The sequence below is a fragment of the Artemia sp. Qi Xiang Cuo genome, chromosome 11, assembly GCF_049724085.1.
Source record: "Artemia sp. Qi Xiang Cuo chromosome 11, ASM4972408v1, whole genome shotgun sequence".
NCBI classification, from domain to species: domain Eukaryota; kingdom Metazoa; phylum Arthropoda; class Branchiopoda; order Anostraca; family Artemiidae; genus Artemia; species Artemia sp. Qi Xiang Cuo.
This window is the reverse complement of record NC_142804.1, coordinates 62,863,965-63,114,095: the sequence shown is the minus strand read 5'-3', so window position 1 is coordinate 63,114,095 and position 250,131 is coordinate 62,863,965. Positions and strand designations below refer to the sequence as shown.

The 250,131-nt window shown below is 35.9% G+C and overlaps 2 protein-coding genes and 1 long non-coding RNA gene across 3 annotated transcripts; 1 reads left to right on the top strand and 2 right to left on the bottom strand.

Annotated features, from left to right (window-relative positions):
* Nucleotides 1-52,145: 52,145 nt before the first annotated feature.
* Nucleotides 52,146-54,506, bottom strand: LOC148947225 (uncharacterized; the record flags this gene model as incomplete). Its single annotated transcript, XM_089096542.1, has 2 exons — nucleotides 52,146-52,221; nucleotides 53,885-54,506. Coding segments are annotated over 2 exons (681 nt in total), but the record flags the coding sequence as incomplete, so codon positions are not given.
* On the bottom strand, nucleotides 54,387-58,147 carry LOC148947224 (uncharacterized). The gene is made up of 2 exons (XR_016142476.1): nucleotides 58,102-58,147; nucleotides 54,387-54,737 (listed from the first exon to the last, which is right to left on the bottom strand). It is a non-coding gene; the product is annotated as an uncharacterized LOC148947224 (long non-coding RNA).
* Nucleotides 58,148-107,399: 49,252 nt separating this feature from the next.
* Nucleotides 107,400-205,908, top strand: LOC148947223 (heterochromatin-stabilizing protein CFDP1-like). The gene is made up of 6 exons (XM_089097325.1): nucleotides 107,400-107,532; nucleotides 120,199-120,307; nucleotides 129,592-129,704; nucleotides 138,500-138,662; nucleotides 141,697-141,921; nucleotides 205,764-205,908. The coding sequence occupies exons 1-6, from the start codon at nucleotides 107,466-107,468 to the stop codon at nucleotides 205,855-205,857; spliced, it is 771 nt and encodes a 256-aa protein (XP_088953451.1). The 5' UTR covers nucleotides 107,400-107,465; the 3' UTR covers nucleotides 205,858-205,908.
* Nucleotides 205,909-250,131: the final 44,223 nt, after the last annotated feature.

Here is a 250,131-nt window from a genome sequence, read left to right as displayed (position 1 = left end):
GCAAAAATGTGGAATTTTGTATTTTTGCCAGAAGAAAGATCGCGGATGCGTGTTTATTTGTTGTTTTTTTTTCCAGGTGTGATCGTATCGGTCCAATTGTCCTAGAATACCGTAAGAGGGCTCATTTGAACATAAATTAGAAGTTCTAGTGCCCTTTTTAAGTGACCAAAAAATTGGAGGACAACTTGGCCCCCTCCCATGCTCATTTTTTCCCGAAGTCACCCAATCAAAATTTTGAGATAGCCATTTTGTTCAGCATAATCGAAAATCGAGTTAATAGGTCTTTGAGGATGACTTAATCCCCCACTGGTCCCTAGGTAAGGGCTGCATTTTTTAAACTTTGCCCTCTTTTTACATATAGTTTGGTTTAGGGGTAATTACACAAGCGCTTTCACTTGGATTTTTTTTCTGGTGGGGGGTCAGGATCAGAGTAGGGATTCCAAGGGATGACATTTCCATGGAATATATTTCCTTGGAGGAAGGGGCATTTTTATGAAGGGGGTACCGGATGTCCCAGCATTATTTAAAAAACGATCAGAAATTAAATAAAAAACAATTCAACTGAAAGTAAGGAGCTACATTAAAACTTAAAACGAACAGAAATTATTACGTATATTAGGGTGCTCGCCCCTAGTCAATACTAGAGCTATCTATTCTAATTAACCGGCCTTGGATTCAGGCGTCTGTGATTCGAACAAAATACGAACTTTAGCGTAAAGAGCGAGGTATTGATTAGGGAGCGAACTCCCTAATATACGTAATAAAACATGCGAATATAGAAATTCGTTACGTAAGTTAATTCGTAAGTTATGTCAGAACAAAATTTCGAGAAAGCCAATTAGCCAAAAAAAGGAAAATAAACATACGAATTTTGTTTTAATTATTCATGTACGGTGTGTCAAAATCAAAGCTACATTAATTTAAAAACGTTCAGAAATTAACTTAAAAAAAAAAGTTTTTTTTTAACTGAAAGTAAGGAGCGACATTAAAACTTAAAATGAACAGAAATTATTCCGTATATGAAAGGGGCTGTGCCCTCCTCAACGCCCCGCTCTTTACGCTAAAGTTTCACTCTGTCTCACAACTTTAATTTTTAAACAAATAAAAAACTTTAGCGCAAAGAGCGAGGCGTTTAGGAGGGGACATCCCCTTTCATATACGGAATAATTTCTGTTCGTTTTAAGTTTTAATGTCGCTCCTTACTTTCAGTTAAAAAAACTTGCTTTTTTTCAGCTAATTCTCTTAAAATCCATAAATAAGACTACCAATTTTTTCTGTGAAGCGAAACGAAATTTTTGCTGTGAAGCGGGTCGTATATTTAACAGGAAGTTCTGATGAATGTTATACAATGGAGAAAGGTCTGTAAATTCTCTTAAAATTCATAAATAAGACTACCAATTTTTGCTGTGAAGCGAAACGAGAAAAAAAAAAAAAAATAGAAACATTAGTAATAAATAAACAGCAGTGTAACCATAGCCTAAGGACAAGCGATGGTTTATTGTGTTTTTAGTAATTTAATACATCTTAAATTGAGTAAGGAATTGGGATAGATCTGAGAAAGTAATCAGAACAAGAAACAAGGAATTTGAAAATTTAGAAGTTTGTAGTGAAGACATAGGCGTGGAGGAAGCAAATAGTTTAATGGAAGGTCAGTTTTTTTAAGACATTTTGGATAATTTAAAAAAAAGATATTCACGAGTTTAGAGAGAACAACAAGTTTGTATACACATTCAAGGGTTTAGCTGGAATAAACTTTAGGGAGAAACTCGCTGATTCTAGATAATTTTCGGTAGACATTCTGAGTAGCTAGACTTTAAAAATGTTAGCAAGTTTTCTTTTGTCGGCCAATGTTGTTGTAAAACTCGTCATGGGTGCCGGTAAAGAGGGCGGCATGTCCCCCTGGAAATTTTGAACTATAAAGTAATTATAAGGAAACCAAAGGAAATAGAGCAGAATAGGGAAAAACCATGAAAAAAATGTACTTTGCCCCCTTTTTGGCTGCCTGCCAATAGATTTTGACCCATAATAAGGAAAATATAAGTTCTAATTTGTGACTGAATAACCCTTAGCCAGTTTTCCACAAACAATTTTTTTTTATATGATTTGGTTGGAGGAAAAAAATCAAACAAATTCTTCATAGTTATCAATGGTAAGTAAATAAAGATCCTTGGCAATAACAAAAGTATAAGAGCCTAACTATTGATAACATTCAGTCAAAGAATCAGATTTTTATGATGATCCTAAAAAAGGGTTTGTTTATTAGTAATTAGTGCAGTTATTAGCACACAAGAAAGCTCGTATAATTATAGAAAGCACAAGGAAAATAACTTAAAAAGGGGAATTTTGGTAAGAATATGCCTTCAACTTTTGCTTGCATTGCAAGAGTACCCATGGGCTGATATATGAAGCCACTATAATCAGAAATGTTTCCTCTGAACAGAATCTTAGGAAATTTTTTATTTTCCCCCTGAACAGATACGTTTTTTGTGTTTTATTATCATTTTTTCCAGGAGTGATTATATTTATCTAGTTATTATTTTGAAAATAATTTATTTTTTTACAGTTATGGAGTAGAAAGGTGTCAAATATACTGGCATTTGGTATTCAAAATTAAATTAAAATACTGAATTAAAAAATTTTATTTGATTTTCTTAATCTTAGTTTTAATGTTTTATTTTGAACAGACTACTTTGATAATGTGTTACTTTTTATAAACACTGAATCTAAAGGCATTAAATATTTTGGTGTTTAATAACCAAGTTCAAAACTGTCGACATTGTTAAAAAAAAATCCCTCCAATGCTTCAGCACTGCTCAAAAGAACTAAATGCTGGGAGTTTATATCTTAGTTTTTGTAAGTAGGCTATTGTTTTTTGTATTTTTGTAATAACTTACTTTTTTCATTTTTAAATACTTTTACGTTAATTGACATACTTTTCCCATTGCCCTTAGAAAATTGCTTGTCTCTAAGCTTCATTAAATAAAGAAAAAAAACAAGTTTTTTCAGCTGAAAGTAAGGAGCAGCATTAAAAATAAAAATGAATATAATTTATAACATATATGACCAGGGTTGCCCCCCTCCTCAACACCTCACTCAGCATGCTGCAGTTTTTTGGCACTTTAAAAAAGTTACTTATTGTTCTAATTAAACAACCCTTGTGTTTCAGAAGTCGTTTTTAAAAAATTGGGACAAAACTTAAATTTAGCGTAAGGAGCGAGATGTTGATGAGGGGGCAACCCCCCTCATAGACGTACCAATTTCTGTTCGTTTTAAGTATTAATGTTGCTCCCTACTTTCAGTTGATAAATTTTTTTCTGATCGTTTTTTAAATAACGCCAGGATACATGGTTCCCCCTCAACGGAAAAATCCCCTCCCCATAGAAATATCCTCTGGACAATTCAATCCTGGCAAAAATCTAGCTCGGAAAATTACCCTTAACATCTCCACGGGTAAAATTGAATCGGTAAAGAGAAAGCAGAACATATAAAGAAATTTCTTATATGAATTCTCGCAAATTCACACAGTGTAAAATTTCCTCTGAAAAATTCACCCCATGGAAACTATCCTCTCCATTGAAAATTCTCCCAGCAGAAAATTCGTCCTCCGCTCTCTACATAAAAAATGTATGCACACTTCCCAATAACAATTAAAACAATGGGCGAATTTCATAACCTTTCCCCAGGGCTTGTAGGGGGTCAATTATCTCCAAAGACATAGTTATTGGGCCTTTCAACTATGCCGAACAAAGAAGCTATTTCAGAATTTCGATCAGACGATTTTTGGGGGAAAAAGTGGCATGGGAGGGGGCTTAGTTGCCCTCCAATTTTGTGGTCCCTTTAAAAGGTTACTAGAACTTTTTATTTCCGTTAGAATGAGCCCTCTCCCGAAATTCTATGCCCATTGGGTTTATACAATCACCCCTGGGGAAAAAACACGAACTGTTTGATTACCCATCAAAATCCAAACATTCATCATTGAAATATTGATCGTTTTCTTCTGCGTTACTAAAATTATTGTATTCATAAAACTTTACAGTTTCACAAAATGTAATTAAACAAATAGAAAAGGTTTTCAACTAAAGTAAGTAGCAAGCTTACAACTTAGTGTATTAGATAGTAACATCTATCGATAAAGTAAGCCAAATATCATGAATGACAAGGTAAAATGACACAGTAATTTGTGTCCAACTGTTGTCTACTAATACTAATTCTTCTTAACTTTTGCCAGATTCCTCTCCCAGATAGAAAAACCGCTGTTCCAAGTTTCCATCTTTTCTAGTTTTAAAAATTATGCCTTAAACCTTGACTCTGATTGGTCAGTCAAGAGATTTATGTTTGAAAGTTGAACAATGTTCAACTCGAACGGCGAACGTAATTGGCGCTGTAGTCGTGCGTAATTTGGTTTTATCGACAAGTGCGACTATAATGTGGCACGGGCATTAATTAGCTATGTAGTGCTAACATGGCAGTAAGACCTTTGTAAAGACCTTTGAATAAATGTAATTGTAAAGACTTTTGACCAAATTGTATATTGTAAAGACCTTTGATTAAATGCTACCAAATGCGAGTATTCACTAAATACTTTATATACAAACGTAATTGAAAACAATTTATCAAAATATGTTACAAAACCAGTGAACCTGTTATAAAAAGACCCTTGAGGTTAGCTGCCAAAAAGACAAGCTTATCATTGAGAGCGTGTTCTTAATCATTTTTATTTCACTTGAATGAATCGCCTCGTTTCACCTCACTTTATATATCAGTCCTGGTTGAACTTCGTTGAAGTGAGGATGCTAGGAATGTTTTGAATATTTTTTCAGTTTCAATGGTTGTATTTTTATGTAAGTTTATTGTATATATTCATTTCTGTTTTGCTGAGGACGGCCCTTGGATATAGGGTCGAAATATTAATTTAAGGTTTAAGTTCCGCTGTCTTACGAAAAGAATTCCCTATTGTTCTATCTGTTATTTGTGTTTATGATGGAAAGGCAGTTTGGTCCTTGACGTTATTTACGTCCAGCTTATGGGGAGCAGTTGAAATATGTTTATTTTATTAGTTTAGGCAAAAACGAGCTAATATTATCAATCAACAAAATTTTTTAGAATCCTGCAGAAATGAAAATCGTATTCCCAAGTCTTTAAGGCACAAATTAGGCTACGCTTAAATACTCGGAAAGAAGCGTATTTCGCTCATACATTACAACTAAAAAGATTAATACACACTATTGTAGACAAAGAACAAGAGAGACGCATTATTCCCTCAGAAAGAAAATCTTTAGAATTATTTTTATTTGAAAACCTGTCCATGGTTGATTTTTCTCATATCGCTAGATTGGAAAGGAATTTCTTTAGTCATGATTTTCACTTGTCAAAGGAACTTCTTATTAAAAAAATTGGAAATTCGGGGGGGGGGCTGAATCTTCGATGAGTAACCGTATTTACACTCTGAGATTTACTCCTGACCCGCAATTGTTAAACTCTCTTCTAGAACTCTTGAACCTAAGGAAATCCTAACACTTGAAATGGGACCGAACTTCCCTTTTCTACCGAAGCAAGTTCCTTTCTAGGGTTCTCTTTGCACAAATGCTATATATCTGTTTCTAACTCAGATGAAGTTAGGTCTTGTCTTATAGATACCCTTTACACAAGCCAAAAAAAGTCAAGTTTCCTACTAATTTGTCACCAGGAAATTCGCACGACCCAAAACTATTATCGGAACGAACAGTTCGTGGCAACGAACAGTTCGTGGCAACGAACAGTTCGTGGCAACGAACTGCAAGTAAGGAGCGACGACGCTCAATAGTAACCGAAACTCAAAGAACCGGAAATTAGATATAATTAGACATATCAAAAGAATCAGCTTGTTATGCTGATTGTAAATGTATAAGATAAAATCATTAAGTTTAGTGTTTCCCATTAAAATCTATGAGCCTGAGATAATTTGTCTGATTATCGAAAAAGGGAAAAAATACCCCCTAAAAGTCAAAGAGTCTTAACTGAAATCACGCCATCAGATTCAACGTACCTGAGAACCCTACTGTAGAAGTTTCAAGCTACCAGCTGCAAAAATGTGGATTTCTTTTGTCAGTAGAAAGATCACAGATGCGTGTTAATTTTATGTTTTATTTTTTTTTTTTTTCTTTTTTTGTTATCCCCAGGGTTATATCGCATACAACCAATAGTCCTAAAATAGCGGGACAGGGCTCATTTGGACTGAAATTAAAGTTCTATTGCCCTTTTTAAGTTACCAAAAAGATCGGAGGGTAACTAGCCCCCCTCTCATCCCCCTTTTTTCTCATAGTCGTCAAAAAAATTTTAGATAGTCATTTTATTCAACATAATTGAAAGCTGCGATGACTTTGCAATTGGAGATAACGTGACCCCCCATAGCACCTGGGGAAAGGTCCATAAATTCTGAAATGTGTCCATTGTTTACGTCTAGTATTTTTTATTGGGAAGTACACAGACGTTTTTCGGGGGAGGGTGAATTTTTGCTGTGGAGATTTGCCGTGGAAAGAATTTTGCATGGGGAGGGAATTTTCAGGGGCGGAGGGGAATTTTGAGGAACAATTTACCTAGGGGAATTTTCTAGAATTCCTATACGAAATTATTTTTATTTGTCTTACTTCATCTTTGCCGAGTCAATTTGACATGTGGAGATGTTAAGGGGGATTGTCCGGGTGGATATTTTTACCTGGTTGGAATTTTCTAGAGTATCCTTCTGTAGGGGGTGGGGGGATTTTGGCCGGGAGAAATTTTCCATGGGGGAATTTTCTACGGGATAAATTCTGCCGAGGGAATTTTTGCGGGAGAAACTTTCTATTAGGGAGCGGGGTATTTCTGGGATACCTCACCAAAGAGGGGGGATTTCCGGCATGATTAAAAAAAAAACAGAAATTTAAAGTTTTTGTTTCAAATTAAAGTGTGCTAAGAAATTTTTTTCAGGATAAATTTTCAGATAGAATGGAGTTGTCTTGAAGGAATTTTCCTCGTGGGGGGTATTTTACGTGGGAATATCTTTCTATTGAAGGATTCCATTGACGATCAGAAATTAAATTTTAAAATGCAAGTTTTTTTTTCAACTGAAAGTAAAGAGCAACATCAAAACTTAAAACAAACAGAAAATATTGCGTATATGAGAGGGCTGCCTCCTCCTCAATACCTTACTCTTTTCTAAAAGTTTCACTTTTTGTCCCAATTCTTTAAGAGCGACTCCTGACACGCAAGGGCCATTTAATTAGAATATTAAATTTTTTTAAAGTTCTAATAAAAACTTTAGCGTGAAGAGCGATGTAGTCAGAAGTGGACAACCCCCATCATATTCGTAATAATTTCTTAATAAATATAGTTTTGATGTTGCTCCTTCCTTTCAGTTGAAAAACTTAATTTTTTTTTTATTTAATCTTCGCAAAGACCAGTCTATTATAATTACTAAAGCAGGCAAAAGCAGTTCACTAGTTGTCATGAATTCTACAGATTACGACAACAAAATTCATTCACGCTTAAATGACAAAACAGCACATCCATCGATAACTCAAGATCATACTGATTAGTTTGCTAATAATATCATAAATGAATTAAAGAATCTAAAACAGAATCGTAAAATCATCCCACAATTCTATAATAATTTTTTTTTTCCCCGTGGTAGCTTTTGTCCAAAATTTTAAGGTTTACCGAAATTACACTTAAAACCGATTGTGGCAGGTACGAAAGCCCCCCCTTACAATATTGAAAATGGCTATACATAGCCTTCAGACCTTTTTTATATTACCAACATCCTACGTAAGTAATTCTGCAGATTTAGTTGAAAACTTAATAATGCAAGTGTATCAGAAAACCCAATAGTAGGTAGTTTAGATATTGTTTCTATGCACACAAATATAGGTGTGGCCATATCTGAGTTATTACTAAAAAATAAAATTGAAAAAAATCATCATTTAATCCAAGATTCAACAGCAGGAATAGCATAGAATTGAAGTTATCAAGTATTTTGCAGCTGGTTGCATATGTTGCATCAAGACATGACTAATTGTAGACAGAGAAAAGCCAAGACAGATAGTCCAAGTAATTGAGAGGCTAATGTTTAAATGACTGGGGCACGGGTAAATGGCGGAAGTATGCATGACTCTCTTATTGGACACATACTTGTTTGTTATTGCGAGGTTTTAGTAACCTTAGCTAAACTTTGTAATAAGTATTCAATGTAATTTAAGTTCTGTAATTCTTTTGATCAGCAAATAGAGGGTCTCCTAATGGGACAACCTTTATCCGAGCTACTTGCGAATACTTATGTAGAACGCCTTGAAAATTGGGCTTTAAATTCACATTTTTTGAAACATATCTGTTGGGGACGTCACATGGATGACGTAATATCACTTTGGAATTATGGGGGAAATAAACTTAGGGGTTTCTTAGATCGCTTTAACACATATGGCAGGAATTTACAGTTTACCATAGAAATTACAAATACAATACCGTTTCTAAACGTGTTGATTGTTCGAGGCATTGATAAACTGGATTTTAACTATTTACAAAAAAACAACACAAAACAATAGATATCTTCATTTTAAATCAAATCACCAGCACAAGTTAAAAGAGCTCTTTTAATTTCTCTCGCCGTTCATGCCCTAAACATTTCCTCTAAGTCTGACATCACAGCAGAATTAAACTTTATCAGACATACTTTTTGAAAACGGGTATCCCATTCTCTTTAATAATAATACAATTAGCCGTAGACTAAAAATACACCCCCGTAAAATCAAAGATATTTTACCATATGAGGCTCCGAATAAGCCTTCAAATATAAACTATCTTGCATACAGCCCAAAAATAACTACGAATTACATTAGTCGGCAGTCCCTTGCAATTTCTACTGCAACTTTGGGGACTCTTGTATTTATTAAATAAAAAAAAACAAGTTTTTTTTAACTGAAAGTAAGGAACTACGTTAACACTTAAAACGAACAGAAATTTTTCCGTATATGAAAGGGGCTGTCCCCTCCTCAACGCCTCGCTCTTTACGCTAAAGTTTTTTAATGTTTAAAAAAATAGATTCATGAGAAAGTCAGAATTTATCGTAAATAGCGAGGCGTTGAGGAGGGGAAAGCCTCTTTCATATACGGAATAATTTATGGTAGTTTAAAATTTTAATGTCGTTCCTTACTTTCAGTTAAAAAAAACTTTTTTTTTATTTAACTTTTGAACGTTTTTGAATTAATGCAGGTTTTGATTTTGGCTCACCGTACATGAATAATTAAAACAAAATTTAAATACTAATTTTACTTTTATTTGGTTAGATGGCTTTCTCGAAACTTGTTTAATTTTATTTACGAACGTTTTTATTAGTAATAAATATACGTAACTTACGAATTAACTTATGTAACGAACTTCTATATTCATATATTTTTAGTATGCATATTAGAGGGTTCGCCCCCTATTCAATACCTTGCTCTTTAAGCTAAAGTTCAAATTTTGTTCCAATTCTTTAAAAATGACCCCTTAATCACAAATGTCGTTAATTAGAATAAATAGCTCTTATGAAAGTACTAAATAATCTTTGGCTTAAAGAGCGAGGTATTGGCTATGGGTGAACCCAATCATATACGTAATGTTTCCTGTCGTTTTAAGTTTTGATGTCGCTCCTTACTTTTAGTTGAATAACTTGTTTTTTTTATATATATAATTTCTGATCTTTTTTTAAATAATGCTGAGAAATCCGGCACCCCCTTCATAGTAATATCCCTCCCCCCATGAAAACTTCCTTCATGGAAAGATCCTACCACATAACCCCTGACTCCCCCCACTACCAGAAACCCCCCCTGAAAAGGTCTGTATACTTCCCAATAACCAATACTATATGTTAACATTGGGTAAAGTTCATAACTTTCAGCCCTCTCCCCGGGGACTTCGGGGGATTAAATCATCCTAAAAGACATGGTTATCACATTTCGACCATGCTGAACAAAATGGATATCTCAAAATTTTGATCGGGTGACTTTGGGAAAAAATGAGCGTGGGAGGGGGCCTTTTTGCCCTCCATTTCTGGTCGCTTAAAAAGGGGACTAGAAATTTTAATTTCCGTTCGAATGAGCCCTCCCACGATATTCTAGGACCACTAGGTCGATACGATCACCCATGGGAAAAAAAAAAACACCAAAAAACAAATAAACACGCATCCGTGATCTTTCTTCTGGCAAAAAATGCAAAATTCCACATTTTTGTAGCTAGGAGCTTGAAACCTCTGCAGTAGGGCTCTCTGACACGCCGAATATGATTGTGTGATTTTCATTAAGGTTCTATAACTTTTAGGGGGTCATTCCCCCTTTTTTCGAAAATCAGCCAAATTTTCTCAGGCACTTGACTTTTGATAGGTAGGACTTAACTTGATGAAACTTATATATTTTAAATCAGCATTAAAATCTGAATCTTTTGATGTATCTATTGGTATCAAAATTCCGTTTTCTACAGTTTCGGTTACCATTGAGCCGGGTTGCTCCTTACTTACAGTTCGTTGCCGCGAACTGTTTGATATCATTGCTTTTCAGTCCATAAACCTCCAATAGTGTAAAAATAATCATTTCAATAATAAAAGCAAAACGCACAAGTTTCGCTTTTTGTCCCAATCCTTCAAGAACAACTCCTGAAACAGAATTTTAATTAGAAAAATACAGTTTAATTAGAACAATAAAAACCTTTCTTAAAAGTGCTAAAATACTTTAGCGTGAAGAGCGAGGTGCTGGGGAGGGGACAATCTTCCTTATATACGTAATAATTTCTTTTTGTTCGAATTTTTAATGTTGCTCCTTACTTTCAGTTGAAAAAACTTGTTTTTTCAATTTAAATTCTGATAGTTTTTTTAAATAATGCCGGGGCATCCAACTCCCCTCCACGGGAAATTACCTTCCCCAACGAAAAATTCTTCCACAGAAAGCCCCCCTCCACGTAACCCCTCTCCCCTACTACAGAAAAATCCCCCTCCCCCCGAAAAAACATCTGTATATTTCCCAATTGCCAATACTATATGCTGTGTGGGGTTAAGTCATCCCCAAACACATAGTTAATTAGATCTTTTGACAATGTTGAACAAAACAGCTATCTCAAAATTTTGATCGTGCAACTTCGGGAAAAACGGGGGTTGGGAGGGGGGAACTAGCTTCCCTCCAATATTTAGTTAATACCCTCCAAAATTGGCCATCAATACATCAACATCACTATCTAGAGTTTTTTCTTTTTTAAATTGAGATCCTTTAGAATTTTGTGTAGGATAAACAACCGTTAAAATACCCCATGATACTTTATCCACCGGCATTAATTCCAATTTCAGAAGACCTTAAAGACTTTCCCCAAAAGTATCTGATCAAAATTTTTACTAGCCATTTCCTTCAAAATAATCCAAAGGTCAAATAGCCATGCCTTCAGGTTTGACAACCGTCCTTTCATCCCCCGGGACATGAGCTCTTAGCTATGCAAGTTGCCCATTGTTGAGATATAGTGTTTTTATGGGAAGGGGGGTTGTTTATGCTTTGGAGGGGAATAAGCCTCAAAGGGTGCTCTCATTGATCCTTCAGGTAAACACATAATTATTTCTAAGAAAGGGGCGAGGGGAAGTTTTTAAAAGCCCACCTAAAGAACAGCATTAAATTTGCACTTTTGATACACGGCATTCCAAAGCCGATAAAGCCATATACAGAACAAAACAAACAGGTACATATCAAAAGGAAAAGCGTCCCATTTACAGGCCTCTAAACCTTTCAATGTAAAGTTAACATATATGAAGATAAAAAATGAGTTAACAAGTTTTTAAAAAGTCTTTAAAAGACTCCGAATTTAGATTTAATGGTGAAGAATCTGATGAAGAATCAGAGGATATTTCCTGCACCTCTTTCTCGGCTTTTTTCAAAAATTTAAGAATCTTTCTCTCCCCTTAATTTTTCGAGTCGGCACCAGTGTAAGGATTTTATGCTAAAATAAACATAAGAATACATTTCTACATATTAATTAGATTAAAAACAAAATAATCTGTTTGAAAACTATAAAGCCATACATAAGAATAAAACCAAAAATATTTCTTAGCAATATTTTCCAAATAGACATCTTGCTTATCTTAGGTCATATCCGTTGGTCATCTTTCATTTACATAATTATTCTTAAGACATTGACTTAATAAGATTTCTAATATGCATGAATTAGGAGCTATTGGTAAGTTTTTGAATTTAAAGGCAGCGCAAATGACAGAAAATGTTCCTTTTCGGCTTGCGTTTATAGTTATATTCACCTATTTTGGCCTTCGGTCGTGAAATGGGCCTTCATATGTTGCATCTCCACTCGGTACGGTGGGTAGCTGAGGCCTTTGGCTATGACAGATCCATCAGGAGCTTCAATTCAGCCAAATATACAAGGAGGGTGAAGACGTTGGTGTACCTGATTTTTTCGCTCAGTTTTCTGTTTTTATTGTTATAGCTATATCCGTTTAAATACTTCCGTAATTATTCTGTATAAATTTTTAGTTTTCTACCTCGCACAATTTAGTTGCAAATTATGACAGAAAAATAGATACATACACTTATATGTAGTAAAATAATTATGGCTAAAGCCCCCAAACAGGGGCGGATCCAGGATTTCCTTAGGGGGGGGGGGCAAAATAGGTTGATCCAAAATTTTTTTTAGGGGGGGGGGTGCAAAATAGGTTAATCCGATAAACTTTTGTTAGGAGCAAGTTTAATTAACGCAAACTTTTGTTAATTAAGTAAATTACACTACTTTGGACGACACTAGGGGAGGCGTCCCACCCTGGATCCGTCACTGCCCCCAAATATACGTAAGATTGGTCAGGCATTACAGTTCCATGTAGCCCTCCGATATTTTGGGCATAAAAGCAAATGCAGATGACTTAAGGATGCCACATAAAAATTCAAGTTATTTTGAACATGCTTCTTTTTTGAAGCATTAAATACTATTTTACAAACATTATTGCAATTCGTTTTAATGCTATAGATCCGGAATGTTTTATGGGTAATAATTTCTATCATCAGTCGCAATTTCGAAGTATCCTTTAGAATATCATTCGATTTTTTTAAATTTAATGTTCATATCTTTCATGGGAAAAACAAATGAGCATGGACGTTATTAAAAATAAAAACTAAATCCGCAGAATTTATTCTTGACCATGTGGAGCGATGTCAATTCATGATAATATAGGGGAAGGTAAAAAGATTCTTCATGATAAACAAATAAGAAGAACAACAGGGAATTTTTTTTAAACAAGACAGTTGAACGCAACTTTAAATGAATATTTCGACCCTATATCCAAGGGCCGTCCTCAGCAAAACAGACGAAGAGAATAAAAACACTATAAAAGAAACTTACATTAAAATTCAATCATTAAAACTGTTAAAAAAGTTTTAAAACAACCCTAATATCATTACTTCAAGGAAGTTCAACCAGGACTGGTACTCCAAACGAAATGGACAGAGAACAATTCATTCAGATGGAATTAAAATATTTACAGACAAGCTTTTAAAGCTAGTCTCGCCTTCTTGATAGCCAGCCTAGAAGGTCTTTTCGTAATAGGTTGAGTGGAGTTACTTACTGGTTTTTTAATATAATTAGTCAAATCATTTTTAATTAAATTTGTGTATAGGGCATTAAGCGAATATTCCCCCAAATCTCTATTTAAAGATTTAAAAGAAATATTACTATTTATTTTGATTTTAATTTCAATTGCCTCTCGAACGACCTGTTTTATGCCTAAATCATTGCTAATAAGGCAAGTTTCTTCAAAAAGCATTTTATGACTAGGGTTATCATATATGTGACTGCTTAAAGCAGAATCAAAGGAAATATTTGTACTATTAGAATTTAAAGCTTTAGTTATGTCATCTTTGTGTTGTTGCAGGCGTTTTTCTAAATTTTGGTGGGTTCTAAAACATAAAAATGGCCACAGTCACATGGTATTTGATAAACCCCTCTCTGGCGAGTAACTGGGGTTATATCTTTTCCAGAATTTAAGAAACTCATGATTTTAAAATTATTTGTAAATACGACATAAAAATTATTTTGTGTGCAAACTTTTTTTAAACTTGTAGTGACTTTTGGAATATATGGAAGGTAAATTATATTTGAGGGCTTGACGGGAACTTCACATTGCAAAAGGCCCTTAATTTTACGGGAGTGTCTTGCCAATTTTCGGCTAATTGTATTGTTAATAAAGACAATAGGATAACCGTTTCCAAAAAGTATGTCTCTAATAAAACTTAGTTCATCTGTGATGTAAGATTCAGAGCAAATATTTAGGGACGATCGACAAGAGATGTAACAACACCTCTTTTAACTTGTGGGGGGTGATTGGATTTAAAATGTAGATATCTGTTATTTTGTGTGGGTTTTCTGTAAATTGTAAAATCTAGTTTATCAATGTTATGAATAATTAATACATCCAGAAATGGTAATTTATTTGCATTTTAAATTTCTAAGGTAAATTGTAAATTTAGGTCACATGTATTAAGGTGATCTAGAAAGCTCCAAGTTTAATTTAAAAGGAATTTAAGAATAATGGTTCATTATCCATATAACGCCCCAAGCATAAAAGTTTTAAAAAATAGAGATTTAAAGCTCAATTTTAAATGCGTTTTTCGCAAATATTTTCTCATCAGCTAGATAGTGGTGCCCCCATAGGGAGACCATTTTTTTGTTGATAAAAAGAATTACGGAACTGAAAATACATTGAATACTTATTACAAATTTTGACTAGGGACATTAAAACCTCACAATCTATTCCTGTTGTTGAATCTTCAATTAAATGATAGTTTTCTTCTATTTTATTTCTTAATTATTTGAAAAAAACTACGTTTTCTAAAGAGTTAAAGAGGCTGAGTTACAAGGTCGAACCTTAAAACGTACAGGGATTAGGAGGCACAGTTGGGGGGCTACCACCCCCCAAACCCCCCCTTTCGCAGCCTTTAAATATAAAAAAAAATTTCTTTAAACTGAAAGTAAGGAGCGACATTAAAACTTAAAAAGAACAGAAATTATTCCGTATATGAAAGAGGCTGTGCCCTCCTCAACGCCTCGCTCTTTACGCTAAAGTTTGACTTTCTCACAACTCTTTTTTTAAACAATAAAAACTTTAGCGTAAAGAGCGAGGCGTTGAGGAGGGCACAGCCTCTTTCATATACGGAATAATTTCTGTTCTTTTTAAGTTTTAATGTCGCTCCTTACTTTCAGTTTAAAGAAAATTTTTTTTATATTTAAAGGCTGCGAAAGCGGGGTTTGGGGGTGGTAGCCCCCAACTGTGCCTCCTAATCCCTGTACGTTTTAAGGTTCGACCTTGTGACTCAGCCTCTTTAACTCTTTAGAAAACGTAGTTTTTTTCAAATAATTTCTGCACGTTTTTGTACAGTTTATTACTTATTATTGCTTGACTAACTGCTAGCTGATCGTGTCAGGAGTTAAAGTTGGGGGGCTGCCGTCCCCCAAACCCCCCGCTCTTGAACATTCTTGTGTTAAGGCTTTTAATTCCTGAATACTCAAATCACGTCGTACAGGGTGCCTCCTAATCCCTGTACGTTTTAAGGTTCGAACTTGTGACTCAGCCTCTTTAACAGCCCCCCAACTGTGCCTCCTAATCCCTGTACGTTTTAAGGGTCGACCTTGTAACTCAGCCTCTTTAACTCTTTAGAAAACGTAATTTTTTTCAAATAATTTAAAAAAGAAACTGAGTTTCTTTTCAAAGTATATAAAAAGTTGCTCTGATGGTGAATCGAACCCGAGGTTTCCGAATGAAAGTCTGAAGTCTCAGCCGCTGGACTATACAAACACAATAGTAATTGTTGTTTAGCAAATATAAGGTATTTTCGACGCAAGCAAATTCCCAAAAATCTTGATATGTGGTTTCTGGAAAACAGGGAAGGAGTGATCAGATTGAGCTGAAATTTCGACGATAAGCTCCCAGGCCCCAGGAAAGCTTATCCTCTAAATTTCAGCCCGATCAGACAACGTTAAAGGGGGGTTGTGGAGGGAAAAATTAACATGGGCTAATATAGGAAAACGAGGTTTTTCGTAAATGTAAATTCGGGGGATAATTTTTTCGGTCTGAAAATATCAAAAGGCCCGAACAGGTCGAATTCTGCTTCGAATGAGTCCTCATTCAACCGGATCCGGGGCCAACTGTGGCCTGTCGGCATGGCTAAGAAAAAAAAAAAGAGATTAAGGTTAAGGGGCTCGGTTTGGTTTTTTGAAAAAAGGGAAGGAGTGATCGCATTGAGATGAAATTTCGAGGATAAGCTCCCGGGCCCTAGGAAAGCTTAACCTCTAAATTTCAGCCCAATCGGACAACGTCCAAACTTCCGGCCCAGTTTACCCCATGAAGATAAAGTCGGAGGAGGATGAAATTTTGCAAGTTTCTTAGTTTGAGCTTGGGCTACAAAATGCAATTACCGCCGTCTCTCTGCGACCTCTAGGACCTGAAATCGCTTAACATTGTGGTGGGTCGCCTCTTTATAGAGGCACAAGTGTGCCTCCTTGATAACTGCTCAGATATTGCTACATCAATATTTGTGTACATAGAAACTATGTCGAAACCACAGTTCATATAGTATCCAGTATGATCATTCTCTATCTCACCCATTATAAAAACCCGGACAATGCAGAAACAGGCTAAACAAGCTAAGGCAGAAAGAAGTGGGAGGAGCTTTTTGTTCACGATGACCAGAAATGATCTGCGATAAGCTTACAAACGGAAATAAAGCTAATGCAGAAACAGGCTAAACAAGCTAAGGCAGATAGAAGTGGGAGGAGTTTTTTGTTCACGATGACCAGAAATGATCTGCGATAAGCTTACTGTTATATTCTGTCTACTGTGGTCGAAACTACTTACTATTGTATTTTCTGAAATGCTTGCACTTTTAAGTTTTTCTACTAAATCTACCGAATTACATATGTACGATTTTTGGGAATAAAGTAACGGTTTGAGGGCTGTACATAACCACTTTCCAATATTGGAGGCAGGGGCTTTCGTACATGCTACAATTGTCCTTAAGGGAATACCTTGCTTGTGTAATTTCGGTAAACCGTAAAACTTTGGGCAAAAGCTACCTCGGGGGATTAATTTATTATACAATTGTGGGGTGATTTTGCCATTTTATTTTAGATTCTTTAATTCGGTTATAATTTTATTTGCAAACTTATCAGTATGGTCGTATCAGTACTCCCGTAAAATTAAGGGTCTTTTGCAATGTGAAATTCCCGTCAAGCTCTCAAATATAATTTACCTTCCATATATTCCAAAAGTCACTACACGTTTAAAAAAAGTTTGCAAACAAAATAATTTTTATGTCGTATTTACAAATAATTTTAAAATCATGAATTTCTTAAATTCTGGTAAAGATACAACCCCAGTTACTCGCCAGAGAGGAGTTTATCAAATACCATGTGACTGTAGTCATTTTTATGTTGGTAGAACCCATCAAAATTTAGAAAAATGCCTGCAACAACACAAAGATGACATAACTAAAGCTTTATATCCTAATAGTACAAATATTTCCTTTGATTCGGCTTTAAGCAGTCACATATATGGTGACCTTAGTTATAAAATGCCTTTTGAAGAAACTTGCCTTATTAGCAATGATTGAGGCATTATACAGGTCGTTTGAGAGGCAATTGAAATTAAAACCGAAATAAATAGTAATATTTCTTTAAATAGAGATTTGGGGGAATATTCGACTAATGCCCTATACACATATTTAATTAAAAATGATTTGACTAATTATATTAAAAAAACTGTAAATAACTCCACTCAACCTGTTACGAATAGACCTTCTAGGCTGGCTGCCAAGAAGGCGAGATTAGCTTTAAAATCTTGTCTCTAAGTATTTTAATTCCATCTGAATGAATTGTTCTCTGTCCATTTCGTTTGGAGTAGCAGTCCTGGTTGAACTTCCTTGAAATAATGATATTAGGGCTGTTTTAAAACTCTTTTAAACAGTTTTAATGATTGAATTTTAATGTAAGTTTCTTTTATAGTGTTTTTATTCTCTTCGTCTGTTTTGCTGAGGACGGCCCTTGGATATAGGGTCGAAATATTCATTTAAAGTTGCGTTCCACTGTCTTGTATAAAAAAAATTTCCCTGTTGTTCTTCTTATTTGTTTATGATGGAAAGGCAGTGTGGTCTTCGTCGCTATTTGAGATTCTTCATGATTTTCTTAAATGAGGATGCCAAAACAAAAAAAAATTACATAATGTTGAAGGGCAAATTTCCTAATTTCTCTGTGAAAATACGAAAAAAGATAGTTTTGAACTTGAAGTGGAAAAAAAACCCTCCCTCTTGTCCCCTAACCACAGTTTATATAATTATCCAGCATGATCTTTCCCTATCTCACCCATTATAAAAACCCAGACCGAGGTGCGAGTGCTCCAGAGAAGGTTTTTGCAGATATAACCATAAGTGGCATTAGATCTTTTCACGGGTAGACAAAGAATAATCACCTACGGAACAAGTACTGACAAAACCACTTGGCCGGCTCAACCAATAAGTGCAGAAATAAGTGGGAGGAGCTTTTTGTTCGCACCGAGAATTAAGAGCCAGAAATCATCTGCGGTAAACTTACTGGTATATTATATAAACTGTGCCCCTAACGGACACCCCTGACCATGTGGAATTGCGTATGATAACTCCGGTCACAAGTATATTCAACTCAAGGATAAACTTACTACCAAAGTAAGTACTTGTATGGTGCTCATGTAGAATAATTTAGATTGAAAATGAATTGTGCTTTAACAAGACAAAATTCAATACTGATTTACAATCGACTTCTAGACCGATGAGTAGCCTACGCTATCAAATTAAATTAATCCTCGCAGCTTGAAGCAACTCAGAAAAGATTTTTTTTCTTTTTATTTTGTGGAGAAAAGAAAAGGGTACTTGTCTAGAATCCGTTATGCACGCGGGAAGTGAATTTTCGTTAATACTAATGAAATAAAACAAAACAGGATAAAAATAAAATAGTTATAAACAAATTTGGGTTTGTACTTGCACGTTAGGACGCGGGGGTAAAGCGCAGCATATAATAAATACGTAAGCTAACCCAACCTAGGTACCTTTTAGTCCCCCTAAACCCCAAAAACTAAAGTTTAAACATAGTTCCCGGAGTGAGAAATCCTTTGTTTATACAGAGTCTCATATGAATTTCTGGGTAATGGCTATCTGATATTCGCAATACAATTCTCGCGTGTTTACCGGATTTTAGACAAGTACCAAGGAAAGTTTTGTACGATTTCAAAATTACCTTTTACGCAAATTATGCATTCAGTGCGTTTAGGTTAAATTGGTTCATAATTTTATAACATTATCTTAGTTTATTGTAAGCTTATACTCATAAATAGGTTATGTCTCAATTTTAAATAATAAATAATATAGTGAATTATTATCTTTTTAATTAAAGATTTTGTTCATTTATTTCTAGTGCAGGTTATTTTGTATAGGTAAATAAAATAGATGTATTATATAAAATATATTCTTTTTTTAATGTTTGTAGATCCAAAATGGGATACGAATTTGATAGGAAAAGCAATGCGCATTTGTCTTATTTAAGCCAAAAACATGTCTTTTTATGCTATTAAATAAATAATAATAAAGAAATCAACTGGAAGTGACGAAAAACGTTAAAATTTCAAGCAAACAGAAATTATTCTATAAAGAAAGGGGGGCTACCCCTTCCTCAACACCCACTTTTTATGCTAAAGTCTGTTTACCCCCTTCTACACAAGTATAGATTTATCACATAGTAGTAGTGAGTAATAGATTGAAAAGGGACAAGAAAAGTGACAAGGAATCCTACACCTGAGGCATGAATATACACTTCAGTTTCACGTGCAAATTGCAAATAAAAAGCGAGCAGTATGAGCGGGGATTCCCCTTGCAAAAAGCGATATATTTTTTTTTGGACAATTGACTTAACTCGAGAGCAGTTTGATTAAGAACGTAACATGTCTAGAATTGATGCCAATATGCTATTGAATCATTTACCAAAAAATAACTCTATTTACAAAAAAAAGGGTTTAGCATTTGCGAATTGAACTCTATGAACGATATTAATTAATGTTTGAATAATAGGAGCGTGAATGATTCTAATTAGTAATTGGATCGTATGAAGGTTGAGAAAAAAAGGGGTAAGGAATTCGCAAATTGGACTATTTAAACAATCTTATTTGAACAATAGGGGAAAAAACAGAGCTAGATAGTATTTGCGAATTGGATTGTATGAAGGTTGAGAAAAAAAGGGTCAAACTAATTAGCAGTAAAGGTAACCCCGAAGGGCTTGTTAATTCATATCTTATTTATTATAAATTTGGAACAACATAAATCTATGAAAATTGTTAGTGATGATAGAATGACATTGCGAGTTGACCTAGCTCTACCTCTCCGATGTGTTCTGTATAATGCACTAGTGGTGTTTGAACAGTGTTGTCAGTTTAAAATAGAGTCTAACGTTAAAGTATACTAAAAGTTGATACTAAGAGAGATGTAGATGGCAAGAAAAGAATTTTAATAATGAAGTTCAGAACAAACCTTAGAAATAATTGCAAATCAAGTAGTGAGGTGTATGTGAGTACGAACCATCAAGGATCATAAGCACCAACGACCCTAACCAGCAGAGACATCAACCTCCCAAAGGTCCCCTATCCCCAAATTCGAAGGGTGCCCCCCCTACCCTTCAACTTCCCCCCCCCCCATCCCTCCTCCCCATTTTTTTTATTTTATTTTTTTTAACATGATATATTTTTTTTCAACTTTTTTTACATGTCTTCGAATGAGATGAAACATACTTAAATTCAGAAGTGTTTTGTCGTGGTTTACCTTGTCACAATTATATTCTCTTGATTTTTCAAAGTTCATTTTGGATTTCTTTCATTGAAATGCAAGAGTTGGAATATTTCAGTAATGTTTTGTTGTGCTTTACCTTGTCACAGTTACATTTTCTTGATTTTTCAAAGTTCATTTTGGAATTCTTTCCTTGAAATGCAAGAGTTGGAATATTTCAGTAGTGTTTTGTCGTGGTTTACCTTGTCACAGTTACATTCTCTTGATTTTTCAATGTTCATTTTGGATTTTTTCATTCTCTTGATTTTACAAAGTTTTGAATTTCTTTAATTGAAATGAAAGACTTGGATTATTTCAGTAATGTTTTGTCGTGGTTTACCTAGTGTCTGTCTTTCTCTGTTTATGTGCCTGGTTCTATTTGTTTGCATGTCTGGGTTGGTGTTTGCAAGTCCAAGTATTTGTCTTTGTTGGTTTGAATGTCTAAAGTGTCTGTCTTTCTCTGTTTGTGCGTCTGATTCTATTTGTTTGCATTTCTGGGTTGGTGTTTGCAAGTCCAAGAATTTGTCTTTGTTTGTTCGAATGTCTAAAGTGTCTGTCTTTCTCTGTTTGTGTGTCTGATTCTATTTGTTTGCATGTCTGGGTTGGTGTTTGCATGTCCAAGTATTTGTCTTTGTTGGTATGAATGTCTAAAGTGTCTGTCTTTCTCTGTTTGTGTGTCTGATTCTATTTGTTTGCATGTCTGGGTTGGTGTTTGCAAGTCCAAGAATTTTTCATTGTTGGTTTGAATGTATAAAGTGTCTGTCTTTTTCTGTTTGTGTGTCTGATTCTATTTGTTTGCATGTCTGGGTTGGTGTTTGCAAGTCCAAGTATCTGTCGTTGTTAGTTTGAATGTCTAAAGTGTGTGTCTATCTCTGTTTGTGTGTCTGATTCTATTTGTTTGCATGTCTGGCCTGGTGCTTGCAGGTCCAAGAATTTGTCTTTGTTGGTTTGAATATCTAAAGTGTCTGTCTTTCTCCGTTTATGTGGCTGATTCTATTTGTTTACATGTCTGGGCTGGTGTTTGCAAGTCCAAGCATTTGTTTTTGTCTGTTTTAATGTCTAAATTGTCTGTATTTTTCTGTTTGTGTGCCTGATTCTATTTGTTTGCATGTCTGGGTTGATGTTTGAAAGTCCAAGTATTTGTTTTTGTTGGTTTGAATGTCTAAAGTGTCTGTCTTTCTATGTTTATATGTCTAATTCTATTTTTTTGCATGTCTGGGTTGGTGTTTGCAAGTCCAAGTATTTGTCATTGTTGGTTTGAATGTCTAAGGTGTCTGTCTTTCTCTGTTTGTGTGTCTGATTCAATTTGTTTGCATGTCTGGGTTGGTGTTTGCAAGTCCAAGAATTTGTCTTTGTTGGTTTGATTGTCTAAAGTGTCTGTCTTTTTCGGTTTGTATGTTTTATTATACTTTATTGTATTTGTGGACTATTGTTTACAAGTCAAAGAATCTTTCTTTGTATTTTTGTTTGTCTAAGGTATCAGTCTTTCTCTTCTTTTGAGTTTGATTCTATTCGTTTGCATTGCTTGGTTAGTTTTTGCAAGTCCAAGTATCTGTTTTTGTTGGTATGAATGTCTAAAGTGTCTGTCTTTCTCTGTTTGTGTGTCTGATTCTATTTGTTTGCATGTCTGGGTTAGTGTTTGCAAGTCCAAGAATTTGTCATTGTTGGTTTGAATGTCTAAAGTGTCTGTCTTTTTCTGTTTGTGTGTCTGATTCTATTTATTGCATGTCTGGGTTGGTGTTTGCAAGTCCCTTTATCTGTCTTTGTTGGTTTGACTGTTTAAAGTGTGTGTCTATCTCTGTTTGTGTGTCTGATTCTATTTGTTTGCATGTCTGGGTTGGTGCTTGCAGGTCCAAGAATTTGTCTTTGTTGGTTTGAATGTCTAAAGTGTCTGTCTTTCTCCGTTTATGTGGCTGATTCTATTTGTTTACATTTCTGGGTTGGTGTTTGCAAGTACAAGTATTTGTCTTTGTTGGTTTGAATGTCTAAAGTGTCTGTCTTTCTCTGTTTGAGTGTCTGATTCTATTTTTTTGCATGTGTGGTTTGGTGTTTGCAAGTCCAAGAATTTGTCTTTGTTTGTTTGAATGTCTAAAGTGTCTTTCTTTCTCTGTTTGTGTGTCTGATTCTATTTGTTTTCATGTTTGGGTTGGTGTTCTTAAGTCCAAGTATTTGTCTTTGTTGGTTTGAATGTCTAAAGTGTCTATCTTTCTCTGTTTTTGTGTCTGATTCTACTTTTTTGCATGTCTGGGTTGGTGTTTGCAAGTCCAAATATTTGTCTTTGTTGGTTTGAATGTCCAAAGTGTCAGTCCTTCTCTGTTTGTGTGTCTGATTCTATTTGTTTGCATGTCGGGGTTGGTGTTTGCAATTCCAAGAATTTGTCTTTGTTGGTTTGAATGTCTAAAGTGTCTGTCTTTCTCTGTTTGTGTGTCTGATTCTATTTGTTTGCATGTCTGGGTTGGTGTTTGCGAGTCCAAGTATTTGCCTTTGTAGGTTTGAATGTCTAAAGTTTCTGTCTTTCTCTGTTTGTGTGTCTGATTCTATTTGTTTTCATGTCTGGGTTGATGTTTGCAAGTCCAAGAATTTGTCTTTGTTGGTTTGAATGTCTAAAGTGTCTGTCTTTCTCCGTTTATGTGGCTGATTCTATCTGTTTGTCTGATTCTATTTTTTTGCATGCCTGGGTTGGTGTTTGCAAGTCCAAATATTTGTCTTTGTTGGTTTGAATGTCTAAAGTGTCTGTCTTTCTCTGTTTGTGTGTCTGATTCTATTTGTTTGCATGTCTGGGTTGGTGTTTGCAAGTCCAAGTATTTGACTTTGATGGTTTGAATGTCTAAAGTGTCTGTCCTTTTCTGTTTGTTTGTCTGATTCTATTTGTTTGCATGTCTGGGTCGGTGTTTGCAAGTCCAAGTATTGGTCTTTGTAGGTTTGAATGTCTAAAGTGTCTATCTTTCTCTGTTTGTGTGTCTGATTCTACTTGTTTGAATGTCTGGGTTGATGTTTGCAAGTCCAAGAATTTGTCTTTGTTGGTTTGAATGTCTAAAGTGTCTGTCTTTTTCTGTTTACATGTCTGATTCTATTTGTTCGATTTGTCTTTGTTGGTTTGAATGTCTAAAGTGTCTGTATTTCTCTGTTTGTGTGTCTGATTCTATTTGTTTGCATGTCTGGGTTGGTGTTTGAAAGTCCAAATATTTGTCTTTGTTGGTTTGAATGTCTAAAGTGTCTGTCATTCTCTGTTTGTGTGTCTGATTCTATTTGTTTACATGTCTGGGTTGGTGTTTGCGAGTCCAAGTATTTGCCTTTGTAGGTTTGAATGTCTAAAGTGTCTGTCTTTCTCTGTTTGTGTGTCTGATTCTATTTGTTTACATGTCTGGGTTGAGTCACATGTCTGATTCAAGTCCAAGAATTTGTCTTTGTTGGTTTGAATGTCTATAGTGTCTGTCTTTCTTCGTTTATTTGGCTGATTCTATTTAGTTACCTGTCTGGGTTGGTGTTTGCAAGTCCTAGTATTTGTTTTTGTTGGATTGAATGTTTAAAGTGTCTGTCTTTCTCTGTTTGAGTGTCTGATTCTATTTGTTTGGATGTCTGGGCTGATGTTTTTAAGTCCAAGTATTTGTCTTTGTTGGTTTGAATGTCTAAAGTGTCTGTCTTTCTCTGTTTGTGTGTCCGATTCTATTTGTATGCATGTCTTGGTTGTTGTTTGCATGTCTGAAGTATTTGTCTTTGTTGGTATGAATGTCTAATGTATCTGTCTTTCTATGTTTGTGTGTCTGATTCTATTTGTTTGCATGTGTGGATTGGTGTTTGCAAGTCCAAGAATTTGTTATTGTTGGTTTGAATGTCTAAAGTGTCTGTATTTCTCTGTTTGTGTGTCTTATTCTATTTGATTGTATGTCTGGGTTGGTGTTTGCAAGTTCAAGAATTTGTTTTTCTTGGTTTGAATGTCTAAAGTGTCTGTCTTTCTCAGTTTATGTGGCTGATTCTATTTGTTTACATTTCTGGGTTGGTGTTTGCAAGTACAAGTATTTCTCTTTGTTAGTTTGAATGTTTAAAGTGTCTGTCTTTCTCTGTTTGTGTGTCTGATTCTACTTGTTTGCATGTCCGAGTTGATGGTTGCAAGTCCAAGAATTTTTCTTTGTTGGTTTGAATGTCTAAAGTGTCTGTCTTTATCTGTTTTTTTTTCTGATTCTATTTGTTTGCATTTTGTGTTAATGTTTGCAAGTCTAAGTATTTGTCTTTGTTGGTTTGAATGTCTAAAGTGTCTGTCTTTCTCTGTTTATGTGTCTGATTCTATTTTTTTGCATGTTTGGGTTGGTGTTCTAAAGTCCAAGTATTTGTCTTTGTTGGTTTGAATGTGTAAAGTGTCTTTCTTTCTCTGTTTGTGTGTCTGATTCTACTTTTTTGCATGTCTGGGTTGGTGTTTGCAAGTCCAAGAATTTGTCTTTGCTGGTTTGAATGTCTAAAGGGTCTGTCTTTCTCTGTTTTTTTGTCTGATTCTATTTGCTTGCATGTCTGGGTCGGTGTTTGCAATTCCAAGTATTTGTCTTTGTTGGTTTGAATGTCTAAAGTGTCTGTCTTTCTCTGTTTGTGTGTCTGATTCTATTTGTTTGCATGTCTGGGTTGATGTTTGCAAGTCCAAGAATTTGTCTTTGTTGGTTTGAATGTCTAAAGTGTCTGTCTTTCTCTGTTTACATGTCTGATTCTATTTGTTCGATTTGTCTTTGTTGGTTTGAATGTCTAAAGTGTCTGTATTTCTCTGTTTGTGTGTCTGATTCTATTTTTTTGCATGTCTGGGTTGGTTTTGGCAATTCTAAATATTTGTCTTTGTTGGTTTGAATGTCTAAAGTGTCTGTCCTTCTCTGTTTGTGTGTCTGATTCTATTTGTTTGCATGTCGGGGTTGGTGTTGCAATTCCAAGAATTTGTCTTTGTTGGTTTGAATGTCTAAAGTGTCTGTCTTTCTCTGTTTGTGAGTCTGATTCTATTTGTTTGCATGTCTGGGCTGGTGTTTGCGAGTCCAAGTATTTGCCTTTGTAGGTTTGAATGTCTAAAGTGTCTGTCTTTCTCTGTTTGTGTGTCTGATTCTATTTGTTTACATGTCTGGGTTGAGTCACATGTCTGATTCAAGTCCAAGAATTTGTCTTTGTTGGTTTGAATGTCTATAGTGTCTGTCTTTCTCCGTTTATTTGGCTGATTCTATTTAGTTACCTGTCTGGGTTGGTGTTTGCAAGTCCTAGTATTTGTTTTTGTTGGATTGAATGTTTAAAGTGTCTATCTTTCTCTGTTTGAGTGTCTGATTCTATTTGTTTGGATGTCTGGGCTGATGTTTTTAAGTCCAAGTATTTGTCTTTGTTGGTTTGAATGTCTAAAGTGTCTGTCTTTCTCTATTTGTGTGTCTGATTCTATTTGTATGCATGTCTTGGTTGTTGTTTGCATGTCTTAAGTATTTGTCTTTGTTGGTATGAATGTCTAATGTATCTGTCTTTCTATGTTTGTGTGTCTGATTCTATTTGTTTGCATGTGTGGATTGGTGTTTGCAAGTCCAAGAATTTGTTATTGTTGGTTTGAATGTCTAAAGTGTCTGTATTTCTCTGTTTGTGTGTCTTATTCTATTTGATTGTATGTCTGGGTTGGTGTTTGCAAGTTCAAGAATTTGTTTTTCTTGGTTTGAATGTCTAAAGTGTCTGTCTTTCTCCGTTTATGTGGCTGATTCTATTTGTTTACATTTCTGGGTTGGTGTTTGCAAGTCCAAGTATTTGTGTTTGTTGGTTTGAATGTCTAGAGTGTCTGTATGTATCTGTTTGTGTGTCTGATTAAATTTGTTTTCTGGTCTGAGTTGATGTTTGCAAGTAAAAGAATTTTTCTTTGTTGTTTTAATGTCTAAATTGTGTGTCTTTTTGTTTTTATATGTCTGATTATATTTGTTTGAATGTTTGGTTATTGTTTGCAAGTCCAAGAATTTGTCTGTGATTTTTTGAATTTATAAAGTGTATTTCTTTCTCTGTTTGTGTGTCTGATTCTATTTGTTTGCATGTCTGGGTTGGTGTTTTTAAGTCCAAGTATTTGTCTTTGTTGGTTTGAATGTCTAAAGTGTCTGTATTTCTCTGTTTGTGTGTCTGATTCTATTTGTTTGCATGTCTGAGATGGCGTTTGCAAGTCTAAGTATTTGTCTTTTATGTCTTGAATGTATGAAGGGTTTTTCTTTTTCCTGTTTGGTTGTCTCTTTCTATTTTCTTGAATTTTTTTGACGGTTCGTGAATTTCCTAGAATTTTTCTTTGTTGATTTGAATGACTAAACTGTCTATTTTTCTCTTTTTGTGTGTCTGATTATATTTTCTTGAATGTCTGGGTTGTTGTTTGCAAGTCAAAGTATTTTTCTTTGTTTTTTTGATTGTCTAAAGTGTCTGTCTCTTTCTGTTTACATGTCTGATTCTATTTGTTCGATTTGTCTTTGCTGGTTTGAATGTCTAAGGTGTCTGTCTTTCTCTGTTTGTGTGTCTGATTCTATTTTTTTGCATGTCTGGGTTGGTTTTTGCAATTCTAAATATTTGTCTTTGTTGGTTTGAATGTCTAAAGTGTCTGTCCTTCTCTGTTTGTGTGTCTGATTCTATTTGTTTGCATGTCGGGGTTGGTGTTGCAATTCCAATAATTTGTCTTTGTTGGTTTGAATGTCTAAAGTGTCTGTCGTTCTCTGTTTGTGAGTCTGATTCTATTTGTTTGCATGTCTGGGCTGGTGTTTGCGAGTCCAAATATTTGCCTTTGTAGGTTTGAATGTCTAAAGTGTCTGTCTTTCTCTGTTTGTGTGTCTGATTCTATTTGTTTACATGTCTGGGTTGAGTCACATGTCTGATTCAAGTCCAAGAATTTGTCTTTGTTGGTTTGAATGTCTATAGTGTCTGTCTTTCTCCGTTTATTTGGCTGATTCTATTTAGTTACCTGTCTGGGTTGGTGTTTGCAAGTCCTAGTATTTGTTTTTGTTGGATTGAATGTTTAAAGTGTCTGTCTTTCTCTGTTTGAGTGTCTGATTCTATTTGTTTGGATGTCTGGGCTGATGTTTTTAAGTCCAAGTATTTGTCTTTGTTGGTTTGAATGTCTAAAGTGTCTGTCTTTCTCTGTTTGTGTGTCTGATTCTATTTGTATGCATGTCTTGGTTGTTGTTTGCATGTCTTAAGTATTTGTCTTTGTTGGTATGAATGTCTAATGTATCTGTCTTTCTATGTTTGTGTGTCTGATTCTATTTGTTTGCATGTGTGGATTGGTGTTTGCAAGTCCAAGAATTTGTCATTGTTGGTTTGAATGTCTAAAGTGTCTGTATTTCTCTGTTTGTGTGTCTTATTCTATTTGATTGTATGTCTGGGTGGGTGTTTGCAAGTCCAAGAATTTGTCTTTCTTGGTTTGAATGTGTAATATGTCTGTCTTTCTCCGTTTATGTGGCTGATTCTATTGGTTTACGTGTCCGGGTTGGTGTTTGCAAGTCCAATTATTTGTCTTTGTTGGTTTGAATGTTTAAAGGGTCTGTCTTTCTCTAATTGTGTGTTTGATTCTACTTGTTTGCATGTCTGGGCTGATGTTTGCAAGTCCAAGAATTTGCCTTTGTTGGTTTGAATGTCTAAAGTGTCTGTCTTTCTCTGTTTACATGTCTGATTCTATTTGTTTTCATGTCTGGGTTGGTGTTTGCAAGTCCAAGTATTTGTCTTTGTTGGTTTGAATGTCTAAAGTGTCTGTCTTTCTCTGTTTTTGTGTCTGATTCTATTTGTACGCATGTCTGGGTTTTTGTTTGCATGTCCAAGTATTTGTTTTTGTTGGTATGAATGTCTAATGTATCTGTCTTTCTATGTTTGTGTGTCTGATTCTATTTGTTTGCATGTCTGGATTGGTGTTTGCAAGTCCAAAAACTTGTCTTTGCTGGTTTGAATGTTTAAAGTGTCTGTCTTTCTCTGTTTTTGTGTCTGGTTCTATTTGTATGCATGTCTGGGTCGGTATTTTCATGTCCAAGTAGTTGTCTTTGTTTGCAATACCAACCTTTTTTTCAAGTAACTCTATTCACGTTAAGTTTACTTAGGTTTACTTAGCGTGGCAAATTCTTGAACTTTGCAAATTCCATGCAAATTCTTGAACTTGCAAACACCAACCCAGACATACAATCAAATAGAATCAGACACACAAACAGAGAAAGACAGACCTTTTAGACATTCAAACCAACAAGGAACAATTCTTGGACTTGCAAACATCGATCCAGACATGCAAACAAATAGAATCAGACACACAAACATAGAAAGACAGATACATTAGACATTCATACCAACAAAAACAAATACTTGGACTTGCAAACACCAACCCAGACATTCAAACAAATAGAATCAGACACACAAACAGAGAAAGACACACACTTTAGGCATTCAAACCAACAAAGACAAATTCTTGGACTTGCAAACACCAACCCAAACATGCAAACAAATAGAATCAGACACACACACAGAGAAAGACAGAAACTTTAAACATTCAAACTAACAAAGACAAATACTTGGACTTGCAAACACCAGCCCGGACATGCAAACAAATAGAATCAGACCCACAAACAGAGAAAGACAGACACTTTAGACATTCAAACCAACAAAGACAAATTCTCGGACTGGCAAACACCAACCCAGACATGCAAAAAAATAAAATCAGACACACAAACAGAGAAAGACAGACAGTTTAGACATTCAAACCAACATAGACAAATACTTGGACTTGCAAACACCAACCCAGATATGCAAACAAGTAGAATCGGACACACAAACAGAGAAAGACAGACACTTTAGACATTCAAACCAACAAAGACAAATTCTCAGACTTGCAAACACCAACCCAGACATGCAAACAGTTAGAATCAGACACACAAACAGAGAAAGACAGACACTTTAGACATTCAAACCAACAAAGACAAATACATGGACTTGCAAACACCAACCCAGACAGTCAAACAAATAGAATTAGACATTTAAACAGAGAAAGACAGACACTTTAGACATTCAAACCAACAAAGACAAATTCTTGGACTTGCAAACATCAGCCCAGACATGCAAACAAATAGAATCAGACACACAAACAGAGAAAGACAGACACTTTAAACATTCAAACCAACAAAGAGAAATACTAGGACTTGCAAACACCAGCTCAGACAGGTAACTAAATAGAATCAGACACATAAACGGAGAAAGACAGACACTTTAGGCATTCAAAAGAACAAATACAATTAAATTGACCTTAAAACAAAAACACATACATGCAAAAAAATGGTATCAGACACAAAAACAGAGACAGACAGACACTTTAAACATACTAACCAACAAAGACAGATTCTTGGACTTGCAAACACCAACCCAGACATTCAAACAAATAGAATCAGATATACAAACAGAAAAATAAAGACACTTTAGACATTCATAACAACAAAGACAAATCCTTGGACATGCAAACACCAACCCAGACATGCATACAAAAAGATTCCGACACATAAACAGAGAAAGACAGACACTTTAGACATTCAAACCAACAAAGACAAATTTTCGGACTTGCAAACACCAACCCAGACATGCAAACAGATAAAATCAGACACACAAACACAGAAAGATAGACACTTCAGACATTCAAACCAACAAAGACAAATTTATGGGCTTGCAAAAAATAACCCACACATGCAAAAAAATAGAATCAGACACGCAAAAAGAGAAAGACAGATACTTTAGACATTCAAACCAACAAAGACAAATTCTTGGACTTGCAAACACCAACCCAGACATGCAAACAAATTGAATCAGACACACAAACAGAGAAAGACAGACAGTTTAGACATTCAAACCAAAAAAGACAAATACTTGGAATTGCAAACACCAACCCAGACTTGCAAACAAATAAAATCAGACACACAAACAGAGAAAGACAGACAGTTTAGACATTCAAACCAACATAGACAAATACTTGGACTTGCAAACACCAACCCAGATATGCAAACAAGTAGAATCTGACACACAAACAGAGAAAGACAGACACTTTAGACATTCAAACCAACAAAGACAAATTCTCAGACTTGCAAACACCAACCCAGACATGCAAACAGTTAGAATCAGACACACAAACAGAGAAAGACAGACACTTTAGACATTCAAACCAACAAAGACAAATACATGGACTTGCAAACACCAACCCAGACAGTCAAACAAAAAGAATAAGACAAGTAAACAGAGAAAGACAGACACATTAGACATTCAAACCAACAAAGACAAATTCTTGGACTTGCAAACATCAGCCCAGACATCCAAACAAATAGAATCAGACACTCAAACAGAGAAAGACAGACACTTTAAACATTCAAACCAACAAAGACAAATACTATGACTTGCAAACACCAGCTCAGACAGGTAACTAAATAGAATCAGCCACATAAACGGAGAAAGACAGACACTTTAGAAATTTAAACCAACAAAGACAGATACTTGGACTTGCAAACACCAACCCAGACATGCAAACAAATAGAATCAGACACACAAACAGAAAAAGACAGACACTTTAGACATTCAAACTAACAACGACAGATACTTGGACTTGCAAACAACAACCCAGACATACAAACAAATAGAATCAGACACACAAACAGAAAAAGACAGACACTTTAGACATTCATACCAACAAAGACAAATTCTTGGACATGCAAACACCAACCCAGACATGCATACAAAAAGAATCCGACACATAAACAGAGAAAGACAGACACTTTAGACATTCAAACCAACAAAGACAAATTCTTGGACTTGCAAACACCAACCCAGACATGCAAACAGATAAAATCAGACACACAAACACAGAAAGACAGACACTTTAGACATTCAAACCAACAAAGACAAATTTTTGGTCTTGCAAACACCAACCCAAACATGCAAACAAATAGAATCAGACACGCAAACAGAGAAAGACAGATACTTTAAACATTCAAGCCAACAAATACAAATTCTTGGACTTGCAAACACCAATCCAGACATGCAAACAAATTGAATCAGACACACAAACAGAGAAAGACAGACAATTTAGACATTCAAACCAACAAAGACGAATACTTGGAATTGCAAACACCAACCCAGACTTGCAAACAAATAAAATCAGACACACAAACAGAGAAAGACAGACACTTTAGATATTTAAACCAACAAAGACAAATTCTTGGACTTGCAAACACCAACCCAGACATGCAAACAAATAGAATCAGACGCACAAACTAAGAAAGACAGACACTTTAGACATTCAAACCTAGAAAGACAAATACTTGGACTTGCAAACACCAACCCCAACATGCAAACAAATAGAATCAGACACACAAACAGAGAAAGACAGACACTTTAGACAATCAAACCAACAAAGACAAATACTTGGAATTGCAAACACCAACCCAGACAGGCATTCAAAAAGAATCAGACACACAAACAGAGAAAGACAGACACTTTAGACATTCAAACCAACAAAGACAAATTTTTGGACTTGCAAACACCAACCCAGACATGCAAACAAATAAAATCAGACACACAAACAGAGAAAGACAGAAACTTTATACATTCAAACCAAAAAAGACACATACTTTGACTTAAAAAAAACAACAAAGAAATGCAAAAAACTATAATAATGCATACACACAGATAAACACATGCCATATAAACATTCAAACCCGCAAAGACATCTTCGTTGACATTAAAAACCGAACCCAGAAATATACACAGAAAAATTCAGACATGCAAACAGAGAAAGACAGACACTTTAGACATTCAAACCAACAAAGACAAATTCTTGGACTTGCAAACATCAACCCAGACATGTAAACAAATAGATTCAGACACACAAACAGAGAAAGACAGACACTTTAGACATTCAAACCAACAAAGACTTGGACTTGCAAACACCAACCCAGACATGCATTCAAATAGAATCAGACACACAAAAAGGAAAAGACAGACACTTTTGACATTCAAACCAACAAAGACAAATTCTTGGACTTGCAAACACCAACCCTGACATGCAATCAAATAAAATCAGACACACAAACAGTGGAAGAAAGACACTTTAGACATTCAAACCAACAAAGACAAATTCTTGGACATGCAAACACCAACCAAGACATGCATACAAATAGAATCAGACACACAAACAGAGAAAGACAGACACTTTAGACATTGAAACCAACAAAGACAAATACTTGGACTTGCAAACACCAACCCAGACATGCAAACAAATAGAATCAGTCATGTAAACAGAGAAAGACAGACACTTTAGACATTCAAACCAACAAAGACAAATTCTTGGACTTGCAAACATCAGCCCAGACATGCAAACAAATAGAATCAGACACTCAAACAGAGAAAAACAGACACTTTAAACATTCAAACCAACAAAGACAAATACTAGGACTTGCAAACACCAACCCAGACAGGTAACTAAATAGAATCAGACACACAAACAGAGAAAGACAGACACTTTAGACATTCAAACCAACAAAGACATATTCTTGGACTTGCAAACACCAACCCAGACATGCAAACAAATAGAATCAGAGACACAAACAGAGAAAGGCAGACACTTTAGACATTCTAACCAACAAAGACAGATACTTGGACTTGCAAACACCAACCCACACATGCAAACAAATAGAATCAGACATACAAACAGAAAAATACAGACACTTTAGACATTCATACCAACAAAGACAAATACTTGGACATGCAAACACCAACCCAGACATGCATACAAAAAGAATCCGACACACAAACAGAGAAAGACAGACACTTTAGACATTCAAACCAACAAATACAAATTGTTGGTCTTGCAAACACCAACCCAAACATGCAAACAAATAGAATCAGACACACAAACAGAAAAAGAAAGACATATACTTTAAACATTCAAACCAACAAAGACAAATACTTGGATTTGCAAACACCAACACAGACATGCAAACAAATAGAATCAGACACTCAAACAGAGAAAGACAGACACTTTAGAGATTTAAACCAACAAAGACAAATTCTTGGACTTGCAAACACCAACCCAGACATGCAAACAAATAGAATCAGACACACAAACAGAGAAAGACAGACACTTTAGACATTCAAACCTACAAAGACAAATACTTGGACTTGCAAACACCAACCCCAACATGCAAGAAAATAGAATCAGACACACAAACAGAGAAATATAGACACTTTAGAAATTCAAAGCAACAAAGATAAAATCTTGGACTTGCAAACACCAGCCCAGACATGCAAAAGAATAGAATCAGACACACAAACAGTGAAAGACAGAAACTTTAGACATTCAAACCAACAAAGACAAATACTTGGACTTGCAAACACCAACCCAGACATGCATTCAAAAAGAATCAGACACACAAACAGAGAAAGACAGACACTTTAGACATTCAAACTAACAAAGACAAATTCTTAAACTTGCAAACACCAACCCAGACATGCAAACAAATAAAATCAGACACACAAAGAGAGAAAGACAGACACTTTAGACATTCAAACCAACAAAGACTAATACTTGGACTTAAAAACACCATCCCAGACATGCAAAAAAATAGAATCAGACACACAAAAAGAAAAAGACAGACACTTTTGACATTCAAACCAACAAAGACAAATTCTTGGACATGCAAACACCAACCAAGAAATGCATACAAATAGAATCAGACACACAAACAGAGAAAGACAGACACTTTAGACATTCAAACCAGCAAAGACAAATACTTGGACTTGCAAACACCAACCCAGACATGCAAACAAATAGAATCAGACATGTAAACAGAGAAAGACAGACACGTTAGAAATATAAACCAACAAAGACAAATTCTTGGACTTGCAAAAATCAACCCAGACATGTAAACAAATAGAATCAGACACACAAACAGAGAAAGACAGACAATTTAGACATTCAAACCTACAAAGACAAATACTTGGACATGCAAACACCAGCCCAGACATACGAACAAATAGAATCAGACACACAAACAGAGAAAGACAGACACTTTAGACATTCAAACCATCAAAGACAAATACCTTAACTTGTAGACACCAACTCAGACATCCAAACACATAGGATCAGACACACAAACAGAGAAAGACACACACTTTAGACATTCAAACCAACAAAGACAAATACTTGGACATGCAAACACCAACCAAGACATGCATACATATAGAATCAGACACACAAATAGAGAAATACAGACACTTTAGACATTCAAACCAACAAAGACAAATACTTGGACTTAAAAACACCAAATCCAGACATGCAAAAAAATAGAATCAGACACACAAACAGAGTAAGACAGACCCTTTAGACATTCAAACCAACGAAGACAAATACTTGGACTTGCAAACACCAACCCAGACATACAAATAAACAAAATCACACATGTAAACAGAGAGAGACAGACACTTTAGACATTCGAACTAACAAAGTCAAATTCTTGGACTTGCAAAAATCAAAAAAAAAATGAAAAAAAATAGAATCAAACAAATACACACACAGAGAAAGACAGACAGTTTAAACATTCAAACCAACAAAGGCAAATACTTGGCCTTGCAAACACCAACCCAGACATGCATTCAAATAGAATCAGACACACAAAAAGAGAAAGACAGACACTTTTGACATTCAAACCAACAAAGACAAATTCTTGGACATGCAGACACCAACCAAGAAATGCATACAAATAGAATCAGACACACAAAAAGAGAAAGACAGACACTTTAGACATTCAAACCAGCAAAGACAAATTCTTGGACTTGCAAAAACCAACCCAGACATGCAAACAAATAGATTCAGTCATGTAAACAGAGAAAGACATACCCTTTAGACATTCAAACCAACAAAGACAAATTCTTGGACTTGCAAAAATCAACCCAGACATGTAAACAAATAGAATCAGACACACAAACAGAGAAAGACAGACATTTTAGACATTCAAACCTACAAAGACAAATACTTGGACTTGCAAACACCAGCCCAGACATGCAAACAAATAGAATCAGACACACAAACAGAGAAAGACAGACACTTTAGACATTTAAGCCAACAAAGACAAATTCTTGGACTTGCAAACACCGACCCACACATGCAAACAAATAGAATCAGACACACAAACAGAGAAAGACAGACACTTTAGACATTCAAACCAACGAAGACAAATACTTGGACTTACAAAAACCAACCCAGACATGAAAATCAATAGAATCAGCCACAAAAACGGGGAAAGACAGACACTTTAGACATTCAAACCAACAAAGACAAATTCTTGGACTTGCAAACACCAACCCATACATGCAAACAAATAGAATCAGACACACAAACAGAGATAGACACACACTTTAGACAGTCAAACCAACAAAGACATATACTTAGACTTGCAAACACCAACCCAGACATGCAAACAAATAGAATCAGACACACAAACAGAAAAAGACAGACACTTTAGACATTCAAACCGACAATGACAAATTCTTGGACATGAAAACACTAACCCAGACATGCAAACAAATAGAATCAGACAGACAAAAAGAGACAGTCAGACACTTTAGACATTCAAACCAAAAAAGACAAATTCTTGGACTTGCAAACACCAACCCCGACATGCAAACAAATAGAATCAGACACACAAACAGAGAAAGACAGACACTTTAGACATTCAAACCAACAAAGACAAATACTTGTACTTGCAAACACCAATCCAGACATGCAAACAAATAGAATCAGGCACATAAACAGAGAAAGACAGACACTAGGTAAACCACGACAAAACATTACTGAAATAATCCAAGTCTTGCATTACAATGAAAGAAATTCAAAATGAACTTTGAAAAATCAAGAGAATGAAAAAATCCCAAAGGAACTTTGAAAAATCAAGAGAATGTAACTGTGACAAGGTAAACCACGACAAAACACTACTGAAATATTCCAACTCTTTCATTTCAAGGAAACAAATCCAAAATGAACTTTGAAAAATCAAGAGAATGTAACTGTGACAAGGTAAACCACAACAAAATATTACTGAAATATTCCAATTCTTGCATTTCAATGAAAGAAATCCAAAAGGAACTTTGAAAAATCAAGAGAATGTAACTGTGACAAGGTAAACCACGACAAAACACTACTGAACTTAAGTATGTTTCATCTCATTCGAAGAAGTGTAAAAAAAAGTTGAAAAAATATATCATGTTAAAAAAATAAAATAAAATAAAAAATAATGGGGAGGAGGGGGGGCAAAAAGTTGGAGGGGAGGGGGGCGCCCTTTGAGTTTGGTGATAGGGAACCTTTGGGGGGTTGATGTCTCTGCTGGTTAGGATCGTTGGTGCTTATGATCCTTGATTGTTCGTACTCACATACACCTTACTACTTGACTATCAATGATTTACATTTTTTGTTCTGAATTTCATAGTTAAAATTATTTTGTTACCATCTTTATCTCGCTTAGTGTAAACTTTTAGCATGCTTTAGCGTTAGATTCTGCTTTAAAATGGCATCACTGTTCAAAAACCACTAGTGTATTATGCAGAACATATTGGAGAGATAGACCTAGGTCAACTCGCAATGTCATTATACCATTATTAACCATTTTCATAGATTTATGTTGTTCCAAATTTATAATAAATAAGGTATGAATTAACAAGCCCTTCGGGGTTACCTTAACTGCTAATCAGTTTAATCCTTTTTTTTCTCCACCTTCATACAATCCAATTCGCAAATACTATCTAGCTCTGTTTTTTTCCCCTATTATTCAAATAAGATCGTTTGTATAGTCCAATTTGCGAATTCCATACCCCTTTTTTTCTCTACCTTCATACGACCCAATCACTAATTAGAATCATTCATGCTCCTATTATTCAAACATTAATTAATATCGTTCTTAGAGTTCAATTCGCAAATGCTAAACCCTTTTTTTGTAAATAGAGTTATTTTTTGGTAAATGATTCAATAGCATATTGGCATCAATTCTAGACATGTTACATTCTTAATTAAACTGCTCTCGAGCTAAGGCAATTGTCCAAAAAAAAATATCGCTTTTTGCAAGGGGAATCCCCGCTCATACTGCTCGCTTTTTTTTGCAATATGCACGTGAAACTGAAGTGTATATTCTTGCCTCATGTGTAGGATTCCTTGTCCCTTTTCAATTTATTACTAGCTCACTACTCATAGTTAGTTATCATTTAAATTAGACATTACCGTAAAATGGTAGTTAATTAGAATATAATGTTTACACTGGGTAATTAATGAAATGAATTAAAGTTGAGAAAGAAACATCTGAGAGCTTAGTGGTCACCTTATACTCTTCCGCGGAGTGTCTTTTATAATCAAATTTGGCAGAAAAATTCGTTTATTTAGAATGCTAGAAGATAACGTAAAGACTATTTTAACAGTGATTATTGTGTTTATAACTGTTTTGGAGTAGAATCGTCCAGCCACTCTTTGGAATGAAATTTTTCGGCACTCTTGTATATGCTACAAAAGTTATACATCTGTAGTTCACCCCCCCCCCTCTTTCCTTTGACTTTGGATTGATTGAAAATACACTTTTTCTCCATAGTTTTACCCAGAAAAAAACGAAAAGCTATTCTGGGATATTTTTTGATTTCACTAATCAGAAATGCATCTTCAAAACTTAAAAACGTCGTCAATAAGCCTGTCAAACACTATGGTAACAAACTGAAAGTAAAGAGCGAGTCATTCTATGAGTAACCGAAAAATCTAAAAATATGTGTTTTAACAAAAATAACCATACTAATAATATTTATTTTTCATGGTGATTCAATGTATCAGAAGTTCATCGGGTTTACCGCTAACTTTTTGAAAGCTCGTAAAGCTATGAGACTGAGAAAATATGCTTATTTACGAAAAGGGGGGGAGGACTCCCAAAATGTACGGTGTTTTGTATCAAAAATATACCATCATTTTCAACATATCACATCTATAACATATCTTATTATATAATGTCATGTCTATCCCGTCTAAAGAAATGCGATGTTCTGGATTTTTTTGCGAGAAGGATGATAATGAATGCATGGGGATGACTGAGGACATAAAATTAGAAGCAAAAAGAATTTGATAGAGACACAACCAAGTTTTAAGTCAATTAAAAGTAAAGTGTAACATAAATGGTTAGAACAAAAATAAATTATCTTGTATGAGGGGCTCTGATCATTTTGATCAAAAAACTATTCTAGCCTTGTTATTAGCTCTTAAACTTGTTCGAAGGAGAGGCAAGGGATAAATAATCCAATCTTAATGCATTAGTGATACTGCTTTACATTTCTTTATCTAACAAAATTTTCAATAAAAATGTTTTAATTTTTTTAATTAATTAGATCTACAATTTATTATCTATCACTTGTATGTAAACGTTGCTTTTGTTTCAGGAGACAGAGAAGAGACCGGCTTGAACCCAAAATGTAACTGGAGAGAAAAGTGAGAAAAACCACAGAAGAGAAAGAAGAAAAGTTGACAAAACTAAACAAAATTCTCGAGAATTTCTTCAAAGGTATCAAAAATGGGAAAACGAAAAAAAATTGTCAGATGCATTAAGAAATTTATCAGCAGAACAACGAAAACTGAAAGAAGAAATAGCTCAGCTTAAATTAAACACACTAGAGCTAAAAGAGGAGCTTGAAAACGTAAAAAAGAAACTAGATGCAGAAATTAATGGCCTTTCTACAAAAGGCATAATGACAGTCAAGATTTTGGCCAGGTAGGGCGTGAGATAACATCTTCAAAGTCTCTGGAGATCGTCTCTTTGAGACGAATCAAACGTTCAGTTTAAGCTTCATCGTTGTAACCTCGATTTATTAGCTTTTCAAGCTCTCAGCACAGTGTTCAAAGAAGATTTAGCTAGACTGATTGAAGAGAATGCAAAACTAAAAGCAGACTTTACCATTGACAATAACGAATATGTTTTTGCTTATCGCCTTTACGTAAGGCGAATTACGTAAGGCGTACGAATGTCAGCGACGGAAATTAGGTGAAATATGCGCTGTTTATTTTATTAAGGCTATGCTTGATCTGTCGGAAGACATGGAGAAAGTGAAGGATGAACTGGCAAGAACCAGATTTCAGGTCAGAGTAACGATTTTGAAATCTGATACGGAAATACCAAAAATATGGGCCAACAAATTCACCAAAATATCTATTTAGGTTTGGCATTGGAAAGCCTGGAAATCAACAGTTTCTACAGAAGGTGGATCTTTCGGCGCTTCTTCATCTTCTTCAGAAGGTATGAGATCTTTCCATTAATATTTCTATCAAGTTTCTATTAACTTTAAATGTTTTATTAACCCAAATTATCCCCCCTGTAACTTAGACTATTTTTTTTAGAGGGCCTTGCTTGTGTTGAATGTTCAAATATTTCGTTTTTTTAACATTCACTTACAGTTAGGTTATCCGTTCTTTTTTTGGTGCTTATGTTTTATAACGACCACAGTCAAGAAGTGAAGTTAGGTTAATCATAATGAAATATACCAGAACATGATGAAAATATGACACGTTAGTAACAAAATTAGGGAAACTACAACAGAGAATTATGGAAAGCAGACCACCCAGAATGTATTATATTAAATACCTAACCACCCCTATATATTAAATATTTAATTAAAATTTACCTGCATAGTACTTTATCTCCCTGAGGCTAAGCTGATTATCTCCAAGTGGACACAGAAAATTGGTTTCATTATAGATCGAGAACAAAGTGTGGTCAATATAAACTATAAGTGCCCTCTTTTGTGCAGTTCTCCTTGTGTTCATGTACCATGACGGTTCGGTAACTGTGTCAAAATATACCATACACTAGAATAGGCTTTTTATACACCTCTATTTTTCTTTTTGGATCTTTATGGAAAGAATGAACATATTTTAAGTAAACAGCTGCAACTTTTTGTCTGTGAGTCTTTTTACAAAAACAGGGCAAATGATAAAACTAGGCCAACATTAAAAATTTAGATGGAAAAACTTTTCGTAGAATCACGAGCAACAGCAGAGTTCAATATGGAGGTTCCAATTCTTCAAATTAGTTATAATATCTTATCCATTGTTTACAGTTGTTTTACTAGAGTTCATTATTTTTTTTATTTTTTTTTTCTTTAACGGTGGCCCCAGATTAAATCTTATTTTCTCTTTCGATTTGTCTAGAGAAGTAACAATTTAGCAATGAAAAGTAAAATGGCTGCAGGGTAAATATATTTAGCAGAGGATGAAACGTGTCCATACTTAAACATAATTAGGTAGTTGAAATGATTTGTTTTAGAATTAAAGCCTTAGATATTCAAAGTTTTAGATTCGAATTATACATATAGACGAACCTCCCCCCTCTCTAAGCAAAAATTCATGTAAGAGTATCTTTGTTGTTTCATATACATTTCTTAATGTCAATGCTTATGCCACTCATTTGCTAAACTGAGGCCCCCTCACACCATCTGAAAAATCTGATTAAGTAATAGCATATAGTTAAGCCTTTCTTGGAATTAACTTTAAAAAGATAACAAGTTCTTCAACTGAGAGTAAGGAAAAACTTAAAAACCTTAAATGAATAGAAATTATATTCCGTATATGAGGGGGGTTGCCATCTCCTCAATCCCTTGCTCTTCACGTGAAGGTTTTTAATACTTCAAAAAAACTTTTTATTTTAAATGTACGGACCTTGTGTTTCAGAAATCGTTCTTTAAGAATTGGAACGAGAAGTAAAGCTTTAGCGTAAAGAGTGAGGTATTGAAAAGGGAGCTAATCCCTTTCGCATACAAAATAATTTCTGTTCGTTTTAATGTTGCTCTTTACGTTCAGTTAAAAAAACTTTTAAATTAAATTTTTTAAGTTTTAAAATTTAATTTCTTGTCTGTTTTCAAATAATTCAGGGAAATTCGGCTGTACTTGCATTGAAAATTCCTTCCCGACGGAAAATTCCTCCATGGAAAGTTCCTTCCATATAAAATACCCCGCCCAGATAATGCCTTAAATACCTCCACGCCTAAAAAAATTTCTTTAGCATACTTTCGTTTGAAGGGGACTAAATTTTTCCCGGAACCCCCCGCTCCCGGTGGGAAGTTGCTCCTGCGAAACATTACCCTATGAAGAATTTACCCCACGGAAAATCTCGCCCCCCCCTTCTCCACCAAATCCTTCATAGATTCCAATGACAAATACTATACCGTACGTAAGCAATAGGACAATTTCACAATTTCCAGCCTCTCCTCAGGAACTGTGGGAGGTCATATTATCCCCAAAGATATAGCTATTGAATCTTTCAATATTTTCACTATTCTGAACAAAACGGCTCGCTCAAAATTTTGATAGCACGACTTTGCCCTCACTTAAAGAGGGCAATATAACTTTTCATGTCCGTTTGAAACAGCTCTCTTTTGGTATTAATTTGAAAAACTTTTTCCACAAAGTAAGTTTTTCAAAGAAAAGTAAAGAACTCCATTAAACCAAAAATGAGCAAAAATACAATCAAATAATCTACCAAGCGTGAAAATACCACTAATCATCATCGATAAATAAATGAAACCCAAAACGAACAGAAATTACAATAAATAACCGAATAAAACTCAAAACGAGCAGACATTAACATGAGTAGGGCTCCAAACCCTTATGTCTTCCCAAGGCCAGAACACAATTTGCACTTTACTGAAAAAATATAAATGTTTCTTATTTTACAACTTTAATAAATCAAACAATATTAATATTTGGATTACCAAATATCAGTATATATATATATATATATATATATATATATATATATATATATATATATATATATATATATATATACATATATATATATATATATATATATATATATATATATATATATATATATATATATATATACATATATAATATATATATATATATATATACATATACATATAACATATATATATATATATATATATATATATATATATATATATATATATATATATATATATATATATATATATATATATATATATATATATATATACATATATAAAAAAAAAAACACTACCCCCCCCCTCCCTACGCCCATGGGGGCGTGAGAGGTGGGTTAGTTGCCCTAAAAACACTATTATTAACTTTGTTAACTTATTAACTTTGAAAATTATTAACTTTGAAACATGAACTGACAAATGTTTATTTTTGCAGGTCTGGAGTTTGGTTCCTTGGTTGGGGCAGTGTTGACAAACCGAAAACCGGATACTGACGAAAACATTTAGCCATTGACAAGAACATGCATAGTTTAAAAACTTCACTTATATTATATAGAAGTTTCACTTATCTTAGTTTCACAAAATCTTAGTTTCATTATGAAAAGTTAAATGTTTAAGTAACATAGTCAAGCCTCGGACCTCTAAAGTCTCTCTTTTCGAAGTGCACGAGAAATAATCTTTAAGTTAGAAATAAAAATTGCTATCATTTCCAAGCTAATTCACAAAAATGTAAGGTACGTATGCATAATCTCGTTGAAAGATGGAAGTGCAATAATGTCTAAATAATAGGGGGTGGGGGTATTTGGACTAATAAAACAGTTAAAGTGAATAGAGCCTTGATAGATATAAAAATAAAAAGATCTTATACCTTCCGAAGCATCAAAAGAGCCACCTACAGTAGAAACTTTTGATTCCAGTTTGTCCAATGCCAAATCTAAATCGATATTTGGTGAATATTGTTGCCCCATATTTTCGATATTCCCATTATCCATTTCTTAGTCAATAGTTTGAGTTAAAGTTTGGTTCTTGCTCCATATTATTCTTTTATTTTCTTTTATTTTGCTTTTATTTTCTTTTTTATTTTCTTTTATTTTATTTTGCTTTTATTTTATTTTGCTTTTATTTTGCTTTTATCTTGCTTTTATTTTCTCCATCTCCTCGGACAGATCAAGCAAACCTTGATACCGAAAACAATACCTATTCCGCCTAATTTCCGTCGCTGACATTCATATTGCAATTCAGCATTTCGACTCTTTATTAGATGATAAGCAAAAATATGTTCTTTATTGACGGTGGTTAAGTCTTCTTTAGTTTTGCATTCTGTTCAGTCAGTCTAGCTAGCTCTTCTTTGAACACTGCGCTTAGAGCTTTAAACGCTAACAGTTTGGTTAAACTGATTGAGCTGCAACTGAGTGTATGATTGGCCAAGTTTTAAAGACGTGATCTTCAGTGATTTTGAAAATGTTATTTCACCCCCTATTTGGCCAAAATCTTGACCTTCATTCTGCCTTTCGTAGAACAAGCCATTAGTTTCTGCTTCTAGTTTCTCTTTAATGTTTTCAATCTTCTCTTTTAGCTCCAGCCTGTTTAATTTAAGCTGAGCTATTTCTTCTTTTAGCTTCCATTGTTCTGTTGAAGAGTTTCTTATTACATTTGATAATTTCCTGTTTTCGTTTCTTGATTTTTGATACTTTTGGAATAATTTTCGAGAACTTTTTTCAGTTTTGTCAACTCCTCTTCTTTATCTTCTGTATTTTTGTCTTGTCAACAACTCTTCATCTTGAGGAGTCTTGTCGACTCTTATTGTCATGATTATAGTGAAAATTTTCCCCAGACAATTCTCCTTAAAATCTCCATATGTAAAATTGAGTCGGTAAAACGAAAGTAAGGTAAATAAAAATAATTTCACATAGGATTTGTGTTTAGATGTGACAGAAAAATATAAGAAAAAATTTCGTAATTATGGAGGGTATACAGCGTAAATAAGAGAAAAATTATTTTCCAGTGCTTCTCAAACTATTATTTGGTTTAAACTTAAAGTAAATTGTAAAGGAACTGTATATGTATTTCCCCAAAATAGTTCATTTGAGTCTGAAGATAATGACTTTCCGTGTGCTTTTCAATTGTAAGTGGTGATTTTAATAAATACATTTATACAAAGTCAGAGCTAAGATGTAATTTTCTTCTAAGCGAGGATGTATTGTTTATAATGTCCGCTTTCAAGATCCCCATATGCAGCCAAGATGAAGATAGGAGGGTTTATAAGAAAGGTGATAAAAGTGAGTGCGGTAATTATTGAGGCATTAGTCTGGTCTCTGTAGGTAGTAAATTATTTAGTAATATGATACTTTTTAGACTGAGAGATGCCGTGGACAAAATTTTAAGAGAAGAACATTGCGGTTTTAGAAAAGGTAGAGGATGTGTTGACCAAATTTTCACTCTTAGGCTATTAATTGAGAAGTGCCTAAGTTTTCAAACACCTTTGGTCCTCAGTTTTATAGATTATGAGCAAGCGTTCGATTCTGTTGATAGAAGAGCTTTAGTAAAGGTTTTATCCTTGTATGGTATACCAGACAAATACATTAAAGTGATTCGTGCTACGTAGGAGAATAACACTGCTGCAGTTAAGGTAGGAAATGAGGTTAGCAGCTGGTTTTGTATTAAATCAGGAGTTAAGCAGGGTTGTGTTCTATCCCCCTTTATAAGGATTATTTTGATGGAATTTGTCTTAAGGAGTGCATGAAAGGCAATGGGAGACCACGGAATCAAATGGAGAGGAAAAGGTCTCCTGGACTTAGATTATGCTGATGATTGAAGCATCCTAGATGAAAATTCGAGCAAAATGAATGAAGTTTTAGAGGTTTTGCAAGTTCAGGGTGCTAGAATAGGTTCGAAAATTAATGTTAAGTAGACTAAGTCACTAAGGCTAGTAATAAGTGAAGATGAAAAGGTGACGCTGGGTAATGAAAACATTGATCAGGTGGGCAGCTTCACTTACCTTGGTAGTATTATTAGCAAAGATGGTGGGAGCAGTGAAGATGTTAACAGTAGAATAACCAAGGCTCAGGGTGTTTTTTCACAGTAAAAAAACGTTTGGAAGAATAGGAATATAAGTCTGCAAACCAAGATTAGAATATTAGAAGCTACAGTGATGACAGTGGTCAAATATGGCTCTGAAGCATGGGCGCTCCGAAAAAGGGATGAAGATTTGCTTGATGTTTTTTTAAGAGAAATTGCTTAAGGATTGTTGTGGGTACCCGGCTGACTGATCGTATTTCAAACAATAGGCTATACAAAAAATGTGGTTCAGTACCGCTCTCTAGGGCTATAATGAAAGAAAGGTTGAGGTGGCTAGGGCACGTTGTGCGGAAGAAGGATGACAGATTGCCGAATATTGTTCTTTTCGGTCAACCGTCTAGGGCTAAACGGAAAGCGTGGGCGGGTGTAAAAAGGGAGGCGGGTGTAAAACATGGCCGTTTTGGCAATCAATGACGAAATAATCCTCATTCAATGGCTAACACTGATAGTTTAAATAATTGTGTTGTGTTCCACTACAGGTCTAATAAAAATTTTAATAGTTCGTAGCGACATCGGAATGAGTGGTCTCTTCAAGAGGGCTTAAATATACAAAAGCTTTTTCCTCTGAAATGGCAAGTCAAACAATTGCTGGGATGCATCAAAATATTGAGAAAAGTAGCTGCTTGCAAGATAGTATTATCTGCTTGCAAGATAGTATTACGACAAGATTTGTCTCGTTTCTTCATTTACATTTGTCACCATATTTGCATAATTCTTAGATAGAAAACCCCTAAAATCTTCGATTGCAGCTGAATTTTCTACAGAATAAACTATAGTCAAAGGATAGCGAAGAATCAGATGTATACTATTTACGGGAATATAGAGCAAAACGAAAAGTCTGTAAAAAAAATCTAGTAAATTCGTAAAAAAACATAAGAACTGTGTTTTTTTCAGTAAGAAAAACGCTCCATTATTTCAAAACTTGTAAAACGAGAGATTTTTGGAAAACTTAAAAAAAAAATCAATGGCAAATTAATAAACAATTCTCCAAGTCTGCAATTGAGGCCATCGTATTTTGAGAAACTAGATAGTAATTAGTTTTTCATGCAATTAATTTAAAAAAAATTCTTAAGACAAGTTTTTCAAAGAAAAGTAAAGAGCTGATAACCCCCATGCACGGCTGATAACCCCCATGCCTTCTCAAGACCAGAACACAACTTGCGCTTTGCTGAAAAAAAAAACAAATGACCGTGGATTGTCAGTTTAATTGACATATACTGACATTTGTTCATTAAGTTCTTGATAATTTCTTATTTATGAAAGTAAGAAAGGTGAAAACATTTCAAACGTATTTTGTTTTCAGTAAAGCGCAAATTGTGTTCTGGTCTTGAGAAGGCGTAGGGGTTATCAGAACTACTAATAGTAATGTCATCGATAAATAAATGAAACCCAAAACCAACAGAAATAACAATAAATAACCGAACTCAAAACGAGCAGACATTAACATAAGTAGGGCTTAAAACCCCTATGCCTTCCCAAGGCCAGAACATAATTTGCACTTTACTGAAAAAATATAAATGTTTTTATTTTAATAACTTTTTTTGAATAGATTAAACAATATTAACATTTTGATTACTAAATATCAGTATATATATATATATATATATATATATATATATATATATATATATATATATATATATATATATATATATATATATATATATATATATATATATATATATATATATATATATATATATATTCATTTGTATTTTTTTTCACATTCATTTGTATTTTTTTCCGTAAAGTTCAAATTATTAGACGGGGGCGTGCATGGGCGTAGACAGTATTAGGCAGCATATAGTCTAGGGGGGGGGGGGCAGTCGATAGTCCATACGGGCGTATGGAGTTTTATCAACTGCTTTTTCCAAAGCATCTGCTTTTTCCAAGCCATCTGCTTTTTCAGCCATATCTAATATAAATTTGAAGGTCTAGGGGGGGCAGCTGCACCCCCTGCTCCCCCCCCCTACGCCCATGGGGGCGTGAGAGGTGGGTTAGTTGCCCTCAAAACCCTTTAGACTAACTTAAGACCATTGCCCTGATGGCTGTGGGGGGGGGGGGACAAAATCCTAGCGAGGACAAAGAACTAAAGAGAAAAAAAGCTCTGAACACGACGAAAAACAAAATCCAAAAAAAGGATTATTTTTTGCCGAAAAATAAAATCCCAAAGAAGTATCAAACAGTTCGTGGTAACGAACTGTAAGTAAGGAGCGACCCGGCTCAATGGTAACCGAAACTCTAGAAAACGGGTTTTTGATACCAATAGATATATCAAAAGAATCTGATTTCAATGCTGATTTCAAATATATAACTTTCATCAAGTTTAGTGCTACCCATCAAAAGTTACGCGTCTGAGAAAATTTGGCTGATTTTCAAAAAAAGGGGGAAAGACCCCCTAAAAGTTATAGAACCTTAATGAAAATCACACCATCATATTCAGCGTATCAGAGAACCGTACTGTAGAGTTTTCAAGCTCCTATCTACAAAAATGTGGAATTTTGCATTTTTTGCCAGAAGAAAGATCACGGATGCGTGTTTATTTGTTTGTTTGTTTGCTTTTTTTTTTTTCCCAGGGGTGATCGTATCGTCCCAGTGGTCCTAGAATATCGTGGGAGGGCTCATTGGAACGGAAATTAAAAGTTCTAGTGCCCTTTTTAAGTGACCAAAAAAAATGGAGGGCGACTAGGCCCCCTCCCACGCTTATTTTTTTCCCAAAGTCGCCCGATCAAAATTTTGAGATAGCCATTTTGTTCAGCATGGTCGAAAATATGATAAATATGTCTTTTAGGATGACTTAATCCCCCAAGCTCCCAGAGGGAGGGCTAAAAGTTATGAACTTTACCCAATGTTAAGATATAGTATTGGTTATTGGGAAGTATATAGAAGTTTTCAGGAGTTTTTTTTTCTGGTAGTGGGAGGGAAGGGTGGGGCGGGGGTTATGTTTGAGGATCTGTTCATGAAGGAAGTTTTCATGGGGGAAAGGAAAATGCCATGAAGGGGGCGCCAGACTTGCCAGCATTATTTATTGGTTATTGGGAAGTATACAACCATTTTCAGGAAGGATTTTTTCTGGAAGGGGGGGGGGACTAGAGGAGGGGGTTACTCTGAAGAATATTTCCGTGGAGGATGTGTCTTTGGGGTAAGGGAAATTTCTATGAAGGGGGCCCCGGATTTCCAAGCATTATTTAAAAAACGATCAGAAATTAAAAAAAAAAAATCAAGTTTTTTCAACTGAAATGTAAGAAGGAATATTAGAACTTAAAACGAACAGAAATTATAACGTAAGTGAGGGGGTTCTCCCCCAAGTCAATACCTCGCTCTTTACGCTACAGTTTTTTTTTAGTGCTTTCAAAAGAGCTATCTATTCTAATTAAACGGCCTTTGTGATTCAGGGGTTTGTGAATCAAAACTTTTTTTTTTAACTTTTATGAGATGAGATGAGATATACATTTATTAAAAAAGAAAACAAACATTATTCGCCTTTCGCCTGCCAAGAAAGACAATAAGCGTAAAGGACTTTTAACGTAAAGGCCGTGTTATTGACTACGGGGAGAACCCCCTCATATACGTAACAACATATACGTAACAAAAAAAAAAACAATAAAAAAACAAGCGATACGGCTCGATAGTTATCGAAACTTTTAAAAACAGAAGTTTGATGTCAATAAATGTATCAAAAAAATGTGTTTATAATGCTGATTCTAAATATATAAATTTTATTAAGTTTAGTATTACTCATCAAAGGCTACGAGCCTGAGAAAATTTACTCGACTTTTTAAAGAGGGGGGAAATATCCCCTACAAGTTAAAGAATTTTATTGAAAATCACACCGTCAGATTCAGCGTATCAGAAAACCCTATTACATAGGTTTCAAGCTCATATATGCAAAAATCTGCAACTTTGTATTTTTTGCCAGAAGAAAAATATAGGAATATAGAAGTTAGTTACGTAAGTTAATTTGTAGAGACATCCATTTAGCAAAAGAAAAGTAAAATTTGTATGCAAATAAAAGCTACATTAACTAAAAAACGATAAGAAATTAAATAAAAAAAAACAAGTTTTTTAAACTGAAAGTAAGAAGCGACATTAAAACTTAAAACGAACAGAAATTATTCCGTATATGAAAGGGCTGTCCCCTCCTCAACGCCTCGCTCTTTACGCTAAAGTCTTAATATGTATCACAACTTTATTTTTTAAAAAAAAAAAAAAAATTAGAGTAAATATAGAGGCGTTGAGGAGGGGGCAACCCCGTTCAAATAAGGAATAATTTCTTTTAGTTTTAAGTTTTAATGTCGCTTCTTACTTTCAGTTTAAAAAACTTGTTTTTTTTTTATTTAATTATGTGGCAGTGATGTGTGCACCATGATTACGTAAGATATGCGCCGTCCTTACATAAGATATGTGAACTATCAGTGTGTAAGGTGTGTGCTGTCGTCAAGTTACAAGCGGGGATTCCCCATGGGTCCTGTCGTGATGTTACATAAAATCGCGTCATCCATGTTATACTTGATCATTTAAAACGGGGTGTTGTCTGACGTCATGGTGTCCAGGGGGTGTGTCGTATGAATCTCATTAGCTGTGTTCCCTTTAATTGGAAACCTGGAAACAGGGACCGCATTGCCCAGGTGGGAGGGACTAGGAGCTCCTATTATTGGTACTTGTGTATTATCGCGACTGCACTCCGATTAATCATATAAAAAATACTGAAACACCTCGAATCCCGGGAATCTTGCCAAAGAAGTTTGTAAGAATCTTGCCAGGGCTGTCGTGACATCACAGGGCTGTCGTGGAAATCCTATGGGAATCAGCTATGGATTTCGTCGAAAGCTTTATGCCCCCACTACATAGCAGTAATAGCGTTGTGCTAGAAGTAGTAGTAACTGTAGTAGCTGAAATATTAATAGCAGTATTAGGTAGATGTTGCCCCTCATGATGCCACAAAAGTTTCATTTTGATACGGTAAGCTGTTCCAAACATATTGCTGATAAGCCTAGTTTAGTTCAACTTACCCCTCAACGTTTCTTGAGACGTTCATTCCAATATCTTCAGCCGTTGTAGTACTTGCTACAGAAGCAGCATTTTTGTTGGTAGTAGTAATAGTGGTATTTGTAGTAATAGCGTGCACATATTGCCTTTTTAGGTCAATTAAGACGTTCATTCCAATATCTTCAGCCGTTGTAGTACTTGCTACAGAAGCAGAACTCCCTAAACATTCTTGTAAAGGCTCGTCTAAATGCCCTTCGTCATTTTGGGAAGTAGAGGTGAAACACAGCCCCCAACCCTTTTTCTCGATAGCATATACTGTATTTAAACAATGGACCAAACTTACAGCCCTTGTCCTGAGGAATGGGAGGGGGGCTTAGATCGTCAAAACACAATTTCTATACCTTTCAACAATGCTGAACAAATACACAGTCACGAAATTTTGATTGGAAATGATGGACGTTCAGAGGGAGGGGCTGGCCCTCCAATTATTTTTGACTCTAAAAATGGCAGTAAAACTTCCAATTTCGAATCAAATGAGTCAACTCCGAATTTTATACTACCGTCAATTCCATTAAAAGCTTATACGGCCCCATGATATAACTTATAACCCTTGTCCTCAGGCTCTAGGAGGGTTTTGTCAACCCCTAGGCCGTGTTATTTTTAACTAGGTGTCTATATTAAAATTTCGATTGAAAGCATTTGGGGAGAAGCGAACTTAGAGGGGGGGCTAGTTGCTCTCTGATCCCTTTTGATCTTTAATTGAATGAGCCCCATTCAAGTTTACACGGCCACCCCTTCCATAAAAATGAGATACAATAATAACGGGCAACTAAAATAACTTATAGTCCTTGTTCTGGGGGCTGTGTTGGGGGGGGGGGCTTTCATATACAAAGATATAACTACCAGACCTTACTTCTATTCTGAGCACTCAATTTGAATGTGGAGCGGGGGGGGGGGGGGGGCTGGTTGCCCTCCAATCCCTTCCGACTCTTAAAAAGGACACTTTCAGAACGTTCAACTTCCAATCCAGTGAACTCCTTCCGAAGTTTCTAGGACAACTCCTTCTATACGAAGGGTTTTGGGTTTTGGTAAAAAAAAAACATTGGGCCCACATCGGTCTTTACTTACATACCACATCAGTTTACTAATAATGAGTGGGTTGAATATGGTAGTAACTGAAATATGGCAGTAGCAAGCCACTTGGGCTCCACTCTTTGTTCCCTTTCAGGGAGTTCTTAGTACGGAATTATTTTCCTAATGTTATCTTTCTAGTGCCCTAGTTGTGGGGGCAGGGGGTATTTTCCTCCAAAAATGTATTAGTGCAAAGTGACGTAATACGTTGAACCTTAACATAAGATGAATGCGAACAAATTTATTTTAAATAGAAATATATATTTTCTAGTACACATTTATAATATAAGTAAAATTTCTAAAGATGTATGTTCTTGTCATTGGCTAAATGTTTTCGTCAGTATTTGGTTTTTGATTTGTCAATAGTGCCCCAACCAAAGAACCAAGGAGCCAGACTCCTGACTCCAGCCTATCGAACCTGCAAAAATAAACGTTAGTCACTTTTCTCTTCAAAGTTAATAATTTTTGTTAATAAAAAAACATTCGTAGTAACAAACTGTAAGTATTGAACGACTCGGCTAAATAGTAACATAAACTCTAAAAGACAGAGTTTTGTTAACAATAATCGCATCCAAGGAAATGATTTCAAGCAGATTCCAAAATGCTAAAGTTCATTTAGTTTAATGTTACTCCTCAAAAGCTACAAAAGCTATGCTAGTGCCTATACAAGTGACCAAAAACATTGTAGGGCAACTAGCCCGATTCCCATGCCCTTTTTCCAGAAAATCGTGTGGTCAAAATCTTGATTAGCTATTTTTCAGCATAGTTGAAAAATCCAATAACTACATCTTTCGGGGAGTTTTTTTGGTGAAATTTTTAGTGGGGTTGGAATATTATTGAAGACTCATTTTGCAAGGGATAAATTCTCGAAGTGGAATATTCCACGGGGAGCAAATTTTGACCAGAGGAGGGGATTTTTGGGAAATATTTTCCAAGGAGAGACGGGATTTCCAGCATGATTAAAAAAAAATATCATAAACGGAAGTATACTAAGGATTTTTTTCCCTTAGCAGACATCTTGGGGGGGGGGGGGTTGTGGAAGGGACTGTCCAAAAGGAACTCTGCGTGGAGGAGGGAATTCTCAAAGGAAAGGGAGCAATTTCCTGGTATTATAAGCTGTTTTTAAGTATGAAAAGCTGTTTTTTCAGTTTATGGAATATTTCTAAGTCACCGAACCGTCATGGTGCATGAATACAAAGATAACTATCACCGAACCGAACCGTCACCGAACACAGTCACCGAACCATCATGGTGCATGAATACAAAGATAACTGTACAACAGGGCATGATCGATCACTGTAAAAAAAAATTAGATTTTCAACAAGATTTTTTTGCTGGAAATTAAACGAGTCAGAATAAATCCAAATTTTTGTAGAAAATGTGATTCATGTTGAACGTCCAACAAACTGTTGAAATTATTAAGATTTACAAACTTTTCCTTAAAAAAAATTAATTCTCAACGTATTTAGATTTTATAAATCAAAATTGATTGGATTTCAATAGTAGACTGAAATTTCTTGAATATCGTATTAATATTTAGTAGATTATTTAAAGCATTTGATTACTAGATTATTTGCTGGAATTTAAACGAGTCAAAATAAATCCAAATTTTTGTAGAAAATGTGATTCGTGTTGAACGTCCAACCAACTGTTAAAACTATTAAGATTTACAAACGTTTCATTAAAAAAAATAATTCTCAACGTATTTAGGTTTTGTAAATCAAAATTGATTGGATTTTAATAGTACACAGAAATTTCTTGAATATCGTTTTAAGATTTAGTAGATTATTTAAAGCATTTGATTACTAAATTATTAGAAATACAAATTTCTATCATTTACCAGATAATTCGCAAAAATGTAAGGTATGTATGCATAATCTCGTTGAAAGAGAAATGCAATGCAACTAATTATCAAATTATTAATTATTTAATAAATCAGAAATAAGTTAAGAAAAAAAATAACTGAATAACAATAATAGCAAGATAACAATAATAATAAAAAGATAAATTATCAATTAATTAAAAAAGTTAGAATAAATTCAAAAATATAAAAAAAGAAATAAATGAAAAAGATCTTATACCTTCCGAAGAAGCATCAAAAGAGCCACCTACAGTAGAAACTTTTGATTCCAAGTTGTCCAATGCCAAATCTAAACGGATGTTTTGGTGAATATTGTTGCCCCATATTTTCCATATTTCAGCATCGTATTTAATGGTCGATATTTTGAGCTCAAGTTTGGCTTTCGCCAGTTCATCTTTTACTTTTTCCATCTCCTCGGACAGATCAAGCAAAGCCTTGATACCATAAACTGCACACATTTCACCTAATTTTCTTCGCTGACATTCGTACTGCAATTCAGCATTGCGACTATTTAAAAGGTGATAAGCAAAAATATATGTATTATTAACAGTGGTAAAGTCTGCTTTTAATTTTTCATTCTGTTCAGTCAGTTTAGCGAGCTCTTCTTTGAACACTGCACTGAGAGCTTTAAACGCTAACAATTCTTGGTTAAACTGATTGAGCTGCAACTGAGTGTATGATTGGTCAAGTTTTAAAGACGCGATCTCCAGTGACTTTGAAAATGTTATTTCACTCCCTATTTGGCCAAAATCTTGACCCTCATTCTGCCTTTCGTAGAATAACCTATCATTTTCTGTTTCTAATTTTTCTTTTATGCTTTCAAGCTCTTCTTTTAGCTCTAGCTAGTTTAATTTGAGCTGAGCTATTTCTTCTTTCAGCTTCCTTTGTTCTGCTGAGGAGTTTCTTAATGCATCTGATAATTTCCTATTTACGTGTTTTAATTTTTGATACTCTTGGAATAATTTTCGGGAACTCTGTGTTGTTTTTTCAACTCCTCCTCTTTGAATTCTGTTCTTTTTTCCACTTTTCTCTCCTATTATGTTTTGAGTTTTAGCAAGTCTCTTCTCTGTCTCCTGTAACAAAAGCAACGATTACATTACAAGTAATGATCCCCTTAGGGTGATCATTAAGTTCCCAGAAATTTATTTCACAATTTTAATTTATTTCACTAATTACCCATTTTGAGCTTGTATGCTAATTTACTACTATTTTAATGCTACTGGCCGAATTAAATGGTAATTAACTATACTATAGATGGATACTTGTGTAAATGGGAGTAAACAAACCTTAGCGTAAAGAGTGGATGTTGCGGAAGGGATTGCCTCCTCCCCCCATATACGGAATAATTTCTGCCTATTTAAACTTTAATGTTTTTCAGTTGAATTTTTTTTATTTAATAAAATAAATAATGTATTTATTAATTTAAAATTTATTAATTTAATATCTTATCAAATAAAATAAAAAAGACGTATCTTTTTTACTTAAATAAGGCGAAACCTCATTGCTTTCCCAATGAAATCCGTAACCCATTTTGAATCTGAATCAATTTGAAAAATTTTTGAAAAAATCGAATGTCTGAAATTGTTTTCAGAAAATCGAATTTTTGAAAAAATCATGCATATAATTTAGCTACTATCAAGCACTTGAAATAAAAGGACAAACTCTTTAATTAAAAAAATAATAGTCCACTTGATTATTTAGTATTTTATAGACATAATGTTGAAAAATTAATAACCATTTTAACTTCAACACACTGAATGTATGGTTTGTGTAAAGGGTTATTTAATTATCATACAAAATTTTCGAGACAAAGAGTAAAATTTCTTTTCTAAGTTGTTTCAAGCTACGAGGATGTATTTAATTTGGCAACGTTGGCTACTCATCATTTTGGAATTCGATTTTAAATTTGTATTGATTTTTTGTCTTTTTAAAGCACAATTCGTTTTAATCTAAATTATTCTATCTGGATACATTACAAGAACTTACTTCGGTTGAAGATTTAAACAGTTGAATAAGCTTGCGACCAGAGTCATCATACGGATGGTCAAGGGCGTCTGTTAGGGGACAAGAGGGAGGTGTATTTTCCCTCTTAGATTTTCAAAACTACCTTTTTTGGTATTTTCATAGACAAATGTATAAACATGAAAAGAAATTTTAATAATGTATTATATTGAATGCTTCAAATAATGAATCATAATAAATGTATATTGAAGTTATATATGTCATCCCTAAGTCACCTGCATTTGTTTTTAGTTCCAACATAATGGAGGGCTACATGGGACCGAAAGGCCTGATCAACCTTGAGTATAAGAGGGGCTGTAGCCACAACCATTTTACTATATATTTATGTCTCTATTTTACTGTCATAATTTGTAGCTAAATTCTGCGAGGCTGAAAAGTGGGAATTTAGGCAGAAAAATTTTGGGTGTTTTAGAACGACACAACTATAAAAAAAAACTGAACGAAAAAAAAGAAAAACTAAAAATATTAGATGAGAGCCGAGGGTTGAAACTGCCGACGTTTAATATAAATCTAATAAACATTGATAAATGAACTTTAATAAATTTAAAATCAAGTATAACCTCTTTCTGGCAGTTTCTTGAATTTGCAGCTAAAAATATTAAGAAATAGGATGTATGAATTTAAAAAAGTAGAAATTGAAGAAGGTGCATCATTTGAAGGGAGCATGAAAGATGATTGTCCTTTTCTAGCATCCCCCCCCCGAGATTTTAAAAGTAACTTTTTTATTATTTTCATTGAAAAAATTGAAAGTCATCGAAATTGTCCTTCGCCTTCCCTAGATTTAAAAAAAATTGGTCGTTACCCTCCCCAGCATTTGTTTGAATTTCCTGATGGCGGTGTCATAGCCAAAGGCCTCAGCTACCCACTGCACTGAGAGGAGGAGCAACACAGGGCAGCATATTTGAGGACCGAAGGCCAAAAGTACACATGAAAGGCGAATATCAAACAGTTCGCGGTAACGAACTGTAAGTAAAGAGCGACACGACTCAATAGTAACCGAAACTCTAAAATATGGAATTTTGATATCAATAGATACATCAAAAGAATCAGATTTTTATGTTGATTTCAAATATATAAGTTTCATCACGTTTAGTCTTGCCGATCAAAAGTTACACGCCTGAGAAATTTTGCCTTATTTTCGAAAAAAGGGGAAGTAACCCCTAAAAGTCATAGAACTCTAATGAGAATCACGCCATCAGATTCAGCGTATCAGAGAACCCTACTATAGAAGTTTCAAGCTCCAATCTTCAAAAATGTGGAATTTTGTATTTTTTGCCAGAAAAAAGATCACGGGTGCATGTTTATTTGGTTGTTTTTTTTCCCAGGGGTCATCGTATCGATCCAGTAGTCCTAGAATATCGCGAGAGGGCTCATTCGAACGGAAATTAAAAGTTCTAGTGCCCTTTTTAAATGACCAAAAAAATTGGAGGGCAACTTGGCCCCCTCTCATGCTCATTTTTTCCCGAAGTCACCCAATCAAAATTTTGAGAGTCATTTTGTTCAGCATAGTCGAAAATCTAATTAATATGTCTTTGAGGATGACTTACTCCCCCACAGTTCCCAGGGGAAGGGCTGCAAGTTATAAACTTTGTCCATTGTTTACATATAGTCTTGGTTATTGGGAAGTATACAGGTGTTTTCAGGAGGAAAATAAGGAGCAACATTAAAACTCATAACAAACAGAAATTATTACGTATATGAGAGGGTTCGCCCCCTAGTCAATACCTCGTTCTTAACGCTAAATTTTTTAGTACTTTCAAAAGAGATATCTATTCTAATTAACCGGCCTTTGTGATTCAGGGGTTTGTGATTCAAACAAAATTCGAACTTTAGTGTAAAGAGCGAGGTATTGGCTAGGGAACTCCCTAATAAAAACATAAGTAAGGAATATAGAAAATCGTTACGTAAGTTAATTCGTAAGTTACGTCAGAAAAAAATTTCGAGAAAGCCAATTAGCCAAAAAAAGGAAAATTAATATGCGAATTTTGTTTTAATTATTCATGTACGGTGAGCCAAAATCAAAGCTGCATTAATTCAAAAACGTTCAGAAATTAACTAAAAAAGTTTTTTTTAACCGAAAGTAAGGAGCGACACTAAAACTTAAAACGAACAAAAATTATTCCGTATATGAAAGGTGCTTTCCCCTCCTCCAAGCCTCACTCTTTACGCTAAAGTTAGACTCTTTCTCACAACGTTTTTTAAACAATAAATAGCTTTAGTGTAAAGAGTGAGGCGTTGAGGAGGGGACAGCCCCTTTCATATACGGAATAATTTTTGTTCGTTTTAAGTTTTAATGTCACTTCTTACTTTCAGTTAAAAAAGCTTGTTTTTTAAGTTAATATTTACGAAAAATGTATGTACGCCAACAAGGAAAGTTTTCTGTCATTTCCTTTGCCTTTAAATGTAAAAACTTACCAATAACTCCCAATTCATACTCTCCATTTCAACAACAGAACTAAAATTTAACAGTATGATATAGGCTACTTGCACTACTTGATTATAACTGCTGAATTATGACAATTGTTGCTTCTTTATATTACATTTAACTAATTATGCATTTAATCCTGATCTAACTATTAAGTGTATAATGCATATTAAGAATCTTATTAAGTCAATGTCTTAAGAATAATTATGTAAATGAGAGATGACCAACTGATATGACCTGACATATGTTAGATGTCTATTTAGAAAATATTGCTAAAAATATTTTTGGATTTGTTGTTTTGTATAACTTAAGAGTTTTCAAACGGATTTTTTTTTATATTAAATAATTAGTATGTAGAAATGTATCCTAATGTTTATTTTGGCATAAAATCCTTAATCCTAATTAATACTTAATCCTTAATCCTAAAATCCGTTGGTTCATACCAAAAGCACAACCTCAATATTGTTCTGTAGGTGGGCTTTTCAGAACTTCCTCTTTTTACAGGTACCTCACTAAAGATTTCTATATCATGGACACTTCTCCGAAAAGTATTTCTTTTACAATTTCGATATATCCATTTTTCTCATATCATAGACAGTTCATTAGCACTGCTTAAGTAAAGAGCGTTGTGGGCACAATGTATCACTTTTCCTTCTAGACTAGGGCACTTCGTATAAAAGGATTTGTTGTAGAAACTTCGAAGGGGACTCATTTGATTGGAAACTGAACATCCTAGTCCCCTATTTAATAGTCGAAAGTGATTGGAGGGGATTAGCCCCCCTTCCCATCATTTCCCAATTGACATCCAATCAAAATTTTGAGACAGCCATTTTGTTTGGCGTAGTTGAAAGGTCCAGTAATTATGTCTTTGTAGATGATAAGCCCCCCCCCAAAGGTCTCAGGACAGGGATTGTTGGTTATTCCCCGGGGCATATTAAAAAAACTTTCTCAAAAGGATTGTCAGAATTTTGAACAATATTCTCATATTTTTTAGATAGCCATTTTGTTCTGTGTAGTTGAAAGGTCCAGTAATTTTGTTTTGAGGATAATAGCCCCCCCCCCCCAACGTTCCCATGACAATGGTTGTTAGTTATGCCCTGGGTACATATTAGGTTTTTGTAGAAAGGGTGGCCGTATAAATGTCGGAGGGGTGCTCATAATTTTAACTAAGAAGTTCTAGTGTCCTTTTTAAGAATCAAAGTGATCGGATGGCAACTAGTCCCCCCCCCCGTTACGTCCTTTTTTCCTCAAATGTATCCGATGGAAATTTCGAGATAGCCATTTGTTCAAAAGCAGTCCAACGATCCCATAACAAGGGCTTTAGGATTCACACAACCCCCCAAAATCTGAGGGTTAGGATTGTAAGTTATACCCCGGGCCATATACACTTTTTATGGAAGAGGTGGTTGAGTGAACCTTAGAGGAGGCTCATGCGAACTTTGTTATAGAGAAAGGTCTGCGTGTTTGAACTTTACTATCCAAAAAGATAAAGTGCATTCAGGTAAGTCTTTCACATAATGTTGAGGAGGGCGTTGAACTATATCAAGGCATGTTATGCGTATACGGATTGCCAAAAGGCTGTAACATAGGAATGACTGAGTATATTAATTTGGAATTTTCAGGAAATGAAAATGCTCTTCGTGGTTACGGTGTCAATCTATCGGTTATTTTGCTTCTTCGGTACTGGTACTCTAATTCTTTTCTTCGGCTGAAATCTCTGCCTGCATCTAATATTAAATTGAAAAGAGGTTTAAGGCAAGGTTGAGTTTTATCTCCGACCCTTTTTAATTTGTGTATTTCAGGAGTTCTGGGAAAGATTTCGGCTACCTATCTCTCCTGTTTTTCTGATGTTTCCTAACTGGCTTACGATCATGATCTGCTTTTTATAAGCCGTACTAAAACTGGTTTATCTAACATGGTTTCTCGTGTTGCTTCTTCTTTTTCAGACATAGGTCTTTCTCTTAGTGTAGATAAATGTAAATTTCTTTCTTTTAATAATATTTCTAGTACTTCCCTTCGCTGTAGTGGCTTTACTATTCCTCTCCTAGATTCTCTTCGATGGTTCGGTATTTTTATTACTAATAGTCTTCCGAGCTTGCGCCAGCGCTGAGTCTCAGATATAAATATGAAAATTAAATTAGGATATGCTAAGATTGTTGCCAATAGAGGTAAATATAATAAATTCGCGTTGGCCAAGCTCTACTCAACTTTTTGTGGCCATTCAATTCTTTTTGCTTCTGGAATTTTCCTCCTTCTGAAGAAAACTGAGTTAAAAAGAATTCGGATTAATTATTTTAGATTTTGTAAATTTTTGTTGTTTCTTCCACCTTGGACCAAAAACCGGGTAATTATTAATAAATTTCTTGTTCCTAATATTACTGAAAAACTGGAAGCACTACACAGAAAACTTTCAAAGACTGCTTGTATCCGTTTTTCTCCGCACCATCACCTTATCAGGTTTTTTCAGTCCTAAGTTATTTTTCTTTTATTTGTTTAGTTGTTTTTCTCTGTTTGGTCATTCTACAATTTAGATTTGTAAAGAGTGAGTAAAAATCCAATAATGATAATATTAATGCCTGCTTATTAGATTCTGCAAGTTGTCATTTTTTTTTTTTTCCTCTCTTCCCCCTCCTTTCACGTTATTTTTTTTTTTTTTGCTCTTGTTTATTTTAAATTATCATGTGTTACACTGTAATTTGGTAATTTTTGATTTATATATTGTCTTGTGTCGCATTTTTTGTGTTTTTCCTCGTGATACTCCACGTATTGTACCTCTGTATAGTGTGGGTTAAAAATAAATAATAATAATAATAATAAGGGAGATGATCAAAAAGACAATATTTGAATGCTACCACTAATACTACAGCTAACACCACAACTACTGCTACAACTACCGCACTACAGCATTTATAATCTTGAAGGGAAATTTGAACTAAATCAAAAGACGCTATGTGCATGTACAATGTAAAAAAAAATGTATCTCAAGAATCGGTTTGGGTATTAAATTGGAACTTTCAGATAAGTCTAAAAAGGGAAGACTATCTTACCAAACGGCAATGTGTGCACGCTACTATTATAACTACTATCACTGCTTCATTTACTATTACTACTACTACTTCACTTACTACTATTAATGCAACTACTTGTGAAGGCAACACGACAATGCTACCGCTGCTACTAGTACTACTGCTATTGCTATTAATACTACTGCAAGTAATTTGTACCTAAATTGTGCGAGGTAAAAAAGTGAAAATTTAAGCAGAATAATTTTGAGAGCATTAGAATGTATAATTTAAAAAGTAGAAGTTGAAGCAGGTGTGCCATTTGAAAGGAGCGGGGAAGGCAATTGTGCTCTTCTAGTATTGTCCCTCCCTCTCTGGATTTTTAAATTTGCTGTTTTTAGTATTTTCATTGGAAAAAACTTGAAAGTAATCAAAATTGTCGTTCTCTAGATTGTCCTTCGAGATTTTTAAAATTACCGTTTTTAGTATTTTCATTGGAAAAAAATTTGAAAATCATTAAAATTGTCCTTCGCCTTTCCTAGATTTTAGAAAATAGGTCGTTACCCTCCCCAGCTTTTGTTTGAATTTCCTGATGGTGGTGTCATAGCCAAATGTCTCAGCTACCCACTGCCCTGAGAGGAGGAGCAACACGGGGCAGCATATTAGTAGAAGGGGGGGTACCAGCGCGGACGGGACTCCTTATATGGGCAAAGAATACGGACGGGACTCCATATATGGGCATAGAGTCATTAGGGAGAACACGTGGTTAATGGGGTCAATGACCTAAATTGATTGCGTAATCAAAGTGTGTCAACAACAACAACATCGACCTTGACATTCGCTGAGAGCGTGCACTTACAACAACAACAACATCGACCTTGGAACACCTGTGCTGTCGACCTCAATTCACCTATCGTGAATCAATAATTCCCCTTAGAAACAACAAATTAATTCCCCTTTCTTGACAGATCAATCAACCAATGACATCATCTGTCAGACTTTAAAAATTTTCGCATAGAAACGATTCTCCAGGAATAGATCCAAGTCATTAATGTCTTTGCCTCGGAAACAACTCTTTTGGTCGAACTCCAAAGGATATTAATAACCAAAGGCCATGGAAACAATTCTCCAAGAAACATCTTAGCGATGAATTGTTTTAGCGCGGGAATCAGGTTTCTTATTAATTTGAAATGCATTAGCGCAGAGATGCCAAAAACAAAAGGAACACGCTGAATTACTTTTAGGTATTATTTGGGCGAAACTGTTTTAGACAGGTTATGGAACTATTTCGGCGAAACAGTTAGATTCATTTTAAAAGATGATTTTTGAAGATATTTTAGAAGAGAATTTAATGGTGAAACTCTGTGGTCGTTATAATACACAAGTTTCATTTGAACAGTGTTGTGAGGTCCTCTAACCCAACCCCAAAGGGTTCCAATCCTCCTACCCCAACCCCGAAGGAAGCCCCCGGTACTCAAAGGCCCCCCAAGCTTCCAAAGGGCCACCGGCGCCCCCCAAAGGCCCACCCAGACCCCCAAAGGACATCCCCGGGCCCCCCAAAGGCCCATCGAGCTCCCAAAGGACCAACGGGGTCCCAAAGGCCATCCACCGGTCCCCAAATGTCCCCCAGGCCCCCAACTGCCCTCCCGGACCCCCAAAGTCCCTCCCTGTGCCCCAAACGCCCTCCTCAGACCCCCAAAGGCCCTCCCCCGGTCCTCAAAGGTCCCCCGGGCTCCCAAAGGCACTCCCCCGGTCCCCAAAGGTCCCCGGACCCCCAAAACGCCCTACCTGGACCCCAAAGACCCTCCCCCGGTCCCCATACATGCACACAAAAACTTACACACACACAAAAACTTACACAAACACACAAAAACTTACACACACACACACGAAAACTTACACACACACGCACAAAAACTTACACACACACCCCAAAACTTACACACACACACACACAAACACTTACACACACACACACACACACAAAAACTTACACATGCACACGAAAACTTACATGCACACAAAAACTTACAAGCACACAAAAACTTACACACACACACACACACACAAAACTTACACACAAACACACACAAACGAAAACACACACACACTCAAAAACTTACACACACACAAAAGCTTACACACACACAAAAACTTACACACACACAAAAAATATAACACACACACAAAAAAACAAACACACACACACACACAAAAAATTACACACACACACAAACAATAACTCACACACACACACTTACACACACACACACACAAAAACTTACACATGCAAACGAAAACTTACATGCACACACAAACTTATACACACACACACACACACAAAAAAAACTTAAAAACACACAAACTTACACACACACACACACACACACACACACAAAATTACACACACACACACAAAAAACTAACATCCACACACAAAAGCTTAGAAACACAAAAAATTACACACACACACACAAAAAATTAGACCAACACGCAAAAACTTACATTCACACAAAAACTTACATTCACACAAAAACTTACACACACACAAAAACTTACAAACACGCACAAAAACTTACACATACACTCCAAAACTTACACACACACACACACATTAAAACTTACACACACACGCAAAAACTTAAACACACACACTCCAAAACATACACACACACACACACACACAAAAATACACACACACACACACACACACACAATCTATATCAATATAAAACTAAAAATAACAATAAAAATATATATAACATTCACACAAAAAATTACACAAACACACAAACAAAACACTTCAACAAAAAAAAAAAATAAATATCAAAAACACTATAAAAAAAATACACACACACAAAAAAATACACACACACACACACACACACACACACACACACAAAAACTAACACATGAACACAACAAAAACATTAACACACACGCACAAAAACTTACACACACACACACAAAAACTTACACACACACACACACAAAACTTACACACACACACACGAAAACTCACACACACACGCCAAAACTTACACACACACACAAAAACTTACACACACACACACACACACAAAAACTTACACATTAACACAAAAAAAATCACACACACACGCACAAAAACTTGCAAACACACACACACACACACAAACTTACACACACACACACACGAAAACTTACACACACACGCCAAAACTTACACACACAAAAACTTACACACACACACACACACACAAAAACTTACACATGCACACGAAAACTTACATGCACACAAAAACTTACACACACAAACACACACACATATCTTACACACACAAACACTCGATAAATTACACACACACTCCAAAACTTACACACACACAAACACTTACACACACACACACACACAAAAACTTACACACACACACACACACAAAACTTACACGCACACACACGAAAAAATACACACACACGCCAAAACTAACACACACAAAAACTTACACACACACACACACACACACAGACACAAACTTACACACACACACACACACACAAAAACTTACACACACACACAAACACACAAAAACTTACACACACACAAAAACTTACACCCACACACAAAAGCTTACACACACAAAAACATACACGCACACACAAAAACTTACACCCACACGCAAAAACTTACATGCACACAAAAACTTACATGCACGCAAAAACTTACACACACGCACAAAAACTTACACACACACAAAAACTTACACACACACAAAAAAAACTTACACACACACAAAAACTTACACACACACACACACAAAAAAAAAACTTACACATGCACACGAAAACTTACATGCACACAAAAACTTACACACACACACACACAAAAGTTAGAAAAAATACAAAATATTCCTTTATTACCTCTGCAAAACGGCTAAAAATGAAGAATTCATACACATTTTCAACTAGCTAAGGGTAAGTGTTTTAAATTTGAGCCATTATATTGGGTAAACACACAAAAGTTTGAAAAAATGCAAAATGTTACTTTATTGCCTCTGCAACACGGCTAAAAAGGAAGAATTCATACACATTTTCAATTAGTTAAGGGTGAGTGTTTTAAATATGAGTCATTCTGCTGCAAAAACACACAGAAGTTAGAAAAAATACAAATAATACTTTATTACCTCTGCAATACGGCTAAAAATGAAGAATTCATACACATTTTCAACTAGCTACGGGTAAGTGTTTTAAATATGAACCATTCTGTTGCGAAAACACACAAAAGTTAGAAAAAATAAAAAATAGTCCTTTATTACCTCTGCAAAACGGCTAAAAATGAAGAATTCATACGCATTTTCAAGTAGCTAAGGGTAAGTGTTTTAAATATGAGCCATTCTGTTGCGAAAACACACAAAAGTTAGAAAAAATACAAAATATTCCTTTATTACCTCTGCAAAACGGCTAGAAATGAAGAATTCATACACATTTTCAACTAGCTAAGGGTAAGTGTTTTAAATATGAGCCATTCTGTTGCGAAAACACACAAAAGTTATAAAAAATACAAATATTCCTTTATTACCTCTGCAATACGGCTAAAAATGAAGTATTCATACACATTTTCAACTAGCTAAGAGTAAATGTTTTAAATATGAGCCATTTTATTGCGAAAACACACAAAAGTTAGATAAAAAAAAAAATGTTCCTTTATTTCCTCTGCAATACGGCTAAAAATTAAGATTTCATACACAATTTCAACTAGCTAAGGGTAAATGTTTTAAATATTATCCATTCTATTGCGAAAACACACAAAAGTTAGAAAAAATATAAAATGTTCATTTATTAACTCTGCAATACGGCTAAAAATGAAGAATTCATACACATATTCCAATAGCTAATTGTAAGTTTTTTAAATATTATACATTTTTCTGATAAAACACACAAAAGTTAGACAAAATAAAAAATAGTCATTTATTACATCTGCAAAACGGGTAAAAATGAAGAATTCATACACATTTTCAACTAGCTAAGGGTAAGTGTTTTAAATATGAGCCATTCTGTTGCGAAAACACACAAAAGTTAGAAAAAATACAAAATATTCCTTTATTACCTCTGCAAAACGGGTCAAAATGAAGAATTCATACTCATTTTCAACTTGCTAAGGGTAAGTGTTTTAAATATGATCCATTCTGTTGCGAACACACACAAAACTTACAAAAAAGACAATATCTGCCTTTATTACCTCTGCAAAACTGCGAATAATGAATACTTCATAACCATGTTCAACTAGCTCAGTGTTAGTGTTTTAAATAAGAGCCATTCTATTGCGAAAACTCACAAATGTTAGAAAAAATACAAAATATTCCTTTATTACCTCTGCAAAACGGCTAAAAATGAAGAATTCATACACATTTTCAACTAGCTAAGGGTAAGTGTTTTAAATATGAGCCATTCTGTTGCGAAAACACACAAAAGTTAGATAAAATACAATATATGCCTTTTTTAGATCTACAATTCTTCTCAATATTAAGATTTCTAAAACATTTTCAACTAGCTAAGGGTAAGTGTATTAAATATGTGCCAGTCTGTTGCGATAAACCACATAACTAAGAAAAAATACAAAAGAGTTCTTTATTACCTCTGCAATACGGCTAAAAATGAAGAATTCATACACATTTTCAACTAGCTAAGGGTGAGTGTTGGAAATATGAACCATTCTTTTGCGAAAACACACAAAAGTTATAAAAATTACCAAATGATACTATAGTAACTCCGCAAATTGTCTAAAATTTAATAATTATTACAATTTTTCAACTAGCTAATTGTAAGTATTTTAAATATTAGCCATTCTGTTGCGAAAACACACAAAAGTTAGAAAAAATACAAAATGTTCCTTTATTACCTCTGCAAAATGGCTAAAAATGAAGAATTCATACACATTTTCAACTAGCTAAGGGTAAGTGTTTTAAATATGAGCCATTCGGTTGCGAAAACACACAAAAGTTAGAAAAAATACAACCTGACCCCCTAATTGAAGGATATGAATTAGAACCATGGGAAACGCAATTTCATCGTATTTTGCATTTCCCACAAGAGGACACTTTTCGAGTAAAAGTAAAGAGCTACCAGACTAAACCAAAGATATGATGAAATAATAACGAATAATTGTTCAAACTTAAATTTTCTGTATTTCGGGGATAGTTTATTTTCGAACCATTATATCTACCAAAGGTTCAATACCTGAGTTAAACTAAGAGGTTTCAATTTCAGAAAAAAATTACATTTTGACAACATTTGACAATTTACCAAATTTAAAGTTTTGTTTAGTTTCAAAATGTTTTCTGTCACTCATCTTCTTTTAATCATTCACAAACAATACTAAAGAAAACCACTTCCCACGGTTTATTGATTTTAAATTATTAAGAAGGCTATTATTTCATTGAAAAATACATTTTACATTTTTAATTTTCATGCTCTTGATAAGTATCTTGTCCTTTTGGTGTAAATTGCAGCTGAAGGCTTATCGCAAAATCACTGTTTCAAGTTTTTTCATAATTAAAGGATACGAATTAGAACCGGGGGAACATAATTTCATCATATTTTACTTATTTTCGTTGGAAAACACACTGAAAAGAAATATTATTGAACTCACATCAAACATTGCCGGGCTTGCATTTGAAGAAACTTTCATTATTTTCTATCTTGTCCACTATTTCAGCATATACTGACTTTTAAAGCTTTTCAAAGTTCTTAAATATACTAACCTAACGGTTATTTATTTACGAAATTGTGCAAACTGTTGATTTAGAACAATAATTACCTTTCTATATATCAATTAACACTCACTAGAATTGTCACTTTTCACTCGTGGAGAATGGTTTCAAAACAATACTTCTTACATCGCATAGACTAATTGTGTCAAACGAGACATCTTCAATGCAGATTAATTATTTGTTACGTTCGATTTTGTTTTGGACATAGGAGAGCATCAATGGGAAGTGAGAATTTCTGTAAAACTATCAAAGATTGATCAACTCTGCGATTTCACACTTCTTGTGTAATCAGAAAGAAAAAATAAGAAAAATTGATAAAAGATATTTTTAAATATGCTCCAAAATCAGATCTATTACAACTTAAATGACGCGAGGGGAGGGGGAATCAGGTTTAAGAATCTCCTGGATATATCATTTTATATTTTCTAAGTACTCACAGAAGGACGCGTCCGAGTAACATTGAAAATGACTCATTTGATTGGGAATTAAAGTGACTAGCACTCAATTCACAGGAGGGGTGGGGGCGTGAAAATTTCTAAGAACGTATTTTCAACATATTTAAATATTTACCTACGTACGCATCACTTAGGTTAGATTATATTAGGTTAGAGACAGACAAAAATTTAGGTGTATGGTTAGGCTAGATTAGATTATGTTAGGTTAGGTTAATTTACGGTAGACTAGCTTAGCCTACGTACGAGAAAGAAAAGTTCTTAGGTGTGGAGCTCCCCCACCGCCTCAACCATCGCTCTTGAAATCCCTTGAATTAGGTTAGAGACAGACAAAAAGTTAGGTGTATGGTTAGGTTAGGTTAGATTATGTTATGTTAGGTTAATTTAGGTTAGACTAGCTTAGCCTACGTAGCCCCCCTCCCCCACCGCATCAACCATCGCACATGAAATACCTTGAATTAGGTTAGAGACAGACAAAAAGTTAGGTGTATGGTTAGGTTAGGTTAGATTATGTTAGGTTAATTAACGGCAGCCTCTTTTGTTAAGGTTTTTTATTTTTTGGGGGGGGGGGCTACGTAGGGGGGGGCTACCCCCACCACCAAGGTTAGGTTACCTAACATTTCAAGGTGACCCCCCCCCAACCCCGGGGCCACGGGACCGAAAGCCTGACACGGGTAGGACCCTCACCACCAAGGTCAGGTTAGGTTAGATTAGGTTAAGTTACCTAACATTTTTAGGTTAACTTACATCAGGTTAAGTGGCGCACCACTTAACCTGATGTAAGTTAACCTAGAAATGTTAGGTAACTTAACCTAATCTAACCTAACCTGACCTTGGTGTTGAGGGTCCTACCCGTGTCAGGCTGTCGGCCCCGTGGCCCCAGGGTGGGGGGGGGGGGTCACCTTGAAATGTTAGGTAACCTAACCTTGGTGGTGGGGGTAGCCCCCCCCCTACGTAGCCCCCCCCCCCAAAATAAAAAAAACCTTAACAAAAGAGGCTGCCGTTAATTAACCTAACCTAACATAATCTAACCTAACCTAACGATACACCTAACTTTTTGTCTGTCTCTAACCTAATTCAAGGGATTTCAAGAGCGATGGTTGAGGCGGTGGGGGAGGGGGCTACGTAGGCTAAGCTAGTCTAACCTAAATTAACCTAACCTAACATAATCTAACCTAACCTAACCATACACCTAACTTTTTATCTGTCTCTAACCTAATTCAAGGGATTTCAAGAGCGATGGTTGAGGCGGTGGGGGAGCTCCACACCTAAGAACTTTTCTTTCTCGTACGTAGGCTAAGCTGGTCTACCCTAAATTAACCTAACCTAACATAATCTAATATAGCCTAACCATACACCTAACTTTTTGTCTGTCTCTAACCTAATCTAATCTAACCTAAGTGATGCGTACGTAGGTAAATATTTAAATATGTTGAAAATACGTTCCTAGAAATTTTCACGCCCCCTCCTGTGAATTGAGTGCTAGTCACTTTAATTCCCAATCAAATGAGTCATTTTCGATGTTTCTCGGACGCGTTCTTCTGTGAGTACTTAGAAAATATAAAATGATACATCCAGGAGATTCTGAAACCTGATTCATCCTCCCCTCGCGTCATTTAAGTCGTAATAGCTCTGATTTTGGGGCATATTTCAAAATATCTTTTATCAATTTTTCTTCTTTTTTCTTTCTGATTACACAAGAAGTGTGAAATCGCAGAGTTGATCAATCTTTGATAGTTTACAGAAATTCTCACTTCCCATTGATGCTCTCCTATGTCCAAAACAAAATCGAACGTAACAATTAATTAATCTGCATTGAAGATGTCTTGTTTGACATATTTAGTCTATGCGATGTAAGAAGTATTGTTTTGAAACCATTCTCCTCGATTGAAAAGTGGAAACTATAGTGAGTGTTAATTGACATATAGAAAGGTAATTATTGTTCTAAATCAACAGTTTGCACAATTTCGTAAATAAATAGCCGCTAGGTTAGTATATTTAAGAGCTTTGAAAAGCTTTAAAAGTCAGTATATGTTGAAATAGAGGACAAGATAGAAAATAATGGAAGGTTCTTCAAATGCAAGCCCGGCAATGTTTGATGTGAGTTCAATAATATGTCTTTTCAGTGTGTTTTCCAACGAAAATAAGCAAAATATGATGAAATTATGTTCCCCTGGTTCTAATTCGTATCCTTTAATTATGAAAAAACTTGAAACAGGGATTTTGCGATAAGCCTTCAGCTGCAATTTACACCAAAAGGACAAGATACTTATCAAAAGCATGAAAATTAAAAATGTAAAATGTATATTTCAATGAAATAATAGCCTTCTTAATAATTTAAAATCAATTAACCGTGGGAAGTGGTTTTCTTTAGTATTGTTTGTGAATGATTAAAAGAAGATGAGTGACAGAAAATATTTTGAAACTAAACAAAACTTTAAATTAGGTAAATTGTCATATGTTGTCAAAATGTAATTTTTTCCTGAAATTGAAACCTCTTAGTTTAACTCAGGTATTGAACCTTTGGTAGATATAATGGTTAGAAAATAAACTATTCCCGTAATACAGAAAATTTAAGTTTGAACAATTATTCGTTATTATTTCATCATATCTTTGGTTTAGTCTGGTAGCTCTTTACTTTTACTCGAAAAGTGTCCTCTTGTGGGAAATGCAAAATACGATGAAATTGTGTTTCCCATGGTTCTAATTCATATCCTTCAATTAGGGGGTCAGGTTGTATTTTTTCTAACTTTTGTGTGTTTTCGCAACAGAATGGCTCATATTTAAAACACTTACCCTTAGCTAGTTGAAAATGTGTATGAATTCTTCATTTTTAGTCATTTTACAGAGGTAATAAACGAATATTTTGTATTTTTTCTAACTTTTGAGTGATTTCGCAACAGAATGGCTCATATTTAAAACACTTACCCTTAGCTAGTTGAAAATGTGTATGAATTCATCATTTTTAGCCGTTTTGCAGAGGTAATAAAGGAATATTTTGTATTTTTTCTAATTTTTGTGTGTTTTCGCAACAGAATGGCTCATATTTAAAACACTTACCCTTAGCTAGTTGAAAAAGTGTATGAATTCTTCATTTTTACCCGTATTGCAGAGGTAATAAAGGAATATTTTGTATTTTTTCTAACTTTTGTGTGTTTTCGCAACAGAATGGCTCATATTTAAAACACATATCCTTAGCTAGTTGAAAATGTGAATGAATTCTTCATTTTTAGCCGTTTTGCAGAGGTAATAAAGGAATATTTTGTATTTTTTCTAGCTTTTGTGTGTTTTCGCAACAGAATGGCTCATATTTAAAACACATACCCTTAGCTAGTTGAAAATGTGTATGAATTCTTTATTTTTAGCCGTTTTGCAGAGGTAATAAAGGAATATTTTTTATTTTTTCTAACTTTTGTGTGTTTTCGCAACAGAATGGCTCATATTTAAAAAACTTACCCTTAGCTAGTTGAAAATGTGTATGAATTCTTCATTTTTAGCCGTTTTGCAGAGGTAATAAAGGAATATTTTGTATTTTTTCTAACTTTTGTGTTTTCGCAAAAGAATGGCTCAGATTTAAAACACTTACCCTTAGCTTGTTGAAAATGTGTATGAATTATTCATTTTTACCCGTTTTTCAGAGGTAATAAAGGAATATTTTGCATATTTTCTTCCTTTTGTGTGTTTACGAAAAAGAATGTCTAATAAATAAAAAAAATAAAGTTATATATATTAAATTGTGTACTAATACTTAATTTTTATCAGATTTTCAGAGGTCATCAAGGATTATTTTTCATTTTTTCTAACTTTTGTGTGTTTTCGCAATAGAATGGATCATATTTAAAACATTTACCCTTTAGATAGTTGAAAATGTGTATTAATACTTAATTTTTATCATTATTTAATAGTTAATAATCGTAATATTTGTATATTTTCTAACATTTGTGTGTTTTCGCAATAGAATGGCTCATATTTAAAACATTTACACTAAGATAGTAGAAAATTATTATGAAAAATTCATATATAGACGAATTTAAGAGGTAATAAAGGAACATTTTTCATTTTTTAAAACTTTTGTTTTTTTACGTAATATAATGGATCATATTTAAAAAATTTTACCTTTAGCTAGTTTAAGATGTGTATTAATTCTTCCTTTTTAGACGTATTGAAGAGGTAATAAAGGAACATTTTGTATTTTTTCTAACTTTAGTGTGTTTTCGCAACAGAATGGCTCATATTTAAAATACTTACCCTTAGCTAGTTGAAAATGAGGATGAATTCTTCATTTTTAGCCGTTTTGCAGAGTTAATAAAGGAACATTTTGTATTTATTCTAACTTTTGTGTGTTTTCGCAACAGAATGGCTCATATTTAAAACACTTACCCTTAGCTATTTGAAAATGCGTATGAATTCTTCATTTTTAGCCGTTTTGCAGAGGTAATAAAGGAATATTTTGTATTTTTTCTAACTTTTGTGTGTTTTCGCAACAGAATGGCTCATATTTGAAACACTTACCCTTAGCTAGTTGAAAATGTGTATGAATTCTTCATTTTTAGCCGTTTTGCAGAGGTAATAAAGGAATATTTTGCATTTTTTCTAACTTTTGTGTGTTTTCGCAATAGAATGGCTCATATTTAAAACATACAACCTTAGCTAGATGAAAATGTGTATGAATTCTTAATTTTTAGCAGTATTGCAGAGGTAATAAAGGAATCTTTTGCATTTTTTCTAACTTTTGTGTGTTTTCGCAATAGAATGGCTCATATTTAAAACATTTACCCTTTAGCTAGTTGAAAATGTGTATGAATTCTTCATTTTTAGCCGTTTTGCAGAGGTAATAAAGGAATATTTTGTATTTTTTCTAACTTTTGTGCGTGTGTGTGTGTAAGTTTTTGTGTGCATGTAAGTTTTCGTGTGCTTGTGTTAGTTTGTGTGTGTGTGTGTGTGTGTGTGTGTAAGAGTGTTTTTGTGTGTAAGTTTTTTTTGTTGGTGTTTAAGTTTTTGTGTGTGTGTAATTGGTTTAGCGAAGGTGTATTGTTGTGCAATCAATTTATATTTCTTGTGATCTTATGTTTTTTATTTTGTTAGTTGTGACTATTTCGTGACAGTTTTTGAATTTTTAAGCTTTTGTGTGTGGGTTTACGTTTTGTTTTTTTGTGTTTTTGTGTGTTTGTGTGTGTGTGTGTTTTTGTGTGTAAGTTTTTTTGTGTGTGTGTGTGTGTAAGTTTGTGTATGTGTGTGTGTGTGTGTGTAAGTTTTTGTGTGTGTAAGTTTTGGCGTGTGTGTGTAAGTTTTCGTGTGTGTGGGTGTAGGTTTTGTGTGTGTGTGTGTTTGTAAGTTTTTGTGTGTGTGTGTGTGTGTAAGTTTTTGTGTGAGTGTAAGTTTTGGCGTGTGTTTGTGTGTTTTAATGTGTTTGTGTGTGTTAGTTTTGTGTGTGTGTGTGTGTGTGTGTAAGTTTTTGTGTGCATGTTAGTTTTTTTGTGCATGTAAGTTTTTGTGTTAATGTGTAAGTTTTTGTGTGTGTGTGTGTGTGTGTAAGTTTTTGTGTGTGTAATTTTTTGAGTGTGTGTTTAAGTTTTATGGGGTTTGTGTGTTTGTTAGTTTTGTGTGTGTGTGTGTGTTTGTGTAAGTTTGTTTTCTTTTTTTTTTGAGTTTTTTTTGTTTTCTTTTTTATTTTTGTGTGTTTGTGTTTGTGTGTGTGTGTGTAGGTTTTTGTGTGTGTGTGTATTTTTTTGAGTGTGTGTGTGAGTTTTAGTGTTTGTGTGTGTAAATGTGTGTGTGTGTGTGTGTGTGTGTAAGTTTTTGTGAGTGTGTGTGTGAGTTTTTTGTGTTCATGTGTAAGTTTTTGTGTGTATGTGTGTGTGTGTGTGTGTGTGTTTGTAAGTTTTTGTGTGTGTGTAAGTTTTTGTGTGTGTGTGTAAGTTTTGGTGTGTTTTTGTGTGTTAGTTTTGTGTGTGTTTGTGTGTGTAAGGTTTTGTGTGCTTTTTAGTTTTTGTGTTAATGTAAGTATTCGCTTGAATGTTTTAGTTTTTGTGTGTATGTGTGTGTGTGTGTAAGTGTTGTGTTTGTGTGTGTTTGTTTTTGGGCGTGTATTTGTATGTTTTCGTGCCTGTTTGTAAGTTTTTGTGTGTGTGTAAGTTTTTGTGTGCATGTAAGTTTTTGTGTGCATGTTTGTTTGTGCGTGTGGGTCTAAGTTTTTGTGTGTGTGTGTGTAATTTTTTGCGTGTCTTAGCGTTTTTGTGTTGTTTTAAGTTTTTTTTTTTTTTGTGTTTAATTTTTTGTTTGTGTATGTTTTTGTGTAAGTTGGTTTGTTTGTCATGTTTGTTTTTGTGTGTGTGTGTATAAGTTTGTGTGTTCATGTAAGTTTTCGTGTGCATGTGTAAGTTTTTGTGTGTGTGTGTAAGTTTTTGTGTGTGTGTTTAAGTTTTGGCGTGTGTGTGTTAGTTTTCGTGTGTGTGTGTGTGTAAGTTTTTGTGTGTGTGTGTTATTTTTTGTGGTTGTGTGTTAGTTTTTGTGTGTGTGTAAGTTTTTGTGTGTGTGTGATTTTTGGCGTGTGTGTGTGTGTGTTCGTGTGTGTGTGTGTGTGTGTAAGTTTTGTGTGTGTGTGTGTGTGTAAGTTTTTTAGTGCATGTAAGTTTTTGTGTGCATGTAAGTTTTCGTGTGCATGTGTAAGTTTTTGTGTGTGTGTGTATGTTTTTGTGTGTGTGTGTGAGTAAGTTTTGGGGTGTGTGTGTAAGTTTTCGTGTGTGTGTGTGTAAGTTTTCGTGTGTGTGTGTGTAAGTTTTTGTGTGTGTGTAAGTTTTTGTGTGTGTGTAAGTTTTTGTGTGCATGTATGGGGACCGGGGGCGGGCCTTTGGGGTCCAGGGAGGGCGTTTGGGGGTCCGGGGACCTTTGGGGACCGGGGGAGTGCCTTTGGGAGCCCGGAGGACCTTTGAGGACCAGGGGAGGGCCTTTGGGGGTCTGAGGAGGGCGTTTGGGGCACAGGGAGGGCCTTTGGGGGTCCGGGGGGGGAGCAGTTGGGGGCCTGGGGGACATTTGGGGACCGGTGGAGGGCCTTTGGGACCCCGTTGGGCCTTTGGGAGCTCGATGGGCCTTTGGGGGGCCCGGGGATGGCCTTTGGGGGTCTGGGTTGGCCTTTGGGGGCGCCGGTGGCCCTTTGGGAGCTTGGGGGGCCTTTGAGGACCGGGGGCTTCCTTCGGGGTTGGGGTAGGAGGATTGGAACCCTTTGGGGTTGGGTTAGAGGACCTCACAACACTGTTCAAATGAAACTTGTGTATTATAACGACCACAGAGTTTCACCATTAAATTCTCTTCTAAAATCTCTTCAAAAATCATCTTTTAAAATGTCTCTAACTGTTTCGCCGAAATAATTCCATAACCTGTCTAAAACAGTTTCGCCCAAATAACCCCTATACGTAATTCAGCGTGTTTCTTTTGTTTTTGGCATCTCTGCGCTAATGCATTTCAAATTAATAAGAAACCTGATTCCCGCGCTAAAACAATTCATCGCTAAGATGTTTCTTGGAGAATTGTTTCCATGGCCTTTGGTTATTAATATCCTTTGGAGTTCGACCAAAAGAGTTGTTTCCGAGGCAAAGACATTAATGACTTGGATCTATTCCTGGAGAATCGTTTCTATGCGAAAATTTTTAAAGTCTGACAGATGATGTCATTGGTTGATTGATCTGTCAAGAAAGGGGAATTAATTTGTTGTTTCTAAGAGGAATTATTGATTCACAATAGGTGAATTGAGGTCGACAGCACAGGTGTTCCAAGGTCGATGTTGTTGTTGTTGTAAGTGCACGCTCTCAGCGAATGTCAAGGTCGATGTTGTTGTTGTTGACACACTTTGATTACGCAATCAATTTAGGTCATTGACCCCATTAACCACGTGTTCTCCCTAATGACTCTATGCCCATATATGGAGTCCCGTCCGTATTCTATGCCCATATAAGGAGTCCCGTCCGGGCTGGTACCCCCCATTCTACTCATATTTGAGGACCGAAGACTAAAAGTACACATGAGAGGCGAATATATTTACATAAAATATACATAAGCCAACAAGGAAAGTTTTCTGTCATTTGCTTTGCCTTTAAATGTAAAAACTTACCAATAACTCCCTATTCATACTCTCCATTTCAATAACAGGACTAAAATTTAATACTATTATATACTTGCACTAGCTAATTATAATTGCGAAATTATGACAATTGTTGCTTCTTTATATTACATTTAACTAATTATGCGTTTAATCCTAATCTAACTATTAAGTGTATAATGCATATTAAGAATCTTATTAAGTCAATGTCTTATGAATAATTATATAAATGAGAGATGACCAACTGATATGACCTGAGATATGTTAAATGTCTAGAAAATATTGCTAAAAAAACATTTTTGGATTTTTTATTTTGTATAACTTAAGAGTTTTCAAACGGATTTTTTTTTATATTAAATAATTAGTATGTAAAAGTATATCCTTATGTTTATTTTGGCAAAAAACCCTTACATTTTTACCGACTCAAAAAATGAAGAGGAGAGAAATATTCTTAAATTTTAGCAAAAGCTGAAAAAGAGGGACAAGAAATATCTCGTGATACTTTATTCATCAGCATAAATTCGGAGTTTTTAAAGACTTCTTTAAAAACTAGTTTGTTCATACCTAAAGCGCAAGCGCAACTTCAATACTGTTCTTTGGGTGGGCTTTTCAGAACTTCTTGTTTTTACAGGTAGCCTACCTTACTAAAGACTTCTATATCAAATATACTCCTCTGAACATTATTTCTTTTACAATTTCCACGTGACCAGTTTTCTCATATCATAGACATTCAGGGACGGATGTAGGATTTTTTTAGGGGGGAGGGGTGCAACAAAGGTTGATCCGAAAAAAAATTTAGGGGAGGGGGGCGCAAAATAATTTGATCCGATAAACTTGCGTTAGGAGCAAGTTTAATTAACGCAAACTTGAGTTATTTAAGTAAATTACACTACTTTAGACTACTCTACGGAGGGGGGGGCTCCCCTCGCCCCCTCCTCTAGATCTGCCACTGTAGACAGTGCATTAGGACTGCTTAAGTAAAGAGCGTTGTGGGCACAATGTATTACTTTTCTGTTTTTTTTTAGACTAGGGCGCTTTGCATAAAAGGATTTGTCGTAGAAACTTTAAAGGGGGCTCATTTGATTGGAAGTACATACTATTGCCCAATTTATTAGTCGAAAGTGATTGGAGAGCAAGTAGCCTCCCCCATCCCATCATTTCCCCAAAGACATCCAATCAAAATTTTGAGGTAGCGATTTTGTTTGGCGTAGTTGAAAAGTTCAGTCATTATGTCTCTGAAGAGGATACCCCCCCCCCCTGAAGGTCTAAGGACAAATATGCCCCGGGGCATATTAAAAAACTTTCTGAAAAGGATTGTTTTAAATTTTGGAAAACAATTCTCATAATGTTGGGATAGCCATTTTATTCCGTGTAGTTTACAGGTCCAGTAATTACGTTTTTGAGGATAATAGCCCCCCCCCCTACGTTCTCATGACAGTGGTTATTATTTATGCCCTGGGTTTATATTTGTAGAAAGGGTGGCCGTATAAACTTCGGAGGTGGCTCATTGAATTTTAAATCAGAAGTTCTAGTGCCCTTTTTAAGAGTCAAAGTAATCGGAGGGCAATTAGCCCCCCCTCTTGCGTCCTATTTTCCCCAAATCATCCATTGGAAATTTGAGATAGCCATTTGTTCCAAAACAGTTCAAACATCCCATAACAAGGCCTTTGGGTTTTACACAACTACCCCCCCCCCCCAAAGTCTGAGGGATAGGGTTGTAAGCTATGCCCCGGGGGCATATAGGATTTTTTATGGAAGGGATGGTTGAGTGAACTTTAGACGAGGCTCATGTGAACTATGTTATTGAGAAAGGTCTGCGTGTTTGAACTTTACTATCCAAAAAGATAAAGTGCATTCAGGTAAGTCTTTCACATAATGTTGACGAGGGTGTTGAACTATATCAAGGCATGTTATGCGTATACGGATTACCAAAAGGCTGTAACATAGGAATGACTGAGTATATTAATTTGGAATTTTCAGGAAGTGATAAGGGAGATGATCAAAAAGACAATATTTGACTGCTACCACTAATACTACAGCTAACACCACAACTACTGCTACAACTACCGCACTACAGCATTTATAATCTTGAAGGGAAATTTAAACTAAACCAAAAGACGCTATGTGCATGTACAATGTCAAAAAAAATGTATCTCAAGAATCGATTTGGGTATTAAATTGGAACTTTCAGATAATGCTAAAAAGGGAAGAACATCTTACCAAACGGCAATGTGTGCACGCTCCTATTATAACTACTATCACTGCTTCATTTACTATTACTACTACTACGTCACTTACTACTGAATAGCGATACAATAGAAGATATTATAAGCCCTGATGCTAACAGTAAGCAATTGACTAAAAACAGAAGAGGAAAATTGTCAACCGGGGAAAACACAGGACTTTAACTAAGTATTGGTGATTCTCTAAATGAGGAATCTCGAGTGATTCGGAATCACTATTTTTAATGAGGAATCACTATTTTAAAGACAAAACAATGGCTTTTGACACGACCAATTACAGAATTCTACTTGGAAAAATCAATAACACAGGAATTAGAGGCAAAGGGCTAGAATTTTTGAGATATTACTTGTATTGCCAAAAACTTCAAGTGGAGGTAAATGATTCTGCCTCGGACCCTAATTCTCTTGATAATATTGGTGTCCCACAGGGGTCAGTACTAGGTCTCTTATTATTAATTATTTAAATTAATGACTGACCAAGAAACTTTCATCCTAATGGAACTTTAGAAGTAGTCTTTGCAGACGATACTGCAGTGACAAACAAAAATACAACTCCATCCTTGCTGATCGAAAATCTGATGGGGACAGTAAATTTCCTTAGAGTTTGGTTGCGATTTTTTGGCTCCAAAGTTGTAAAAACTGAGCTTATGGTATTTGGCACTCAGAAGAACAGAAGATCTGATCTTATGTTAAAATAGAGTAAAAATGGTTATGCCCAAACTAAAATATGTATTCCTTGCTCTTTTTTTTAAATTAATCAAAAAACTTTCCGAAAAATAAGTTTTTCAAAGAAAATTAAAGACCCTTTTAAACTTAAACTCAGCAGATATAAATACCTGTTAAATTTCAAACTTAAAACGACCAGAAATTACTATTAAAGAATAAATGAAACCCGAAACGAACAGAAATTAAATGAACAGTCATCGCAAAAAACATACAACAAGTAATAATTTAAATGAATAAATAGCTCTTAAAGCGAGTAATGTTTAGATTGAATATAAAATCATGCTTAAAACAAAAAAAAATATTTTGCTATTAAAGTATAAATGAAACTCAAAACGAACAGAAATTAAATAAACAATCAATGCATACAAAAATACAATAGATTTTAATGTAAATGGATAAATAAATCTTAAAACGAGTGAAACTTAAATTGAATAAGCAAATCAAGCTTGAAACGAACAAAAATCACTACAAACAAGAGTTTGGGTATCGCCCCCTTCTCTCACTGTAAAAGTCTAAAATCTACTGCGTCATTGGCGCTTTAACGAAAACTGTATGTCGTGAACAGTCTTGGAAAGTATAAAAAAAAATCAAATTTAATATTTGATTTATAATATAATAACTGTTTAAAGATCCATCAGTTCAAAATTTTATAGCACTGTAATTTTATTTTCATTTTCAATGCTATAAGAACTGGAAAAGAAACTTAGTTTTCAGTGAAGGGCCAATAACGCAGTAGTCTGTAGGTTTTTACACTTAAGGAAGGGGACAATTTTAAGGGTCTTGAATAATTTTAGAAATAACTAATAAATTAAACTGAATAATTGTTGCGTAATGATATTAATTGCTGAAAGCTCATCAGTTCAAAACTTTACTGTAATTTTAATGTTTATTTTCAATATTAAGTACAAAAGAGAGTATTTATAATACAATTCGTTTTTAGAGAAGCGCCAATGACGCAGTAGGCTTTTAATTTTTATTTACAGTTAAGGAAGGAGGCAGTACCCGAATCCTGTTTTATGGAGGCATTACCCAAAAACAGTTTGACTCTGTCACACAACTTTATTTTTTAAAACAATAAAAAACTTTAGTGTAAAGAGCGAGGCGTTGAGGAGGGGACAGCCCCTTTCATATACGGAATAATTTCTGTTCGTTTTAAGTTTTAATGTCACTCCTTACATTCAGTTAAAAAAAAATGTTTTTTTATTTAATTCAGTAAAGCGCCGATCACGCAGTAGGTTTTAGACTTTTACAGTGAGAGAAGGAGGCCATACCCAAACTCTTGTTTGTAGTGATTTTTGTTTGTTTCAAGCTTGATTTGCATATTCAATTTAAGTTTCACTCGTTTTCAAATTTATTTATTCATTTGCATTAATATCTATTGTATGTTAGTAGTGTTCTAATAGGCACCACAGAACCTACAGGAAAACCTACAAGAATATGGTCAAAAGTGTAATAGATTGAAAACCTACATGAAAATATACATTGAAATTGCGCAAGAAAAACCCATGGTTTTGTCATTAAACTCACGCGTGAATATTTTAAAAGTTGGCACACTATAATGCGTGTTATGAAACTAAAGTCGAGGTTTTTTAAACTTGGCAAGGTATAATGTGGTCAAGCATGTTTTGAGAGTTTGGTCGTAATAATAATTTAAGCAGACAGGTTTTTTTCTGTTTTTGTTGTCAATTGCACAATGAATGTACGTCATGAGTTCACGTGTACATTCTTAAAAACTGGTATGATATAAAGTAGTCAAACATGTTTTGGGAGCATGCACGAAATTATATAACTCAACATCCGTTTTTTATTTGTCCTTGAAAAACTGTTGAAAACAATGGATTCGTCAATTGTCAATGTGAGTACAGCTTATTAAATTTTTTAATTTATTTCCAGATAAAAAGCATTTACCAGTAAATTCAAATTTCAGGGGGACTTAGCCCCTCCTCCCCCCACCCCCCCCCATAAAAAACCCATACCAGAGTATACTCGTTAGAAAACGTAAAGTACGCTTTTTTCCTCTATGTAAACAAAAACCACCCCCACCCAGCTCTGTAGAAATAGTTATTTCGTTCAAAAAAATGCCCTTTTTTCCAGTTATCAAAAATCTTTTTCTTATCTAAATATAAGCATCTGTGTTAAAAGAAACGGTCACTTTTGGAGAACAGGCTTCGCATGTTCATTTTATCACAGAGATTAAAACCATATGTGTTTATAATTACAGAAAAGGGTCCTTTTTTGGAACCAAAATTTCAAACGTGTCGTATCTGAAAACAAAAACTTGGTGATTAAGATGGGCTTTGTCTAATTCTAGCTGGAAACTCAGAATTGATAGGGGGCAAGATAAAAAAAGGGGTAATTAGTGATTGGATAATTTTTTAACGTAAAATCTCTGAATAAAATATTTTTGGAGAAATTATTTAAAAGGTATAGTTTATTTATTCTAAAGATAATGACATAGGCCTCAACAGCAAATCATTTTAATACTTTTCCAAAGGGGGATTTCCACTAGGTATTTTAAGATTCAAGCTAATTCTTGTAGGCTACCTTTTAAAATAGCTTTACGGGGGAGGGGGGGGGGAGGGAGATACACACTACACTCTGCTCATAAATTTGACATCGTGTCTGAGCTTTTTCTGAAAGACTTTAGACTACTGTAATTATTTAAAAAGTATTGTTTATTTATTCTAAAGATAATAACTTAGGCCTCAAGGGCAAATCATTTTAATACTTTTCCACAGGGGGATTTCCACTAGGTATGTTAAGACTCAAGCTAATTCTTGTAGGCTACCTTTTAAAATAGCTTTACGGGGTTTGAGGGTGTCGTCTTATTCAGTGTGTTTTTTTTTGTTTACTTGGTGGTCATTCAAAAAGCAAGGATTTTTGTTAAATAAGTAATTCTTGTACCTTTTAAAATAGCTTTACGGGGTTTGAGAGACTCTGAAAGGGGTAATTAGTAATTGAATAATTTTTTAACGTGAAATCTCTGAATAAAATATTTTTGGAGAAATTATTTAAAAGGTATAGTTTATCTATTCTAAAGATAATCACTTAGGCCTCAATAGCAAATCATTTTAATACTTTTCCACAGGGGGATTTCCACTAGGTATGTTAAGATTCATGCTAATTCTTGTAGGCTACCTTTTAAAATAGCATCAAGGGGGGGGGGGAGATACACACTACACTCTTCTCATAAATTTGACATCGTGTCTGAGCTTTTTCTGAATTACTTTAGACTACTGTAATTATTTAAAAGGTATTGTTTATTTATTCTAAAGATAATGACTTAGGCCTCAACGGCAAATCATTTTAATACTTTTCCACAGGGGGATTTCCACTAGGTAAGTTAAAATTCAAGCTAATTCTTGTAGGCTACCTTTTAAAATAGCTTTACGGGGGGGGGGGGGAGGGAGATACACACAACACTCTGCTCATAAATTTGAAATCGTGTCTGAGCTTTTTATTAAAGACTTTATAATACTGTAATTATTTAAAAGGTATTGTTTATTTATTCTAAAGATAATGACTTAGGCCTCAACGGCAAATCATTTTAATACTTTTCCACAGGGGGATTTCCACTAGGTATGTTAAGATTCAAGCTAATTCTTGTAGGCTACATTTTAAAATAGCTTTACGGGGTTTGAGGGTGTCGTCTTTTATAATTACAGAAAAGGGTCCTTTTTTGGAACCAAAATTTCAAACGTGTCGTATCTGAAAACAAAAGCTTGGTGATTAAGACGGGCTTTGTCTAATTCTAGCCGGAAACTCAGAATTGATAGGGGGCAAGATCAAAAAAGGGGTAATTAGTGATTGGATAATTTTTTAACGTGAAATCTCTGAATAAAATATTTTTGGAGAAATTATTTAAAAGGTATAGTTTATTTATTCTAAAGATAATGACATAGGCCTCAACAGCAAATCATTTTAATACTTTTCCACAGGGGGATTTCCACTAGGTATGTTAAGATTCAAGCTAATTCTTGTAGGCTACCTTTTAAAATAGCTTTACGGGGGAGGGGGAGGGAGATACACACTATACTCTGCTCATAAATTTGTCATCGCGTCTGAGATTTTTCTGAAAGAGTTTAGACTACTATAATTATTTAAAAGGTATTGTTTATTTATTCTAAAGATAATGACTTAGGCCTCAATGGCAAATCATTTTAATACTTTTCCACAGGGGGATTTCCACTAGGTATGTTAAGATTCAAGCTAATTCTTGTAGGCTACCTTTTAAAATAGCTTTACGGGGTTTGAGGGGGTCGTTTTATTCTGTGTGTTTTTTTTTGTTTTTTTTTTTGTTTACTTGGTGGTCATTCAAAAAGCGAGGATTTTTGTTAAATAATTAATTCTTGTACCTTTTAAAATAGCTTTACGGGGTTTGAGAGACTCTGAAAACAACTTCAACCGTGGCCCGCCCCCCCCCCCCGCGATCAGAAATTAAATTATAAAAAAAAATTCTTCAACTGAAAGTAAGGAGCAACATCAAAACTTAAAAACGGACAGAAAATAGAGGCTGTTTCCAAAAGATTTAGGATTCATTAAGTTTAGTGCTGTCAGTCAAAAGCAATGGGTTTGAGAAAATTGTCTGATTATCGAAAAATGAAGAAACACCTTCCAAAAGTCGACAGGAATGGAATTGTCTTGAGGGGGGAATTTTCCATAGAAGAGGTGGAGGGTATTTTTACGTGAAAACAACTTCAACCGTGCCCAGCCCCCCGCGATCAGAAATTAAATTATAAAAAAAGTTTCTTCAACTGAAAGTAAGGAGCAACGTCAAAACTTAAAAACGGACAGAAAATAGAGGTGGTTTCCAAAAGATTTAGGATTCATTAACTTTAGTGTTGCCAGTCAAAAGCTATGGGTTTGAAAAATTGTCTGATTATCGAAAAATGAAGAAACACCTTCCAAAAGTCGACGGGAATGAGATTGTCTTGAGGGAGGAATTTTCAATGGAAGAGGTGGAGGGTATTTTTATTTGAAAACAACTTCAACCGTGCCCAGCCCCCCCGTTATTAGAAATTAAATTATAAAAAAAAAGTTTCTTCAACTGAAAGTAAGGAGCAACATCAAAACATAAAAACGAAGAAAAAATAGAGGCTGTTTCCAAAAGATTTAGGATTCATTAACTTTAGTGCTGTCAGTCCAAAGCTATGGGTTTGAGAAAATTGTCTGATTACCGAAAAATCAAGAAACACCTTCCAAAAGTCGACAGGAATGGGATTGTCTTGAGGGAGGAATTAGTTTTAACAAGAAATGTCTGAAAAGTATTTTTTTGGGGATGGCGCGATGACTTTTCATCGGTCAGAGATGCAACAATGGTACTGTTTTTTAATAGCATGGAAAAGAACGACTATTGAATGCCTCGCTGTTTAAGTTAAGAGGTGAAATCAAGACCAAAGAACGACTATTGAACACAGAGACAACACACACACAGAGACAAAATACACATAGCGACGACACATGAACAGAGACGACGCAAACACACACAAACACACAGAGACGACACACACACATAGACGACACACACACAGATGACACACACACACACAGAGAGACGAAACACACATAGAGACGATACACACAGAGACGACACACACACAGAGACGACATACATAGCGACGACACACACACAGAGACGACACACACACAGAGACAACAAACACACAGAGACGAAAAACACAAAGAGACGACACACACACAGAGTCGACTCACACACAGAGAGTAAAAACACACAGAGACGACAGACACAAAGAGACTAATCACTCACAGAGAGTACAAACACACAGAAACGACACACACACACACACAGACACAAAGACACGAATCACACACAGAGAGGACAAACACATAGAAACGCCACATAGAGACGACAAATGCAGAGAAACGATACACACACACAGAGTCAACGTACACAGAGAGACGAGACACACACACACAGAAATGACAAACACATATAGAGACGACACACACAAAGAGAAGTCACACACGCACAGATACGAAACACACATGGAGACGACACACACATAGAGACAACACACACACAGAGACAACATTCACACAGATACGACACACACACAGAGACGACACCCACACACAGATACGAAACACACATAGAGACGACACGCATACAGAGACGACAAACACACAGAGACAACACATACACAGATATGAAACACCCACAGAGACGACACATGCACAGAGACGACAAACACACCAACAGAGTCCACTCACACGAGGTTACGTGCGCGCACGTAACCTCGTCTAAATTAATCTTAAAAAATGAAATAAAGCTATGTCGACTATGTATATTTTATTCAACATATCCGACAATTGATGAAGAAAAAGTATAGAGTTTGTTACTTACTTACTTTCGTTTTTTTTCATAATTTCTTGAATTAAATTTCTGTATTGTGCATCCAAATGGGGAATTCAAGAAAGAGTTTGTTACTTACTTACGATTTTTTCATAATTTCTTGAATAAAGTATCTGTATTGTGTATCCAAGGGGTGACTTCAAGAAAGAGTGTGTTACTTACTTACAAATATTGTCATATTTTCTTGAATGAAATGTGTTCTTTGTGTATTCAAGAGGTGAATTCAAGAAAGAGTTTGTTACTTACTTACTTACCTACTTACAATTTTTTCATAATGACATAATGACAAATACAACAACGGATGTTGATAAAGAATTTTTTCATTCTGATACCTAGATTTTGTCAATGTTACCTCATGTGTCTGACAATAGATGTATGCAAATTCCTTTTCTCAAATCTCCGATGTTTTAATATACATTCTAAACTGTTGATATGCTAGCTTACTCTAAAAATAATGAAAATATAACAATATAATGCATAATATATTTTTAATGAAATAATGCTATGTAGAATATTAATACAAAATTATATTATAAAACATATTCATACACACGTTCACTCTTAAACATCCAGAAACGATGGTCCCATGATATGAAATAGTTTTTACCATGTTTAATGCATTTATCACGATCAGGTTTGACCTTAGGTATCCAGTGCACGAAGAACCTAACCTCGTCTTCAGGACGGTGATAAACCCCTTCAAATTTAGGACACTTAAATTCTTCTAGATTGAAAAGTGGAATCCTAGGGTCACACTTTTGAATTAAAACTTTATCTGTAGGTACATTACCCTTTACATAGAGTGCTTCAACCTCGAAAAAGCTGCAAATTTCACTGACTTCCTCCTGGACATTTCTCAGTTCATGACCACTATTATTAAGTGGTGTAATCACTCTATCGTAGAATCCCAGTCTGTTTATACGATGTAATGTAGTACTCCACAAGCTTTTATCATACTCATACATGTTGTAGTTCACTATCCAATGATAACAGACAATTTCATCAAGTTCCATTGACAATAATAAAAATGCACATTCAAATATAACACCACAAGATGATTTTTTCAAACCAATAAATTCTGTGTCATAGAGTCTTATCATCTTGGAAGGTATTAATGTACTTGTTAAGAAGAGAAATACATCATAAAACTTTTATACCTTCGCTCAAGGTTGAATGGAGATATGGCTAAGGGGGATGACTCCTAAAAGTATCTGAATTCATTTTGGGGAGGAGTCATAAAACCCTTAGAATTCATTGCGGGGAGGAGTCATAGAACTCTCGGTATCTCTTGCATGAAAATGAAGTCTGGAAATTACATTTTTTTTAAATAATTTCTATATTGTGTATCCAAGAGGTGAATTCATGAAAGATATTTTGTCATTTTAAGATATGTGCAAAAGAAAAAGATAAAACATATATAAAGTTGAATAGTTTCGAAGTTTAAAAAAAATAGCTTGTTTTATGAAAAAAAAATTATTGAATTAGAACCATCAGTCCTCATCATTATGAGTATCCAAAACTGGACTTAAGTTTCACATTTGAACAAGAGAATTGTAATTTCCATAATTTTCTTACAAGAAACTAGAGTTTACGGTCAAAAAACCCTTATTAGCTCACATTTTAAGGAAATAGTTTTATTTTTCGATCCAAAAATAGACTTAAGTTTCAAATTTGAACCAGAGAATTGTATTTTCCATTATTTTCTTACAAAAAACTAGAGTTTACGGTCAAAAAAACTTAATAGCTTGTGTGTGTGTGTGTCGTGTCTGTGTATTTGTAGTCTCTGGGTGTGAGTCGACTCTGTGTGTCTTTGGTCTCTGCGGGATTATCGTCTCTGTGTGTGTGAATGGACTCTGTGTGTGAGAAGGTCGTTTGCATGTGTCCTCTCTTTGGGTTTGTCGTATCAGTGTGTGTGTTTTATCTATGTATGGTGCTTCTATGTGTGCCTGTTATCTCTCTAGGTGTGGTAGTCTCTGTGTGTGTGTGTCTTCTCTGTGTGTGTTGTGTATCTATGTGTGTGTCGTCTCTCTGTGTCTGTGTGTGTGTGTGTGTCTTCTTTATATTTTTTTCGTCTCTCTGTGTGTGTCGTTTCTATTTGTAAGTAGTCTCTGTGTTTGTGTCGTCTGTGTGTGTGTGTGTCTTCTCTGTGTGGATGTTTTTTCTTAATGTGTGTTGTCTCACTGTGTGTGTTGTCTTTAAGTGTGTTTCGTATCTATGTGTGTTTCGTCTCTTTGTGTGTGTCGTCTCTATGTGTGTTTCTCATATCTGTGTGTATGTCCAGTCTCTCTGTGTGTGGTGACTCTGTGTGTGTATCGTCTCTGTGCGTGTGTCGTTTGTGTTTGTTTGTCATCTATGTGTGTGATTACTCTGTTTGTGTCTGTCGTCTCTTTGTGTTTGTCCTCTCTGTGTGTGAGTGGACTCTGTGTGTGTGTGTGTCGTCTCTGTGCATGTGTCGTCTCTATGGGTGTTTTGTTTGTATGTGTGTGTGTGTGGTCTCTGTGTGTGTGTCGTCTCTGTGTGCGTGTCGTCTTTCTATGTGTTGTCGTCTCTGTGTGCGTGTCGGGTCTCTTTGTGTTGTCGTCTCTGTGTGTGTGTCTCGTCTCTGTGTCTGTGTTGTCTCTTTGTGTGTGTCGTCTCTGTGTGTGTGTCGTTTCTGTGTGTGTGTCGTCTATCTTTGTGTGTGTCGTCTCTATGTGTCAGTAGTCTCTTTGAGTGTGTAGTCTCTATGTGTGTGTCGTCTCTGTGTGTGTGTGTGTCGTCTCTGTGTGGATGTTGTCTCTGTGTGTTTATTTTCTCTATGTGTATGTCGTCTCTCTGTGTGTTTCGTGTCTGTTTGACGTCTCTTTGCGTGTGTCGTCTCTATGTGTGTTTGTCATTTCTGTGTGTGTGTTTCGTCTCTCTGTGTGTGTTGACTCTGTGTGTGTGTATCGTCTCTGTGCATGTGTCGTCTCTATGTGTCGGTTCTGTGTGTTTGTCGTCTGTGTGTGTTTGTCCTCTCTGTGTGTGAGTGGACTATGTGTGTGTGTGTGTGTCGTCTCTGTGCATGTGTCGTCTCTGGGGGTGTTTCTGTATCTGTGTGTGTGTGTGTGTTGTCTCTGTGTGTTTGTCGTCTCTGTGTGCGTGTCGTCTCTCTATGTGTTGTCGTCTCTGTGTGCGTGTCGTCTCTCTATGTGTTGTCTTCTCTGTTTGCGTGTCGGCTCTCTTAGTGTTGTCGTCTCTGTGTGTGTGTCTCGTCTCTGTGTCTGTGTTGTCTCTATGTGTGTGTCGTCTCTGTGTGTGTGTCGTGTCTGGGTGTGTGTCGTCTCTGTTTGTGTGTGTCGTCTCTCTGTGTCAGTAGTAACTTTGAGTGTGTCGTCTCTATGGGTGTGTCGTCTCTGTGTGTGTGTGTGTCGTCTCTGTGTGGATGTTGTCTCTGTGTGTGTCTTGTCTCTATGTGTATGTCGTCTCTTTGTGTGTTTCGTGTCTGTTTGACGTCTCTTTGCGTGTGTCGTCTCTATGTGTGTTTGTCATTTCTGTGTGTGTGTTTCGTCTCTCTGTGTGTGTTGACTCTGTGTGTGTGTATCGTCTCTGTGCATGTGTCGTCTCTATGTGTCGGTTCTGTGTGTTTGTCGTCTCTGTGTGTTTGTCGTCTCTGTGTGTGAGTGGACTATGTGTGTGTGTGTGTGTCGTCTCTGTGCATGTGTCGTCTCTGGGGGTATTTCGTATCTGTGTGTGTGTGTGTGTTGTCTCTGTGTGTTTGTCGTCTCTGTGTGCGTGTCGTCTCTCTATGTGTTGTCGTCTCTGTGTGTGTGTCTCGTTTCTGTGTCTGTGTTGTCTCTATGTGTGTGTGTCGTCTCTGTGTGTTTGTGTGTGGATCGTTTCTGTGTGTTTGTCGTCTCTTTGTGTGTGTGTCGTCTCTATGTGTAAGTCGTCACTGTGAGTGTGTCGTCTCTGTGTGCGTGTCGTCTCTGTGTGTGTGTGTGTGTCGTCTCTGTGTGGATGTTGTCTCTGTGTGTGTCTTGTCTCTATGTGTATGTCGTCTCTATGTGTGTTTCGTATCTGTGTGACGTCTCTTTGCGTTTGTCGTCTCTATGTTTGTTTGTCATTTCTGTGTGTGTGTGTCTCGTCTCTCTGTGTGTGTGGACTCTGTGTGTGTGTGTGTATCGTCTCTGTGCATGTGTCGTCTCTATGTGTCGTTTCTGTGTGTTTGTCCTCTCTGTGTGTGATTTGTCTCTTTGTGTCTGTCGTCTCTGTGTGTTTGTCCTATCTGTGTGTGAGTTGACTCTATGTGTGTGTGTCGTCTCTGTGCATGTGTCGTCTCTGTGGGTGTTTCTTATCTGTGTGTGTGTTGTCTCTGTGTGTTTGTCGTCTCTGTATGAGTGTCATCTCTATATGTGTTTCTTCTCTGTGTGTGTGTGTCGTCTGTGTGTGTGTGTCATCTCTGTGTGTCTGTTGTCTCTGTGTGTGTGTTGTCTCTTTGTTTGTGTCTTCTTTATGTTTGTTTCTTATCTGTGAGTGTGTGTCATCTCTGTGTGTGTGTCGTCTCTATTTGTGTCTGTCTTTTCTGTGTGTGTGTCTCGTCTCTCTGTGTGTGTTGACTCTGTGTGTGTATGTATCGTCTCTGTGCAAGTGTCGTCTCTATGTGTCGTTTCTGTGTGTTTGTCATCTCTGTGTGTGAATCGTCTCTTTGTGTCTGTGTCTGTGTGTGTGTCGTTTCTGTGTGTTTGTCCTCTCTGTGTGTGATTAGTCTCTTTGTGCCTGTCGTCTCTGTGTGTTTGTCCTCTCTGTGTGTGATTGGACTCTGTGTGTTTGTCGTTTCTGTGTGTGTTTCGTATCTGTGTGTGTGTGGTCTCTGTGTGTGTGTCGTCTCTCTGTGTGTGTCGTCGCTATGTGTGTCGTCTCTGTGTGTGTGTCGTCTCTGTGTGTCTCGTCTCTCTGTGTGTTTCGTCTCTGTGTGTGTGTGTGTGTGTCTTCTGTGTGTGTGTTTCGTCCGTGTGTGTGTGTCGTCTCTGTGTGTGTGTGTGTGTCGTCTCTCTGCATGTGTCGTCGCTATGTGTGTGTCGTCTCTGTATTTGTGTTGTCTCTGTGTTCAATAGTCGTTCTTTGGTCTTGATTTCACCTCTTAACTTAAACAGCGAGGCATTCAATAGTCGTTATTTTCCATGCTATTAAAAAACAGTACCATTGTTGCATCTCTGACCGATGAAAAGTCATCGCGCCATCCCCCAAAAAATACTTTTCAGACATTTCTTGTTAAAACTAATTCCCCCCTCAAGCAAATCCCATTCCTGTCGACTTTTGGAAGGTGTTTCTTCATTTTTCGATAATCAGACAATTTCCTCAAACCCATAGCTTTTGACTGACAGAACTAAAGTTAATGAATCCTAAATCTTTTGGAAACAGCCTCTATTTTCTGTCCGTTTTTAAGTTTTGATGTTGCTCCTTACTTTCAGTTGAAGACTTTTTTTTTATAATTTAATTTCTGATCGCGGGGGGCTGGGCACGGTTGAAGTTGTTTTTACGTAAAAATACCCTCCACCTCTTCTATGGAAAATTCCCCCCTCAAGACAATCCCATTCCTGTCGACTTTTGGAAGGTGTTTGTTCATTTTTCGATAATCAGACAATTTTCTCAAACCCATAGCTTTTGACTGGCAACACTAAAGATAATGAATCCTAAATCTTTTGGAAACAACCTCTATTTTCTGTCCGTTTTTAAGTTTTGACGTTGCTCCTTACTTTCAGTTGAAGAAACTTTTTTTATAATTTAATTTCTGATCGCGGGTGGCTGGGCACGGTTGAAGTTGTTTTCATGTAAAAATACCCTCCACCTCTTCTATGGAAAATCCCCCCCCCTCAAGACAATCCCATTTCTGTCAACTTTTGGAAGGTGTTTCTTCATTTTTCGATAATCAGACAATTTTCTCAAATCCATAGCTTTTGACTGACAGCACTAAAGTTTACGAATCCTAAATCTTTTGGAAACACCTTCTATTTTCTGTTTTTTTTGATGTTTGGATATTTCTCCTTACTTTCAGTTGAAGAAAATTTTTTTTTATAATTTAATTTCTGATCGCAGGGGGCTGGGCACGGTTGAAGTTGTTTTCATGTAAAAACACCATCCACCTCTTCTATGGAAAATTCCCCCCTCAAGACAATCCCATTCCTGTCGACTTTTGGAAGGTGTTTCTTCATTTTTCGATAATCAGACAATTTTCTCAAACCCATAGCTTTTGACTGGCAACACTAAAGTTAATGAATCCTAAATCTTTTGGAAACAACCTCTATTTTCTGTCCGTTTATAAGTTTTGACGTTGCTCCTTACTTTCAGTTGAAGAAACTTTTTTTATAATTTAATTTCTGATCGCTGGGGGCTGGGCACGGTTGAAGTTGTTTTCATGTAAAAATACCCTCCACCTCTTCTATGAAAAATTCCCCCCTCAAGACAATCCCACTCCTGTCAACTTTTGGAAGGTGTTTCTTCATTTTTCGATAATCAGACAATTTTCTCAAACCAATAGCTTTGGACTGACATCACTAAAGTTAATGAATCGTACATCTATTGGAAAGAGCCTCTATTGTTTCTTGGTTTTGAAGTCTTGATGTTGCTCCTTACTTTCAGTTGAAGAAACTTTTTTTTTATAATTTAATTTCTGATCGCGGGGGGGGGGGGCGAGCCACGGTTGAAGTTGTTTTCAGAGTCTCTCAAACCCCATAAAGCTATTTTAAAAGGTACAAGAATCACTTATTTAACAAAAATCCTTGCTTTTTTAATGACCACCAAGTAAAAAAAAAACAAAAAAAAACACACAGAATAAGACGACATCCCCCCCCCCCCGCGTAAAGCTATTTTAAAAGGTAGCCTACAAGAATTAGCTTGAATCTGAACATACCTAGTGGAAATCCCCCTGTGGAAAAGTATTAAAATGATTTGCTGTTGAGGCCTATGTCATTATTTTTAGAATAAATAAACTATACCTTTTAAATAATTTCTCCAAAAATATTTTATTCAGAGATTTCACGTTAAAAAATTATCCAATCAATAATTACCCCTTTTTTTATCTTGCCCCCTATCAATTCTGAGTTTCCGGCTAGAATTAGACAAAGCCCGTCTTAATCACCAAGCTTTTGTTTTCAGATACGACACGTTTGAAATTTTGGTTCCAAAAAAGGACCCTTTTCTGTAATTATAAAAGACGACACCCTCAAACCCCGTAAAGCTATTTTAAAAGGTAGCCTACAAGAATTAGCTTGAATCTTAACATACCTAGTGGAAATCCCCCTGTGGAAAAGTATTAAAATGATTTGCCTTTGAGGCCTAAGTCATTATCATTAGAATAAATAAACAATACCTTTTAAATAGTTACAGTAGTCTAAAGTCTTTCAGAAAAAGCTCAGACACGATTTCAAATTTATGAGCAGAGTGTAGTGTGTATCTCCCTCCCCCCCGTAAAGCTATTTTAAAAGGTTGCCTACAGGAATTAGCTTGAATCTTAACATACCTAGTGGAAATCCCCCTGTGGAAAAGTATTAAAATGATTTGCCGTTGAGGCCTAAGTCATTATCGTTAGAATAAATAAACAATACCTTTTAAATAATTACAGTAGTCTAAAGTCTTTCAGAAAAAGCTCAGACACGATGTCAAATTTATGAGCAGAGTGTAGTGTGTATCTTCCTCCCCCCCCCCCCGTAAAGCTATTTTAAAAGGTAGCCTACAAGAATTAGCATGAATCTTAACATACCTAGTGGAAATCCCCCTCTGGAAAAGTATTAAAATGATTTGCTGTTGAGGCCTAAGTCATTATCTTTAGAATAAATAAACTATACCTTTTAAATAATTTCTCCAAAAATATTTTTTTCAGAGATTTCACGTTAAAAAATTATTAAATCACTAATTACCCCTTTCAGAGTCTCTCAAGCCCCGTAAAGCTATTTTAAAAGGTACAAGAATTACTTATTTAACAAAAATCCTCGCTTTTTGAATGACCACCAGGTAAACAAAAAAAAAACACACAGAATAAGACGACACCCTCAAACCCCGTAAAGCTATTTTAAAAGGTAGCCTACAAAAATTAGCTTGAGTCTTAACATACCTAGTGGAAATCCCCCTGTGGAAAAGTATTAAAATGATTTGCCCTTGAGGCCTAAGTTATTATCTTTAGAATAAATAAACAATACTTTTTAAATAATTACAGTAGTCTAAAGTCTTTCAGAAAAAGCTCAGACACGATGTCAAATTTATGAGCAGAGTGTAGTGTGTATCTCCCTCCCCCCCCCCCCATAAAGCTATTTTAAAAGGTAGCCTACAAGAATTAGCTTGAATCTTAACATATCTATTGGAAATCCCCCTGTGGAAAAGTATTAAAATGATTTGCTGTTGAGGCCTATGTCATTATCTTTAGAATAAATAAACTATACCTTTTAAATAATTTCTCCAAAAATATTTTTTTCAGAAATTTCACGTTAAAAAATTATCCAATCTCTAATTACCCCTTTTTTGATCTTGCCCATTATCAATTCTGAGTTTCCGGCAAGAATTAGACAAAGCCCGTCTTAATCACCAAGCTTTTGTTTTCAGATACGACACGTTTGAAATTTTGGTTCCAAAAAAGGACCCTTTTCTGTAATTATAAACACATATGGTTTTAATATCTGTGATAAAATGAACATGCGAAGCCTGTTCCCCAAAAGTGACCGTTTCTTGTAACACAGAAGCTTCTATTTAGATCAGAAAAAAGATTTTTAATACCTGTAAAAAAGGCCATTTTTTTTGAACGAAATAACTATTTCTACTGAGCAGGGTGGGGGTGGTTTTTGTTTACATAGAGGAAAAAAGTGTACTTTGCGTTTTCTAACGAGTATACTATTGTAGGGTTTTTTTATTGTTGGGGGTGGGGGGAGGGGGGGCTATGTCCCCCTGAAATTTGAATTTACTGGTAAATGCTTTTTATCTGGAAATAAATTAAAACATTTAATAAGCTGTACTCACATTGACAATTAGCGAATCCATTGTTTTCAACAGTTTTTCAAGGACGAATAAAAAACGGATGTTGAGTTACATAATTTCGTGCGTGCTCCCAGAACATGTTTGACTACTTTATATCATACCAGTTTTTTTAAGAATGTACACATGAACTCATGACGTACATTCATTGTGCAATTGACAACAAAAACAGAAAAAAACCTGTCTGCTTAAATTATTATTACGACCAAACTCTCAAAACATGCTTGACCACATTATTCCTTGCCAAGTTTAAAAAACCTCAACTTTAGTTTCATAACATGCATTGTAGTGTGCCAACTTTTAAAATATTCACGCGTAAGTTTAATGACAAAACCATAGGTTGTTTTTGCGTAATTTCAATGTATATTTTCATGTAGGTTTTCAATCTATTACACTTATGACCATATTCTTGTAGGTTTTCCTGTAGGTTCTGTGGTGCCTATTAGAACGCTACTTATGTTTGTTTGCATTGATTGTTTATTTAATTTCTGTTCGTTTTAAGTTTCATTTATACTTCAACAGCAAAATAGTTTTTTTCGTCTTAAGCTTGATTCTATATTCAATCTAAGCATTACTCGCTTTAAGATCTATTTATTCGTTTATATTATTACTTGTTGTATGTTTTTTTTGCTATGACTGTCTATTTAATTTCTATTGGTTTTGGGTTGCATTTATTCTTTAATACAAATTTCTGGTCGTTTTGAGTTTGATTTTTAACAGGTATTTATATCTTCTGAGCTTAAGTTTAAAATGGCCTTTATTTTTCTTTGAAAAACTTATTTTTCGGAAAGTTTTTTTTACTTAATATCTGTTCATTTTTGATTGCAAAAAGTTTCAGGTTTTTAAAAATTCTAAAGTTAAACTCCAAAAACTCCAAACTTAATACGACCAACCCTTCTACAAAACTTAAAAGTTAATACGACCAAGCCTTCCACAAAAATCTTATATTCTAACAAAAGGCAACTTGCATAAGTTACAATCCTTGCCACGGAGGTTATGGAGGATTTCTCAAATTATAGTAATTTGAATTTTGGACTATTTTGAACAAAATGGCTATTTCAAAATTTTAATGCTATGAATTTAGAGGGAAAGCAAAATCTTGAGGGGGGAGGGCTAGTGGCCCTCCGATCTCTTTTGACTCTTAAAAAGTGAATGAGAACATTCAATTTCCAATCAAATGAACCCTCTCCGAAGTTTATACGAGCATTCCTTCCATAAAAAACATATATGCCCCCAGAGGATTACTTTACAACGCCTGCCTCTGGGCCCTAGGGAGGGGGGTTGCGTCAACACAGGAGTTTTTCTTATCTGACCTTTGAAATATTTAAAATAAAATGGCTATTTTAAAAATTGTATTGCATAGGGTTGGGGAAAAAGGTTTTGTGAGGGGGGGCTAGTTGCCCTCGGATATCTTTTGACTCTTAAAAAGTGTACTAGAACTTTCAATTTCCAATCAAATGAGCCTTCTCTGAAATCTATACGATCATCCCTTTCATAAGAAACATATATGTCTCCAGGATAACACTTACAACGCCTACCCCCCGGGCCCTGGGGGGCTGTGTTGATACTGGAGTTTTTGTTATCTAATTTTTGAACAATAAACAAAAATGGATATCTTAAAATTTGTAGCAGATGGATTTGGGGAAATAAGGACGTGGGGGGGGGGAATAAATGCCCTTATAGCTCTTGACTCTCTAAAAGTGAACTAGCACTTTCAATTTCCAATTAAATGAGCCTTCTATGAAGTTTATATGAGCATCCCTTTCTTAAAAATCATACTTGCCTTTAGGGCATAACTTAGAACGCCTTCCCCCGGGTCCTGGGGGGTTGTATTGACACCGGAATTTTTCTTATCTGACTTTTGAACTATTTTTTTTAACAAAATGTCTATCTCAAAATTTTCATCAGATGGTTTTGGAAAAAGAAGGCGTGGGGGGGGGGAATAGTTGCCCTCGGATCTCTTTTGACTATTAAAAAGTGAACTCGAACTTTCAATTTCCAATCAAATGAGCCATCTCTGACGTTTATACGAGCGTCCCTTTCATAAGAACCATATATGCCCAAGGGTATAACTTAAAACGACTGCCCCCAGGCCCGGGGGGGGGGGGGGTTGTGTTGACACCGGAGTTTTTGTTATCTGACTTTTGAAATTGTTTTAAATGGCTGTCTCGAAATTTTCATCGGATACATTTGGAAAAAAGGCGCGTGGGGGGGGGGAGGGCTAGCTGCCCTCCAATCTCTTTTGACCCTCAAAAGCTGAAATAGAACTTTCAATTTCCAATCAAATGAGCCCTCTCTGAAGTTTTACGAGCATCACTTCCATAAGAATTATATATTCCCCCAGGGCATAACTTACAACGCCTGGCCTTGGGCCCTGGGGGGCTGTGTCGACCTCGAAGCTTTTGTTATACGGTCTTTGAACTATTTTCAAAAAATATGGCTATCACAAAGTTTTTATCAGATGGGTTTGAGAAAAAAGTTCGTGGATGGGGGGGGGGCTAGGTGCCCTCCAATCTCTTTTGACTTTTAAAAATTGAACTATCACTTTCCATTTCCAATCAAATGAGCCCTCTTTAAAGTTCATACGAGCATCCCTTCCATAAGAACCATATATGCTCCCAGGGCATAACTTACAACGCCTGCCCCCGGATCCTGGGGGGTTGTGTCGACACCGGAGTTTTTGTTATGTGATCTATGTACTATTTTTAACAAAAAAGATACCTCAAAATTTTTATCAGATGTATTTGGGAAAAAAGGGTGTGGGGGGGGGCTGGTTACCCTCCGATATCTTTTGATACTTAAAAAATGAACTAGAACTTTCAATTTCCAATCAAATGAGCTCTCTCTGAAGTTTGTACGAGCATACCTTCCATAATAACCATATGTGCCCCCAGGGCATAACTTATAGCCCTTGCCCTAAAGACTGTGAGGAGAGTGTTCTGCTCAAAGATATAATTTCCAGAAACCTCAACTAAGTTGAACATAATGGCTATCTCAAAATTTTGATTGGATTTAAAGAACTCCATTAAACCAAGAATGAACAAAAATAGAATCAAATAATCTACCAAGCATACAGCTACGACAAATCAATCTCAATAAACAAATGAAACCCAAAAAAAAACATAAATTAAAAGATGTCAAACTCAAAACGAGCAGAAATTACTCTGAGTAGGGTTTTAAACCCTATGATTTCTAAGACCCAGAGTATAATTTGTACTTAAGTGAAAAAATTCAAATGAATTCACTGAAAAAAATGTGCATTGTCAGTTTAATATACATATGCTGATATTTATTCCTTAAAATCTTAATTAATTTTTTGATTTCTTAAAGTTATAAAAGGGAAAACATTTAAAACGAATTTTTTTCAGTAAAGTACAAGTAAAGTACCTACAAGTAAAGGAAAGTAAAGTCAGTTTCTACGACAACGCTTTCTATAAACACCTTATATGCCCCCAGGGCATAAATTAAAACCCTTACCCTAAGGGCTGTGAGGGTGGTTGTCATCCTCTAAGACCTAATTTCCAGAACTTTCAACTACGTTAAACAAAATGGCTATCTTAAAATTTTGATTTTATGTGTTTGGGAAAATGGTGGTTGTGAGAGGGGCCGGGAGGGGTGTCATCCTCAAAGACCTAATTTCCAGAACTTTTTGCTACATTGAACAATATGTCTATCTGAAAATTTTTATTGAATGTGTTTAGGGGAATGGTGGGCGTAAGAGGGGGGGGTGAGTTAATCTCCAATCACTTTTTACTATTAAAAAGGGCACTAGCTCTCTCAATTTCCGATTGAACGAGCCCCTTTTGAAGTTTTTACCACAACTCTATCTATAAATCCTTATATGCCCTCATGGCATAACTTACAACCTTTGCCCTTGGGGCTTTGGGGGGTTTGTCATCCTTAAATACATAATTTCCGGAGCTTTCAACTACGTTGAACAAAATGGCTATCTTTAAACTTTGATTGGCTGTGTTTGGGGAAATGCTGGGCGTGATAGGCCTTTAAGTACTCTCCAGACACTTTTGACTATTAAAAAGGGCACTAGCCCTTTCAATTTCCAATAAAATAACTTACAACCCTTACCGTGAGGGCTGTAGGGGGCTGTCATCCTCAAAGACTTCATTTCCAGAATTTTTAACTACATTGAACAAAATGGCTATCTCAAAATTTTGATTGGATGTGTTCGGGGAAAAGGTGGGTGTGAGAGGGGGGTTAGTTGTTCTTCAACCATCTTCGACTATTAAAAAGGGCTCTAGCCTTTTCAATTTCCAATGGAACGAGCCCTTTTTGAAGTTTCTACGACAACTCCTTCTATAAAAACTGCATTTGCCCCCAGGGCAAAACTTATTACCCTTGCCCTGAGGGCTGTGGGGGGGGGGGGTTCACCCTCAAAGACCTAATTTCCAGAACTTTAAACTACGTTGAGAAAAAATGGCTATCTCAAAATTTTTATTGTATGTGTTTGGGGAAATGGTGGGCGTGAGAGAGGGGTTAGATAATTAATTTCGACTATTAAAAGGGCAATTGTGCCCTTATAAGTTATGTCCCCAGGGCAGAACTTATAACCCTTGCCCTGAAGACTGTGGGGGGAGTTTCCTGCTCAAAGACATAATTTCCAAAACTTTCAACTACATTGTACAAAATGGCTATCTAAAAATTTTGATTGAATATGTTTGGGAAAATGGTGGGCGTGGAAGGGGTGTTAGTTGTCTTCCAATCACTTTCGACCATTAAAAAGGGCACTAGCCCTTTGAATTTCCAATCGAATGAGCTCTTTTTGAAGCTTCTACGACAACGCTTTCTATAAAAATCTTATATGCCCCCAGGGAAAACTTACAACCCTTGCCCTGAGGGTTGTGGGGGAGTGTTCTCCTGAAAAACATAATTTCTATGTGGAAATCAACTACTCTGAACAAAGTGGCTATCTCAAAAATTGGATTGGATGTGTTTGGGGAATTGCTGGGCGTAGAAGGGGTGTTAGTTGCCTTCCAATCCCTTTCGACTATTAAAAAGGGCCCAAGCGACTCTAATTTCCAATCGAATGAGCCCGTTTTGAAGTTTCTACGACAAGTCCTTCGATACGAAGTGCCATGGTCTAAAGTAAAAAGAATAATACATTATACCAACATCGTTCTTTGCTTAGGCAGCGCGATATAATCTACATATACTGATATTTAGTAACCAAAATGTTAAAATTATTTGATTTATTAAAGTTATAAAAGTAAAAACATTTATATTTTTTTCAGTAAAGTGCAAGTTTTGTTCTGGCCTTGGGAAGGCATAGGGGTTTTGCGCCCAACTTATTTTAATTTCTGCTCGTTTTGAGTTTGACTCGGTTATATATTGTAATTTCTGTTCGTTTTGGGTTTCATTGAGATATCGATGCTGATTTGTGGTAGGTTAACGCTTGGTAGATTATTTGATTTTATTTTTGCTCACTTTTTGTCAAATAGAGTTCTTTACTTTTCTTTGAAAAACCTATATTGTGGAAAAAGTTTCTAAAATTAATTTCTGTTCGTTTTATATTGACATGGTGTTTTCCTAGTATAGGAAAATAATACTTCAAATATTTTCGTTTTTTAAGACTTTATAGTTTGGCCTGCTATTTGTAAGCTGGAGAAAAATTTTCAGCAGTTTTAACGGCGTACACCCTTATATAATTCTGGCAAAAAATTGCACTGTTAAATTCAATTTCACACCTCCTCTAGTTGACCTAAAATGGAAAACATTATACCATTCGCAAAAAAAAATATGCTTAATTGCTGTGATATCTTGGACACACCAGAAGTATTGTGATTTGGTTAAATTTTAAGAGCAGAAATGGGAGGGTTGGCGTAGGAGGGTGGGCGTGGGAGGGTGGGAGTGGAAGGGGGATTAGTTGCCCTCAAATCACTGTCGACTATTAAAAAGGGCATCAGCCTTTTCTATTTTCAATCCAATGAGCCCTTTTTGAAGTTCCCACGACAACTCCTTCGATACGAAGTGCCCTGGTCTAAACAACAACAACAACAAAAATAATACATTATCCCCACTTCAATCTTTACTATAATTAATTTAGCTCTTTTCGAAGTTTCTACGACAACGCCTTCTATAAAAACCTTATATGCCCCCAGGGCATAACTTTAAACCCTTGCCTGAGGGTTGTGGGGGAGTTTCCTCCTCAAAAGCATATTTTTTAATTGAAAATCAACCACGCTGAACAAAATGGCTATCTCAAAATTTTGATTGGATGTGTTTGGGGGGGGGGATGGGCGTGGGGGGGGGGGGCTAGTTGGCCTCCAATCATTTTCGATTATTAAAAAGGATACTAGCCCTTCGAATTTGCAGTCGAATGAGCCTGTTTTAAAGTTTTTACGACAACACCTTCTATAAAAACCTTATATGCCCCCATGGCATAACTTAAAACCCTTGCCGTGAGGGTTGTGGCGGAGTGTCCTCCTCAAAAACATATTTTCTATCTGGAAATCAACTACGCTGAACCAAATGGCTATCTAAAAATTTTGATTGGATATGTTTGGGAGAATGATGGGCTTGGGGGCGCTAGTTGCCCTTCAATCACTTTCGACTATTAAAAAGGGCACTAGAACTCTCAATTTCCAATCGAATGAGCCCCTTTTGAAGTTTCTACAACGACCCCTTCCATATGAAGTGCCCTGCTCTAAAGGAAAAAAATAATACATAGTACATTGTCCCAACACTGTCCTTATATGCCCTAAGGGCATAACTTAAAGCACTTGCCCCGAGGGTTGTGGGGGAGTGTCCTCTTCAGAAACATATTTTCTATCTGGAAGTCAACTACGCTGAACAAAATAGCTATCTCAAAATTTTTATTGGATATATTTGGGGGAAGGATTGGCGGGGGGGGGGGCTAGTTGCCTCCAATCACTTTCGACTATTAAAAGGGCACTAGTCCTTTGAATTTCTAATCGAATGAGCTTTTTTTGAAGTTTCTACGACAACACCTTCTTTAAAAACCCAATATAACCCAAAGGCATAACTTAAAACCCTTGCCCTGAGCGCTGTTGGGGAGTGTCCTCCTCAAAAACATATTTTCTATGTGGTAATCAACTAGGCTCAACAAAATGGCTATCTCAAAATTTTGAATGGATGTATTTGGGAAGATGATGGGCGTGAGGGGGGGCTAGTTGCCCCCCAATCACTTTCGACTATTAAAAAGGGCACTAGCCCTTTGAATTTCAAATCAAATGAGCCTTTTTTGAAGTTTCTATGGCAACACCTTCTAAAAAAACCTTATATGCCCCCAGGGCATAACTTAAAACCCTTTCCCTGAAGGTCGTGGGGGAGTTTCCTCCTCAAAAACATATTTTCTATCTGAAAACAACTACGCTGAACAAAATGGCTATCTCAAAATTTTGATTGGATGTGTTTGGGGGTATGATGGGCGTGAGGGGGGAGGGGGCTTGTTGTCCCCCAATCACTTTCGACTATTAAAAAGGGTACTAGCCCTCCGAATTTCCAATCGAATGAGCCTGTTTTGAAGTTTCTACGACAACGCCTTGTATAAAAATCTTATATGCCCCCAGAGCATAACTTAAAACCCTTGCCCTGAGGGTTGTGGGGGAGTGTCCTCCTCAAAAACATATTTTCTATCTGAAAATCAACTACGCTGAACAAAACGGCAATCTCAAAATTTTGATTGGATATGTTCTGGGGAATGATGGGAGTGGGGGGGGGGGGCTAGTTGCCCTTCAATCACTTTCGACTATTAAAAAGGCCACTAGAACTCTTAATTTCTAATCGAATGAGCTCCTTTTGAAGTTTCTACGACGACCACTTCCATATGAAGTGCCCAGCTCTAAAGGAAAAAATAACAAATAGTACATTGTGCCAACATCGTTCTTATATGCCCTCAGGGCATAACTTAAAACCCTTGCCCTAAGGGATGTGGGGGAGTGTCCTCCTCAAAAAAATATTTTCTATATGGAAATCAACTACGCTGAACAAAATGGCTATCTCAAAATTTTGATTGGATGTATTTGGGGAAATGATGCGCGTGGGGGGGGGGGTCTAGTCGCCCTCCAATAACTTTGGACTATTAAAAAAAGCACTAGCCTTTTGAATTTTCAATCGAATGAGCCTTTTTTGAAGTTTCTACGACAACGCCTTCTATAAAAACCTTATATGCTCCCAGGGCATAACTTAAAACGCTTGCCCTGAGGGTAGTGGGGGAATGTCCTCTTCAAAAACATATGTTCTATCTGGAAATCAACTACGCTGAACAAAATGGCAATCTCAAAATTTTTATTAGATGTGTTTGGGGGAATAATGGGTGTGAGGGGGTGGGGTAGTTGCCCTCCAATAACTTTGGACTATTAAAAAAGGCACTAGCCCTTTGAATTTTCAATCGAATGAGCCTTTTTTGAAGTTTCTACGACAACGCCTTATATAAAAACCTTATATGCCCCCAGGGCATAACTTAAAACCCTTGCCCTGAGGGTTGTGGGGGAGTGTCCTCCTGAAAAACACATTTCTATCTGGAAATCAACTACGCTGAACAAAATGGCTATCTCAAAATTTTGATTGGATGTGTTTGGGGGAATGTTGGGCGTGGGGGGGGGGGCTAGTTGCCCTCCAATCAATTTCGACTATTAAAAAGGGCCCAAAAACTCTCTATTTCCAATCGAATGAGCCCCTTTTGTAGTCTCTACGACGACCCCTTCCATATGAAGTGCGCTGCTTTAAATTAAAATTATAATATATGGTACATTGTGCCAACATTGTTCTTATATGCCCTCAGGGCATAACTCAGAACCCTTGCCCGGAGGGTTGTGGGGAAGTGTCCTCTTCAAAAAGATATTTTCTATCAGGAAATCAACCACGCTCAACAAAATGGCTATCTCCAAATTTTGATTGGATTTGTTTGGGGGAATGATGGGCGTGGCGGGGGGGGGGCTATTTGCCCTCCAATCACTATTGACTATTAAAAATGGCACTAGCCACCCCAATTTCCAATCGAATGAGCCCTTTTTGAAGTTTCTACGACAACTCCTTCGATACGAAATGCCTGTCGAAGAAAGAAGAAGAAGAAAAAAAAACACATTGTGGCCACATCATTCTTTACTTAGGCAGCGCTAGCTTGCTGCCTATGACACACAATTTCCAACTGAACATTCCATGGTGAGATATTTGTCTAGGTCCCCGTTCTTTCTGTCCTGGTTCGCTCCAAGAAGCTTAATCTTTGTTTAATTAAGTCAGAAGGGGCTAGATTTTCATTAACCCTAGAAGGGTAAGCCTTCGTAAATTTTACGACGCAAAAACACTTTTTCGCGGTTGCCATGGAAACGGATGCATTGCGCGAACCGACCTCCCCGATATGCTAATATTATGACTAGCCAGTTCTTGTGCCGTCACCGAGGTTTTATTGTTTGAACCGGTTGGGGAGATATTAAGGGTGAGTAGTAAAATTTACGAAAGCTTACCATCTACTTAACTTTTTCTCCTATTTCAGGAAAAGTGATTTTTTGACCAAAACTTGTTAATTAGTAAGCTTCTTCGGACAATGAGGTTAGATCATTTTTTTAACCGTGTTGACAAGCTTCGTAGCAAATTTCGTGATGAAATAGCACATGAAAATGCTGAATTTGGCTATTTAAAAATTTTTCACACTGACAAATAGAAATGTCACGACTGACAACTTGTTTACATCGATTCCATTTGCAACAGAACTACTGAAAGAACCGTATCGACTGACTACAGTTGGTACAGTACAAAAAAACAAGAGAGACCTTCAGGAAGAGCTGCTTGTAAGCAAAGGGAGAATCACAGGAGCCTCTATGTTCTGTTTCAATCGGGAGCTGACTCTAGTGTCATATCTTCCTAAGCCATCAAAAATGGTCCTTCTTCTGTCAACTTGCCATGAGGGTACCAGTATCACGTATCAAAGCAAGAAGCCTGAGATCATCGAGTACTACAATAACACCAAAGGCGGTGTAGACACATTTGACCAAATGTGTAGTTCAATGTCAGCGGCTCAAAATACCAACAGGTGGCCCATGTGCATGTTTTATGGGCTGATCAACATCGCGTGTATCAACAGTTATGTCATCTACTCCTTCAATATCTCCAAATCTGGTGGAAGACCAGTTTCACGAAAAGATTTCATGAATGTTCTGTTCAAAGAGTTGACCCAGCTGCATATGACCACTCGCTTAGAAACCCCCACTTTGCAGCGCTCGATCAGACTCGATATCAGTCAAACAATGGAGGTGACAGGTGAAATACATTCAGGAACGTCTGTGGAAGGGAGAAGAACGACCTGCAGCCTCTGCCCAGCGCGCATTCGCCGAATGACTACCAATTTTTGCAACCACTGCAAAAAGCCGTTCTGCGGTGAGCACCGTGCGAAGTCATGCATACCATGTGAGTCCTAGAAATGAAAGTAACCTTTTGTGCTGTGTAAAATATTATCTGAAGATGTTTTCAATAATTCCCACTTACTTTTAAAATATAGCTAAGTGATGAGTTTTAAAAGTCAATGTTTCTGCAAGTAGTAATTTTTACGAAAGCTTACCATCTACGTAACTTTTTGGGAAGCTTACCTTTCTAGGGTTAAGGTACCGGATCTCCTATGTTGCAAATAAATTTAACCTGCCGTTATCTAATTCCAAAAAGTGGTTCGTCAATGAAAAAATGTGTTTTGAAAATCATTTCTTGCCAGGGTGTAGGGACATACGAATTATTGACCTAGTTTAATTTTGGTTTGAATTATACTCACACTAGGATGGCCTCTACTCTTTCTTTCCATTGTTTTTGCCTTTTAGTGCTTGTTTTCTTGATTTGTCTGAAGATATCCATGTTACTAGTCAGTTGCCTATTTATTAAGCTAAACTTTATTGTAACTATTTGTATTCATAAAAATTTGAAAATACAAATAAAGAAGTATTAAGATTATAAGGAATAGGTATCAGAATATGTATATCAAACTGAAAATACACGGTTATTATTTTTTTTTATAGTAAAGTGCAAATTATTTTCTGGTCTGAAGAAGACATGGGTGTTGTCAGCCATACTCCTTTTACTTTTTACTCGTTTTGAGTTTGACTAGGCTATCTATTGTAATTTGTGTTCATTTTGGGTTTCATTTATTTGTGAATGGTGATGTGTGGTAGTTTTAAACTTGGAAGATAAGAAAAACAAACTCGTAGAATTTGACAACGCTTTTGTCCGTAAAAAGTTAAATAATTTAGAATTTGTTGGTTCTCAAATCCAACTATCCTTTCAAAGGATGGCCAAACATTCTTAAAGTTTTTGGTGCCATATGGTTTAGCTTAATTTTGATGATTGTTCGCCTACATTTTTTTTCTCCTTCAATTTTTTTTTAATTTGGCACCCGCTACTGCCAAAAATTGCCGAAGTTGATATGCAAGTCTTTTCAACATAAATGGATTTGTGTTTTTTTTTCTAAGTTTTTAAGATACTTCTGGTGCGTAAATTCCTCTTTTTCCCGTTTCTTAGCACTTTTCAACGAAAAAAAAACTCAAATAAAAGTTTCAAATTTAGAAGCCTTATTTTCCACATGGAGGAAGGTTTTTTCCGACAGGTTATTTTCAAGGAGGGGGTATTTTTCATGGGGGTGATTTTCCAGGGGGTTAAACACCCCCCCTCCCTCCATTCACCATATTCATTTATCCGTCTGCCTGCCCGAACACCCGCCTGGCTCATCTTCGATTTCGACCCAGCTGCAAACGGCTGGAGGCGTCCTAGGGGAAGACCACGCACCAGATGGGCGTACATCATCCGTGATCGGCTCGCCTCCAGAAACATCAACCCGGCTGAAGTGACAACCCTCACCCTGAACCGACCACTCTGGAGAAGACTGACGGCGCTGACGACTGGTTCCCTCTACGCTGGCGACGCTGCCGAGCAAGAGCTTTAAGTAAGTAAAGTATATTATTATGTTCATGGCCGTATATTTGGCTTTAAAATACATTTATTTATCTCTCTATCTAATATGCAAAATAATGGTACCAAACACATTTTGCATGCCGACCCACTATACTTTACCTCCCCCCTAATGTGCAAATCTAAAGCCCAAATTTATTTTTAAAGTAACGTAGAAACTAACAAAAAAACGGTGTGTTCTCGAATTTTACACAGCGTAAACTTGAGTGAGTGGCGCATAAAACACAAGTACCAAAATTCCTTCCCCCTAAGGAAATTAAAAAATAAAACTCAAATAAAATTCCCAAATTTGGAAAGGCTTCTTTTCCATGGGGGGGGGGGGGGTATTTTTGGGGGGAGGGGTAATCGACGGGGGGGGGGGTAAACGCCGGCCACCATTATTCAGATAGCTAAAAAACCAACTTACCCCCATAGCCAGAATTGCATCCTGAAATTAAATTTAACATTCATTTGCGTCGGAAATAAATGTTAAGAATTGGATTCAGGATGCAATTCTGACTATAGAGGTAAGTTTGAATTTTGCCCTACCCCCCTAATGTGCAAATATATACCCTGAATTGGTATGTATAGGAATGGGGGTTAAGTTCATTTCGACCTCAAATGGATGTTAAATTTTGATTCAGGATGCAATTCTGACTATACACTATACAGGTAAGTTTGTTTCTTTGCTATCTGAATTAATCTGACCGTTTACCGGCGATTTTTCTGCATTTCAGTACTAAAAAGTTGCGTTGTTTCAAAACATTAAAACTTTTGAAACGTGTTTCAAAAGTTTCAAATATCATTAGAAGAACTAGTGGAAATATCAAAATGAACTTGGATGAAGATTACTCATCAGACAGCAGTGATGAAGATTTTAATCCAGAACTTGAGCAAGGTTGAGTTTAAACTTGTGTCTCAACTTCCAATGTTAGGCCACATGCGTCTCGGCATCATTCTGATAGTGATGTTAATTAGGGGATGGGTAGATTTTGAGAAATATCTTCTTTTTTTTGGGAAGGGGGTTAATATGCCTTTTTATTTGGTATTTTCATGGGAAAAATCAACAAATTTGCCTCCTTAGATATTGAAAAACAGATTTTATTCCCCCTCTGAATTTTCATGAATGATGCCACTGCATAGGCTATAAAGAGAGATGCTGGTTAAGGTGCTGAGTTGCTGAGCAGCTCTCCAGAAGGAGATATGCTAAAGAAAAAGGAGAGGAAGTCTTCAATTGCTAATTGTATGCTCTTTATTAGGTAAAGTTCTACCAAATCATATTATTTAGTTAGGACTAAAGTGAATATACCATTCAATGACTTTTTTTATGCTGATTACAAATATAATAATCATTTCTATAAGAAATGAATTTCAGCCCCCCCCCCCTGGTAAAGGGTCAATATATACAAAATCATATTATTGAGTTAGGCCTAGGACTAAAGTGAATACACCATTTGATGCCTTTTTTTATGCTGATTATGAATATAATAAGCATTTCTATCGGAATTGAATTTCAGCCCCCCCCCTATATAGGATATACCTAACTTAACGCTGAATTGACCTATATAGGGGGGGGGCTGTAATTAATTTCCAATAGAAATGCTTATTATATTCGTAATCAGCATAGAAAAAGGCATCAAATGGTGTATTCACTTTAGTCCTAACTCAATAATATGATTTTGTATATATTGACCCAGTAAAGTTCTACAAAATCATATTATTGAGTAAGGACAAAAGTGAATACACCATTCAATGCCTTTTTTATGCTGATTATGAATATAATAGGCCTAAGTATTTCTATTAGAAATGAATTTCAGTCCCCCCCTTATATAGGCCAATTCAGGGTTAGGTTGGGTTAGGTTAGGTATAGCCTATATAGGGGGGGGGGGGCTGAAATTAATTTCCGATAGAAATGCTTATTATATTTGTAATCAGCAAAAAAAAAGGCATTGAATGGTGTATTCACTTTATTCCTAACTCAATAATATGATTTTGTAGAACTTTACCCCACCCCCTATATATGCCAATTCAGAGTTAGGTTAGGTATATATAGGGGGGCTGAAATTCATTTCCAATAAAAATGATTATTATAGTTGTAATCAGCATAAAAAAGGCATTGAATGGTGTATTCACTTTAGTCCTAACTCAATAATATGATTTGGTAGAACTTTACCCTTTATTAGCCTATTGATAAAGTTACATATATTACCAGGGGCATAATTGGATATGGGGTAGGGAGGACATCTGCCCCCTCCAGACCAAAGCCCCCCACAAACATCAGCTTGCCCTCTTTGCCTTTATGGTAATAAATTAGTCATTTTTCAGTTTTTGCTATCACCTTCACTTGATTTAAAAAAATTGGCTCCAACTTTGCCCCCCCCCCAGGATTTTGAAAAAATTACACCACTATATGTTACAATCCCTGGTAAATTTTCTGTTGTTCATATTATTGGCTTATGGGTTAATATTTACCAAATCATATTATTGAGTTACAACTAAAGTGAATATACCACTCAATGCCTTTTTTTATGTTCTTTACAAATATAGGCCAATAATCATTTTTGTCAGAAATTAGTTTTAACCTCCTCCCATATATATACCAAGTCAGGGTATATATTTGCAAATTAGGGGGGTGGGGGAAATTTTAAACTTACCTCTCATTTATAGCAGAAATAAAATTTACAACACCCCCACCCCCCTAATGTGCAAATATATACCCTGAACTGGTATATATAGGGGTGGGGGCTGAAATTCATTCCAAACAAAAATGATTATTATATTTATAAAGAGCATGAAAAAAGGCATCAAGTGGTATATTCACTTTAGTCATAACTCAATAATATGATTTGGTAAATATTTACCAGCTTATGAATAAAGTAACCATACCACTTGATGCCTTTTTTTATGCTCTTTCCAAATATAATAATCATTTTTGTCAGAAATGAATTTTACCCCTACCCCTAGCCTATATATACCAATTCAGGGTATATATTTGCACATTAGGGGGGAATTTTATTTCTCATGTAAATTAGAGGTAAGCTTACGCTCCCCCCCCCCTAATGTGCAAATATAGGTACATTTTTCATTATTCATATTATTGACTTATAAATAAAGTAAAAATACCACTCAATGTCTTTTTTTATGCTCTTTCCAAATGTAATAATCATTTTTGTCAGAAATGAATTTCACCCCTACCCCTATATATACCAATTTGGGGCATATATTTGCACATTAGGTGTGGTGGTGTGTTCTCCCCATATATTACTGGTGTGTTCTCCCCACCCTGGGGAAATTCCAACTACACACAAAATTGAGCAGCCATGGAGAAAGTACAAAATGGGTAGTAATAAAAATGTTGATCAGGTGTTCAATGGGATAACAAAAGGACCAGATATCAAATATAGTTTTAGGACAGGGGCTAGCTGGTCTTTAATCCCTTTTCACTTATAAAAAAGGACTTTAACTCTCAATTTACTATAAATGAACATCCTCTGATGTTTCTACAATGGCAAGGGGAAGGTTGGGGATGAAAAGGGGCAGCCCCCCTCCTATACAGAATAAAGTCTACTACTTTTTAGGGTTTAATGTTACTCTTGACTTTCTTAATAAAAGCATATACCAGAAATCAAAAGGGATTAAATGTCAATTTCTACTTCCCCCCTGCCTTAGAACTAGTTTTGTATTTATCTAAAGGTTCAATGAGAGTTAGGATGTTTTGACATTAAAATACATCCTTTGAGGCATCTCTCCCCTCCACAGTTTGTATAAACACCCTTCTCATAAAAGCTTATATGTTAACACTGTGCAACTTGTATTGCTTACAGCCCTTGCCCCCAGGCCTAGAAAGAGGGTTGTCAAACCTGGAGATATGGTTATTTGACATTTTGAATAGTTTGAACAAAATTGCTATCTTAAAATTTTGATCAGATGCATTTGGGGAAAATGGGGTTGAATTTTCTCTGTGTGTTTGTGTGTGTGTTTGGGGGGGGGGACATTTAAACCCAGTGAAAGCACAATCAAAATGTGTTAACTACAGTTTTTTAAACTGTAACTTTGTAACATTGTTTCTTAAGTTTGATCCTTCTCAGTCCCCTAATTCTAGGCTTCTACTGAAGCCTCAGTCTAGCAAAATCTAAAAGAAATCAATGAAATTTTACTTTACAATATGCAGTATGTTTATGTTAATCAGATTCTCATGTCTCTCTGATATTATTCCTACTTTAAGCCAATTCAAAATAGTATTTTATCCAATATTCAATCAGGCACTCATGCTAAACTGGATATTAAACACTGTTATCTGGTATGCAGCAAACTTGGGCTCATTGCTAACAATGAGTTCAAGTTCCTCTGCCGCACACAAGCCCAAGCTGCAGAAGGAAGCTGTGCCCTTGAGCTCATAAAACAAATATTATCCAAATCTTGAGTGTACATGACCTTCAACTCTTCCCAGTATAAGATAGATATGAAGGTACTTGAGTTTTCAAAGAAGGGCACCAAAACTAGTCCTTGCATTTCAAGAGAAGCCCTGCTATGAGTGTCTTATTTCACTCAGACTCCCAAATTTAGATACTAGAGGTATCTAAATTTGTTCCTCTGTTGCACACAAGCCAAGCTGCAAAAGCAACCTGTGCCCTTGAGCTCATAAAACAAATATTATCCAATTCTAGAGTGTACATGACCTTAGAATCTTCCCAGTATAAGATAGATATGAAGGTACTTGAGTTTTCAAAGAAGGGCACCAAAACTAGTCCCTGCATTACAAGAGAAGCCCTGCTATGAGTGTCTTATTTCACTCAGACTCCCAAATTTAGATACTACAGGTCCTTTATTGCATCAAGCAAGAGTGCTAACAGTTCTTGGCAGTCTGTCTTGTTCCACTCTGGAACAGCTTCTCTTATGCCACTGTTCAGTTTCAAACTCTAGAATCCTTCACAAAAGAAGTTGATCAAGACCAGGTCAATGCTGAATATTGGAAAAATTGCTAAGGCTGACTATAACCTTGACACACCACCAGAAAGATTCCTCAGAGGCAGCTGAACTTCACATTATCTTGCCCAAAATGCAATCTAAGGTAATGGTAAGAATTTTGTTCTTATTGTAGTTAGTAAAGAAGTGGAATGTTATAATAATAAGTTTAGTTGATTTATTTTTGGATATAACAGAAAGCATTTCCAAAGGAGGCCTATTATAAACATTGTTGAACTGTTAGGTAAGGCTTTTAATATATTTGTTTTGAAATTAATTATAACAGCCTTATATTTTATATCAGTATGTTGTGGGTTCTCCTATAGGATGCACTAATGACTCACTGCAACACTCCACAGGGCCTTGACACTGGAGGTCATTTTTTTAACTGTCATTTTACTTTGTCAATCCAGGTCAGAAAAAAAGAAACCCAGAGAGAACTGTAGCAACCCTTTGATATTATGACCTGGGTTACAATTCTTTTGGCCATGTTCAAAAACTAGACCTGCTTTCAGTTTCATTTGATAGTTTGGGCATTTAATTAGCATTTAGTTATCAATTATTGATTACAAGACTTGCATAAGCTTCACATATTAACTCTATAGCAATCCCATAACTATGACAAGCATGCATGTAGTTTGTAAGTATGAATTCTTCACAGATCATACTATAATAGGTAAAAAAGCTTTTAAATTATTTAATTATTTTGAATTTTATCTTGCTTGACTTGTATTGAATTTTAATTTTCTGTTTTGTTTTAAGTTTTAAGCAAGGAATACGAAATAGAAGATTAAAAAAGTTAACTTGAAAATTTACAATCAGTTGTAAATGGAAGTTAAAATTTTATAATTAGCTAGTTTGTAATGAGTTTTAGAGAAGGAGTAGGAAAATAAATTGCACTATTATTGGCAAAAACAAAAAAACTACTGATTTTTCATTGAAATTACCTCCAATATCCATTAAAACATCATAATCATTTAACCACCAACAGTTTTAAGAAGCTATACCATTTTTTAATTTGACAATAGTTCACAAATAATTTGATTATGTAGCATCAACAATGAAGGATGACAAATTATTAGACTCCTTTAGTTCTCAGTTTTATAGATTACAAAGAAGTATTTGACCTAGATGATAGGAAAGTTTAGCAAAGGTCCTGTCTGTGTCTGTATACCAGGTCAGTACATTAAAGTGATTAGTGCTGTGTGCAAAATAATATTGCCATGGTTAAGGTAGGAAGGAAGGTTACTAGTTGGTTTGGAGTCAGGAGTTAAGAAGGGTTTTGTCCTTTCCCTGCTTATATAGGTTGTTTTGATCGACTTTGTCCTACAAAAAACAGCAAAGGGCTATGGGATAACATCAAGTCAAATGGGACAGTAAAACTCACATAGACATACATTATGCAAGCAATTTGGATATCCTAAATGAAAATATAAGCAAAATGAGTTTTTTTTTTGTGTTTTAGGAGTTCGATTTTTGTTTGTTTTGGAATCATAGATTTAATGATAGAAATACTCATCTACCTAGACTAGGAATAAATGATACCAGGATAGACCAGGATACTCAACTCTTGTCGAGTTGACTCTGTTTGTTGAGTTGAGGCCTTATGCTACTAAACCTTTGTGCAGCTGAATACCCATTGAACTGAATCCTTATGCAAATCAACCCCCATTTAACTGAACTTCATGCAACTCAATCTTGTTCAACTGAGCCCTCATGAAACTCAGCCCTATTTAACTGAACCCCCAGGCAACTCAACCCTCATTGAACTCAGTGTCTGTGCAATTCGACCCCATTCATTTCAGTCCCTATAGTTTCAAAACTCAAACTGAAGGAGCATAGGGAACCTTGTATGAAACCAGTGTTTTCTCTTGCCCCTAGGCAAATCCAAATCTGGACTAGATCCCGGCACCGTGCTGGTGCATGCATCGAACGCCGCCAACAAGAGACCCGGTCAACTGCTGCTGAAGTGTCATTACACCCCCAGAGCCCCATCGCTGGCCGAGGCGGCTGCATTCTGCTGACTTTGAATTTATTTGAGCCAAGTCTTTATTGCGTCAACTGCAATGTTGAAGATTTTCTTTTCTCGTCTGGTTAAGGATCTCGATTTTCCTGCTTGGAAATCAAGGGCGGTTTTCAAAATTAAACAAACAAGTGCACACACAAATAGTTTGCAAGAATTCCCTGTGCTTCCAGGGTGAGTTTTTATTCAGCACTAGTTCTTGTAGCACATTCATTGAATAGACAATTGCCTTTCAGACAGCCACCAGATTAAACTCCAGGAACTTGGGATTTTAGGACCTCTATATTTCAACACACCTTGGTATAGCAAAGAATCAATATTTCTTGAGTCCTTTTCATAAGCAGGTGTTTATAGATACTGAGGTTTTGGTTCCATGACATAGCAGCATTACTTGAAATAGGAGGTTCTGAAAAGTCTCAAGTTCCTAACTGTCAAATTCTGAATTTAACATTGAGGACAATTAACATTTTCCTTATTTGTCATAAAAAGTCGTAATATATAGAAGCAGACTAGGAGGTGTCTAATTACAGGAGGGGAACCTATTTCAGACATCAACAGAAATGAATGGGAAGTAAACTACTAATGTAGGTCTCCCTAATCACCATTTCAATAGTTATATCTATTATACTACCAAACAAATTAATTTTTCTCTGCTTACTCTGTCTAAATTTTCTTACTAAGTATTGCATTAGTTTGAATATTTCACCCATATACAATGGTAACTATTTTAAATGCAAAGACAGTTAATAGTAGACGCTTAATTGTAATTACAAATTTTTAGCTTGAGTCTAATTTTGGAAAATAGGCTACTGTCCAATCTTGAATAAAGAATCTTAAAATTGAAGTATCTCAATGATGGACAGATTCATTCACTGGCATGTGTTGTGAAAAAGAGCAATCATATTTAAATAGGCTTGGCTATAAGATTGTAGTCAGACAATCCCAGCTATCTGCATCAGGTCAAAGATTAAGAGCATGCTGTCCTTGTCTAGAGAAGATACATTTTAGTCAGCACATTTGTCCGAAATCACACACTGTCCAACTACCTGGGGTTTTTACCCTAAATCTTCTTTCATATAGTAGATATGATCTGGCTGTTCCAGCCACTTTCACACACTCCCTTTCTTCACCACTCATAGGAGTCACACTGTCCTCTGCAGTAGGTTCTACCTTCTCTCTACAAAGTTGTAAACTGCAACCCAAATCAAAACTAAGTTCACATTCCTTTTCACTATCTTAACCCCTATCTTAAGAGAATTGTCTGAGTTGTCATCAAAAGTCACTGTCTGAACCTTTTCAGTTCCATTTTCACCCTAAGTGCTGTCTTCTCACCAAATGTCTTCACAGCCTGCTTCTTTCTTTTGCTTGTCTTTGTTGCTTTATTTTTTCTTTTCCACCTCTTCTTTGCGTTCCTTGCAGCAAACGCAGCTTCAATCTTGGCCTTCACTGATGTATCAATGAACACTTTTGTTATGCCCTCCTTTTTTCCTTGAAGTTTTTTTTTCTTGGTAGTGCTGGCTGCTGGGACGTGGTTGTACTGGTTCAGATGGGACTATCGTATTTCACAATGGCTGCAGAATCACAGGGCTTACTGAAAGCATCAAGTTAGAGGATGGCTGTGCAGGTAGGGACAGGCTGGAGTTAGAAGCTCTGATGAGCTTGGCGATTTGCCACCAGCTTCAAGGGCTAAAAAAAAACAACATTTTGTTGGTTTGTATTTAAGAGCACAGATTTTCATCATCAAAACATCAGGATTGAAAGGGGATATACCTTCCAAATCCCTTCTGGATGTTTGATGGTATGGAAGCTAAGGGGAAAGATTTTCTTACCAGCCCAGCTGTGATATAATTGGTGACAGTTCTTCTCGATGGTGACAGTTGCTAGATGAAAAAAAAAATACTACTAATTTTGATAATTAATTTTGTTAGGAATACATAGCTATTAGATATTTCAACTATTATGCAAGGGTTCTGAAATGCCACAGCCATTTCGTTTCTACCAGGTTCCTACTTCTCTTGATGAATAACGAAGAAGACCAGCGTCCAGCTAGCGACTCGCGAAGTTTCTAACTCGTGAATAGGCCCAAATCTGTTGTAAATTAAAGCTGGGATTTGAGAAAGACTGATCAAAACATAAATGTTTGCGGCGAACAATTAGCATGCTGGTGGCATGCCGCCGACATCTCACCAGTAGCCTAATGGCGCGAATTTTTTTTTCGCGGGGACTAATCGGGACACTAATTGAAAACTCATAGTTAGGGAATTGGAAAACTAAGTTGGAAACTGTGATCAAAGCAGGATGCAAATTTTGAGCTTCTGATCAGTGCTAGTTCAAACTTATTTTCAGACCTTGGGTTGAGTTAAGTCGAATAACGCTTGATTTAAATAGGAGTTGAATTAGCCTACATGAGGGTTGAGTTAAACGGGTGTTTAGTTGAACAAGGGTTCAGTTGAGCAAGGGTTGAGTTGCATGTGGGTTGAGTGAAGCAGGGGTTCAGTTGCACGAGGGCTCAGTCAAATGGGGTTGGGCTAAACATAGGCTCAGTTAAATGGGGGTTCAGTTGTACGAGAGTTTAGTTACATGGATTCAGTTGCATGGGGTTGAGCTACATGCTTGCCGGTTTTTTTTTCGCAACATAAAAAGGTGCAGGAGTATAGGAAGATAAGTCTGTGAGCTAAGATTAGAATATTGGAAGTGGTCTAATCTGGTAGTAGTGACAGTGGTCAAGTATGATTCTGGTATAAGGGTATTTCAAAAGGCCGAGGAAGATTTGTTCCAGCATTTCCAGAGGAATTGCTAAATATGGATTTTTTTTTGTCTCCCTTTTCCTAGACTTTGAACAATACCTTTTTTTTGTTAATTTTCAAAATAATTCTAAATAACTTTTTTGTTATTTTCGTTGTAAAATACTTTTTTTTTCATTATTTTTATTGGAAGCCAGCAAAATTACCCGCTTACTTTTTGCTCCCTTCTGTTCATTTTCGTGAATCTGCAGCACTCTGTGGTAAAAAAAGGCGTCGGGTAAGACTTTTTTGCATTTTGAATTAAAATGATGAACTCATTATTTAGTTTTGTTTTACGTTATTTAATTAGTTTTTATTTAATGCAAACTCTGGAAGTACTAGGGAAATCCCCCCCCCCTTATGCACTGGTTTTACGGACCATATATTAAATAATAAGCTGTATGAAAAATATGGCTTAATCCCTTTCTCAAAGGCTATAATGAAAGAAAGGTCAAGATAGCTATATCATGTTTAATGGAAGAAGGATGACAGTTCACCTAAGATTGTGCTTTTTGGCCGTCCATCTGGGCCCAAGTGAAAAATAGGTCTTTTCTAAATGGGATAGGAAGAGCCTCTTCTGGGCCGTATCCAGGATTTTTTTTTGGGGGGGGGGGTACATAAGTTTTTTTTTCGGGGAGGGTTTTACACCAAAACCTAAAAAAACGCCAAAAAAATTGTTTATATCCATTTTTTTTACGTTTTTACGAGTCAGACACACATTTGGGGGGGGGGGGAGGGGATTAAACCCCCCTGGATATGGCCGCGGGAAGAGGTCATATTAAAGAATTTTAAGGAAATTGGTACTTCATTGGAGAAGGTTCCAAGTGAAGCCTTGAATAGATTAGGGCGAAGGAGGAGCGTTCAAAACTGTGCTGGCCTCAAGCAGCTTGGTGCTGCAGCTTTTAGTAATAGTGGCAGTAGTAATACTAACGAAATTGATTGCCAGACTGGAGAGATTACAAATATAAATGATTTTGATGATGACAGGTGGGAAGTAATTATAGGAATATCAAAGATTAATAGAAGTAAAACAAAAATATTAAGCAAAAGTTGACATAAATTTTTTTCTCAAATGTTGAAAATTTTAATATTTTTTCTTAGTTTTACTACCAAGAAAGGTTGAACTTTTTTAAGACAAAAAATAAAGCCTTTGAGTAGTAATAACATAAAAATTGTCTTTGAATTGCAATAACAGGCCATGACTTCCCCAAACTTTCATTTTTATTCTATAAAAAAAAAAAAATTAACTTTCCTGGTAGTAAGAAAAGAGTGTTTTGAGTTTGTTTGGACATAAGATTTTTTTTTTCAATACTAATTTTCCCCTTCCATTATAGTGGCTCAGAAAAAGATGAGATTTAAAATAGTTCTCATCAAAAACATCTTGAAATTAAAGATAAATAATATTACCTTGCTTGAAACATATCGTCTGGGAATTCCTGAATTCGAAAATTAAAGCTTATATAGTTACCAAACAATACTCTTTGGAGGCAAATAGCAAAGATGTCTGATAAAATAAGGTCGTAAATGTTCTCAAAGATTCGGGGCAGGTGCTCGGGCCCTGGTGTCACTGAATATTTGGTGCGGGACAGGGGTCGGTGGTGTGACTTTGTAATCTCTACCAAAGTTGACCCAGCTCCAAATGAGTACCCGAAAAAATCTAGGGGAGAAATACGGGAAGCGTCTGATGATTTGCCCCCAAGTGCTCCTGGCCGAAGGCAGAGAATCGGGAGATTGGTACCTGCGCTATTTGGACCACTAGCTTGCATGGGAAATGCTTGATGAAACCGCAAATGTCTATAGCTTAACCTAACCTTGTATTTATCTATATGACAATATAGATATAGATGTGTTTATCTATATGGCAATATCTATATGACAAGTACCTAGAAGACGAATTTTTGTTTTATGAAACTCTCAGCACTAGAATAACTGCAATGGAAACTTCTAGCAAAGTAGATAGATGTTTTTGAGTGTACTGTATGAAATGGAGTGTGTACCGGTGGAGCTCCAGCAATCCTCTGTTGCCAATTTTTTTTTCAAACTTTGGTTAAGCGGAACCCCCTAATATTATTTGTACACTATGTAGGCTACAATTTGTCACCAAGCCTTGGCAATAGAATCTCAATTAGAGCAAATGTATTGAATTCTTGTTTGTCATCTGTGTTTTACAAAGGAAGTATTACCGACTTTGAAACGCTCTTGTTGCAATCACAAATTAGATTGCTTGTCAATGTGACAGTTGTGAAGAGGGGCTTTGCAATGCATGAAGATATGCAGCGATTTTTGAAAGATGCATAGATGTCAATATCACAGATTTCTGTTTTCTTGTATCCTTGTCATTTTATAGTGAATGGTGAATATCTTTCAATTCATAAATGCTATCTGTTCACCACTACAAGAAAAAGAGATCACAGTACTCGATTATCTTGGGAAATTGAGAAATTTTGGAGTGTTACTATACACTTAGGAATGGGGGAGGGCATATACCCACCAAAGGATCTTGAAATTTTCATCTCTTTTGTATAATTTCCTATTCTTTTTTTTAAAGTTCGTGTACTTTTGTATTTCATTAGATTTGAACTCAAATTTTCGCTCAGATTTTTACACCCCTCGCCCTTCTCTTCCTTGGATCCAGCGCTGGTTGCATGGGTTGCATGGGATATTTTAGTGACAAAGTTCATTCATTGACGCGTTAGTTCATTCATTGACGCGTTATAAAATCTGTTTTTTTTTTTTTAATTTCTTTTAGCTTAGCGCGAGACAAGACAAAGAAAACTGACAGAATAGATGGAAAACATATAATTCGGGCTATATATTTGCACATTAGGGGGGGGGGTACAGCATTTGGACAGTGTGAAGTTAGTAAACAATTCTTACTGCATAATATGCAGAATAATTGTACGTAACACATTAGGCATGCAGACACGCTATAGTTTAAGCTATACACGCTATACTTTACACCCACCCCCATCCCTAATGTGCAAATATATAGACCAAACTTGTTTCTAAAGTATTACATTTTATCTTACTTTGGTATATTTCATTAGGATTGAGTGTCAGAGAAAGATATAAGAAGAACATTAGGTAGGGCGTATATCATACAAGTACCCTTGTCACTTCTAATAGAAACGTATTGTTACACTCAAGCAATAGTATGTCTTCAAGATCTAACGGGTCAATAAAGCTTTTTTGTATAACTGGCATGAATTAGTGACAGCTAGCTCTTTATTAGCTTTATCTCTCATTAGTCTGGCTGCCACGGAAACTGCCGCTCGTGATTTTTGATAATGAAAAGAAAACGTAATTTCTTGTATAATAACATACCTTCACCTTAATTTCTTGTATAATAACACATATAAATAACAGCAACAAAAATGCTCCCCCCTTGAGCCTGACACCTGTGTGCACCCATGTAGATTTATAACCCTATATTATGTAATAAAATTATGTAAGAGACAGACTCTAGATGGCCAACCACCTAGGGCCAAACGAAAAGCAGTTTGCCCCCGAATTGGGTGGAAGAAAGAATTCAAGGGAAAATGGATATTCTTGAAAGGGTGTAAAGACGGAGGCTTTAAATAGATCGGGACGGAAGAGTGTGCGTAGCTGTGTTAGTCCCAGGCGGCTTGGTGCTGCAGTGAGGTGTTAGTAGTAGCATATATTTCTACCTTCAAAGAAGGAAAGGAGGTAAAGAGTCATTAAGAGCATTTGAACATTTTAGGCTCCAAATTTTGCTACTCTACTATCTACTTCTTTCAAGCTGTATATTACCTGCAGTAATAAATATTTTTAGGAAAGTTAAGCGAAGAGGAAGCATCTGGTACTGCATCAGAAGTCTCTGACGATGAAGAAGAGACAAATGGGAAGCGGAAAAGAAAAGGACAGAAAACTAAAAGAAAAAGGTTTCTATTATTTTTGTTGTCTGGTATTCCAAAACAAGGCTTGCTGCGCATGTTTTGACGCCTCTGATGCTCAGATTTCATTCACATCATCAGTCAGATTGGACTTCAGTCCTCTGGCTGCTTATAACGCTCTGCCTGAGTCAGCTAAAAGACGTCCCTCTTTTTAGTGCATTTAGACAAGTTTTAAATTTCTTTTTTATTTCTGATTGATTTGTTTTACTCTCTTTCTTTTTTATTTTTTTTTAATGACTCTATACGAGGGTTGTCTCTGGGTCAGGTTTGAATTGTATTTTAGCGTTGTTTATTACACATGTTACTTCACCCTGGCTTAGTTTTGGCGGGAAATGAGTGGTTGGTGGCAACACCTCATTTTTTTCTCCTCACACATCCGGCCAAAGAATCTTCCAGAGGAACGTGATGATTTAATTGTATTTTATTGTTTAAATTATTCCTTGTTGAACCTGAAGTCCATCTATGTGATCGTCTGCCTAGGCTAATGCTCCTTACAATTTTCCCAAGATCTTGGGATTTCGGTCCTGAATTTGGAATATTTGAAAAAGTATATTAAGAACTGCCCTCAAAGGGTATTTTTAAATGTGAGCAAGCTCATCTTAGTATATTGTTAAATTCACATTAGTTGCCTTGCATGTACACATCCATGATGTGTGGTGGGAGAGGAGGGGTAGTTTTTCCGAGACTTGTTGGTTTTCCTCAAACCTAAACGAATTAACATGCTTGTTCCCTCATCTAGGGAAAATTGTATTACGTATTTTATTCAAACATTAGGACTTTATCCTACTTTTTATTGATTTACAAAAGGTGATACGCCTTATAATTTTATGTACACAGATATGCGAAGAATGTTCCTCTACCAAACAGGTTGTCTCATCTGATGACTATTTCATGTGTCTAAACTTGACCTTTTGAGCCTGTAGTTACGTATTTACGTTTCATGTTAAGATATTTTGTCTTAATATTACCATTTCTCCTGCAACAGCCGCTTCTTAACGACGTCTAGTATAGGTTCGGGGTCTTCCGGGGTCTTCAAATTGTTCTCTTCTTCAGCTTACTGGTGTTGAACTAAGCCGTAAAATGTTGGTTACTGTTGACAAAATTTCTTTCTAGCGGATTTGCAAAGAAATAAATTTCTCCTAGAGCAACCTTCGTCTGATGAAGTTTAATGCAGGTTCGGAGTCTCTTGAGAAGCCTTCCATCTTGTTCCTGTGAACCTTCAGTTCATAGCTGTAGACCAGGTCTTAAAGTGTAGAGTTACTATTACCTTATATCCTTATATAGTATATAAAAGTTGCTTCTTGCTTTCGCAGTGAAGCTTGTATTATAGACCATATTTTAAAATAACAGTAGCCAAGTTCTTTCACTGCAGGGAATCTAGGAAAAATCTAGGGGGAGGGGAAGGACAGTTTTTTTCTTCTTTTTTTTAAAAATTAAGATACAAAAAAGGTATTTTAATTAAGATTATTTTTGTTGTGTTTTTCGACTTTGTCAATGAAGTATGAAAAAAATAATATTTTCTCAAGTTTCAAATCTAAGGGGGGATGGGTTGGGAATCAGCACCCCTGCTTCACTATAACTGACTCTTTTAAACTTTAAACTTTCGCATTTTTGTTTTGCCTCTCTGTTCATAAAACTATTAATACAGTCCTTTTTTCGATATTAGATAAATTTTTTTGAGTGTTCAGGCTCAGTAAAAATAGGTAACATGTCTAATTCAGAAACAATGGCTTATTGTTCTTAATAACTTGGACAAATATTCTATTTTCTAGTTCGTGCTCTAAAGTCTTTTCTTCCCTTGTATCCTTGAACTTGAAAAAAGTGAACAATTATGTTAAGATTCTTACTCTCTTGATTGGAACCTTCCTTTCTCTTTGGATATCTCAGGATCATTGACTTACTCAATGAGATCTTAAATACAGAAATATGTCCAGATGTTCTTCGTTTAACTATAAGTAATTTTCCAAACTTTTTGAAAATAGTGTTTAGTTATGCAACAATAAGTCAGATGCTACCAGGGATAGTGCTTTTTTAAAGGGTTTGAGGGTGAGGGCTTGCTTAGAATCTGGTTCAAAAAGATTACGTTCGACTATTAAATATGCAACATCTATTATATCGGGTCAGGTGACACAGAAAACGGGAATTTCTCAAAAACTGAATAAAAATAGAACATGTCCTTCAGAATATTTTTATTGACAGCAATATAGTAATTACAACTTGCCTTTTAAGGCAAATTGTTTTTGTCCAAATTATATCTAAAAATTACATCCCTCCTGTACCCTCTTAAAATCTACTGTTGAGATTCCTGATTAATTGCCGTGACATCTCTGCTCGGATGCAACGAATCTAGTCTAAAATATTTTTGTTCCATTTCGTCTAATGTCCTTAGCTGATTCGTAGAGTCCTTAGGCTAGTGTCCCAAGTCCAATGCCAGTGTCCTTATCCTTAGCTGTGTAGATAGGATTCTTTAAGATAGCCCCATAAAAAAAAAAAAATCGAAGATGAACAAATTCGGAGATCCTGAGGACATAAAGGATGTGTCACCGAATCTAGAGATGTCAAGGTTTACTGGATAAGATTGCTCGCAAAGTTGCCACTAATAGGCTTACAGTGTGTAATGTCTTACCAAGCACATTTTAAACGTTTTCTCTTTTATAACGCAGTTTTAAAAAGATTCAAAGGCATTTCATTAGTTCTTTTTAGTGGTTATTATTGTTATTTTCTTTCTTTTTATTGTTGTTGTTATGACAAATAAAAATATACAACTCGAAATAAAAACTGTTTTCAATAAAGGGCAAATAATGTTCTGGTCTTTAGAAACCTTAGGGGTACTGACCGTATTACTGTTTGCGGTAGCTTCTGCTCGTTTTAAGTTTAATTTAATTGTTTATGATAATTTCTGTCGTTTTATTATTATTATTATTATTAGGAGGGGCCACTATCAATGGGTCGAGGCTTAGGCTTTCAAGGCCCATTGCCTTTACACCCCAAAAAATTAAGCTCTATTTATGGTTGGAGAGGACCAATGATGGGTTTGGCCTCCCCCCCCCCCCCTTACCATATATCTTGCCAGCTGTCGGACTTATTCTTCCCTTACTATGTCCGCCAGCTTAACAATAACGTTATGAAATATATCAAGCCGGTGTCTAATGCTAGCTTGACATTCTTCTGGCAGATGCCTTCTTGTTTCCATAGTGGCCATCTAACATTTTTGGCATAATGGGGATTCACCCATCCTTGTCTGTCGTTTTGGGTCTCCTTTATTTATTGATAGTGATTTATGCTTATTTTACGCTTGAATTACTATTGGACTTTATTTATGTTTGTCGTAGGCTTAATGTAGCTCTTTACTTTTCTTTGAAATACTTCTTTTTTTGGAAATAGTTTTTGATTAATACACAATGGGGATATAATTGTTTTACAGTTCATGGTAACTTGTTTTTTTGCATTGTTGCCAATTGTACATGAAAATACCACTAGGATTTATGAACAAAATTTGAATAAAATTTTTCAATGAAATATTAGTGAATAAAGTAGAAATCAGTTTGAACCAATTTCACATAAAAACACTTGTTTTTTCTTAAAAACAGAAACCTCTGATATAGAATTTTTATAGAATTTGAATTTTAGACATTATTTATAGTGAACAAAGAGAAAGAAGGTAAATAAAGGATGTAATTAATATTAACAATCTATTTTCATTACATGCTTATTGTTATTAAATTAAAAATCGAAATTTTTCAAAAAAAGGCTAAGATCTGTATTAAAACTTAAAACGACTAGAAATCAATTCACGCAAGAAGTCACACTTAAACGATGGGAAATCACTAAGAATGAAGAAATGAAACCAGACCGAATAGAATGTACACCAAGCCATGTAGACGAACTTAAAATGAACCGCAAATAGCCTAAAATAGCCTACTTAGCCTAAAATAGCCTACTCCAAGAACATAAAGTACTTCCCTGCACAAGGCAGGGAAGCTACTGCTGTGAGCATCTCATGGTACCCATCTCTTAATAATAGTTTCATTTATAAATAGAAAATTTACTTTAGGAAATAATTTAATGTTAAAGACAAAGATGCTTGAAAGTGTGGAGTAGTTTCTTGAATATCTTCAAAAAAATAAATACAGAAAATTGTAAATATTAATAAATATATAAAAATAGATAAATTCATACATAATAAATGAGTGTAAATAAATACAAAAGAAAATAAGACACAAAAAAAATTTGCACCTAAATCTTTGATCTTCGTAAGTATTAGCAACTAATGTATTTTTTTTAATTGTCATCAGTTACGTTAACTGTCGTCACAATAATTAAATTCAAAATTTAAGACGAGTTTAATTTTCTATCGTTCTAGCTGTTAATTTGCTTTTTAAATTTAAATTTAGTTTTATTTGATATCATTAACTTTTTGTCGTACCTGTGTCACGCTCATAGATTGCTCTTCTTAAATTGCTCCATAGGACTGGATATTATTTAAGCTTAACTGGAACCTAAAAAAATCAGCAGCCGTTGTTCATTTGTTTTTAGTTTAATATGTAAAAAAAAATCCATCAAAATATTATTCAATAGTCCAAAAATTTTGTTTCTGGATCAGTGTATTTCTGACAATTAATTGGGTTTTCCTTGGCTAATCTTGCGCTAATTTCCATTAATATTTTCTCGCTTTTAAATAATTTTATTTGAATATATAGAGGAAATAAATTGACCCAATAAAACTTCAATTTAACCAATTTATTTAGTTTTAGGCAAAGCGCAGATGACACTCAGCCTTCAGAGGGATTTGAGGGGACAGTAAGGCTTAGTCTTCAGTATGGCTTTTTTAGGCAATGTCGCCCGTGCTTTTTTAGTTTTTCAGGCAACCCTAGTCTCCTTTGGTAGTTTTAAGGCTCAAAAAGCCAAATCAGGCGCATCTGAAATGGCTTTTTCAAGAACTTTGTTTTTCGATGAATAAAAAGCTCTTTTTACTCGGCCCACCTCGCCTCAAAAAGCCATAATGAAGACAGGGCTGAATACACTTATTTGTGGTAATCTCTGTTCGTTTTAAGTTTGTGTAATTAATCGCTTTAAGTGATTTCTGTTTACTTTTGATATATTTTTTTAATTAATGGATGCTTCTAGCTGTTTCAGTTTTGACTACTTCTGTGCAGTAATGTCTGCTGGTTTTAAGTTTTAATATTGCTCTTTACTTTTTGTTGAAAAAATTAGACTCATAATTTATTTTATGTTTGTTTTATTTGACGTAGCTTATACATGTATTATTATTAGTAATTATGGTTAATGGGCTTCAATAATAATTGAGCTGTGGTTGGTGTTGATTAGTAGGAGTAACATGTAAGAGTAATCGTGGCACGAGTTAAATGGTAGAAGTGCGAGTATTTGTAATCGAATAAGCGGGTTGGAGTAATCTTGGTGGGTTAGAAGGAGCTGTGGTGGTGGTAATACTAGTTAAGGTAGGACAGGTCTTGGTAGTAGCAGTGTTTGTCTTGGCTGGAATAGTCTTATGGTAAGATTAGTGCTTGACTTAATTGACTTACTTGACTTAATGCTCCTGCTGGTGGTCCAGCGTAGAGAGACATGTGACTCTTCGCCTCCATTCGGAACGTGCTTGTGCAAGCGTGACTGCTTCTTGTATATCAGTGCCGATCATTGAGAGGTACTGGGTGAGGCTGTCCCTCCATCTGAACCGGGGCCTTCCGCGGGGGCGCTTCCAGCCATGCGCAGGGGGATCAAAATTGAAGAGAGTGCTGAAGGTAGTAATAGCAGTGGTAGAAGTTCGGTGGCGTAATTTTGTCAAAATTCCTGGGGGGGGGGGGATTCGGAGCCAAGTTTCCAAAATTAAGTGACAATTACAGTGCCAACTGAAAAATGGGCCACATAGCACTATAAAAGCAAAGATACACTAGAGAAACTTATCCGTTTCTGTGGATGCTTGAATTATGCAGGCTTATCTTAGTTTTGATAAGATTTTTGAAGAAACTAAATTTCAACTGGGAGGAAGGGTAAACTAGGGTTTGGGGGAAGTTCCCCCTGCCCCATAGCAAATTATGCCCCTGTAGTAGTTGCAGTAGCGCTAGCAGTAAGGCTGGTAGCTTTTTGCAAAACAAACATTTTATCAATGTGGGGTTCATGCTTCCTGTAAAGCCAAATTTATTAAAATTATCATGGTAATTTAATTCATTCATTCTGTTAGTTTTCAATGGTTACCATTTAATCATTTAGGAGCATTCCTTACTGCCAAATTTCCTCAAATTTGACATTTGAAAGTAATTTATTATTGTTATTAATTTTGGCATGTAATCATTTAGGACGGATCGTTCCCTAAATTAGCCTTGAATGATAATGAATCGAAGGATGTGTCAATATATACAAACTCGGATGATGGGATTTATTCTATATGCAGAAAAAAACGCGCTAGCGTGTAGCCCGTGATGAAAATTAAAAATCTTACAGAAATTGAAAATAAAATGTCACTTTTCAGTCTATTGAATCAAAAATACAAAGGTGGAACCTTTTGAGCTAAGTTTGGTGAAAGTTTTTCAAACCCTTCTAGTCTATGAATTGAGCCCCCCTCCCTTTCCCTCACATGCAAAGGTCGGATTAAACGATCACCAAAAAATGATTAAAGAATTCTTACTTCTCACCAAGTTTCTTTAACAACTGAAGACCCTTTTTGGTATATGTTCTGATGACAAAAAATTTAGGACACCCCCTCCCCCCCCCCCCCCCAAAGAAGGCAGATCAGAGCCAGGGCTCTAAAAAGTAAATCTTTGACCATTTCTCTTACCCTCCACCAAGTTTAGGTGAGATCCGACGATCCAACCAACTTTTGTGTTAGATGTCGTAATGACAAGGATTTATTGAGCGCTTTTTCATCTTCCAAGGAGGTCGGTTAGGGTTGGTTAGGGCTCTGTACAGACCGTATGTCTGTACAGCCTAAATGCACATTGAGAACACTAGCTTCTATTTCCAATCAAGTTTGGGAGGTAAATAACAACACTTTCTGGTAAATGTATAAATTTCAATATTGTAGAAGCTTCCTTCGTCTTTCCCCATGAAATCGCAGTTAGAATTATTACGGTCTTCTTCTGGACCACGCCTTATGTATACTAAATTCCAGAAAATTCGATTGAACCTAATTTTTCCAAAAAAAAAACAACTAATTTTGGGATTTCTGGACTAACTTCTCAAAATTTATTTACTAGAAATCTAGAAGGCTATGCGACAGGCTAGCTACTTGTCCCTGTGAAAAGATTTGTCAACTGAAACGTCCAGAATTGTCGGCGTCGAGTTGGGCTGGACAGCTTGTACATCGTCTCTAGTACAAGAAAATAAGAGATAAGGCTCGAAGATATAATATAATGCTCTATGCTAATCTTGTGTTAAATGATCCCTAGAAGTTTAATTTTTGATTTGGGCTGTCTTATTTTGTTTTTTGTGTGTGCCATCTGGTAGGCTAGAAAAATAATTATTTCTTTTTTTCTGTAAAATTGCTGCGTTTCACGATCCCCATACTTTTGTTCCGAATATTCATCTCTGAGCGTTACCAAGCTACAGATAACCAATAAAAAAAACAAAAAAACTGTAGATCCCTTCCAAGTTTAAAAAATTGAAAATTTTGAAAGGTTAGCTACATTCCTGTGTAAGTGTAATACTTCAGAGACGAAGGATATTGAATTGTCTTCAACATTATCGATTATGCTGCTTTGCTTGAAAGGTTTGAATTTCAGCGTGGGTGGGGAAAATACTATCCTTTTTATTCTGTCGTAAGAACTTTGAAATTGTGCCTGATGTCAAGAGGAGACTACGAGACCCACGCAAACATTATATTACCAAGAAGAACAAATAGACTATGGAAAAGAGAAAGAGAGAAAATAAGACTCTTGTCGTCTGTTCAATAAACAAGACGTGTAGGTGTTTTTGTGGATTTTACAAGGACATTGCTGATATAATTCCTTTCTGAAATTCAAGAAGAATTAAAATTGAATTAAAATCAACTTGGTGGAAGTGATGAAAGACTTAAGAGCCATGGCTAATTGGAGTAAAGCCAAGGCAATTAGTCTCAGTGAAAGGCAAAGCTGGCATAATCCTTTTTCAGAATCGTATAAAAATAAGGTCATTTCACTTTTTGATAGATAGTATATCATCCATCCTAGGGCAAAACTATGGTAGATAGATATGGAGAAAGGACAATTCAAATGAGATTTGCCCACAGGGAAAGTCCACTTTTATTGCAATGGGGATGACCGATATTTTTAGGTTGATTTATGACGGTGTATGACAATTTAAAAAGCTCATGTAAGAAAAGAAAAAGCAAGGCCGTACCCAGAGGGGGCGTTGGGGGGGTTTGAACCCCCCCCTCCCCGAAATGATTGTCTCACTCGTAAAAACGTAACAAAAATGGATATAAACAATTTTGTATGCGCTTTTTGAGTTTTTTTTTGTGTAACCCCCTCCCCCCCCCCGAAAAAAATATTTGAGTAAAAGCCAAGGGCGGATCCAGGATTTTTTCGGGGGGGGGGTACTAATTTTTGACTCAGTTTTTGACTAATTTTACTGATTTTTACCTAGGTTTTACTAATTTTCAACTTATTTTCGACTCGGTCAAAAATTTCGGGGGGGGGGGGGGTCAAAACCGGTAACCCCCCCCCCCCCTGGATACGGCCTTGGTAAAACCCCCTCCGAAAAAAAATTCTGGGTACAACCTTGAGAAAAAGAAAGAAAAAATGCTAGATATTAGCCCATTTTGACTTTTTTTTTCTAACAATGCACAGGATGTTTCAGTTTGTAGACCCACTCTGATTCGAAATATTGCAAAATATGCATGTTAAGCTTACTGCTTTTCAGGTGTCTTTTGCTAAAGGAAAACTTACTTTTCTTTTGGCACCAGAGACGCCTGTGTTGCTACAGGCTCAGTATCTTCAAACTGATTTAGAGAGATTAGGGAGATTATTTACAGAGATTAGAGATAGATTATGTTGTTTTGTTTCGTTTGAATAGGTACACGATAATAAGACATATGATGCGTGTTTTATCTGAGCGATAAATGTTCAGTGATCTTAAAGAGCTAAAAGTTGCCTCTCTAAATAGTGGTGCTCTACTCCTCATACCGTACCGTAGTGTCGTTTCACCCTTTTTATCACTTTCATCACTATCTTTTAGTATTTTCCTGGATCTGCTTTCCATATTGTGACTTCAATAGCTTCTTTTGAACTCTTTGTAGATTGTCTTTACTAGGCTCAGCATTGAGTAAATTATTTATGTAGGAGGAAAAGAGCCCAAGCTGTTGCTGATGAAGAAGAAATTGAAGAAGAAAAAACTGAAGCAAAAGAGCTTTCTACCGAAGACGAGAAAGCAAGAGTAGATGATCTTTGGTCAAGTAAGGCGATTTTCTTGTCGGTATTTATACAATTTGAGAAAACTTTAGGAGAACGAGATACAATTTATAAGCTATGCAACATCTTCCTTTATCATTGAAGTACAAAGAACATTAAAATAAAGACATAGGCCTATATTGCCTCTTGGACACATCTCAAGTCTATTCATTCCCGTAAACTTTAATTTTCCAAGATTTTTCTATAGTAGTTTAAAATTGTTTAATATTTTTGGGGCAGTACCAAATTCTCGTCAGTGTTGCCGCGTTGAACCATGAAAATAAATAAGAAAAACTAACCAGTTAAATCTGACAACGTTTTTCATCCGCAAAGATTCAGATATTTTAATAATATGTTGATTCCTAAAGACAACTACACCTTCAAAGAAAAGGTACACCTTATTCAGCTGTTTGGTCTTAGCTTACTTTTTGGCTGATTTTTCAGCAAAAAATTGACTGAATTTTTTAAATTTACTTTCTGCTGCTACAAAAGCTTCATTATTTAATATGGATATTCTTTTCATGTAAAAAATGAATTCTTGGTTTTCCCCAATTTTTAAAGATGTATAGGTTTTGTAAGTTTCCATTAAACCAATTCAACTAATCTGATCTCTTTTTCACTTTCATAGGTGCTTTAATCATTTCTTCCAATGTTCTGGCTTATTTAAGGAGACATCGGGTGTCTATAATAAGACAATAGCTTTCTGTTACACGTTAGAGCAGTGGTTCTCAAAATGTGGTACGGGTACCTCTTGGGGGTAAGCAAATTTTTTTTTGGGGTACGCGGATTGCACAAAAACAAAACAACCCTTAAACTCTAAGACTGGTGACTTCATTTATATTTCAGCTATATTTTACTTAATACCGGTAACTGAGAAGGGATGCCTAAAATGTTTTGTGGGTAAAAAGGGGGAAAGATTTTCTAAATAAGTTTGAGAACCACTGCATTAGAGAATCCAAGTTTTGTGATGTTCGGGCTTGGTTCATTGTCACTTTTAGCGAAATATTAAACAAAACACAAATTGAGAAGCAACGGTTTTTTTAGATCTCCGAAACTTTGAGATACAAAAATATGTGCTCCCAAAATTAAAGTACCCAGGAAGGTGGCAATGAAATTTGATTGTTTGAAGACACAACCCTGTATTTTACAAAAAAATTTGAAAAATTTGGAATTCCATTTTTGATGAAAAAATTTTGGGATACAGCCGGAATGTTTAAAAAAAGACACGTGGGTGACGAATCAACAAAAAAAGAAGCTTAAAACACATGGCTCCAGACAGCTCCAGAACATGTGGCTTTCTTTTGAAATTGTAGTTGTCTTAAGGAATAAGCAGGTTGTTAATATTTGAATTTTCACGGACGAAAAGCGTTGTCAAGTTTAACTGACCGGTTTTGTTTATTTATTTATGATTGACGAGGCAACAATGACAAAAATTTTGTTCTGACCTGAAAACTTCATAATTTTAAAACACCAAAAGAAAAATCCTTGAAAATTGTGGTTCTCTGGAATGCATAGACCTGAGATGGGTCGAGGGAGCAAAACATGTTTTCATTTTGATGTCCCTGGTACTGAAAACAAAACTGAAACACAGCTAGATGCCAGATTTCAACCCAGCGTAATCCACAAATGGGTTTTGACGACTATTTCGCGGGCTTATTCAACAAGGCACTATTAGTGAAGTCCTTGTTTCTTCTTCACTAATAGTGCCTTGTTGAATATGCCCGCGAAATAGTCGTCAAAACCCATTTGCGGATTATGCTGGGTTGAAACCTGGCATCAAGTTGTGTTTCAGTTTTGTTTTCAGTACCAGGGACATCAAAATGAAAATATGTTTTGCTCCCTCGACCCATCTCAGGTCTATTCATTCCAGAGAACCTCAATTTTCTAGGATTTTTCTTTTGGTGTTTTAAAATTTATCTCTATTTATCTCTTGGACAGCAGCGTAAATTTAGGGGGGGGGCAAAATGTAGCTTTCAATATCCAGGGGGAAGCTGTCGTTTTTCAATTTTTCCTATGCAAGTACCGAAACAAGGCATTATTAATGGAAATGCCTCCAAAAAAGTTATTTATCAAAATCAAAGCCCCCCCCCCCCAATTAACGACACTACTTTTGAAACTGGTTATATAAAGCATAACGTGGTTATAGTTGTACAACTTGAAATATAGTGTTTATATTTACCCTTTATGATGGGACTCTTAGAATAACACCCTTTTATCTTTTACCCTTTCGTTTATGTAAACTGGTTTTCAAGGGACAAAAGTTATATTCTGAGTAGTTTACTATTAATTCTAGAAATGTCATGCGATAGTTGGGAAAACCTGGAAACTCCTAATAAGTGCTCGTGTTTCAGATTTCTTTGAAGGAATAAGGAGATAAATCTTTTTGATGTGACGTTAAACCCACATTTTATGAAACTGAGAGCTACATTGGTAAACTTATTAAGGGAGGAGGGGGGGGTGCAGGGAAAATAATCATTTGAACCTTCGACAAAAAAAAAAAAAAAAAAAATGTGGATGATTTTCAGCGAGTGAAAAAAACTAAATTAATATATAATATTAATATAATACAACATTAATTAAGATATAAAACTAAATTAATGTTAATATAAAATTAATGTAATTATTAAGATCAAACTTTAAACCCACATTTTATGAAACTGAGAGCTACATTGGTAAACTTATTAAGGGAGGAGGGGGGGGGGTGCAGGGAAAATAATCATTTGAACCTTCGACAAAAAAAAAAAAAAAAAAAAATGTGGATGATTTTCAGCGAGTGAAAAAAACTAAATTAATATATAATATTAATATATTACAACATTAATTAAGATATAAAACTAAATTAATGTTAATATAAAATTAATGTAATTATTAAGATCAAACTGATTCATATTCAGAAAATTAATTAATATCATCTAGCATTGAAAGCTAAGAAAATTAGGAATAATTTTCACAGTGACATCATTTGGAGTGCATTGTGCTACGCCCCTTCTCCCTTAGACTCACAACCCTCCGAAAATCAACAAACTGGTAGATATTAATTTAAAATGGCATAGATGTAATTTTTTTTAGTCTTCTCCCTTCCCCTCCTAGACAATTGCTTAGCCTTTACCCTTCTACCACTCAAAAATTAAGGAATTAAGGAGGGAATAAATAATTAAGAAGGGAATAAAGATCTCCGCTAAGCCATCCTCAGTGCTAAAAAAAAGGTAGGAAAACATGTATAAATAAAAGAAAAAACGTCATGTATAGCCAATCTTGCCCGAGAACGAATCTAATTATTTGAAATAGCTTAAGTCACATTATTTTTCTGTGTCACGACTTACGTCTCCCTTTGTAGATAAGGTTTTTATTTTAAATTTGGTTTAAGCCGCAAAGATACCTAATAGAAAATTGTCATGAGGAGTTCATATCTGTGTGGGCGCTAATCGCTTCGCTGGATGTGATACTGTGTGAAACATGGTATTATTGTCCACTGACTGAAACACTACCTAGTATAGTATGAAGGAGATTGCAGATCCCCACTGAGTCCCCCACAAAGGCGTCCCCATTTATGTTATGATTTCAACTTAAGTGAATTTTGGGATATCTCTGTTTCTCTACTTACTACTATTCTTCATATCTCATCTCTCAGTTTTTACTATTTTGAACGTATTGTCTTATAAGCTTTCGTCTAGTTTTTGGTTGGTTGCCACGGCCATGAGAAGAGCCATAATGTGTTAATTTAAATTGTTATATTATATGTTCAAATTAAATCACGTGGCTAATAGCATGCAGGAATTTTTCTTGTACCGATTTTGCTTTATATTTATCTTTTTTTTTATAGAAAAAAAATATCTAGACGATTTTCTGGATAAATATCCGGATAAACATTATGGAAGACGATTAAGATTATTATATAAAGAATAAAAGAAATAATAAAGGATAAAAGACGATTTTCTGGATAAAAATTCTGGAAATATCAGGTTCCATAATTTTTTTTATAGCTTCTTTAGCTGATTTTGATACAAATCATAATAATCATAATCATAGATAATGATCTTTGATACAAATCGTTCAATCATTTACTTTGCAGCTAAGAATTCCAAATTCCTACTGTGAGATTTTCATGTTGAAAGAGGGCATGTGGATAGGGTCGTGCCTCCCCCTGATTCTCTAAGATGTCTACATGTTTTACGATTTTTCAATATTTCCTACACTGTTAGTATAATTTGCCTATTTTGGGGCTTTGATGAAGTGTATAGTATTTGGCTATCCTTACCATATTTCAAGTCGTCCCCGTGATTAAAAGGAAAAATATAGAATAAAAAAAAAAACAATTGAAATCAACAATTTAAGAAAAGAAGTCTGCCTTTTTGTTAACTAATATGGAGGGTTCGATCAAAATGTATATGTTTTTTCTTTTCTGAAGACACCTTTTAGCGATATGGTTGAAATATTTCAATAGTAGGCAGTCAACATAACTGTTTTGTAGAAGCAATTACACAAAATTGAAATAGTCATCCAATTTAGCATTGATGAATAAGTAAAGAAAATTCATATTATTAGCTACAATAAGTCTTTTGATATAGATTAAGCATAAAAGCATTATTTAAAAATTTAGGATATTCAGATAAGTTAACAGGACGCTCAATTCCAACTACACATTTTTTGGGGGGGTCGCTTGGAGGTCGACAGTTGTTTGGGGGTCGACATGATTTAATAGAAATATATTCGTCATATTTCGTCAAGTAACTGATGACGCTGCTAAGCTTACACGAAAAGAAGAAGAATATTGTAAAAGCAGGATGTACTAGTGACTAGGCACGTGATTGATGTGGGGGAGATGTTTCGCGCTGAAACTCTTGTAAAGTCTAAAGACTTGTATTTTTTCCCAATAAAGTGTTTGTATTTTCCGTATTATCCACGTTTTTTTAATCCCCCCCTCCAAGTCTTCTGCCTTTCTCCTAAGTACATTCTTACATAAATGTCCGCCAGTGATATAGCTGCCGGCCTTATAAAGCGACATAACCTTTCTCTTAAATGCACATAGCATGACTCAATAGAGATTGAAATGCTTATCATACTTTGTTAGTTTCTGTGAGGGAGAAAAATTATCGTCTCTCTTTTCATAATCGATAGCCTACACGTGGCAGGGAAATTCCTAAGATTCTTAACTTCAACCGAACGTGCCATTGGTAAAAGAACGACATCAACTAGCTCGTGGTAAGGAATTACAAGTAAAGGATGGCATGTGTCTATAGTAACTGTAATTCTAAGAGATAGAATTTTGAAATAATAAATGAATCAAAAGAATATAATTTTTTCGATGATTTCACATATGGAGTCATCACGTCACGTATGGAATTACCATTTAATTGAAAAAATTGAAAATTAACCATAAAAAATACTTGCCGTAGAGAATTCGTGCAATTTAAGAAAAGAGGGAAACGATCCCTAAATGAACACAATTTTTATGAAAATTACAGAATCGTATTCAGCATGTCCAAGAACCCTATAGCGAAGTTTCAAAGGTCCTATGCGCAAATCACTGAATTTGGCATTTTTTTCGATAGATTTGATAATGTGTACGTGTTTTTTTTGTTCCTTTTTTCCTCTGAGGGGTGATCATATCGAAGTAGGTGTTGTAGAACATAAAGAAAGGGCTCATTCAAATGGAAATCAAAATTTGTAGTGCCCTTTTTATTTAACAGAAAGAGTTTGAGAGATCAAAGCGCCAATTTCTGCAATTTTGTGCAGCAAATTAAATTTCGGGGCCCAAACAAGGTCATAATATTACCAGGTTGAAACTTTTAAAGATTCCCAAACGGCTTAGGATTCTTTACGAGGTATGGATTTAAGCCTTCAGATTTCAGATGTTACAACAGTAAAGTGCCAGTTTATGCCATTTTGTGTCGCAAAACCCAAATTTTGGCCCAAACGGGCCCAAAATGCATGGATCGAAAGAATGAGATAGTAAATTGACTTAGAATTGTCGAAAATTGGCTATGTCACATTATCACATGGTACATCGTTTGTCCATAAACATACACATCCCTACACGTCCCTAAACATACACACAGTCTATACAAATATAGAACACAGTATCACTAACGGTCTACCGTATTGCATTACTGCACAACAGCTGTTGGGGTAGGGTGGAAGGTCAGTTTATCTTTGTAGGAGGAAGGGGTGGCCGAACCCTTGAAAAGGCAACAAATAAGAGGTCCAATAGGGATAGGTCCCTCTATTAGACAGTGAAAAACAGATACAAAAGTTACTGCATATTCCGAACACATACGTCAGTGATCGTCATCAGCAGCCGATGATGGCTTCTGAAAAAAATGCCGACGTTGAAAAAGGAAATTTTAGAGCTAAGTGTCTCAACTTTTTAAAGCTTCCAATAAATGCAGATAAGACCTTTGGCACCCCTTCATTTGGAAAATATACATGGACTAAGCTTTTAATATGGATCCTATAGATGAATGCCTCCCCTATGATTCCAGAAATATTTTTAGTGTAAAGCAATAATTCCTTTTACTTGAGACTATTAGGTCACTGGGGAGATTCCTCAATAAAAGTATCGATACGTTGAAAATTAATAAAATCCCCACTCTCCACGCTAGAGTTTCACTTCTCCGCCAATACTTCAAGAATGAATGCTATGATAGAAGTGTAAGTTTAAAAAAAAAAAAAAAAATCACAATGGCTTGCTAATGGAATGGTTTATGTTTTAAACAATACAACTTTTAATTCAAATGTTTTGAAAGGTGATCGATGAATTAAACACCTAGAATGAACAACGGGCTATATTTTTGGTATTATAAAATGCTTTCAATTGAGCACTAGTCAAACTTTAGCTTAAAGAGTTGGGGGATGAGAGAGCAGCAGCCCTCCTTATGCACAGAATAATTTCTGTTCGTTTTGAGTTTTAGCAATACTTTCATTTGAGAAACTTTTTATTTCGTTTAATTCCATAAAAACTGAATGATAAACTGACATCTGTTTGGTAGAATTTTCTGGATCAACAGTATTAGTTGAAAAATATTAATTTAGTTTTTATCCTTTCTTGTGAGCAGATGATAAAAATAGAGGTCAAGTAACAAGTCAACTTTGATTTTGATAATTTCGGAGACCACACTGCTTTTCCATGGCGATAAATAAAAGTTCAAACAGGGATAAAATCCTTTTAATAGACAGTGTTTAACAAACAGCGATAGAAAAAAAGGATTTCATCCCTATTTGAACTTTTATTTATCAACTTTGATTAGAAATTGCAACAACCGACTTTTTTGTTATGTATTTGAATCATGACAAAATGATTCCAAGCGATTGGTACTTGACCAAAAACCTAAAACATTTATGGTAAAAGAGGGACAAAAAAAAAAAAATTTAACGGTAAAAAAAAAAAAAAATAGTAAGAGAATAATCCACAATAGGAAAGAACCGCTTCCTTTTTTGACACAGTGCCGATCGCTGAAAATCCAATGATAATGTTAATGTACTTTCCAGAATTTTTTTAATGTTTCCTTCAAATGGACCCTATCACCCTCAGTCCCGTTCTGTTTGAGGATAGGATCGTTTAAAGGGTGTTAAGGGGGTTCGATACCATAAAGAATCGCCCTATCTCGTCCATTATAAACTTCTAGTCTGCGTGACCACACTATTTAGAGTTGATTGGGCGGTCTTGCCATAACTTGTAGAGATTGGATAAGCGATCTGTATAGAGGGCAAAAAACTAAAACCCGACATCTACTTTCCCTGAAATCCTAGAAAAACATTGTTACTTCGCTTGTTTTGTTGTGGAGATAGTGATGTTTAATTTTAGGGAAACTTGTATCATTAGAAACTATAAATTTTGTTTTTTCGATCAAACAGAGTGGACTTTTCTTTTAAAAATTCAGGAAAGGGTTGTCCCTAAAAACGTTCTAGTATACCAGCTTGAAATATACCCAAAATCACCTCAAAAGAAATGTCATTTGATCAATTTGACTGCTCGTCGAATTTTCTGTGGTGCAACCCGCTTTCATTGAAAACTTTACCAATAGAATTCCATTGTCATTTCAATCAAATTCTCTGATCAAATCACAAATTCTCAATAGGTTTCAATTATAAGTAGTCCCCTGGGATAATTCGCTAATAGACCCTTTGCCTTTGAGACAGTCAGCCGACGTTGAGGCTCACAAAATGATGTTTACGGTATCGAATCCTCTTAAAAAGTGTATCATATTATCGCTTATACTCAAGGTGAGGGAAGATGGGTGTGAGGTTATGAGGGAGGGGAAACAACGCTACTCCTTTCTTCACGACTCGAGCAGCGTTTCCCTTTGTAAATGATAGCCTTCGCTTTCGCTATTGACAGTATAGTGGTAATATATAAAGTGGCCGTATATTTATCCATCAGGGGAGGGGAGTATCTTCTTTTAATACATTACTACAAATATACGCTAACTTATAGTTTTGTCAATTGCTGAAAATCCTTGGGTGTCGGAAAAATGGAATCGAATCCCAGATATCATTAATAAGAAAGAGTGAGAATCTACCACCTATGCTTATTCAATACTTATGTGCTGTGAATGCACTGTCTTTTATCAGATTAAAGAAAATATTTCTTCTGTCGTGTGAACGGAAGTTGATGAGAATAAAAGAGTTTACTCTCCAAGGATTTCTAAGATTTGAAAAAATACCTATTCCCTGAGCAGCCTTCAAGTTTTTTCCATCTCAATTTTCTTTAGAGTTTTCCTGCCTCTTAAGGGAATTGCATAAGGGTAAAAGATACTATTCAAAAATGTCCAATGTATGTCTTTATATGTTTTTGAAATAGGTTTTATGAAGGACGTTGGGGGACCGGTGAAGAAAAGTAATTCATCCGTTTCTACTTCTGTTGGTGTGTCCGTGTCAGATAAAAGAGAGTCCAATACCGTTAGACCTTTAGAAAAGAAGAAGACGGTGACAGAGATATTTAACTTTGCTGGAGAAGAAATCAAGTAAGTTCTGTCTTTATGTAACCTATAGTTATTTTTATGGAAGGGTGTGGGGGAGAAATAGAAACAAATTGTTAGTGTGTTTAAACCACTTAACCTCTAAAAGTAGCCTTTTGTAAAACCCCTAAAATATTTAAAACTAAAATTCTGTCTCTCTAAAGTATTGACTTCAAAGAAGCCGAATGGTCTCAAATAACAGCATCAAATGTGTCAAAATGGCAAATAAGAAAAAAAAACTGTTTAAAATATACTGTTTGGACTAACTTTGATGGGTGCTAGGTGGGCTGCAACCCCTTTCTTGTTAGGCTGAAACACTTCCGAGTCTCATACTGTTGTCTCTTGGACGATGTTCGTGCTTTTGATTAATTTTTTGTCTTTTGATGACTTTTCTTTCTTTTTGTAACTCTGCTTTTGTGAAATAGTGGGCGAAAATAAACTATTATTCAGACAGGACACTTGGGTACTAGTTTGAGACTTACTAAAGATGCTAAAATTTGAAGCCATAAGTTGGTAAAACCGTGCAGATAACCAATGATGACTAAGCAAGGCCAACTTGGCATGCAATCTCTTCAATGATCAGAATCTGGATGTAGTCCCTGTCTAAAGGCCGCCAGTCATTATCAGAGGCCATATATTTAATAGAGGAGATAGAAGCCATCCTTTCGGTGTTTTATTAACTAATTACTGAAGTGGTCTGAAAAAAAAATGTGATTTTTTAAAACAAAAATAACATTTTGTCTTTCTTTATGTGTATTGTTTTCAAATTTAATCCAATATGATCAGGCCTCTTATCTAATTTAAGACAACCTGTCCGCATATCTAATGAAAACTGAAATTGCCGACAGGCAAAATCAAATGCTAATCAAAGAATATTTGTCCTATCCAATTGGTGAATTGTCTTCCGTGGATTTCTGGCTGATTTTTTGATTCATTATCTTTTCTTGTCAGATTTAATTCGAAAGGTTATATTTTTTTTTTTTTTTTTTTTTTTTTTTTTTTTTTTTTTTTTTTTGGACCACTGAGGACGACTTGGTGGAGGTCCTTGTCGAAATACTTGTTTGTTTTTCGTCTTCGTATTTTGCTACTGGCTGACAGAATCCTCATTGTCTCACCTATTTGATTTTTTTTCATTTATTATACTCTTTCCTTTCTTGGTTTCGTACGTCGTCCACAGTCTGAAACTCCCTGAATACTTTGATTTTAAGCATGTCCACATTTCTTTATAAAGCTGGGGCAGAGGGTTGCAGGGTCCGAAGCTCGCTCTTGTTTGCCTTTGTTTCAAAAAGGTAAGCTGTACCATTTCCACCTTTCAATTAAAACAACGAACCATTTCTAAATCCTTTAAACTCCTCAATCATGTTTTTTAATTGTTTAAACAATAATGACATACTTGCCTTTCTTAAAGTGAATTTTTTTCAACTAGAGCTATCAGGCTTCTCAATAAAATTTGTCTCAAGATATTGGAGGGGGAGTGGGCCCAAGGAGCCAACCTTGGGCTCTTCAGTCTTGCAGTTTGAAACTTGAATTGCTGGTTTCAGCAAGGTGTAACATGCCAACCTTTCTATATAATAATGGGAAAGGCGCTGAAGAGGGCAACGGCCCGCGCTTGTTTCATTTTGGTTTTGAAAAGGTAAGGTGTAACATATCCACCTTTCTATTGAAGTAAAAAAAACGTGACCAAAACCGTCAAGCTCCTGAGTCAAGCTTCTTCAGCCTCTAAACAACAGTGATATATATATATATATATATATATATATATATATATATATATATATATATATAATATATATATATATATATATATATATATATATATATATATATATATATATATATATATATATATATATATATATATATATATATATATATATATATATATATATATATATATATATATATATATATATATATATATATATATATATATATATATATATATATATATATATATATATATATATATATATATATATATATATATATATTTTTTTTTTTTTTTAAATGTATTGTTCTCAACTTTGTTAAAATTGTCACGCTTCTCAGTCAAATTGGTCTTAAAACAGAGAGGGCCAAAGAGTATCACTTTAGGCCATTGCTCATACACTTTGAAGCTCCTTGAATGACTCTGATTTGAACAAGAAATAATATAAGATCTTGCACCTAAAGTTATCACAAGTTGCTCTCAAAACATTGGAGTGGGAGTAGGTCCTAAAGCCTCCCTATGGGCCCTTGGTCCTGTAGTTTAAAACTCCCTAATTGACCTTGATTTTAACGAAGTTTTCATCTTTATATGAAAAATGGGGGAGGTGGCTCAAGGGGGCAAAATCCCGCATTCGTTTTTTGGTTTCAAAAAGGTAAGCTATAACACGTCCCCCTTTCAATTGAAACAACAAACCATTACCAAAGTCATCATGCTTTTCAGCCAAACTGGCATTGAAATTAATTACCGATAATTAATTACCTTGAAATTAATTAACTATAACTGAAATTAGGTTTTACTCACTCAGCTCTTGAAGCTTTGGTTCAGATTAATACGGAATCTTCGCGGCTAGATTACGCTCACCTGTCTCTTGCTATCAGTTTATTTGACTTTTAAGGAACTAGGTTTGGTGCTTAGTACCCTAGAAAAAGTTGGGTGCTTAGAAATATTTTTGCTGTGACTATATTTCTTCTTGTGACGCCACTGCTGATTTGCCATATTCATCTGTTGGTATTAATTACATTTTGTTCTTAAATTATTTCAAAAAGACACCTGAAAGTTTTAGAAAGAGAAAAAAAAAAAAAAAAAAAAAAAAAATCAACCTTTGATATTGATCGGTAAATAAATAAAAAGTGTCTCATCATTTCGTTCATAGGTAAGAGGATTGTCCCCCCACCTTTTATCATATCAAGTTGTCAGACCTGAAATGCTTTGATATTCCCTACTGAAACAAGGAGTGGTATTGGTCCCGAAACATCGAAATGAGATTATTACATTTCTCTTTTCATCATAGAAACGAAATGATCTATTTGGTAAACTAGGGTCTTTTTCCAGGGTAACAAAGGAAATCAGCAGTGAGGTACAAGTCAGTTCTTCCCCTGGGAACACTGAAGGGAAACGACCTCTGCCGAAAACAGGAGGCTTAGCGGCAATTGCTGGGATGCTGGGAAAAGGGAAAAAAATAACTACGTTAGAAAAAACTAAATTAGATTGGGATAGCTTCAAGAAAGAGGAGAACATTGAAGAGGAATTGAAAACTTTCAATCAAGGAAAACACGGGTTTGTCTTTTTTTATTATTATTATTTTTATGTTTTTTTTTAGTTCTTCTGTATAAAAAAAAGTCTAAAAAAAGTAAAGACTATTTTTCTTTAAAAATTGAAATTCAGTATTGTCCTTAAAAATTAAATTCAAAGTATTTGTCTTTAAAAATTAAATTTCAATTAAGAAAAAACACTTTTTTTTTGTTGAAGATTATCTTTGAGAAGCAGCGTGCAAAAATATTTTTTTTTTAGTAATTCCATTCATTAATTGATGATATACTAATAGGGTCTTATCCAGGATTTTTTTTTCCTGGATACGACGGGTTGGTAGAGTCCACAAAAAAAATCTTCCCGTGGACATGTATCGCATGTATTTTTGTTACTTCCGTATGCATAAGATCGAAATGCCGAGGGGAGAGGGGCCAGACTAGGTACCCCCCCCCCTCTATAGATACGGCCATGCTAATAGCCTTGCCAACTGTCATTTCTTATACTTAACATTGTCGTAACTCTATCAATAGAAGCTTGTTAATGGCTGTCAGGAGATTACCTCTAATAGAGTGGCCTCTGCTAATCCACATACCGACTGACCTTATAATGAAGTTTTTTGTGCTTATAAGCTTCCTTGTAAAAGTGGTCATTAGGAGCAAAGTTGCGACGAGTTATTTTATCCGCCTGAGCTCTGGCAGGGCTTATACCTGAGATATTTCTCAGAGTAGGAAGATTTCCAATATTAAAATGTACTCCTTATGAATAACTATAAAATGTATTTCTATGAATGGCCCTTTCGCCACTGAAGGGATTAGGCTGGATGAAATCATAGGTATATTATATGCATTTTGATGGTTTTCTGTTAGAATTTTTTTTTTTTTTAGATTCGGGCTGCCATCAATTGTTTTACAATACGCTTGATGTTAGACTTGGGGTTAAGACAATTATCAGATCTCTGGCTGTTTAGCCGGTAGATCGGACTAGAAGGTGCACTCTATGGAGGATTCACACAAACCGAGTTTCATATTTTTCTTCAGGCTACGAACTCTGTCATAGACTGAGTTTGAGACTGAGTCTTCAAAAAATTCAGTTTAAGAAAATTGAACCAGTGCATTTTTTCTCCGGCATAAAATTAAATAGAATAAAAGTAAATTAAGTGATGATTCAAATATCCATACAATTCAACTTTCTTATAGGTAGTGGAAATGTGGCAAGGTTAATAGTTGATCGTTTATGTTGCGGGGGGTGCTGCAATAGCTGAATTTTCAGAAACAGATGACGCCAGCCATCATTTTTACTGTACTTCTAAGTTTTAAAATATAATTTAAGCGGCTTCAAGCTAATGCAATTCAAACTTCAAGCAATTGGAAGAAGGATTGGAAGATGCCAGAATTAGGACATGCTAGGCCACATTTCACGGATGAAGGATAATAGATTACCAAAGATTGTTATTTTTGGCCATCCATCTGGGGTCAGACAAAAAACATGTCGTTCCTGAATGGCCTTGGAAGAAGCCTCAAAAAGGACTTGCTAGGGCGCATCTACGGATGAAGGATAATAGATTACCAAAGATTGTTGTTTTGGCTATCCATTTGGGGCCAGACAAAACACATGTTGTTCCTGAATAGGGTTGGAAAAGGCCAGAAGAGGGTCATGCTATGCCGCATTTCACGGATGAAGGATAATAGATTACCAAAGATTGTTGTATTCGGCTATCCATCTAGGGCCAGACAAAAAACATGTTGTTCCTGAATAGGGTTGGAAGAGACTACAAGAAGGACTTGCCAGGCCGTATTCGACGGATGAAGGATAATAGATTGACAAAGATTTGTTACTTTTGGCTATATTCCTGAATAGGATTGAAAGATGCCAGAAGTAGGACTTGCTAGGCCACATTTCACGGATGAAGGATAATAGATTACCAAAGATTGTTATTTTTGGCCATCCATCTGGGGTCAGACAAAAAACATGTCGTTCCTGAATGGCCTTGGAAGAAGCCTCAAGAAGGACTTGCTAGGCCGCATCTACGGATGAAGGATAATAGATTACCAAAGATTGTTGTTTTTGGCTATCCATCTGGGGCCAGACAAAACACATGTTGTTCCTGAATAGTGTTGGAAGAGGCCAATAAAAGGACTTGCTAGGCTGTATGTTATGGATGAAGGATAATAGATTGACAAAGATTGTTGCTTTTGGCTTTGTTCCTGAATAAGGTTGGAAGAGGCCAGAAGAAGGACGCGCTAGGCCACATTTCACGGATGAATTATAATAGATTACCGAAGATCGTTGTTTTCGGCTATCCATCTGGGACTTTTGGCTGAAGAAGAGGCCAGAAAAAGGACATGCTAGGCCACATTTCACTGATGAAGGATAATAGATTACCAAAGTTTGTTGTTTTTGGTTATCCATCTGGGGCCAGACAGAAAACATTTTGTTCCTGAACAGGGTTGGAAGAGGCCACAAGAAGGACTTGCTAGTTCGTATTTTACGGATGAAGGATAATAGATTTACAAAAATTGTTGTTTTTGGCTATCCATCTGGGGCCAGACAAAAAACATGTTGTTCCTGAATAGGGTTGGAAGAAGCCACAAGAAGGACTTGCTTGGCCTTATTTTACGGATGAAGGATAATATATGAACAAATAATGTTGATTTTGGCTATGTTTCTAAATAGGTTTGGAAGAAGCAAATGCTAGGCCACATTTCACGGATGAAGGATAATAGGTTACCAAAGATTGTTGTTTTTGGCTATCCATCTGGGGCCAGACAAAAAAATATGTTGTTCCTGAATAGGGTTGGAAGAGGCCACAAGACGGACTTGCTAGGCCGTATTTTACGGCTGAAGGATCATAGATTCCCAAAAATTGTTGTTTTTGGCTATCCATCTAGTGCCAGACAAAATACATATTGTTACTGAATAGGGTTGGAAGAAGCCACAAGTAGGACTCGTTAGGCCACATTTTACGGATGAAGGTTAATAGATTACTGAAGATTGTTGTTCTTGGATATCCATCTGGGGCCAGACAAAAAACATGTTGTTCCTGAATAGGGTTGGAAGAGGCCACAAGACGGACTTGCTAGGCCGTATTTTACGGATGAAGGATGATAGATTGCCAAAGATTGTTGCTTTTGGCTATCCATTTCGAGCCAGATTAAAAACATGTTGTTCCTGAATAGGGTTGGAAGAGGCCACAAGAAGGACTTGCTAGGCCGCATCTACGAATGAAGGATTATAGATTACCAAAGATTGTTGTTTTTGGCTATCTATGTGGGGTCAGACAAAAAATTTGTTGTTCCTGAATAGGGTTGGAATAGACCACAAGAAGAACTGGCTAGGCTGCATCTACGGATGAAGGATAAAAGATTACCAAATATTGTTTTTTTGGCTATCCATCTGGGGCCAGGCCAAAACATGCTGTTCCTGAACAGGATTGGAAGAGGCCAAAAAAAGGACTTGCTCGGTCGCATCTACGGATGAAGGATTATAGATTACCAAGGATTGTTGTTTTTGGCTATCCATATGGGGCTAGACATAAACATGTTGTTCCTCAATAGGGTTGGGAGGGACCACAAGAAGGACTTAATAGTTCTTATTTTAAGGATGAAGGATAATAGATTGAGAAAAATTGTTGCTTTTGGCTATCCATATGGGGCCAGACAGAAAACATGTTGTTCCTGAATAGGGTCGGAAGAGGCCACAAGAAGGACTTGCTAGTTCGTATTTTACGGATGAAGGATAATAGATTGACAAAAATTGTTGTTTTTGGCTATCCATCTGGGGCCAGACAAAAAACATGTTGTTCCTGAATAGGGTTGGAAGAAGCCACAAGACGGACCTGCTAGGCCGTATTTTACGGATGAAGGATAATAGATTGACAAAAGATTGTTGCTTTTGGCTATTCATTTGGAGCCATATAAAAAATATGTTGTTCCTCAATAGAGTTGGAAGAGACCCGAAGAAGGACATGCTAGGCCGCATTTCATGGACTAAGGATAATAGATTACCAAAAATTGTTGTTTTTGGCTATCCATCTGGGGCCAGACAAAAAACATGTTGTTCCTGAATAGGGCTTGAAGAGGCCACAAGAAGGACTTGCTAGGCCGTATTTTATGGATAAAGGATTATAGATTGACAATGATTGTTGCTTTTGGCTATGTTCCTGAATAGGATTGGAAGAGGCCAGAAGAAGGACATGCTAGGCCACATTTTACGGATAAAGGATAATAGATTACCAAAGATTGTTGTTTTTGGCTATCCATATGGGGCCAGACAGAAACATGTAGTTCCTGAATAGGCCTGGAAGAGTCCTCAAGAAGGACTTGCTAGGCCGCATCTACGGATGAAGGATTATAGATTACCAAATATTGTTGTTTTTGGCTAGCCATCTGGGGCTTTTAGCTGAAGAAGAGGCCAAAAGAAGGACATGCTAGGCCACATGTTACGGATGAAGGATAATATATTACCAAGAACTGTTGTTTTTTACTATCCATCTGGGGCCAGACAAAAAACATGTTGTTCCTGAATAGAGTTGAAGAGGCCAAAAGAAGGACTTGCTAGTTCGTATTTTACGGATGAAGGATAATGGATTGACAAAAATTGTTGCTATAGGCTATCCATGTAGGGTCAGACAAAAAAACATGTTGTTGCTGAATAGGATTGGAAGAGGCCACAAGAAGGACTTGCTTGGCCTTATTTTACGGATGAAGGATAATAGATGAACAAATATTGTTGATTTTGGCTATGTTTCTGAATAGGGTTGGAAGAAGCACATGCTAGGCCACATTTCACGGATGAAGGATAATAGGTGACCAAAGATTGTTGTTTTTGGCTATCCATCTGGGGCCAGACAAAAAAAACATGTTGTTCCTGAATAGGGTTGGAAGAGGCCACAAGACGGACTTGCTAGGCCGTATTTTACGGCTGAAGGATAATAGATTACCAAAAATTGTTGTTTTTGGCTATCCATCTTGGGCCAGACAAAATACATATTGTCACTGAATAGGGTTGGAAGAAGCCACAAGGAGGACTCGTTAGGCCACATTTTACGGATGAAGGTTAATAGATTACTGAAGATTGTTGTTCTTGGATATCCATCTGGGGCCAGACAAAAAACATGTTGTTCCTGAATAGGGTTGGAAGAGGCCACAAGACGGACTTGCTAGGCCGTATTTTACGGATGAAGGATGATAGATTGCCAAAGATTGTTGCTTTTGGCTATCCATTTGCAGCCAGATTAAAAACATGTTGTTCCTGAATAGGGTTGGAAGAGGCCACAAGAAGGACTTGCTAGGCCACGTCTACGGATGAAGGATTATAGATTACCATAGATTGTTGTTTTTGGCTATCCATGTGGGGTCAGACAAAAAATTTGTTGTTCCTGAATAGGGTTGGAATAGACCACAAGAAGAACTGGCTAGGCTGCATCTACGGATGAAGGATAATAGATTACCAAAGATTTTTTTTTGGCTATCCATCTAGGGCTAGGCCAAAAACATGTTGTTCCTGAATAGGATTGGAAGAGGCCAAAAAAAGGACTTGCTCGGCCTCATCTACGGATGAAGGATTATAGATTACCAAGGATTGTTGTTTTTGGCTATCCATCTGGGGCTGGACAAAAACATCATGTTCCTGAATAGGGTTGGGAGAGGCCACAAGAAGGACTTAATAGTTCTTATTATAAGGATGAAGGATAATACATTGACAAAAATTGTTGCTTTTGGCTATCCATCTTGGGCCAGACAAAAAACTTGTTGTTGCTGAATAGGGTTGGAAGAGGCCACAAGAAGGACTTGCTAGGCCGCGTTTTATGGATGGAGGATAACAGATTGACAAAGATTACTGCTTTTGGGTATGTTCCTGAATAGTCTTGGAAGGGTCCTTAAGAAGGACTTGCTTGGCCGCATCTACGGATAGAGGATTATAGATTACCAAAGATTGTTGTTTTTGTCTATCCATCTGGGGCCAGACAAAAACATGTTGTTCCTGAAAAGGGTTGTAAGAGGCCACAAGAAGGACTTGCTAGGCTGTATTTTATGGATAAATGATAATAGATTACCAAAGGTTGTTGTCTTTGACTATCCATCCGGGGCCAAATAAAAAACGTGAAGTTTGGGAGAAGCCACAAGAAAGGACTATATGGAAATGGAAATTACATGAGAGGGGGTAAAGACTGAAAATCTGAATAGGTTGAGGGGGAAGAGGAGCCTACGCAGCTGGGTTTGCCTCAGGTGGCTTGGCGCTACAGTGAGTTTTCAGTAAAAGAAGAACAAAGATACTCCAGAGCCATTGCTGGTGCATAGGGCGTCAAATTGACGTTTCAATTGCTGGGTTTGTTACAGGGACAAATAGAAAACTTGTTAATCAACCTTGTTGCGGCGGGGAAGAGTTTTGGTACTAATATGCATATAGTTTGGCTTAGAGTCTGCTATAATATATCAAGGTAAAGTGCAAATTCTGGGGACTTTAAAATTTATAATGTCTAAAACTGTCCTAGGTGTAGATTATAAAGATGCCTTGACATTCCGATAAAAATATTAGTGAAATTACCTAATTTTTGGAGGTTTTAAAAGTACAGGGTGCAAGAATATATTTCAAAATTTATGTAAAAAAAAAGTCGCTTAGAATTTGAGGGCAGAGGATTTTGAGGGCTCAGGAAATTGAGGGCAGAGGATTGATATTAGGCAATGAAAAGTGTCGCTCAAGTGGGATAATTTCACTCGCCTGAAATTATTATTAAAAAAGATGGTTTTTGCAGTAAAAATCATACAAGTAGAATAGCCAAGGCACAGGGTGTTTTTCGCAGTTGAAAAAGTTTGTAAGAATAGGAAATTAAGTCTTCGAACTAAGATTGGAATATTGGAAGCCACAGTGATGACAGAGGTCAGGTGTGGCTAGGAAACTTAGGTAAGATTAAGTAACAACGGCTGAAAACCTGTTTTTTTTTGCTAAGAAAAAGTTAGTGGTTTGGTGGCAGGTACCAGGCTAATAAGATAGTGCAGGTGTGAAGGTAGCATGCCCATAAAAGAGACACCACATAATCTTGGCTGTTTTCCCCAGACTTTGAAATTTTACAAGTGACTCTTGGGTATCTGTTAAACTATCACTGGCAGCCCTGTATCAATCAAACAGTCTAAAGAGTGACGCACTTTTTATTGGCTTTTTTACTTATTACTGAGGTGTGATCAATATTATTTACTTACTCCTTCAGTAGATGCCATGACTAATTCAAGTTGTTGCTTTAAGGAATGAGAACTGTCAACAGTTAATTGAAGTCTACTATTAACTTTTTTCTTAATCATATAAGAGGAAGAAAGGAAATTGTTAGGCTAAACTTAGATAATAATAAGAAGAATGGACTTTTCTTGTAGAGAAAAAAGGAAAATTATTTAGCCGGATCGGCCTACATTTTACTACAGTTTTTTTTTGTCTTATCACCGTATCTAGGCTATAGCAAGTCAAAAGCTGTCGTGTAAAATAATTGTGAAATTGCAAAGGTTTAGATTTCACCGAAACTGATTTCTTAATGGATCGATTTTCATTTTTTTTTCCCTTCTAAATAATGAAAAAAAAAATATATGTTTATTCCAGATATTCCATTTTGATAACATTTTGATAAAACAAACCGATATTAGACTTAATAAACAAAGAAACAAATAATGCGCTTATAATGTACCAAGAATAAAACTCATATTCAATTCAAACTCAATATTCAACTCAAACTCAAAACGAAGTCCGATGACAACCTTTACTTTCTGGATGCTTTGTTTTGGATGTTTTCTTTGAAGGGGATAACAAAAAAACTTCACAAAACACATCAAAATTTGCTTATTTTGCATTTTCATAGCTTTTTTTATGAGTAGAATTTATCTGAAACCCGGTAAACCCTTCCAGGGGCATCGTTTGGGGGGGGGGGGCAAGGGGAGGGGGAGTTTCCCCCAATAATGTGGAGAAAAAAATTGTTGTATATCCCATGCCCCTTGACTATCTGGAAATGGACGACCCCTCTTCCATCAAAATAAAAAAGTTTTGTAAAAATTACGGAATCAAAACAAAAATTTTAGTTTTTCTGCTGTTTGCACAATACATTTTATGTTTATGCTGCTTTTTGAAATTAACGCCGCCAATATTTCAAATTTGCCCGTAATCGATATGTTTAAAAGAGGTGAAAACAGTAGTATGAGCTTGTAAGTATGGACCTCTCAACTATTTGAGCCAGTTTCCGCTTATTTCTCTATCCAAATAGACGATTTATTACAAGGACATTTCCTAAAACATTTGAAGTCTTTCGGTGGCGATTATAACGTTGTTAAAAATGTGTATCTCCGGTTTTTTTCCCACTTTTTAGGGGTCTTAATATCAGTACGCACAGTATTTTCTCTTTTTTCTTCAAAGGAAACAAATAAATTTTTCGTTTTTTGTAATTTCCTTTCTTAAAAATTATTTGAAATTTTTCTGAAAAATTCTGAAGAAAATTTTAAGAATCTCTTCCTAATGGAAGGAGCGCAATGCTGGCTCGTAAAAACATCCCTTTTTAATTTCATTCCCCCCCAATGAAAATATTATATTCCCCCCCCCCCCGCTTTGAAAATGTATAAATTTGTTGCACAAGGAGGTCATTAGAGTATATATGATACAAATATTAAAAAAAAACTGATGAAAGTAAAGAGCGAAGTTGAAAGTTACAACCGGCAAAAATTGTTATTTGATTTCGATTTGATATCATCTTTGAGGGGTTTCAGGCTCTTTTGAAATTCTCAAAATATTCTAATTGTAAACTACTGATTATTTGAATCTGAATAAAACCTACCACCTTATTTCCAATTTAGTGATAATTAGAAAATACTTGTCACTAGACCGCTATCACTGCAACTATCATATAATGATGTTGCTAGTAAAATTTGAATACCCAGTTTTGCCAATTTTTTGCTTCTTTTTAGGGCCTTCTTTGATGATTACAGAAAAAAAAATTATAGATGGGGGGTTTCTTTTTTTTTTTTGAATTGTTTATTATAAAAAAAAAGTTGGACAAACTCGTAATTATTCCTTTTTCTAATGGCAAGAGCAAAACGATGGTTTGTAATATTTCAATTTTTGAAAATAAAATATTGGGACGAAAGGAGTTAAGGAGTATTTGTTGGAGTGTAAGGAGTGTAAGGGTATTTATACGGCTGCTAGAAAAGAGAGGTTTTGTGTGTGCGACTGCATTAAGGCTGATTGTTTGCCTATCGGAGAAAGAAAGGTACAAAACACATGGCTTATGTTTATGCCTAATATATAATATATATAATATAATATATATTGAAAACCCGTCGTATACAATAAATGTACAATGACAGAGTATACAAAAATACGAAAAGAGGGAACAAAACGATAATAATAACAACAAAAGCAACAACTTCTTAAATAGTATACAAAATAGTACGAAAAGTGAAAACAGAAAGATTGCATACTCAAAGATTACAACAGAAACAACAACTTCTTCGAAAATAGCAACAAGGACAACAACTTTTGAAAGGAGAAAAAAAAAAAAGAAAAAAAAAAGAAAGAAAGAAATAAATAAAAAGGGAAAAAAAAGGGAAAATTAAACAATCAAACTTTCCCACTCATGCTTTAGAATTGCTGGTTTTGTTTGTTGTCGGATAATAAGGGTCTCAACAGCTAGATTTGGGTCCGCTAGGTTATAGCGCCGAATCAGAAAACTATTTTTTGTCCAAGGTTGCAATTTTAGTAGGTACTTTGCAAAACGGAAAAATACAGAGCGGATTTTAGGCTTTTCACGTTTTGCCAATAAATTCCAGAAAGGGGTCACATATAATATAAGTGGCAGCGCGGTAGCGTTGTAAATACTTGCCAGGAGTGGACGGTTAAATCTCAGAGTGGATTTAACAATCAAAGCATAGGAGCTGGATATTCGCCGTTCAAGATGTGAGATCAGGAGGGACCGGGTATGCTGTAATGAGGAACCTATTGGAAGCCCCAGATATACTATTTTATCAACTGGTTTTACTGAGCAATCACCTAGTGTGATATTAGTAGGAGGGTCATTCTTCCAATTATAAAGCAAAACTTCCGACTTTTGGGAGTTAAATCTCAGACCGACTTTCTCGTAGTTGGACTGCAGACATGAGAATATTCCTGAAAGGCGGTTAAGCGTCCGACTGAGATTCAGCGTGTCATCGGCATAGCACACTAGGGAGATGTCAATGGAACTGAGAATGCATAATGAAGGACAGCTGTCTTGAGCGGTCTTTCGGAGCGCCCACACTTCAGTATCGTACTTTACTGTCTTCATCGTAACCTGTAGTATTCTAATGTTGGCTCCCAGACTTGTCTTCCTATTCTTCCTAACTTTTTTTCGACTGAAAAATCAACCTGGGCCTTGGCTATTTTACTTTTAACATCTTCACTGCACCGACCGTCTTTACTAATAATACTAAATAGGTAAATGAAGCTGTTCACTGGATCTATCTCATCGTTACCCAGCATCAACTCTTCACCTTTATGTATAACATTTTTCATCAAGGATGCTCAGATCATTATCATAGTCTAAGTCTAGGAGAGTTTCACTTCCCCATTTGATTACGTGTTCTCCCATTGCCTTTGCTGTGCTCCTTAGGACAAAGTCCATGGAAATGATCCGTATAAATAGGGATAGAACGCAACCCTCATTAACTCCTGATTTAATGCGAAACCAGCTACTAGCGTCATTTCCTACCTCAATCGCAGCAGTGTTATTCCCATACATAGCACTAATCACTTTAACGTGTTTATCTGGTATACCATAGAAGGATAGGACCTTCGCTAAAGCTGTTCGATCAGCTGAATCAAACGCTTGCTCATAATCCATAAACTGAGGACTAAAGAGGTTTGAGAATCAATTACTTCTCAGCTATTAATCTAGGAGTGATAATTTTGGTTCGACGCATCTTCTGCCCTTCCTAAAACCACGCTGTTTTTCCCTTAAAACTTTATCTACAGCACTTTTAAATCCAAAAAGTATCATCGTACCAAGTAATTTTCTTACTACAGCAACCAAGCTAAAGCCTCTATAATTACCACACTCACTCTTATCACCTTTGTTATAGAGGGGTTTAATTAAAGCTAAATTAAAGACCGCTAGGTACTTCTCCTTTTTCAAAAATCTTATCCATAATCTTCTGTAATGTATCTCTTAACTTCACAACCACCATATTTAAAAAACTGATTTATTTTTTAATTCTTTTTAGTATTATTACTAATTCTTCGTCACAAAAAAAATCTTTCTCCACATCCAAAGTGTCACAAACTCTGTCACTCTTTTATACAATTTCTCCTGTAATCCTATCACGGCTTAGGACATAATGTTCTTCCCATCTCTTTTCAACCATTTCTTTAATAATATTTGTGGCCCCTTCATATCTTTAATTGGGACAGGTCCAGATTGACTATTGCCTCTGAATTTATTAACATGACAGTACAATATTTGGCCATCGTCCCGTCTGGCTGCATCTTCCAGATATTCAGCAATTTGATCCTTGGCCTCCACTTCACACCTCCTTAATTCATATTTTAATCCTGTCTCCTCTTTCTTTACGTTCCTTTTATTTTCATATGATCTATCACACACATAATTCTTGTACAAGCCGCTCCTCCTCTCTATTAAACATAAATCTTTTTCTCTAATAATCCAAGCTGCGTTTCTAACATTCTTCCTTAAGACACTATCAGTGACTTCACAAACTCTTTTCCCAAAATCATTCTATCCATCTTCCTCAGTGTCAAATTTACACTCTCTAGTTTAGTATTTAACAGTTCCTTGAAATTTTCTTTCAAATTCTCATCCCGGAGTCTATCAACGTTATAGCCTAATATATAGGTGTGTTTTTAAAATTGTTTTTCATTCAGTGCTAGGGTCTTAGAAATTCGAAAGATTAAAGAGATAACATATTAAAGTGTTTGGAATATGATGAAGAGAGGGTGTAAGTTGGATCAGGATTGAACGTTAAGATAATAATATATTGGAAAATTTCTCGATGTAAGTTGGAGTACAATTAATATTGTAGGGTTATTCTGTTTGTTGGCTTGACCCTGTGGTTATCTCGGGATAGGATCATTTCAATGCCATTCCTCTATTACAAAATAAAGCTCTCCATGAAACTTTGGAAATTACCTCGGTCCTTTGGACGAGGAGAAGCTTAGATTAAGCGCAATGCCTAATGCACGCTAAGAGTATTTATTAATAACCTGATTTAATAACGTATAATAAAAACGTATTAATAACGCATTTATTAATAACCCAATTTCCGTGCGAGAAGACTGTTCTAGCCAAATCGTATTTTGCTAGGGTTGACGTGAGTCCAAGAATATTGATTTTTAGTGAATGAAATTTGCGAAATATGGAGAAAAGGCACATCCTTGCATGACTTACTAAAACGGCTAAAGTTCGTGAGAGATTGTACTTTAAGTAGCTTGTTTTGTAAATTCGAAGCTCAGCAACTGAAATATCATGTTGTCATGGATATTTCAGGAAACTTCGCTTTTCTAGATAGTGGTTTCAAGTAAATATTTACCACACGTGCGCAGGAAATGGAACTGGGGACCCGCCCCCCCCCCTCACACCTCCAAAAATATCGAGATTTCCACGATTTTTTCTGTGCTCTGTATGAAATGCAAATACAAAATAATTGCAAATAAGTGAACGTGTTATATGGAATTTTGATCGTAGCCTATACATTTTAGCAATTTTCTTTCTTTTTTTTCTTTCTTGTTTTTGCGTGCTGAGAGTGAATACAAATTAGAAATTTGATGACAAAGCCTCTTGAATTGTTGCAGCAACTTTGATCCATGTTTCGTTGTTGTAGAGCAACACAAGTGGTTGTATCTATCGGATTAGATTAGAGACCTTTTGAAGGGAACACAAATCCTAGCCCCTAATGTCTAGGACCCAATTAACCGGGATCCAACAACGTTAATTAGGATCCGTAATCCCTTCTTCTGGATGACGATTACAAGAATGTAGCCCTTCCATTATAGAGGTTTGAAGGAGCGCGGACATCCGATACCATAACTGTAGCTATTGACAAGGCTGTGTTGAATGAATTCTGCTAGAACAACAAGGAATTTGGCGGACGGAAAGATATTTTAACCCCCTCCCCCTCATATAGAAGCGGAGTGAAGTAAAGACCTTGCAAAGTCTCAATTGTTAGTCTAGCTCGTAACCTTCTGATAGACATGCTTATGAAAAGAATGTGGGGATATCTCTCTTCCTTCTCCACAGAGGTCGAATCGATTTTAGACCCTGAAATGCAGAGCTAGGAAATTTACCATTCTTTTTCCCAAGTTTATTTTGGATTCACTAAACTGTCAGGATAGATACTCCGTTTCCAGAATTTAGAAACGTGCCCTTCTCCCTCTTTGCGCAGAGGTCAGATTGATCCTAGATATATAGAAATGAGAAATAGTAACCCCTCTTTGAGTAATTATCTTGATAACATGAATTTAGGAACTCCTCCCTCTACAGAGGTTTGATCGGCTATGGGCCCCAAAGAGGCATAGTGTTATTATTAACCCTTACTTTCTACCCAATTTTGTTGAAATCTGAGAACCCGTTAGCTACGATATTATGGTTACAAGGATTTTCTCCCTCCCCAGTACTCACTGGAATATGCTTGGATTTGAAGGCGGAAAATAAAACAAAGTAAGAGAATAGTTTGTTATCTTCCAAAACCCCTCCAAAGCGGTTTATATTTTCGGGTAAACGTTGTAAGATAAGAATGGAAAGACCCCATATTTCCACAAAGGTTAAATCAGATATGTCGCTGCTGATGTTTCACTTTTGATTGGATTTGGCTGTAATTCGACAATACTTTCCACAAGAAGATCCTTGATTTAACGACAAGAATTTGCGTCGTCTGTTGTAGCTGTATCTGAGCAGTTGTCCATAGAAAGGCGAAAGTATTACACGGAGTTAACGTTTGAGTAAATTTAAACAAGATCCAACAAAATATTCCGGTTATATATATATATAACCGGAATATTTTGTTATATATATATATATATATATATATATATATATATATATATATATATATATATATATATATATATATATATATATATATATATATATATATATATATATATATATATATATGTTTTATTCTGATGACGTGGATTATAACGGGCTTCTGTTTCCCTCACATACCAGAAGTCAGAGTGTTTCTTGAGCCCCGCCCCCGAAAAAGGGCATTACAGGACATAAGCTGTTACTTCCCGCTAGGTTTTTAGAGCTGAAAATCTCTTCTGGAAATGTCCTAGGCAACACTTTGGGATATCCCTACCCACAAAGGTTGAGTTTCTGCTCAGGAGGCAGAACCACGATATTAACTCTTGCTTTCCACAAAAATTGGTTAGATTCGACCATTGCTTGTTAAGTGTCCTAATGACACGAATTTAGGGGTATCGTTTCCCCACAGAAAATTTACGTATATTAACATCCAAGACACAACTAGGTTACTTGCTCTTATTTCTTGCTAAGTTTGATTGAGCTGTTGTAACCCCTTTTGGGTAAATCTTCTGATAAAACGAATTTAAGGTCCAATATCCCCCCCCCCCCCCTTTCAGGGGTCCGGATAAGTGTAGCGCCCCAAAAGGTGCAATCAGGACGCTTATTGTTACTTTCTGTAAAATTTTTTGAAATCGTACACCCTCTTCCGTTAGAAGTCGGGACGACAGGAATATTGGGACCTTTTACTTCCCCCCTTTCCATCTTCTACTATTATAGGATCAGCTTCTGATCCCCAATAGGTATAACTTAGGCAATAGTTCTTACTCCCCATCCAGTTCTCTTCTCCTAGTAGACTTGCAAATCGCAAAAATATGGAAAACTTCCACCCCTTTCTCCCAACTATGAATAGGATATCAGTCGTACCTTTTCAGTCTACATTGGACTGCAGTTATATATGCTTACAACTTTTTGGGAAATTCCGTCTTATTTTAAAAAAAAATTGACATAAATTGAGGCTTGATTGACTTTCAAGAAGTATTTACTGAAATCCAAAAGTGATGCATTATTATTTGATCTCAGGTCTTGAAGGGGTAATCTTAAGTTCTATATAATCTGGACATTAGATTTTTCTTAAGATACCCACTTTTGGAGCTAAGATAGTTTTGTTGCGCTGGCAAATCCAGGGGGAGGGTTCCGGGGGGGGGGGGACCCCGGGCCCCTTAAGATTTTGTGTGGTGCCCTCTTTCGCTGTTTTTTCATTCTGTTTTAGAATAAATTTGTCAATTTGGTCAATTATTAATACCTTTGTCATATTACCCCCCCTCAAGATTGTGCTCATTGGCGCCCTTGTCACATCCCCCCCAAGATTTTGCTCTAGATCCACCCCTGTTTCGTTGTGGTTCTCGTTTCTACTAAGTAGGGTAATAAAATGATTTGTACTTCCTTCTACAAAATGGAATTCCCACTACAAAGTGGGAATTTTTCAAACCTCGGAGTAAATTTCCTTCTATGCTCTACAATTCCTGTCCCGAAAAAGGGTTCAAATTTTCATCATTTACCGTTACGGAGTTAAGACCACTGATAAAACCAAAAAAAATAATGTTCTTCCGCTGCACAACTACTAAATAGAATTTATTTGAGGGGGGGGGGGATCAAATTTTACTTTGGACTCAAATAAAGCGTTTGTTTCTTATTTTTAAGCAGGCTTTTTTTTAATCTCTTCTGAAGGTACTTTTAAGTACCTTCAGACCATGTACGTATGCATGGTTTGAAAGACCAGCATTTTCTCCTCTTAAGGGCAGTTTTTTGGATAGTAGGACAGAGTTTGTGGTTGAAATTTTTTCATTTAGCTGCATGAAAAATTTTTAATTTTATTATGGGATTCAGAGAAGCTTATTTTCCTAAAAGGAATTCGTCTATATTAGCTATATAAAACCGTAAAAAAAAACGAAAAAAATACCTTTTACCAGTCTTAAACTCGATTTGTGATTGACTTTTTAATCGGATATTTTCTATTTGTCAGAATTTGTCAGGAAAAGTGGTGGAGAAAAACAAAAAGAGAAACAGCGTATTTAAAACTAGACTTAGGCAAAGCAATTTAAAAACTTAAAGAAGAAAATTATTTGCCACAGAGAAAAAGCGGGGAATAGAGTGGGTGAAACCGTTTTTAAGGGCAACCTTTTTTCTGGCAAATCTGGGTCCTGCATCTCTGTGCATATTCTCTTTTGTCGGTGGTTTGCAGCAGTCTGGTTTTTCTTGCATACCAAAAAAATAATCTATAATTTTATAATAAATCACCCAGAAATATTGTTTGTATGTAATAATATGCTTTCTGAAACCTACTGCGGGTGGGTATTTTTCTTTACTTTTCACTGGTTAATTCAACAACATCCTTTGAGATCTAATGCTTTAATCTACTTTATTCGTCCACGTTCCTCGAGGTGGTCACGATAGGTAATTGGATTCTTGTAACTCCTCAAGAAAATTTAAAATATCATTTTATCATGGAATTCAGGGAAGTTCTCACGAGGGAATCATAAGGATACTACTTTGAAGAATTGTTTTCGGAAAATTGTTTTGGGGAAGGGTATTGATGATATCTAAAAGCTCTTAGTCCCTAAAGGAAAATTTTCACTCGTTTTCGTTTTACCTCTTTGATTGATCCTTAAAACGACTCAGCATTCGCACGGGATTCTGACTAATGGATAATTCTGCTGGAATTGGTATGTTTTGACGGGCGTCTTCGGGCTGAAAAACCTCTTCCTAGCTAATTTATCTATTATGGGCTGCTTAGCCAAGGCTCAGGGTGTTTTTTCACAGTTAAGAAAAGTTTGGAAGAATAGGAAGATAAGTCTGCAAACCAAGATTAGAATATTAGAAACTACAGTGATGACAGTGATCAAATATGGCTCTGAAGCATGGACGCTCTGAAAAGCGGATGAAGATTTGCTAGATGTTTTCCAGAGAAATTGCTTAGGGATTGTTCTGGGTACCCGGCTGACTGACCGTATGTCAAACAATACGCTATACTAAAAATGTGGTTCAATACCGCTCTCTAGGGCTATAATGAAAGAAAGGTTGAGGTGGCTAGGGCACGTTGTGCGGATAAAGGATGACAGATTGCCGAAGATTTTTCTTTTCGGCCAACCTTCGAGGGCTAAACAGAAAGCAGGTCGTCCTCGTCTGGGGTGGGAGGACGTCATAACGAAAGATTTAAAGGAAATGGGAACTTTCTGGGCGGGTGTAAAAAGGGAGGCTTTGAATAGATTAGGGCGGAGGAGAAGCGTGCGTAGCTGTGTTGGCCTCAGGCGGCTTGGTGCTGTGGTCAGTTGTTAGTAGTAGTAGTAGTAGATGCTTAAAAGCTTTAAAAATTGTAGCATATCATTTTTAACTAAAATAGATTATTTTTTTTAATCCAGTTTGGTTTTAGGGGCTGGATATTCAACAGAAAGGGCTCTTGTAGCTCTGTTATCTTTTCAATTACAATGATTTTGTAGTGAATTGAAAGTTTGTTGCTTTTCTGTTTATGATATTTAATCCTCGCACCTTTTTTTTCGAGCAACTGTAATGTTTTTTCTTTTTTTTTTATTTTTTTTAAATAATGGGGAAATACAGTCGAGGAATGTTTTATTTTTCGTTTTTATTTTATTTTTAGTTTTGTTAAGGCTGATGCTGTATTTTCAAGTTTTTTTTTTTTTTATGATGAGTTTTACTTGTGTTGAAACGGTTTTTTTGTAAATTTTAAAATCCTGGATCTTTATATTTAAAAATTATGCCGCTTTATATCATACAATCCCTTCGCTGCCACCATATGTTGTAACATTTTTGTGTGAACTCTATTGTCAGCAAAGGTTATAAGTTATAGATCTTTAGTAACTATGGGTAGCGTCTTCGTAGCGAGGCTGCCCAAACTAGTAGAAGGAGACGACTTATCTGCTGAGTTTTTGAGAGAACGAAGTAGATTAAATATTGATTACACTTATTTGGTTCTAAGAATACGAACGGTACAGGACGTGACTCAAAAGGTTACAGGTGAAAGTATCAACAAGTAATTATTACATAAAATAATATTTAAATCATATAACGCTTACTATACCGAAACAACCCAAAATGAAGTTATTAAAAAAAAAAAAAAAAACTCTTAAGATCAAGAAGCACCGCTCAACTTAAAACAGGGGATATATACTTTGTGTCCTGACTACATTTCCTTTTTTGTATCAGGGATGTGGGTATTTCAAAATTCCGTATCTCAACTACACATCCATAAGCTCTCAGTAAAGTTGTTATTTCAAAACCCCGTATCTCAAATAAAATGTTTTTATCGGAACTTTCTCAAATTGTGCAATTTGTATTTTGTGTCTTTTATTTTTTTCTTATTATTATTAAAATCAATTTTTGACTCTTGATATGGTCAGGCCTACTACACTTGTACAATTTCCACTTTGGATATTTTGTTAATTTGGGTTTGTAATAAACAACTTATGTGATGAGTTCTTGAGATTGACCGTTCACTGGATGTCAGCAATAAGATTGTTTCATTTTCTTTTGAAATGTAAAATAGCTTTCGTTGCACTAAATCACCAATTCTGTTTTTATAAAATAAAAGATTATGGAATAAGGGGAAAGGGAGTACCTTTCACTGTTGCCCCTGAGAGCAGTGGGTACAATTAAAAAAATTTCAATTTTCTAAATAATTTTGGTATTGGTGTCCAACAAGGATATATTATGGGTTCTCTTTTATTTTTACCTTTGTAAATGGGTAAATTTTTCTCTTTTATTTTTACCTTTGTAAATGGGTAAATTTTTTGTAGTTCATATTATTAACTTACGAATAAAGTGAATATACCACTCGATGCTTTTTTTTACGTTCTTTACGAATATAATAATCGCTTCTATCGCAAATTCGAATTTACCCACCCCACCCCCCTAATTTGCCAATATATACCCTGATTTGGAATATACCATGAATTGGCGACGTCAAAGTTTCGAATCGCTAAGTTTAACGCTATTTTTGTCGACGGCATTTGAAAAACTTGAAACGGTAGAAAAAACGTTTTATATTTGAGTTGCCTAATAAATGAGGTTTGAATTGTTATAAATAAGTATTTTTGGAATATATTACTGTTCAATAACCTATTTTAAAACTAGCGAAATGTTCTTAACCACTTTTCAATAACTTATCTGGTATTAATAACTTCTTTGTGTGGCCACAATTCAGGGTATATATTTGTACATTAGGGGGGTGGGGGGGGTTTAAATTTGAATTTGCAATAGAATTGATTATTATGTTCAAAATTCATCGAGTGGTATGTTCACTTTATTCGTAAGTCAATAATATGAACTGCGAAAAATTTACCATAAAATGATCTATCTGACTGTTAAAAAGCAAATATTGTGACAGTATTATTTCTGTTCGAAAGATTATAGCTGAGATAAATGCAACTTTTCTGGGTTGAATAATTATTGTTTGTTATGGTGTCCCAGAGATCTAAATTAACACTTATAAACAATGTCCCTAGTTGTTTATACTTATTGATACATATTTATTTTTTATACATATTGTTATTTATACATATACTTTATACATATTGTTATTTATAATGCTTATAAATAAAGCTCCTCGGTTGTTAAAACCAAATAGTGTTGCGATTTTATTTCTGATGGAAAGGTTATACATTTAGAAACACAAAATGAGAAAGCTTAGCAAAACGAGATGATTTGCAGCTAGGGAAAAAGAACTCGAAAATTTCGGCCAAACCTCAGGTTTGCCGTCCTCAGGGCAAAAAGAAGAATAGGTAAATCCTAAAAAAAAAAAAAGAGTTAAGAATCACCTCCTCACTTGAATTTCTAGCTATTCTTCTTTTAGGACTGAGTACCACTGAGTCTAGGTCTCGACCGAAGCATTTTCATTTCTCTTCTTTTTTTCATCAGCTGTTAATCACCTATTAATCCTATGTCTTCTCTTATTTGGAGTGAGAAGGTGATTTCATTCTCTTATTATTATTATCATTATTTTCAAGCTTGTTTATTCTTGTTTTTGCACTAAGGACAAGTGAGTGGAGATCTTGGTTTATCTCCACTCAGCCAACGCTAATTCAATAAAATGCTACGTTTATTCGTACTGTCATGCTTAGCCAGTCTGACTCTAGAAAATATTAATACTTATTAATACTAAATATTATATTAATACTTAGCAATTATGTAAGCTATGATACAGATAAGTATTGTTTGGCTCTTTCCGGCTTTTATTAGGATTAGGCATATAGAAAATGCCTCGTTTTTAAATTTTAAAACCGAAACTATTCTGCTATCTTAAACACATTAGTAAGCTATAATTGACTACGATTTATTAGTGCTCCTCCCCCCTGCCTCCCACAAAATTTCCAGGCAAAGTTTTAACAAAATCTTCATTTATAAACACAATTATTTTCACTTTGTTAATTAATTGATAATTTATTTTTTTATTGTTGTTGAAATTATTATCAATTACTTAATTATTTTCATTTAATTATTTTGTATTTATTTTTGTTTTATTAATTAATTAATAATTTATTAATTAATTATTTATTAATTATTTTCTTGTATTATCTGCGCTCTCTACTTTATTTCAGCAAAAATAAAAATAAAATTTTTTAAAAGTGATTATCACCGTTAGATTATTTATCTGAAATTTTGTGGCCCCTAAAAATTCTGCGCTAGGGACAATTGCCACTTCTATCCTTCCCCTAAAACCGCCTCTTGATTAGATTTTCGGTAGAACCCAACACTCGCTAGTTCTAGAAGTTAACCAATAAATTAACAATATGGTGGGACTTCGAAAATTATAGATTTTCTACTAGTTTTTTATTTAAACATTCTTTATCAAGTGCACAGCTTTGCCCTATAATATTTTTTTTATATATATATTTACATCAGAAGCTTTTTGCACATACTAGTCGAATCAGCTTCTTCTTAATGCGTGATTCAAGAATTCTAGACTCACCAAAATTTTACTTTATCCATACTTTAATAAACGACCTCTAGAGTTAGGCCTATCTTAGTCCTGTAGTTATAATTTTATCTTGTAGTTATATTATATTGAATTATCCTTTGCCTTGCTGCGCAAACAGTAATTGCTGACCAGTGGGCGTCTGATGAAAATGTCAATTTTTATTTATTGAAATAAGATAAAAGTAGAAATTAGCAACAAAAAAGTTCCGGGTCTGAATAGGAAAAAGGGCAAAGGTGTAAAAATTGTTATTCGTCTTGATAGCTAATTATTCGTTTAGTGTCTCGCGATGATATCTTATCTTTTTTACGTGCTTTAAAGCCAGAGACAGCTATAGTTCTCTATGAGTGAGGGGGGGGGGTTATTAAGTGTTTTGATTTAAAATCAAGTTGGTGGACTGTGATGAAAAAATTGAGAGCCATAACTAATTGGAAAAAACAGCCAAGACAGATAGTCTGAGTGAGAGGCTGAGGAGGTTCCAAGAAGCTTGTGGAGGGGCAAGCAAAATGCCGTTTTTGCTCCATTAAAAATCATTTGTTATTTTGGTAAACGTTATGACTTTTCTATTCTTCTTTAAGGGGGGGGAACATGACCTCCTTTGGTTTTCTCCATAGAAAGTTTATATCGCGGTCTTTTTCTCGATTATAGCCCAATGGATTATGTTTAATTTTCATGAAAGAAGATAAATTAGAAAAACATATCCGCAACTTCTTTCTTGGAAGATTTCACAATACCCCCGCAGTCTTTCTTAATCAGAAAATTAATGGGAACGAACTTGAGAGTTTGCAGTTGTCTGTAACAATAAGATGCTTGTTAAAAGTAGCAAGTAAAAATGTCTTGAATAAGATAAATGTTCTAGGTTACAATTTATGGAAAAGAATAATCGAGTTTCCGTATCTAGGAGGACCGAAAGGGGGTTGGTAGTGGGCGAGTAGTAGAAAAAGGCACAGGAGGAGGGGGGCTGGTTGCCATCTAATTACTTTCGGCCCTTATAAAAGTGCCAAAACTTCTAATTTTCAATCGAATAAGTCTCCCCCCCCCCTGAAGTCTCTCGACCATTCATTCCGTGCGAAATGGTATAGACGAAAAAAAAGTAATACATAAAAGCCACTTCGCTCTTCAAGAAATTTACTTTCTACTCTTAAAAAGGGCAATAAAGCTTTCACTGCCCCAATTCAATGGCTCATTTCTGTATCCAGAATATTTTAGCATGTTAGTTTGGTAACGGGAAAACAAATAGTGTCTTTTGGCTTAGCTCTGTCTTTCCCCCGAGTCTTAATATTGCAAAAACTCCCTCCTACTCTCCACAACCTTCCCCGAAAATTTCAACTTAATACCCATAGCCGTTCCTTATATATTACAGATACGCCATTTTGACATCCTGGCACATCAGCAACTTCTTCCCTGAAATGTTTCATAATGCCCCCACAGTCGTTCTGAATAAGAAAATTAATGGGAACGTACTTGAACGTTTTGATAACGTCATTGAAAACAGTGTCTTTTGAATTAATGTTGACTTTTCACCCAAGTCATAATCCAGTGTCTGCTCCTCCTAGCCCCCCACAACATTCCCAGAAAGTTTCAACTTAGTACTCTTAGCCGTTCCTGAGATATTACAGATACGCCATTTTGACATCCCGGCATATCAGCAGTATACCAGCTACTTCTTCCTTGAAAGGTTTCATAATGCCCGCACAGTCTTTCTTAATCTGTAAATTAATGGGAACGTTCTTGAGAGTTTCTAGTTGTCTGTAACGATAAGATGTTTGTTAAAAGTAGCAAGTACAAATTTCTGGAAGAAGATAAATGTCCTTGGTTACATTTCATGGAAAATAATCATCGAGTTTCCGTATGTAGGAGGACTGAAAAGGGGCTGGTAGCGGGTGGGTAGCAAAAAAGGGCACAGAGGTGGGCTGATCGCCTTCTAGTCTCTTTCAACTCTTAAAAAGGGCACTACGACTTCCCACTTCCAATAGAATCAACCCCCCCCCACCCACCGAAATTTCTACGACCATCCAGTCCAAACGAATTGGTTTAGAGACAACAAAAAGTAATACATGGAAACCGCTTCGCTACTTAAGACAATTACTTTCGACTCTCAAAAAGGGCTAAAGATCTATCACTTCCCCAATTCAATTGCGCATTTCTGTATGCAGGATATTTTAGTATGGTATTTTGATAACGTGATTGTAAACAGTGTCTTTTGAATTAATGTTGCCTTTTCACCCAAGTCATAACCCAGTGTCTGCTCCCCCTAGCCCCCCACATCATTCCCAGAAAGTTTCAACTTAGTTAGCCATTCCTGAGATATTACAGATACGCCATTTTGACATCCTGGCATATCAGCAGTATATCAGCTACTTCTTCCTTGAAGCATTTCTCAATACTCCTGCAGTCTCTCTTAAGGGCTGGGCACACATAGCTGATTTCAAGAACTGATTTCCAAATCAGCGCCGATTTTAAAGGGAATCGGCGTCGATTTGAGGTTGAAAAATTTTCAACAGATTTACAAAATCAGCGCTGATTTTCATCATGGTCATCACCAAAAAAGAGGGATACAAACAAAGAGTCAGCCAGAGTTATCTGTTGTGAAAGACCCGACAACTGATCTTGAGAATTAATCTGAGAACTAAGCTAGGATTAATGAAGAAACTATTAATAGACTCTAGATGACTATTTGTGTCCAGGACTTTTTGTTTTGAAAATTTTGCGCAATAAATTTTTCTTTCAACCAAATTTTTCTTACCGCTATCGTTTGTCCACTGATGCTGAAATCAGTTCCCGAAATCAGCTACGTGTGCCTAGCCCTTTAGTCAGAAAATTAATGTGAACATGCTTGAGAGTTTGCAGTTGTCTGTAATGATAAGATGCTTGTTAAAAGCGGCAAGTAAAAATGTCTGGAACAAGATAAGTGTTCTTGGTTACAGTCCATCATTTCCGTTGGTAGGTGGACGGAAAAATATTGCTATAATTATAATAAAGATACATTTGAGTTGAGTGTTGAGGTGCCGAATTAACACAATTCCTTGAGTGAATGCGATTGTTTTGGCAAAAAAGAAAAAAGTGATTGTAGCCTAGAGGATAATAAATTAATTCAACATAGTTGAAAATCTAACAAAGTCAGTCATGTATGTAGAAATTCTTTTTCTTGGGAAAAAGGGGTCAAAATGGCAAAAAGGCGAATTATAGGGAAATCATAGGGCATTGAAACATCGCAAAATTTTGGGAGGTCGCTGCTAGGGGGCTTTCCTGGTTACGTGCGTGAATAAAATAAGTGCGTCTCTATCTGTCATGTCTCTCTAGGTTGCACTACATAGTTCAATGCCTATTCCTGTGTCAATATTACCATAGTTAAAACATTTAACTTTGCTGTTTCTGGCTTGGGCAAATGCTCGTTTTTCCCATTGAAAAATAAGTTTCATATGAAATTTATACTTAATTTTTAGTTGCTATATCAAGGAGGCACGCTTGTGCCTCTTTAAAGAGGCGACCCACCACAATGTTAAGCGATTTCCAGTCCTAGCGGTCGCAGAGAGACGGCGGTAATTGAATTATGTAGCATAAGATCAAACTAAGAAACATACAAAACTTCACCCCCCTCTGATTTTATCTTCATGAGACAAAGTGAACTGGATTTTTCGACCGTCCAACCATAGCCCCCCTTTATCGTTTATTGATTGGGCTAAATTTCAGACGATAAGGTTTTCTGGGTTCTGGGAAATCATACACAAAACTTCGACTCAATCCGATCACTCCTTCCCTGTTTTCCTAAAACCAAGAATAGCCACTTAATGTTCATCAAATTATTTTTTTTTTAGCCACGCCTACAGGCCACAGTTGGCAACGGATCCTGGTGAATGAGGACTCATTCGAAGCGGAATTCGACCTGTTAGGGCCTTTTGATATTTTCCGACCTAAAAAATTATCCCCCGAATTTACATTTACGAAAAACCTCGTTTTCCTATAAGGACCCATTTTAATTTTTAAAATTCCTAATCGCTCGATATTTAAATATTAAATTTTATCAAAATAGTCCTCTTAACCTTAAAAGACCGACTGCAAGCTGCCAAAACTTCCAGTTCTTTCCCAGAAGTTTTTTTTTTGTCGAAAAACGAAAATCTTACTTTTTATGTGCTTGCGTCGAAAATAGAATGTAGAAACTAAACATTATTTGTAAACAGTCTCTGATGCTACAGTGTTCAATATTGCTGCCTTTCATACGGAAGACCCGGGGTTGATTCCCCGTAGGAGTAAATTTTACATATATAGAATTTAAAGTAGTATCTCTTAAATTTAAAGTTTAAAAATGAAACTCAGTTTCTTTTTTAAATCCAATCTATTAAATACTTCAGCTCAACAGGCGTCTCCAGAAAAATATCGTAGTCGGCCTTCAGCTTACAGGTAAGTCTCCACTGCTTTGATAACATGCAGTAAACCTGCATGCTCGAAGAAAAGGTGAAAAAAGAAAATCTTACTGTGCATTTGATTTGAGTATTCAGGAATTAAAAGCCTTAACAAAAGAATCTTCAAAAGTGGGGGGTTTGGGGGGGGGGTGGCAGCCCCCCCCCCACTTTAACTCCTGACACGATCAGGGTTCGATTCCCCGTCAGAGAAAATTTTTTATATACTGAATTTAAAGTTTAAAAAAGAAACTCAGTTTCTTTTTTAAATCCAATCTATTAAATCCTTCGGCTCAACAGGTGTCTCCAGAAGAATATCACAGTCGGCCTTCAGGTTACAGGTAAGTCGCCACTGCTTTGATAAGATGCCGTATACCCGCATGCTCAAAGAAAAGTTGAAAAAAGAAACTCTTACTGTGCATTCGATTGGAGTATTAAGGAACTAAAAGCCTTAACAAAAGAATCTTCAAGAGGGGGGGGTTTGGGGGGCGGCAGCCCCCCAACTTTAACTCCTGAAACGATCAGCTAACAGTTAGTCAAGCAACAATAAGTAATAAACTGTACAAAAATGTGCAGAAATTATTTGAAAAAAAATACGTTTTCTAAAGAGTTAAAGAGGCTGAGTCACAAGTTCGAACCTTAAAACGTACAGGGATCAGGAGGTACAGTTGGGGGGCTGCCGCCCCCAAACCCCCGCTTCCGTATATGAAAGGGGCTGTGCCCTCCTCACCGCAACGCTCTTTACGCTAAAGTTTGAATTTCTCACAACTCTTTTTTAAACTATAAAAACTTTAGCGTAAAGAGCGAGGCGTGGAGGAGGGCACAGCCCCTTTTATATACGGAAGTGGGAGTTTGGGTGGCGGTAGCCCCCCAACTGTACCTCCTAATCCCTGTACGTTTTAAGGTTCGAACTTGTGACTCAGTCTCTTTAACTCTTTAGAAAACGTATTTTTTTCAAATAATTTTATAAATATCCAGACTATGTATCGCCCTAACATATGACGTTTAACAATTTAGGTAATGCTACATTCTCTGTATTTACATAGAGGTATGGCTTACGAGTCATTTTTGCGAAGAAAATTTTTATAAATTAATAGAAATATAATAAAAATAATAATAATCATAATTTATTTCTTACCCAAAAAAGACTATACAAAAAAAGCACACTAAAAAAATGCAACACATACAAAAAACGAAAAATGAAAACTATAGGAAAAAATTTACATTAAATAAACACAAAAAAATGAATAAAAACACACACACAAAATAAAGAACTTTAGAGAAAAGATAAAAAATTAAACGTTAAATACAAACAAAAAAAAGGAAAAGAAAAAAAGTTCAACAAACGAAAGATAACTATAGAAAAATTTTACAAGATGATTATGTGGAGAAAGCCAATCAAGAGCAGTACGTGAGAGCTTCCTGTGTAGCTTTTCCAACTTTAATGTTATATCAGGTACACCATATTTACCAATTATAATCCAGTTACGTGTCAAAGGAGGAATGAAAAGGAGAAAGTTACAATACCCGAAAGAACTACTCCGGATTCTTTTTAAATCCATTTTTCTCAGGATGATATAAATTCCTGCAGTATAAAGGACTGATTGATCGCAGTACGTAGAGTAGATTTTTGCTATAGTAGTAGAGTTTAGAGTTAGTAGAGTAGTAGAGTTTTGCCTATATTATAAGATGCTTCGAAGGTAGCTGCCCAAAATTCGTTACAAATTTGAAATCTGTTATAAGCTCGTATTGGATTTCACCTGTGGATCGTTCAGGCGAAATACTAATACATGTTATCGAAAGACTTCTTTTGCTTGAAGCCGATAAGTGTGCGGCCGAATATTCCAATGTTTCAACGTTCACTTTGAATGGCTAACCAGGCATTCAGCTTTACTCACCTATTCATATTGACCATTTTAAATCGATTTTTTTTGTATTACTTGAGCATTGGCACCCATATGGGGGGGGGGGCTCCCGTCACCCCCCCCCATGGCTGAATGATGCTGTCTTATTTTTATATTTTTGTTCTGAGATTTCTATTATATAGCATTAAAAGTGCCAATTAGATGAGGTTTGCCCCCCCCCCCTGGAATTCAACTTATGGGCGCCCATGTACTTGAGTGTCTGAGGCTATCTAGCTTTTGTCAGTGCTCCTTTTCGTTTTTTTCTATAAACAAACGCCGAGGCGTGAAATCTCAGTAATATATATATATATATATATATATATATATATATATATATATATATATATATATATATATATATATATATATATATATATATATATATATATATATATATATATATATATATATATATATATATATATATATATATATATAATAATATAACAATAGCCTAATAGGGCTATTTATGCCTGAAAACCGTGATTCTCTAAGATTTCTCTTTTAGATGTTTCAAAATTGCTCATTTTCGCAGTATTGCCATGTTAAACTGTGAAATACATAAGCCAATACCAATTACTTTAGTTTGACAACGGGTTTCGTCCATAAAAGTTCAAACGATAAGTGTCTGTTCATCCCAAAAACCCCTACACCTTCTCAAGCTGTTTTATGCTATATGTTTTAGCTTGTTTGTCTGCTGATTTGTTACAAACATTTTCCTTTTTCATATTTGACGCCCACTACTACCAAAAACTGCACAAATGCATACGGAGGTCTTTTTCATTAATAATGGATTTCTCGATTTTTTGCTAATTTTTTTACTACCTTTTTTTTTTATCGATTTTTACCACCAAAAACTGCACAAATGCATACGGAGGTCTTTTTCGTTAATAATCAATTCAATTCAATTCAATTCAATTTATTCGAATAAAAACATAACACAAACATTAATAAAAATAAATATCATAGAATATAAATTTTTAAGGACCAAGAGAAAAAAAAATTAAAGTAACACTGAAAGAGAAAAAAAAAAAAAAATATAAGAAAAAAACATGGCTAATTAGAGCAAATTTTTTAAAAATGGAAATATTAAATTATACCATCAAGTTTTGTTACAGATTTCTCGATTTTTTTGCTAATTCTTCTACTACCTTTTTTTCTCGATTTTTACAACCAAAAACTGCAAAAATGCATACGGAGGTCTTTGTCATTAATAATCGATTTCTCGATTTTTGCTAATTTTTTATTGCCTTTTTTTTCTCGACTTTTACTACAACAAACTGCATAAACGCCCGAAGGTCTTTTTTCATTAATAATCGATGTCTCGATTTTTTGCTAATTTTTTACTACCTTTTCTTGTCGATTTTACTACCAAAAACTGCATAAACGCATACGGAGGTCTTTCTCATTAATAATCGATTTCTCGATGTTTTGCTAATTTTTTTTAGATATGCGTATGCTATTTGTTAGATATTTTTTAAATTATTTTTATTGTCAAAGGTTAACAAAGGGGGTCCATTTTAGTTTGTATTTTTATTTGATATTTTAGTTTGTAAAGTTTAGCCAAAGGGGTCCATATCCGGATAGTCGATGGGCATGGACTATATAATAATTTTTTCTTTAAATTATTGGGGGGCAACTGCCCTCCCCCTCCCCTTGCCACCCCGAAACGACACCCTTGCTTAATTAAATATTATGCAAGTCATACATATTCTGCATTATTACATATTACGTCTTGCATCATTACTTCTTATAATTTTGTTATTGAATTCTGTTTTTTGTACTTTATTTATATTTAAATGGAGTAACAGGGATTTTCTTATCATTTCTTGTTTTCTGGTTTAAGAGCTTAGCTAGGCTTGTGTGTCATTTATTAATTTAACAAATATCTAAAAATAATTTATGTATGGTTTTGTAAGTTTTCGGTTAACAATTCAAACATTTTCGGTTGCATTTTCACTGTCCATGGTACTTTAAACTGAAGCAGATTTTTTTTATATGGACATATTTCTGGAGCCGGTTTTTAAGAAAAATTGTAAGCTTGTTCTATTGCAGATTTTTTTTTGTCTTCAAGATCTTTCTTTTTGAAAAATAGACCGTCAAGACGTCAATTAATAAAAAAGATGGCGAGAACCTGACCAAAAGCGAAATAGATATCTGTCGTTTTGAAATAGCCCTCCCAGTAATTCCTCTCGTAAACGCGTCTTATATTTCCTTTAATTATTTTACAGTGCTTATTTACATGATTGTTTCCGATAAAATTGGCACAACAATTCTCCCAAAGTAATTAATCCGCCTACGATGATAGGTCAATATTACTATTTTCCTTTAGCAAACAATTTATTCATCTAGTTATCTTTATTACATCTTGGGATCCCCCGGATAACGTCCATTTAGTCTAAAATGTTTTACTTGTTCGATCCTCCTTAGGAAAACGCTTTTCTAATGGATTCTCTAACCTATTTCCCCTTTTGGTTCTCCCAATAAATAAAGAAAACAATAGCCTAATTGACCCATGCTTGGATATTATGTGTGGCTATGGTAACCATACAAGGTCAAATTTATGGCGATTACTTAACTACCAATACTTATTATATGCTTTATGGTAACTGCAGTATTTTTCCCATTGTAGTACAGTCAATATAAGGTTTGACCGCAAACAAATTGCAACAGAAATGATTTTTTTACACCATCTCGTAGAGAAAAAACAAACTGGACAACATATCAAAAGTTGAGAAACCTAACGGGGTGCAAAATTAGTGTTTTTTAGCGTTTTGTGTTTTATTTTTCGTTTTTAAGCCTATATTTTCGATTTTCTCAAGGTGTAGAGTTTACTTCATGGGAAACACAATTCTGATGTAGTTTTATGTGCTGAACTCCAATATTACATCAGATTTAAGATACGGTGAACCAAAAGTGTTTCACATTCATCACCATTCACGAAGTTCGCGATTCTATTATAACATAGTCGTTTGACCACATTTCTTGAGTAGTTTTATGCGATGAACTTGAATATCACATCAGATCAAGGATATGTTCAACCGACAGTGTTTCACATTCATCACCAAAAGGTTTCTTCAAAATAATCAATCATCTCTTAATGTATGAACTGACTAAAATCACAGGTAACAAAAATCACATTGGTAAAAGGCAGGCAACTTTTCAAATGACTTGCGACATTAATCACTGGCAGTGTAGTTTGAAACTTTGTCGTCGAGATCGTCGATGAGATCTTCTGATTTGGGAGAATTATCACATTCTGCTCCCTGACAAGTTTTGCACGCGAGAGTGTAAGACATGCCGTTTCTGACACAAGTGCACCGAGCAGAGGTGCAGTTTGAACGGCAGGAACACTTAACAATCTTAAGAAGTTGGGGAGGTGCTGGGGGTAGGTCCGTCATCACAGGGTATAATGTACGATTTCGGTCCTTCCAGCCCCACTCTTGAGGGTCCAATTCTAGATTACGGTCGTTATTCCAGGCATGTACCTGAAAGTAAACTCTATAGCTGTGAAATGCTGCAGAGTTGGATGTGGGAGGTAGCTGCTCTGGGTGAACAAAAGCCGTTGCTGTGACGAGCTTTCTTTCGAAGAGCTGCTTTCGAAGCTCGTTCAGATTTCCCCCTTCTTTCCACCATATATTATAAGAAGTGCGTCTTCTCTGGCTTCCTTGACTTCGATTTTTGTTGCTGCCTTCTTCATAAAGACCTTGGCAGATGCTCGAAAACTTTCGTCTTCTATCACTTTTTTCAGGGTAAGACCTTTTCTGATGTTTTGGACACGTGATGTAGAATCACACCCAAGGAATGCATGGGCAAAGAGGATCAGACCACATACTTCTTGGCCTAATCTTTTTTTCATTTCATGAACATCCCAGCACCTTCGCTCTTTATTTTTCTTTGGCTCTGGGGTGAAGTACACCTTGTTAGTGGAGACATCACAGTGGTAGCAGAGAAGGAACAGAAGATCCGTATCTTCTCCAATAACGGCAGTTACCTTCTGTTTAGCTGATTCGATAGCAGCTTTTACAATAGGCACGTCTGCATCACTGGGGGCTTGGACTACAAAATAGCCTTTTTGCCGGAGATGAACTGCAAGCGCACTAATGAATCTTGACTTGTTTTTCTTGTTCCCGAGAAATTCTTCTTTCTTAACTTTCAGACGCATGTCATTCGTGAAGAAAACTTCGCGACCAATCGTTCGATTACGATACGAATGGGCCATATCTTTGATGGAAGGTCCACTATCATACCCATCGAAAACAACAGTTGCGCCAGGGTACTTCCGTGAAATATACAGAGAGTAGCTCTGTATGATACCCGCATACGTGTCATTTTTTATCCATGGGACTCGGTGCAATAGAGATTCGCCGTCAAGTAAGTAGTGTGTCCCGTCGTTCAGCACACATGGAATTTCTTTGAGTTTGCATGCAAGTGCAATGGCCTTGGTAAGTTCGGCCTTATTCGGCACTTTCGGCATAAATGAACTGTCAAATAGAGCAGTGGGAGACAAACAAAGTTTATACCGGAAGTACTCTGATTCAGTAAGTGGTGTTTTTTTGGATAACGCAATGAAACGTTGGAAGAGCAAAGCCGGAACCAGTCGCTTTTAATCTCCTCCCGCTGTTTGCGGTGTTGTTATCTGAACTGCCTGTTCCTTTATTCGGCAGACAAAATCCTTCGCCACTTTTCCAGTCATAGCATCAAGGATTTTTAGCCCGACAGCCTTCGCACAGTCAACGTTTGCAGATTCATGTGCAGTCAAACCGGTAGCAATGCTTCTAAGCTGGGTATCCCCTCCGAATGGTGAGCCATTTTCAAAGTACGTGACCATTGCCTGCGTATCCTTGAAGTCTCGTTCTTGTCTGGGGCCTGCGTTCTCCTTGTGCAGCTCGCTTGTCCCATAGAGAATTTGCGTCAGATCTTCCATTAGGAGGTTAACAGCAGAGCAGGTTGGGCGTGCTAAAACCCTCAGCGACCTCTGGGTTTCGGTCATGCCCGTACCCCTAGTCAGTCCGCCTGCTGTTTTCAACGAGCGCATAAGCTCCTGTTGAATAACTGGATCTGTCGACAAGCCAGCCCAATAGCGATCAGATCGTCTGACGACGTGCATTCCTTGTTGGAATGAACTATGAACAGTAGGATGGGTTTCTTCAAGCTTCACCATCTTCTGAAGGTATATTCGGTATGATTTGGCATAGTTGTTGCGACCACAGGCCGCAAGAAAAGGTAGCATTTCAGACACAGACTTTAGGTGTAAGTCCCAAAGCCCCATCCGCTCAGCTTTGATGAAAGAACGAAGTATCCCAACCATATTCATAAGCTGAAACCACAGCTTTGAAGTTCTGTGCTGATACAGATCAAGTATCTTCTGGTCGACGAAACCTTTGATCTGCTTGAGTGCTGGATTTTCTTCAACCTCCGTCATTGTTGCCTCTCCATTCATTAGCTTACTGTATAGTGTTTTAAGGTCTGCAACTTCTTTGGTGCCTAACTTTATTTCAGGTTCTGAACAGGGATCATCGTCAAATAAGTCGGAGAGCAGCACGGCATGTAGAGCACTATGAACTAGCAAGAGACCTCGAACAGCTTGTGAAATAGCCTTTCCACTTAGGAGATGGAGAACAGTGTTTGGGGCATATGCAAGTTCCAGGACTTCGCGGAGACTGGATCCTTCCATTGTGTATCCTATGCATCCAATAAAGCTGCTCATGGTTGTGTGAAACCCACCGAGTTTCAGAACTACTGCTGAGAGCTCACTTCCTGGTTCAGAAGCCTCAACCATTTTCATAGCTTTCCACCACAATGGCTGATCGAAGATCACGACTGGGGCGAATCCATGGCGTTTAGCTTGGTCTGCGATGACCATCAAGGTAGAGTACACACAGGTGTCATCACTGGCAGACAGATCAATCATCGGGAGAAATATTACAGACGCTTTCCCCGGATGGTTTCCAACCATGACAGTCTGATGTGTCCCATTCCATCCCGGCATTGGAGTCTTCAGATACCACGAAGAAAAGCCAGAGAGTATCGAGACTAGCACTGGAATCCAGTGCAGTGAAGTCAGGAATACGAACGTATCTGATTTTTGAAAGAACAATGTCGTCACATCTGACATGAAACACACGGAAATATGGCCACGAAATACGAATTTCTTGTTTGGTGATGAATGTGAAACACTAAAGGTGGGACATAACTTGAATCTGATGTGATATTCGAATTCAGCACACAAAACTATTTCAGAAACATGTCTCCCATGAAGTAAATGCTAAGCTCTAGGATAACGAAAATTTTCCGCTAAACACAACAAAAAACAAACGGAAAATGCTAAAAAACACTTATTTTGCAACCCGTTGGGTATTTTGCACCCCCACTCAACTCTTAATATGTTTTACAGTGTTTTTTTTTCTACAAGATAGTGTATTAATAATTTCTGTTGCAATTTGTTTGCGGTCGAGTCCTATTTGACGCTAGATTGACTGTACTATTGATCCAATCAGTAAAGATGAATGTTGATTCTTGTTTGATTACATTCTGTTGTAGTGGTGCCGGTTCACGAAATGTTGGGGGGGGGGGGGCAAAACGTATTTTAAAATCTATGGGGGCAATTTTGTTTTTTTCGACTTGTTTTATTGAAAACAAAAAAAGGGTGTTTTTAATGAAAATACCAAAAAAGGACATTTTTCCGAAATCTAAGGAGACAGATGTCCCCCCTTGTCCTCTGGATTAGCGCCACCTGTTTGTTGGTGATTATCTCGTTCCTAGTTAGCAACTCATGAGCTGCTTTACGTTTTAGAATGAAAAGAACTAGAAAAGGCCGTAAGCTATTTATTAAATTATGCCTTTTTTTAAGATGAAACTTCAACACCTGAATGTTTAAGTGTTGAAACATCTGCTCGGTGTTGTTTGCAATCTGTTTCCACTAGAATCTTCTCCCAACAAGATACCACAGGAGTGGTAAAACAACTATTTCCCTTTTGAATTCACTCCTCGCAGGTGCAAACATACAACTGTTGTCCAACTTGGTCAAGTCTGCAAGAAGTGATATGAACAAACGGAACTGTTGTTAATCAACTGGTAAAAATTCACAGCATGTTATATGTCCTGCTCCAACTGTCATGACTGAACCCCATTGGATGAAAATAATCTAGTAACAAACTTATGAAGGAGTTTTAAAAAAAGAGACCCCTTCAGGGTGGAGTTTGGCTTCTGTACTGTGCAAGCACACTCCTACCCTCCACCAATCATAAGTAGCACCACACTTTTTAAGGTAAATAAATATTCCAATGAGTCAATGATGTCAGTCTATGCAGCAATATCTTTAGTTTTAGTAAGAAAATTAAATAAAACTTGAGTGACAGGCAAAAGCAATAGGTTTATTTCAAGGAAAACAAAAGAAAACAGAACTAGATTGAGAAAAGAAAAAAAAAGGGAAAAAAGATAATGAAACTCCTATTGATTATCCTTCTATAGTAAAAATTGAAGTTTGTCAGTGAATCCACAAAATTTTTTTGGGGATTTAGTAAAAATAGATTCAATTAGTAAATTTCTTCCTCTCAGATTTAGCAAATTCTTCCAGGCCAGGATGGTAACACTGTTAAAGAGTCTTTATAGTTATTACTAGGCTATCATAAGCTGGAATAACGGTAGTCTTACTTAGCTAAAGTTATAAGTTTTTTCTCTCAGGCTTGGTTTGTTCTTGTAGACAATCGTGCTTTCACTAAGGTCTAATTTTAAAATTGATGATTTCTTTCAGTTACAGTTGCTTACTTATTAAGGCAAAATATTTGTCCTGGGAATTTTTATTCCAAAGAAAATGGTAAATTTAGTAATTAACTCACAAATAAGGTCACTTAGGAATAGGCATACTTTTAGAACAAGAATTTCATAGCCTTCTGATTCCAAATAGCCTATAACATTCCTTTGTGTCAGAACAGAACTTTGAACCCCCCCCCCAACCCTAGAGTGTAAATATATATAGCCTACTTTGAACTCAGGGCCATTCAAGGGCAGGGAGGGCAACCAGGGAAAGCTGCCCCAAGCATCTTGGCTAGGGGTTTACCTTATAGTACAATAAATCCCATTTAATAGCACTAGGGCAAATCCTGTGTCTGCTCTTATCAAAACATTTTCATTGAGATTAAAACATTTTTATGAATATATGGGAAAAAATATTACACTTATTAAAGTAATTCTATTTTTTTTTTTAATCTAAAAATGTTTTAATATTTTTGAATCTTTTTAAAAAAGCAGGACATTTTGCGGGACGTTTTTGAATGCAGGGCGAGGTTTCGGAATCCGAGACTGGTCCGCACAATGTGGGACGTCTGGTCACCCTGGCTCGGAGGAATGTTTAAAATTGTAACATGTGGTAGGATTAGATTGTGTGTTTTTGGTATTCAAATTGCCAATTTTTTTTTAATCAACCAGGCAGTGTCCATTAGGAAATTAAATAAAAAAAACAAGTTTTTTATAACTGAAAGTAAGGAACGACGTTAAAACTCTAAACGAACAGAAATTATTCCGTATATGAAAGGGGCTGTTCCCTCCTCCTCAACGCCTCGCTCTTTACGCTAAATTTTTGTATTGTTTAAAAAAAAATAGAGTTGTGAGAAAGTCAAACTTTAGCGTAAAGAGCGAGGCGTTGAGGAGGGGACCGCTCCTTTCATATACGGAATAATTTCTGTTCGTTTTAAGTTTTAACGTCGTTCCTTACTTTCAGTTAAAAAAAAACTTTGTTTTTTTATATTTAATTTTTGAACGTTTTTGAATTAATGCAGGTTTTGATTTTGGCTCATCGTACATGAATAATTACAACAAAATTTTCATATTAATTTTACTTTTATTTGGTTAAATGGCTTTCACTAAAGTTGTTTAATTTTCTTTACGAGCGTTTTTATTAGTAATAAATATACGTAATTTACGAATTAACTTTCATAAACAATAAGCAGAACAACAGGGAAATTTTTATACAAGACAGTGGAACGCGTTCCACTGGGGACCGTTTTACAGTGGTGAGCGTTCCACTGTCTTGTATAAAAATTCCCCTGTTGTTCTACTTATTGTTTATGATGGAAAGGCAGTGTGGTCTTCGTCGCTATTTACGAATTAGCTTACGTAACTAACTTTTATATTCATATATTTTTATACGTATATTAGGGGGTTCGCCCCCTAGTCAATACCTTGCTCTTTAAGCTAAAGTTCGAATTTTTTTCCAATTGTTTAAAAAGGACCCCTTAATCACAAAGGCCGTTAATTAGAATAAATAGCTCTCATGAAAGTACTAAAAAATGTTTGGCTTAAAGAGCGAGGTGTTGACTAGCGGGTGAACCCAATCATATACGTAATATTTTCTGTTTGTTTTAAGTTTTGATGTTGCTCTTTACTTTCAGTTGGAAAAACTTGTTGTTTTTTTAAATTCAATTTCTGATCTTTTTTTAAATAATGCTGGGAAATCCGGCGCTCCCTTCATAGCAATGTCCCTTCCCCCCATGACAACTTCTTTCATGGAAAGAACCTCCCACATAATAACCCCGACCCACCCCCTCCCCCCACTACCAGAAAAAATCCCCTCTGAGAACGTCTGTATACTTCCCAATAACCAATACTATATGTTAACATTGGGTAAAGCTCATAACTTTCAGCCCTTCCCCCTGGGACTTCGGGTAATTAAGTCATCCTAAAAGAAATAGTTATCATATTTTCGACCATGCTGAACAAAATGGCTATCTCAAAATTTTGAGCGGGTGACTTTGGGGAAAAATGTGCGTGGGAGGGGGCCTAGTTGCCCTTCAGTTTTTTTTGTGTCACCAAAAAAGGGCACTAGAACTCTTGATTTTCGTTCCGATGAACTCTCTCACGATGTTCTAGGACAACTGGGTTGATACGATCACCCCTGGGGAAAAAAAAACAAATAAACACGCATCCGTGATCTTTCTTCTGGCAAAAAATACAAAATTCCACATTTTTGTAAACAGGAGCTTGAAACCTCTACAGTAGGGTTCTCTGATACGCTGAATATGAGTAGTATGGTAATAGGCACCACTGAATATACACTGCACTTTCACAAGCCTGAGGCATGGATATGTGTGTAGTTTAACCGGTACATTGGCTTACCAGGGCCAGTCACCTATTACTAAGAACGGTATAATAGGCACCACTGAATATACATGTGCTTTCACAAGCCTGACGCATGGATATATGTGTAGTTTAACCGGTACATTGCCTTACCAGGGCCAGTCACCTATTACAATGAACGGTACATGCCTTGGCAGACGGGTTTTCTAATATGACACTCATTTTTTTGTGTGTCACTTGGTTAGAGAAAGCTGATGGTTATTCCATATGATAACTTGATTAGTCGGTTTTTTAAAAAACTTGGCAAGCTATAATGTACTCAAGCGAAAACCATATATAATGTTCATACACTGCATTCCAATTTTCATTATGTTTTAACACATTGATTATAGTACACTACATATTATTAACTTTTAAAACAATGTATTCGTCAATTTTCAATGTGAGTACAATTTTCATTCTTTTATTTCCCAAAAAAAAAATAAAAAAAAACGTTTGAATATTAAATTAAATTTTCAGGGGCACTTAGCCCCCTCCCATCCAAAACAAAAAAAGACTAAGAAGATAACGATGACACTTGAAAGAAATGACGAAGCACATTTTTTTCTATTATCTAAATAAAATCTCTCCTCCACCGCTATGTTTGAAAGTTTTAATTGTTTTGAAAAACAGTTCTTTATCATTCAGAAACAAGCTTTTTTCCAAACATGTTGTATTTTTCCGGTTTGAATGAAAAGCTTGCGTGTTACAAAGAGAGTGACAGTTTTGGGAGTCAAATTTCACAGGCTCTTGCTATAAACGGGCTTAACGCATAGAAAAAACAAATAAAACCCACGACTTAAAATACATTGAAATTTGTGGTATCTAAGCCACATGTTTTGGCCTGTGAACTCAACCTTGAAAAAAAAAATAAACACATTGTTGTCATTAGGAGCTTAAAACCTCTTCGAAAGGGTTCTTTGATATGTTGAATTTGATGGTGTGATTCTCATTAAGATCGGTTGACTTTGTGGGAATCACTCAAATCACCCCTTTTTCAAAAATAAGACAAACTTTCCAAGGCTCAAAGCTTTTGATGGGTAACATTAAACTTAACGAATTTAATATACATGAAATGAGCATTAAAGGCCAATTCTTTTAATGTACAAATTGTTTTCAAAATTATCTTTTTTTGAGTGATTCGGTTACAATTGGGCCAAGTCACTCCTTTCTTACAGTTTGTTACCACGAATTGTTTGATTATTATATTAAATTGTTTTTGCTCGTTTTAGAAATGGCTGTTTACTTTTCTTTAAATTAAAACTTTCTTTGGACGACGTTTTTGTTACGTATTTTTAATTGGCATGTTTTTTTTTATTGGTTTGCCGAAACATTGGCTTGTTGTAACTTACAAATAACCTTATAAATTGCAAGGGTTTTCTTTTTCTCTGCTAAAGAATTAAAATGTTCGATTATTTTAAATTCTGTAAAAATTTTAATTTTCATTCAAATACTCAATCAGAATAGTTAACTGCAAAGAATTTTTTAAAACATTTTTGAGGGGAAGAGGAGGGGGTTGATTATTAATAAGAATGGAAAATCTGCGTAGTTTTGATGTTCTATACAATTAAAACATCCCTGGTCCTATCCTCGAATATGCCTAGGAATATCGGCCTAATATCATATTTATATATTTTATTTGGTATTCCACAGCGGTGATTTCCACCAAAGCTGATGTTTATAAATGTTTTAGTAATAGCTTAAAACCATTAAAACTGGTAAAACAAGGCGAATTCATGTCCCGCAGACGATGTTTGAGTTCCAATAAAACTGGTAATTTTTGAATTGTATACAGGCCTATAAAATTTGTAACACCCTGAAGGTTCATGTATCTCATTAGCCTAAATATATGCATGCTAATTCAGTTATATTGTGCCGAAAATTTTTTACATGTCAATCATGAAATAGCATTATTCACCGCATGCATATAAGGAGTCGATTTACTAAATTATTAAAATATTTTTAGAATATCTGTTTAAAACTTACGTCGATAATCACAGCTAGATTGCCAGATTCCTTCTCTGCTTTGGAATGGGGTGCAAGAGGAATTACAGTTGATCTTTTTGCATTCAATGATTCAATTAACCCCGTCTCAGTCTTATCCAGAGTTTCATCCAATTTTGCGCGTTTTTGCTGCGATGATTGATCAACAACATTCTTAAATGACACAATTTAATTAGGTACTTCAATTTTTACTTATTCAGAATATTAATGGAGGGACATTGGGTCTATCAATTCCTTAGTACCAAACACAAATAGTTGAAAATTATAGATTTTTTTTTTATATGCATAGCTTTTAAAAATTTTTATATACCTAAATTGCGAAATACTTAAAATCACAGAAAAAGGAAGAAGGAAGACTACGACATAACCTAAACCAAATAGTTATTAAGTATATGAAGGGGGTCGCCCTCTTGTCAATATCTCGCCCCTTTACGCTAAAGTTTTTTTGTTTTTTTTGCACTTTCAAAAGAGGTATCTATTCTAATTAACCGGCCTTTATGATTCAAGAGTTCGTGATTTGAACAAAATTAGAACTTTAGTGTAATGAGTGAAGTATTGACTAGGGATTAAACCCCTTAATACATGTGATAAAAACATATAAATATAGAAGTTTCGTTATGTAAGTTAATTCGTAAGTTAATTCATAACTCAATTTTGAGAAAGCCATTTTTAGCCAACAAATTTGTAAGCATGCTCTTCTTAATCAGATAGTAAGAAAAAATCACTTTACAGGTAGAAGAACGTAGGGATTTGATTATTTTATTGGTGAAACTACCCGTCCTGTTTGAATATTAACACCTTTCTTCAGGTGGAGAGGATGAAAAACGATTTGACTATTTTTATAGCGAAACTGACTGGCCCTGTTTATGAATATTTACCGAAATTTGATGAAAAAAAAAAACAGGGACTTTTAATTAGAATAGGAAGCTTTTTTGAAAGCGCTAACAGCTTTAGCGTAAAGAGCAAGATATTGAGGAGAGGGGGGACCTTTCATATCTGTCGAAACTAACATAGAAAGTCCAGTTTCAGAATTCCTATCAAGTCGAACAGTAAAGCAAAAACGAAAACAACTGCAAAAAAAACCCCTAATTTTATACAGTTTTTGGGAAACAAGGTGAAAGTAAAGTGCAACTCGTATAAATGAAACCCAAAACGAACAAAAACTACAATAATTAACCGAGTCAAACTCAAAACGAGCAGAAATTAACATAAGTTGGGCGCAAAACCGCTATGCCTTCCCAAGACACGAACAAAATTTGCACTTTACTGAAAAATACAAATGGTTTTACTTTTACATCGTTAATAAATCAAATGATATTAACATTTTATTACTAAATATCAATATATGTATATTAAACTGACAATGCACATTCACTTGTATTTTTCAGTAAAGTGCAAATTTTGTTCTGGTCTTGGGAAGGTATAGGGGTTTCGCGCCCAACTTATGTTAATTTCTGCTCGTTTTGAGTTTGACTCGGTTAATTATTGTAATTTCTGTTCATTTTGGGTTTCATTTATTTATCGATGCTGATTTGTGGCAGTTTCACGATTGGTTGATTATTTGATGTTATTTTTGCTAATTTTTTGTTTGATGGAGTTCTTTACTTTTCTTTGAAAAACTTATTTTGTGGGAAAAAGTGTTTTTTTTAATTTTTTCTAATTAAGAACGAAAGTCCTTTTGTGGGAACAACTTATGTTTTTGCGAGGAACGTCATTTTTGTAATGAGACCCAAAAAGCGTTTCAAAAAAAATTCTTCCCTGGATTTGCCATAAATTTGCTGTTTACGCTGAATAACCAAGTAAGCAAATATATCGAAGAAAAGAAGACGCCTGTAAGGGTATTTCAGTCCTTTACGTACACGTAAAGGAACCAATAGCTTCCCCCAAAAAAGCTAAATAGTTTGAAAACTGAAAATGATTTTTATATTTTAGAATGCTGTTGATCAATCTTCACAGCAAAACACCGATTCTACAGATTGTATTATGGAAGTTCATTACACTGAGGATAGGCTATCATATACTTCAGATGATTTGGTGAGGAGGGGGCCTTCGGGTCGGCTCTGTGTCGAAGATGACGAGCGGTTATATTATGACATGCCCCCACTGGTGAATATAGTGATAGTAGAAAATAGTGCTGATGATGACGATGTTCAAGTAATTGAGCCTGACATCATATATTTAAAGAGTATTATAAATATTGATTTAACGAATAAATAAAGGATTAGAATAATGATTTTATTTAAATAGCATGGACAAAAAATGAAATGGATGATTTCTTAAGAAGAAGAAGAAATACATTACATAGCTAACTTCTATGATTTTTTCAAATTAAGCCCCTTCTTATCAGATTCAAAACGCTTAATATCCCCAAGCATGGGTATCAAAATTCCAGTTTTTAGAGTTTCGGTTACTATTGAACCGTGTCGCTCCGTACTTACAGTTCGTTACCACGAACTGTTTGAAAAAAAAACGGTTGCTTTACAATACGAACATCCTTCCAGTTTCTTCATATATGGAATAATTTATGCTCATTTCGACTATTAGTGTTGTTCCTTACTTTCAGTTGGAAAAAAACTAGTTTTTTTTATTTAATCCACTACAGCTTTTAGTCTTCGCGATTTTTGTATTAACCAGGAGCTTTGTAACAGCATGCGAGCAAGCTATTAATTGGTCTTTAGAGTTTCGGTTACTATTGAGCCGTGTCGCTCCTTACTTACAGTTCGTTACCACGAACACAATAGAAAAAAAAATAAGCACACATCTGTTTTCTATCTTCTGACAAAAAAAAAATACAAAATTCCACATTTTTGCAGATAGGAGTTTGAAACTTTCGAAGTAGGGTTTTCTGATACGCTGAATCGGACGGTATGATTTTGATTAAGGTTGAATGACTTTTAGGGGGGAGTTCCATCCTTTATTAATAAATTATGGAAAACCTTTTCAGGGACATAACTTTTGATTGGTAAAACTAAGTTTAAGGAGTTGAAATCACTTATATATTTGAAATAAGTATACAGATATGATTCTATTGATGTACCCATGGGTATCAAAATTCCGGTTTTTAGAGTTTTGTTTACTACTGAACCGTGTCGCTCCTTACTTACAGTTCGTTACCACGAACTGTTTGAAAAAAAGGGTGCTTTACAATACGAACATCCTTCCAGTTTCTTCATATATGGAATAATTTATGCTCATTTCGACTATTAGTGTTGTTTCTTACTTTCAGTTGTGAAAAAAAATAGTTTTTTTTTTTATATAATCCACTACAGCTTTTAGTCTTCGCGATTTTTGTATTAACCAGGAGTTTTGTAACAGCATGCGAGCAAGCTATTAATTGGTTTTTAAGAGTTTCGGTTACTATTGAGCCGTGTCGCTCCTTACTTACAGTTCGTTACCACGAACACAATAGAAAAAAAAATAAGCACACATCTATTATCTTTCTTCTGACAAACAAAAAATACATAATTCAACATTATTGCATAGAGGAGCTTTAAACTTCCGAAGTAAGGTTTTCTCATACGCTGAATCGGATGGTATGATTTTGATTAAAGTTCTATGACTTTTAGGGGAGTTTCATCCTTTATTCAAAAATAATGCAAATCTTCTCAGGCGCATAACTTTTGATTGGTAAAACTAAATTTAATGATTTGAAATCACTTATATATTTGAAATCAGCATAAAAATATGATTCTATTGATGTATCCATGGGTATCAAAATTCCAGGTTTTAGAGTTTCGGTTACTATTCAACCGTGTCGCTCCTTATTTACAGTTCGTTAACATCAACTGTTTGAAAAAATATTAGGGTTGTTCCTTAATTTCAGTTGGAAAAAAAACTAGTTTTTTTTTATTTAATCCACTACAGCTTTTAGTCTTCGCGATTTTTGTATTAACCAGGAGTTTTTTAACAGCATGTGAGCAAGCTATTATTTTTTTTTTAGATTTTCTTTTTCTATTGATCCGTGTCTATACCTATTTAAATTTCTTGTAAAATTAAAAAATATAAAAAAAAAGAAGCACGCATATGTTTTATGTATTCTGACAAAAAAAAAAAAATACAAAATTAAAAAAATTTGACTATTGGAGCTAGTAAAGTAAGAAGTAGGGTTTTCTGATATGCTGAATCGGACGGTATGATTTAACATGTGGTGAAATAATAACGAATAATTGTTCAAACTTAAATTTTCTGTAAAGCTATGTCTAGCGATAAACTTATTAGAGTGACAAAAACTTTTTTCTTGGGTTGATCTAGGTTCACTTAGAGTCGCGCGCGACTCTAAGTGAACCTAGATCAACCCACTTGTCCCGCAAGCTTTTCATTCAAACCGGAAAAATACAACATGTTTGGAAAAAGCTTGTTTCTGAATGATAAAGAACTGTTTTTCAAAACAATTAAAACTTGTAAACATAGCTGTGGAGGAGAGATTTTATTTACATAGTAGAAAAAAGCATGCTTTGCCGTTTCTATCAAATATACTCATCATATTCCTAAGATTTTTTATTGTTGGAGGGGAGGGGGGCTAAGTCCCCCTGAAATTTGAACTTACTAGTAAAACGTTTTTTTTTTATTTATTTTTTTTTGGGAGATAAAAGAATGAAAAGTGTAATCACATTAAAAATTTACGAATCTATTATTTTCAAAGTTAATAATAGGTAGTGTACTATAAACAATGTGTTAAAACATAATGAAAATTGGAATGCAGTGTATGAAGATTATATAGGGTTTTCGCTTGAGTACATTATAGCTTGCCAAGTTTTTTTAAAAACCGACTAATCAAGTTACCGTATGGAATAACCACCAGCTTTCTCTAACCAATTGACACACAAAAAATGAGTGTCACATTAGAAAACCTGTCTACTAAGGCATGTATCGTTCATAGTAATAGGTGACTGGCCCTGGCAAGCCAATGTACCGGTTAAACTACACACATATCCATGCCTCAGGCTTGTGAAAGTACATGTGTATTCAATGGTGCCTATTATACCGTTCCTAGTAATAGGTGACTGACCCTGGCAAGCCAATGTACCGGTTAAACTACACGCCTATTCATGCCTCAGGCTTGTGAAAGTGCATGTATATTCAGTGGTGCCTATTACCATACTACTAATATGATGGTGTTTTTTTCATTAAGGTTCTATAACTTTTAAGGGGTCTTTCCCCCTTTTTTCTAAAATCAGCCAAATTTTCTCAGGCTTGTAACTTTTGATGAGTAAGACTAAACTTGATGAAACTTGTATATTTGAAATCAGCATTTAAATCTCATTCTTTTGATGTATCTATTGGTATCAAATTCCGTTTTTTAGAGTTTCGGTTACCATTGTGCCGGGTCGCTCCTTACTTACAGTTCGTTACCACGAACTGTTTGACTCCTTAGGAAAGTGTTTTTTTTTTTTTAAGGATCGTCTAACTTATTTCCCCCTATTCGTTCCTCTTACAAACGAATTAAAACTTATAAGTTTAAATATACATTGCAATGATTGGTGGACCATCAACATAGTCATGGACTCATGGTACCCAAGTAAATTCAAAATTATAGGGTCAACTCAACTCGCAAATTTATTATTTTCTGTATGATAGATTGAAGCCATTATTCTATCGATGCAATTAGAAATCAAATAAAAAAAGAAGTCTTTTCAACTGAAAGTAAGGAGCGATATTAAAACATGAAACGAACAGAAATTATTACTTATATGAAGGGGGTCACCCTCTCATCGATACCTCACTCTTTACGCTAAAGTTTGATTTTTTGTTCCAGTTATTTAAGAAAAGGCCGTTCAATTAGAATAATAAGCTCTTAAAAAAACTTTAGCGTAAAGAGCGAGGTATTGAGGAGAGGGTGCCTCCCTCATATACGTAATAATTTCTGTTCGTTTTAAGTTTTAATGTCGCTCCTTACTTTCACTTGAAAAAACTTTTTTTTATTTGATTTATGATCGTTTTTTCAATAATGCTAGGGAATCCGGCTCCCCCTCCACGGAAAATTCCCTTATTCCACGAAAAATTCCTCCGTGGAAAGATTCTCCCACGTAAACTCCCCCTCCACCAGAAAAATTCCCCTTGAAAAACTCTTTATTCTTTTGAATAACCAATACTATATGTAAACAATGGGCAAAGTTCATAGTTTGCAGCCCTTCCCCCTGGGATTGTGGGTGTCAAGTCACCCTCAAGGACATAATTATTACATTTTTCAACTATGCTGAAAAAAATGGTTATCTCAAAATTTTGATCGGGCGATTTTGGGGAAAAAATTAGTGTGGGAGGGTGGCTAGCTGCCCTCCAATATTTTTGGTCACTTAAAAATGCCACTACATCTTTTGATTTTCAATCAAATTAGCCCTCTCCCGATCTTCTACGATCACTTGTTCGATACGTTCACCCCTGGAAGAAAAAAACAACAACAAATAAACATGCAGCCGTGATCTTTCTTCCGGCAAAAATTGAAAAATTTCACAGTTGTGTGCATAGGAGCTTGAAACCTCTACAGTAGGATTCTCTGGAATTCTGGTATTCTGGGATGGTGTCATTTTCATTAGCATCACTTGATATTTTGGGGGTATTTTCTCCCTTCCTAAAAAATTGGGCAAATTTTCTGAGGCTCGTAACTTTTGATGGGTAACATTAAATTTTACGAATTTTACGTATTTTGAATAAGCATCAAAATTCAATTATTCTTTTGATGTATGGACTGTTATCAATACTCCGTTTCTTAGAGTTTCGGTTACTATTGTGCCGAATGGCTCCTTACTTAAAGTTCGTCACCACGAACTGTTGAAAGGTTAATGTCGACTTTTCTTTGATAAAAATCAGTGGATGTTTTTCTCTTTCTTATTTACAAACTCTTGAGGTACGAGTATATTACGTTTTTGGAACGAAGAGAACTATTAATAGTCAGGGGCGAATCTCCAGCATTTTTATTTGGGGGGGGGGGTAAGAGGGGTCTATATCTGGATAGTCAAAGGGCAAGGGTTGTATAATATTTGTTCTTCTCCACATTATTGGGGGGGGGACAACTGCCCCCCTTGCCATTCCCAAACGATGCCCCTGTTAATAGTCGTACTTTTTTTTGCTTAGCGAAACTTGTGTTTTTTTTTATCTTAAGATAGAACTTTAATGCTTGAATATGTAAATTTGAAATTGTTGGATAAATTTTATGCTCAGAGGAATCTTTGGATTGTAGCATGCAGTAATAGTAGATTATATTTCTTGTATTTTCAGGTGGATATACTTTTGTGTATCGTCTTGGTAATAGCATTTAGTCTAAAATATTTAATGCTTTGATCCTCGTAGGAAAGTGTCATTCTAATAAATATAGCCTATTTTCCCTTTCCTGTAAAAAAAAAAAAAAAAAAAAAAAAAAAAAAAAAAAAAAAACTAGCGTAACTGGCCTATTTTTCGATATTAGGCGTGGCTATGACAACCATATAAGGTAAAATTTATGGTAACACCTTAACTTCTAAAGCTATTATCTCCCATATGATTGACTGTAGCCTTTGTTCTGTTTATCCTAGAAGAAAAGATGAATATTGATTCTTGTTTGATTGCTCTCTGTTGGTAATTTGTCCTTTCAAATTTATTATTTCTTGACCTGTTTTGCATTCCTGAAATGAAAAGAACTTGTAAAAGCCGTACTCTCTTCAAAGGATTCAAAAGGACTCCTTAACCTATTTGTCGGTTTCACATTTATCAATTTTGAGTTGCCTTACTTTTTCGGAATCAAAGGGACTTGTTAGAGCGTATGCATATTATTTAATCAGAGATTTAGATTTTTTAACGTTTGAAGATGAAAGTTTAAGACTCGAATATTTAAACGCGAAAATACCTGCTTAGAAGAATATTTGAATTGTAGCATGTGTTGATATTATTATATTATTTTTATGTTCAGGTGGATATACCTTTGAAAACACCAAAATAAGATTTTTTTCTGAAATTTAGGGGGGCAGATAATCCCCCCTCTTTGTCCTCTGGATTAGCGTCACTGGTCTGTTTATAGTTCTCTCTTTCCTAATTGGCGTCTCATGAGCTGCTTTATGTCTTGGAATGAAAAAAAAAACATGTAAAGGCTTACTTTCTTTATTAAATTAAAGCTTTTTTTTTAAGATGAAACTTCAATACCTGAAAATTTAAGTGGGAAAATATCTGCTTGGAGGAATATTTAAATTGTAACCAGGCTCGTTACTAGCCAAAATGCTTGGGGGGGGTGAGCAAGAGGTTTTACCGACTGTTTTTGTAAAAATTTAGCATAATATCCGTTTCGAATATAATGCGTAAAATCACTGTACAAGTCGGTAAAACCGCTGTATTTACTAACCGAAACTCAGGTTTTGGTACATATCATGTCACTATTTTAATACTATTTATTTAACCAAATGGAAAATTATGGCACCACCTGTAAAATTACGGCAGGAGTCGGTAAAACTGCTGCGTTTACTGATCAAGTTCGAAATTTCTGTAGATGACATGTCAGTTTTTTGTGGTCTTTGTTTAACCGAACAGAGAATTTTACCGACTTCTTTTTTTTTTACCGAGTGACCAAAAGCATTGGGGAGGGGGATCCCACCTCCCCCCATACGTGACGGCCCTGATTGTAACATATGGTAATATTAGGTTATTTATTTTTTGTATTCAAATTGGCACATTTTTGAATCGCCAAGGCAATGTCCATTTGTCGAAATTGTTTTATTTGATTGGCTCGTTAGGGAAGTGCTTTTTTAAAGGATCGTTTAACTTATTTTGTCCTTTAGCTTTTTCCTATAAACGAATTAAATAGACATTTGAATGGTTGGTGGACCATCTACATAATGCCCTGGTACCCGCACAAAGTCAAAATTATGGGGTCAACTCGACTTGCGAATTTGTTATTTGCTGTATGATAGACTGAACCCAATGTTCTATCGATTCAAGTAGAAAAGATGAGTGTCGACTTTTCTATGTCGACAATACTCCGTTTCCTAGAGTTTCGGTTACTATTGAATCGAATCGCTCCTTACTTAAAGTTCGTCACCACGAACTGTTGAAAGGTTAATGTCGACTTTTCTTTGGTAAAAATCAGTGGATGTTTTTCTCTTTCGTATTTACAAACTCTTGAGGTATTTTACGTTTTTGGAACGAAGAGAACTATTAATAGTCGTACTTTCTATTGTTTACTGAAACTTGAGTTTTTTTTATCTTAAGATAAAACTTTAATGCTTGAATATGTAAATTTGAAATTGTTGGAAGAAATTTATGCTCAGAAGAATCTTTGAATTGGAACATGCAGTAACATTAGATTATATTTTTTGTATTTTAAGGTGGGTATACTTTTATGTATCGCCTGGGTACTAGCATTTAGTCTAAAATATTTAATTCTTTGATCCTCGTAGGAAAGCGTCATTCTAATAAGTTTAGCCTATTTTCCCTTTCCTGTAAATAAAGAAAACAATAGCGTAATTGGCCTATTCATGGATATTAGGTGTGGCAATGATAACCATATAAGGTAAGATTATGGCGACACCTTAACTCGTAAAGTTATTATCTCCCATATGATTGACTGTAGCCCTTGTTCTGTTTATCCAAGCAGAAAAGATGAATGTAGATTGTTGTTTGATTGCAGCCTGTTGGTAATTTGTGTAAAAGTCGTTTCCAAATGATTCAAAGGACTCTATCCTTTTTGTCGCTTTCACGTTTATCAATTTTGAGTTGCTATACGTTTTCGGAATGAAAAGGACTGTTAGAGCGTACCTTCTGTTATTTAAGCAGAGCTTTAGATTTTTTTAAAATCCTAAAATGAAACTTTAAGACTTGAATATTTAAACGCGAAAGTCCCTGCTCAGACGAATATTTGAATTGTAGCGTCCGTTGATACTATATTATTTTTATGTTCAGGTGGATATACCTTTATATAGCCTAGGTAATGTCCATTTTGTCTAAAATGCTCATTTGTTTGATCCTTGTGCAATTTGTTTAAATCATTCCAGTGAATTTTCTACTCATTTCACACTATCCTTTCTTCCTATTGGTTGACCCACCCCTCAGGGGCGGGTTCAAGATTTTTTTAGGGGGGGGGGGTGCAAAATAGGTTAATCCAATAAACTTGCCTTAGGAGCAAGTTTATTTAACGCAAACTTGCGTTAATTAAGTAACTTACACTATTCTAGACTACGTTAGGGGGGCGTGCGCCCCCTTTCCCCCCCCCCTCTGGATCCGTCACTACCATCCCTGGCTATTTTTTGTGGCTATGGTAATCATAAAAGGTCAAAACTATGGGGAGGGACTAAGTAACTCCCGAAATTATTATTTGCCGAATGGTATACTGAAACCTTTATTGATCCAAGACGAGAATTGACTTTTCTTTGATAACAATCTGCTTCCCTATTTCCTTGTCACCTCATGGACACTGATAGAACTTTCAAGTTTTGATCGGATGAGCTCCTTCCCAAGTTTCTACGACCATTCATTCTATACGACGTGACCAGGGAAAAATAATACACGGGAGACGCACTGTTCTTTACTTTTTCAATGCTATTGCGTTGAATCTGATAGCAAGTAATGTCAACGTTGCAACTTCCTTCTTGTCTATATAAGAAATTCAATTATATTTCACTCCACTTCCACTTTTTTTTTATTATATTCCTTTTTTTTTCTTTTTTTTTTTACAAGTTTTTGTGCTTCGCGGATAATTTCCTCGCCTTTGTATTTGTTTTTAATTTACCCTCTTTCCATTCTTCGTGCAAATAAAGGAAATCATAGGCTCCATCCATGCTTGGATATTGCGTGTGGCTATGGTAATCGTAAACGGTCAAAACTATGAGGAGGACCTTACTAACTCCTGAAGGTATTATTGGCTGTATGGTAGATTGAAGCCTTGATTCTATCGATCCGAGTAGAAAAGATGAGTGTTGACTTGTTTGATTGGTTGAATCTGTTGGTGTTTTTCTCTTTCATATTTATCAGCTGTTGAACTGCTTTGTATTTCTAGAAAGAATAGAACTTGCCAAAAGTCCTCTTTCTATTGTTTAAATAAAACTTACCTTTTTTGTTTTTTTTTGTCTAAAGACAAAACCTTGACATTTGAATATCAGAATAAAACGTTAGAAGAGTTTATCCCCTGAAGAATTTTTTTTTAATATCTAAATACTTATTGAATTTTTTTGTTAAACTGCTAATTTACACGGCAAATTATGCTTCGGCCATTTGGATATTAGAAGAAAAAGTCAGAAGAGTTTTATCCTCTGAGGCATGTTTAAATTATGAGTCATGGTAGTACTAGGGTATACGACATTTTATGATCAGAGGGAATATTAATGTTTCCCGGATAATGTCTCTTTAGTCTAAACGTTGGTATTTTCGAGGACCATATTGTCTTTCCATGGCTTACAAATAACAGTTCAAATAGGAATACATCCTTTTATTAGACAGTGAAAAACAGTGATAAAATTCTGTATATTTATCAGATAAGTTTATCTGCTGATGACGGTTGCTGTGTATGTGATCGAAATATCCAGAATTTTTATCATTGTTTTCTACTGTCTAATAAAAGGATTTATCCCCATTTGAACTGTTATTTGTGCGTTTTGCCTAAAACGTTTAGTTGTTTGATATTCCATAGGAAAGCGTCATTCTAATAGATTTTCTATCTTCCTTTTCCATTTCCATTTCTATCTTCCATTTCTCTTCTTCCTTTAAATAATGGAAACAATAGCTTAATTGACCTTGTTATTATGTACGGCTGTGCTAACCATATATGGTCAAAATTATAAGGAAAATTTAATCCCCAAAGCTAATATGATGCATGAGTCATGGTAGGCTATTAGATGAGTCATGGTAGACTGAAGCGGTTATTCATTTGACCCAAGCAGAAAAATGAGTGTTGAGTCTTGTTTGATTATAGTATGTTGGTAGTTTTCTCTTTCCTATTTATCAACTTTGATTTCCCACTATATGTCCATATCAGATATAGACCCCAGAGCGGTATCATCAAAATATTAGACGAATCTAGATAATCGCAAAACTACAAAAATTTTCTATACTTCCCATTTCATAAAATTTGCTCAGGTTGAATTTTTGTTTTCCTATTTATGGCGTTTTTTCTCTATAATCTATCAGTTCTAAATTAGATTTTCTTCTGCTAAAACCTTTAAAAGTGGAGTGAATGGTGGATACGAATACTCCCTCTACATCTGCAAATAGAACAAAAATGGAGTCATTGAAAAATAAAGGCGTTTCTGGAAGAAATGGACGTTGGAAAAGTTACACTTTCTATTGTTTAGATAGAACTTGTGAGTTTTTTTCGTCATGAGAAGAAGCTTCAACATTTGAGCATTAAATTTGGTATTTCTGAAGAGTTTTATCTTGTGGGGAATATTTAAGTTGTAAATCTTGTTAATAATAGACCATACGACTTTTCTTGTTTAGAGGTATACATGTTTTTATCTCCCAAATAATGTTCCCCTAATCTATTTTTTGTCGTTGTTGTTGATCCTCTGTGGGCATTGCTTTTCTAATGGATTATTTAAGATATTTCTCCCTTTCACTTCCTCCTTTAAATAAAGGAAGCAATAGCCTAATTGGGCCATGGTTGGTTATTAATTATGGCTTTGGTAACAAAACAAGGTCAAAATTATGGGATAACTTATTTTAGAGAACTATTATTATCTACGTGGTATCCTTAGCCTTTATTCTATTAATCCGAGCATATACGATGAATGTTGACTTCTGTTTGATTACGATCTCTTTGTATTTTTCTCTCTCGTTTGAAAACACTTCAGGATTTAAATATGAAGTTTGAAAATCTCATAAGAATTCTAGGTACTTACGTATTATATCGACCACACATTTGTTCTTGATCTGTTTTTAAACCGGTTTCTATGTTTGCACTCGGAGATAATTAGCTTGGCCTGAGTGAGACAAACTACTAAGCAGGTATATTTTAAGTAAATATTTAATATATAGAGTTGGTTAGACTAGGTATTTAATATAATACGTTCTGGGCCGCCTGCTTTCCATAATTCTTCCAAAAGACACTCCCCATCCAGACACCGCCTGCCACGTACTGTTTCTGAACCCATCCCTATCTTGTCCCCCATTCGTTGATTCACCTCCAGGTATGAAAAAACCTTTGTCCCCTTCATTACTGATCAAATAAACCGCTAATTTTCCTTTTTTTTTTTTTTTTTTTTTTTTTTTTTTTTTTTTTAACGCTATTTTTATCTCACTCTTTTTTAGTTTTGTTTTAGTTTTTACCTTTTTAACTTTCTTACATTTTACCACTTTTTTTTTTTTTTTTTTTTTTTTTATATATATATATAAATGGCTTTGCCTTTCTGATATTGCTGTTTTTGGCATTGTTTATCCAGTTTTTTAGTTGTTGTGCTACTGTCTATTTAGCTGAAAGCTAAATAGACAAGAAGCAGGTTGTTTTGTTTTGTTTCTTCGCGGCTGAAAAAGCCTTCGAACTAAGATTATTATGCTGGAAGCCATGGTCGTGACAGAAGTATGGCTCTGAGTTGTGGTCGCTTTGAGAAAGATATACTAGATGTTTTCTAGAGGAACTACTGCAATTATGTAGAACAAAATCTGTGTACGATATACCGATGAAACTTACCTCAGTTCCGTTCATAATGGATTTATAAATTCCTATTCTTCATATTACCTTTATTCACAAACTGGTGTTTCATAACTGGTTTCTGACAATACCATACCTGGTAAGCGATTAGCGGTCAAAAAAGCCTTAGACAAAATGACTTCTCAAGTTTGAATAGCCAACGAATGCTTGATGTTTTTATATAGTTACCCTTTAGAGAGGGCCTAGTAAATGTTAATTTAGTATTTTGTTTTTTTGGAGTTTGTTCTGTTTTTATTTTGCCCTTAGAACTTTAATCCATATATTTTGTACTTGTTAGGGGAGATTACCCATAGCCTACTTGGGACAGTTCTAAAAAGACACCCATGCCATCTTGCAAAAAATCCCCAAAAAATTTCACAGCAACATCTTTGCAATAAGTGACAACTGCAGAATTTTCAAATCCAAAGTCACCATTTTGTGCTTAAAGTGGATGGGTTCTAAATTTCAGTTATTATCTCAGAAATATTTTGAGAAGTTCTCTGACTGTATAGGGAGATAATAGGTTGGAAGTGACCACTTACTTTCACTCTTTTATTCATTAGTTCCTTGAAAAATAGAATTGGTGGCTCTGATTAAATTGATAACAGAATTTTGATTAAAATTGAATTGTTTCAGTGAAAATGCTTGGTTCCATGCTTGAGACTGTCACAAGTATTGGTACTTTGAACATGTTCTATATGTGGCAACTTTTAATAGAAATTAAATGGTAAGGGTTATTTTGCATTGACATGTTGAGGTATCTTGATGTCTTGTCATCTTGGAAGTCAGTGATTTATCCTATGAGTATGCAAGAAATGGTATTATGGATTTATGTCACGAAATCAAGATCTTTCACCCAGAAAACCTGAAGCAACGAGCCTCTCCAAGGGGCAAGTTTCAACCACTATAATGTTAGCATCTTCTTTTCAAACTAAGCAGTGTTATGATCAGGTATTTATCTCCCCAGGGTATATGGAATATGGATGAGAGTGCCTTGACCACCGTACAAAGGCCACTCAAGATTTTTTCTGAGATAGGAATAAATCAAGCTGGAAGAGCAACTTCTGCAGATAGGGGACAGGCTGTGACAATTCTTGCCTGTGTTTCAGCTTCTGAAAACTCATTTCCACTAATACTGGTCTTTCCGATTAAAAAGACAACAGCAAGGAGGATATTAGGGGTTCCACCTGGTATTGCTGTTTGCGTTAGTGACAGTGGCGGAACTACAGCTTCAGTGTTCATTGAGTTTCTTAGTCACTTTATCTCCAGTGTACGGCCGAGCAAAGAAAAGCCCCAGCTACTTGTTATGGATTATCACGAATCTCACATATCTTTTAAAGCCATTTAGGTAGCAAAAGACAACCATGTAATCATGTTAACCTTGCCTCCACGTACGTCACACAAACTGCAACCTCTTGATCTTGGGGTCTTCTGCTCTCTGAAAGCCCATGATATCTTTTCCAGTTTCTCTTTATAAAATTCCCCAGTTTCTTGGTGTTGCTTATCCCCTTTCATTCACCCCATCAATCATCACTGCAGGTTTTCAAGCAACAGCTATTTGCCCATTTAATGACGACATTTTTGTCAATGATAAGTTTTTGTCATCAGCTGTAACTGACCAGTCCCTGCATAAGCCTGCATCTGAGCCAAGAGGTGGAGATATGACTTCTTCAAATCCAGAACAAAGGGGAGATGTAGCCTCTGACCACATACAAGTCACCTGCACTTCAATCCAGACAGTTTCACCTTTCATGATAAGGCCATATCCAAAAGTTCATCCGAGAAAGGCCACATCAAGAGGTGCACCAAAATGAGTCTGCATAATACTGATGGATACCCCAGAGGAAAAAAGATTGAGGAGCAGTCTATGCTTTGAAAAGCTAAGAAATTGAAAGAGGTTCTCTCAAACCCTTGTTTAAAATCCATAAATCATAAGAAATCACTCTTTATTGAAAGTGACAGCAGCTCAGAAGAGGTTTCAGTCTTGAAAGATGTTTCAGGATCCAAAGAAAGGACCTTCAGTTGAGAGGAGCCCTCCTTTTTCTGCTTTAAATGATGGCAACTTTGTTTTGGTGGTTGAAAAAGCAACAAAAAAAGGAAAATGTCACTGTGTTTGTGAAAACATTTCAAACTTTGCAGAAGAACAGGAAGTAAAAGTTCGGTATTTCAAAAGAATTGCTCCATTCTTGAAGTTTGTCTCTACTCCCACTGGTATATTTTCACTGATATCACAACTCTCTTGCCAAACCCTGAGCCTTCAGGACAGACTACAAGACAAGCAGGGCACTTTGTATTTCCTCTTGATCTGTTAGAATTTTATGTACTGTAAACACGTGAACAGTACCTTTTTTAACCCTTGTTTTACACATTCGTACTTCCGTTTTCCTGTTTTTATAGTTTTACTCCATTATCTTTATTAAATAGTTGAATTTTGTATCAAGAAGACCTATTAGGGTTTGTCACAAGTATGTTACCATTTGTCTCATCTATAGAGCCCCATTCCATACTTGGGACAAGATGGGGGTTGTGAAATTAATGCCTTTACTTAAAAATTGATTGAGCTTCCAGCTTTAAACCTTGGGGATAACTTGCTTAGCTAATGCAAATATGCTGAGAAATTTTTGTTTCCTCATCACAAAGCATTAGGGAGCTGGGGGTAAACAAAAAGATCGTCCCAAGTACGGGTACTCTCCCCTATTTACTTTTGTGCACTAAGGACGGTAGAACGGAGGTCTCGACCGAAGTATCTGTATATTTATCCTTCCTTTTTTCACTAGCTGGAAATATCCTCGTTTTTTCTTCTTCATAATTTGCTTCGTTTTGTCTTTTTATGATCCTGATAACAAAAAGGAATTACGTGCCCTCTATTTAAAATGGGCTATATTTATATTTTGGGGTCCTTGCGCTTAGGAATGCATGAATCATGTTCCCCGGGGAAAAAAATTTGTGGACTTTTCGAATATCCTGATTAAAAACACACATCTTGAAATGTCGATTCAATCCCATGCACGGACGCCTGAGGGACGAAAACCCTTGCAAATGCGGTGGTTTCCTCCGGTTGGCTGGCATGAAGCGTAGTAGAACCTGTAGTTTTTGGTTGATTTCGCCCTCCCTTAGCTTCCCACGGTTATTCCTTTATAACATTGTATGATGATGCCGGAGAATAATTTTAATACATGGTAGACATACCGTTCTTTACTTGGTTAACACTATTGTAATGAATGCAATTGGTCCGATTCTAAGGTAGATCTAGAGCAAAATCAGGGGGGGGGGCAGTTTGACAAGGACGTCAATAATTGACAAATTTATTTAGAAAAAGAGTGAAAAACTAAAAAAAACGGGGAATGAGGACGCCAGAAAATTTTTGGTCCCCCCGTCTCCCTGGATTTGCCAGTGGTCTGAGTGCGAGACGATGTGTGCTAACTTGTATTGGTTTACAGTTTATCCGTATATTTCTCTTTCGTATTTGTCAGCTCTAGTGTTTGCCTACGTTGAGAAATGAATTCAATGTTTATTTTTATTCGAAAGTAGAACCATGTTAGAAAGTTTAACAAAAATAATTTGTCCTATATGTAAGGGGATCTGTCGCCTCCACAGCCATTCACTTACAACAGACAAATTTAGTCAATACTTTCCCAAAGGCTTTGTAAGCAATAGCAATATAGTCATTTGGTGATTGCGAGTGTTTTACTTATCGATTGTATTTTAAGGAAATTTTAACTGTTGACTTTATTACTTATTAAATAAAAAAAAACAACAGTTTTTTTTAACTGAAAGTAAGGAGCAACATTAAAACTTAAAACGAACAGAAATTATTCTGTATATGAAAGGGGCTGTCCCCTCCTCAATGCCTATCTCTTTACACTTTTTTGTTTAATAAAAAAACTTCTTTTTTTTTATTTAATTTCTGAACGTTTTTGAATTAATGCTGCTTTGATTTTGGCTCACTGTATATGAAAAGCTAAAACGAAATTTGCATATTAATTTTACTTTTTCTGGCTAAATGGCTTTCTCGAACTTTTGTTCTGACGTAATTTACGGAACGAACTTCTATATTCGTGTGTTTTTATTACGTATATTAGGGAGTTCGCCCCCTAGTCAATACCTCGCTCTTCACGCTAAAGTTCGAATTTTGTTCGAATCATAAACTTCTGAATCACAAAGGCCGGTTAATTAGAATAGATAGCTTGTTTGAAAGTACTAAAAAAAAAACTTTAGCGCAAAGAGCGAGGTATTGACTAGGGGGTGAACTCTCTCATATACGTAATAATTTCTGTTCGCTTTAAGTTTTAATGTTGCTCCTTACTTTCAGTTGAAAAAACTTCAACTGAAAGTATCTTTTTTATTTAATTTCAGATCGTTTTTTAAGTAATTCTAGGTAATCTGACGCCCCCTTCATAGAAATGTCCCTTTCCCCAAGAAAACATCCTCCATGGAAAGATCCTTTCCCGTAACCCCTTCTCCGACCCCCCACCCACCAGAAAAAATCCCTCCTAAAAGCGTCTGTATACTTCCCAATAACCAATACTATATGTAAACAATGGGCAAAGTTAATACCTTGTAGCCCTTCGCCCGGGAACTGTGGGGATTAAGTCATCAAAGACATATCCATTAGATTTTCGACTATGCTGAACAAAATGGCTATCTCAAAATTATGATTGGGTGACTTCGGGAAAACAAATGAGCGTGGGAGGGGGCCAAGTTACCCTCCAATTATTTTGGTCACTTAAAAAAGGGCACTAGAACTTTTGATTTCCGTTCAAATGAGCCCTCTCACGATATTTTAGGGCCACTGGGTCGATACTATCACCCCTGGGAAGAAAAAAAAAACAAAACAAATAAAAACTCACCAATGATCATACTTCTGGCAAAAAACACAACATTCCACATTTTTACAGAAAGGAGCTTGAAACATCTACAGTAGGGTTCTCTCATACGCTGAATCTGATGGTGTGATTTTCATTAAAGTTCTATGACTTTTAGGGATTGTTTCCCCCTTTTTCGAAAATAAGGCAAATTTTCTCGAGTAACTTTTGATGGGATAGACTAAACTTGATGGAACTTGTATATTTGAAATTAGCATAAAAATCTTATTCTTTTGATGTATCTATTGATATCAAAATTTAGTTTTTTAGAGTTTTGTTACTATTGAGCCGGGTCGCTCCTTACTTACAGTTCGGGACCACGGACTGTTTGATAGCAGATGCAACTAATTTCATTCATTATTCATGCGTTGTGGCATAAAAATTTAAGTTTTTATAACATGGAGATTGTGGTAGAGCAGTTGTTCTGGATGCGTTGGGATACAATAAAAATAAAAGTTAATTTTTAGCATAACGAGTGGTGCTGGGAGGGGGTATCCGCCCTCCACCACCTTACATACAGTATAATTTACGTTTGTTTCCAGTCTTAAAGCTGCTCTTTTCTTTGATTTGAAAACAGTTACTTTCACTTTAAGAAATGTTCGCTTATATATCGTATTCAAAGTTGTTCAAAATGTAAGGCTTTTCACGCCTAAAGTTCTATTTTTATGTAACAATGGTTTGAGAATGAAAGAGTTCATTTACGCGTATCTTCTTTACAGAATAAATTATTATAAACATTAGAGGGGGGCCTCTCCCCCCCAGCGCCTCTCTTTAATCTAATATTTTATGATATAGATTGTTGTCCTTTTTTAGTTTCAGTTTCTAATTAATAGTCATTACTTATCTTATTAATTTTCAATTTTTATCGTATACATTATATATTTTATATACATTTTATCTCGTAGCACAGGCTACATATGGTTATCATACACTAACCATTGTATAATTTTTACCATATACAGTTTTCAAAAATATCTACTTACAATACACATTGTTTTTTTTCTTTTCTTTTTGTTTTTATCTAGATTTACAGTTTCTACTGGCAATTCGTTACCTTACCATCAATGGCTTGAAAGAACTTGTGAAAATTATCATTATTCTTTACGTTTATTAAATAAAAAAAACAAGTTTTTTAAACTGAAAGTAAGGAGCGACATTAAAACTTAAAACGAACAGAAATTATTCCGTATATGAAAGGGGCTGTCCCCTCCTCAACGCCTCGCTCTTTACGCTAAAGTTTGACTCTGTCTCACAACTTTATTTTTTAAAACAATAAAAAACTTTAGCGTAAAGAGCGAGGCGTTGAGGAGGGGACAGCCCCTTTCATATACGGAATAATTTCTGTTCGTTTTAAGTTTTAATGTCGCTCCTTACTTTCAGTTTAAAAAACTTGTTTTTTTTATTTAATTTCTGATCGTTTTTTAGTTAATGCAGCTTTTATTTGCATAAAAATTTTACTTTTCTTTTGCTAAATGAATGTCTTTACAAATTAACTTACGTAACTAACTTCTATATTCGTATATTTTTCTTCTGGCAAAAATTCAAAGTTGCAGATTTTTGCAGATATGAGCTTGAAACCTATGTAATAGGGTTTTCTGATACGCTGAATCTGACGTTTTGATTTTCATTAAAATTCTTTCACTTGTAGGGGATGTTTCCCCCCTCTTTAAAAAATCGAGTAAATTTCCTCAGGCTTCTTGCCTTTGATGAGTAATACTAAACTTAATAAAATTTATATATTTATAATCAGCATTATAAACACATTCTTTTGATACATTTATTGACATCACAATTCCGTTTATAAAAGTTTCGATTACTATTGAGCCTTATTGCTTGTTTTTTTATTGTTTTTTTATTATATATATGTTATTACGTATATGAGGGGGTTCTCCCTAAATTAAATAACATGCACGTTACGTTAAGATCATAAAAAAAATTTGATTAACAAACCCCTGAATCACACAGGCCGTTTAATTATAATAGATAGCTCTTTTGAAAGAACTAAAAAAAACTGTAGCGTAAAGAGGGAGGTATTGACTTGGGGGAGAACCCCCTCACATACGTTATAATTTCTGTTCGTTTTAAGTTCTAATATTCCTTCTTACATTTCAGTTGAAATAACTTGTTTTTTTTTATTTAATTTCTGATCGTTTTTTAAATAATACTTGGATATCCGGCGCCCCCTTCATAGAAATGTCCCTTACCCCAAAGAAACATCCTCCATGGAAATATTCTCCCGAGTCCCTCCCTCCTCTAGCCCCCCCTCCCGAACAACTCCGGGCGGACCATGGGGAGCTCCGTCCCCCGCCCACCGCACTCCGGCTTGCACGTCCGGCGCCCCCGTCCTGGCGATTTCCCTTCCCCCATGAAAACTTCCTTCATGAACAGATCCTCCAACATAACCCCCGACCCACCCTTCCTTCCCACTAGCAGAAAAAAAACCTCCTGAAAACTTCTGTATACTTCCGAATAACCAATACTATATGTTAACATTGGGTAAAGTTCATATCTTTTAGCCCTCCCTCTGGGTACTTCGGGGGATTAAGTCATCCCAAAAGACATCCCAATACTGCTGTTGCAGTTGTACAAAAGAACAAGCTGAACCTTCGCCCTCTACCTTAGGAGCAAAATATGACTATTTGAAATATTTTTTTTTTAGTTATTTTGTGTTAAAAAAAAAATGTTATTTTATTTTAAAATGTCACAGCTGTTCACTTTCTTCTGACTAATATCAGTGAAAATGTTTGAACCAGTGATCTCTCGATCTGATGTCGAAGCTATAGCTGTTAGGACTTTGAATAAGGCTTCCTATTTTAATTATATGGCCCTTGTGTTTCAGTAGCCGTTCTTGAAAAATGGGACAAACAGCAGAAATATAACATAAATAGCAAGGTATTGAAGAGGAGGCAACCCTTCATATACGGAATAATTTCTGTTCGGTTTGATATACGTATATGAAGGGGTTCCCCCTGGTCTCTTTACGCTAAAATCACAAAGGCCGTTTAATTAGAATAAAAAGATCTTTTGAAAGTACTAAGAAAAACTTTACCGTAAAGAGCGAGGTATTGACGATAGGGTAAACCCCCTAATATATGTAATAATTTCTGTTAGTATAAGTTTTTAATTTTCTTCCTTACTTTTAGTTGAAGAAACGTTTTTTTTTTTTTTAATTTAATTTCTGATCGTTTTTTAAATAATGCTGGGAAATCCGGTACCCCCTTCATGAAAAATTCCCATCCCCATGCAAAATTCCTCTATGGAAAGATCCTCCCATGTAAACCCCTCCCCCAGCCCCCCCCCTACCAGAAAAAATCCACCCGGAAAATGTCTGTATCCTTCGCAATAACCTATACTATATGTAAACAATAGGCCCTGCCCCTCCCCCAGCCAATCCCGTTTTATAGAGTTTCGGTTATGAAGGAGGCTGTCCCCGCCTCAACGCCTCGCTCTTTACGCTAAATTTTTTTTATTGTTTAAAAAAATAGAGTTGTGAGAAAGTCAAACTTTAGCGTAAAGAGCGAGGCGTTGAGGAGGGGACAGCCCCTTCATATACGGAATAATTTCTGTTCGTTTTAAGTTTTAACGTCGTTCCTTACTTTCAGTTAAAAAAACTTGTTTTTTTTATTTAATTTTTGAACGTTTTCGAATTAATGCAGGTTTTGATTTTGGCTCACCGTACATGAATAATTAAAACAAAATTTGCATATTATATTTGGTTAAATGGCTTTCTCGAAACTTGTTTAATTTTATTTACGAACGTTTTTATTAGTAATAAATATACGTAACTTAGAATTAACTTACGTAACGAACTTCTATATTCATAAATTTTTAACACGTATGTTAGGGGGTTCGCCCCCTAGTCAATACCCTGCTCTTTAAACTATAGTTCGAATTTTTTTTTCCAGTTCTTTAAAAATGACCTCTTAATCACAATCAGTTGATCAGTTGAAAAACTTGTTTTTTTTTATTTAATTCCTGATCTTTCTCTTTAATAATGCTGGGAAATCCGGCGCCCCCGTCATAGCAATGTCCCGTCCCCCCTGAAAACGTCCTTCATGGAAAGATCCTTCCATATAGCCCCCCCCCCGCTCCTGCCCCCCCCTACCAGAAAAAATCTCCTCTGAAAAAGTATGTATACTTCCCAATAACCAATAATATATGTTAACATTGAGTAAAGTTCATAACTTTCAGCCCTCCCCCTGGGGACTTTGGGGGATCAAGTCATCCTAAAAGACATTTTTATCATATTTTCGACCATGCTGAACAAAATGGCTATCTCAAAATTTTGATCGGATGACTTTGGGAAAAAAATGAGCGTGGGAGGGGGCCTAGTTGCCCTCCATTTTTTTTGGTCACTTAAAAAGGGCACTAGAACTTTTAATTTCCGTTCCAATGAGCCCTCCCACGATATTCTAGGACCACTGGGTCGAAACGAACACCCCAGGTTAAAAAAAAAAAAAAAAAAAAAAAAAAAAAAACAAACAAATAAACACGCATCCGTGATCTTTCTTCTGGCAAAAAATGGAAAATTCCACATTTTTGTAGATAGTAGCTTGAAAATTCTACAGTAGGGTTGTCTGATACGCTGAATATGATGGTGTGATTTTCATTAAGGTTCTATAACTCTTAGGGGGTCTTTCCCCCTTTTTTTGAAAATCAGCCAAATTTTCTCAGGCACGTAGCTTTTGATGGGTAAAATTAAACTTAATGAAACTTATATATTTGAAATCAGAATTAAAATCTGATTCTTTTGATGTATCTATTGGTATCAAAATCCCGTTTTTTAGAGTTTCGGTTACCATTGAGCCGGGTCGCTCCTTACTTACAGTTCGTTACCACGAACTGTTTGATATAAAACATCGTTTAAAATGCAAATGAACGTCAACAGGATAAACACTCGATCTTAAGTTTTCTTATAGACATTATATTTCAACTATGGATAGTTTAATGATTAATGCATTATTGCATTATGCATTATTGCATAATTACAGTACAATTAACAATAATAACTTAATAGCTAAATAAAAAAATTATCAATTTTATAATTAATTATAATAATTGTATAATTAACAATATAATCTAGTTTTTAATATGACCTCTGTCTGATCTATTCAGATAAAATTAGCTGTAACCATTACAACAGACGTGTTGAAAGAAACCAATTATGCCTTTTTTTTCCTAAGTTATCTTTTATTCGTTTAAAAAACGAAGGTATTATAAAAGTAAAGATCTGAATGAAAATAGATGCACTGAAAGGGAACTGTAACGTTGTTTTGCTTCTGTGCAATCAGACTTTAGTTAAATAAGGGCTATATGCTGGGCTGTATCCAGGATTTTTTCGGGGGGGGGGGGTTACAAAAAAACTTAAAAAACGCATCATAAATTTGTTTGTGTTCATTTTTTTTACGATTTTAAGAGTCGGACAAACATTTCGGGGGTGGGGGGTCAACCCCCCCCCCCCTCTTCATACGACCTTGGCTATATGGGTTTTGCTGTGGAGTTGTACATTCGGATGAGTTACTTGGCGGGGAATTATATTCCCCGCCGTGATATATTCCCGATTCGTGATATGATGTGCAGTATTGAACCAAAGAAGTATTTGGATGGGATTGAATTGCTGTAGTATTTGGAAAAAAAAAGTTTGTGGATGGGGCACTTGGCCGGGAATTTCCTCATGATATTATGTGTAATATTTGAAAGAAAAGGTTAAGTTACTTTTATGATTGACTTTAAGATACTTGGATGAGGTTAAGTTAATTCAGTATTTGAAATGGGGTACAGTTATTGAATAAAAGATGAAGTATATAGGTGAGGCCTATTCGTGAAACCTACTCCTTTCTGTCTCATCTATTCCCTTTGAATAGTTTTGGTAGATAAGTTTTTATCACCTTGCTTGTTTTTTCCCTTGGTGTCTTTTGAAGGATATCCTGGATAAAGCATATAGACGTTCTTTTTTATATATGTGTCCCCTTCTTGTTTTTTCCAGGAAAAATAATTGAACAAATACTTACAGCTTTTCTTTTTTTCAGGTACCTTGAGAGACAAGCTTTTTTAGAACGGGCAGACTATCGTCAGTTTGAAAAAGAGCGGGACATGCGACAAAGTAAACGACCTCAAAAGTAAATTTTTTAGAATTTAATATATCTTTTATAATAATGAAACAGTAAAAATGAAAATTATGTCTACTTGCTTACTTAGGTCCTCTGACGCCTTGGTCTTCTGACGCTCTGACGCATAAGACAGCAACTGTTGACCTCCGCGTCACTTGGTCCTGGGTCAGTGACCAGAGCTCATCTATTGACCTACGTAACTGTATAGCCTCTTTCTTTAGTGACCGATCAAGGGTTTATACGCTACCTACCGCTTCTGCGCAGACCAGGTAAGTAGTAAGCATGTACGCAATCCTAGTAGTGATTGCATAATATGCTTTACCACGGATTATTACTACAGACAGTACATGCCTTAGCAGACGGGTTTCTGTGTCAGAACCTATTTCCTGGCCCAATCAGAGATGTTTCTACGAATGGTACTCCATATACGGCACCTTGATTAGTATAGTAATTGGATCCAAATATAAGGAGTGATTTTCATTATAGTTCATATTAGTAAGAGAATTGCATTCAGAGAGAGAACAGTTTATTATTCAGAGAGAGAGCAGTTTATTATTATTTGAAACGATATTAGCAAAGAAATTGAGTGGTACGTTTACACTATTGGAGCTTGATGATGGAGCAGGTAACAGCAATGATACAAGGGCGAGAGTACCAAACGTTGCAGTGGAAATTAATTGAGGATGTAGACTAAGCCTTGAATGGGACGATATGTATGGTGATTCTCCGTCATTAGACTATTGCATGAAGCTTTTACGTCGTGGTCCAAAGGCATTTACACAATTTATCGACATATTAATCATGACAAGACAAAATGATACAGTGGATTTGCTTTTAAACACACACACTAGCTTAGAAATTTAAGACTATGATTTTTTCACGAGAAAAATGTTCAAAGAGGATTTACTCCTCTCTCTCTCTATCATTCTCAATTTATTGATCTTAGCTCAGTTTCATTTCGGCAGTAAGAGTGTGAGCACAAGAAAAATGTTCCAAGACTGTCCGCCACGCGTGTATACACTGGGCAGCTGGTCATCATGTGAGACTTGTACATTGATTTACGAGTATGATAAAAAGTACAGATTATGCCAGCCGTGTAAATTGCATAGAGTACATGCTGTACAAATTTAAGGATATAATTCCTGTCTTGAAGGGGTGTGTGACTCTCATCCTAGTGGACATCTATGTTCCAGTTGCCATTATGATAAATGTAATCAGTGGGAGAATACTTATCATAACACGGTTGGAAAGAATCCTAAACAAGATTTTAGTTTATTGCTAAGAGATTGGTATCGTCCTGGCTTTAGATTGTTTTGGGAGGACGAGCCAGGTCTACGATTCAACTGTTGGAAAAACAAAAGAATTTGGTTTCTACGTCATCGTTGTGAAGCCAATGACTACTATGATTATAAGCCTACTGATTTTTATTTGGCTATTGCGGAGTGTGATTCGTCACTTGAGGACACTGTATGTGACATTGCTTCAAATAAGTAAATCGAAACATGAGAATTTTAAAAATGAATAAAAATAGTATCATTGACTAAACAAAGAGATATGATAAGAGTGAAGTTACATTATACTGTAGAAAATGTGACCCTGACATTGCAGCACATCAGGATCAGTATATAATGAACTAAGATAATCTACCTACTTTATTTGTTCTCGACGTATACCTATACGTAGTAAAAGATGAAATCTAAAGAGTAGAAAAGTTGTTTTGATCATGTATATCAATTATTTTTATTAATAAACAATTTTACATACAAATTTAGAAAATTTTATTTGTGGGGCAGTAAAATCAATTTTTAACACACTTGAAAGTATATTTTCAATTAGTAAGTCATTCAATCGAGGAAAGTGAACATGAATGCTGAGAAACTGATTGTAGGTATAGCCACGACATATAAACATTAAAAAGAAACGCATGGAAACCGCATGTCATAGTCGTTAAATCCTCCACTTTGCTCTGATTTTGAATAATAGTTTTCCCGCTGCTCTCAATAAATTTGTTGATGTGTGGAGTGTAGAATTTATATGATAGGCCAAGAGGTTCAATAAATTCGATATTCTTCACTGTTTGAAAGATGAAAAGCCAATGACATGTCTTCAAACTTGATGGACTGCTATTAACAATGATTAGGGTATTGTTAACACTTGGAATTTTTTCAATGAAGTCCGATGGTATGCAATAGGAGTTATATCGGGACATGTATAAATCCATATTAAATACGCTGATTATTTGGTTTGTGTTCATGGTGCAAGGTCTAGTAGAACACTGCCGTGGGTTGTGATTTCCCAATTGGTTTCAAATTGACTCAATGATATTAGCGTGATACTCTCAGTCAAAGCATTGGCAAATATGCACATTAAACGTACATTCCCCGTTCGTACTATGCTTATATCCTGGGTGCCAGACAGGTCCAAAACAATTACACCATGATTTTTTAAAAACTTTGAATCAGTTATTCCATTTTCAAGTAGTTGTGAATCAGGATCTAGGGATTGCATGGTCAACTCATACAGAGTTGTGTAGGATTTTTTATCAAATGATAGAGTGTACAGTAGGATCCCATTCACTTCGCACACAAGGCTAGATAGACCAAAAAAAATTTTATCATGGGGGGATGCAGTCCAGGATCCAACGGCACTGGCACTCTTCACAAAGGCAAAAGCGAATTTTGAGGGGATTTCTCCATTGATAAATGATGAATCGGTATAACCGCGAGAGCCAGTGGCAATGTGACGTTGATTAGTATTCGTATGGGGGACAATAAGTTTAATGTTGTTACCCTTGGCTCTTAGCTTTTCCACTGACAATGCAACAGAGCTCATAACCTGTTGTTTTCGAACATGAAGAATGACATTTGCATCAATGATAATGACATTTGCAAGTGATAATGACATTTGCATCAGGTTCTGCAGCAAGTGTTTTTCTCAAAATGAAATTCGATGGGGCTAGTTGTTACTTTATGTCTATCTTGACATAAATCCATTGGGATATGTTGAATATCTCATGATTTAATTTTCCAACTAGAGGATACTCCTGGGTCACTGCAGCAGTTAACTCACCATCAGTATCAACACCTGATCTATATTCATAGCCAAGTGCCTGTCCTCTCAACTCCTTATATGCCTTTGGTGTCAACATCATAAATTGTATGTAGCTTGCATAGTTGGATAAATTATTACTAGTGTTAGCCGATGTTCCATGAATGAATAAAAACATTTGAACAAGTTATGTAAGATATTGTTTTCATATTATAGATGATCCCTAGAAGTAGGACCTGTATTGTCTGACTTTTTCTTTATAGTAATATTTAAATCAACAAAATTTGATCACAAGTCAATGAAATAACCTTCATTGGAAAATATCCGAAATTGTATATTTTCTGAGAGGGGTTGTTGAGGATGAAATTGTTCATAGTAGTCGTACTTGACACTGACATCAACATTTTCAGCATTGAATAGATTCAATGAGGAGCAGATTTATGGATGCGATTCTTTCTGGGAGAGATAGGTTATCTTAAAAGAAGAAATCTTTTTCTTCTTCTATTTAACAGCAGGCGGGCTTTTCAGTAATACTATTTAGCCCTTTTCCTTTCGCTTCACTCTGTGGGCTACAGAGCTACTGGCTGGATTGCCTCATATTTATTAGATATATTCAGATATCTTTCAGCAGATCTTTCGACTCTAGGAGTTCAAATATAAGATGATAGATGTCGATATCTATGCTCTGTGTGCAGGTATAGTTGGCTAGGCTCTTGGCTGATAGTGGGATTTTGTGGTGTTTGAAGTATTTTAACAGTTTACAAAGCAAGGTATGTTGTGCAGACGTCAGCATATTACATTCAAATAGGCAATGGTCAATTGTTTCATTATTCATATTACAATGCCTGCAAAGAGGGGACAGGGGAATTGAACTACTTGAATTAGAAAGCTTATATGAGAATGCAAGGAAATTTAGTCCATTTGTTCCAGAACGAATTCTATGATAAATTTTAGAAAGATAGTTATTGAGAAAGGGGGAAAGGATAGGATTAGTCTTATTAAAATCAATATCTGATAGCCTCCATCGGTAAATATCTAATTGGGATTGGTCTCCCACTTGGTTGGTCAATATTTATAGTATTTTTTGCTATTTCATCAACCTGATGATTACCACTTATGCCAGAGTGGCTAGGAATGTACTGAAAGTAAGTTTTTATGCCACTTGAAGCAAGATTATCAATAATACTGTGACAATGATAAGTGTCAATGTCCAACTTATATTGAGGATCTGAGGCCAGCAACTCAAGGCTTGATAAAGAGTCGAAATAGATGATACTATTATTTGAATTTTCAATCAAAGGTTGGTTTTGCTTAAGGTGTTCTAATGCCATGATTATGGCATTTAGCTCAGCAGACATTATAGATAAATGATTAAATAATCTCTCGCCCATTGCAATTTTCAGGTGAGGAAGGAAAACACCACTTGCAACCTTCTCATTCATTTTTGACCCATCAACAAATATTTGGAAATGATTTTTATAGGTAATTGTATTAAGTTCTGAAAATTTAGTCTGGACAAAAGCAATGGGGGTTAAATCTTTATTCCATTTTGAAAATTCAGTATTTATTATGGGAGATGACCACTTCCATGGAGGGGATTGGGGGAAAGTAGGTGCAATAGACTTTGCTGGTACAGGGAACTTCTTTTGAATATTGGCATACTCATCTGCAATACCTCTATACATGGCTGGATTTCTTAACCAATTATGTAATGTGTGTGAGCTATTTGATTCAATTTTTGTAAGATGTTTTATCAAGAGAAAGGTATGTCTCTCCCTTATTGTTGTTAATCCACTCTCCATAAGCAGAAACTTGGTGCTTGTGGGTTTCCTAAGACCAAATATGAGACGTATTATATCATTTTGTGTTGTTTCAATTTTTTGCATCTGGGTCTTTGCACATGCACCATAGACAATGAGCCCATAGTCAATATGGGGTCTTATATGTGATTTATAAAACTGGAGTAAGGTTTTCTCCTTACAACCCCAGGGTGTGGAAAGAAGTCTTTTTAGTATATTTGCTTTTCTATAACATTTTTTTATTGTGTTTGAAATGTGGATGTGGAAATTAAGTTTTTGGTCAAGCATGAGAACTAGGTAAATAATATTATTATCTTCTGGAATAGTTGTTTTATTTAGAGTTAGTTTTGAATTAACATGGTTTCGCTTCCGTTGAAATTGGATTATTTTTTACTTGGTGCGTGCAATGGATAAATCTGAATGTTGAGAGAATTTTTCAAACTGGAAAAGTGACTTTTGCCGATTTGACTGTGCTATCTGAAAGGTGTTGCCAGATGACCATAGCACCAGATCATCAGCATATTGTAGATTCGTGTGGGGTAGGTTCATGTCCCAGAGATATAGGGCAAAAAGGAGGCAACTGAGGACTGCTCCCTGAGGTAGGCCTTTGGATATTGTCTTTTGGGGTGAAGAGGCTGAACCAACACAAACAATGAAACTTCGCACTTCTATGAAGGATTTAATAAAGGATACTAGCTTAGGAGGTATTCCAAGGTTTGCAAGTTTATTTAAAAGGATTTGGTGGTTCACATTGTCATAAGCTCCTTCAAAATCTAGGAAAGCTGCCACTAGGATATTATTTTTGAGAAAGATTCATTTATTGCATTTGTTAGCAAAATGAAAGCATCTGTTGAGGAGTGGTATTTCCTGAATCCAGTTTGAGTGTGTGGGATCATGTTATTTTTCTCAACAAACCAGAGGAGTCTGTGATAAATCATTTTCTCCATTATTTTCCCCATCACATGTGTAATCATTATGGGCCTATAAGACTCAGGGTTATCTTTTGGTTTATTTTTCTTTAGGATTGGTAGGAGGGACGAACATTTCCAAATATTGGGGAACCTAGAAGATGCCCAAGCGTGATTATAACAATTTAGCAGTTCTTGTTTGTATGAAGGTGTGAGATTCTTTATCCACGTAGGGTGTATATTGTCATAGCTTCTGCTAGTTTTGGACCTAATATGATGTATTGCATTATTCAATTCCTGTATTGAAAATGGATTAGTTATGTAGTCGGATCCTGGGCGTGGTTGGTAACTAGGGTTCATAGGAATTGTGGATAGTTTGCTGTGATTATTTGATGTTAGCTTATTAAAAAAAAGAGTTAAAAATAGGTTATCCTTTTCATTATCATTGTCATAATGGGTATTATTATGTATAACTTCATACAGGAGGGGGTTGGGAGAAGTCTTTTTCCCACATATGTGGCTTATGACTTTATGTATAATTGGCTCCTTTGTTTCTCTGGAGAGATTATTTGCAAAATTATTCCAGTATTTATATTTAGCATCTATTATAGTCCTTTTTAGATTAGATTCAGCTTGTAATTTTTTTAAATATGTAGTAGGTGTTGGTTTTTTTATTAATTCTGTACTAGCTGCCTTTTTTATCATCCATTTATTTATGTACTCATTTTTCCAACATGCTTTAGGAATTTGTTTAGGGAATGTTTTCTTAGGTGTTGTCCTGGGGATAGCATGATTAGCTGTATTTATTAGTAAAGATGTCAACGCTTCAGCATGTGTGTCAACTGTTGTGTTAGAAATGCATGAACTTTGGGTGAAACTTTTAATTTCATCATTTAGCTTATTTTGGAAAATAGACCAATTTGCTTTAGTGTTGATATATTTGGATGTATGAGATAAAGTTTCAGAAGGTTCATTTAGGGAGCAAACTATAGCAAAGTGGTCTGTACATAGACTATCAATTTTATTTATGTAAATTTTGTTCAAAAAATTTTAAGACACAATTTGTAGGTCAATTGTGGAGAAATTGCCACTTTTGGGGTTGAAATAAGTATTCAGGTTTGGAGGGGTAGCAACAGCTAATTCATTATTATTTGAAGTCATATGCTCAATAAATTTACCATCTTTATTTGCTGGTTTATTCCCCCACAAAAGGCCGTGGGCATTGAAATCACCACAAATAATGATATTTTTTAACATATTAGAATTATTTATATAATTAAAGAAATCCTTGGCATCTGTAGTTTGGCCATTAGGGTTATAAAAGTTTATTATATAGGTTTTTAAATTATTCAGCCAAACACTTATACCAATTACATCAACATCATTTTCAAAATCTGGAAAATTGATGCCACAAAATTTTATATTATTATTAACTAATAAAGCTACACCACCTCCTTTTCTCTCTGAAGATCTATCCTTTCTCAGGATAGTATATCCCAGAGACATAATTTGTTGATTTTGGGTTAAATGAGTTTCCTGGAGGCAAGCAATATTAATGGAATTATTATTCATAAATGATATTAGTTCATTTAGCTTAGTTTCTGTGAGTGATCTTACATTCCATTGGAGTATTTATAAATGTTTTGTTGTTGATTTATTCTTCATATGACTGTGTATCAATGTTCAGCTTTGTTAAAAGTAAAGAAAGATCTATTTTTGCTTGAATGAGCATATCATCTGGGATTATTTTTTGAACGTAAACACGTAGTGTAACGTCCACTACCCTTTTGTATACTAGTGGGTGATGCCAATTCTGCAATAATTTTTGTTTTCTGTAGTTGATGTATGTTCATGGCCTGAACTGCATTACAGTTTAGAATGAATAAGCATATATTTGGGGATTGCATTTTTGGTAGTGCATCCTGTTTGTTAGTTAAGGGATTGATTCCTGGTAGTAATTCTGGTTTGTTTCTTGTTGGGAGGGAGGGCCAGGCTGACCTCATCTCACTAGAAAAAGAGGCTTGTTGGCTTGGTGATTTCTTTTGATAGGGATTTGAGCTAGGGGGCTTAGCAGATGGTGTTTTATATGGGGTGCTTGATGCATTGGGGGCATTAGACTGGGGGGCTTTGGTTGGTTTCATTACAGGCTGTGTTTGGTATTGCTGGGCAGCATTTGCTTCCATTGCTGCAAAGGGGTATGGGATGGCGTTCTCTGTTGATATTTGGAGTGTTAGAGCTCTTTTCTTGTATGCAGGGCATAATGATTAATTTGTAGATTCATGTGGGCCTTTGCAATTGATGCATGTAGGCTGAGTGTTGTTGCAAGTTGTCAGCTCCTTAGGATGGAAAGATTTACAATTACTACACTCTTGGAGAATTTCATTGCATTTTTTTGTCGTATGTCCCAGTTTGAAACACTTCTGACACTGAATAGGCTTAGGTTTGTATTCCTTGTGTGGTTTGATTTGCCCAAATAGGAAGAATTTTTCTGGGATATCAATTTTATCCTTCAGTGTGAATAAGAAGGATCTACTAGTTTTTAGGCCATTAGAGTTAGGTTTTCCAAGTTGGGTAACATCCTCAACTGGGATTGTGTTTCCAGCCCTATCTGAAGGGCCTTCTTATAATTACTGAGTAGATATCTCTGGAGGAACATTATAGACAACTATTTTTGTTGGTGGTTGTTTTGGGTTCCAATTAGATGCAATAATTGGAATATTCAGAAGAGATTTCAGTTTAATTATTGTATCTTCTGATTTTTTATCTTCTACAGCTATTAGCAGAGATCCATCACGGTTAATGTTAAGAGAGAACATTGATTTTAGCAATTTAAAAATTGCAACTCTTATTGCAGTCATCATTTTTATTTCAAAGGGGGTAGTAGGAGTAATTTTATGGTAAATTCCTAAGTTTTGGTGGGATTATCTTGGTCAGGGAGAGGGAAAATGCTTTCGAGTGGGGAAATTTTTTTCCTTTTTTTAGATATTTCAGAGAGGATCTCTTGAAACCCATTATCATTATTTATAGTTACATTAGCCCCTACACTTATCATTTTCCTATTCTCCGAATTGGAGCTATCTTTAGAACTTTTAGATAGGGTGCTTGACCAGCCAGGATGGGTATCTTTCAATATGACACTTTCACTGGAATTTGATTTGGGATGCAGACTTGTATGGTGTATTGTGACGCCTTTGAATCTAATCTAGAGCTAAGAGATCTGCTTTCATTATATGTAGGGGGGAAAGCTCCAGTCTTTCGACTATAACTGGCGAAGATTCAATTAGAGTTGTATGGAATGTCTATTTTTTCATTTCTAGATTAGGTTAACACAACTTATGTGGGAACGCCAGGGACTTTGAACAGAGTGATGGGGGAACGTGATATTCCCATTTCATAAATATATTCACAAACACTTTCCAGAACTTCTTTAATTTTGAATGTAAAAGAATAGTGTAATGCCCGTTGATCTTTTTTATGCTACCGGTTGGTCGTCGTGACATTCAGTCTATACCCATACGTCTTCACTATTTTATGTCTATCAGATGTGTGCTCCTCTTCGTCACATCAATATTTTCACTAGGCCTGCTAGTATTTTTCAAGATTGATTTAAAATCTTCTCCCTCTTCTTCTTTCTCATGTTTTAATGTTGTTGATAACGATGAGGAAGGAGTATTTTCATTTAATTTCTATAAACTTTGCCTGTTGCTAATAAGGCTTTTTGGGAAGATCATTGTATTTAGAAAGTTGCATAGATAACTGTCAAATGATTAAAGTCCTTCATTATTTGTAGCAATGTCGTAGATTAAAGCAAATAGATTATAACTCTTCCCTTGAATTATAATTCCTTTTCCATTTCTATCAACTTGAATTTGATCTTGACCACTTTCCTTGAGATATGTTTTGAGTCGTTTACTTTGTTCACGATATGAGTGTGGCGTTAGATTTCCAATTCTCGACACAATTGATTCCGATTCCTCTTTCTCTGATTGCGCTCCCGCATCAGCAGTAGAATCTTGAGGTAATGTTTTTTTTGTGATCAGTGTCACTCGTATTGACTGGCTTTTGCACGATATGGTTTATACTTGTATAGTTGCCAAAATGCATCTTGAAGTAAAAGTAGTTTTTTTATCATCGTCAATATTCTCATTGTCAATGAATTTACTCAGATTGTCCTCAAAGTGTTCCACTGGTCAAAGAGTGAGTTCTATTTGGGTCAATTTATAGGGTTTAGCCATCTAGAGAAAATTCTTTACAAGTCCTGCAATTATTGGCAGTAAAAGTGTAAAAAAAGCTACCGCCCACTTGAAGAAGACGTTTCCTTTTAAAAATTTTTCCATTCTTTTTACAGGCCAATGCATGTACAATGGAGCGATGTTGCTTTGCCTGTTACTTAACTACTTCTGGCAGTTGACCATTGCCCTTGGTTAAATTTAAACAAAGTTCAGATATTAGATTAATGAAATCGTTGTCAATACCATGTTTGAGTGGCTTTCCTAAGTGGGGGTTTTGAAGTGCTTAGAAGGGAAAATAAATATATATTTTCATGTTGTTTCTTCAGTGTCAAGATGGCAACTATTAGCCTTTTTTACTGTTCACGGGGAGATATACTGTAATTTCATTGTCAAAAATATCTGTGACTACACCTAAATCCTCGGGTGTATTTTGATTAAGATCCAATAGAATGTAGCCGTAGGGTTTATTAGTTGCCTGATTGTACGCTGAAAGTAGATATTTGGGGATGCCGGGGTATATTTGTTTATTGAGAGATATTAGCGAGCTAGAATCACGAACAACTCTATAGATGCAATAGTAGGTACAGTTCTAAGTAAGTGTTCGCATACATTTGCTCTGATGAAAGAGATTGTGTAGATTTAGAGTAACGGAACTCTGTTCATGATCAGAGCAAACGGTAAACAATTCTAGCATTTCCTGGGACGATTGTTCTATGAATTCAGCTAAATCGTCAATAATTAGCCAAGATTTTGGTTCAATAATGTCGAAAACATCAAGTCCCTGTATGAATTCTATGTGCACCGATGTAGTAATAGCTTTTATTTTATCGTATGACTCCTGCCAAATACTGTAGCAATAGTAGATTTTTTCGGCTTTTCCATAAACATCCTATCATAATTCATAATTATTTTAGTTAAGAGTGTCGTTTTGCCTGACATTAATGGACCACGCAGAAACGATCTGAATAGTGTTTTAATTGATACATATTGCTGCTCCCTTCAACAACTCACCTACAACTAACTGTAAACTATAGATGTCTAATGTCTAAATATTTTCCCTACTACTATTCCGTTCAAGAATAAGAAGAAGATCAAAATCAATAAAGAATCATATTTTCTTTTATTATTAACATAAAAGCAGTACTTTACAAATAATGCAATTAGAAAAAGGCACTTTAAACAAAAAATACACATAAGATTGTTTTTATTTATTTATTTATAACAAAAACATAAATAACATTTATTAGAAATAGGTACTAGAAAAAAAAGCACTTTATATTTAATAAATACACATAAGATTTTTTTTATTTATTTATTTATAAGAAAAACATAAACATTTATTGACAATAGACACTAGGAAAAAAACACTTTATATTTAATAAATACGCTTTTTTATTTATAAAAAAAATTACAATAGTTATTTTAAATAAGCACTAGGAAAAAAATTTATTAAAAAATACTCTTAAAATAATATCATATTTTTTATTTACAACAACATTTTTAATTTGAAATGGGGTACCCCCACCCCCTGGGGGAGGCCGCTGAGGCGGCTAAAGGCTGAGGCGGGGACCGGAAGGCGTGGCGGCCGGGGCCGGAGGGGGCATTAAATTATGAAATAACTATATACTGAAAATTATTTTGAAATAACTCTGCCTTGTACACTTATTGAAAATTTATTAATTTTGATTTTAAAAAATACCCCCAAAAAAACACTCACCCACCGCCCATCTTGTACTATGAACGAATTTAAGTTAATTTTTCCAGACCTAGTTGTTTTCTATACTCTACACATTCAACTCGGTCTTAAATTAGATAGTGGTCGTTTGGAGGCATCTTCACACCAGCCTCGTGCATATAAAAATTGTCTGATATGGCCGACATGGCGTTTTTCTCAACTCTAACTGTGTAGTTTTTAAATTGTAAAGAGTGAATCGCAATGACTTTCGCTCTTGGGACTAAACTACGTTCCAGACCGTTTTTATAAACACTCATATTGAAATTATTTTTCAAAAAGTGTTTAGGCACCCCCTTGCAAACTTGTTTGATATCCTTGTTGTGCGTTTCCCCACAGTATACCTTCGGCCCAGGAAACACACCACTGGATATCAGATCGCTTCCCGTTTCAGATTTTAACACTAACAATTGATTTGGGGCCTGGCGATTCACTTGCTCTGAATAGAGGGATTCATTCCAGTTGGCGTAGTCCATGCGTGAGCTAATTTACTCTCCATTTTCCAAATCATTCAACAAATTTTTAGTTTTAACTTTTAACAGGATTGAATCAGTGTCCCCGTAATACAATTGAACTGGTCCCTCAATCGGCCATTGTACCTTGTATATATTATGATAAAATGACAACATTGTCTCTTTTGATATTTCCGTTATTGCATTCTCGTCTGCAGTATTTTTATTTAGAACAATGTTTCTTGTCTAGCAATGCAGATGCATTATACCTGAATCTATGATGTAGAACGATGTGAAGTACGGATCCGTTATGATTAAAGCAAAACGTTTAGGATTGGGTACAATGTAAGAACGGATTCTCTACTGTACAGTTTCGCACTTTGTACCGCAGGCTGAGCTCATATTGAGTTTATAGATTTCCTTCTCAACTTTTGTTTTCGCTTTCGAACGTTTACTGACAAAGGTGTCAATAAACGTTTTCATGTAAGACTTTTGATCAAATTGGAGGGCTCGATGAATCTTTGTGACTTTGAAACCATCGGATACCATCCATGTCAATAGCACGTGATGAGCAACGATATTCTGTTTCGGGTTTAGGTCAGCAATAAGTTTTTGCTTTTAAGACACAAAGTGCTCAATCCCATCCTCTATTAAAGATAAATTGTAGGGACTCAGAGAGTCTCTACCCACCGGTCTATTTATGCACGGGAAAACTACGTCTTTTACGAAGTCATGGATTTCCATGGTTATTTCACCGTCGATTTCAAAAAAACCATCCCTATACCCCAGTCTCCTCAACGGTAGTAATGTTGGGGAAATTTAAAACACATGGATCGTTAAGCCATATGTAATTGCCACACGGCAAACAGTAGTGAGATATTGCCGACGGATAAAGGGAATTCATATACAAAAAAACTGCATCTGACTTTTCATAGGTGTTATGTCCGGTCGAATTAATTTCCATGATATGGTCCCCGTGAAAAAAATACCCACCTCACTGATCTCTCTACAAACAGATGCTGATCCACGTCGGTGATCAGACCTATTTCTTTTTTCTGATTTTAAGAATCAAGTCCATCACTAGATTAGGAGTGGAAAATTAATACCCTAAATCCAACCCGAATTCTCCATAGATTTTATGCGTATTTTTGCACACAATGTCCAAGAGAGTCAGCAAATCACTGGTCATGAATAGTTTAAAGTAGTCCTAACAATTCCTACATTTTCCTTTTGTCCAAATCATCTTAACGAAATCATTGTCGCCAGTGGTTCATTGACGGTCTATAAGGGAAGTATGAAATACTTCGATAGGCTGTAATGACACTTCATCTAGCCTCAAGACAAATTTGTAGTAATCATATGTCTATATGCCCTTACACGTTAATAAATCATTCATTTCATCATCGAGGAAGCGCTGTTTAAGGAAGAGGAAACTATAAAAATTGTCACTTTTCTGTACCTGAATCAATTGACTTAAACACTCGGGGAAGAAACTCAAAGAGTTTAAGAAACGGATTTTATTAAGGCACGTGTTACCCTTATCAACTGTTTTCGACGTTAATTCTAGCAGCAGTAGCTGCTACGGTGATTTGGGTATGATATTATAAAAAAAATACCATCTTTTTATGCGTGATCTACAACTCCCCTTCGCAATTCGGCCGAACGCTGGCAAAATAAATTTTCAATCGTAATTAGAATTGTATATAAAAACAGGTACCAAATATTGCTGTGTTACGTTTACGATGCATGATTGATGTCCAACCCCTCTAAAATTACTCCATCCCGATGAAATTTCCTTCCATACATGATAATGATTAATCTCCTTCCTCTTTCCCGCATTCCCAGTACCATCATCAAATCCCCCTTGCAAATACAACATATTTTATGATTTTCAATGGCCAATCTGTCATCTGGCGATAGGAGCATAGGGTAGTTTGTGTAGCGTAGGCGAGAAATTGCACCATTCGCTGTTTTAACTAGACTGGTGAACGCACTGCGCATGCAGTCATCACCCCCCCCCAACGACTCAACTACATCCAGTACTTGCTTGGTATTACTAGAGTCTCTTTGTGCATGAGTTTAAGAGACCCCTATGGCCTCATATATTTTAAAACGATTTGGATTTGACGAATCGTACACATCTCTGAGTCTCACTTCACAGGTCAAAACGATCTTATTACTCTTTAAAAGTGTGCTTTGAAAAGTTCTTAAAACGCATGATCATTCCATCGCGACTAACCTTTTCAACAGGCTAGTATCCGTGACGATTTACAGTGTTTTATATTATGCTTTAACTTTAAATTACTACGAAATCTTGAGAGGCATGTTAGACAATAATAGCATACATCATCCCGTTTTTTACCCTCACATAAAACCCTACTAATATCTGTAATTGGATTGAAAAGTCCTATTGAATCAGGCTCTGAAGGAGGCGTGTATAGAAGCCAGACCCAATGCTTCACTGACTCAATGGACGGAGCCCTCACTGGAAATAATATACCTTTTTTTTATCAGAACGCTGACCCTCTTCAAATTCTGTGTCGTACTGTAGTACCGTAACACCAATCTTTAAATGTTCATTAACCCGCTAGGAAATATCTATCTCTTTTAATGTTACGGGAAATTAACCATTTAAACAATCGAAATTTACTTTAGGAAACTTTGAGCCATCCTCATTAGCTGCCAATTCATCCAACTTTTTCTTAGAAGCATTTTCGCGTAGGGGTCTAAAGGCGCGAATTAAAATACATACTTGAAACACTTTAGCCTTGCATCGAAACAGATTCGTTGTATTCCTTTACAACCCTCTAAATCTGAGTGATATTTTAATTCAATATTCCCACTCCCACCTCTTAAAATAAAATCTTTTTTAAATTTTCAAATGTTAAATCTTAAATTCTCAACAAATAAAACAACTGACCCACTACCCCCCTCATTATAATTGTCTAGTTTAGTTATGATGCTGCTTACCCAATCAAAAAAAACATCCTCATAATTTTCCAAATGCGGGCGAATTGCTAACATTCCTGTATGCAAGTATTTTGAATATAGTTCGCTCGCATTTTCATTTAAAAAATATATTTTTAGTGCTATTGATGCTTTTAAACTGTCTCTTTCTCCGCACACCCCCATATGTTGTTCAGGAAGGGCTCTAATCTTGTTAAAAGAAGAATATGGGATAGCCATGGGGTCAGTTACTATACTCCCTCACATTAAAGAATTAAAGGGGTCAATGAAATTGGCGGTGTATACAATAGCATGATGCAAGGCAGAGTAAGATCAGACAAAATATGGTTGTATAAATGCTGGTGACTCATTGTCACTACTCTGGTCAACCTCAATAGTGGGGGTGGCATAAAATCTTCAATAGTACCACCACCAGTCTGTTCAATTGCATCAGTGATGCATGGGGTGAAATCACCCAGTTCACTAAGCATACCTTCCAGTGTGTTTGGGTATAGCTGATCAACTATTACTAAATTATCCTGAATTTCATTATTATTCATTAAAATAGCGGGGGTGGGTTTTCGATTAACCCGGAGTAAAATTCTCCAAAATAATACATATATTTGGGGATGGCTGATCAAGCCACCCAGCATTGTCTTGTGACGGAATTTGTTTATGACTATTAGCACGAGAACCCGGTTTAGATACACTTGTGGGGATATCCCTCAAATATTCATTTATAAAGCTATTTGACCATTCTGGATCCTCAGTCATATCAATATCACAGCTTAAATCATCCAGACTAGCTATATCACCAAAAATATTGTTTAAGAAACCCTTCTGCTATTTTAAGTCACTATCAATTGCAACACTATTCTGAAACTCCATTGGCGGTGTTAGGATTAGTGACGGCCTTATCAAAAATAAATGCTCCTCGAGCTGATGTCAATGGAGGCGATAATTCACCGATGTTAATCTATAAAAACAGGACTTATTTTCCATGTGCAATATGCACTATTTTATAAAGTAAAAAAAATAACTGAGCCAATTTTTTGCTCCATCCCGTCAAAACTTCCTTTTCTCCTACCATTATATTGCCTAATTACTTGTCCACTCCTATCATATAAAGTACCTGCAGACAACTTAACCAATTTTATATTTCGTCTTTTTACGATATGAATTTGACAGAAAATAATTGAGCAGAAAAAAGCCCGGTACTTATTTAGTAGTTTGTAAGAATACAAGAAGTGAAGTTTGAGTAATAGCAATGGAATAAAAGAAAGTATGATTTAAAATATATATCACGGAGTTAGCAATACCTCACTAGGAAGCGATAACCTATTTTTTCATATAGCATTTCAATTCGCTTCTAGTCACATGTTTACCGGCTACTAAATAATTACCACAAGTCATATAATGTATCAAAGTTAAAACAGTATCTGATTAAGGTTTTTTCGTTTTTTGCTCCACCCCATCTTCTCCTTCAACAATTACCCCATGAGTGAAAACACACACATACACAAACACACACACACAAACACGCCGATTTAAAATTATTAATGGAGCAACATAGGAATATGTAACGTAAGTAAACCAAATAACACGGCATTCGTCTCGTTGAGTTTGCTTAGTTAATATTACCATGAAATATGCACAGATTTCCCGGCAAGTGCCTTTGATCAGGTATTGCTGCGTAATGTCAATTAGACATGTTACATGTCATTTACATGTTAATTAGAATGATAACAATCTCGAAAGAGTCTATTGAGCACAATCACAGAAAGAAATGATTTACGAAATTATCAAAATAATAGTTTGAGGATATCTACCCCTTCTTGTCTCGTAATTGTAGAACTAAAGCTTTGATGATAGTCTTTTAAAAAAAGCGCGAATGAAAAATATCTATTTTTTAACTCGAGTTATTTCCTCCGACAAATATATATCTCGTTTACATCAATGGACAATCAGAAGCGGCTATTCGTACGCAAGCAAATGACTGCTAGAGGGCTCCGTCTCTGATTGGTCAAGGCACTAAGAGATAGACTACAATGCGCTGACCCTGAGGTGCAAGTTGATCACTTCCTGGCGAGTTAAACGGAAATCAGCTTGATTAAAAGAGAATTTGCATTGCGAGAATGTAAGTATATTATAAACTTGAATAAAAAATATGGGGTTATTATGGATTTTCATTTATGTAGAATGGGAATAGGTTTTTTTGCACGCTTACCGCCTCTGTCCTACCCACCCACAATTACACAAAAGTATCTAATAGGCACTTACGTCAGAAATTGCAGGTAGATCATTAGGAATGTCCTGTCTATCTGATGGGGACGTATAGCAGATTGCGGTTCCCCTCGCCATGTTCAAAGATCTGATTAGGTCCATGTCAGTGCTTCCAGAGCCGGCATCTAGCTTTGATCGCTTTTGGTCTGGCAGACTTTGACCATCAATTTCCTGGAATAAAAACTAATTTTCAGTTTTTCACTAGTTAAGTGTCTCAGATAACTTATGCCTATCGGCTTAAACACATAAAAAAGGAAAGAATTTTACTAGTCCTAGGTGTAGCTAGGCTATCAACATTTAAAATATGATATATATGAAAAATAACATAATTTTTCTGCGATGTTCACCCCTCCCCAAAACCAACGCTCACCCCAACACATGAAATAGCACTATTTCGATTATTAGGTCCGTTGGATATTTATTCAGAATGTTAATGGGGGACATTGTCCCTCCTGCACAAAAGCAAAGCTCACGCCATACATTAAAACACATGCACTAATTTATTAGATCAAATGGATCCCAAGATATGTACCTCCAATTATAACCGAAGAAGACCTAATGGCTTTTACATACCAGAATGGATTTAAAGGGAGGGTTTCATCAGAACAATTATACCCTCATTTAGCTGTCTGTCTGTAATCGCATTTCATAAGGCGGGGTAAGAGAAAAAAATTGTATGCCTTTTTTCAATTATGAACCTATGAGATACTTTTGCAAGCTACTTAGGAATTTTTTTTTAGCCAAAATACCCATGTAGTTAAACAGCTGCTGCAATATATGTAAATTTGCGTCAGGTATTTACAGGAGTTCACTTTCTGTGTGAAACCCAGATGATAGATAGTTAATAGGTGACTATAGGAAAAAAGTTTCGAATAAAAAGAAATAATTTATATCCACTTACCAGGATTCTTTTAGAATTCTCTGTCTGAAAACGAATAAGTTTAACAATAAAAGGTTATCTTTTCAAGTTGTTTTCTCAAACTGATCTAGAAAACTAATTACACCCTAATTTATACTGTAGAAAGCATGATTATATGCCCACCGGGTGAAACCAGTATTTTTTACAGACGGCTTAATAAACCTTTGAATACACTACATGAAGGTCCTTAGTTTTGGCCATTGAACCTAAAAAACATGTCTGACAAGTCGTGTACCGTCTGTATCAATAGATGACTGCCAGTAGTAAGGCATATTATGCAATCACTCGTCGGACCTTATGCATGGTTATATGGAGTACCGTTAGTATAAACATCTCTGATTGGCCCAGAAAATAGGTGTGGCCTCAGAAACCTGTCTGGTATGTATATACCGTCTGTAGTACTAGATACCTGCCTGTGGTAAGGCATGTACTGTTGAAACTGCACTATATGAAGTAAATCACCCCTGAAATATCCCCTAATATTCCCTATTGCCTTACTACTCAGGTAGTTTCCAGCATCACACGTCATATGGGAGTCTGCCCTCTTTCATTCTTGTCACATGTCCCTTGTACTTTGAACGTCTCTTACTAATTAAACAGTTTTTTCGAAACCTTTATATGATAATAGTTTTTGCATTTTTACAGAACTGATACACTGAATTTGTTGAAAATATATACAAATAACGGTTTGGTTTCGAAAACTAACATTTTTGTTAACGCTTCTCTGCTAATTTTGCATTTATATAGAATAGATGCACTTATTTTGTTGAAAAAGAGCAAGAATAATACTTCGATTTTGAAACCGTTGTAGGATAATGGTTAACATATACCTGAAGTGATGTACAGTCCGATTTATGAATGAAAATTTCTTAGATTTCAAGGGCCTGGAATCAGGAGTATCCCGAGGCTCATTTCATTGGGGGGGGGGGGATCTTCGTAAATTTTACTGAATCGCTACCTGATTTATGCCGAATTTTCTGCAGAAACCATGAGTTTTGCTAGATTTAGGTCGATTTTTTAAAATTTCTGCCGAATGGCAAAAAAGTGGGGGAGAAGGGCAGTGCGCCCCTAATCACTCCCCCCCCAGGGACGCCACTGCCTGGAATACATACTACGAAGGGATAATTCATCAATTTAGCTTTTCAATATTTGTACCAAAAAAAAAAGAAAGCTCTGAACTTGTTTTGAGCTTCCTCTTCCAAATATTTTCAGGTGCCTCGAAAATATTTTTTTAGAACGGAAAGACCATCGTCAGTTTGAAAAAGAGCGTAACATGTGACAAAGTAATCGACCTCAAAAGTAGTTAGTTCTAAAATTTAATACATCTTATATAGTGCCGTAGCTGTGTTGGCCTCAGGCGGCTTGGTGCTGTGGTGAGTTGTTAGTAGTAGTAAGAGTAGTTATATAGTGCCTCACAGGATTTTGTAAATTATACAGTGTCCAATTGTGTTTTTTCCACAGTAGGTGGGGCTTAAATAGGATTTTATATCAGAAAATCCTGTGGGCCGGTGGGCTGAATTCAGATTTTAGAGTAAAAAAGGGGGGGGGGGGAGGTCAATAAATTGAGAAGAAAAAAGAAGAATTGGACACCTATAGTTTAAAACAAAAATTCAAATAAAATTTTCTAAAGAATATATTAACACACAATAACACAGAGTGAATAAGTGTGGTTTTAGGAAGGGGAGAAGATGCGTCGACAATACTTTCACTCTTAAGATTAACAATTGGGGAATCCCTGAATCATCGGGTATCTCTAGTCCTCAGTTTTATAGATAATGAACAGGTGTTTGATTTAGCCGATAAAAGAGCTTTAGTGAAGGTCCTATTTATATATGGTATCAAACAGTTCGTGGTAACGAACTTAGCGAGCGACCCGGCTCAACAGTAACCGAAACTCTAAAAAACGTAGTTTTAGACTAATACCAATAAATACATCAAAAGAATCACATTTTTATGCTGATTTCAAATATATAAGTTTCATCAACTTTAATCTTACCCATCAAAAGTTACGCGCCTGAGAAAATTTGCCCTATTTTTGAAAAAGGGGGACAAACCCCTTGAAAGTTATAGAACTTTAATGAAAATCACACCATCAGATTCAGCGTATCAGAGAACCCTACTATAGAAGTTACAAGCTTCTATTTGCAAAAATGTGGAATTTTGTATATTTTTTTTTTTGCCAGAAGAAAGATTACGGATGCATGTTTATTTGTTTGTTTGTTGTTTTTTCTTTTTTTTTCAGGGGTGATCTAATCGATCCAGTAGTCCTAGAATATCGTAAGAAGGGTCATTTGAACGGAAACTAAAAGTTTTAGTGCCCTTTTTAAGTGACCAAAAACATTAGAGGGCATCTTGGCCCCCTCCCATGCTCTTTTTTCTCCTGAAGTCACCCAATTAAAATTTTACGATAGCCATTTTGTTCTTCATAGTCGAAAATCTAATAAATATGTCTTTCAGGATAACTTAATGCCCCACATATCCCGGGGGAAGGGCTGCAAATTATGAACTTTGCCCATTGTTTACATATAGTATTGGTTAATGGGAAGTATACAGACGTTTTCAGGAGGGATTTTTTTCTGGTGGGGAGGGGGTCGGTGGAGGGGATTACGGGTGAGGATCTTTTCATGGAGGATGTTTCCTTGAGGGAAGGGACATTTATATGAAGGGGCGCCGTATCTACCAGTATTATTTTTAAAAACGATCAGAAATTAAATAATAAAACAAGTTTTTTCAACTGAAAGTGAGGAGCCACATTAAAACATAAAACGATCTGAAATTATCTTTGATATGAGGGGGGGGTTCGCCCCTTAGTCAATAACACGCTCTTTACGCTAAAGCCTTTTTAGTAATTTCGAAAGAGCTATCTATTCTAAATAACCGGCCTTTGTGATTCAGGGGTTTGTGATTCGAAGAAAATTGGAACTTTAGCGTAAAGAGTCAGGTATTGACTAAGGGGGCGAACTCCCTAATATACGTAATAATAACATACGAATATAGAAGGTCGTTACGTAAGATAATTCGCAAGTTACGTCAGAAAAAAATTTAGAGAAAGCCATTTAGCCCAAAAAAGTAAAATTAATATGCAAATTTCGTTTTAATTATTCATGTACGGTGAGCCAAAATCAAAACGGGCATTAATTCAAAACGTTCAGAAATTAAATTAAACAAACTATTTTTTTTAACTGAAAGTAAGAAGAGACATTAAAACTTAAAAAGAACAGAAATTATTCCGTACATGAAAGGGGTGGTCCCCTCCTCAACGCCTTGTTCTTTACGCTAAAGTTTGACTTTGTCAGTAGTAGTGATATAACGCTAGAGAGCGGGGTGTCTCCCTATATAGCTATAACGCTAGAGAGCGGGGTGTCTCCCTATATAGCTATAACGCTAGAGAGCGGGGTGTCTCCCTATATAGCTATAACGCTAGAGAGCGGGTTGTCTTCCATATAGCTATAACAGTTTCAAGCGGACACTACTCCCGCCAATACAAGCAGACAGTGTAATGACCGGAATTCAACCACCGTGAAAATTCGTGTTGTTTCTGTTAAAAGTGCGCGATGTTTCCTTTGTTTGAAATAGTGAAATTCTTTTTGTAATTTAATTTGTTAGGCGTGGTTGACTTATTTTTAACCTTGAACTAATTTACATAAATTAATTTATTCTTAATTAATTTACATAATTACATTAATTTACATAATTACATTATTTTTTTTTTTTAATTTACGATTTTTTACATTCTAAGTATCTTCCCATTGATTTATATGAAATGTGTGTTTGATGTAGCAATCGAACGTGAGACCCGTGATTTCCTAAGTTAAAAGAACGACATGTTAATCGACTGAACCAACAAGCCATTGAACATATTATGATTTTAGAAATACATCCAATGTATTGTTTCTGGGACATTGCCCAACTGATGTTAAACGTCACAATATCGTAACAGGTTCATTCCATTGAACTGGAACAAGTTCAAGCACATTCGATTTATCAATTGTATTTTTGTATGGTGTTAAAAGTGACCTGATTCGGGGAATTTTTATGGCATCATCATGAGAATATGCATATCACGATGATTTGAGATGCATACTAGACAAACAATTTCTTCTGATACTTGGGCCCCAAGTCCTACCCCTATCACAACCCTATCCCTCCACCCTCCGTCCAACCCCTCCCCCTCCTCCCCCCCCCCACTTTTTTTTTTTTTTACTTTTTTTTTAACTTTTTTTAACTTTTTTTTTACTTTTTTTTAAATTTTTTTTTAAACTTTTTTTAAACTTTTTTTAACTTTTCTTTAACTTTTTTTTAACTTTTTTTTAACTTTTTTTTAACTTTTTTTATCATTTTTTTAAAACTTTTTTTTAACTTTTTTTAACTTCTTTTTAACTTTTTCTTCCATCTCTTAGAATGTCATGAAACAAACTTAAACACAAAATATTCATATTTAATATTTTCCAACTTCAAAATGAGAATGATATAGATATGTGTGTCGCAACTTTTACTATTAAAAAATTAGTATTTGTAGTGACCAATTTTTTTCAGTAAGCCAGCATACCAAACGTTTAGAATGTCTATTAAAACATCGGAGATGTAAGAAAAGGAAATTGCATACATCATATGTCGGATAGATAGGTTAACATAGAGAAAATCTAAGTATAAGAATGAATAAATTCTCTATCATCTATTGACAGATACTTGGGATAGCTTTAACGGAATCTAAGTATTAGAGTGAGTAAATTATTTATCAATGTCTTTTGACAGATACGTTTGATAACACTGACATAATTTAAGTATCAAATTGAACAACTTCTTTATTAAAATTCGTTATCGATATCATTTGTTGGCTACGTCAGATAACATTGACAAAATCTATCTATTAGAATGAATAAATTCTTTATCATCAGCCGTTGTCGGATTTGTCATTATGAAAAAAATTGTAAGTAAGTAATAAACTTTCTTGAATTCACCTCTTGCATACACCATACAGAAATTATAAAAAAAAATAATTAGGCATTGAGATAGGCAAACATCCGCCCAGACACATAAGCTGAGGAAGTGGGAGGGATAAAAACACACATAAATGTAAAGATTCTGACACAAAAACCAACAAAAACAGGCATTGAGATAGGCAAACACCCGCCGAGACATATAAGCAGAGGAAGTGAGGGAGACAAAAACACATATAAATATATGAATTCATGCATAAAAACCGACAGGGACAGGCACTGAGATAAGCAAACACCCGCCCAAACACATAAGCAGAGGAAGTGTGAGAGACAAAAAACACATATAAATGTAAGGATTCTGACATACAAAGCAACAATCACAGGCATTGAGATAGACAAACATCCACCCAGACACATAGGCAAGGAGAGCGAGAGTGACAAAAACATATATAAATATATAGATTCAGACATACAAAGGAACAATCCTAGGCATTGAGATAGGCAAACAACCGCCCAGACACATAAGTAGAGAAAGTGAAAGAGACAAAAACACATATAAATATATAGATTCTGACATACAAATCGACAAAGACAGTCACTGAGATAAGCAAACATCTGCTCAGACACAGAGGCAAGGGCATAGGCATAGGCAATATATAGATTCAGACATACAAAGGAACAATCACAGGCATTGAGATAGGCAAACATCCGCCCAGACACATAAGCAGAGGAAGTGAGAGAGACAAAAACACATATAAATATATGGATTCTGACATACAAAACTATAAAAACAGGCATTGAGATAAGCAAACATCCGCCCAGACACATAAGCAGCGAGAGTGATAGAGACAGAAACATCCAAATATATTGATTCTGACATACAAACCGACAAAGACAGGCATTGAGATAGGCAAACATCCGCCCAGACACATAAGCAGAGGAAGTGAGAGAGACAAAAACACACATAAATGTAAGGATTCTGACACACAAACCAACAAAGACAGGCATTGAGATAGGCAAACACCGGCCAAGACACATAAGCAGAGGTAGTGAGTGAGACAAAAACAAATATAAATATATAGATTCTGGCATACAAACCGACAAAGACAGGTACTGAGATATGCAAACACCCACCCAGACACATAAGCAGAGGAAGTGACAGAGACAAAAACACATATAAATGTAAGGATTCTGACATACAAAGCAACAATCACAGGCATTGAGATAGGCAAACATCCGCCAAGACACACATGCAAGGAGAGAGAGAGAGACAAAAACACATATAAATATATGGATTCAGGCATCCAAACTGACAGAGACAGGCACTGAGATAAGCAAACACCCGCCCAGACACATAAGCAGAGGAAGTGAGAGAGACAAAAACACATATAAATGGAAGGATTCTGACATACAAAGCAACAATCACCATCATTGAGATAGACAAACATCCGCCTAGACACATCGGCAAGGAGAGCGAGAGTGACAAAAACACATATAAATATATAGATTCAGACATACAAAGGAACAATCACAGGCATTGAGATAGGTAAACACCCGACCAGACACATAAGTAGAGGAAGTGAGAGAGACAAAAACATATATAAATTCATAGATTATGAAATACAAATATACAAAGACAGTCACTGAGAAAATCAAACATCTGCCCAGACACATAGGCACGGAGAGTGAAAGAGACAAAAACACAAGTAAATATATTTATTCAGGCATACAAACCGATAGAGACAGGCATTGAGATAGGCAAAAACCCACCCAGACACATAAGCAGAGCAAGTGAGGGAGACAAAAAACACATATAAATATATGGATTCTGACAAACAAGCCGACAAAAACAGGCATTTAGATATGCAAACATCCGCCCAGACACATAAGCAGAGGAAGTGAGAGAGACAAAAACATATATAAATATATAGATTCTGACATACAAATCGCCAAAGACAGTCACTGAGATAAGCAAACATCCGCCCAGACACATAGGCAAGGAGAGTGAGAGAGACAGAAACATATTAAAATATATTTATTCTGTCATACTAACCTACATAATCAGTCATTGAGATAGTCAAAAATTCGCCCAGACACATAAGCAGAGGAAGTGAGAGAGACAAAAAGACATATAAATCTAAAGATTCTGACCCACAAACCAACAAAGAAAGGCATTGAGATAGGCAAACATCTGCCCAGACACATAAGCAGAGGAAGTGAGGGAGACAAAAACACATATAAATATATGGATTCAGGCATACAAACCGACAGAGACAGGCACTGAGATAAGCAAACACCCGCCCAGACACATAAGCAGAGGAAGTGAGAGAGACAGAAACACATATAAATATAAGGATATTAAAATACAAAGCAACAATCACAAGCATTGAAATAGGCAAACATCCGCGCAGACACAAGGGCAAGCAGAGAGACAGAGACAAAAACACTTATAGATATATGGATTCAGGCATTCGCATCGACAGAGACAGGCACTGAGATAAGTAAACTCCCACCCAGACACATAAGAAGAGGAAGTGAGAGAGACACAAATATATATACATGTAAGGATTCTGACATACAAAGCAACAATCACCATCATTGAGATATTCAAACATCCACCCAGACACATATGCAAGGAGAGCAAGAGTGACGAAAACATATAGCAATATATAGATTCAGACATACAAAGGAACAATCACAGGCATTCAGATAGGTAAACACCCACCCAGACACATAAGTAGAGGAAGTAAGAGAGACAAAAACATATATAAATATATAGGTTCTGACTTTCAAGTCGACAAAGACAGCCACTGAGATAAGCAAACATCCGCCCAGACACGTAGGCAAGAAGATTGAGAGGAACAAACACACATATAAATATATTGATTAAGGCATACCAACCGACAGAGACAGGCATTGAGATAGGCAAAAACCCACCCAGACACATAAGCAGAGGACGTGAGGGAGACAAAAAATACATAAATATATGGATTCTGACATACAAACCGACAAAAACAGGAATTTATATAGTAAACCACCCACTGATACACAGCCGCGAAGTAAGTGAGAGAGACAACTACTTATATTAATATATTGTTTCTGCCATAAAAATCGCCAAAGACAGTCACGGAGTTAAGCAACCATGCGCCCAGTTACATAAGCAATGAGAGTGAGAAATCCAGAAACATGTGAAAATATATTGATTCTGACATACAAACCGACAAAGACAGGCATTGAGATAGGCAAACATCCGCCCAGACACATAAGCAGAGGAAGTGAGGGAGACAAAACCCAAATATATGTAAGGATTCTGACACACAAACCAACAAAGACAGGCATTGAGATAGGCAAACACCTGCCCAGACACATAAGCAGAGGAAGTTAGGGAGACAAAAATACATATAAATAAATGGATTCAGGCATACAAGCCGACAGAGACAGGTACTGAGATAAGCAAACACCCGCCCAGACATATAAGTATAGTAAGCTACTTAGACAAAGACACCTATAAATGTAGGGATATTAACATACAAAACTTCAATCACAGACATTGAATTAGTCAAACATTCACGCTTACACATGTACAAGAAAAGTGAGAGAGAAAAAAACGATTAAAAATATATGGATTCTGACATACAAACTGACAGAGACAGACACTGAGATAAGCAAACACCCGCCCAGACACATAAGCAGAGGAAGTGAGAGAGACAAAAAAACATATAAATGTAAGGATTCTGACATACAAAGCAACAATCACCATCATTGAGATATACAAACAGCCGAATATAAACATAGCAAAGGAGATCAATATATGAACACTAGAACATAACCCGATAAACTAAAAAACAACCCAGAAAAAAGACAAATATGCAGATGTGTAAAATATGTGCATATTAATACTTACACTCCGTGAAAGAGGTAAAACCATATTTAAATACCTCTATTCCTCCACTATAAACGACAAAGAAAGTAACTGAGATAAACAAACTTCCGCCCAGAAACATAGGCAAGGAGAGTGAGAGAAACAAAAACACATGCAAATATATTGATTCAGGCATACAAACCGACAGAGACAGGCATTGAGATAGGCAAACACCCACCCAGACACATAAGCAGAGGAAGTGATGGAAACAAAAAACCTATATAAATTTATGATTCTGACATAAAAGCCGACAAAAACAGGCATTGAGATAGGCAAACATCCGCCGTGACACATAAGCAGAGAACGTGAGAGAAACAAAAACATATATAAATATATAGATTCTGACATACAAATTGACAAAGACAGTCACTGAGATAAGCAAACATCCGCTCAGAAACATAGGCAAGGAGAGTGAGAGAGACAAAAAAACATGCAAATATATTGATTCAGGCATACAAACCGACAGAGACAGGCATTGAGATAGACAAAAACCTACAAACTGACAGAGACAGGCACTGAGATAAGCAAACACCCGCCCAGACACATAAGCAGAGGAAGTGAGAGAGACAAAAATTTATATAAATGTGAGGATCCTGACATACAAAGCAACAATCACCATCATTGAGATAGACACACACCAGCCTATACAAATAGCCAAGGAGAGTGAGAGTGACAAAAACACATATAAATATTTAGATTCAGGCATACAATTGAACAATCACAGGCATTGAGACGGGCAAACACTCGCCCAGACACATAAGTACAGGACGTGAAAGAGGCAAAAAAACATATGAATATATAGATTCTGACATACAAATTGACAAAGACAGTCACTGAGATAAGCAAACATCCGCCCAGACACATAGGCAAGGAGAGTGAGAGAGTCAGAAACATATTCACATATATCGATTCTGGCACAAAACCTGATAGAGAACTGTGTTGAGATAGGCAAAACCACACCAGAACAACACTATGAGGATTTGTGGGAGACAAAAAATACATAAAAATATTGACTCTTTCGATAAAAATGACAAAAACTTTCATTTTTAATGTAAAACATTCACCGACACCTATTAGCAGAGGAAACGAAAAAAACAGATACATAGATAATTAAAATGAATCAGACATACACATCGACAACCTAAAACACGGAGATACTCAACCATCCGCCCAGACACATAGGCAAGAAGAGTGAGAGAGACAAAAACACATGCAAATATATTGATTCAGGCATACAAACCGACAGAGACAGGCATAGAGATAGGCAAAAACCCACCCAGACACATAAGCAGAGGAAGTGAGGGAGACAAAAAACAAATAAATATATGGATTCTGACATACAATCCGACAAAAGCAGGCATTGAGATAGGCAAACATCCGCCCAGACACATAAGCAGAGGAAGTGAGAGAGACAAAAACCCCTATAAATGTATAGATTCTGACATACAAATCGACAAAGACAGGCATTGAGATAAGCAAACAACAGCTCAGACACATAGGCAGGGAGAGTGAGAGAGACAAAAACACATGCAAATATATTGATTCAGGCATACAAACCGACAGAGACAGGCATTGAGATAGGCAAACACCCGCCCAGACACATAAGCAGAGGAAGTGAGGGAGACAAAAACACGTATAAATATATGGATTCTAACATACAAACTGACATTGAGATAGGCAAACATCCACCCAATCAAATAAGCAGAAGAAGTGGGAGGGATAAAAACACACATAAATGTAAGGATTCTGACACACAAACCAACAAAGACAGGCATTGAGATAGTTAAACACCCGCCCAGACACATAAGCAGAGGAAGTGAGGGAGACAAAAAAACATATAAATAGATGTATTCAGTCTTATTATCTGAAAGGGACAGACACTGAGATACGCAAACACACGCCCAAACACAAAAGCAAAGGAAGTGTGAGAGACAAAAAATACATATAAATGCAAGTAATCTGACGTACAAAGCAACAATCACTGGCATTGAGATGGACAAACATCAACCCAGACAAATAATTAGAGGAAGCAGAGGAAGTGAGAGAGACAAAAACACTAATAAATAAATGGATTCTCGCATAAAAACCAACAAAGACAGACACTGAGATAAGCAAACATCCGCCCAGACACATAGGCCCAGAGAGTGAGAGAGACGAAAACCCATGCAAATATATAGATTCAAACATACAAAGCAACAATGACAGGCTTAAAGATAAGCAAACACCCACCCAGACACATAAGCAGAGGAAGTGTGAGAGACAAAAAACACATATAAATGTAAGGATTTCGACATACAAAGCAACAATCACAGGCATTGAGATAGGCAAACATCAACCCAGACAAATAAGTAGAGGAAGTGAGAGAGACAAAAACACTAATAAATAAATGGATTCTCACATAAAAACCAACAAAGACAGACACTGAGAAAAGCAAACATCCGCCCAGACACATAGGCCCAGAGAGTGAGAGAGACGAAAACCCATGCAAATATATAGATTCAAACATACAAAGCAACAATGACAGGCTTAGAGATAGGCAAACACCCGCCCAGACACATAAGCGGAGGAAGTGAGAGAGAGAGAAAAAAACACATATAAATAGATGGATTCTGACACACAAACCAACAATGACAGGCATTGAGATAGCCAAACTCTCGGTCAGACGCACAGTCATAAGGAGAGAGATATCCAAAAAGTTGGGTTGATCTAGGTTCACTTAGAGTGGCGCGCCACCCGAAGTGAACCTAGATCAACCCAACTTTTTGGATATCTTTCTTTTGGATATTTATTTATTAGTGTTTTTGTCTCTCTCCCTTCCTCTGTCGGTTTGTATGCCTGAATCCATATATTTATATGTGTTTTTGTTTCCCTCACTTCCTCTGCTTATTTGTCTGGGCGGGCGTTTGCCTATCTCAATGCCTGTCTTTGCTGGTTTGTGTGTCGGAATCCTTACATTTATATGTGTTGTTATCCCTCCCACTTCCTCTGCTTATGCGATTGGGCAGATGTTTGGCTATCACTATGTCGGTTTGTATGTCAGTATCCATAAATTTATACGTGTTTTTGTCTCCCTCACTTCCTTTACTTATGTATCTGGGCGGGTGTTTGCCTATCTCAATGCCTGTCTCTGTCGGTTTGTATGCCTGAATCAATATATTCGCATGTGTTTTTGTCTCTCTCACTCTCCCTGCCTATGTGTCTCGGCGGATGTTGGCTTATCTCATTGCCTGTCTTTGTCTATTTGTATGTCAGAATCTATATATTTATAGGTGTTTTTGTCTCTCTCACTTCCTCTGCTTATGTGTCTGGGCGGATGTTTGCCTATCTCAATGCCTGTTTTTGTCGGCTTGTATGACAGAATCCATATATTTATGTGTTTTTTGTCTCCCTCACTTCCTATGCTTATGTGTCTGGGTGGGTTTTTGCCTATCTCAATGCCTGTCCCTGTCGGTTTGTATGTCTGAATTAATATATTTGCATTTTTTTTGCCTCTCTCACTCCCCTTGCCTATGTGTCTGGGCGGATGTTTGCTTATCTCAGTGACTGTCTTTGTCGATTTGTATGTCAGAATCTATATATTTATATATGTTTTTGTCTCTCTAACTTCCTCTGCTTATGTGTCTGGGCAGATGTTTGCCTATCACAATGCCTGTTTTTGTCGGCTTTTATGTCAGAATCAATATATTTATATGGGTTTTTTGTCTCCCTTACTTCCTCTGCGTATGTGTCTGGGTGGGTTTTCGCCTATCTCAATACCTGTCTCTTTTGGTTTGTATGCCTGAATCAATATATTTGAATATTTTTTTTATCTCTCACTCTCCTTGCCTATGTGTCTGGGCGGATGTTTGCTTATCTCAGTGACTGTCTTTGTCGATTTGTATGTCAGAATCTATATATTTATATATGTTTTTTGTCTTTTTCACTTCCTCTACTTATGTGTCTGGGCGGGTGTTTGCCTATCTCAATGCCTGTGATTGTTCCTTTGTATGTCTGAATCTATATATTTATATGTGTTTTTGTCACTCTCGCTCTCCTTGGCTATTTGTATAGGCGGGTGTTTGTCTATCTCAATGATGGTGATTGTTGCTTTGTATGTAAGAATCCTCACATTTATATTGGTTTTTATCTCTTTTATTTCCTCTGCTTATGTGTCTGGGTGGGTGTTTGCGTATCTCGATGTCTGTGTCTGTCAGTTTCTAGGTTTTTGCCTATCGCAATAAATGTCTCATTCGATATGGATTTCTGACTCAATATAAAAGAAGGTATTTTTGTCTCTCTCACTCTCCTTGCCTATGTTACTGGGCGGATGTTTGCTTATCTAAGTGACTGTCTTTGTCTATTTGTATGCCTGAATCCATATATTTATATATGTTTTTGTCTCTCTCACTTCCTCTGCTTATGTGTCTGGGCGAATGTTTGCCAATCTCAATGCCTGTTTTTGTCGGTTTGTATGTCAGAATCAATATATTTATATATGTTTTTTGTCTCCCTCACCTCCTCTGCTTATGTGTTTGGGTGGGTGTTTGCCTATCTTAATGCCTTTCTCTGTTAGTGTGTATGCCTCAATTAATATATTTGCAAGTGTTTTTGACTCTCTCACTGTCCTTGCCTATGTGTCTGGGCGGATGTTTTCTTATCTCAGTGACTGTCTTTGTCGATTTGTATGTCAGAATCTATATATTTATATATGTTTTTGTCTCTTTTACTTCCTCTACTTACGTGTCTGGGTGGGTGTTTGCCTATCTCAATGCCTGTGATTGTTCCTTTGTATGTCTGAATCTATATATTTATATGTGTTTTTGTCACTCTTGCTCTCCTTGCCTATGTGTCTAGGCGGATGTTTGTCTATCTCAATGATGGTGATTGTTGCTTTATATTTCAGAATCCTTACATTTATATGTGTTTTTGTCTCTCTCACTTCCTCTGCATATGTGTCTGGGCGGGTGTTTTCATATCTCTGTGCCTGTCTCTGTCAGTTTGTATGCCTGAATCCATATATTTATATATGTTTTGTCTCTCTCACTCTCCTTGCCTATGTGTCTGGGGGGATGTTTGCCTATCTCAATGCCTGTGATTGTTGCTTTGTATGTCAGAATCCTTACATTTATATGTGTTTTTGTCTCTCTCACTTCCTCTGCTCATGTGTCTGGGTGGGTGTTTGCTTATCTCAGTACCTGTTCTGTCGGTTTGTATGCCTGAATCTATATATTTATATTTGTTTTTGTCTCTCTCACTCCCTCTGCTTATATGTCGTGGCAGGTGTTTGCCAATCTCAATGCCTGTCTTTGTTGGTTTGTGTGTCATGCTCTTTACATTTATATGCGTTTATGTCTCTCTCACTTCCTCTGCTTATGTGTCTGGGCGGATGTTTGCCTATCTCAATGCCTGTCTTCGTAGGTTTGTATGGCAGAATCAATATATTTGCATATGTTTCTGTCTCTCTCACTATCCTTGCCTATGTGTATGGGCGGATGTTTGCTTATCTCAGTGACTGTCTTTGTCAAGTTGTATGTCAGAATCTATATATTTATATTTGTTTTTGTCTCTCTCACTTCCTCTGCTTATGTGTCTGGGCGGATGTTTGCCTATCTCAATGCCTGTTTTTGTCAGCTTGTATGTCAGAATCCATATATTCATATGTGTTTTTAGTCACCCTCACTTCCTCTGCTTATGTGTCTGGGTGGGTTTTTACCTATCTCAATGCCTGTCCCTGTCGGTTTGTGTGCCTGAATCAATATATTTGCATGTGTTTTTGTCTCTCTCACTCTCCTTGCCTATGTGTTTGGGCGGATGTTTGCTTATCTCAGTGATTGTCTTTGTCGATTTGTATGTCAGAATCTATATATTTATATATGTTTTGTCTCTTTCACTTCCTCTGATTATCTATTTGGTCGTCTGTTCGCACATCTGCATACTAGTCTTTTTTCTTGTTCGTGTTTGTCTCATTTTGTCGATATGTGTTTGCGTATATCTTTCTGTCCGTGGAGATGGTAATGTTTGGTTATGTGTATACATCACGGATTGTAGTTGCTGCGTTGTATTACTGAATCAATACAGATATATGTATTTTTGTCTCTCTCACTTCCTCTGCTTATGTGTCTGGGCGGATGTTTGCTTATCTCAATGCCTGTCTCTGTCAGTTTGTATGCCTGAATCCATATATTTATATGTGTTTTTGTCTCTCTCACTCTCCTTGCCTATGTGTCTGGGCGGATGTTTTCCTATCTCAATGCCTGTGATTGTTGCTTTGTATGTCAGAATTCTTACATTTATATGTGTTTTGTCTCTCTCACTTCCTCTGCTTATGTGTCTGGGTGGGTGTTTGCTTATCTCATTGCCTGTCTCTGTCGGTTTGTATGACTGAATCCATATATTTATATGTGTTTTTGTCTCCCTCACTTCCTCTGCGTATGTGTCTGGGCAGGTGTTTGCCTATCTCAATGCCTGGGTTTGTTGGTTTTTGTGTCAGAATCCTTATATTTATATATGTTTTGTCTCTTTCACTTCCTCTACTTATATGTCTGGGTGGGTGTTTGCCTATCTCAATGCCTGTGATTGTACCTTTGTATGACTGAATCTATATATTTATATGTGTTTTCGTCACTCTCGCTCTCCTTGGCTATGTGTCTAGGTTGATGTTTGTCTATCTCAATGATGGTGATTGTTGCTTGGTATTTCAGAATCCTTACATTTATAGGTGTTTTTGTCTCTCTCACTTCCTCTGCTTATGTGTCTGGGCAGGTGTTTGATTATCTCAGTACCTGTCTCTGTCAGTTTGTATGACTGAATCCATATATTTATATGTTTTTTTGTCTCTCTCACTCTCCTTGCCTATATGTCTGGGTGGATGTTTGCCTATCTCAATGCCTGTGATTGTTGCTTTGTATGTCAGAATCCTTACATTTATATGTGTTTTTTCTCTCTCTAACTTCCTCTGCTTATGTGTCTGGGTGGGTGTTTGCATATCTCAGTGCCTGTCTCTTTCGGTTTGTATGCCTGAATCCATATATTTATATGTGTTTTTGTCTCCCTCACTTCCTCTGCTTATGTGTCTGGGCAGGTGTTTGCCTATCTCAATGCCTGCCTTTGTTGGTTTGTTTGTCAGGATCTTTAAATTTAAATGTGTTTATGTCTCTCTCACTTCCTCTGCTTATGTGTCTGGGCGGATGTTTGCCTATCTCAATGCCTGTCTTTGTCGGTTTGTATGTCAGAATCAATATATTTGCATATGTTTCTGTATCTCTCACTCTCCTTGCCTATGTGTCTGGGCGGATGTTTGCTTATCTCAGTGACTGTCTTTGTCAATTTGTATGTCAGAATCTATATATTTATATTTGTTTTTGTCTCTCTCACTTCCTCTGCTTATGTGTCTGGGCGGATGTTTGCCTATCTCAATGCCTGTTTTTGTCAGCTTGTATGTCAGAATCCATATATTCATATGTGTTTTTAGTCACCCTCACTTCCTCTGCTTATGTGTCTGGGTGGGTTTTTGCCTATCTCAATGCCTGTCTCTGTCGGTTTGTATGCCTCAATATATTATCAGGTTTTTGTCTATCTCAATGCCTGTCTCTGTCGGTTTGTATGCCTGAATCAATATATTAGCATGTGTTTTTGTCTCTCTCACTCTCCTTGCCTTTGTGTCTGGGCGGATGTTTGCTTATCTCAGTGACTGTCTTTGTCGATTTGTATGTCAGAATCTATATATTTATATATGTTTTGTCTCTTTTACTTCCCCTACTTATGTGTCTGGGCGGGTGTTTGCCTATCTCAATGCCTGTGATTGTTCCTTTGTATGTCTGAATCTATATATTTATATGTGTTTTTGTCACTCACGCTCTCCTTGCCTATGTGTCTAGGCGGATGTTTGTCTATCTCAATGATGGTGATTGTTGCTTTGTATGTCAGAATCCTTACATTTATATGTGTTTTTGTCTCTCTCACTTCCTCTGCTTATGTGTCTGGGCGGGTGTTTGCTTATCTCAGTGCCTGTCTCTGTCGGTTCGTATGCCTGAATCCACATATTTATATGTGTTTTTGTCTCTCTCACTCTCCTTGCCTATGTGTCTGGGCTGGATGTTTGCCTATCTCAATGCCTGTGATTGTTGCTTTGTATGTCAGAATCCTTACATTTATATGTGTTTTGTCTCTCTCACTTCCTCTGCTTATGTGTCTGGGCGGGTGTTTGCTTATCACAGTACCTGTCTCTGTCGGTTTGTATGCCTGAATTCATATATTTATATATGTTTTTGTCTCCCTCACTTCCTCTGCATATGTGTCTGGGCAGGTGTTTGCCTATCTCAATGCCTGGGTTTGTTGGTTTTTGTGTCAGAATCCTTACATTTATATGTGTTTTTGTCTCTCTCACTTCCTCTGCTTATGTGTCTGGGTGGATGTTTGCCTATCTCAATGCCTGTCTTTGTCTGTTTGTATGTCATAATCAATATATTTGAATATGTTTCTGTCTCTCTCAATCTCTCTGCTTATGTCTCTGGGCGGATGTTTGCTTATCTCAATGCCTGTCTTCATCGTTTTGTATGTTAGAATCTATATATTAATAGGTGTTTTTGTCTCTCTCACTTCCTCTGCTTATGTGTCTGGGCGGATGTTTGCCTATCTCAGTGCCTGTCTCTGTCGGTGTGTATGACTGAATCAATATATTTGCATGTGTTTTTGTCTCTCTCACTTCCTCTGCTAATGTGTCTGGGCGGATGTTTGACTATCTCAATGCCTGTTTTTGTCGGATTGTATGTCAGAATCAATATATTTATGTGTTTTTTTTCTCCCTCACTTCCTCTGCTTATGTGTCTGGGTGGGTTTTTGCCTATCTCAATGCCTGTCCCTGTCGGTTTGTATGTCTGAATCAATATATTTGCATTTTTTTTTGTCTCTCTCACTCCCCCTGCCTATGTGTCTGGGCGGATGATTGCTTATCTCAGTGACTGTCTTTTTCGATTTTAATGTCAGAATCTATATAGTTATATATGTTTTTGTCTCTCTCACTTCCTCTTCTTACGTGTCTGGGCTGATGTTTGCCTATCTCAATGCCTGTTTTGTCGGCTCGTATGTCAGAATCCATATATTTATATGGGTTTTTTGTCTCCCTCACTTCCTCTGCTTATGTGTCTGAGCGGGTGTTCGCCCATCTCAATGCCTGTCTCTGTCGGTTTGTATGCCTGAATCAATATATTTGAATGTGTTTTTGTCTCTCTCACTCTCCTTACCTATGTGTCTGGGCAGATGTTTGCTTATCTCAGTGACTGTCTTTGTCGATTTGTATGTCAGAATCTATATATTTATATATGTTTTTTGTCTTTTTCACTTCCTCTACTTATGTGTCTGGGCGGGTGTTTGCCTATCTCAATGCCTGTGATTGTTCCTTCGTAAGTCGGAATCTATATATTTATATATGTTTTTGTCACTCTCGCTCTCCTTGCCTATGTGTCTAGGTGGATGTTTGTCTATCTTAATGATGGTGATTGTTGCTTTGTATGTCAGAATCCTTACATGTATATGTGTTTTTGTCTCTCTCACTTCCTCTGCTTATGTGTCTGGGCGGGTGTTTGCTTATCTCAGTGCCTGTCTCTGTCAGTTTGTATGCCTGAATCCATATATTCATATGTGTTTTTGTCTCTCTCACTCTCCTTGCCTATGTGTCTGGGCGGATGTTTGCCTATCTCAATGCCTGTGATTGTTACTTTGTATGTCAGAATCCTTACATTTATATGTTTTTTTGTCTCTCTCACTTCCTCTGCTTATGTGTCTGGGTGGGTTTTTGCTTATCTCAGTACCTGTCTCTGTCGGCTTGTATGCCTGAATCCATTTATTTATATGTATTTTTGTCTCCCTAACTTCCTCTGCTTATGTGTCTGGGCAGGTGTTTGCCTATATCAATGCCTGTCTTTGTTGGTTTGTGTGTCAGAATCCTTATATTTATATGTGTTTTGTCTCTCTCACTTCCTCTGCTTATGTGTCTGGGAGGATGTTGGCCTATCTCAATGCCTGTCTTTGTCAGTTTGTATGTCAGAATCCATATATTTGAATATGTTTTTGTCTCTCTCACTCTCCTTGCCTATGTTTCTGGGCGGATGTTTGCTTATTTCAGTGACTGTCTTTGTCGCTTTGTATGTCAGAATCTATATATTTATATGTGTATTTGTTTCTCTCACTTACTCTGCTTATGTGTCTCAGTGGATGTTTGCCTATCTCAATGCCTGTTTTTGTCGGCTTGTATGTCAGAATCATATATTTATATGTTTTTTTTGTCTCCCTCACGTCCTCTGCTTATGTGTCTGGGTGGGTTTTTGCCTATCTCAATGCCTGTCTCTGTCTGTTTGTATGGCTGAATCAATATATTTCCATTTGTTTTTGTCTCTCTCACTCTCCTTGCTTATGTGTCTGGGCGGATGTTTGCTTATCTCAGTGACTGTCTTTGTCGATTTATATGTCAGAATCTATATATTTATATGTGTTTTGTCTCTTTTACTTCCTCTGCTTATGTGTCTGGGCGGGTGTTTGCCTATCTCAATGCCTGAGATTGTTCCTTTGTATGCCTGAATCCATATATTTATATGTGTTTTTGTCTCTCTCGCTCTCCTTGCCTATGTGTCCAGGCGGATGTTTGTCTACCTCAATGATGGTGATTGTTGCTTTGTATGTCAGAATCCTTACATTTATACGTGTTTATGTCTCACTCACTTCCTCTGCTTATGTGTCTGCGTGGAAGTTTATTCATCTCAGTGACTCTCTTTGTAAATTTTTGTGTCAGAATCCATAAAATTATATTTGTTTTCGTCTCTCTCACTCTCCTTGCCTACATGTCGGGGCGGATGTTTGCCTATCTCAATGCCTGTGATTGTTGCTTTGTAAGTCAGAATCCTTACATTTATATGTGTTTTTGTCTCTCTCACTTCCTCTGCTTATGTGTCTGGGTGGGTGTTTGCATATCTCAGTACCTGTTCTGTCGGTTTGTATGCCTGAATCTATATATTTATATATGTTTTTGTCTCCCTCACTTCCTCTGCTTATGTGTCTGGGCAGGTGTTTGCCTATCTCAATGCCTGGCTTTGTTGTTTTCTGTGTCAGAATCCTTCCATTTGTATGGGTGTTTATCTCTCCCACTTCGTTTTCTTATGTAAGTGGGTGGATTTTGTACTTTCTAAATGACTGAATTTGTCGGTTTCTATGTCAGACTCTCTATTTGTTCATGTGTTTGTGTAACTCTTAATCTCGCAGATTTTGTGCCTGTGTAGATCTGTGCTTATCCCACTGCCTGTGTATGTCGATTTGTTCGTTAGAATCCATATATTAATATGTGTTTTTGTCTCTCTCACTTCCTCTGCTTATGTGTCTGGGCGGATGTTTGCCTATCTCAATGCCTGTTTTTGTCGGTTTGTATGTCAGAATCTATATATTTATATGTGTTTTTGTCTCCATCACTTCCTCTGCTTAAGTGTCTGGGCGGACATTTGCCTATCTCAGTGCCTGTCTCTGTCGGTGTGTTTGCCTGAATCAATATATTTGCATGTGTTTTTGTCTCTCTCACTTCCTCTGCTAATGTGTCTGGGCGGATGTTTGCCTATCTCAATGCCTGTTTTTGTCGGCTTGTATGTCAGAATCCATATATTTATGTGTTTTTTGTCTCCCTCACTTCCTCTGCTTATTTGTCTGGGAGGGTTTTTGCCTATCTCAATGCCTATCGCTGTCGGTTTGTGTGACTGAATTAATATATTTGCATTTTTTTTTGCCTCTCTCACTCTCCTTGCCTATGTGTCTGGGTGGATGTTTGCTTATCTCAGTGACTGTCTTTGTCGATTTGTATGTCAGAATCTATATATTTATATATGTTTTTGTCTCTCTCACTTCCTCTGCTTATGTGTCTGGATTGATGTTTGCCTATCTCAATGCCTGTTTTTGTCGGCTTGTATGTCAAAATCAATATATTTATATGTTTTTGTATCCCTCACTTCATCTGCTTATGTGTCTGAGCGGATTTTTACCTATCTCAATGCCTGTTTGTGTCGGTTTGTATGCCTGAATCAATATATTTGCATGTGTTTTTGTCTCTCTCACTCTCCTTGCCTATGTGTCTGGGCAGATGTTTGCTTATCTCAGTGACTGTCTTTGTCGATTTGTATGTCAGAATCTATATATTTATATATGTTTTTGTCTCTTTCACTTCCTCTAATTATGTGTCTGGGCGGGTGTTTGCCTATCTCAATGCCTGTGACTGTTACTTTGTAAGTCTGAATCTATATATTTATATATGTTTTTGTCACTCTCGCTCTCCTTGCCTATGTGTCTAGGTGGATGTTTGTCTATCTCAATGATGGTGATTGTTGCTTTGTATGTCATCATCCTTACATTTATACGTGTTTTTGTCTCTCTCACTTCCTCTGCTTATGTGTCTGGGAGGGTGTTTGCTTATCTCAGTTCCTGTCTCTGTCTGTTTGTTTGCCTGAATCCATATATTCATATGTGTTTTTGTCTCTCTCACTCTCCTTGCCTATGTGTCTGGGCGGATGTTTGCCTATCTCAATGCCTGTGATTGTTGCTTTGTATGTCAGAATCCTTACATTTATATGTGTTTTTGTCTCTCTCACTTCTTCTGCTTATGTGTCTGGGTGGGTGTTTGCTTATCTCAGTACCTGTCTCTGTCGGTTTGTATGCCTGAATCCATATATTTATATGTATTTTTATCTCCCTCACTTCCTCTGCTTATGTGTCTGGGCAGGTGTTTGCCAATCTCAATGCCTGTCTTTGTTGGTTTGTGTGTCAGAATCCTTATATTTATATGTGTTTTGTCTCTCTCACTTCCTCTGCTTATGTGTCTGGGCGGATGTTTGCCTATCTCAATGCCTGTATTCGTCGGTTTGTATGTCAGAATCAATATATTTGCATATGTTTCTGTCTCTCTCACTCTCCTTGCCTATGTGTCTGGGCGGATGTTTGCTTATCTCAGTGACTGTCTTTGTCGATTTGTATGTCAGAATCTATATATTTATATGTGTTTTTGTCTCTCTCACTTCCTCTGCTTATGTGTCTGGGCGGATGTTTGCCTATCTCAATGCGTGTATTTGTCGGTTTATATGTCAGAATAAATATATTCATATGTTCTTTTTGTCTCCCTCACTTCCTCTGCTTATGTGTTTGGGCGGGTTTTTGCCTATCTCAATGCCTGTCTCTGTTGGTTTGTATGCCTGAATCAATATATTTGCATGTGTTTTTGTCTCTCTCACTCTCCTTGCCTTTTTGTCTGGGCGGATGTTTGCTTATCTCAGTGACTGTCTTTGTGGATTTGTATGTCAGAATCTATATATTTATATATGTTTTGTCTCTTTTACTTCCTCTGCTTATGTGTCTGGGCGGGTGTTTGCCTATCTCAATGACTGTGATTGTTCCTTTGTATGTCTGAATCTATATATTTATATGTGTTTTTGTCACTCTCGCTCTCCTTGCCTATGTGTCTAGGCGGATGTTTGTCTATCTCAATGATGGTGATTGTTGCTTTGTATGTCAGAATCCTTAAATTTATATGTGTTTTTGTCTCTCTCACTTCCTCTGCTTATGTGTCTGGGCGGGTGTTTGCATATCTCAGTGCCTGTCTATGTCAGTTTGTATGACTGAATCCATATATTTATATGTGTTTTTGTCTCTCTCACTTTCCTTGCCTATGTGTCTTGGCGGATGTTTGACTATCTCAATGCCTTTGATTGTTGCTTTGTATGTCAGAATCCTTACATTTATATGTGTTTTTGTCTCTCTCACTTCCTCTGCTTATGTGTCTGGGGGGGTGTTTGCTTATCTCAGTACCTGTCTCTGTCGGTTTGTATGACTGAATCCATATATTTATATATGTTTTTGTCTCCCTCACTTCCTCTGCTTATGTGTCTGGGCTGGTGTTTGCCTATCTCAATGCCTGGGTTTGTTGGTTTTTGTGTCAGAATCCTTACATTTATATGTGTTTTTGTCTCTCTCACTTCCTCTGCTTATGTGTCTGGGCGGATGTTTGCCTATCTCAATGCCTGTCTTTGTCGGTTTCTATGTCATAATCAAGAGATTTTGATGTGTTTTCTTCTCTCTTACTCTTGCAGCTTATGTCCCTGGGTAGATGTTTTCTTATCTCAATGCCTGTGTTCATCGTTTTGTACATCAGGATCTAGCTATTAATAGGTTTTTTTGTCTCTCTCACTTCCTCTGCTTATGTGTCTGGGTGGATGTTTGCCTATCTCAATGCCTGTTTTTGTCAGTTTGTATGTCAGAATCTATATATTTATATGTGTTTTTTGTCTCCCTCACTTCCTCTGCTTATATGTCTGGGCGGGCACTTGCCTATCTCAATGCCTGTCTCTGTCGGTGTGTTTGACTGAATCAATATATTTGCATGTGTTTTTGTCTCTCTCACTTCCTCTGCTAATGTGTCTGGGCGGATGTTTGCCTATCTCAATGTCTGTTTTTGTCGGATTGTATGTCAGAATCCATATATTTATGTGTTTTTTGTCTCCCTCACTTCCTCTGCTTATGTGTCTGGGTGGGTTTTTGCCTATCTCAATGCCTGTCCCTGTCGGTTTGTATGTCTGAATCAATATATTTGCATTTTTTTTGCCTCTCTCACTCCCCTTGCCTATGTGTCTGGGCGGATGTTTGCTTATCTCAGTGACTGTCTTTGTCGATTTGTATGTCAGAATCTATATATTTATATATATTTTTGTCTCTCTCACTTCCTCTGCTTATGTGTCTGGGCGGATGTTTGCCTATCTCAATGCCTGTTTTGTAGGCTCGTATGTCAGAATCCATATATTTATGTGTTTTTTGTATCCCTCACTTCCTCTGCTTATGTGTCTGGGTGGGTGTGTGCCTTTCTCTATGCCTGTCTCTGTATGTTTGTATGCCTGAATCAATATATTTGCATGTGTTTTTGTCTCTCTCACTCTCCTTGCCTATGTGTCTGGGCGGATGTTTGCTTATCTCAGTGACTGTCTTTGTCGATTTGTATGTCAGAATCTATATATTTATATATGTTTTGTCTCTTTTACTTCTTCTACTTATGTGTATGGGCGGGTGTTTGCCTATCTCAATGCCTGTGATTGTTCCTTTGTAAGTCGGAATCTATATATTTATATATGTTTTTGTCACTCTCGCTCTCCTTGCCTATGTGTCTAAGTGGATGTTTATCTATCTCAATGATGGTGGTTGTTGCTTTGTATGTCAGAATCCTTACATTTATATGTCTTTTTGTCTCTCTCACTTCCTCTGCTTATGTGTCTGGGCGGGTGTTTGCTTATCTCAGTGCCTGTCTCTGTCAGTTTGTTTGTCTAAATCTATATATTTATTTGGTTTTTGTCACTCTCACTCTCCTTGCCTATGTGTCTGGGCGGATGTTTGACTATCTAAATGCCTGTGATTGTTGCTTTGTATGTCAGAATCCTTACATTTATATGTGTTTTAGTCTCTCTCACTTCCTCTGCTTATGTGTCTGGGTGGGTGTTTGTTTATCTCGGTGCCTGTCTCAGTCGGTTTGTATGCCTGAATCCATATATTTATATGTGTTTTTGTCTCCCTCACTTCCTCTGCTTATGTGTCTGGGCGGGTGTTTGCCAATCTCAATGCCTGTCTTTGTTGGTTTGTGTGTCAGAATCCTTTCATTTATTTGTTTTTTGTCTCTCTCACTTCCTCTGCTTATGTGTCTGGGCGGATGTTTGCCTATCTCAATGCCTGTCTTCGTCGGTTTGTATGTCAGAATCAATATATTTGCATATGTTTATGTCTCTCTCACTCTCCTTGCCTATGTGTCTGGGCGGATGTTTTCTTATCTCAGTGACTGTCTTTGTCAATTTGTATGTCAGAATCTATATATTTATATATGTTTTTGTCTCTCTCACTTCCTCTGCTTATGTGTCTGGGCGGATGTTTGCGTATATCAATGCCTGTTTTTGTCGGTTTGTATGTCAGAATCCATATATTCATATGTATTTGTTGTCTCCCTCACTTCCTCTGCTTATGTGTCTGGGTGGGTTTTTGACTATCTCAATGCCTGTCTCTGTCTGTTTGTATGACTGAATCAATATATTTGCCTGTGTTTTTGTCTCTCTCACTCTCCTTGCTTATGTGTCTGGGCGGATGTTTGAAAATCTCAGTGTCTGTCTTTGTCATTTTTTATGTCAGAATCAATATATTTATTTATGTTTTGTCTCTTTCAATTCGTCTACTTATGTGTTTGGGCGGTTGTTTGACTATCTCACTGACTTTGAATTTTCCTATGTATGTCTGAATCTATACATTTATGTGTTTTTGTCACTCTCGCTCTCCTTGCCTATGTGTCTAGGCGGAAGTTTGTCTATCTCACTTATTGTGATTTTTTCTTTGTTTTTCACCATCCTTACATGTTTATGTGTTTTGTCGCTAATACGTAGTATTCTTATGTGTCTGGGTGGGTGTTTGCTCATACGTGTACATCAATCTTTAGGTTCTTTTACATGAATCAGTATCTTGACAAGTTTTTTTGTCTTTCTCACTCTCCTTGCCTATATGTCTTGGCGGTTGGTTGCCTATCTCAATGCCTGTGATTGTTACTTTGTATGTCAGAATCCTTACATTTATATGTGTTTTTGTCTCTCTCACTTCCTCTGCTTATGTGTCTGGGCGGGTGTTTGCTTATCTCAGTACCTGTCTCTGTCGGTTTGTATGTCTGAATCAATATATTTATATGTGTTTTTGTCTCACTCACTTCCTCTGCTTATGTGTCTGGGCAGGTGTTTGCCTATCTCAATGCCTGGGTTTGTTGGTTTTTGTGTCAGAATCCTTTCATTTATATGTGTTTTTGTCTCTCTCACTTCCTCTGCTTATGTGTCTTGGAGGATGTTTGCCTATCTCAATGCCTGTCTGTGTCGGTTTGTATGTCAGAATCAATATATTTGCATATGTTTCTGTCTCTCTCACTCTCGCTGCTTATGTGTGTGGGCGGATGTTTTCTTATCTCAATGCCTGTCTTTATCGATTTGTATGACAGAATCTATATATTAATAGGTGTTTTTTTCTCTCTCACTTCCTCTGCTTATGTGTCTGGGCGGATTTTTGCCTATCTCAATGCCTGTTTTTGTCAGTTTGTAT

What these genes read in the sequence shown, in the direction of transcription:
- LOC148947223 (XM_089097325.1), top strand. Translation starts at nt 107,466, where the DNA reads ATGAACTTGGATGAAGATTACTCATCAGACAGCAGTGATGAAGATTTT. An exon ending in TAATCCAGAACTTGAGCAAG is followed by an intron (nt 107,533 to 120,198) that starts GTTGAGTTTAAA and finishes AAATATTTTTAG; the next exon opens with GAAAGTTAAGCGAAGAGGAA. An exon ending in TTTGCTGGAGAAGAAATCAA is followed by an intron (nt 138,663 to 141,696) that starts GTAAGTTCTGTC and finishes GTCTTTTTCCAG; the next exon opens with GGTAACAAAGGAAATCAGCA.